At 46.2% G+C, this 267,392-nt stretch overlaps 49 protein-coding genes across 68 annotated transcripts; 22 read left to right on the top strand and 27 right to left on the bottom strand.

Moving 5' to 3' along the window:
- Positions 1–7,652: 7,652 nt before the first annotated feature.
- Positions 7,653–8,166, bottom strand: LOC122614157. Its single transcript, XM_043788651.1, has one exon. It carries the CDS (start codon positions 8,101–8,103, stop codon positions 7,765–7,767), a length of 339 nt encoding a protein of 112 aa, XP_043644586.1. The 5' UTR covers positions 8,104–8,166; the 3' UTR covers positions 7,653–7,764.
- Positions 8,167–10,045: 1,879 nt separating this feature from the next.
- Positions 10,046–10,515, bottom strand: LOC122614215. Its single transcript, XM_043788745.1, has one exon. It carries the CDS (start codon positions 10,482–10,484, stop codon positions 10,146–10,148), a length of 339 nt encoding a protein of 112 aa, XP_043644680.1. The 5' UTR covers positions 10,485–10,515; the 3' UTR covers positions 10,046–10,145.
- Positions 10,516–19,066: 8,551 nt separating this feature from the next.
- Positions 19,067–33,666, bottom strand: LOC122614446 (tyrosine-protein kinase RYK). The gene is made up of 10 exons (XM_043789008.1): positions 33,522–33,666; positions 28,982–29,109; positions 28,667–28,904; positions 28,423–28,591; positions 28,207–28,364; positions 27,981–28,126; positions 19,874–20,313; positions 19,671–19,811; positions 19,287–19,583; positions 19,067–19,195 (listed from the first exon to the last, which is right to left on the bottom strand). Exons 1-10 carry the CDS (start codon positions 33,664–33,666, stop codon positions 19,084–19,086), a joined length of 1,974 nt encoding a protein of 657 aa, XP_043644943.1. The 3' UTR covers positions 19,067–19,083.
- Positions 33,667–66,229: 32,563 nt separating this feature from the next.
- On the top strand, positions 66,230–69,018 carry LOC122613941. Its single transcript, XM_043788369.1, has 2 exons — positions 66,230–66,463; positions 66,517–69,018. Exons 1-2 carry the CDS (start codon positions 66,415–66,417, stop codon positions 67,113–67,115), a joined length of 648 nt encoding a protein of 215 aa, XP_043644304.1. The 5' UTR covers positions 66,230–66,414; the 3' UTR covers positions 67,116–69,018.
- Positions 69,019–86,027: 17,009 nt separating this feature from the next.
- Positions 86,028–88,661, top strand: LOC122613901 (nose resistant to fluoxetine protein 6). The gene is made up of 9 exons (XM_043788317.1): positions 86,028–86,303; positions 86,365–86,728; positions 86,783–86,856; positions 86,916–87,118; positions 87,174–87,286; positions 87,342–87,552; positions 87,613–87,794; positions 87,851–88,316; positions 88,371–88,661. The coding sequence occupies exons 1-9, from the start codon at positions 86,033–86,035 to the stop codon at positions 88,623–88,625; spliced, it is 2,139 nt and encodes a 712-aa protein (XP_043644252.1). The 5' UTR covers positions 86,028–86,032; the 3' UTR covers positions 88,626–88,661.
- Positions 88,662–90,980: 2,319 nt separating this feature from the next.
- LOC122614564 lies at positions 90,981–92,003 on the bottom strand. The gene is made up of 3 exons (XM_043789130.1): positions 91,853–92,003; positions 91,568–91,776; positions 90,981–91,498 (listed from the first exon to the last, which is right to left on the bottom strand). Exons 1-3 carry the CDS (start codon positions 91,929–91,931, stop codon positions 91,181–91,183), a joined length of 606 nt encoding a protein of 201 aa, XP_043645065.1. The 5' UTR covers positions 91,932–92,003; the 3' UTR covers positions 90,981–91,180.
- Positions 92,004–92,340: 337 nt separating this feature from the next.
- Positions 92,341–95,319, bottom strand: LOC122613472. The gene is made up of 4 exons (XM_043787669.1): positions 93,778–95,319; positions 93,488–93,720; positions 93,036–93,432; positions 92,341–92,979 (listed from the first exon to the last, which is right to left on the bottom strand). The coding sequence occupies exons 1-4, from the start codon at positions 95,239–95,241 to the stop codon at positions 92,470–92,472; spliced, it is 2,604 nt and encodes an 867-aa protein (XP_043643604.1). The 5' UTR covers positions 95,242–95,319; the 3' UTR covers positions 92,341–92,469.
- An 863-nt stretch (positions 95,320–96,182) lies between these two features.
- On the top strand, positions 96,183–101,114 carry LOC122612622 (condensin complex subunit 3). Its single transcript, XM_043786363.1, has 7 exons — positions 96,183–96,614; positions 96,685–96,861; positions 96,938–97,752; positions 97,812–99,339; positions 99,401–99,982; positions 100,042–100,197; positions 100,491–101,114. Exons 1-7 carry the CDS (start codon positions 96,369–96,371, stop codon positions 101,043–101,045), a joined length of 4,059 nt encoding a protein of 1,352 aa, XP_043642298.1. The 5' UTR covers positions 96,183–96,368; the 3' UTR covers positions 101,046–101,114.
- Positions 101,115–101,178: 64 nt separating this feature from the next.
- Positions 101,179–111,107, bottom strand: LOC122612623 (activated Cdc42 kinase-like). Its single transcript, XM_043786364.1, has 8 exons — positions 111,047–111,107; positions 109,732–109,801; positions 109,253–109,652; positions 108,115–109,197; positions 107,312–108,048; positions 107,030–107,249; positions 101,764–103,083; positions 101,179–101,706 (listed from the first exon to the last, which is right to left on the bottom strand). The coding sequence occupies exons 1-8, from the start codon at positions 111,048–111,050 to the stop codon at positions 101,515–101,517; spliced, it is 4,026 nt and encodes a 1,341-aa protein (XP_043642299.1). The 5' UTR covers positions 111,051–111,107; the 3' UTR covers positions 101,179–101,514.
- Positions 111,108–111,309: 202 nt separating this feature from the next.
- LOC122612621 (tripeptidyl-peptidase 2) lies at positions 111,310–116,856 on the bottom strand. The gene is made up of 12 exons (XM_043786362.1): positions 116,569–116,856; positions 116,041–116,377; positions 115,434–115,983; positions 114,631–115,185; positions 114,169–114,290; positions 113,957–114,113; positions 113,692–113,894; positions 113,470–113,633; positions 113,293–113,404; positions 112,236–113,231; positions 111,846–112,173; positions 111,310–111,787 (listed from the first exon to the last, which is right to left on the bottom strand). The coding sequence occupies exons 1-12, from the start codon at positions 116,731–116,733 to the stop codon at positions 111,415–111,417; spliced, it is 4,062 nt and encodes a 1,353-aa protein (XP_043642297.1). The 5' UTR covers positions 116,734–116,856; the 3' UTR covers positions 111,310–111,414.
- Positions 116,857–117,266: 410 nt separating this feature from the next.
- LOC122612629 (DNA ligase 1) lies at positions 117,267–118,799 on the top strand. 2 transcript variants are annotated; one of them, XM_043786372.1, is made up of 3 exons: positions 117,267–117,483; positions 117,660–117,746; positions 118,393–118,799. In XM_043786372.1, exons 1-3 carry the CDS (start codon positions 117,385–117,387, stop codon positions 118,576–118,578), a joined length of 372 nt encoding a protein of 123 aa, XP_043642307.1. In that variant the 5' UTR covers positions 117,267–117,384; the 3' UTR covers positions 118,579–118,799. The 2 variants fall into 2 exon arrangements, with proteins under 2 accessions (XP_043642307.1, XP_043642308.1); XM_043786373.1 differs by lacking the exon at positions 118,393–118,799 and adding an exon at positions 118,197–118,314 and having other exon boundaries at positions 117,285–117,483.
- Positions 118,800–118,905: 106 nt separating this feature from the next.
- LOC122612624 (tyrosine-protein kinase transmembrane receptor Ror2) lies at positions 118,906–122,022 on the top strand. Of its 2 annotated transcripts, XR_006325639.1 has the most exons (5): positions 118,906–119,314; positions 119,402–119,681; positions 119,747–119,989; positions 120,050–121,655; positions 121,935–122,022. XR_006325639.1 is itself a non-coding variant. In XM_043786365.1 (4 exons), exons 1-4 carry the CDS (start codon positions 118,946–118,948, stop codon positions 121,330–121,332), a joined length of 2,175 nt encoding a protein of 724 aa, XP_043642300.1. In that variant the 5' UTR covers positions 118,906–118,945; the 3' UTR covers positions 121,333–121,752. The 2 variants fall into 2 exon arrangements, 1 of the variants encoding a protein (XP_043642300.1); XM_043786365.1 differs by lacking the exon at positions 121,935–122,022 and having other exon boundaries at positions 120,050–121,752.
- Positions 122,023–122,039: 17 nt separating this feature from the next.
- LOC122612628 lies at positions 122,040–122,632 on the bottom strand. The gene has a single exon (XM_043786371.1). It carries the CDS (start codon positions 122,539–122,541, stop codon positions 122,155–122,157), a length of 387 nt encoding a protein of 128 aa, XP_043642306.1. The 5' UTR covers positions 122,542–122,632; the 3' UTR covers positions 122,040–122,154.
- A 23-nt stretch (positions 122,633–122,655) lies between these two features.
- LOC122612627 (apolipoprotein D) lies at positions 122,656–126,861 on the bottom strand. 2 transcript variants are annotated; one of them, XM_043786368.1, is made up of 5 exons: positions 126,722–126,861; positions 125,203–125,405; positions 123,372–123,526; positions 123,241–123,313; positions 122,656–123,185 (listed from the first exon to the last, which is right to left on the bottom strand). In XM_043786368.1, exons 2-5 carry the CDS (start codon positions 125,341–125,343, stop codon positions 122,913–122,915), a joined length of 642 nt encoding a protein of 213 aa, XP_043642303.1. In that variant the 5' UTR covers positions 125,344–125,405; positions 126,722–126,861; the 3' UTR covers positions 122,656–122,912. The 2 variants fall into 2 exon arrangements, with proteins under 2 accessions (XP_043642303.1, XP_043642304.1); XM_043786369.1 differs by lacking the exon at positions 126,722–126,861 and having other exon boundaries at positions 125,203–126,228.
- Positions 126,862–127,014: 153 nt separating this feature from the next.
- LOC122612625 (serine palmitoyltransferase 1) lies at positions 127,015–129,430 on the top strand. 2 transcript variants are annotated; one of them, XM_043786366.1, is made up of 6 exons: positions 127,015–127,251; positions 127,500–127,573; positions 127,637–128,136; positions 128,193–128,520; positions 128,573–128,938; positions 128,998–129,430. In XM_043786366.1, the coding sequence occupies exons 2-6, from the start codon at positions 127,526–127,528 to the stop codon at positions 129,160–129,162; spliced, it is 1,407 nt and encodes a 468-aa protein (XP_043642301.1). In that variant the 5' UTR covers positions 127,015–127,251; positions 127,500–127,525; the 3' UTR covers positions 129,163–129,430. The 2 variants fall into 2 exon arrangements, with proteins under 2 accessions (XP_043642301.1, XP_043642302.1); XM_043786367.1 differs by lacking the exon at positions 127,015–127,251 and having other exon boundaries at positions 127,372–127,573.
- Positions 129,431–130,132: 702 nt separating this feature from the next.
- Positions 130,133–133,568, top strand: LOC122612403 (1,4-alpha-glucan-branching enzyme). Its single transcript, XM_043785989.1, has 4 exons — positions 130,133–130,304; positions 131,327–131,496; positions 131,559–132,499; positions 132,554–133,568. The coding sequence occupies exons 1-4, from the start codon at positions 130,225–130,227 to the stop codon at positions 133,418–133,420; spliced, it is 2,058 nt and encodes a 685-aa protein (XP_043641924.1). The 5' UTR covers positions 130,133–130,224; the 3' UTR covers positions 133,421–133,568.
- Positions 133,569–133,666: 98 nt separating this feature from the next.
- Positions 133,667–134,556, top strand: LOC122612404. Its single transcript, XM_043785990.1, has 3 exons — positions 133,667–133,887; positions 133,947–134,105; positions 134,164–134,556. Exons 1-3 carry the CDS (start codon positions 133,786–133,788, stop codon positions 134,536–134,538), a joined length of 636 nt encoding a protein of 211 aa, XP_043641925.1. The 5' UTR covers positions 133,667–133,785; the 3' UTR covers positions 134,539–134,556.
- Positions 134,557–134,639: 83 nt separating this feature from the next.
- LOC122614905 (kinesin-related protein 9-like) lies at positions 134,640–157,215 on the bottom strand. 6 transcript variants are annotated; one of them, XM_043789636.1, is made up of 9 exons: positions 156,530–157,215; positions 145,938–146,471; positions 145,519–145,857; positions 145,138–145,460; positions 144,813–145,072; positions 144,324–144,698; positions 143,288–143,707; positions 139,497–141,759; positions 134,640–137,046 (listed from the first exon to the last, which is right to left on the bottom strand). In XM_043789636.1, exons 2-9 carry the CDS (start codon positions 146,367–146,369, stop codon positions 135,942–135,944), a joined length of 5,517 nt encoding a protein of 1,838 aa, XP_043645571.1. In that variant the 5' UTR covers positions 146,370–146,471; positions 156,530–157,215; the 3' UTR covers positions 134,640–135,941. The 6 variants fall into 6 exon arrangements, with proteins under 6 accessions (XP_043645571.1, XP_043645577.1, XP_043645575.1 ...); XM_043789638.1 differs by lacking the exon at positions 134,640–137,046 and adding an exon at positions 137,435–137,530; XM_043789637.1 differs by lacking the exon at positions 134,640–137,046 and adding an exon at positions 138,124–138,616.
- Positions 157,216–157,668: 453 nt separating this feature from the next.
- Positions 157,669–161,642, top strand: LOC122613216 (valine--tRNA ligase). The gene is made up of 6 exons (XM_043787279.1): positions 157,669–157,751; positions 157,806–158,020; positions 158,172–158,339; positions 158,398–159,660; positions 159,833–160,862; positions 160,921–161,642. The coding sequence occupies exons 2-6, from the start codon at positions 157,835–157,837 to the stop codon at positions 161,421–161,423; spliced, it is 3,150 nt and encodes a 1,049-aa protein (XP_043643214.1). The 5' UTR covers positions 157,669–157,751; positions 157,806–157,834; the 3' UTR covers positions 161,424–161,642.
- Positions 161,544–164,142, bottom strand: LOC122613217 (origin recognition complex subunit 3). Its single transcript, XM_043787280.1, has 4 exons — positions 164,002–164,142; positions 163,142–163,939; positions 161,838–163,075; positions 161,544–161,773 (listed from the first exon to the last, which is right to left on the bottom strand). Exons 1-4 carry the CDS (start codon positions 164,026–164,028, stop codon positions 161,677–161,679), a joined length of 2,160 nt encoding a protein of 719 aa, XP_043643215.1. The 5' UTR covers positions 164,029–164,142; the 3' UTR covers positions 161,544–161,676.
- Positions 164,095–165,651, bottom strand: LOC122613218. Of its 3 annotated transcripts, none has more exons than XM_043787283.1 (6): positions 165,467–165,651; positions 165,261–165,405; positions 165,079–165,204; positions 164,834–164,983; positions 164,530–164,776; positions 164,095–164,233 (listed from the first exon to the last, which is right to left on the bottom strand). In XM_043787283.1, the coding sequence occupies exons 1-6, from the start codon at positions 165,592–165,594 to the stop codon at positions 164,229–164,231; spliced, it is 801 nt and encodes a 266-aa protein (XP_043643218.1). In that variant the 5' UTR covers positions 165,595–165,651; the 3' UTR covers positions 164,095–164,228. The 3 variants fall into 3 exon arrangements, with proteins under 3 accessions (XP_043643218.1, XP_043643220.1, XP_043643219.1); XM_043787285.1 differs by having other exon boundaries at positions 165,463–165,523; XM_043787284.1 differs by having other exon boundaries at positions 165,459–165,474.
- A 202-nt stretch (positions 165,652–165,853) lies between these two features.
- LOC122613809 (serine/threonine-protein kinase PRP4 homolog) lies at positions 165,854–168,963 on the top strand. Its single transcript, XM_043788196.1, has 5 exons — positions 165,854–166,093; positions 166,168–166,443; positions 166,504–166,694; positions 166,751–167,335; positions 167,395–168,963. The coding sequence occupies exons 1-5, from the start codon at positions 166,082–166,084 to the stop codon at positions 168,938–168,940; spliced, it is 2,610 nt and encodes an 869-aa protein (XP_043644131.1). The 5' UTR covers positions 165,854–166,081; the 3' UTR covers positions 168,941–168,963.
- LOC122613814 lies at positions 168,957–169,795 on the bottom strand. The gene is made up of 3 exons (XM_043788200.1): positions 169,586–169,795; positions 169,390–169,525; positions 168,957–169,263 (listed from the first exon to the last, which is right to left on the bottom strand). Exons 1-3 carry the CDS (start codon positions 169,793–169,795, stop codon positions 169,190–169,192), a joined length of 420 nt encoding a protein of 139 aa, XP_043644135.1. The 3' UTR covers positions 168,957–169,189.
- Positions 169,648–171,175, bottom strand: LOC122613810. The gene is made up of 5 exons (XM_043788197.1): positions 170,580–171,175; positions 170,297–170,514; positions 170,093–170,228; positions 169,835–169,985; positions 169,648–169,774 (listed from the first exon to the last, which is right to left on the bottom strand). Exons 1-4 carry the CDS (start codon positions 170,686–170,688, stop codon positions 169,924–169,926), a joined length of 525 nt encoding a protein of 174 aa, XP_043644132.1. The 5' UTR covers positions 170,689–171,175; the 3' UTR covers positions 169,648–169,774; positions 169,835–169,923.
- Positions 171,176–171,326: 151 nt separating this feature from the next.
- LOC122613811 lies at positions 171,327–172,073 on the bottom strand. Its single transcript, XM_043788198.1, has 4 exons — positions 171,932–172,073; positions 171,726–171,880; positions 171,529–171,664; positions 171,327–171,434 (listed from the first exon to the last, which is right to left on the bottom strand). The coding sequence occupies exons 1-4, from the start codon at positions 172,038–172,040 to the stop codon at positions 171,367–171,369; spliced, it is 468 nt and encodes a 155-aa protein (XP_043644133.1). The 5' UTR covers positions 172,041–172,073; the 3' UTR covers positions 171,327–171,366.
- On the bottom strand, positions 172,056–172,888 carry LOC122613813. Its single transcript, XM_043788199.1, has 4 exons — positions 172,686–172,888; positions 172,520–172,626; positions 172,321–172,459; positions 172,056–172,194 (listed from the first exon to the last, which is right to left on the bottom strand). The coding sequence occupies exons 1-4, from the start codon at positions 172,795–172,797 to the stop codon at positions 172,124–172,126; spliced, it is 429 nt and encodes a 142-aa protein (XP_043644134.1). The 5' UTR covers positions 172,798–172,888; the 3' UTR covers positions 172,056–172,123.
- A 656-nt stretch (positions 172,889–173,544) lies between these two features.
- LOC122613422 (aquaporin-11) lies at positions 173,545–175,901 on the bottom strand. 2 transcript variants are annotated; one of them, XM_043787582.1, is made up of 4 exons: positions 175,770–175,901; positions 174,940–175,120; positions 174,271–174,684; positions 173,545–174,180 (listed from the first exon to the last, which is right to left on the bottom strand). In XM_043787582.1, the coding sequence occupies exons 2-4, from the start codon at positions 175,115–175,117 to the stop codon at positions 173,978–173,980; spliced, it is 795 nt and encodes a 264-aa protein (XP_043643517.1). In that variant the 5' UTR covers positions 175,118–175,120; positions 175,770–175,901; the 3' UTR covers positions 173,545–173,977. The 2 variants fall into 2 exon arrangements, with proteins under 2 accessions (XP_043643517.1, XP_043643519.1); XM_043787584.1 differs by having other exon boundaries at positions 175,775–175,901.
- Positions 175,902–176,065: 164 nt separating this feature from the next.
- Positions 176,066–177,012, top strand: LOC122612865 (transmembrane protein 186). The gene is made up of 2 exons (XM_043786729.1): positions 176,066–176,250; positions 176,314–177,012. Coding segments are annotated over exons 1-2 (618 nt in total). The 5' UTR covers positions 176,066–176,249; the 3' UTR covers positions 176,931–177,012.
- Positions 177,013–177,049: 37 nt separating this feature from the next.
- LOC122612864 (organic cation transporter protein) lies at positions 177,050–180,609 on the bottom strand. Of its 3 annotated transcripts, XM_043786728.1 has the most exons (9): positions 180,465–180,603; positions 178,930–179,540; positions 178,149–178,866; positions 177,992–178,085; positions 177,754–177,810; positions 177,565–177,665; positions 177,424–177,504; positions 177,236–177,346; positions 177,050–177,179 (listed from the first exon to the last, which is right to left on the bottom strand). In XM_043786728.1, the coding sequence occupies exons 2-9, from the start codon at positions 179,484–179,486 to the stop codon at positions 177,150–177,152; spliced, it is 1,749 nt and encodes a 582-aa protein (XP_043642663.1). In that variant the 5' UTR covers positions 179,487–179,540; positions 180,465–180,603; the 3' UTR covers positions 177,050–177,149. The 3 variants fall into 3 exon arrangements, with proteins under 3 accessions (XP_043642663.1, XP_043642662.1, XP_043642661.1); XM_043786727.1 differs by lacking the exon at positions 177,754–177,810 and having other exon boundaries at positions 180,476–180,609; XM_043786726.1 differs by lacking the exon at positions 177,754–177,810.
- Positions 180,610–180,975: 366 nt separating this feature from the next.
- LOC122615266 (UPF0587 protein CG4646) lies at positions 180,976–181,707 on the bottom strand. The gene is made up of 2 exons (XM_043790241.1): positions 181,401–181,707; positions 180,976–181,338 (listed from the first exon to the last, which is right to left on the bottom strand). Exons 1-2 carry the CDS (start codon positions 181,651–181,653, stop codon positions 181,100–181,102), a joined length of 492 nt encoding a protein of 163 aa, XP_043646176.1. The 5' UTR covers positions 181,654–181,707; the 3' UTR covers positions 180,976–181,099.
- Positions 181,708–181,741: 34 nt separating this feature from the next.
- LOC122615267 (COP9 signalosome complex subunit 9 homolog) lies at positions 181,742–182,446 on the top strand. Its single transcript, XM_043790242.1, has 2 exons — positions 181,742–181,902; positions 182,186–182,446. The coding sequence occupies exons 1-2, from the start codon at positions 181,825–181,827 to the stop codon at positions 182,321–182,323; spliced, it is 216 nt and encodes a 71-aa protein (XP_043646177.1). The 5' UTR covers positions 181,742–181,824; the 3' UTR covers positions 182,324–182,446.
- On the bottom strand, positions 182,437–183,700 carry LOC122615265 (F-box/SPRY domain-containing protein 1). Its single transcript, XM_043790240.1, has 3 exons — positions 183,271–183,700; positions 182,847–183,211; positions 182,437–182,787 (listed from the first exon to the last, which is right to left on the bottom strand). Exons 1-3 carry the CDS (start codon positions 183,576–183,578, stop codon positions 182,693–182,695), a joined length of 768 nt encoding a protein of 255 aa, XP_043646175.1. The 5' UTR covers positions 183,579–183,700; the 3' UTR covers positions 182,437–182,692.
- A 384-nt stretch (positions 183,701–184,084) lies between these two features.
- Positions 184,085–189,587, top strand: LOC122615263 (transcription factor Dp). The gene is made up of 9 exons (XM_043790238.1): positions 184,085–184,784; positions 187,284–187,441; positions 187,505–187,571; positions 187,644–187,770; positions 187,834–188,167; positions 188,236–188,471; positions 188,530–188,612; positions 188,676–188,759; positions 188,823–189,587. Exons 1-9 carry the CDS (start codon positions 184,718–184,720, stop codon positions 189,005–189,007), a joined length of 1,341 nt encoding a protein of 446 aa, XP_043646173.1. The 5' UTR covers positions 184,085–184,717; the 3' UTR covers positions 189,008–189,587.
- Positions 189,588–190,131: 544 nt separating this feature from the next.
- Positions 190,132–192,090, bottom strand: LOC122615264 (probable peroxisomal membrane protein PEX13). The gene is made up of 3 exons (XM_043790239.1): positions 191,144–192,090; positions 190,861–191,090; positions 190,132–190,729 (listed from the first exon to the last, which is right to left on the bottom strand). The coding sequence occupies exons 1-3, from the start codon at positions 191,812–191,814 to the stop codon at positions 190,308–190,310; spliced, it is 1,323 nt and encodes a 440-aa protein (XP_043646174.1). The 5' UTR covers positions 191,815–192,090; the 3' UTR covers positions 190,132–190,307.
- Positions 192,091–192,343: 253 nt separating this feature from the next.
- Positions 192,344–193,846, top strand: LOC122614445 (transmembrane protein 183). Its single transcript, XM_043789007.1, has 3 exons — positions 192,344–192,579; positions 192,650–193,538; positions 193,807–193,846. The coding sequence occupies exons 1-3, from the start codon at positions 192,513–192,515 to the stop codon at positions 193,844–193,846; spliced, it is 996 nt and encodes a 331-aa protein (XP_043644942.1). The 5' UTR covers positions 192,344–192,512.
- Positions 193,629–196,748, bottom strand: LOC122612846 (sulfhydryl oxidase 1). Its single transcript, XM_043786704.1, has 2 exons — positions 195,190–196,748; positions 193,629–194,403 (listed from the first exon to the last, which is right to left on the bottom strand). The coding sequence occupies exons 1-2, from the start codon at positions 196,612–196,614 to the stop codon at positions 193,918–193,920; spliced, it is 1,911 nt and encodes a 636-aa protein (XP_043642639.1). The 5' UTR covers positions 196,615–196,748; the 3' UTR covers positions 193,629–193,917.
- Positions 196,749–197,598: 850 nt separating this feature from the next.
- LOC122614234 (probable palmitoyltransferase ZDHHC24) lies at positions 197,599–198,831 on the top strand. The gene is made up of 2 exons (XM_043788766.1): positions 197,599–197,896; positions 197,949–198,831. Exons 1-2 carry the CDS (start codon positions 197,659–197,661, stop codon positions 198,560–198,562), a joined length of 852 nt encoding a protein of 283 aa, XP_043644701.1. The 5' UTR covers positions 197,599–197,658; the 3' UTR covers positions 198,563–198,831.
- Positions 198,832–198,904: 73 nt separating this feature from the next.
- LOC122613326 (protein PTCD3 homolog, mitochondrial) lies at positions 198,905–201,087 on the bottom strand. Its single transcript, XM_043787452.1, has 2 exons — positions 200,649–201,087; positions 198,905–200,595 (listed from the first exon to the last, which is right to left on the bottom strand). The coding sequence occupies exons 1-2, from the start codon at positions 200,973–200,975 to the stop codon at positions 198,964–198,966; spliced, it is 1,959 nt and encodes a 652-aa protein (XP_043643387.1). The 5' UTR covers positions 200,976–201,087; the 3' UTR covers positions 198,905–198,963.
- A 302-nt stretch (positions 201,088–201,389) lies between these two features.
- Positions 201,390–202,551, top strand: LOC122614350 (glutathione S-transferase E14). The gene is made up of 4 exons (XM_043788919.1): positions 201,390–201,578; positions 201,701–201,901; positions 201,963–202,085; positions 202,175–202,551. Exons 1-4 carry the CDS (start codon positions 201,429–201,431, stop codon positions 202,397–202,399), a joined length of 699 nt encoding a protein of 232 aa, XP_043644854.1. The 5' UTR covers positions 201,390–201,428; the 3' UTR covers positions 202,400–202,551.
- A 5,995-nt stretch (positions 202,552–208,546) lies between these two features.
- Positions 208,547–209,712, top strand: LOC122613459 (muscle-specific protein 20). Its single transcript, XM_043787652.1, has 3 exons — positions 208,547–208,706; positions 208,864–209,196; positions 209,265–209,712. Exons 1-3 carry the CDS (start codon positions 208,677–208,679, stop codon positions 209,454–209,456), a joined length of 555 nt encoding a protein of 184 aa, XP_043643587.1. The 5' UTR covers positions 208,547–208,676; the 3' UTR covers positions 209,457–209,712.
- Positions 209,713–210,841: 1,129 nt separating this feature from the next.
- LOC122613458 lies at positions 210,842–213,577 on the bottom strand. 3 transcript variants are annotated; one of them, XM_043787651.1, is made up of 4 exons: positions 213,318–213,408; positions 211,916–213,249; positions 211,350–211,446; positions 210,842–211,283 (listed from the first exon to the last, which is right to left on the bottom strand). In XM_043787651.1, the coding sequence occupies exons 1-4, from the start codon at positions 213,406–213,408 to the stop codon at positions 210,892–210,894; spliced, it is 1,914 nt and encodes a 637-aa protein (XP_043643586.1). In that variant the 3' UTR covers positions 210,842–210,891. The 3 variants fall into 3 exon arrangements, with proteins under 3 accessions (XP_043643586.1, XP_043643584.1, XP_043643585.1); XM_043787649.1 differs by having other exon boundaries at positions 211,916–213,577; XM_043787650.1 differs by lacking the exon at positions 210,842–211,283 and having other exon boundaries at positions 211,884–213,577.
- A 207-nt stretch (positions 213,578–213,784) lies between these two features.
- Positions 213,785–216,245, bottom strand: LOC122613506. Its single transcript, XM_043787711.1, has 3 exons — positions 214,431–216,245; positions 214,262–214,358; positions 213,785–214,205 (listed from the first exon to the last, which is right to left on the bottom strand). Exons 1-3 carry the CDS (start codon positions 216,123–216,125, stop codon positions 213,832–213,834), a joined length of 2,166 nt encoding a protein of 721 aa, XP_043643646.1. The 5' UTR covers positions 216,126–216,245; the 3' UTR covers positions 213,785–213,831.
- A 2,906-nt stretch (positions 216,246–219,151) lies between these two features.
- Positions 219,152–219,966, top strand: LOC122613808. Its single transcript, XM_043788195.1, has one exon. The coding sequence runs from the start codon at positions 219,254–219,256 to the stop codon at positions 219,917–219,919; it is 666 nt and encodes a 221-aa protein (XP_043644130.1). The 5' UTR covers positions 219,152–219,253; the 3' UTR covers positions 219,920–219,966.
- A 520-nt stretch (positions 219,967–220,486) lies between these two features.
- LOC122614095 lies at positions 220,487–221,200 on the top strand. The gene has a single exon (XM_043788569.1). The coding sequence runs from the start codon at positions 220,534–220,536 to the stop codon at positions 220,981–220,983; it is 450 nt and encodes a 149-aa protein (XP_043644504.1). The 5' UTR covers positions 220,487–220,533; the 3' UTR covers positions 220,984–221,200.
- Positions 221,201–222,804: 1,604 nt separating this feature from the next.
- Positions 222,805–223,445, top strand: LOC122614238. The gene has a single exon (XM_043788770.1). It carries the CDS (start codon positions 222,947–222,949, stop codon positions 223,412–223,414), a length of 468 nt encoding a protein of 155 aa, XP_043644705.1. The 5' UTR covers positions 222,805–222,946; the 3' UTR covers positions 223,415–223,445.
- Positions 223,446–225,015: 1,570 nt separating this feature from the next.
- On the top strand, positions 225,016–231,231 carry LOC122612908 (PDZ and LIM domain protein 7). 4 transcript variants are annotated; one of them, XM_043786785.1, is made up of 6 exons: positions 225,016–225,801; positions 227,603–227,754; positions 227,866–227,957; positions 229,282–230,018; positions 230,226–230,293; positions 230,370–231,231. In XM_043786785.1, exons 1-6 carry the CDS (start codon positions 225,595–225,597, stop codon positions 230,455–230,457), a joined length of 1,344 nt encoding a protein of 447 aa, XP_043642720.1. In that variant the 5' UTR covers positions 225,016–225,594; the 3' UTR covers positions 230,458–231,231. The 4 variants fall into 4 exon arrangements, with proteins under 4 accessions (XP_043642720.1, XP_043642717.1, XP_043642718.1 ...); XM_043786782.1 differs by lacking the exons at positions 229,282–230,018; positions 230,226–230,293; positions 230,370–231,231 and adding exons at positions 228,369–228,541; positions 228,688–229,241 and having other exon boundaries at positions 225,040–225,801; XM_043786783.1 differs by lacking the exons at positions 225,016–225,801; positions 229,282–230,018; positions 230,226–230,293; positions 230,370–231,231 and adding exons at positions 227,374–227,532; positions 228,369–228,541; positions 228,688–229,236.
- A 1,573-nt stretch (positions 231,232–232,804) lies between these two features.
- LOC122612568 (calcitonin gene-related peptide type 1 receptor) lies at positions 232,805–260,651 on the bottom strand. Its single transcript, XM_043786276.1, is given in 11 exon segments — positions 232,805–234,126; positions 234,422–234,550; positions 237,597–237,720; positions 238,032–238,208; positions 238,519–238,745; positions 238,845–238,971; positions 240,241–240,332; positions 240,410–240,516; positions 242,619–242,780; positions 243,187–243,381; positions 260,524–260,651. Coding segments are annotated over 10 exon segments (1,842 nt in total). The 5' UTR covers positions 243,350–243,381; positions 260,524–260,651; the 3' UTR covers positions 232,805–233,592.
- A 1,874-nt stretch (positions 260,652–262,525) lies between these two features.
- On the bottom strand, positions 262,526–263,827 carry LOC122614159. Its single transcript, XM_043788653.1, has 3 exons — positions 263,125–263,827; positions 262,866–263,062; positions 262,526–262,686 (listed from the first exon to the last, which is right to left on the bottom strand). The coding sequence occupies exons 1-3, from the start codon at positions 263,808–263,810 to the stop codon at positions 262,592–262,594; spliced, it is 978 nt and encodes a 325-aa protein (XP_043644588.1). The 5' UTR covers positions 263,811–263,827; the 3' UTR covers positions 262,526–262,591.
- A 1,343-nt stretch (positions 263,828–265,170) lies between these two features.
- Positions 265,171–266,757, top strand: LOC122614657. Its single transcript, XM_043789274.1, has 4 exons — positions 265,171–265,429; positions 265,675–266,293; positions 266,361–266,554; positions 266,616–266,757. The coding sequence occupies exons 1-4, from the start codon at positions 265,171–265,173 to the stop codon at positions 266,720–266,722; spliced, it is 1,179 nt and encodes a 392-aa protein (XP_043645209.1). The 3' UTR covers positions 266,723–266,757.
- Positions 266,758–267,392: the final 635 nt, after the last annotated feature.

Here is a 267,392-nt window from a genome sequence, read left to right as displayed (position 1 = left end):
TTATATTTAAATATAGAACTTTTTGCGTGACGCTTTCGCATTTCGCGTTTCGATTGCGCATTTATGCTTTCAATTAAAGCGAATATACAATTTTCTCCCCCGATTATATTTGATTTTTTCTCTTCTCGAGATTACAGTTGGTTGCCATGCATGTGGCTGAGTGTGAGTGTGGGTGTGAGAATGTGGGTGTGTGGGTGCGCCGTCTGGCGCTGTGACGTCAATCGATGCCGCAGCCCCCGCACCGCCCCTCTGACCAACACTTTTGACGCCATTTTCTGCGGTCGACGGTTCGCATTTCGGCTTCATCGAGCGGCAATCGATGCCAGCTATCGAAATCGATAACCGGGTCCACCTTATATGGAATTTCATTCGAGGCACGATATAATTTTTTAAGTAGATGCCAAAATAAACGAATAATATGCGAAGAACTTGAAACCACGGGAAAGTTAGTACACAGGGTCTTGCAGATACTTATTTTAAGAGTTATTAGCAAAATATTTCCCTATGGAAATTCTATATTTATTATAGTTTATTCTTTTATTAGCTTGTGTAGAGCATTTTACAACTGCTTTAGCATAAATTCGACCATAAAAAAACGGAAAAACACGTTGAGAATCAACTAAAACTTGAATTTCATCATTGACAGAAATACAAAAACATTTGACTCACCTTATCAAATACAATTTAAAAATATTTGCTTGCAACGCAGAAGTTACCGCAGCTCTAGAGATTTATACTGTTGGAATGTTCTGGGTTTCATTTAAACTATTTATTTTGTGAATAACAATAGACGAAGTGCTTTCATGAAATAAGCGATCCATCCACTGGTATTTCGAGTATCTAGAGGATGTTGTATCTTGACTTTCTGTCTTCGAAACTACTCTGCAATACACTTTAATCTGTAATGGATTTTTCAAGAGCTTGTTGACTTAGGGATGCTGGTTAGTTAATATGTCTCCTTAAGCGACCTGAAGTAAGTTTCACATTTAATTGTCACTCAAATAAGTAAAAAACTGAAAGGCAGTTTATCCAATTTTAGGTAAGACATTTACAGATTTATTATCAACAATAACCAAGAACTGAAAATAGGTACAGTACTCTTAAAAAACACCCCCATTTTTGTCAGCTCGACTACCGCACTTTTCGCCAATCTCAAGTCGCAAGTCGGGAGCCTCAATAAATCGCCAGTTTCGACAGGCCACTTCCTCAAAAATGCTAATTTGCAGCGGGGCGACTGGCGGAGCAGTAAAAAGCAGCTGTAACTGCCATCGCTGACGTGCATCAGCGGGGGGTTGAGCGGGGGAGCAGCGGGGGCGGAGTAGCCATTTTATGGCCTGTCAGTCAGTGGCAGAAAATGAAGCGGCCACAAAGGCAGGCAGGCGGCAGCGTTGGGCTCGCAAAAACCACCGACTCGCAACGACTGCGGAATCCTAAAATACAGATTGACAGCCAACGAGCATAAACCCCAAAAATGGGGACTGGCGGGGGGGGGAGGGGCAAGAAGTCGGGAGGCGGATGACATGCCTCGCAAAGCTGTCAGATACATTCGCCAGCCACTCGGATGGATGGCTGAAAGGAAGAGCGGTCGGAGCAGCCAGCAGCCAGCACCCAAAGCCAATGGAGATCGGGAGCAGATCTGAAGGTCACTTAGGATGATCTGCGGCAATGCTCCAGGGTGATTATTTCAAAGATTTATCTAGCCATTCAAGTCCTGACTGAGCAGCTACTTACACACAGAGAAAAAAACCTTCGCAACGACCTCGATTTAAGTATTTCTGAACTCAAAGTCTAGCCAAGATCGACTCATGCTCAGCATAGTCAGATCGAGATCGAAACATTCTAAGTTTGCCCATCATTTTTATATAGCTATCGGGAAAATATATTTTTGATATCGAGACGAACCGATATCGATCCCAACTGCCAATCAAGAATAAAATGTATTTATTTAAAAATGCATTTTATTTGACATATGTAAATATGAACATATTTTTATATATTGCTCGCAGTACTTCGCCTATGATGCAATAATAAAAATCCAAACTGGTGTAACGTCACCAAGCGGAATTCACAGAATTCATTCCTTTTTAACCACTAAAATATTACATTTTACACTTATTATCAACACGCACTCATTTTAAGCCAAGATTACTCTATAGTATAAACATTCAAAAAGAGGCTATATTGCTTATTAACCACTAGATCGAGTTAGACTTTTAAAAATCGTTATACCGCAATAGAGATACATTTTCCAAAAAGAAGTTCTTCGCATTCAGCCGTTCAAAATGGAAGCCGCTGCAAAAAGTACAGGCAGCACATTTCAGCAAGAGGAAAATGAAGGAAGGCTCGGTCCGAAAGAGAGGAAAAGAGGAGAGAGAGGAAGATAACCACTTCCTAGGAATCTGAAAACTGAAATTACAATTTAAACTGACTAAATTCCAATCTGCAAATAAGAAGTAGTGGAACTTACTATCCCCAAGAGGAGTGGATTGGTGAACATCAGGTCTTCCGTGCAGAATTCAATACCAAACTGAAAAGTGGAATAAAGATAACTAATATCTATAATATATTGTATAATATTATATATCATACGACAAATATACATTAGTCTTGTCTTTCATACGACAAAAACACATTAGTCCTAAAGATCAAAAGTAGTGATTGCAAATTCAAATGGGCAATGTTCGTGAACAAACTCAACGAGAGAGAGAGAGAGAGAGAGAGAGAGGAGAGAGAAGAAAACAAGGTTGAAAGCAGCGAAAACCGGTTCCGATGACGAACCGAAGAGAGCAGCCGTGCGGCGAAATCGAGTCGTCCAAGCGAAGCAATGCGATTGGTCGGATTTGAAGGGCAAACGCGATTGGCAGAAAACGAGGCGAGCCGAAGATAGCCGAGTGCAGCCGAACGCTCTTCGATTCAATGATTGGCTTGTTGCTTCGATTCGATTCGTTTTGGGCGTTTGCCAAGTTTGGGTGGTGGGTGGTTGTTTTTCTGCCTTTTCTGGGGGCGACTTTTCGGGCCAGCCTAAGTGGAATATTGATTGATGGGCCAAATGGGTGGTTGAGGTGAATAAGCAGGAAATTACCCAGCAATACATCAGCAGCACTGGAAGTTGGGCAGGTGGGCAGGTAATGAAAATGGAAAGCCAGCAGAGAGCTGCGCTTAAAGCCGCCTCTGTGGCTCAAGTACAGTTGTGCCTGACCGATCTGAGCTGCGATTAAAGCGTGGCCTGCAATGCCAAGACTCTTTTGCATTCAAGGCCAAGCCGAAACCTACACGTCTTCCCTTCATTATTCATTTGGCGAACATGACAGGGAAGAAAAGCAAACCACTTCCATTCAAAGTCAGCCATATGGAAAGATATCTTTTCAAACAAAGTGAGCAAAGAGTAGTCAAAACAAAAGGGAAAAGCCGTCTGTCGCTGCGTGTGTATGTATAATACAGCTCGTGGCATTTTCGGGGTTGTTCGCCGGCAATTGAAGGCACTGAAACACTGGGTACACTGAAGTACTGCGACAAATAAAGCGGTGTATGAAAAAGTATCTGCAGGATATCATCTTCGCTTAGAGCTGGAATGGGTGCTCACAATTTTAGGTGGCAGGAAATCTGTTCTGTGTATCGACTAAATCGAAAAGAATATCTAGAATCATTTGCATCTACTTTGTTAGGGGAAAATAAATCTTTTAAGTATGATTTTATACTTCTTATTTTTAAAATTTTTTTTTAATATTCTTGGGTATTTGTTTAATTAAAATTGAATATGTGTAATACAATGATTTTCATTTATCTAACATGTAGTAATAAAATGAAAATATTTGAATTTCACTTTTAGCGCCAACAAGCAGTTTGCAAGCAGTAACGAGGAGCAAGTCGTGCATAGGTAAAATAATGACATACTTACATGTAAAATAATAGTGTAAAATCACGGTTTCAAACCAATAATGCAGTTCATGTACGTAGAGTGTCAAATGGTTCAAGCATATGATGTAACGTAAAATAAACTAAAACCGTAACGAACAAAGCAGTGTGCGTGCCTAAAGCAGTGCGCCCTCTTGAATGGTTCGAGTCCTTGCTAAGTGGTAAACAATTCAAAAAATGTTCGTATAAACAAAAAAAATGGAGGGCGAGAAGATTGTTGTATTAAAATGTAGACCGCTAAAATATTTACCGTTATGCTTGAATGTGTAACTTTGAAGTAGCTTAATTTGGAACTTTAAAAGTAAAGAAGTTAAAAAATGTTGTGATATTTCGTACTAAGAATACATCAAAAATCGTTAATCATAACTAAATGTTCTGCTGTAATATGACTAGAATAGTTAAAGATAAAACTCTGCGCAATGAAAAATACATTTGTTATACAAATCAAAAACATTTATTCTTTCATATTTCATGGGAAAGATGTGCACTTTAAAGTGCACTAATAAATTGTGTATTTCTATTTGATTTTGTGTGCAAAATGGAACTAATAGTAGTTTTGGTGTCGGAAAGTGGCAAATGCATATGGGATATGCAAAGCCAACGTTGCCTTTGGATTCGACCATCATCAATATTGATAGAGCTGGCATGCTGCTCCAGTTGCTGCAGTTTTCGCTGCGTGCGGAGGTATTTTACAATTTAGCCGCTTAAAATTTGTTATGCCACAAATCCCCAGCAGCGGCTGTCAAAACGTAAATTGAGGTGCCGAGGCGACACCTCGCCCATGAATGTCCTGAATGTCCTGAAAGTCCTGCCACACAACACACACACCACATGCAATCAGCCCGATCATAAATACTTCATTACCTTTGGCAAAGACTCCTGCGGTCTCGATGGTCGATGGTCGCTGTGTGCGGGATGCACATTAGCTGCAGCTTTTGGCCTTGTCCGCTGCACATTTGAAATGCTTTTTCCACCTGCCAGCCAAAATAATCACAGCCCAGATTGGTTTGCCAAATTGCTATTTATTAAAAATCAATGCTGCTGGCCACCGACGACCACCGACGACCAGCGACGACCGCCCACGTACCAACGTGATCGCAAAGGACGGCAAATCAGCAATTTCAGCAGCCTTAACAGCATGTACGACACCCTTTTATGTCCTGTTCCTGGGACTCCAACTGCCACCACCCCGGTGCACTGCAAGAAAAGGTGGCTGCTTTGGAAAATAATAAGTATTAGTTCCCCTATACATTTATGTATGTATGAAGCATACATGAAACACATACTATATACATGAATACTATGCTTTGGGCCACAGATTTTATTTTCACTCCAAACAACTAGGCAATTTTGGTTCGCTTTGAAACTTTATTCCTTTATATTTAATAAATATATAAATGTTTACAGTTTGCAGGAAATTTAATAATCAATTTCTTTGTCTACAAAGACCGAATGTCATATTTTTGTCAATAAAATAAGTTTCTCTCCTTTGTAGTTCTGTATTCACACTTCATGCCGAGCAGCATACGTAGTTCAGGAAGTTTAACTGTCTTAAACATGGAAAAGAGATAATAAGACTCCATTTTCATCAGTGCACCCTGCTGCGTCCTGCGTCCTGTCCACGTGGCAGGGTGAGCCGCAACACTGGACAACACAATCGCCAGCTGGTGTGAGGCAGTCGCTGCTAATTGAAATCCCATTTGAGGCGGGTATTTTCGATGTTCCGCAGCCACGGCGGCCAGTGTAAGCAGATGCCGACGCTTGTTCGCTCGTTCGTCCTGCTTGTCCTGCATGTCCTTGCAGCGCCAGACATATGCCACACCCCCACAAAGCGAGTGAAGGCGTCGTGGTTCCGGCAGGAGCTGTTCCAAGCAGCTGCCACTGCTCCACTGCTGTCGCTGCTGGTTTTCGGTCGACATTTCCGGGCAGTCCGAAGTAATTGCTCGGCAAGCTGTTGCCGCTGACAAGGGGCGGCGGCGTGGGCGGAGTGGGAGTGGCAGGACACAAGGTCCTGCTGGAAGTGAGAGCGTGGGGGAGAGTGTGTGTGGCAGGCTGGTTACCCGGGGACACCGATGTAGTGGTCAGCTTAGCCGGCAAGCGGCTTACGTTGGGCATTTCGTTGTGGCGGCCACGCGGCGTATGAGTAATGTCAAGTGAATGCGCCCGGAAGCGAGATTCGGCAGTCGCAGTCGCATTTGGCAGTTCTTAGAGTTGGCAGGAGCTCCGAGCAGCAGGACAAATCGAATTCGGATGCACCACATCCTCCTGCTCCTGCTGCTGCTGCTCCTACTCCTGCTGTTCCTGCTGCTCCTGGCAGTTTCATTCTCTCCTTTTGCCTCGGCACTGCAGTTACGTGACTTTTTGGGGGCAATTTTTTATCGAACGACTTTCTCTTTGTCAAGGGGATGGGGGGTATGAATCCCAACCGCCGGCTGTATCCGTAGCCTCACCCGTAGTCGCAGCCATGGCTTCGTGGCCGTATCCGTAAACATATCCGGATCCGGGGCTTTGCAACGCAGGCGAGCGGCCGCGCTTTGCATATTAACTAAGTGAAACATTTTCGTTGACAACTTTTCAAACATTTGTGCACCCAGTGCAAATATTTACCGCCACGCCGGCGAATGGATGGCAGCTATTCGAATCCGAAGCCGAAGCCGAATCCGAATCCCCGTAGCCTCAAGACGTTTAAAATTGAAATTTAAATTCGATACATAAACTACGGAAATGGAGAAAAGAGAGAAGAAAAGAAAAAAGGGACATCCTTTTGACCGTGCAGCTTAACATATCGCCTTCTTTTTTTTTGGGGCTGCTTTTGGCAATTTGAAATACAAATTTTACACCAACCCCGGGAATCAAATGAGCCAAGGCCAATAAGTCTGTCTCCCCAGTTTTCCTCCTCATCTTTCTGTTTTTTTTCTCTTTTTTTCTTTTTTTTTGTGCTGGCTAAGCCCTCTAGCCCTTTTGGCAGTCTGTCTGGGCCTCACAGGATTTGTGGCCAGTAGTCGCATCCAGTATCCCCAGCATCCTCAATTTCGAGTTACTCCTGCCTACACACACACAGCCACCCACACTCACACACAGCCACCGACACACTCACACTCACTGATGTTTATTAAATATTGAATGTTTTCCTTTGCTAGATGACTACGCCTCCGGCGGGCAAAAGGAAAAGTTTCCCCTCTCCTCGGGCGCTCTACTTTCATCCTTTGTGAGGGGAAAATTCTAAACTCGCTCGGAGTTTTTGGGGATTGGCCCCGGGCTAATATGCGATTATGCAAAGTCCGGCAGAGATGGATGGATACATCAATATGCTATTCCTATTGCCGGCACACAGTGATAAAGATATCCACCGATTATTACTTGGATATGATACACTTTTTGCGATTTCCACTTTGCGCACTCAACTGTTTGTTAATGGCCACGTTTTTTGATATTAAATATTTATTATCACGGCTTCTTTATCTTGATATTTGCCGTGATATTTGCCTCAACTTGCGAAATAACTATTTGGCTTTCCTTTTCATAACCTTTTATAAGTACGTTTCTTATATTTACTCATAAACTCTTTTTGGTATAGAATAAATAAATGAATTGGCATTTTAGCTGATTAGATACACGTGTGGAAGTTGGGAATTATTTTGTTTGCTGTAGAAACACAGTCTTTTTGATATTGAAAGCTGAAGGCTTAATTGGTTTGCATTTAATAAGAAAATAACTTTGTTTAATACTGCCACAAATAGTATACTATAGTGTTTTTATTTTTAGTTCTTGCCTTAAGTTGCGCGTGCAACATGCTTCGTTTCATACAGGTAACATTATAATCGATTATAACAGATTCTTTCGATGCACTTAACGACCCCAGACCTCGACGGTGGAGTTGATGCCACGGTTGACCTGGCCACGGAGGTTCACGGTGGCGAATCGGTAGCCCGGACCGCCGGAATAGAGGCTGGGAGAGGCGCCGGAGTTGTTCTTGAAGTTGTCGTACACGATCACGGCGGAGATGTTGTAGAATCCGGCGGGGTAGTTCACGTTCACGTTCCAGTAGTTGTTCTTGATCGGGTTGCGCACTTCCCTGGTGCGGGAGAGGAGGAAGTCGTTGTTCACCCTGCGCCCCCAGGTGGCGCTGTAGGCGTGGCAGCCGAGGATCACGGCCAGGACGACGGAGAGGACGAGCAGGAGACGCATGTTGAGTGGATCGTTTGCTAGCGTTTGCTTGGACGTTCTTGGTTCGTTTGGTATCAGCTGCCGCGAGTGGCCGAGCTTTTATAACGCTTCGCATGACTAAGGCAGTGTTTACAGAAGCGCTTCGCTTTTAATTAACTTTTGTTACAGGGCGGGCTTATCGCAGCCCCTGAAGTGGGCATGGGCGTGGGCGTGGCATGGCGAGAGTCTGGCAAAGCGAAATCAAGGCATAAGAAACCCCCTGGCAATCAAGTGGCGGCGATAAGATTACCTGACTCACGCCAGCGTTTGTGCGAAAACAAGGCGGCTTCTAAAGTTTCTGCTGGCCTTCCTGGAAAGATTTTGTGTGCTTATCACGGAACGCTAAGCCCTCCAGAATTGAAAGTGCAGATCGGAAACAAATCTCAGCAGCAGATTTCAGCTTAAAGATATACTGGCTCTTGATTGGCACAAGGGCCATCTTATCGCAGTTTTCCATTAGTTATTAGTCAGAAGTCCATATTCCCCGAATCTCATCAAGTGTCTTGAACTGACCAACTTGCTAGCATTGGTTTTTCAAGCGAAACCATAATGTCTTATCCTTATTTATTTATTTATTTAACAAATAATCCATAATCGTATGTATGCCAAAATATACTAAATATTTCCGAAGCTGTCAAGAGTTTTGTGTATTGGTTTATCAGCTGCAGAGCCATGTGAATGCATAGGCAATTAAATTAGTGCTAAGTAATTAAAATGTGAGTTGGCAACATTGAGCAGCCACATTTCAATACATATAAATTATAACATGGCTCAGAAGTGGGAAACTGCGCACTAGTATCTGTCGATTTAAGCCATGATTACGTCGAACAGGTATCCTTGTGCCAATTAAAGTGTCGCAATGCGAACTTTTAATCATCCCTAATGTAATCCATCTTGAGCTGCCAGCTGTCATTAGCATTGTTTGAAGCGAAACTCGCCGCTGCCTTAATTAAGTCCAAAGATTATGCCATTCATGCCTGTGGCAGTGCGTCCTTGGAGTGGCTTAATCTGCAAAGGAATGCATTCATGGAATCACAGCTAAACAGTTCCACAGTTCCAGGAGATCCTTGGGGTGGCATCCTTATCGACTGGCTGGTCCCGTCCTGGCTGCATATTTATTGCGAATTACCACGGCTGGCAGTCACTTGGTTTGGCATCAAATCTCATTACTTGCAGCAGCCGTGGCTGATGAGGGTGGACGTATTTGTCACTTATGAAAGGGATAATTCGCCACGCTCCCAGGATGTTTGGTACCCCTCCCCTTCCCTCTCCACCACTACAATGCTAAAAAAGAACAAAAAAAACAGTAAAGGGAACCCCACAATGACATCTGAAAGATACAAAGCAGCGGGATACAAATGCCTGAGGGAATGTCTGCGGAGCATTATGTACCCATTGCCAGTGCCGTTGCCATTTCCATTGCCATTATCCGATTGCAGTTTGTGTCGGCATTTTGTGCAGCAACTTGTTAATCACATTTTATTGACACATCGCCGCTTCTCGGGGGAGTCGATTTCCATTTTTAAATTGGCCAAATTAAGGGCTGCTTTCGCTTTTGCTTTTGGCCTGGCAAAGGGCCCCTTTTCAGTTTTTCAGCTTTTCAGTTTGACTGCTACATGCGTTCGCCTGATAAGCAATTTGTTGTGGACTCACCCAAACACGAAAGACGCACACTGCAAGAAAAAGTTGCATCTACCTAATTTCGAATCTCGAAATAAAGATACAAATTAAAGATACAAATGTTATTTAACATTACAGGACTCTTAACATTACATTAACAGGGCTTTATTTTAACAGTATTTTATTATACTTTAGTATCCCAAGTTCCTAAATTTTTTAACATTTTTGCTAATGCACTGAAAGCTAAAGGTTTGCGGAGCCGCTTTAAATTCAAATAACCCTGTTTAAGATTAAAAACTACTAATTATATAAGAATTTACACTTTTATTATAAGTTTCACAGTTTTATTTTACATTTTTCCGAAGTAATGCGCTTTTTTTATAATGACTTCTAGCTTGGATCCCCTAACGACCCCAGACCTCGACGGTGGAGTCGATGCCACGGTTCACCTGGCCACGGAGATTCACGGTGGCGAATCGGTAGCCCGGACCGCCGGAGTAGAGGCTGGGAGCTGCGCCGGAGTTGTTCTTGAAGTTGTCGTACACGATCACGGCGGAGATGTTGTAGAATCCGGCGGGGTAGTTCACGTTCACGTTCCAGTAGTTGTTCTTGATCGGGTTGCGCACTTCCCTGCTGCGGGAGAGGAGGAAGTCGTTGTTCACCCTGCGCCCCCAGGTGGCGCTGTAGGCGTGGCAGCCGAGGATCACGGCCAGGACAATGGAGAGGACGAGCAGCAGACGCATGTTAAATGGGTTACTTCGACTTTATTGGATCGTTTGTTGGCAGCTGTGGAAAGTGGCGAGCTTTTATAAGACGAGACGCTTGGCTTTTAATTAACTTTTTACAGGCCGCTCTTATCTGGCCTAAAGAAGTGGCCTGGAAGGCATGAGACTGGCGAAAACAGCCAAACAGCTCCTATTTGTGTATTCAATCATGTCAACACTTATTAAGTGTTTCGCCAAAGAACTGATAAGAAATGATGATCCCCCTTTGAATGAGTAAAAAAAGCTGAAATAGCAGCTTTATCTAAAAAGTGTTTGGTGTTTCTTCAACACTTTTATACTTATACATTTTCGTCATTTAGAAATCTCTGAACAGTTTTGTATCTCTAACCCACTTAAGACCACTTGGTTCGCATAAAAACACAAAACAGGATATAATGAGCTGCCTGAACAATTTGTTTTCAGTGCACACACATGCACTTACCATCGCCAGATTCGACAATTGGCAAATTTAAAAGCAATAAACGTACAGAGAGCAAATTTCTGGGTTTATGCCTCGTCCTCGTTTAGCCTTTTTTAACTGCTTGTCAGGGGTGTGTGGGAGGGGCCGGGATCAGGGGCGTGCCTCCCCCGGGGGGTGGAATGGGGAGAGTGGGGGGTCGGCGGTCGAACGCGTGCCGTCAGTACTTTGCAGCAATGGCGGGTTCCACCCCATGGGATTGCGATTTGGATTGGGATTGGGATGGGGATGGGGATACGTCTGGGATTCCATCGCAAGCTGCCAGTGCCATTCAAAGGAGGACTTCGCTTTCATTTGCGCTATCAATGTCGATAGCTGGCACGACACTTTCCCACTTTCCCATTTTCCCACTTTCCCAATTGCCCTTCCACCCCCTTCTCCCCCACTGACACCCGCTGAAGAGCAGAGTTCAAGCTGCGCTTTGGCAAAATGTCAAGAGCGGTATGTGCACTTTTGACAGTTTCAGTTCATTCCTCCTCATTCCTCCCCGCCGAATGCAGGGGGCAACCCTAAACATCCCCCCGACATCACATGGCGTACAAGGCACACATGGCAACCCTGACACGTACCCCTAATAAAACTTTCTCGTCGGACGAAAGAACAAAGTCAAATATTAGGAAAAATGGGGAATATGGCAGCAGCAGCAGTAGCAGCAGCAACGGCTGGTTTATTTTATGCTTTTTTATGATTTTAATGTGTGCTTTTTGTGCCGTAGAAACCTCTCAGCAAAAACTCCTCCCACCCACCGAACACCCCTTCCACTTCAGAGGAACGAAAAATCGAGTTTAGTTGCTATGCTAAACAATGGAAAGGCGCAATAATAATCCACACAATGGGGTTGACTCCTTCACTCGCATAATTTCAAATTCAAGGAATATTCCCATTTTCGAGTGGTTTTCACAAAATGTTGTTCGACTTTCAATGCGTGTGTTGGTTTGTTTGTTTGCTTGCCACTCAAGTATGCTTCAAGTTGCCAAAAAGCCCGCAACTTTCGGGCTTTCATTGAAATAATATTATATTAGTACATGCTTTATTGCGAAATTGCCATAACAACATTTTCATTTGTTTTTCATTTAAATGCACGCAGAATATTATGAATAAGTTGGGCGAAACGGCGAGCGATGATAATTATAATAATAATGCACAAACATTTGTAACTTTAGCCTATTTTATTACATGCTTAAATACCAAAATATTGTTTACCTGTTGCGAAGTTTTATGCGTTTATGTGTAATACATACACATATTATGCGATTTAGGTTACTTTGGCTATAATTGTATTTAATTGGATTTGAACTTGTAAACTTTTCATCACTTTAATGTGAATGAATGTGAATTGTGTGAACTCTTCTTAATGATTAACTATTTAAAGCTGCTCGTTGGGAAACTAGTTTTCACTCACTTCTAAACCTAGATTGTTTTCCTAATTTTTTAGCAACTTTTGGTTTCTGCAAAAAAGTACAAATTGTTAATTAAAGTTAACTATTTCTTTCTTAACTTTTTAAAATAACCTTTGCGGTGGCGCTGCAAGTAATTCAAACTTATTCCCCAAGAACTTGTCACATTCCTGGCATTTCAAGGGTTCCAACGGGAGGAATGCAGAATAATGAGGATTTATTGCCGAAGGTGTGCGCTGCAGTAAGCCGGCAAAATCAAAGGGTTGCGACTTTCCCCCAAACGTGGGGGTCATGTGGGGGTCTCTCTCTGCTTTTTTTCAGCCATATGCAAAATGTTTCTGGCCAGAACCAAAAGAAGGGCCCAATGAGTGAGCCCCCTGCAATTGCTAATGAATTCTCTAAGCGATAACGCGGCTAAAAAAAGAATTTAATGCGCCAGCAGCGGCAGGCGGCAAATGCAAACGTAATGAAAACGGGAAGAGCGGGAAAAGCGGAAACGGAAGCGGGAAAAACAAAAGGAAAATCTGAAGCCGAAGCGAAGTGAAGTCAAGGAAGGTGAGGTGAGGTGAAGCCGGGGCGTCAAAGTTGTTTGCCCTTTGTTTGGGTTGCTGTTGTTGTTGGCATTGTTGTTGCTGCTGTTGTTGTTAATTGCCGACTTAATGGCGCTTTAATTAAATCGCAACACTGCAGGCGGCCCAACTAGAAAACCAAGGGGAGAGGGGGAGGGGAAGGGAGTGAGATGGCCTGCACATGGCGACTTCCGGTTAGTCACGAGCCAACCCTCCCTGCGAGCAACTTGATTTGTGACCCTTTGTTAGTTGTAAACGGTCGAAAGTTGTAAACTGCTTTTGCCATTTTATTTTATCAATAGCCGAGAAGCAGCAGGCCTGCGAACTTGGCGGTTTTCTAGCTAGATTTAATGAAATAAACATAACAGCAGTAAGCTTAAAGGGAAATAATGGAATGCATTCAGTTTCAGGGAAACAATATGTATATTAAAATAATATATTACAAATTTAAGCACTGCGTTTGTTTTTTAATATAATGAATAACAATTGCAGCCATCTTAGAACTCAAAAATGAAATCTGTTGTATGGACAATGCTGCATTTTAACTACACTTACAACTTAAAAAAGAAATTTAATAAATTTAGTTCTGCCATGCAGTTCAGTAATACACACGTCACTCGCTGGCGGCCCTGTGATTTATTTTGACTGATTTTGCAATCCATCGCTGTCGGCACTCTGCTTCTTCTCACACCCACAAATGGTGGCCCAAATGTTGGCTCAAATGGTGGTGGTGGCCCAAAGCTGCAGCTGGCGATAAGTTGGCAGTTTCTGTTGCTGTTGTGGCAGACACAACATTAGATTCGATCTTGGGCGCAGCGAGTGCTTAATTGCCGGTTTGGCTGTCTATCGAGTCGATCAAGTTGAATTATTCCACTGCTTATTGTTGCTCGCCGCGCAGCGGGGTGAAAGATTTTAATTAATGCAATTGCAGAGTTGCGAGTATTCGAATTGCTATACTAGCAAGGAGCAGCACATCGATTTGGCCACAGCCATTGCATTTTGCTGTCAAATTGATGAACCCTGGCAAGCGATTGGCAGCTTGTAGTTTTTGGCCATTGTTTTTGGTACAATATTTACGTTTAATCAAATGGAAAATCCTCTGCGATAACTGGAAGCTGTAATAACAATCCAGTGAGCCGGTGCCAGAGAACTCGTAAACATAATCGCAGTTTCAGTTGTGCGATTTCCTGCCATTCGAATGGGGCAGTCTATTTATTTTGTGGTTTTGCAGTTCTGCGGAATCGCTATATACAGTATATACGTACATATGTATGTATGTGGGTTTTGTACATCATTTTAATTAAAAGCGGTAAAAAAACAGATGTGCTGCAGGGAGTGCACATAATGCGTCGCAGATAAAACTGCAATGTGCCCGCAATACCGCAATTTGTTTAACATTCCAGGCAAAACGCGAACTGCATAAACAATTAAACCGATTGAGTTGAAAATGGCGTGTTAAAAAAATGCACTGTTAAAACCGCAGGATAAAAACATACATTATATTGTAATCTAACATTTCTGATCACGGCCAGCAAAGTCCGCCTGATATGTTTACTCATATATAATTGGCTTAGTGCCTGGCGGTATCGATTTCCGGAGCGTTCATCGTGCCACAAATCATCACAATCACCAGAATAACCAGAACCATCAGACGCATGAAAAATTCATAAATAATAAAGCCTTTTAAATGATTTAAAAAGCGTTTTGCATATTGCATGCCTGCTCCTCTGCTCCTCTGCTCCTCTGGCTGCCAATTAAATGCTAAATAGATTAAAATGGCAAAATAGCGATAAACTCAATCAGGAATTCTGATTTATGCCTGCCAAATAGGCGTGTTGAGCCCAGCGATTGCTATCCCATCGTTCTTCTATTACCCTGCACTATTGCACTTTCAAGTATTTATTAGTACTTTAGGAATATATGTTCGTTTTTTTGTTCAATCATCATCATCATAAATATGCAAACTGAATACTTTTGAAGAGTAAAGCAAAGCAAATGTTACACTTAAAGTTTCTGCTTGCCTAACGCAATCTTTACTTATATCAGCTTAGTTCGTAAATAATGATTGACAATATAGCTAATCTATAAATTTCATATTTATTAAAATTAATTTCCATACCCCATCTAATATGGCGATCTTATCAGCGTATAGATGGAAGGACATATGCTCTCAAAATGCGTCAACTAATTGCTCATTAATTCCCAAACATGATTTTCAATTCAATCAGACGCGGCTAATTGCGAAACTTGATCCCGTGGAATGGGATAATCCCTAACCCCCCAAAAGGACACCTGTTGCTGCCTGCACGAGTACATGCGTATATCCGCGTGGCAGACTTCCGCTTCCCGCACTTCCGCTTTCCCATCTTACCATTTTCCCATTTCCCATTTTCCCCGTACGCAGGGCCAACGATGTTGTTCCACGGCAAACTTGGGTCCGGATTTTCCCATTTAGTTTGTTTTGTTTTCCGATTCAATTTTTTGCCGGCTCAAAGGCAAACACATAACGCAGCTGTACCACCCCCCCGCAGGACACGCCCCCCCTCCAAGCCCCCTCTGGTGGGGCTGCCACTCAAAGCTTTGTCGTTCGGAGGATGGCTGAAAAAGCGAATGTCCAGTGACAGCGTCCAACAAGAGAAAAGAGATTCAGTTAACCAGTCGGGTATATGACACCTGTGGATGCTCTACAAATCTAATCCCAACTTCAAAATAAGATACGTAAGTTACTTAAACCAAAAGAAGACAATCTGTTAAGCTATTTTGTAGCAACTACCGTTTTCCCTTTAGTTTTCTATTATTCCCGCTCTAGGGTAACACAAGGTCTATACTCCTGACCAGGAATTCCTCGTAATTAGAGCGGCACAAACGCAGACCACGAAGAAGGGGCAGCATGGGGTCAGCAAATGCGCATCGCTCAGTTTTTGACACGCACGGCAAATATGTTTTCCTGCCTCGAAGGAGGGCGGACCCTGTCCAGGAGCGGTTCAATAAGGCCCAGGTTCCCCATGAACCATACTTTCACTTACCTTTTACTTAAGCTAAACACCAGATATAATAATATGGTTTGTTCATTTAGAGAGCCCCTTTAGGCGCAGTGGCCCAGTGCCCGCGTGGGCTTGAACCGCTCCTGTTGTGTGCGAACGTGTCCTCGCATGGAATGGATGAGGTTCGTCCGGCGGTTACGCCCCCCAAGTCCTTGATGCATCCTGATTTTTTGCTCGGACTGCCCTCGATTATACAACCCGTCAGTTGATTAATAAAGCACTGCGATTGCAACTTTTTTGTTTATGATTCAAAAGGAACATTTAATTTATTTGCTTTGTTTTTTGTTTGTTTTGTTTGTTTTGTTTCTGAGTTGTTAAGTTTCTCTGTTTTTTCTGTTTCTCGTTTCCGGCTGCCGCTCTTCGCAAAAATTGAATTTCTGCTCAAGGTTGTCGTTCTGGTTCTTAGCTTTGTCTTGGTGCCACGCCCACTTTAGAATAGCGTTCGGATAGATAGAGGTGGTGGGGGGTGGGGGGTGTCTCAAAGGTGTCAGGGTGTTTTGAGTATTTCAAGAGTGTTACGAGTGAGTGTGTGTGTGTCTTAGCAGATATTCCTACTTCATTTCGTTCGTAGACGAAAACACATTAGTTTCGAGTTTTTGTATACACATACAATCATACGCTAGAGTATATCTAAAAGTAGGATACGGGGATACATCTATATAGAGTTAAGGAGTGAGACATATGTAGAGTGAATGACAACTTGTTTTGCTTTGTGGTTTCTAGGCTTCCGCTTTGTGTCTGTGTGTTGGTGTGTCTAAGCCTGTGTGTGTGTGTGGGTGTGTCTGTGTCTGCTTGTGTGTGTTTTAGCCGCTTCCTTCCGGGCCTTACACGTTTGCTGGTGTTGGTGTTGGTGTTGTTGTTGCTGTTGCTTTTCCTCTTAATAGCCTTTACAGTAGGTTTTCAATTTGACGACAAAATATACGTTTAGTCATAGACATACACTCACGTACACATATACATATAATATATATATGTATGTATAAACATGAAACACATTCAGTTAGTTATAGTAGTGGGCTGCTCCTTTGATTCAAGAGCTCCGTCTCCTTAGCTTTATAATATATAATATTTAAAGTTCTCCTCCTCGTGTGGGTGTTGTTTGCTGTGAGTGTGCTGAGCTGGCTGCCTGGCAGCCATTTCTTTTGGGGATATTTATTAAATGCAGAGAGCTTGATAGTTTACAATTCAGTATTGCAGTATTGCAGTATTTCAGTAATTGCTTAGTAACGATTCCATAGTCGAGTGCGAAGCTTAAGAATAAACAATATCGAAGATGGCTTACGTGGCTAGACGAATAAGCAGCTGCTGGTTTGGAACTATTTTCTATTGCGACCTTAGTTAACTCGGTGCGTGACTTCGGGTTCTTGTGTTCTTATTTGCATTTCTTGCAGTTTTTCTTTTCTTTTCTTTTTTTCGTTGATTACTACAGAGAACATTTAAACTACGTTTAAGTGGCGGCCTTTAGCTATTTATTTATTGGAAAATAATTTGGGATGGGTGCGGATGGTGACTCCCCCCATTGAATAAATCATCTTCAAAGTCTTCTGGGCACACCCACTCCCATCCCAACTAATTTTCCAAGTCTTGTGGGGGATGTGGGGCTTTTGGGGGCTTGACAACTTTTAGTTGCCGCCTGGCTTGGCTAACGGAAAGGCAAATTAATACAGAACTCTGTGTGGAAATGGATACAGAGATGGAAACAGAAGCAATTTCTGGCTAATTCAACTAAAAGGCGTACACAAACAGCAGGGACGTCTTAAGCTGGAGATTCTGGCTCGGATTGGGGCCAAGTGACAGGTTGAGAAGCGAACGCACAAACTCACAAATGCACTGAGCGAAAACCCAGCTGCACATTGCAAATTGCATATTTGATGGCGCATCCTGCCAGAGGCGGAGATTATTCCCCTGTCCTTTGACTTTGAAATAATTGAGCAACGAAACGATTGCGACAAGTATCTCCGAAAGTGAACTAGTGCGTTATGCGAGCAAGTTGCAAGGGCAACTCATTGTGGGGCATTCTGGGGTTAAGGTGCTAAGGGAGCTCTATGCAAGCGAGTGTAGTAGTTGTGTGGGTGTGGATGTGGGTGTGAATAATGTTTATCGGTTGTTTGCCATCGGTTTAACATTTGCTCTTTTTGCTTTTCACCTGATACAGATTCTGTTTTGAACTTCCTCCCTTATGACATACGCAATAGTAATAATAATAATCAAGGTAAATAAATATATCGCATTCGTAACAATCTCGAGGACAACATTCGTGAACAAAAGATTCCGCATCCTGTTGTCGCATCTTCGCATCCTCGCATCCCGCTCAATCCTTCGTCCTGTGCTTACACGCTACACACATTCAATAAAATATGCACATCAATAATTCACATTCATTTATCATTTAAGGTTCGTGTATATGTATGTGTGTATGTTTTGAATGTTTCGGTGTGTTTCGCTGCGTGTGAGTGAGTGTTTGTTATTCAATTGCTAACTACTTAAATGTCAGTTTTATCTAACGCTTAACCCGCATGCCGCTCGGGGGTCGTTTTGGACCCGGGCCTGCTGTCAACGGGCTGGAAAATGATAGCTCTTCTATTGTTGGGTGGACCTCGGTTGCCATTTGACTTTTGACTCTGATGCATGGCTGGCTTTCAAGGGCAGTGCTTTGGTGTAAAGCATTACGCATACGCAGTGTGGCCTTACTGCCACTGTGTGCGAAGTTAGATTGAACTTTAAGGTCAGCAGACTGCATCGCTCATACGCAGTGTGGCCCATGTTAATAAACCTTAAAGTGCTGACGGATAAGTTAGTTGTTAAATTAACTGCATTTATTAACCTCAATAGTTATAGGCAGGTCGTAGAGGTCCACCCCAGTGTACTGGTGTGTGTGTGTATATGCGTGTGCTTACGTATCTGAAGTTAGCTGGCTTTTTAGTGTAATTGCTATGGCGCCAAACTCTAACAGGTAAATTCACATTTAATCTCACATTTAAAATGCAAAAGTTTCAATTAATTTATATTGGGCTTCGCTCCGCTTGACTCCACCTGGATACTCCACCTGGATACTCCGCCACCTGATCCTGCGTCAGTCCTTCGTCTCGCTTAGATGTACATGCCCAGATCCGCATGGAAGTCCTGCAGATACGATAGCAACTGGGAGGGCGTAGGTCGCTGTTTGGCCTCGCAGTGCCAGCAGCAGTTCATGACCGTAAAGCTATGGGATGGGATGGGTTAACGAGGAGTGGAATTTATGTTTATATTTTTCAGCATATATATTCAGCAATATTCCGTGAGGGACTACTTACAATTCATCTGGACAGTTGACGGGCTGCTCCAGCCGGAAGCCGGCAGCCAAGTAATTGGTAAGCTCGAATATGTCCACCTCCTCGTGCGGCATCTGCGCCAGGGTGACCAGCTCCCAGTAGGTGACGCCCAAGGCCCACACATCGCCCTGGGTGGCGTAGACCCGCTTCTGGAGCGACTCCAGCGACAGCCACTTCAGCGGCCGGTTCTCGTTGTCGCCCAGGCAGTCGTAGTCGTCCGGGAAGAGGTCGCGGGACAGGGCGCTATCGCAGATCTTCACATAGGACTCTTCGTCCAGGCTGGAAGATAACATAAAAATAATCAGGTGTCAAAAAGGTGTTAGTTATATATTAGTAGTAAGACAGGCTGTCTAAGTGAGTACTCACTAGCAGTTGCGTGTGGCTATGTCCTTGTGCACGATGCCCAGGGAGTGCAGATAGGCCAATCCCTTGGTGATGTGCAGCCCAAACTCCACCAGCTGGCGCGTACTCAATGCCGTGCTCGACTCCCGCGACTTTTGCAAGTACCTTCACAGGTAAGCATATGATTTTAACACTGAGAATATCAGCACTTAGCACTCTGTACTTACATCTTGAGATTGCCCTTGGACGGATGGGGATAGGCGATCTCCGGCGGACCCGGCAGCTCCGTGTTGGCCAGCAGCGGCGCCAGGATGTGCTGATGACTGACGCCGATCAGCAGGGAGGCGTCCTGCAGCAGGCAGGCCACCTGGGTGAGCGAGGCGCCATCGATGACGGTCTTCACCAGCGCCTCGCAGGACTCGCCCAGCTTGCCGGCATAGATCCTGCCGAAGGTGCCCTCCCTGACCAGCTCCTCGTAGCTGAGGGCGCCCGGCTGGACGCTAGGTATCCGCCGCAGCCGTTGGTTGCCCTTCTCATGGCCGTGGCTGGCCATGGTGATGGTGCTGCCGGTGGGGATGCCCCCAAAGAGGCTCAAGCTGCCACTGCCGCTGGTGCAGTTGCCGTTGCCGTTGCTGCGAATGCTCTTCGGCGTCGACAGGCTGCAAGGCTGAAAGCGAAAATAAATGAAATTAAATTTCATTTAATTTAATTTAATGTTTAATTCTAAATAAATAACCGTAATAACAAGCCACTGGGCATTGTTATGGTTCTAATTAATGTTTGCTTATCGTACTGCATTCAAGTTTGTACAGTGCACACACACTTCATTATTCTAGCTCTTTTTTTGAGGCAACATCGCAGAGTGGAAATGTATATTGACATTCAAATTATTCACTCAACTTGCCACATGAACGTGCATTAAACGCTATTTAAGCATTGAATTTATAAAATGTGCGCACACATGGCTATCAATAATAAATTCAGCAATTAATATATAAGCAGTGCCATTCGAATAGCCAAGCGATGTTTAGCTGACTTTGAGCCAATATTGCAATCAAGATTACCATCCTTCAGTGCGCCGAGAAGGGTTTTCCGCCCAACTGAGCGAGCTGCTCGGTGGCAGGACACTTGAGTCGAGGAAACGGTATAAATTTCCATATTTCCGTGCCCCCATCTAATTTGAACCAACTAAGGACCTTTTGCCATCCAAAGAGAGAGAGTGAAGATACCCAAAAAAAGGCCAACTGGCAACTGGGAACGGCAAGTTTGGCAACAGAAACAGCAATTTCAGCTGCCGGATTTGCATCTTTCAACTTGCATCCGTTTACCGTTAGTCATGCACTCGGCTGCGCTCCTCCGTTCATTCATTTTAATGAATTGAGTTCCGTTTCCGCTCCAAGGCACTCCCACATCTTCTTCAGCTATAATTTAGCCCCTCACCCTCCCCCCGCCGCTCAGCTCGCTTGTCTTACAGCATGAATAATTTATTGGCTGGCAAAAAAGCTTTAATTCGCCGAGCATTATGTTTGCACAGCCGTCGTTGGTGGGGGGAAACTGGGGGTACTGGGGAGTAGCTGGAACTGGAGAGTAGCTGGATGTGGGGAGCTCAGCTGTAGGAAATTGCGAACTCGTCTTGGGCAAACAAAGTCTGCTTCCAGATAACCAGAAGTCTCCTGTGGAATGGGGCTGGCCGCACTGAGTTGGCCCGCTTAAATTCCAGCCTACACAGCACATTTATTCCCGCACAACATGAAACAGTTGGTCGAAACGAAAATAGATAAAAACGAGCAGCACTCGGTCTAATAAACACAAGAAAAATCAGCACAACTCCCTCGGAAATCTGCATAACTGCGGCCGGGTTCAAGTGGATCCGACTGGCTTTTCCCTGGACACTAAATCTCCATCAGTTTCCAGCAGCAGGAGGAGCAGCAGGAGGAGGAGCAGCAGCAGGTGGATGGCGTTTTTATTAAAAGCCACCGACGGCAATATGCGGGAATTATATTATTTGGTGTGGTCTGACAACAGCTCCCGCAAAAGGCAGGACAAAAGGACACGACCGCCGCGAGGAAGCTAAACGATACAATTGCAGCACATTCGCAACATTCGCCGGAGCGGCAGAGCGACAAAAGGCAATAAAAACAATAGTTGGCTGCCTTTTGTTAGTGAATTTCATTTCATTATTGCCTTCATTGCCACTTTCCTGCGGGGAGACGCCGCCTGCTCCCCGATGTCCTGCGACTCCTGCTGTTTGTCCTTTATTGTGATTGTCGTGCTGCTGTTGCCGCCGCGTTTGCTGCTGCTCCTGGCCCACAAAGAAAATTCAATTAAAACGCAACAATATCGCACTCCATCATCAAAGCCGTCCCACCGAGCAGGAGGAGCAGAAGGAGGTCCTGCGGCTGGCTGCGATTGGTCAGCTGGTGGGGCATGTCCTGCGCGAGCCATAAATCCTCAGGGATTCACATGCAAAGGATCCAGCGATCCAGAGATTGTCTGCCAGACCTTGAACCTGTGTGAGGATACAGGACGAATCCCGGCCGCAACCCGAATCCTGAATGCGTTAATGAGCCCCGTTCAAATGTAATTACAATTTCATTACAAGTGGCGAAATGGCAATTGAAAAGAGTTAGAGAGTCCTTGACTTCAGCAAAAAAAATTGAAATTGCTTTGCAGCCTATTCAATTGGCATTTAAAAACATATTTTGTGTGCCAAAAGTGGCTTTTAACCTCTTCAATATGTAAATGAAATCCCTTCGGCATTCTTAGAAACATTACCTTTCATCAAGCTCGCAACTTTTCCAAAGAATTTCGAGTGGCTTTGCAAATAGTTCGAGGACACAGTTCAGTTTTAAATAAACCATTCGGCACTTCAATTGACTTCTGCACTCTTGGCTTCAATAATGGCTCTCAATATTAGCTGATTGTCATTGAGGAAATACTTCAGATTTTCCTCTGTGCGAGCAGGCCAATAAAGGCGAAAAATGCCAGTAAAATTAAAAGGAAATTTGGCCAATGTTTGCTCGCCATAAATAAGAGGGGGGCCATGGATTCAAGGATTTTATTGGAGTGCTGCCCCAGCCAGCTTAAATTGCAAATGAAAATGTCCATTTCGGCTCTCGATATTAAATGCGAATGTCAAACGACGGCACATTATTGCTGGCCATTTCATTTGAAATTCGAAATGGCCAAGAAGCGGGCCAAAAATAACTGCCAATTGCTGATGGCCTCGACCATTTTTGATCATGATACGATGGGTGGGGGGTCAGGTGGAATTTCGAAACAGAATTTGCAGCTGGGCGTCAAGGATACGAGCTATCAGTTTGAGGACAGGACTGCAGCTGCTGCTGTTGCTGCTGCTTGGTTGTTGTGACATTTCTAATGACAACGGGGCTGAAAGGGGAGGGGAGACAGGGGTGTTGTGTCCTGCCTGTGTCCTGCGAATGACGTAAGCAAGCAACGAAACACACACGACTTGACAGGCGTCTGATTTGCTTATGTCACTTGCAGCTCTACGGCTGCCCGCAGGAACAACAACCGCAACCATCGTCACCGCTCCACTACTATACCGCCCCGCCCCTGCCACGCCCCCTTTCGACCAACCAATCCCGCTTGTAATTAAAAACGCTTGATGACAATTTTGCCAGAACGTCGCCCGTCAGCACGTCACTTGCCGGCAAAGCCAAGCTGCAGTCCAACTTTTTGGCAAGCAGCCGAGGGAAAAGCACAGCACAACAACAGTTTCCACAACATTTTCACACAGTTTTCCAACACCGCACAGTGGGTCGGGTGGGCGTAAATATTTTAATGAAGTCTCACCGCTGCAACTTTCGTGTTGGGCAACCTCTAACAGAATTCGGTGGCAAAGTTTTCGTGCTTCATGCACAACAAGCGAAATATACAAGTGCAGTCTGTTAAACATTAATTAATTAACTCAATTAATTAGCAAATCAAATTTGTATAAACTCAGCAGTTTTGCGCAGCTGGTAAACTTTAAAGAAGTGCATAAATGCAGCTATTGAAGCATCGGATAATGAAGTTTTGCTTAACCTTTTAGCCTGATATTTAGAATAAATAAGGATATTTAATAACTGACCTCTGATTTCTCTAGCCATAGTTTTAAAACCACTGTGCCAAAAAATTGTTGACACAAAATGCAACTATGCAAAATGCTGCTGTTGCTCTTGTTGTTGTTGTTGCTATGTAGTGTGCGGCACTTTCTGCGTTATTTTCGCACCAGCAGTGAGTTTTAGTTTAGTCGGGCAATGACAGCATTTTGTACGCATCACGTATACGACCTGTCGCCTGCGCCTAATAAGCCATGCCAGTGAAGTGGAACCAGATGAAAAGCCGGCTGCCAGGTGGAGCTGACAGTGCGTCCTGCTCGCCTTTGGCTCAATTATATTTCAATTTACCTGACAACAGGTCTTTTGGCCATTTCCCCCCTCACTGCCCCCGCTTCCTTGCTGCCTCCCTTGGGGAAAAGCCTTTAATCAAGGTGGAAAGCCTCCATGTCTGACTTTTCCCTCAGCCTTTTCTCCTTTCCTCCACTTTTTTTCTTTTTCGAGCCAACTGACTGAAACTCTCATTATTTTGGCATTTCCATGGCCGATGCTGGCGGGACAAACAGTGTGTGTGTGTGCCTTCTAATTTGCCGGCACCAACTAATTTGAATTTCGTTTGATTTATGGCTGATCGATTTGGCCATGGCCCCAACTGCCCCACCCCTTGCACTCCCCCTCCCCATCACCCTCCTTTGATGCATGGCATTTTGATGAGTCGACCTCGTTAGGCCCGTCGTTTAATAAGCGCTTTTTGGGGTAAAGCAAAAAGGTCCTTTCGACTGATGCATAATTAAAGAGGGGAAGATGTCGGCTGGTCGGCGTTTTACTGCTTTCTAATTAAAGGTGGCGCATACTTAACCAAAGTCGCCGCTTACACGCACTTAATCACGCATAATTGCCTTTCAATTAGCCATTGCGTGCTCTGGCCACGCCCCAGGTACTCAACTGTCCGCCCCCGCCCCTTTTCTGCCTCCCTCCCCCCACTTCCCTCTACTTAAACCACCAGCACTTGAAGCTTTTGGCTCAGCATTTAATAATGCGGTTGCACAATTTACACATGTCCCCCACGGATTTCCATTGATTTTCCCGCTTTGTTGACTTTGCAAATGAAATTAATTTCCCTTAGTTCGTTGCTCCCCAAGAAAGCTACTCAAACACTGGCCAATGAAGTCTGTCAATTAAAGCTGAGCACCCCCCACATTTTAATGGAGAAGTCTTGTAGAGCTGTTCTAGTTCTGTTCTGTTCAAGCGATTTCCATGTAGCGCCATCGCAAAAAGTAAAGTGCAGTGTGTAAGCGGCGGCCCACAAGGAGGCGGGGCGCGGTTTTCCACAAAGGAAAATCGGAACAAAAGAAACATCCGCCACTTCCGTTTGTCTCTCCTGCGGCTGACAGGAAGCAATCAATATAGTGTAATGCCAGACAAAAGCATCCGCCGCAGTTTCCCTGACCAAAAGGGGAATCCCCAGCGGATGGCTGAGAGTTCAGTGGATACGGCTGACTTGAAAAAATATCGACCGACGACGTTTGGGTAATTTGTCAACCTTTGGCGACGGCTTTTGTTCGCCGGCTTAACCCCTTGGATTCGTCACCTGGCTGGTCGCTCACATACCACGACACCCATTAACTGTCATTCCTTTCCTCAACTTCCCCCTTACACCCCCCACTTTGGTTCCGAATGTAAGTAATGCCTTTTAATCAAAAGCAACAACAGTAGTAAATCCATTAATGGTTTACGTGTCGCCGACTTTCACTGGGGTTAGATACTCAGCTCCCCTTTTTCCTGAACCTGGAGCTCGACTTCCCCCCGTGGAGCTCGCACCCCTGCTGAGCAGGTTGATTTACAAATTTCTTTAATGGGGCGACAACAACATTTTTAATTAGCACCTGTTCCCGCGGCTGCTCAGGCTAGTCAGCCATTTGTCGATCCAGTAATCTCCATAAAACAGGAGGACATGCTCGCAGTTCCGTGGAAATTAATTTCCAACTTCCTTGGCTCCTCGCCTCGCAATTTCCTCCGTGGAAGGAGCTGCATGTACGCCCAAGTACTTCGACAACTTTCTCCCTAATGATGCCATTCAAATGCGTGGCACGATGTTCCCGGCTTCTCTTAACCCATTACACCCTGGCTTCCTTTCGCTCTGATTTCACTCTGTGCTCCAGTTTCCTCTCTCTCTCTCTTCCAGCTGATCCAATACACTAATGTTCCGCTTAGATTCAGTTTCAATGGTTGGATCTCCCGCACATTGCGCATCCGCCCTGTTGTCCTTAGTTCTAGCAGCCCCTTTGGAGTGAATTTGCCTTTTGTTGTTGGTGCTGCAATAATATTTTGCAAGTGTTTCTAAACAAGCACAAAGTCATGTTTCAACAGCTGTAGTCTGGTTTCTGTTCGCCGCTGTTTTTATTGTTATGTGCCACTACTTCCCCTGCTGAGTTCCCTTAGTTCCACCCCACCACCCACCACCCCCTTTGCAACCCCATGGTAACTGCTTTTTGCTAAACTTTCGCTGCACATTAAAGCAATTTGGCCGACGTTTATAGACTGATTTAATAGAATGCCAAGCTGCGGCAAGAGGGGATGGCTCCACACCCAAATGAGATATTTCCACACAAATGAACAGAGCCAGACCTCGGATATGTGTGTGTGTGTGTGCGTATAGTATCTGTGTGCAATTGGATATAATTGTTTGACTAAATGAGTGCGTTCGCCTCTTGTTTGTGCCCCCAAATGTGCCATACTTCGCTTAACGCTCACACATGGCCAAAAGCCTGGCCAAATGGAGAGGGGAGGAGGTGGGGTGCTGAGGATCCTTTGGATAGCGAGCTGAGCATAACGGAACAACAATAATTATGGCAAGCACTCTCACCCCCACCGCATCCCCCCTCTATCTCCATCTCCACTCCGCATCCACTTCAATTTCCGTGGAAGGGGCATATATGTGTATATCCTAGAGAGAGTGCGAGTGGGATAGAGGAACCGAGGGGGGGAGGGGAATTCATTTAATTCCCAGCCGTCTGTTTCGATGCGTGCATCCTTCCACTAGATGGAGGCGAATCCAAATGGATATGACTCTTGGCATTGAGGAGCAGCTCCTGCCACCATCCCATCTGCGATTGGAGGCTGTTCCCATAATGAGGATGAAATTGAAGGCTAAACAAACTGGAGGCCAAGGAGATGAATTAAGCTGAGCACATAAAAATCCCCTCCAGTTTCCAGGGAAATTGAATATTTAATTATGGCTCGATGGAAATTGCGTTAGAACTTGGTGACGAAAATGGGCCAGACTTCATGATGCTAGGGAGTCTAGAAAAATGCCAGAGTGGGAGCCAGGAATGTTTACAAGGACAACAATTGAAGAGGCTGCTAAATAATTTATTCCAATTTGGCAGAGATTTCGAGACACCAAGAAGTTAACTTGGCTAGAAAGAAATGCTAATGTTCTCCCTAGAGGGAGAAGTGCTTTTAAAGAGGCAGCGATGGACTTCAACTCCCAAGTCGATGGAAAGTAATCCCAGGATTCAGTGGTTAGTTTGGATTAAGTTTACTAATTTTCGCCCAAGGGGTATGCATTGCCTAAAACTCACTGGATTGGAAGCAACAACCGAGATAAACAGGGGCAGACTGTCTGCGTCTCTCTGAATGGAGCACCTTCGCTTATCTAGGCGGACATTCCATCTCCTTCTTGAGAGACTCACATGCTCCGCCTCTCGAGGCACTGGGTTTGTGTGTCGCCTTCACCTTCGCCCAGCTTCCACTTCCACCTCCACATCCACTTTCCACCTGCCACATGAAGTACGTGAGCGCCACACGAAAGTTTCCCCCTTCGAAATCAGACCCAGACATCCAAGCATCCAAGCATCCAGACATCCTCGAGGGGAGCGGGTGGGAAGAGCCGCATATTTATGAATGGCTCTTGTTTCGAGTTTAACGCACTACGGGAGCTTTATCAGCTCGTAAATATAAATTAGAATTTAATTTTTATCGTCGAGGAAAGGTGGCTCACGAAAGGTGGTAGTGGGTCCTCCGCCTGGGGAGCAATCGAGTGGTCCTTGGCACAAATTAGAGGGTAGTCCTGGCAACTGGGAAGCGAGGTCTGCTTCAAGGGTATCGCCATTTCCATTTGCGCCTGCCACGTGTCGCAATATATCAAAGGCTTTGATTTCGCAGTGGACCCCAGTCGGAATCCCCATTTCAAATCCAATCCCAATCCCAATCCCAATCAAGCCCCTGGGATGGGCGATAGTGGGTTAGATAGTGGATGCACGGCACTCACCTGGGTCAGTTGCGAGGAGGCGTAGTAGGAAATCCTCGAGGGACAGATCGACTCTGGCTTCGAGTAAATCGTCTCTGCGGTCTGCTCGAGGTTCATGGGCAGCAGGGCGGTGGCATACGGCGTGGGGATGGGTGAGCTCCGGAAACCTGTGGATTGGTGGAGGGAGTGCCAGAGGGCTAGTAAGTTGGCGGTCATCGATGTGGGGGCGAGTGGGTAACGAACTTACGGTCGAATATGCTGCACGACTTTTTGCTGTCCGCAGGGTATTTGTTGAGGCTGGCAATGGTCGCATAGGAGCCCGTGGCACTCGGCGGTCTTCCCAGGGGATCCAGGCGGATGAACACGTTTTGGTGGCTGCCATAAGCTGCGGTGGTGAAACTGGTGCTAAAAACGGAGATGAGTGTTAATGGAGTGGCTTGGATGGGGATGGTGGATAACCCACTGTAGCGAGTCCTGGCGAAGCTGCTTGCGCGCCCTCACATACATCATGCTGGCCACTAGTCCCACGGCCAGAACCAGGCCCAGAGCACAGGCGGCGGCGCTGAGGAGGGCGGGTCCTTGGGAGGGGGCGTGTGCTGGCGCCGGCGATTGATTGGGCTCAGGTGAGATGCCTGCGACGAAACGGAATTTCGATGAGTGATGGATACAAGGGGGCGTGGGTGATGGAGCTGTGGGCGTGTACTCACCCTTGGCGCAGATCTTATTGCGCTTGAAGTGGAGCCGGGTGTCGTTGAATCGAGGAGGCGCACGCACCACCATGTTGACATTGACGGGCATCTGTAGGCTCGCATTTCCGGTGCAGGGCAGGTACACCAGGAAGGACTCGATCTCCTGCGGCACCAGGCCCTTGTGCGGAATGCTCAGCGTGGGCGTGCCCAGTGCCTCCTGGTCGTTGTTGTACTCGATACTAATGGCGTACGGCAGCTGGGTGGCAGAGAGTTATGGTGGAATGGTTAATTATCGCAGGTTCTAGATGACTGGTTCTGCTCATGGTTACTCACCGGGTAGGCAATCAGACTCTGCCAGGAGAACTCCAGCTCGTGGACATCCGCAGGCACTGGCACGGTGAAGTGCATTGCGTATGTGTTGATGGCTCCCTCGTGCACATAGAACAGGTCCGCCTCGAGTCCTGCGGGGATAAAAGAACCAACAGGACATACGGTGAGAGAGTTGCGGATGCGGATGTGGATGCGAATGCGGATGCACTGCAGACGTAAAGCGAAAGTTTCCCCGCAATTTGCTGGGCACACCCACTCCATTTGAGCCGGAGATTCTTCCCGCCGAGCAAACTTTGTGCATTTGCTGTTTACACTCCCCTCGAGCGATTCTCTCTGCCATTAAGCGGAAATTGATTTTCTCAAGGGAAAGCGATGGCGGGGGAAAGGGGGAAACACTAGGTGACAATGCTGGTGGGTAAACAAAACCCAAGACACAATAATAATCGAAATCGAATCCGTCACCAGCAGGCGAGGAAGCAAGGAGTGTCTCGAGTTCTCCTTCGGCTCGAAATGAGGAGCGACAGGATTCCTGGGGGAAGCTGTTCGGGTTGCAGATATTAAAAGGTGTCAACTGCGACTGCTTCATCATAGGACAGAGTGGCAGAGGTCCTGGAGTGTCCTGATCTTTCCCACTCTCCATTCCAATTCCCATTCCCCACCCGCTGGCATTGAAAGACGAGCTGCTTGAGTTAAAACGACGTGAAATTAAATTTCTTCATCCGCCTTTATTGTTGCTCTTCCTATTTCTATTCCACGCCCCCCTTTTCAGTCGCATTATTTACTCCACGGGATCAGGCTAAGTTCGCTATTCAGACCAGGCTGAGAGGGAGTAGCAACAGAGGGAGTGCCGGGTGTTTACCCGCTTCAAGTTCGAGTTGCTGCTGCTGCCTGGTGCTCTTCCTCTTCCACTTCCTCCGACTCCGCCGGATGTTGGATGTAGCAATTCCGCTTCCGGCGGACTGAGTGAGGGGATGATTGGCGGAGGGGGAAACCGCCTGCATTTGGGATAGAACAAAGCGCTCGCTAGCTGCTTAAAACCATTTTAAATCCAATTACAGAACAAGAAAAAGCATTTTTCGTTAGCTTTCATCCCGCTCTCAGCTTCATCTACATCTTCAGACTGATTCTCCCCACCAGCCCAGCTTTCTATACCCTTTCCACTATCCACTTTCCTTTTACTATTCTAGCATTTTACCATTTCGGGCTTGTTTTTGAGTCCCAAATTGCTTTGCTCCCCGTCGCGTTTTTAACCTGGCTTTCTGAGTGGGCCAAGTGCACCACTTTCCCAACTACAGTACCTCCCCACGGAACTCCTTTGAGCTAGTGAAACCGAAAGGTGAAAAAACACAAGCATAACCCCAAAGTGCTTCCCATCAAATATGCACAAACACGGAAAAGGACAATGTGCCCTTCTCATCCTGTGTCCTTTCCCTCTCATGAAGTTTTGGGCAGGAGGCACTTGAATAAATGACTGTCTCAATTAATTCAGCTCTGATTTCTGGGATGTCGCAGTTTCTCCACCACTCCATTTCCTTAACCCGTGTAATGCCTGTCACCTCGATTGGCTTCACTGGGGAGCGCAATCCTGAATTGCACTTTAAGCAGCATCAATTGGAAGCTCTCACCCTTCTGCACAAGTTCATCCTTCTCCAGGTTGGATATCCTCTAGAATCCCCCACTAGACTCCTTCCCCGTAGTGTCAAACTTTGCTCGTCTTTCATATCACGGTGCCGCCAACTTTGCCTGCGAAAGTTTCGCCGCTTTTGAGAGGCTCCTTTCTTCCCAGCTTTCTTCTGGATATTCCCTCCTTCAGACCTCTTCTTCCAGACCCGGTAATACCACACCCACGTGTCCTGCCTCCCTGGCCATAATTATAATTCCTGCCATTGCGATTGTCTGAATGACTCCGCCGCGCACACGTGACGCTGCAACCGCAACTCATATTCTCAGATTCTCATATTCTCAGAGGTGGGGAAATGGGGCTCTGGAGAGGGGGAGGGGGAGAAAGTGGGCAGGAACTGGTGGCTGAGGTGGATCCCAGTGCCGTGTTAGTCCTGCACTCTCGCATTGCCGCCAGGAGGAGACACTATTTGCATGAGAGATTAAGGGGTAATTAGTGTCATTAGTTGGGAGAGTGCACTCCTGCCCCCAATCCTCCTCCTCCTCCTCCTCCACCTCCGACGATCTCAGGGGAGGCAGGTGCCCTCGTCGCTGATTAAGAGTGTTCCTGCTAATTGTCCCATGAATCAGAGATGAGGATTGCCGTTCAATTGGCCCAGTTTCTGATTGCCTCCCCCCAATCCCCTCATTCAACCAATTTGAAGCAATAAAGACGGATTCCAGATGCCAAGCCACCCTTGAAAAGAAAACATGTACCGGTAAATTAATGTGCGGATTTCGTTCTGTTTTCTATTCATTAAAAATAATTTTCTTTTGCATTAACTTTTCATTCGCAGGGCAGTACCAGACCCCACCCGCCGAAGGTTGTGGTCCACCCTTAGGGTGGGGCACTTGGAAGCTGGTCCGCAGGATCGGGTGGCAAGGAAAAAGTGTGCACATCAAAGCGAAACTTGTTGAAATTGCATTTTTACGCACCCTTGAACAGGAAAGTCTTCAGCGGAAGGAAGGCAACGGGGAAAATGGTTTGTTGCTGGGACAACACATCCAAATTGAACTCAGAGGCGGAAAATCTCCAACAAAAGCGCAGGAAATATTTAATTTTAATGCTTTCGACACTTCATCGAGGGGATTGGGTGTCACGGGAGGGGAAAGGAAAAGGGAAAGTTCAGGGATTCGGCTGTGACAATTGATACGAAATGAGAAGAAAGTAGAAAGCAATGAACTTTGTTTACTCTTGAACCAGGGAGTCGCCAGAGAAGCCGAGAAGTGCACAGCAAATGGTTGGAAGAAAAACCCCCATCATTTCCATGTGGGAAATGCAGCAAGAGGGTCCAGGAAAAGTTGGCTCGAATGGAGTGAGGAATAAGGACTAGTTCGTGCATCCGTGACGAGCCTTCCACATGAAGAGACTCCCATGGAGACCGAAAAGCAGCGGAGGATGAAAGGGAAATGAGGTGGAAGTCTAAGGGAAATTCATGCACAGGAATTTTTCATCTGGGGTGCGAGAAGAGAAGGAAGAGAGAAATCGGAGGAGGATGAGGGTCAGTTTGTTTGATTTCATGCTGCTTGTTAATTTTCAAATCGAAACAACTCGCAGGGTGGCAGCCATCACAAATGGCGGATGGAGGATGGGGGAATCTTCAGGGGTGTTAACTGGTCGTTAAAAATATAACGAGCTTTTGGAAATGGAGGCAGGACCTCCAAGAAGAGGAAGCTGGAAAAGAGTCTTTGCCAGCAAAGGAAATGTCGCTAATGAAATCCGATTTGCATGGGCATAAACAGTTGAAATGGCATAACAAGTTGCTTATAAGGTGCAATGGCCAGGAAAGAGCCCACTTGCCCCATTGAACCGGATGCATTTGAATGGCCTGAAGGCGGCAATTATGGATGGCAGGAGATGGTGGCAGATATTGGATGCAGTGCAGCTCATTCATCCATCAATCTGGGATCCATCTCTCCATCCATCTGACTGCGGATTACTTTTACGCCATCAACTAATTGGAGCGCTCTGATTTGGCAACTAGGAAGCCGAGTGGATGGAACCTGCATAATGAGATGGAGGCATTTATGCTCCAATTACAGCTAAGTGCCGGAAAATGCTGTGACCAGCTAAACAGCTAAACATCGAGTGATGGAGTAGCGACCGCGAACTAGGCCAGTTTCCATGCCTTCCCATCGGAGTTTCCACTCCCAATCCCTCATCCACCTCCACCTTCATTCCCATTCCCATTCCCATTCCTGAGATCCATTAATCAACCTGAGGAGCAGGAAAATCGCGAGCCAAACGACGAGCACGAGCACGAGCACGAGGCCATTCCTCCTTGGCGCGTCTATGAAATCCGTGTAACTCCCATCTGGAGTTACAGCCCACTCCTGGACTGGGCTGAACTGGGCTGAACTGGGCTGGACTGGGGAACTTGGCCTTGGCTCGATCTGGAGCCGGCGCCATCAATAACGGGAATTCGCGTGGAGCAACAAACGGAAAAACAAGAAAACAAACACGGAACGGCTAACAGAGAAATGTGGGGAAATGGAAATGTGGGGAGGCACAGGAAACGGAAAATGGGGAAAGCTACTTGCAGCTGTCAGCAAGGCGAAGGTGGGTGGCTTAGGCGCGGCGGAAATCGATTTGTGTGCGATTTGTTTTGGTTTCGCCCCCTAAGCATGTCCATATAATTCCAACTCCCCTCGTCCCTCCTGCAACAACCTCTCTTTAATGGTCAACTATAATTTCGGAACTATTAATGACTGTGACATGGTCTTCGACTTGGGCGACTGTTTGTGTTTTCGTGTTCAGGGATCAATGAATTTGTCCTGTCGCACTTTGGCCTCCAACTATTAATCATAGATCCTGCTCGTGGAGTGGGTGCCCCAATCGAAGTTTCATTAATGGATTAGCAAGCGGAACTGGGACTGGACTTACCCATCAGTTTCATCACCTCGTGGTGGCTGATGAAAATGTTCAGATAGCCGCTGACCGAAGTGGAAATGCTTAGGCATAGCAGCAGGATCGGGAACGGCGGCTTCAGGCTCAGATTCAGATTCAGACTCAGAGGAAGGAGTCCCATGGTGGAACTGGTTTGGTTTAGTGGGTGTGGGTGCCGCGAGGAGTCAATAAATTGTCAGAGCATGTGTCGCCGCAAGTGGCGAGCATTTCCACAGCTCCACTTCGTCCGCTCCCCTTTGACAGCCAATCTCAATGTGTTGCCATTGATGCGTAGCCTCCAAGGGGGGAGTTGGGGTGGGGTATCCGAGGTTTCTGGTTTTCCGGGGTGAAGTTTTCCTGGTGCTGAGTTTAATTCGGCTGCCAGTTGCTCCTGCCTTGGTGATGGTTGTCAGTGGCTGGTGCCACAAACAGATCCCGAGCTCTCGAATAAGCGTTAAAATCAAATTCCAGCTGCTGCTAACTGTTCCGGCTGGCAGTGGGAACGAGATGGCTAGAAAGGGGTCTGTCTACCAAATTTGGGAACTTTTCAGCCTCGGCTTCCGCTGGCTGCTCCCCTCCTTCCCCCCTCACTCCCCTCACTCCACTCCTGCAGTCTGTTTCAGAGCAACTTTTCCGTTTTCAGTTTTGTTTTGCTGCGGTTGCTGTTGCTGTTGCTGTTCCTGGTGGCTTCCTCTTCCTCCTCCTCCTCCTTTTTGCATCAGTGTGTCCAAATTTGGCCCAGACTGAGTTTGGTTGGCTTTTATTGGCTGAGCTCCTGTCAACTGGCTCTGCTTTCCTCTTTCCTCCTCCGTCTTTGGGCTGTGTTGTTTTGTGGCTATCGCCTGTCACTTTGTCCACTTTTCTGCTGCTGGTCACTCCATGCTCCTTGCTCCAGAGGCTCCTCCGATTTCTTCCTCGTTTCTGCCCGGTTCCTGTTCCTGTTGGTTAAAAAGTGATTTGATTTAGTGCAAATCAGACTGCAGAAAGAAGTAGCGTTGACAAAAGAAGATGCGTTTATGGAGATGGGGCTTCCTCAATTTAAGGAATTTTAAATGAGGGTGTATATGTGTTGCAAACAATTTGTAAAATCAAAATAAAAGTTTCTCCCCTGCAAAAGTAATTAGAAAGTTGAGGAAAGATTAACAGCTTAGGGATCCGAGGAGATCCATCGCAACTTTCCGTGGAGTAACTGACTTACATCGCATATGAGTTGGTGGTTGAAAGTGGAAGGCGCTTTAATAAATTTGAGGCAGTATTTATGGGTTTGTTTGGCATAAATTATGAACTGGAAAAGGGAGCAAGTTTTGGCTTTGGAAATGTTTGTGGTTCAAGTGGTTCAGGTGGTTTTCCCCCCGCTCATTGTTGTTTGGTCTACGTGTTTATTCAGCTGTCCCTCCCCTCTCCCCTCTCCCCATTCCCCTTTTATCCTTGCGGGTTATCCTTGCTGGTTGCGTGTGCAGGTAACCCGAATGGAATGCCAACTGCATTGGAGGAGGGAGGAGGGAGGTGCGAGGTGGGTCAAAGTGCAAGGGGGCAATGGGGTGGGCCTCGTGGGCATGGCAATGGATCCGGGACAGTCGAGTGCTCCCAAAATGAAATTGTTGCCAAGAAGCAACCAAAACTGCTTCCATCTCCATGGTAAACTCTTGCCCACTTGGCTTTTGCTCTTTGCTCGCTGCTCCTCTCGCTTTTCCCCATTTTCTGGCCGCAATAAAAATCGAAATCAGAAAACTTTGTTGCCTTCAATTTTCGATTTCCCCTTTTTGTGTTGGAGCAGTTTTGGAATTTTAAAGTTTCATCAGCAGCAGATAGTTTCCCAGCCGATGGAAGCAATTGCCGAGCTTAACCGAGGAATGTTGCGGTCTTTTTAATTAAACTTATCTGCGCCCAAAGGAGCGCCGCGGGTTGGCAAGTGAATCACTTGATTAAGGGCCAGATCATCAGCACATCTAGCCACCATCCACTTCAGCACCATCATCGTCCTCATCATCAGCACCTTTATCATCATGAAAGGAAGCCAAGGAGCAGAGGCAGCCGCCCTTCCATCTGCGGATGGAAACACGAGTTCTCCGACTGGCGAAGTCATTCAGCGAGTGCATTAATAATTCAAAAGACAAATAAACGAGGCAAATGTGTGTCTTTGGCTGTGTGTTTCCTGTTTTCCGAGGGAAGCTCACTGTAACTGATTTAAATGGAGCAGCAGACAAACATGGAGCAGGGTGCACTGCCTGAGGGGGCCGCATCCTTCATGGCAATCATCATCATCTTAGTCGATAGCATATTAACTACATCAACTCCATCATAATCATGAGGCTGGGACGCGGGACGTGACCGGGGACACAGTAAGTTTCCTTCAAGCATTTTCCGCTTACTCACACGCATCAACTGTCAGTCTGCCACGCCCCCAAATCCATCCTGCGCCCTCTCCTGCGGCAAGTGACAAATTGAGCATTGGCCGCTGCTTCTGGAGCCGCAGGAAAGATCGCAGAGGATGAGCGATGAATGGATGAGTTGAGCTGGCGGTGGGGAAAACTTTTCAATTACTCGGGGGAAAATGGGCGGGCGAAGCTGGCGGGCTGGTACCGTAATGAATAATAATCTTTGCCGCTGCCTGCATCATTTTTCCCCAGCTAATATTTATCGATGTGTATTATTTTCCGACCAAACCCACCACCCCCCCTCCCCCAGAGCCCGGCCTAGATTGAAAAGGCTTTCGCATCGTTGGTTGTGGGGTGGGGAAATGGGGCCTCGGGCTCCTCCCGGCTCGTTTCAATTATAAAATGGCTTTCGCTTCTAATTGAATCGCGAGCTAGAGTCGGGCTGAGTTAATATTTTATTTCCACCGATTGCTACTGCTCCATCTCCATCTCCATCTTTCCGAGCTCTGTTTGCTTAGCGTTTCCAGTTGCTCGGTTCCTCCAGCCGACCCTAAATGCCCTGTCATGGCTTTAGCTCACCCACTTTACGCCCACCTCCGCATTTCCCTTTTCCCATTTTCCAGCTCCCAACTCCCAATCCCATTTGTTGTCGCTTGGGCTGGGAAAACAGCCGCGGGGCTTTTCCTAGTAGCAACCAAAACTGGCGTTCCCCCCACTGCCATGCAACTGATGATAAACAACCGAATGTGGCAGGATATCCATCTCCTTGGCTATTAAAACTCCAATGGCAGCTATTTTGGCCAACAGAAACAAAAACACATTTCGCATTCGAGTAATGCGAGTGGCCAAAATTAAAGTAAACTGAAACTCAAATTGAGTTTCGCCCTCGGCGCTTCATTGGGCGCAGAATGTGAATAGTTTTTCCGCCCCCAATAAAATATCGAATTGCACTCCACGTCACCCCTGTGGCCATTCCCATTTACTTATTGTATACAGTTTTCCTGAACGTGTTCATTAGTAAATTATATTTTATTGCTTGCAATGTAGAAAAACCTTCCAAGTTTGGTTTTGAATTTCCTTCAGTCTGTCTGTCCGTTTGGACTGTCCGTGTGTCCGTATAAGACCGTAATTAAAACTTTTCAAATGGTTATAATAATATGGTCAATATCATTGATTTATATGTCACTCTTATCGAACAGGTTGAGCTTTTTAAAATATTTATTTGTGATTTTTTTTATGAAAATATTTATCCTTAGTTGCCAAATGTTATTTTCTAAGTGCACAGGCGTCGCTCGCATTAATTTGACGAATAAACAAGCGCGCCGAACCTCATTAAATTGGCGTAAATATTTGAAAATGGACTCCAGCTGGGAAAATGGACTTCGCAACACAATGCGAAATTTTCGCGCTGACCGGACAAATTGTTGCCCATAAATTTTGATAACTGATTAAAAGTAACGAGCGACAGTTTGCCATGTTTACCTGGCATTACCTGAGTATTGTTGTATATTTAATGGCTGGCTGGAATTGCTGGCGAATGTTGTCCCAACAATTGGGAATTGCACCACCACCCCGCCGTGAGTTGGCCAAAAAATGCCGGGCCTAATGTCCAAAATGTTCGCCGGACTGGCTAATTTGTGCAGGCAATTAATTTACATTACAACAGGGGGGAAAATGTCGGGCCGATTTGTTCCATTTTGTGTAATTTTGTCGCTGCGCTCCACTGAACTAACGATTTTCAGCCGAACATGTGCGCTAAGTATACATATACAAATACATTGTGTATTTATCCAAAACACCAGGACCCCTCATAAAGGACATTCAAGTTGAGCATTAGTGTCTAGCCTGGCCAAGCAATTAAATTCCGAATTTGTGCCATTTCGGATGATGACAGTCTCCACTTAATGTGGGGCTACTCTAATTACTTTTGTAATTATTGTGCCCATAAATTAGGAATATTATTGATCTTTTACTTGCCAAATTGGCATTAAAGTGGCGTTAAAATAGTTACGCTGTTTACGGTGTTCATTTATCCTTGGAAATTATTTTAAAATTTCAGCTATCTAGGTTACTTTCTTTTTATAAAATTGTTGCATTGCAGTGGAAAGGAAATCTTAATAGCATTTCAATTAGTTTTGCTGTTTTATTTTAATGGCTTTTCAAGCTGCACAAAGAAATAGGCATAAATGCAAATGGAAATGCAAATCTCATTTACTCTGGTCCGAGTTACAAAGAAGAAAAGAGTGTCAAATTAAAAAACTAAATTTAAGCACGAATTCGCAGAAATACAAGCAAAAAGGACATATGTCCTCCTGAGTAAATGGTATCTGAAAGTCGAGGAGCTGGACTATAGCGTGACTACTTGTTTGGTAATGCCATTGTGCCTGAAAATGAAAAGAGTTTCCATCCAGAGCTCGTAATTTAAAGGTAAGACCCAGAGATCTAACTGCATGGGGGCTTTTCCACTCCGCACAGCTGAAGTAAACAGACTGCGGGCTTTCAAGGATGCTCGACTGCATGCAAGTGAGTGTCTAGTAAATAACCCCATAATGACCAGCTCACATATCCAGTTGGCTGATCCGGAGAACACAGGACTGCGCCACTGGGCAGCCGGCCATTTAGCATGAAATACAACCTCAATTACGTTTAACGAGTTTAACTCAACACCGTGCGGTTGTCTGATGGGAATTTTCAATATTATGTGGCGTAAATTTATGGTGCCAAGTGACACAAGCCGGGCTAAGCGAAAACACCCAGATGGGTGGTTGGGTGGTTGTGGGACTTTTATCTCCGCTGAAGTATCTCGACGACAGTCGGGACCCTCGTTTTAAAGCCCCTCCGAATGACGAGGGCAACGAAAAACGACAAGCCGCCCAACTCCCCAGACAATGGGCAATAATCATTGATTTATGGCTGTCATTTCGGTTATTAAAATGATATTTTCCCCGGCTCCGTCGAAAATCTGACTGTGAAACGACATCTGAGCCTGGGTCTGGCTATCTGGGTCAAAACAGAACCGGCCAAGTCCGCTTCTTACAGTTGTATGCCCCCAAATTGAAACATCAAGCCGAGTGTCCCGCAATCGAGCGCTAAAAGCGTGCCTAATCTATGCATATTCGCCCAAAGTCCAAGCCCCTAATCAGGCTGAGGGGCTGAGGCATAAAAACCGGGCTAAAAGCGAAACTGTGGCCCGCACTTAGGCCAACTTTTAGTTTCACTTTGTGCCGCCTTTGTTGCCGCTGCCTCTGCCGCCGCCCACTTAGCCATTCAATCAACGTAGGCTGTCGTGTCGAGGCGTTGGCGTGCACTGAGTGTTCCGGTGGGTGGAAGTGGAGGTGGGGTGGAGGGTGGAGGTGGGGGTGGGGTATTGGCCAAAGGTCTGCTGGGTGGTGGGGGTGGTGCTAAGTGTCGGGCCAGCCCATTTAGAGCTGCCCAAGCGCAACGAGAGATTTGCATTTTCAGCTTTATTCCTCTCCATTTAGGCGGGCTACTCCTTGTGAGTCGGGGTATATCGGTTTTTCAGAACTACTGCTAATGTGCAGACCCCATTAACCTGCTCTACTGATTTCTTAAAGCCAGTTGCCAGTCCTGAAATGTTATTTCTGAAATAAATAAAACTAATCTTCCTACTTAAGAGTTCGTTGGTAACTAACATTATTCCTTAACAGTTTCACTAGTTTCTTACTCATACTTTATTCACTCATTGTGAAAATCAGTGACCAGCTAAAATGTCACATATAAAGAATAAAATGTACCACTGCACTACTCCAAACCATTATTCCGTTTCAATAAGATTCAAATTGGAATAAGTTTTCTTTTTGGAAAATGTAATTCTCGTTACCCTGTAAGCTTAAGATATTCACAAGCCATTTCTACCTTCAAGTACGTGCATTCTATGCTAGTTTTCTGCACCTTCACATCATCTCCATATTTTTGGCTGTCCACTCGGAACTTGCATTACTTTTTATTGCCTACTTTCGGGCGTCCGAAGGAAAGGGCCATCATTCTCACACATTGCAATTAGTGTCAGTCCACCCTCGCAAGTTCACCCAGACACGCAATGTGACACCATAAAAAAGGAACTGAAAACCCATATATATATATATACATATATGTGTGTGTATGTGTAGGATGGGGTGGGGGTCGAGCACAATTATTTATTTAGTTCCGGTCGAGAGTTTGAAGTGGGTGCGAGTCCTTGTGACGGGTTCAAGCGGGTGTTGAAATCGGTCAGAGGCAACAAAACACATTAAATGCTTACACTTATATCACACCGGGCAATCAGCTTAACGCCTGTCGTTCGACTCGGAACACTGGACAGCTGGACCACTGAACCACTGGACCACTGGGCTGATGTGTGGATCCGGAGCTTAATCCTTTTAGTTCTGCCGGCCAGTGGGCATCACGCAGAGAGTCGTGTGGGGATTATTGCACTTGTGATTAGCGGTAATTGCATATACTCGTATCAGCACTGAACTACCGAGCACTTAATGCCCCATTTAAGCCGTGTCAACGTGCCGGGCACCGCGAAACAATTTTGTCGACGGCAGGGCTTTTCCTTATTAATGATTCGGTTTTGCGGTACGCGAACCTCGTACGGCAACTACGAAGCCTTTCGCTTGTGTTTGCTGTCGTTTTGGACGGAGAATTTCGCTTTTCCCTCGAAGCACACGCACACTCACGCACGCACGCGGTTTTCCACAGTTTTCCGGCGGTGGAAAGTCCTCGACGACCGTGTGTTTCGAAAAGTGGCGAGCGACTGAAAGGCGACGACGACTGCAAGTCCTCCGTCGGAGTCCTTGACTCCAGTACTCAAATCCACGACTTGGCCACGAACCGAAGGACTCGGCTCTGCTGTGGGCACATGCGCACCGTTTCGGCTTCGGTTTCCGGTGGGTGGTGGGCGGTGGGTGGTGGTGCTCCCAAAATGCCGGCAGTAAATTGGGCGGCCGCAGGGGGTTGGGCGGGGGTGCGGATTTTAGGGCCGGAGAAAGGACAATTGTTTGTTTTGTGTTGGTGTTGCTGTCGTTGTTGCTGTTCGCGTTGTTGTTGTCGCTGTTGTTGTTGTTGTCGCCACTGGCGGCTGCCACATGCAACTGTTGCGCATTTTTTTCGCAAATGGCCAGCGAGAAATGCTGTTGTTGCAGCGAACTGCGCTTGTTTATGATTGCACTTGATGTCGTGTTGAGTTTCGGGTTTCCCGATAGCGCAAGTGGAGCGGATCCAGCTCCGCGCTGTGAGCTTCGTTTGAATAATTTCAATAAACTTGATAAATGGGTGCCCATCTATGGTGGCAGCACTGAAGGGTTATTCCAGCAATTTTTTATTATTTTAATCAGTTTATGAACGCTCTACAAGTTGCTAGTTCGTAAAAAAAAAAAGCATTGATAAGAGAAAATAAAGCTTTTTTTCTTAGACAGATATATTCATATTTAAAACGAATTTATGTACGTATTCAGTGTTTGTAATACATAATGAAACCAGTTTTCAGCAAATATATAGCAATGAAACGTCTGAAGGCCAATCTTTGAAAAGTGAATTTATTCAATCGAATGTATGCTTTCGTCACAATTATGACATCAAACGCTTTGTGCGTTGAAGGTGCGTTTGTCACTAGTCTGTTTTTAAAAGAGTTTTTTGCTTTGTAAAACCTTGTGATACAATTTTCTTACTCTCACTATGAACTAGTTCCAAGTACCACAATGCAAAGCCAGTACTGTTGCTGTGAAATTTAGTAAAGTCGAGCTAAGAGCACTATTAGTTGCATTTGGGGAATGGTGGCCAGAGGGAGTGAATAAAATTCCGCACTCGTTGTTTCTCGGACCCTAAACTAGCAGTGTTTTAGTGGCCAGAAAGATATAGCACGAGGACTCTAATTGCCTGAGTGGGTATGTGGGTGATATATCCTTCGTGCTTGCGACAGGATCTGATGCATGGACCCTCACAAGTAGCCCTATTTTGTCACAGCAAATTCAATTTGTCACTCAACAGCCGACGAAACTGAACAATTTCCTGTTGCCGGCGAGCGGCAGCTGGGGAAAATCAGAAGACGTTGCCCAAAGAGCCGGGACAAACAATCTACAAACTAATTAAATAAAACGAACTCCGAACTAAGCAAATTGGGCAACTTGTCGCAGTAATTACATCAAAATATCTATAAAGAGGGCGAAAAGCGAGCATTGCACAAAAAGTTCGAGTCTGCACAAAAAAGAAATAGAAATATATATGAGCTCTGTCAGCTTGATTCATTGTGGAAGTGAAAATGAGCCAGCAGGGCGAAAGAAACAGGACGAGGTAATAGGTCCTGGGACAGGTCCTGTCCAACTGACAGATGGCCTGGCCGGTCCGAAACTTCTAGCTGAGATGGGCAAATATTTTTACGACACAAAGCTTAATTTGCTGGAAGAACGAATGTCAATTAAAATTTTTTAATGAAATAACTTTCCCTGATTTGTCCCCGGGCCTGGGGACGACAGCTTCCAGTTTCCAGCTCCAGGAATTCAATTAAAAAAGGTTGATTAGTTCGCCATTAGATCGGAGAATGGCTCATTACCAAAAAGCAAGCGAAGGCAAACAAAAAAGTGCCAACTTTTAGGCCCTCCAACTTGCTCGCTGCGATACGCTCGGACTTTTAATTAAAGAAGGGACATCCGCACGGCAAGTGGCGAAGCGAACCGAACTGAACTGAAACGAAATGAAACGTAACGTAACGAAAGAAAAGCAATTACAAATCATAACAAGGCCTTTGAAAATAATTGAAATTTTCATGGCTAACCAGGCCAACTGGGCTAACCAGGCGCCAGTCAGCAGTCAACCCCGTCTCAATTTTGCAATCTCGACAATCCATTGCGAGCTGTTCGCACGTGGAGCACGTGCCACGTGGGGCGCCATTAAGTTGCCAGCAAGTAAATTGCCTGTGATAAAATCCCCGATTCTCGGTCGTTGGAAGTGCGGACTGATAAGAGACCACTAATCCCCCAACCGTGCACTTATCAGCGAGGCAAACACATCTACATCGCCAGCGGAACCCCATCCCGCCCAGCTCCTGCCACACGCTCCACTCTCCTTGAGTAATGAGTGCTGGACGAGCACATGAATGAATCGAGGATGAGGCAAGGATGAAGCGGAAAAGGAAAGGTTAAGCCAGTCAACCCTCGATGCAACAAATGGCAGTACTAGGGCGGATATGGAACACAATAAGCAGCCGCAAAACAGTACAATAAATGGAAGTGGGAACGCAAGTGGAAAGCACTAAATAGTTGCAGGAGCTGCCGGAGTTGCAGGAGTTGCAGGAGTTGCAGGACGCAGGATAAGCCGCAGAAAAAGCTGGAGCCGAGTGGCAAAGTTCACACCAACCCCATCGGGAAGAAAGGGGCGGGATAAGGATAATAATGCGAGAGCCAAAACAAATATGCGTTGATCTGTGTGGCAGGGATATATAGCAGAGGGTATATAGCGAAATGAATGTGTGGCAAACAGGAAATAGAATCAAATCGCAATAAAACGAAATGAAACAAAACGAAGGAAAACACAGCGAGTGAAAACTAAACGGAATGGAATCCCCTTAATGCGGCATGTAAACAAAATGGGCACGTGACCAGAAAGGGAGAAGCCAGCAGGAGTTGGCCAGGATAAAGGAGCTCTGGGGTGGATTCCCTGCCCTGGACAGCGGACATCGGACAGCGGACTGTGCATGTGGACGTGGATGTGGATGGGGCAAAAGTTGCCAACTGGCCAACAAATTGCCGCATGAAAGTAATCCTGACAGCCTGCAGATTGTTGCGCCATCATAAAACCCAGTCGGATACCGAAACCAAAGACGCAGACTGCGAAGGCGCCAGGATCAGAGAATAAGGAAGCACTTTGCGAGTTGGCAGACAGCACTTGCAAGACACTATTACGCCCCGATATCTGGGGGTATATGGAATGGGGAATCGAGTCAGAAAAGGATTGTGCAGACTCGAGTGCAACTGCAGTCCTTGAATGGCTGTCAAATCAAACATCTTTTGAGCACGCCAGCATCCTTTTCGCCATTTCATTTCCTCAACGCCTGTCGAAGTATTTTTGAGTCATTTTTCCAGTTTCCAGTTGCGAGTTGCGCGTTTCAGAGAACTGTCAGCCAGTTTTCTCTCGCGATGATGAGGCATTTTCAGTTTAAATACTTTTCGTTTTGACGTCTGTCTGCGAGACGAAAGGCGTTTCCCGTTCAGTCGCTGCTTCAATTGCCTCACGTATTCGCCGTCTGTTAATTAGCTCGATAAATGTGAAAATAATGATGGGGGCGACCTCTGTGGCCCGCAAATTGGCAGGGCAAATGTTGTTTCAGCCAAGACAACGCAACCCATCCGCCATCCGCCATCCGCCAACCGCCCGGCACTTTTGGCACTTCGCCGGCGCCCAATCAGAACTTTACGGCCAGAAGTTATGAAGTCCGAAAGATAATAATGCGCCAACACTTTATGCCCGATGCCTGATGCCTGGCACTAACTCAAATCCGCCACAATAAAGTTAAGTGCACTGCAAGAAATTGCTGCCAACTCTCGCAGCAAGCCCAGTGCAATCAGTCACGACAATCACATTCTGCGATATTATTATTGCCCCAAACGGGTTGGGGGGCCCAAACTAGAATCAAAGTCGCAGCCAACTTTCATTCGAGGAAATTGTTTGCCGCTTCCCATGCAAAGCAGCGCCTCGGGGGCGTCGGAAGTGACGGGAAACTTTCATGTTTCATGGCCAGCCGGGTCTGGACGGGTCTGGATGGGTCTGGAGCTGGATGGAGTTCAGGATGGAGTTGAGGAGTCTGCCGGAGACCAACACACCAGCCAAAGCCAACCGAAGGACGTCAACTGTCAGCCAAGCGCTTGGGTGGCGGCCAAAGAGGATAAGCAGACTAGCAACACGAAGGATACTAGCTGCGGGGGCAAAAAGGAGCCAAAGGAGTCTTTCTTGGCAAACGCTTTTATTGCTCTTAGCCGGCTCAATGTGTCTCCACTTCGAAATGGGGGTTTGTTGGCTTTGCGGAGCGGGAGGGGCAGGGAATGTATCCACAGGACCTCGCCCCGCTGAGGAGTTGTACTAAAGTAAATGAAGCGTGACGCTTTGTTTTCCTTTGATTTAGTTTTATGAGTCTGCATCGGATGTAATTGAATTATGCAAGTTGGCGCCGACGGCCAACGGCAGACGACTTTATTAGCATTCGATCGTAAAGTGGGGAATGTGGGGAAAAAGATGGGAGAGGGGCAGAAAGGGGAGCATGACACGGATGAAGGATAACACCAGGAGGCTGGATACAGGATGCAGGATACAGGATACGGGCGGACTCAGACATGGTTACGCTTTTTAGCGGTGATATTTGAATTTCAGATGATTCCGCACAACTCGCGATGAAATGAATTGGAAAATATGTGGATGAGCCTGATAAAGGATGCGGGATATTCGATATGCCACCGCAAGCCTGAGGAGCACCACCTCCTGTCTCCTCCATCCACATCCACATCCACCTCCACAACCACATCCAGTGATAAGCAGCCCCATGAATGCGCAATGCGATGGCAACAGCATGGCATCCATAATGAAATGCCAATTTGCAGGCGAACAAAGCTTTCCACGGCCTAATTGACACCGATGGATGTGAGAGCTGGAAATACAAATCCGAAACTTGAATAGGGCGCCAAGGGTGCGATTCCAGCCAGGTCAGTCCCTTCGATGGTCAGTGCCATGGCAAAGGAAAGAAATCGATTTGTCAACTGCCTCCGAGCATTTGCTGGGGTTTCTGTTTCAATATTGTGGGCCAATAATTAATATGTGAGTCGCCATGGTGCCGGGCCAACCAGTGCCAGCCATCACTACGGTTCACTGCAATCTGTCATCCCGGTGCGGGTTTCGTCTATCAAAAATTGAGTGCTGGTGCAGCACTCCAGTGATGGCAGACTGCTCCTCCAACTGACAGGGACAGGGACACCCAGCTGCAGGGTGACCGGGACTTCCAATTACAGTTTCATGAGCTGTCAGTTGGGATGGCAAAGTGGCAGGGAGTGATCCCCAGTTTATTTGCGAGTCCAAGCCAATGACAAATTGAAATCGAAAGCGTTCGAAGTGCATCTTCACAGTCCGCTCTCCCACAAACCATTCGTTGCAATCGGATCCGTGGATTCCTGGTAGCTGTTTGTTTCCTGTCTTGCACTCCCACTGCTTTCTGCTCGACAGGAACTAAGCGGCTTCTGGCTATTCCGGACATTCCAAAGGATACATCCAAGGGAGACACGAGATAGGTCAACAACTGCCTGCTACCTTGTAATTTCGGTAAGCCATCGATTGCTGCAGTCATCAGCAGTGGAACAATGCACTTAACCAGGCCCCAGGACATGCTTTCCACACTCTCCCCTCTCCCCCCCGGGGAAACTTCGATGGCACGTCGAAAAGTTGCCTAAAAATGCTCACGTCCCAGGCACGTGACCGAAATGTTTGGCCATAAACAAGGAAAATATGAAAATGAAGAGCCAGCTCGGCAAATGAAGGAAACGAGGAAATCAGGAGGAGGAAGTTCGCAGCAAGGAGTTCGGAGTCGGTAATCGGCTTGATATATTTATCCTGGCTGAAAGTTCGCTGGAAGCCTCTTCAAAAATTCATCAAGGAGCAGCGCTCAAGTTGACTTCAGCTGAGTTTAGTTCGTCCTTCCTCGCTCCTTTCTGCGGGTGTGGACATTAACCCCAATTGGCTAAATGGCTCATTAGGTCACTGGGGGAGCTCTTTCTTGTTCCTGGGCCTCCAAAGGAAATGGAAAAGCAGAAAGCGAAACAAACTCAAGCGAATTGCACTGCTGCGTGGTCAGTTATAATTAGGGACATTCGCATTCGCATTCGGAGCTTTACGACGGAGCGATTAAGCGAAAGGATACAAGGGAAACACCCAGTAGGGGGAGTACTGGGATGACCAAGGCCAAGGACATAGCAGTGCCCAATCCACCTCGGACTCACATTCAATATTATTAATTGACAACGTGGTGTGTCTATACGAACCCGAAGAATCGTAAATGTATCGCTTACAGGGTCTTGACTCATTGGAAAGTGGCCAAAGTCATGTCCAGGATGTTTGCTTAGGAGCCGTTAAGGGAGCGGCTGTGAAAACGAAAAGTGTATCCTCCTCATTCGCGTTTGCGGCACTGTGTAGTTGATTAATTGGCCATAAACCAGACGATTATCATCCAAATTCAGTGGGTGGATGAAGAGGTGAGGAATGTCCCAACCCCACTCCAATCCATCCCAGTTCAACATATCTCTCCCCCTTCGAAGTTCGAGTACCAGACATCGCTGTGGATTAGCCAGGATGCGGATGTCCTTCGGTTGCACGGCTGGTGCTGGACTGATTCGCACTTGTAACATTCGCAGGGTAGCATTTCTGGCGGTCTGGAGCTCCGATTCCATTTGCCTGGGCAGCATTTACCATTATGATTGCAGAGCCCAACTTCAGCTGGCGGTTTTCCCTTGAAGTTGCCCCGTAATCAAGGGGATGTGGCAAGGGGGAGGAGCGCCAGGCAGTAATTGCTTAATTTGATTACGTGCCGCCGTAAAAAGCAGAACAGGAAATTTGCACACACACAAGCTCCGTGCTGGGTAATGAAGTTAGGATGGATGGATGCACGGATGGATGGACGGATGGGTGGGGGCTGTTTGGGTGTATAGGTAAATGGGGGTAAGTGGAGACCCCCAACCGCAGCCCCGAATCCTCCCCATCGAAACAGGAGCGACTTTAAACTTTGTCGCAGACGCAGCAACTTAATTCGTGTTTCGGCTGAGCCTTTCGCCAAATGTCGCAGGCCATTTGCCATAAACAACATAACAACAAACAAGATGAAGGGTAAGGCAAGGGGTAAGGTCCTGGAAAAGGGGAACAATGGCGTCAAAGGATCGAAATGGGAAATGGGAAACTGTTCGCTCGTGCGATAATTAGAAGAGCCCAGTGCACGCTCAATTAGAAGCTTGTAGCCCCATCCCCGCGGGTTTTCCGGCTGTGGAAGGTTGTGGCAAGTACACGGAACATGGAAAGTCTTTCTGCCGCCCTGCTGCACCACCTCCTCCTTCTCATCCTCCTCCAGTTCTACCTCCTCCGCGAGGCAGACACGCGATGATCCGGAGCGGAGTTTGGCGTGAATGAGTCGCTGGATGGACGATGGGCTGGGTGGTGGTGAGGGGGAGTGAGGGGCGCAGGGCTTGAATGTCTTAATTAACTGTTAGCTGCACTCTGCGAAATCAACAGGCCATAAACGGCAAGTGGAGAGAGAGAGGGAGGGGGCAGAGTTATGGCCGTTTGGCTGTTTGCCTCTAAATAATGTCGAGGACGTCGTGCCTCATATTTATGATTCGCAATTATTCTACAACGTGTGGCAGCAAATCTCCTCTTCCCCCGCCGTAAATTGCAAGGACTTAAGGCAGTGACACACTAAAAACTAATTTCAAGGGGATTCAGAGCTAAGTAAGATTAAGGAATTAAGAAAAACTACTTTTTGTAACTAATTATCATTAATACCATTTACCTGTTGCTTTCCTTTATCATGATACATTCTAACAGATTTTTATAAACAATATATTTTTCAAACCAAACATTATCGCAGAACTTTATTAATTTGTGAAGTGAAGTAGAAGTGAAAAGATATGTTTCAATTTGTTTTCTTGCACACTTTCCAACTATCATTAATAATCTGAAGTTCGGGAGAGTGTGAACTCAAAAGTACCCCACTGGATGCGCCACTGAGCTGGAGTGTTTAGGGGGTTTTAAAGCCAACTTCGCAGTGGGTTGAGCTGTGTGCTCCGCTTATCTGATTCTGGATACACGGAGAGTGCATAAACGTGAGCACACACACACACACACACACACACAGGCGGGCTGGAATAATTCTCTTTGCCAGACGCAGACGAAAGTGTTTCCAGACAAATAGAGAGGGTAAATGGGGGGAGGGAGCTGGTATGGGGGTGGGTGAGGAAGGGGAGGGAGTGGGTTAGGTGGATTTACATGTCACTTGGCCATAAAAAGAGTTTATGTCTGACATGAGCCGAAAACAATTTGCATATATTTCAGCGCTGGATAACGGATAACGACTTCATTTCGGATACATTCGGGGTGTCCCAAGACCCACTCACTTTTGTCTTCCTCCGGGGAGCAAGTGGCAAGTTGCGTAAGCGCCTTGCTCCGCAGGCCAAAGCCCAAAACACAATTTTGGCTACTCACTTGTCCGGTTTGAGCCACTTTCCGCTGCCCGCCCGTCCACGTGGAAGGCAATCCATTTGCGAACTGCTCCGTCTTCCTGTTTCTGCGCCGACTAACGCCATATTTTCCGCTACATTTCGCTGGCCGGGATTGGGGGTGTGTTCGGCTTCGGCCTGACAGAGATGCATGTGGCATGGCACGGCGCTCAGCGACAGAGTGCAGCTTCGGAAATGGCCTGGAATTAGTCAGATGTGAGCTTGAGCCACCTCAAAGTGATTCCACTTCGGGCGAAGAAGGAGAACATGGAGGAGGAGGCAGCATGGAGCCCGCTTCTAATTTGATTTTCACCGACAATGAGCACTCAAAGTGGCCAATCGAAGTGAATTCGGAACTCGGCCCAAAGTGGTTGGCCCAAAGCAGACGCACCACTTGGACCTGCACTAAATACAGTTCGCATCTCATGTTAGTGGTAAGCACAGGTGGCAGGCTTGATAGAACTTGGATAGAACTCGTCAGCTTTCCAGTAAAATATAACTTGGATAGAACTCGTCAGCCTTCTAGTAAAAGTATTATTTTACCCAAAAAAATCGTATGAATTCCCTACATGCAAGTCAGTGGGGTGTTGGATATTTAATAGGACTATTTCCAGTTGTATATCAATTTCTGGTTGTTACTTTAAAATGGAAGCTTAACAGCGTCGTACAGACTGACCGAGGATCAACATATGTGTGCTTTATGGACTCAAAGCTAAGTTTTCAGGTAAGCCTTTTAATGTCAAGGTGTCGCAGATTTCCCACCATACCAAGACTGTTTACTTAATAGGCTACACAACCGCATAATTTTTATCAGTGCAACAGCCAACAGCTGCAGTTGTAGTCCAGTCTACCTAAGCAGTTAGCGCTTAACTTTGGCCATTACTGGACCCACTTAGGGGAATGCATTGGTCATGGGCAGCGCTGGAATTTGCAACACTGCCATTCGAATAAACTTGAAAGTTTTTTGCCCAGAACTTGTAGTTCTGTAGGAAAAAATGCTTTGGGGTGAAAAAAACTTGTTCATTGCCTCGCTGCGCTCGTAATCCCACTCCATTCAAAGTTGCGGCAACAAAATGGCGCCCAATGGCGTCGGCAGTGGCGCCAAATGAATTGCACTTTGTTGGAGCACAACTCGAACCGAATCCTCCTGAAATCCAACTCCGAATCCAAGGCCCAGAACCACTAACCCCTTACCCCTAACGCGCAGACCTTCGCGTCCACCAAACTGGCAGACTGGCAGACGCAACGCGAGCAGTTTTATTCACTGTCAAACGGAATTTAACTGAGTTCCAGTTTCAGTTGCCGCCTGGCATTGAAATTAATTTAGCATATATATATTTTCTTTTTTTTCTTTTCAACTACCAGTTAAACTAATTTGCCGGCCGCCATCTCCATAATTCTCGCCGGCATGGGGCATTTTTAATTCATTTCGGTAGCAGGGGGCAGCAGTTGAAGAGCGCACTATTCAGTTGGAGCATCCGAGTGGTCAGTGGAAGTGGAAGTGGCATGCTACTGGCAGTTGACAGTGCACCATGGGGTGGACACACCATCGATGGAGCGGACTGATGGAGTGGCCGTTGAAAATAGAGAGATGCAGATGGAGATGTGCGGCAATAACACCTTCGCATCGTGGCCGGCGCTCTTCAAATCCGTCCTGATTGTGTTGTTAATGCCCGGCTCCACAAGGGTTGTCCTGGCAACCTGCTCCTGCTCCTGCTCCTGATGGAGCCTTTTGCAGGGGCGGAGGCACGAAAAACAATTTTGCAATTGGCATGTCGAGAGTCAAGATGCACTCATGCATGTGGAACGAAGCAAAACCCACGGCTCAGTGCACTCCACTGGGACTGGCACTGGAACTGGGATTGGAACTGGGAGTGGAACTGGGAGTAGGAATGGTAATGGGAGTGGGAATGGAAACGGGATTCGGGCATTCCGACGGTTGCATGGCAACGGCAAGTCAGAAATTATGGAAGTGGCATTCATTACACGGGGCAAGTATCAGTTTTCAGTATCGATGGCCGACGCACAAGTTCAATGCTCATTCCGACTGACTGCCTGGACTCAAATTGCCCTGCTGCAATTTGGACTTGGGTTTGAGAGTGTCCTTAAAGCCATTATCAGACCGCTCCCCTTCGCCCCTCACAAACACTTGATTAAGGTCAAAGGCAGTTAATGAAAGTTTTCACTAGGCGCACAAGCACAAACAGAAATCGTTCGTTGGCCACAAAGAGCTGAAATTAATTTCATGCCTGGAAAAACACAAATCTAAAATAATTGTTGTTTGGGAAAAATCCAAAAATCCATCGCAGCACAACACACGCAATCCCCGAGCACGACAATGAGCCAGAGTTTATAAGACCCGAAAAGCAGGGCATTTTTTGGCAACAAGCCAGCCAAGGATGAACTGCTGTTTCGGGGTGCGAAAAAGCCAACGACAATGGATTGAAGGAGCCAGATAAATCCGGTGGTTCCAGCACCAGGACCGGGCAATAAATGACATTCCCAACGCTGAAAGTGGGAAACTCAACGGGGCATGGGAAATGGAAAATGGCAAATGGGATGTGGGCAATGGGAAATGGGCAATGGGCAATGGGAAGCACAATTGAGTTCTCCACAAGCCGCAATTTGTGCAAACACGCAACTCAACTCAACTCAAGCCAAACCAAACCAAGCCAAGGCAAGCAAACCAAACAAAACCGAGGCAAACAGGCCGCCTATGAAATCAAAGACAATTGGCAAAGTTTGTGAAACTTGCTTGATTGGTCAATTGTCCCCACTTTTGAGCCGGACATGCAATTAAAGTTTGCGGTCTCTTGGCCACTTCAAAGGCCCTGTCTGTCAATCGCCCTGCGTTTTGGCCGCACTGCACACTGGCCACTTTTAATTGTCGGACAAGTTTCGGGCACAGAGCACTTCGGCAGTAGTTTCTCCACCTCCCCCAAGGATGCATGCGGTATGTGCTGCAACTTGCAACCCGCCCGAACTTGCAACCCCACAAATCACTTAGGCAGCCCGCAAATACATGTGCGAATGCAATCACCTGGTCGATGGGTGGAATTGGGGAAATTGGCAGCACAAATCGCTTTGGCGCCGCCAACAGAAGCCATAATGGCATACAAAATGGATGGCCCCCCACCAGCCAGTTAGCCCCCCTTTTTCGGGGAGCGGGAAGGGGGATGCTCCGCATTATGTTCGCGCATTGATCTCCAATTGAATGTGAATCGCGGCGAGTGCGTATCAGTATCCGCATCTGATTCGGGCATCTGATTCGGCTTCTGATGAGGCACGTGGGAATCGGGCAGGTGAATGGGAAAAGTGTTGGATGTGCAGCAGCAGGAAAGGCGGCTCAACTTAGCCATTTAAAGGAAACAAAACTTGAAACTGGTAAAGTGCGTATAAAAGAAGTATTAAATAACATTTTCAGCATTGTGCGCCATAAAATCAAAGCTTATTCATGTGAAACGTGAAGGGAATGACAAGTTGAAGATGTGCAAAATCCATGCGTGCTACCAAAATGGCAACTCCAGTACTTCAGACTTCATTCAGAAGACATCAACTTTTATGTTATCGAATAATGAATAATACTGAATAAAGATTGTCTGGGGAAAGCCGCTGGCTATCATTGATATAAATTGGTAGTCATTTTGGTTATAAGAGCTATAGATTACGTGTATTATTGGTTACAAAGCGAAACTAATAATACAAATGGCTAGTAAATTGTTTAGTTAGTAGTAGTTGGTAAGTACTGAAGAGTTTGGATTTAACATTTTGAATGCCTAGTGGTCACTTGCTGTGAATATTTGTATCCTGTAAAGATGGCACGGCCTTTCTAGATATAATTCGTTTGATTTCTTTGATTTGCATGCACTTTGAATGGACTCTTTTCAGATTTTCCCCGTCCCCCAAACAATCCCCCAGATATATCTTTGCGGGGGAGGCTTTTCCGAGCTGCTGATGACTTCATGTGCCATTCCAAACTTGTTTTCGTGTTATGGCCCTTTGAATCTCCCTCAGCTGCCGTCCTTGCCACAGACTTTTATGACATTGAAGCACATTAAATTTAACAGCTTATCAAAGCAGTTGACACTTGCTTCGTGTCCCCGCCCCCCGCCGCCTCCCTGGGCCGCCACCAAAAAGGACATTTACATTTTGGTTAACTGTAAATTGGCTTTGTGTTGTGTGAGTGTGTGTGTGTGTGCTGGGGCAAAAGTTTCCGAAGCTCATTGAGCGCGTTAATTGATTTTCGCGCCAAACAAAAGGCAAAGTTTCAAAAGGACATGGACACACGTTACGTCGTGTGCTGCAAGTGCTGGAGGATCGGCAGCAGGAGGAGGAGGAGGAGCAGGATGAGGGGCAGGAACAGGAGTGGCTGCCACGAAACAAAGGCCGCAGGAACAGGAAGAGCAGCTGGGGGCGGAGGAGCCGAGCCCGCAGCCGGAGCTAAAAGGCCAATTGTTGGCGGTGGACAAAATAAAACAAGAAGGACAAAAATAAACTAAAGAAAAACAAAAAACAATCCAGAAAACATAAAAGTAAAAGAGCCCAACCGAACTTTCGATATGTATGTGGATATGTATCGCTATATGTTTGTGTTTCAGCTGGAAGCCCTAAAAAAATATGCCAACAAGGGTGTGCGGTTTGTGGATGGAAATGGTGATAGCGATGGGGATGGGGATGGGGGTGGAAAATGGGGTGGGGGAGAAGTGAAGTGAAGCAATTTACGAAATGACATTATTTGAACGCAAAGCATAAAGAAAGCGACGACGACGGAAAAAATTACCCCAGCAACTAAAAAGAGACGGGGAATCCCCACCAACACCTCCCCCCCCAACACCACCCCTCCCCGCTGTAGTTCATGCAGCATTGTCCTTGTTGTCACTGCCATTGTCCTTCTTGTTATTGTTACGGCAACATATACATATAGATATACATATATATGTATATATGGACTCCCCATTTCATTTTTTAAAGGAACACAGCAGGAACAACAAATACGAACGTGTTGCAACTTTACATATTTTTACAAGGGGGCGAAACTATTTTTTACCCATTTTTTAGATCCGCTCCGGGAAAAGCATTTTGCACAGCGGCGAGGGGCAGGTCAATTGCAGGCGATTCTTTGAATTTTTTCCACTGCTTCCGCTCGAAAAATGCCGGGGGTGAGTGCGGGGGTGAATCGAGGGTGGCTCTGGGTGGCTGGGGGTTGCACCCAATGCACGAAATGATAATAAAAGCGAAATAAATTTTATGCAGCGGAACGAAGCTCAGCGGCGGCGGCGGGGGGAGGGGCTGCAGAATGGCTAACCAAATTCATGGACATTTAAGGATACAGCGAACGCATAAAGTAAATGAAGTGCATGCAATATTATTCAAACATACACTCCCACACATGTGAGGCAAGTAATGGCCATAAAAGTCCTCGAAGAGGACTCATGACTCAGCCCGTGCCACAAAAATCGATTGAAGGCGAAAAATGAGTCAATCTTCGATCGGCTTTAATGGCAACTGCATAGTGGGAATCTATCTGTGCACTCCGTCTGCATGCTTCTATATTTGCCAACATTTTTGGCCCATTCGGCCTTTTAATTAAAAACCCCCCCGCCCCTCACTCCCCGCCCCGCTCTCTGTTGTCCGCAAACACGCAATCTGTCCGTAAAGCTAGCTATCTATATGTATGTATTTATGTATATATATAGGCAGATATATCGGAGTGAAATCGATGGCGGCGGAGGGGAGCTGGTCGGTCAATATTTACCTGCTATGATTTTAAAATGTTATAGCCATTTTCTCTGATATGCATTTTAGTCGAGTGCGAGTGCGATTGCGAGATTTTCCAGCCACTGCCCGTCTGTGGCAAATTGTGTTTGCCATGTCGAGAGTGTAAAAACAAATAAAATAGTCCTGGGACCCCGAATGCACTTACAATAATGTCAGCCAAGCTCTCCGATTGCCAAATATTTTCATTCCGCACTTTGATTACTCCGAAAATGGAACACAGAGAAATTGGTTATTAAATGCGATATTCATATGTTATTAAAAAATTAAAATGAAATGGAAATTACCAGCCTAGAGAAAAACATTTAAACGTTGAAAAATATTGTTTAAATTGCATTGATTTGATATACATTTTTCCATGCATTTATAGACTATTTAATGAACAAAAATGTTTTTAGCATATACGATATGACAACATAATATATGAAATGAATTTCTCTATTTGTTAGTGGTATTTTTCCGGTAAAAACTTTGTTTGTTGGAATGCACTAGAACTCAATTGTTTAGTTTCAGAGGAGCCACTTATTAAATCCATTTGAGTTCGCAGTTTCGCTGATGAACCGATTTGCGGAACATTCTCCACATACTTTGCATAGCAAAGCAAACAAAATGTAGCATGTTGAACATATTGAACACAAAGTAAAATGGCTCCAATTTGCAGAGAGAGGGGGGAGGCTGGGCGCCAAAGGGGGTGGCCGATGGTCAATGCAATTGTAGCCAGCAAGCCAATGCCAATGACAGATGCAATTATGCAAATTCGCATGTGTGTGGATGTAAATGTGTGGGTGGTTGGGGTGTTTGGAGTTTGGGTGTTTGGGAGTTTGGGTGTTGGGTGTGCGAAAGCAACAATGCATAATGAATGCTCCCCGATGCGTGGGTGTTCGTGTCATGTTGAATATGGACACAAAAGGTTGCCAATGCCCACTGATGCGTGCAACTGGCATTGCAGCGCCAACTGCAACAGCAACAGCAACTGCTGCTGCAACTGCAACTGCAACTGCATCTGCATCTGCAAATGCGACTGTGGCTGTGGCTGCGCCTGTGTGACCGACTGAGTGAGCAATTCCATCTGCCGTCCAGCCGGGCAACCTTTGATTTATCAAATGAAATTGTTAATTTTGCAACCAATGCCAATTTATGTCGGCAGAGGGGCAGCCGCAAAAATTGCATCAGCATCGACAATAATTGACTCGGTCATTGAAAGACTCCTTGTGCCCGCCAGTTAATTCAGTTTCCATTTCCATTTCCATGTCCAATTCGTACTCAAATCGAACCGTTTTCGTTTTCGGTCTCTGTACGCATTTTGGTTTTGGGCTTTAGTTTTTGGGGCCGTAGAATACGAGTTTCAATTAAAATCACTGGCAATCCGAATTAATTGATTTCCATTTAAATTTTAATTTAAATCAATTGCCCTGTGTGCAGGTCACACCCCTTCATGGCCACAAAGACAATCGCATGGCAGCTCCCCCAAACCGGCACAATTATAGTCATATATATTGTTGTTAATACCCATGTACTGCCTGAATTTGTTTCATTTGCGGTCAAGTGGTTTGAGCTGGTACTGGATGGTTTTGGGTGGTTTTGGGCGCTTTGCTGTCTGCGGAGATCAATGTCAGACGCAAATCCATTTACCATAGCCCGTTTGATGGCTTTAATTGGCATTGATTGCAAAATAACAAGTGCATTTAATGCTTTCGCATATGGGATGAAGTGCAGGGTATGTGAAAGAGTATGGGTGTCAAATGCAGATGGCATTTGAGCGCAAACAAAAAGTATTAAGTCAAAGTATCGCTTTTTAATGCAAATGTTTCAATAAATACCAACCTGATACCGAAACAGAAAGCCACTAAGCCATTGACGTATTACACGTAAGCTTACTATTATTAAAAGGATAACAACTATTAATTCGTCAATTCACTGGCAATTCACATGGTAATTTAAGCATACAAATCAATCGCTTTTAAAAGCCAAGAGCGATCGTTGTGGCTGCACATCTCGACTATCAGATACCCGTTAATCACGTGAGTTCACACGAGGAGAGTTTTGGACCTTGATAAGCCTTAAAATATTAATTTATTAGTTATTTTTTAAGTAGTAAAAGTAAAGTAGTGATTCTGACACTTTTTGGTGCATCACTAAGTGTTGGCTGATTAAATATTGACTACGCAACTATCTAGCTTTTGTAATTCCCAAGTTCTGGACGACATACCGACACTTGGCATAGTAGTTTAAATAAATAATATAATATTGATCGTCTACACCCTTTACAACCAATTTAGTATGCCCTTGTACTCCTCTACATACATGGACAAAGGAACAATTAAGCATTTGACTGCAAATCATTTCCGATTTACCGAGCGTCCCAGTACAGTTGTGTCCAAAAGTTCCTCCGTGGCCCTCCAACTAGTCAACTTGACTGCGGGACGGGACGAGTGCTCTTGAAAATGGTTGAAACGGGAGAAATGGGGGAATTGTCACCCCGTTGGAGTGTCATGTGGGTGTCACCCAAGCCCATTTCATCGCATGTCGTAATCAAGTCAAAGCCAGACCCGCACACATCCGTATATGGCGTATACCCATACGCATACCCATACCCTCCGGATGGTCCCGTGCCGCCGATTGCACACCCAATCCGGGATCCATCCTCCCTTCCGGTGCTGGGTTTTTTGGTGTGACAAGCCACATTTCAGCCGCAGAGTCTTTTGTTTGACGCGAAATTCAATTAACGTACGTTTCGGGTTGGGGACGGCCGTGGTATCCAAATTTTCGTACCGCGTACCGAGAGCCAATTTACAGTTAACCAAAATTTAAATGACTTTCAAGCGATACCCATCCCCATCATTCACACCCCATGCCATTCCGGATTTTGACACATCGCAGGGGATGGGGGGAAAGCTTTGGCCCTTTGATAAGTTATAAAATTTAATGCGCCATCATGGTCGTAAAATCTGCGAGACGACAGCTCCGGCAACAACTCAATGCCATACACAATATGAAGTCATAAAACGGAAGGAAGCCCAACGAAACGGGGCGAAAAGTCGACAGTTTTCTGGCGGGGCAGCAAAGGGAGGCAAAAGGGAAGCAAAAGGGAAGCATAAACAAGCGAAATATGCGAGATGAACGACACGGGATGTGCCTGGGGGGGCATCCCAGTCCAGGCTCTCCATCGAGCTGAGCCCGGAATAAAGTGGGTCCTCCTTGGGCGCGACTACTTGGCATTCCATTGGCATGCGCCACATTGCCGAGGGTCCGGCAGGTGTTTTCGTTTTCCTGCTGATTTAAATTATTTGCATGCCTCGCTGGGGGGCAAAGCCCCCGGCATAAATTCTCCCCCCGGCGGCCTGAAATTTTAACCAAAGCCAATTGGCCAAGATAAGATGTAATGGTCTTTTATGGCCCAGTTCGCTGTGGGCACACATGCTGGCTGGCTGGCTGACCAGCAGGCTGTCTGGTTGGTAGTGTCGCCCCTGGTTATCTGGAAGAGTTACGAGTGGAAGGACCCTGGACATCGGAGCCACTGACCACCATAGGAGCAACTCTGTCTCCGAGTCAACGACACTCTGGCTGCACTCTGTTGCAATGGCTGCAGCAGCGAGCTTTAATGGCAGTCGCATGATTTAGCAGAAAGCCAGGACACGAGCACCAGGACACCCCGGCGCGGCAGACGGCGTCCAGACAGGAGGAAGGATAGCAGAGAGGGCTGGCAACGGATTCCACACCCGCTGTTGCCCCAACATTTTTGTTGGCAACATTGGCAACATTGTGGCCGGATCCCTGCACTCGAGTGCTCGTCCCAGTGGGGCAGCTGCTCTTTCCCACGTGCATCATTCGAGTTGCCGCAATTTACATTCAATTTTAGATCAATACACAAGCATAATGGCAGTGCCACGCCCCCGCAGTGGCAATCGAAATCCGCCGGCAATAAGTGGGCGGCATTTCGGTATCATTTTTATTGCTCCTTGTGGCGGAGCTAAAGCGATTTGGTAACATTCAAGGTGGTGGCGCCAGAGATGCCTTCCTAGCTAGTATAGCTTTTTTTTTTGTATTTATTAGTATAATAAATATATAATATATATACTTTTATCTACCAACTTTTGTATTTATAATATTTTTTTTAAATATATTTTCAGTAGTTATGAAACATATGTAAGTGAATTTAGAGAAATTATGTCTGTACTAGTTCCAAAGATGTGCAACAGATGTCGCTGCTTTCCAGCAGATGGCCCATTTTGCAGGAGTTATGCTCCTTAAATCTCAAAGTTAATCATTTTTTAACTGCATTTGGTAGAGCTATAAAAATGTGTGATTCTTGTAATTGCAGCTGTAAGGTTTTGCGACAACACTCGGTGGATCAGTCACCTCCACCCAGAGGTGCTTTTCCTGGCGTGCTGATTTCTCAGGTGGTCGCTTTCGCACATGTATTTACATTCACAATGCAGAATGGCATGAGCTGGGACAGGAACCCACTAGATGGGGTTCTCCCAACGACTTTGTCGTGACTTGCTGCTGCCGCCTTCGCCTTCTTCTGCACATTTCACCCGGAATTTTCCCCAGTGGCTGGCCCCGAATGGCATTGTATATAGCACTTGTATAGTACTGCTTCTGCCATCCGTCGTGTGCATGCTCATGTTCAAGCTCGGACTCATGTTCATGTTCATGGACAAACATTACTTGCATCTTTGATTGAGGCCATGGCACTATGAACCACTCGAAAGTTGTTCAACAATTAAAAGTGTTCGAGCAGCCGTCTGACGAGCGAGGAGAGCTCCCCAAGTGGCGCCCAATTGCCCCAGGGTATTGGGCATCTCACACGGGTGCTTCTCGAGTTCTCGAGGACCACAAACTTTAATTGCATGTCCAGCTGAAAGTGCGGACAATTGGCCATTGCAGCAATTTGGCAAAGTTTGTCAGTTTGCCAGGCATTCAGCCAAGCTATGGCTTCTCCGCCAGAGATGACAGTTTAATCTGCCTGGATGGAATGGCCTTTTGTTCTTACTCCTTTGCCTTCGATTGACAGACAAGTTTCCATATAATATTGTATAATATTTTAGCTAAAGCATACAATTGTTGGACAATCACTCAGGTTAGATTCTTTTGCATGAGTCTTATAACCACACATTTTACATTTATTCAAACTAAAAGTGTGTTCTTATCCCACAGTTTTCATATCGATTGCCGCTCTTACTTATTTTCCAGCCCATCAATCCCGCTTTATTCTGGGAATTTTTAATAGTCCTGCGCTGGCAGGGCGAGCTTAAAGGATGGGAAATCAGATTTATGGGGATTTCATTCTCATTAGTTTTTATTAGTTTTATCCTTTGTTCTGGCTGAGAGTTTGATGGAGACCGAGCAGCGCCATCACTTTGGCACTTAACATATTGTCCTAATTCGTTTCATGGCCGACATCTCTTTATCGTGTGATTCATTCGGGTTTGCCTCTGGCATTGGCTATGGCTATGGCTCTCGCTCTGGCTTTTCCAGGACATTGCCATACCGAGATCCTGGCCCACTTTATCTCAAGTTTATCTCAATTTGAGGAAAGAAACCTCGGTCTCCGGAGCAGCATTTGGCATGCACTGCTCGGGCTCACTAATCGCTTTGTCTGGAGTCCTGCCTTGGCTTTGGCACTGCCTGCGGGCCATTTTCGCAAAATCCTTAGTCACTGTGCCACAGTTACGGCCACGCCCACCTAGACATCCGCCCACGCCCACTTGGGAGCTGTGGAAATTTGCCAGCTCATCATTCGTGTGCAGGGCTGTGTAATTAAAGGCGCTCGAAAAACTCGACCACAGTGAAGAATCCCGGATGGAATGGGTGGCTTACAACTGGCTGCCTTACAACTCCGAGTGAGTTGCTATTCCTGGAGCTGCCTTTTCATGTTGATTATGCTAATTCCAAGTCGAAGCTGAACACGAAAACCACTGAGCACGACCACTCGCACTCCTGTGAACCGGAGCTGCTTCACAAAGGACCTTGTAGTCTTTGGCGCTCCACTTCCGTCGCATATCCTGCCGCAGGGCAGCCAAGTTGATGACTACCAAGGAGCAGACGAATCGCTTTGCCTGCCACTCTTAATGAAAAAATGCTGCATAATCTTGGCCAGCTTGAGCATGTTACTTGTACACCGTGAGAAAGTTTCCTTCCGTACTTCAATACTAAATGCGAAAGCAGGATTTTGTTAAATTTATTTAAATTTAAAAGCATACTTAAGAGCTTGCTTGGGTTATTTAGGACATGTTCATAGATACTTTACATTGAAATCAAACTTTTTGCGAAGTGCACCTGTACACGTGTTGTTCCTGTTGCGACGTTGTAATTAAGGCCCTGGCAAGTGGGGGCAAATGGATTCGTTTCAGAAGGGCTCGGGTTGCGACGAGCCACTTCACAGCTATGGCCATTAACGCTACACTTCGATGGCTAAGCACAAAGGACACTGGGGAAGGGGAAAAGGATCGGGAAGGGAAGGGACGAAGGGGGTGAGATGCCAAAAAGCGACTGTGAAATATTCGCAGCTGACAGTTTTGAAAAATGAAAGCTGAGAGGGCGGTGCACTTGGATGTAGCGCGTAGGGCGGTGGGCGTGGCACAAGCCATAAAGATCCAGTGGCAGTTTCAGCGGAAGCGGAAGCGCTTCGGCTCGTGCGAATATTGCAAATGTGGCGGAAAATATGGCGTCAGTCAAAAGTCAGCGCAGCGCGTTTAATGCCCGCGACAGCAAATAAATTGCATTTCCTTTGCAGCAGCCAGGAGAGAGAAAAGAAATGGGGAAAGAAAGAAAGGCCATCGAGCGGAGAAAGCGATGAATGCAGCCGAGAGAAAGGAAACGCGCACAGCAGAGCCAGAAGTAAATGGAAAACGGGAAATGGGAATGTGAAATGTGAAAAGCAATTTCAATCTAGCGACGACACCCGCTGGGCTGCAAAGGTGCGAAAGGCAGCCAAATCGCGCATCCGCCCGAGTAGCCATGCAGTTGGCAGCTCACGGGGGCCCACTTCCACACTTCCCCATCCTGTGCTCACTGTGCTCCCTGTGCTCCTGGATCTCCATCCCCATCCCTTCCAGGCGGGCTTAATTACTCCGCCGCCGCGGCCGCCGTTCCAGTTGGCTACGCAGCCGCTACGCCCCCAAATGTCTATGGGTATCCTAAATTAAGTTGTTATCCAGTGGAAAAATATGCAAATTGTTTTTGGCTCATGTCAGACATAAACTTTTTTATGGCCCAGTGACATGTTATAGTGAGCCCTCTGGCTCCTGTCCCTAATCCCAATCCCCCAATCCCCCAATCTCCCAACTCCCCCAGTCACCCCATTTGTCTGCCCAACACTTTCGTCTGCCGCCAAAATAAAAACACATCCCCCCACATAGAAAACCCCCCAAAAAAAACAACAGCTCACTGTTTTCTGTGTGAGTGTGCAAATTGTTCGGCAGCAGTGTGCGTGAACGTGGGTACCACTGTACCGTCTATGCACTCTCCGTGTTTCCAGAATCAGATAGCCCAGCCCTCGCAAACCCAGCTGCACTGCAATTTTCTGGGCAAAGGCGGAGATTTGCCGCCACACGTTGTAGTATAATTGCGAATCATAAATATGAGGCACGACGTCCTCGACATTATTTAGAGGCAAACAGCCAAACGGCCATAGCTCTGCCCCCTCTCCCTCTCTCCCTCTCCACTTGCCGTTTATGGCCTGTTGATTTCGCAGAGTGCAGCTAACAGTTAATTAAGACATTCAAGCCCTGCGCCCCCTCACTCCCCCCACCAAGCCCGTCGTCCATCCAGCGACTCATTCACGCCGAGCTCCACTTCGCTCCGGATCATCGCGTGTCTGCCTCGCGGAGGAGGTAGAACCGGAGGAGGATGAGAAGGAGGAGGTGGTGCAGCAGGGCGGGAGAAAGACTTTCCATGTTCCGTGTACTTGCCACAACCTTCCACAGCCGGAAAAGCCACGGGGATGGGGCTACAAGCTTCTAATTGAGCGTGCACTGGGCGCTTCTAATTATCGCACGAGCGAACAGTTTCCCATTTCCCATTTCGATCCTTTGACGCCATTGTTCCCCTCTTCCAGGACCTTACCCCTTGCCCAACCCTTCATCTTGTTTGTTGTTATGTTGTTTATGGCAAATGGCCTGCGACATTTGGCGAAAGGCTCAGCCGAAACACGAATTAAGTTGCTGCGTCTGCGACAAAGTTTAAAGTCGCTCCTGTTTCGAAGGGAGGATTCGGGGCTGCGGTTGGGGGTCTCCACTTACCCCCATTTACCTATACACCCAAACAGCCAAACAGCCATCCATCCATCCGTGCATCCATCCATCCTAACTTCATTACCCAGCACGGAGCTTGTGTGTGTGCAAATTTCCTGTTCTGCTTTTTACGGCGGCACGTAATCAAATTAAGCAATTACTGCCTGGCGCTCCTCCCCCTTGCCACATCCCCTTGATTACGGGGCAACTTCAAGGGAAAACCACCAGCTGAAGTTGGGCTCTGCAATCATAATGGTAAATGTTGCCCAGGCAAATGGAATCGGAGCTCCAGACCGCCAGAAATGCTACCTTGCGCACAAGTGCGAATCAGTCCAGCACCAGCCGTGCAACCGAAGGACATCCGCATCCTGGCTAATCCACAGCGATGTCAGGTACTCGAACCTGGAAAGGGGAGAGATATGTTGAACTGGGATGGATTGGAGTGGGGTTGGGACATTCCTCACCTCTCCATCCACGCACTGAATTTGGATGATAATCGTCTGGTTTATGGCCAATTAATCAACTACACAGTGCCGCAAATGCGAATGAGGAGGATACACTTTTCGTTTTCACAACCGCTCCCTTAATGGCTCCTAAGCAAACATCCTGGACATGACTTTGGCCACTTTCCAATGGGTCAAAACCCTGTAAGTGATATATTTACGATTCTTCGGGTTCGTATAGACACACCACACCACGTTGTCAATTAATAATATTGAATGTGAGTCCGAGGTGGAGTGGGTACTCCTGTGTCCTTGGCCTTGGTCATCCCAGAACTCCCCTTACTGGGTGTTTCCCTTATATCCCTTGTATCCTTTCGCTTAATCGCTCCGTCGTAAAGCTCCGAATGCGAATGCGAATGTCCCTAATTATAACTGACCACGCAGCAGTGCAATTCGCTTGAGTTTGTTTCGCTTTCTGTTTCTCCACTTCCTTTGAAAGCCCAGGAACAAGAAAGAGCTCCCCCAGTGACCTAATGAGCCATTTAGCCAATTGGGGTTAATGTCCACACCCGCAGAAAGGAGCGAGGAAGGACGAACTGAACTCAGCTGAAGTCAACTTGAGCGCTGCTCCTTGATGAATTTTTGAAGAGGCTTCGAACGAACTTTCAGCCAGGATAAATATATCAAGCCGATTACCGACTCCGAACTCGGAACTGCGAACTTCCTCCTCCTGATTTCCTCGTTTCCTTTATTTGCCGAGCTGGCTCTTCATTTTCATATTTTCCTTGTTTATGGCCAAACATTTCGGTCACGTGCCTGGGACGTGAGCATTTTTAGGCAACTTTTCGACGTGCCATCGAAGTTTCCCCGGGGGGGCGAGGGGAGAGTGTGGAAAGCATGTCCTGGGGCCTGGTTAAGTGCATTATTTCATTGCTGATGACTGCAGCAATCGAACGATGTATTCTGTTGGCTGCTGGCTGTTGGCTTTGTGAATCGGTTCGGTACCGTATCGGTGAGCCATCTGCCCTGTTGATGCGAATTACGATATCTTTTGACATTTGTAAGCCTTGGTGGTGGTGCGTGAGTTGCAATAGCCACTTACTCGGAATCGCCTGTGTGCAGCTTAGTCCTTGTCGAACACAACGCAACACAACTCAACTCGACAGGACACAAACAGCTCTCGGATGTGGGGGAATGGAGTGGAAGGGACAGTGGAGATGCAGATGCAATTCGAACGCTTTTGAATTCAATTTGTCACTGGTTTCGGTTCGGAAATACACTCGGAATCAGCAACAACCTCTCAACTTTTTCACCCACCTCATCGGACAGCTCATGAAACTGTAATTCGAGGACTCTGCAGATGCATCTGCCGGTGCATCGGAGGACCCTTCAGTGAAGTTGCCGCATCTGGGTGTCCTATATACGAAGCTCGCACTCAGTTCACAGATTTTCCGCAAATATCAACAGCCTGGCCATGGTTACTCATATATTAATTATTGCTCCGCAATATTGGAACTGAGCTTACTATTGGTTTTCTGAGGCTGCTTTTCGCAGCGTGATTCCTGGTGATGTAATGTAATGGCCTCCAATCGCCAGATAAAAAGTTTATCATTTCATCACGGTGTACATCCTGCTGTCATCCCAAAACCGATTTACATGATGTCGCTGGGATTGGTGTTCCTCTGGCCCTCGGGCTTCCTTTATCAGTCGGCTCATCCACATATTTTCCAATTCATTTAATCGCGAGTTGTGCGGAATCATCTGAAATTCAAATGTCACCGCTAAAAAGCGTAACCATGTCTGCGTCCGCCTGTATCCTGTATCCAGTATCCAGTATCCTGTATCCTGCCTCCTGGTGTTATCCTTCATCCGTGTCATCATCCCTTTGCTGTTCCTTCTCCCCCATTTTCCCCCTTTATTATCGAATGTTAATAAAGTCGGTGGCGCCAAGTTGCATAATTCAATTACATCCGATGCAGACTCATAAAACTAAGTCAAAGGAAAACAAAGCGTCACGCTTCATTTACTTTAGGCCAACTTCGCGGGGGAGGATTGGGGTTTGTCCAAGCCAGCCCCAAATGCAGAATGGGGACACATGCAAATGGCTGAGGGCAATAAAATCTTTCAGCAACGAAGTTTCCGACTTCGACTTGTCGGCTCATGCAAAAGTGGCATCCTTCGAGCTTATCCTCTTCGGACGACTATATACCATAAAACTGGATGACTGTTGATGTCCACTGGCACTGGCTGTGGTTGGCTCATCTGGCCAAGGATATGCTGCTCCTGCTGCTGGCCACAAAAGTTTCCCGTCACTTGCGACACCCCGGAGGCGCAGTTTTGCAAGGGAAGCGTCCAACAATTTGCAGGACCCACTTTTCCGGGGCTCTAAAACTTTGATTTCTGTTTGGCTTGGCCTTAATAATATCCTGACTGCTGGCGAATTGGGCAATAAAAGTGCCATGCAACATGCAGATCCCAACGTACTGGAATTTTCAGTTTTGCATTTTCTATTGTTTCGATAAAGCAACTTGCAGCCCTTCTTTTTGGGTTGTCACCTTTGCGAAATAGGGTTTCCAAGGTTCCTAGAAAGTTGATTCTTGTTGTGCAGCCCTTTACTTTGTCATCATCAAAAGTGAGGAAAAGGAATAAAGTGATTTCGGCAGTAAAAATTCTGTACAAAGCTTACATTAAAGTCGAATAGGAGTTTTGGATAAGTTGGAATCTCTTTAAGTATCCATAAGCTGCGTGAAAATCTGAAAAGTTTGAGGTTTTAGACTTCATAAATTGCCCGACTGAAAAAAGTTAGGAGCTCTTTCAGCATGACTAAGCAACTACAAGAGATTCTGCACATGAATGAAGACAATACAGGTAGGCCTAGAGTAGTTCAATTGCAAAAAGAATTCTGACCAGCTCTTTTGTAGATACTTTTCGAGATACTTCAGTTGCCAGGCCTCTTTGCAGTCTCATCCGACTTATCCACATTGAGCACAACTACAATTGCATTCCACCTGATAGCCAACCAGCAATCAAGTCCAAACGAACACTTCGCCAGCTGGTTTGCTCCTTGCAGGCAGAGAAAAATCTGGGCCCACTTGACTTTGCGGCCTTAAAGGAGCATATCCTGAGGGCAGATGTGATCCTGCGGCGATTGCGTCGATTCCTGGCCAGCAAACGCAGATTCATCGACTTTAGTCCGATGTCTGTGCTACAAGAGGCCATCGTGCAACATTTGGCCGCAGAGATGCGCTGCACGACCAGGTTCTATGACGGTCAAGGTGGCAGGCGGTACTTGGTGGCTTATAGGCCAGGAATCGGTCCCAATTCCTTCGAATTGCGGGCTCGCGAAGGTGACCTTAGTGGGGATTGCAAGCAGACCAGGATGTGCCTCCGAAAAACCAAACTCAAATGCCACAAGCTGGATTTGCGCCAAATCACAGAGCATTCCTGTCGTCTGGGCAGGAAAATTCTGGAGAAGCTCAGTGCCAAAAAGGGGACACTACGTAGGAATGAAGAAACATGAAGAATGTAGATTTGCAAGTCATTATTTAGATGATTGATTTAAAAAATATATCAAAGCTGTTTGTATTGATCGGATTTCAAGTAGTTAGAATATTAAATATTCACAAGTGAGCAATAAGGGAAACGTGGCTGCGGAAATGAGAGTCTCTTCTTTCACTTTATCCTGCACTTCAGATTGCTTTTAAGATTTGTTTTATGTGACAGCTTTTAAAAGTCTGCAGATGAACTGGGGATTGCGAGTATGCGGCCCTTTCATGGCGAAAATAATGCACAATTATATATTATTTGCTCTTCTTTTCAAGTTTAATGGTACAAAGCCACCTCTCGAATTGCTTTCCCATTGTCCGAATGTGCGCAGCTCATGAAGATGCAACTATCTGCAAAATGTCAGGATTACTTTTGTGCACCCATTTGTTGTCCAGAGCTTGGACTTTAACCCCACATCCTTATTGCGTCCTTCTTTCTGGTCACGTGCCCCTTTTGCTTACATTAAGGGGATTTGCAGTATTTTGTTTTCTTGTATGGCGATTTGATTCCATTTCCTGCTCGCTACACACACATTTTTTTGCCATATACCCTTTGCCACAGATCAACGCATATTTGTTTTACTCTCGCATTATTATCCTTATCCCAGCCCGTTTTTTCCTCGGATTCCAACCCAATGGGATTGGTGTGAACTTTGGCACTCGGCTGCAGCTTTTTCTCCGGTTATCCTTGGTCCTGCAACTCCGACCACTGCTGCAACTATTTAGTGCTTTCCACTTGTGTTTCCACTTCTTATTGTGTTCTATATCGCTCTGCCACTGCCACTGCCACTGCCATTTGTTGCATCGGGGGATGACTGGCTCACCCTTTTCGTTTCCAGCATTACGAGGGGGTGGGTTTACTTCTTTGAAAGATGGGGCTTTGGGATGTAGGATGGGATGGGATAGGAGTAGGATGTGTTTGCTTCGCTGATAAGTGCACGTCTGGGGGATTAGCGGTCTCTTATCGGTCGGAATCCGTGTAGCCCGGCCATTCCACTGCCACCCAAATCGCAGCTTCAACACAGTCAATTTACTCGGCGAGGCTTTAATAGCGGCCATTGAGTCACGTGCTCGAAAGCTCTTCAAATTTGATTACATTTTAAAGGATTTAGGTACATGTCCAACTGTTTCGCTTCGATAACTTTTATTACTCCCGCCGACAGTCGACCAAGTGTAATTGAATTCCACCGCTGGGGAAAGTGAGTACACCCTGGCCATATAGTCGTACTCGTAACTGCTGGCAATTGTTTTGACCAAGTTGTGCAATTTGTCTGACTGCAAATTAAATCCATTGGCGCTGCCTTTGTGTGCTGCTCGCAATTAGTGGCACCAATTGGGATTGCAGCTCGTTCCGCAGCTGATTCGGCCAGATTGGATTAGTGTCAGTTGCCAGTGCAATCAGCAATACGAAGCAACAGTTGCAGGCTCCCAAAGCTGGCCACCCAAAGGATGCCTACAGGGGGAAGGAAGGAGGATTCCCTAGTGCGCATGTGCCCACACAGGATGCCGAGTTGCCTTCGGGCTGGCATCTGGCTTTTGGCCCATGTTGATGTTATGTAAACAAACGACAGTTGGACACACGGCGCCCGGCGAGACTGCGGCTTGTCCGAGTGTTCGGATACTTGGATACTTGGATACTTGGTTAATCGAAGGTGGGCTTGGCTTCCGGACCTCTGACAACATCGGTGCCGGTGCCGGTGCCGGTACCAGGTTTCCCCTGTCGAAGCTTAAAGCCAAACGGCAATGGGCAAAGGGACAGCATCCGGTATCTGGTATCAGCAGATGCCATGTCGTTTACTCACTGTAATGAAACACCGTTGATATGGAATCCCCGAGAAATGCCAGTGGCTGGTAGTCGGAGATGGTTCCCACATTACTTGTCAGCAGTTTGAGTTGATTGCCAAGGGGTTTGCCCGGCACACTTTGCCCCTGCCACGAATGAATATTTATTCCACTGCCGAAGGAAACGAGGGACTTGGGCAAATATTTGCACTCCATAATGAAATAGTTGTCCGTTCGGACAACGAGTTTGTCACGAATGTTTCTTCTTAAATCCTCTAAGACCCCAAGATAATAAAGAATATTTTAAGCTCGTTGGATTTAGTCCATTATCTAAAAGGGTTTCTTTAGTTGCATAGTATGTATGCTGGTGGAACTTGGAGCTTACTCACTCCTACTCACTCGTCTGCTCAGCTGTCCATTTTAAAATGCCGTTTGATTGATGTAGCAGCCGTAGTTTTGTAGTTTCGGGTTTCAGTTTGTTGAATATCCGAATTAATATTTAAACCCCTTTTAAATTGAAGAGTTTTCGCAACTTTTCAACTAAACAAACACCTTAGCGTAAAACGGCATTGGAAGTCTTAAACCGAAATGTAGTACCAGCTCGGAAATCTAAACTTATCTTTATTTAATTTGTATTTTATTAAGGTTTTATACCATATAGCAACTCTTCACCGACGGCACTTGCAGTCTTCAACTTCAGAATAACCACTCGTACGCAGTGTGGCACAACCACCTCTGCGCACAAATCACATATCCTGCCACAACCGCAGGATTGCGTGACCAACACTCATGCATATGTATGTGTTACCCACTGGCTGAGTGTGTGTATGTGTGTGTGTGTGTGGGGGTGTACAGTGATTGTGGGAGTAACAAATTGGGAGGGGCAAACGATGGGCTGCAAAGTTGCTCTGCTTTCGCATGTGTTTACATAAAATCAAAAAGTTGACACTAATTGAAATATGCCGGGGATTAAAGGCCACTCAATAAATGCCAGCCAACGAACCCTCAAACAACACCTCTCCCCCCGCAAAGCCCCCCGAAGATGGCGAACCTTTGTGCGGCTCAAGTTTCGCGACCACAAGACATAAGCCATAAAAGAATATTATGCAAATTTGATGTTCCGCTCGAACACTTTCCAGTGGGCGAATGGCCCCCCCGCCCATCGCAGGGTCCACTTCCTTCGCTTAGTGGCTCGTTGATTGAATGGCCACTAAGTGCTTTCCCCCCAAAAGCAACAAAAGCAGTAGTAACAACAACGGCGAAGGACTACCAATAATCTGGCTACTTGAATTATGTCGTGACCTAAAAGTGGGCTATGATTTTCGCGCTGGCAAAGACGGATACCAAATGTCCCTACAGCTGCGGTCAAGACATTAGTGCAGAAGCAATTCCTAATTGTTATATAATAAAAAGTTATTGTAAGTTATAAGTTGATTAAATTCCTTTACAAGTGTGTAAGTACTACATTTAAAGGCAGCTTGTAAGTGATTTAAGCTTTCAGTTCAAAGGAGATCATGATTAGACTGACTTCTTTTTATCGCAACATAGAAACATGTATTTCAATAGCCATAAATCACTGATTGAGCTGCGATAGAGAAAACATGCCCGCAGTTTCCACTTTACTCACTCATCACATTATAGAGTCTAAGCGGCTTCCATTGAATATGCACACTATATACTAACACTATATCCTGACTTTCACAATCGACAAATGCCCAAATGCGAAATACTAGCTTATCCCGCATCAGCTGCAGGCCGAACTGTGCCATTAGCTTTAATGTTCCTGCCCAATTCCCAGGGTTTATTAAATTCGCGTAAAGTATTTCGCGGCGCACATTATAATGGACCTGTAATGCGCACTGGTAATGGAAGTGGGCCAGGCCAAAACACCTGCCCACCTGCCCACTGGCCAGCTGCCCAGTTGGGCAGACAAATTTTCAGCCATATATTTTGATGGCTGATTAAAAATAACGAGCGACATTTGCTTTTGTTGTCCCTGTAAATGGAAAATGATTGCAAATGCTTTGTCGAGTGGAATGAGGAGGAATGGTTATTTTCGTTCTCAGGGCTAATTTGTACAGACAATTAATTTTTGTTACCGATTTGTTCATTGGGGAGCAGCTTGTTTAACAAAAACCTTTGGTTGCCGAAACAGATTTTTATCGATTGAAAAATTTATGGTTCATGTTTTTGCGGCACACTATTAAAAATGACACCATCGAAGATTCAATTGACCCTGAATCAATAAATCGTCCCTTTTGCGAACATTAAATATTGATGAAATTTTGTGTAATTGAGGTTTGTACGTGTTTTTGAAAGTTTTTGAAATACTGCGACATTATATAGCGTTTGGTAAGAGGAAAGTACTTCAGCACTTCGAATAAAACATTAATCGAGCCTTAGTTCGTTAACCCTTGCCAGTCATTTGAGATGCCTTCTGGGAAAGCCAAGAGCAAACAAAGTAGAGTGCTGAGGTGGAATAAAGTATGACCCTGAATCGAGGCAGGCTCACGATTCAATTAGAAGTGAAAGCCACTTTGTAATTGAAACAAGGAGGCCAGAGGGCAGCCCATCGATGTCCTTTTAATTGCAGGAGTGTGGGTGAGCCAAGTCGAGGGCCGACAATCTCAGCAGGGCAGAGTAAATATTGTTCCAGACTGAAATCGTCCAAGGAAAAGCGGCGGAACGTGTTCCTCCAAGGATTTCCTAATGATGAATTGCCACGGGAGGCGGGGAGTAGCAGGGGGTAACAGATTATTATTCATTACTGCTCAGACTTCTTCCCTGAGTCACTTCTTCGTCTCCGGCCTGTTTCTTGCAAGTAATTGAAAAGTTTTCCCACTCCCACTCGTCCATTTAGGGCTCATCTTCTGCTCATCGCATCTCATCAGCTCCGTACGGTTTCGTTCGGTTCCGGAGACAATGGCAACTGCTCAATTTGTCACTTGCCGGAGAAGCCGGAGTTCTAGGAGGAGCCGGAGTTCCAGGACCTGAAGGCGGAGTAGCTGGAGTTCCAGAAGGAGGCGGAGGAGTTCGAGATCCAGGACCTGAAGGCGTGCCACACTGACGGATGATGATGCGAATGACTAAACAGAAGCCTCCTTCATTTCCTCCATTGCAGCTCCGCTCGCTGATTATGATTGAGCTGATGCAGTTAATATGTTATCGACTAAGGATGTGCTCCTGGTTACAACTCCCTGTTTGTCTGCTGCTCCATTTGCATTCGTTACAGTGATTTCACATGCAAAACACACACTCGCTCCGCTTATTTGTCCTCTGAATAATTAATGCACCCGCTGAGTGACTTCTGAAAGCCCAATGATTCTTGGATAAAGTCTACAGTCCTTATCGGGAGATGCAGCTGCTTTTGAAGTATTTAGAGGTGCTGATGGGGTTGGTATAAAGGTGGGCTAGGTAGCTTCCAATCCCGATGAGCCGACCCCTAATCAAGTGATTTACTTGCCTTCTCGCGGCGCTCTTGCCCCTTTTGGGCGCAGAAAAGTTTAATTAAAAAGACCGCTACATTCTTTGGTTTAGCTCGGGAATTACTTTCAGCGGCTAGAAAACTATCTTCTGTTGGTGAAACTTTAAAATTCCAAAAATGTTCCAACGCAAAAAGAGAAATCGAAAATTGAAGGCAACAAAGTTTTCTGATTTCGATTTTTATTGCGGCCAGAAAATGGGGAAAAGCGAGAGGAGCAGCGAGCAAAAAGCAAAAGCCAAGTGGGCAAGACTTTACCATGGAGATGGAAGCAGTTTTGGTTGCTTCTTGGCAACAATTTCATTTTGGGAGCACTCGACTGTCCCGGATCCATTGCCATGCCCACGAGGCCCACCCCATTGCCCCCTTGCACTTTGACCCACCTCGCACCTCCCTCCTCCCTCCTCCAATGCAGTTGGCATTCCATTCGGGTTACCTGCACACGCAACCAGCAAGGATAACCCGCAAGGATAAAAGGGGAATGGGGAGAGGGGAGAGGGGAGGGACAGCTGAATAAACACGTAGACCAAACAACAATGAGCAGGGGGAAAACCACCTGAACCACTTGAACCACAAACATTTCCAAAGCCAAAACTTGCTCCCTTTTCCAGTTCATAATTTATGCCAAACAAACCCATAAATACTGCCTCAAATTTATTAAAGCGCCCTCCACTTTCAACCACCAACTCATATGCGATGTAAGTCAGTTACTCCACGGAAAGTTGCGATGGATCTCCTTCGGATCCCTAAGCTGTTAATCTTTCCTCAACTTTCTAATTACTTTTGCAGGGGAGAAACTTTTATTTTGATTTTACAAATTGCTTGCACCACACATCATCACATATACACCCTCATTTCAAAGTCCTTAAATTGAGGAAGCCCCATCTCCATAAACGCATCTTCTTTTGTCAACGCTACTTCTTTCTGCAGTCTGATTTGCACTAAATCAAATCACTTTTTAACCAACAGGAACTGGAACTGGAACTGGACAGAAACGAGGAAGAAATCGGAGGAGCCTCTGGAGCAAGGAGCATGGAGTGACCAGCAGCAGAAAAGTGGACAAAGTGACAGGCGATAGCCACAAAACAACACAGCCGAAAGACGAAGGAGGAAAGGGGAAAGCAGAGGCAGTTGACAGGAGCTCAGCCAATAAAAGCCAACCAAACTCAGTCTGGGCCAAATTTGGACACACTGATGCAAGAAGGCGGAGGAGGAGGAGGAGGAGGAGGAAGCCACCAGGAACAGCAAAAGCAACAGCAACAGCAACCGCAGCAAAACAAAACTGAAAACGGAAAAGTTGCTCTGAAACAGACTGCAGGAGTGGAGAAAGGGGACTGAGGGGGGAAGGAGGGGAGCAGCCAGCGGAAGCTGAGGCTGAAAAGTTCCCAAATTTGGTAGACAGACCCCTTCCTGGCCACCTCGTTCCCACTGCCAGCCAGAACAGTTAGCAGCAGCTGGAATTTGATTTTAACGCTTATTCGAGAGCTCGGGATCTGTTTGTGGCACCAGCCACTGACAACCATCACCAAGGCAGGAGCAACTGGCAGCCGAATTAAACTCAGCACCAGGAAAACTTCACCCCACTCCCCCCTTGGAAGCTACGCATCAATGGCAACACATTGAGATTGGCTGTCAAAGGGGAGCGGACGAAGTGGAGCTGTGGAAATGCTCGCCACTTGCGGCGACACATGCTCTGACAATTTATTGACTCCTCGCGGCACCCACACCCACTAAACCAAACCAGTTCCACCATGGGACTCCTTCCTCTGAGTCTGAATCTGAATCTGAGCCTGAAGCCGCCGTTCCCGATCCTGCTCCTATGCCTAAGCATTTCCACTTCGGTCAGCGGCTATCTGAACATTTTCATCAGCCACCACGAGGTGATGAAACTGATGGGTAAGTCCAGTCCCAGTTCCGCTTGCTTATCCATTAATGAAACTTCGATGGGGCACCAACACTGGGGCTCCCACTCCACGAGCAGGATCTATGATTAATAGTTGGAGGCCAAAGTGCGACAGGACACATTCATTGATCCCTGAACACGAAAACACAAACAGTCGCCCAAGTCGGAGACCATGTCACAGTCATTAATAGTTCCGAAATTATAGTTGACCATCAAAGGAAGGTTGTTGCAGGAGTGATGAGGGGAATTACGGAAGGTGGAATTATATGGACATGCTAGGGGGCGAAACCAAAACAAATCGCACACAAATCGATTTCCACTGGGCCTAAGCCACCCACCTTCGCCTTGCTGACAGCTGCAAGTAGCTTTCCCCATTTTCCGTTTCCTGTGCCTCCCCACATTTCCATTTCCCCACATTTCTCTGTTAGCCGTTCCGTGTTTGTTTTCTTGTTTTTCCGTTTGTTGCTCCACGCGAATTCCCGTTATTGATGGCGCCGGCTCCAGATCGAGCCAAGGCCAAGTTCCCCAGTCCAGCCCAGTTCAGCCCAGTCCAGGAGTGGGCCGACTCCTCCAGATGGGAGTTACACGGATTTAATGGACGCGCCAAGGAGGAATGGCCTCGTGCTCGTGCTCGTCGTTTGGCTCGCGATTTTCCTGCTCCTCAGGTTGATTAATGGATCTCAGGAATGGGAATGGGAATGGGAATGAAGGTGGAGGTGGATGAGGGATTGGGAGTGGAAACTCCGATGGGAAGGCATGGAAACTGGCCTAGTTCGCGGTCGCTACTCCATCACTCGATGTTTAGCTGTTTAGCTGGTCACAGCATTTTCCGGCACTTAGCTGTAATTGGAGCATAAATGCCTCCATCTCATTATGCAGGTTCCATCCACTCGGCTTCCTAGTTGCCAAATCAGAGCGCTCCAATTAGTTGATGGCGTAAAAGTAATCCGCATCAGATGGATGGAGAGATGGATACTAGATTGATGGATGAATGAGCTGCACTGCATCCAATATCTGCCACCATCTCCTGCCATCCATCATTGCCGCCTCCAGGCCATTCAAATGCATCCGGTTCAATGGGGCAAGTGGGCTCTTTCCTGGCCATTGCACCTTATAAGCAACTTGTTATGCCATTTCAACTATTTATCCCCATGCAAATCGGATTTCATTAGCGACATTTCCTTTGCTGGCAAAGACTCTTTTCCAGCTTCCTCTTCTTGGAGGTCCTGCCTGCATTTCTAAAAGCTCGTTATATTTCTAACGACCAGTTAACACCCCTGAAAATTCCCCCATCCTCCATCCGCCATTTGTGATGGCTGCCACCCTGCGAGTTGTTTCGATTTGAAAATTAACAAGCAGCATGAAATCAAACAAACTGACCCTCATCCTCCTCCGATTTCTCTCTTCCTCCTCTTCGCGCACCCCAGATGAAAAATTCCTGTGCATGAATTTCCCTTAGACTTCCACCTCATTTCCCTTTCATCCTCCGCTGCTTTTCGGTCTCCATGGGAGTCTCTTCATGTGGAAGGCTCGTCACGGATGCACGAACTAGTCCCCATTCCTTTCGAGCCAACTTTTCCTGGACCCTCTTGCTGCATTTCCCACATGGAAATGATGGGGGTTTTTCTTCCAACCATTTGTTGTGCACTTCTCGGCTTCTCTGGCGACAAGAGTAAACAAAGTTCATTGCTTCCTACTTTCTTCTCATTTCGTATCAATTGTCACAGCCGAATCCCTGAACTTTCCCTTTCCCTTCCCCCCCCGTGACACCCAATCCCCTCGATGAAGTGTCGAAAGCATTAAAATTAAATATTTCCTGCGCTTTTGTTGGAGATTTTCCGCCTCTGAGTTCAATTTGGATGTGTTGTCCCAGCAACGAACCATTTTCCCCGTTGCCTTCCTTCCGCTGAAGACTTTCCTGTTCAAGGGTGCGTAAAAATGCAATTTCAACAAGTTTCGCTTTGATGTGCACACTTTTTCCTTGCCACCCGATCCTGCGGACCAGCTTCCAAGTGCCCCACCCTAAGGGTGGACCACAACCTTCGGCGGGTGAGCTCTGGTGCTGCCCTGCGAATGAAAAGTTAATGCAAAAGAAAATTATTTTTAATGAATAGAAAACAGAACGAAATCCGCACATTAATTTACCCCCGTTACATGTTTTCTTTTCAAGGGTGGCTTGGCATCTGGAATCCGTCTTTATTGCTTCAAATTGGGTGAATGGGGGGATTGGGGGGAGGCAATCAGAAACTGGGCCAATTGAACGGCAATCCTCATCTCTGATTCATGGGACAATTAGCAGGAACACTCTTAATCAGCGACGAGGGGCACCTGCCTCCCCTGAGATCGTCGGAGGTGGAGGAGGAGGAGGAGGAGGATTGGGGCAGGAGTGCACTCTCCCAACTAATGACACTAATTACCCCTTAATCTCTCATGCAAATAGTGTCTCCTCCTGGCGGCAATGCGAGAGTGCAGGACTTACACGGCACTGGGATTCACCTCAGCCACCAGTTCCTGCCCACTTTCTCCCCCTCCCCCTCTCCAGAGCCCCATTTCCCCACCTCTGAGAATATGAGAATCTGAGAATATGAGTTGCGGTTGCAGCGTCACGTGTGCGCGGCGGAGTCATTCAGACAATCGCAATGGCAGGAATTATAATTATGGCCAGGGAGGCAGGACACGTGGGTGTGGTATTACCGGGTTTGGAAGAAGAGGTCTGAAGGAGGGAATATCCAGAAGAAAGCTGGGAAGAAAGGAGCCTCTCAAAAGCGGCGAAACTTTCGCAGGCAAAGTTGGCGGCACCGTGATATGAAAGACGAGCAAAGTTTGACACTACGGGGAAGGAGTCTAGTGGGGGATTCTAAAGGATATCCAACCTGGAGCAGGATAAACTTGTGCAGAAGGGTGAGAGCTTCCAATTGATGCTGCTTAAAGTGCAATTCAGGATTGCGCTCCCCAGTGAAGCCAATCGAGGTGACAGGCATTACACGGGTTAAGGAATTGGAGTGGTGGAGAAACTGCGACATCCCAGAAATCAGAGCTGAATTAATTGAGACAGTCATTTATTCAAGTGCCTCCTGCCTAAAACTTCATGAGAGGGAAAGGATACAAAATGAGAAGGGCACATTGTCCTTTTTCCGTGTTTGTGCATATTTGATGGGAAGCACTTTGGGGTTATGCTTGTGTTTTTTCACTTTTCGGTTTCACTAGCTCAAAGGAGTTCCGTGGGGTGGTGCTGTAGGTGGGAAAGTGGTGCACTTGGCCCACTCAGAAAGCCAGGTTAAAAACGCGGCGGGGAGCAAAGCAATTTGGGACTCAAAAACAAGCCAGAAATGGTAATGGTGGAATAGTAAGAGGGATAGTGGAAAGGGTATAGAAAGCTGGGCTGGTGGGGAGAATCAGTCTGAAGATGTAGATGAAGCTGAGAGCGGGATGAAAGCTAACGAAAAATGCTTTTTCTTGTTCTGTAATTGGATTTAAAATGGTTTTAAGCAGCTAGCGAGCGCTTTGTTCTATCACAAATGCAGGCGGTTTCCCCCTCCGCCAATCATCCCCTCACTCAGTCCGCCGGAAGCGGAATTGCTACATTTAACATCCGGCGGAGTCGGAGGAAGTGGAAGAGGAAGAGGAAGAGGAAGAGCACCAGGCAGCAGCAGCAACTCGAACTTGAAGCGGGTAAACAACCGGCACTCCCCTCTGTTGCCACTTCCTCTCAGACTGGTCTGAATAGCGAACTTAGCCTGATCCCGTGGAGTAAATAATGCGCCCCTGAAAAGGGGGCGTGGAATAGAAATAGGAAGAGCAACAATAAAGGCGGATGAAGAAATTTAATTTCACGTCGTTTTAACTCAAGCAGCTCGTCTTTCAATGCCAGCGGGTGGGGAATTGGAATGGAGAATTGGAGAGTGGGAAAGATCAGGACACTCCAGGACCTCTGCTACTCTGTCCTGTGATGAAGCAGTCGCAGTTGACACCTTTTAATATCTGCAACCCGAACAGCTTCCCCCAGGAATCCTGTCGCTCCTCATTTCGAACCGAAGGAGAACCCGAGATACTCCTCGCCTGCTGGTGACGGATTCGATTTCGATTATTATTGTGTCTTGGGTTTTGTTTACCCACCAGCATTGTCACCTAGTGTTGCCCCCTTTCCCCCGCCATCGCTTTCCTTTGAGAAAATCAATTTCCGCTTAATGGTAGAGAGAATCGCTCGAGGGGAGTGTAAACAGCAAATGCACAAAGTTTGCTCAGCAGGAGGAATCTGCAAAGGAGTGAATGCAGTGTAAACTTTCGCTTTGCGTCCGCTTTTACTCTTATATCCTGCTCCGCCTCCCTGACCAACACACACCTGATGTTTCGCTTAACCTTCACAGCATGAGCCATCAGTAACCTCAAATTCCTTAACAATTTAGCCTTCAGGAGGTATTGACCCAACCTGGGTGAGCATTCCAGATGCACCTGTAGCTTCCCATCGAAATTTACATGATTAAAGAACACACACTGCCACTTTTAACCCATGGCAAGAGTTTCAAGATGTTTCAACATCACTCACTCAACTTATCCGCCAAGCATCAATCATCTGAAACCAATCTCATTAACAAGCATCTCAGCTGAATCCACTCACTCCTATCTCCCTTGATATTCCCTAGACTTGTGATTTGCGGTTCACAGCAAATACTTGCGGGCAACTAAAAACCAACTAACCCCGGCAATCCTTAGACCAATCCACAGGTTTCAGGACACAACCCATTCCAACCCTGAACGTTGAACAGACCGCAGAGGCGACTTACTCGAAGCCAGAGTCGATCTGTCCCTCGAGGATTTCCTACTACGCCTCCTCGCAACTGACCCAGGTGAGTGCCGTGCATCCACTATCTAACCCACTATCGCCCATCCCAGGGGCTTGATTGGGATTGGGATTGGATTTGAAATGGGGATTCCGACTGGGGTCCACTGCGAAATCAAAGCCTTTGATATATTGCGACACGTGGCAGGCGCAAATGGAAATGGCGATACCCTTGAAGCAGACCTCGCTTCCCAGTTGCCAGGACTACCCTCTAATTTGTGCCAAGGACCACTCGATTGCTCCCCAGGCGGAGGACCCACTACCACCCTTCGTGAGCCACCTTTCCTCGACGATAAAAATTAAATTCTAATTTATATTTACGAGCTGATAAAGCTCCCGTAGTGCGTTAAACTCGAAACAAGAGCCATTCATAAATATGCGGCTTTTCCCACCCGCTCCCCTAGAGGATGTCTGGATGTTTGGATGCTTGGATGCTTGGATGTCTGGGTCTGATTTCGAAGGGGGAAACTTTCGTGTGGCGCTCACGTACTTCATGTGGCAGGTGGGAAGTGGTAGTGGAGGTGGAAGTGGAAGCTGGGCGAAGGTGAAGGCGACACACAAACCCAGTGCCTCGGGAGGCGGAGGCGGAGCATGTGCGTCTCTCGAGGAAGGAGGTGGAATGTCCGCCTAGATAAGCGAAGGTGCTCCATTCAGAGAGACGCAGACAGTCTGGCCCTGTTTATCTCGGTTGTTGCTTCCAATCCAGTGAGTTTTAGGCAATGCATACCCCTTGGGCGAAAATTAGTAAACTTAATCCAAACTAACCACTGAATGAACCCAAACCATTAGGGTTCCCGGGATTACTTTCCATCGACTTGGGAGTTGAAGTCCTTCGCTGCCTCTTTAAAAGCGCTTCTCCTCCTAGGGGAAACATTAGCATTTCTTTCGAGCCAAGTTAACTTCTTGGTGTCTCGAAATCTCTGCCAAATTGGAATAAATTATTTAGCAGCCTCTTCAATTGTTGTCCTTGTAAACATTCCTTCACTCCCACTCTGGCATTTTTCTAGACTCCCTAGCATCATGAAGTCTGGCCCATTTTCGTCACCAAGTTCTAACGCCATTTCCATCGAGCCATAATTAAATATTCAATTTCCCTGGAAATGGAGGGGATTTTTATGTGCTCAGCTTAATTCATCTCCTTGGTCTCCAGTTTGTTTAGCCTTCAATTTCATCCTCATTATGGGAACAGCCTCCAATCGCAGATGGCGTGGTGGCAGAAGCTGCTCCTCCATCCACTTACACGGCTATCGGGCCATCCACAATGCCAAGAGTCATATCCATTTGGATTCGCCTCTATCTAGTGGAAGGATGCACGCATCGAAGCAGACGGCTGGGAATTAAATGAATTCCCCTCCCCCTCTTTTGTGCTCTATCCCACTCGCACTCTCTCTAGGATATACACATATATCCCCCTCCACGGAAATTGAAGTGGATGCGGAGTGGAGATGGAGGGGGGATGCGGTGGGGGTGAGAGTGCTTGCCATAATTATTGTTGTTCCGTTATGCTCAGCTCGCTATCCAAAGGATCCTCTGCACCCCTTCTCCTCCCCTCTCCTTTTGGCCAGGCTTTTGGCCATGTGTGAGCGTTAAGCGAAGTATGGCACATTTGGGGGCACAAACAAGAGGCGAACGCACTCATTTAGTCAAACAATTATATCCAATTGCACACAGATACTCTACGCACCCACACACCCACACACTCACACACACATATCCGAGGTCTGGCTCTGTTCATTTGTGTGGAAATATCTCATTTGGGTGTGGACCCATCCCCTCTTGCCGCAGCTTGGCATTCTATTAAATCAGTCTATAAACGTCGGCCAAATTGCTTTAATGTGCAGCGAAAGTTTAGCAAAAAGCAGTTACCATGGGGTTGCAAAGGGGGTGGTAGTGGGTGGTGGGATGGAACTAAGGGAACTTGGGGGAAGTAGTGGGAAAGTAGTGGCACATAACAATAAAAACAGCGGCGAACAGAAACCAGACTACAGCTGTTGAAACATGACTTTGTGCTTGTTTAGAAACACTTGCAAAATATTATTGCAGCACCAACAACAAAAGGCAAATTCAGTCCAAAGGGGCTGCTAGAACTAAGGACAACAGGGCGGATGCGCAATGTGCGGGAGATCCAACCATTGAAACTGGATCTAAGCGGAGGCATTAGTGTATTGGATCAGTTGGAAGAGAGAGAGAGAGGAAACTGGAGCAAACAGTGCAATCAGAGCGAAAGGAAGCCAGGCTGTAATGGGTTAAGAGAAGCCGGGAACATCGTGCCACGCATTTGAATGGCATCATTAGGGAGAAAGTTGTCGAAGTACTTGGGCGTACTTGCACCTCCTTCCACGGAGGAAATTGCGAGGCGAGGAGCCAGGGAAGTTGGAAATTAATTTCCACGGAGCTGCGAGCATGTCCTCCTGTTTTATGGAGATTACTGGATCGACAAATGGCTGACTAGCCTGAGCAGCAGCGGGAACAGGTGCTAATTAAAAATGTTGTTGTCGCCCCATTAAAGAAATTTGTAAATCAACCTGCTCAGCAGGGAGTCGAGCTCCACGGGGGGAAGTTCAGGGAAAAGGGGAGCTGGCTATCTAGGCCTAGGGAGTTCTATCCCCAGTGAAAGTCGGCGACACGTACACTTTTAATGGATTTACTCCGCTGTTCTCTTTGATTAAAAGGCATTATTTACATGTGCGACAAAACTTAGGGGGTGGTAAAACAAATTGGCGTTTTCTGGGGACAGTTAATGAGTGTTCTAGTGCCGTGGTGATTCCAATGGTTAAAGGCTGACAAATAACCTCACGGCCAGTCGCAGGTCCTTTTTGCAATTTTCACAATTTGTGCTCCAACCAACTCCGCCGGATGCTGTTGTCTGGCATTACACTATTGATTGCTTCCTGCCACTCGCAGCTGAGGTCAGAGGTCAGCGGAAGTGGGGCCGATGCAGGGGGTATCCGTGACCCGTGCGTAGGCCACACAATCGGACATTGGGCATCGGGCATAGTTCTTGCTTCCGGCGGGATGCCGCGGTTTTCGCACCCAACCGCTTGAATGGATCCCATTGTGGACTGGACTTTATAGATGCGCTGGCTGATTTCATTTGCGGTCAAGCGGCTGTGGGCCAATAACTGCTGGCCCTAATCGCTCCGCCTGGTGAATGCGTAAAATGGGTAAAATGGGTGGTGATGGTGGTGGTGGGTTCACCACCACTTGGCCGAGTGGCTGGCCGGGCCTGCACTTAATGCCCACTGTCAACTGTAATGGCGCAATCGGGGGGCAGATGATTAGCAAACAGTAATTGAAGACAAGGGTTTCCCATAAAAGTGGCGGCGGTAACTGGGTCAAAGTGCTCGACTGAACTGCAGGATTCAGATCCTGCGAGTGTTTGACAGGCTCTCCATCGAAACGTCAATTAGAGTGCAGGACTGAAACATATAGTGCAATTAAACTGCGATTCCAACGCTAGTGAATTGATTCATTTCAGTTATTATCGATTATTATTGACACTTAAGTGGTAGTTTGAATGGCATTCTATTTTTAGATACTAGACACACTTTTCACTCACTTTTATTGCAACTCCATTGAAATTTAAAAGCAGCTTTCCTTTTCAAAGTAAATCCCAAGCCTGTGACCACTGAGAGGAAAGTGGAGTCACGCTGCGACCTTGATTAAGGACTTCGTGAGTAGGGAATCTCGCGGGTGTCCTGCCGCACAGCGGAAGTTGCTAGCGACGAAATTGAAATACAAACGCATGCTGTGCCACGCCCACGAGGTCCCGGTCCCGGTCCCTAAAGGGGGCGTTAGGTGGGAAAAGGACACCGAGCAGCGACACCTGACTAATTTATGTTCATTAAGCAGGCGTTAAGTCGCCTTGAGAGCAGCTGGCAACAGGGGTCCTCATTTGCATACGCTCGAGGGGACAGGTCCAAAAAGGGGTTAAAGGGGTGGCTGTGGGTTGCTGGGGGTGACTGGGGGATGTCCCACAGCTTTACACACACAGCTGATTACGCTTTACGTGCCGTAATGCCGAGGTGACAAACCAAAATGTGTAGTTCCGTGTAATTTCGGAAAGGTTGCCAGGACACCGGGCCATGAGCTGGTAACTGGTGGCAGGACCAAGCAGGAGATGGGAAAGAAACCCAAGATTAATATGCAAATTCATGTAAAGCATTAAACGTGAGCGGAGCAACATTTTGTGTGTGTGCATCCGAGTGAACAGCTGTGCACAGAGAAAGTATACCAAACTAAAGAAATTTATTAGTATATATTAAAACTTACAACTTAAATTTAAATCTAGTTATAAAAATTAGTTTGTGAAAGCAATTGCATCTTGTATTCTATGTAATAACACACCTTAAATACTTATGCATGCATGTATAAGTATACAACTTTTCGCTGAGTGTGCCTGAGTGTGCGAGCAAATTACCGTAAAGCTGGCAAAAGAAAAGACACGAGAAAATCAATTTCCCAACACGAAATCTCCTCTGCTCCCTCTAATTTGCGCTTAGTGCGTTTCCGTGTCCTTTGGCTGGCGGGCTGAGCTGGAATTAAAGCCAGAACTTTGTGTGGGCCAAAAAGGAGTGCAGCAGGCAGCGGGAGAGCACGAGGCACTCGAGACCAACTCAAAACCAAAGCCAAAATCCCATCAAAATCTATCAAAATCGTTTACGCAAATCGCAAGAGCAGAGCAAGCTCTTAATGGGGAAAGCAGTCCAGAGTCCTTCGACTTTCCACTATCTCCTTATCTCTATTTCAGCTCGCTCCGCTTCCATCAACATCGCTCGCACCGAAAGCTGAAAATCCAATAAGGGATGAGCTGCTGCCAGCAGACTGGTGAAAGTTTATTAAAAAAACGAAAACACTTCGCACCCAAAGTGGCGCCAACTGACAGCTTAGGTCACCACCCACCACCCACCATCCAGCACCCACAACCTGCAGCCAGTCACCCAACCACCCACCATCCAAACACAACAATGCCCCCAGGATGTCAGGCAGTCAGTCAATTGTAGTTTTCGTGGCTGTTACTCAAAGTTTTAATTACACAGTCACTGCAAGGGAGCCGAAGCCCCAGGCGGGGGGTGGTGGCGGCTCTTGGGCGGTGGGGTGGTGGGGCCTCGGCACAGCCGTCTACAAGGCCACTGACATTCGGGTGCTGTCAATGGAACATCAGCACGGTCTTGTCGTTGTCTGCCCCACATGCCCCATGCCCCGCCAGATGTTGCCCAGTTTGCACTTGTTTTTGGCCAGTTGGCGATGTTCTGCATGTGCATCAGCCTGATTCGACGGCGGGGAGTTATCACATAAAGAACTTTACTAGGAACAGAGCATAGACTTTGATATCGCGATAGTATTAAGTTAGCCACTGCCAGCACTTCAGTCACAAATAACAATGATAAATCCATGAAGTGGTTATTGGTTTTTATTTGGGCCATATGATAACAAGTTGTGGAACAATTAATTATTATCTGATCACCAACACAATTGTATTCAGTTTCAATGTGAAGATTATAAAAGATTGAAAAAGGATCTAATGATCATAGGATCATTATGGAGCCATTAATTTTTCGCCTTTTTATAGTAATGATAAATCAGGAACACTATAGAAATCTATCAAGTGCTTTAAAGCTTTGTATTTCAAAGCGATGCCATCATACAATCATTATTTTCCTAGCTTATTAGTTTACAAAAACTGCACATTTATTAGGTTTTTATGAGAGAGCTCCAAGTTGGACTTTGAATATCTTCCCCAGCGAACTTTTCCTAAACTTAATTTATTTTCCCCCACTCATTATTGCAGTTTGCCGAGTACTGGCCAAAACCCAAAACCCCCTTTGCAGCCTGGCCAAAAACTTTGCGCCATGAAAAGTCATTTGCCAGCCATTGGCGAGACGTGCGACTCTCGTGGCTGCCAAATTCTTGGGGACTTCCGGCAGGGAGGAGTGCCAGGAGGAGTGCCAGGAGGAGTGCATCAGGAGGAGTGCCAAGAGGAGCACCAGGAGGAGCACCAGGAGGAGCACCAGGAGGAGCACCAGGAGGAGTACTTGGAGAATGCCGGGCGGGGGAATGTGTCGCGGTTTGTCAGCTTGGCGCGTCGCCCCAATGATGGAGTGCGGCATTGTTGCATTTTAATTGAAATTTCTTTGTGGACTTGGCGCGACAAAGCAGCAACAACAACCGCTAACGAGGGCACAGAATGATGGCAAATAAAAGCAAACAAGCGAACAAACAACCAGAAACATGGCGAAACACTGTGCCACTGCCAAAGTGGCAATACATAATAATGAATGAATAAAGCGGGCAAAGCAATAACACCAGCGCGAATCTCTGTGACACTTACTCTAAGAATCCACTCGGGTATGCTTACTACATCGATGATTTCGCGTGATTTTTCCGAGCTGATTGCGCTCTTTTCTGTATAATCGTAAAGCAATAACACCAGCGCGAATCTCTGTGACACTTACCCTTAAAATCCACTCGGGTATGCTTACTACCTCGATGATTTCGCGTGATTTTTCCGAGAAGATTTTATGTTTAATCGGAATTTTTATGGAGAATTTGTTGTTGCGTATTGGGCATTTCCCAAAAGCTTTGCATATTTAAAACTGAATAATAATCATGGGCCAGGCGTCCGCCTCGAGCACCTGGGTAGATAAGGAAGCAAATTATTTTGGTACACCTGTCCGTTTCTGAACAATTCTGTGAAGTAGCGCTGCTTAAGTGCTGATTAACTGCAGCAAGTGACAAGATTGTTTAATCAGGAATTTTCAATGTTATTACCTATCTAGTGACTAATATCATGACTGATTTTCGCTGGCGGCCCTTATCACTAGCTAATTCGCATATAAAGGGGTTCCTCATTCGTCAAGAAACCCTCAATAGCACTTTAACCAGCATGACGAACAAGGTGCTCGTGTTCTGCTTTCTGCTCTGCGGGATTGTGATTATCAGTGCCGGGAATCCGAATGATGAGGATGTCTTACCGGAGTTTCGGAATGTCAGGCAACTCAGAAACTTGGGCATCGAGTTTGCCGAGTACTTTCGGAACATCTCACTAGAGGATTTGGGCATCTCCCAGTTGTTGGGTGTGGAGGATCTGCTGTGCGCCGCCGATATGACGGCGCTAATAACAGGACTGCGAAGTGCAGAGTACTGGGCGTTGAAAAGTAAGTAGTTAAAGTGCTATAAGTAGAGTTGGCTCTATCTATGTTGTACTTGAAATGTCAGTGATCGATGCCTGGGGCTCCATTCCATCGGGTCTGCTCACCGGCAATTCGTACGACCTGGGCAACTTCGACGAGTGCCTGAACATCAGGAAGCAGATCGGCCAGGTACGAACTATTCAAGGAAAGTACTGCTTTCTCTCGGTATCCCCTGCCAAATTATTGGGAATCGAAACATCCCTCGGCACCTTCCGCACTGCCACTTGCTTTCCTGCATCCTGCTCGGCGGTCCACATGAACGCCGTTATGGATCAACTGATGACGAAGTTGCTCAATGTGAGTGGTTCCAGCTCAGGCATGAGCATCAGTGAGGGCAGTTGCCAGACAAGGGAAAGCGAGCCCTTGGATGGACTCACCATTTTCATGATGTAAGTCACCCGAAGCTTTATACCCTATTTTTCGGCTAACTCTTCTGTTTGCAGAGTTATGTTAGCGGTGATGAGTTGCTTAGTGGTATTCGCCACTCTGTGGGACTACTTCCTAGTCAAAGATCAGGGTAAGTTAACCGATAATAAACATCTTTTTGTATATTTTACAATTTTAGTTGATCCTCAGCTCAGCTTGCCAGCATTGTGAAGATCTTCTCAGCTCGGGCCAATTCTCGAGCCCTGTTTCGCGTGGTGCAAAGCCATTCGAATCCGAATGTGATCGACTGCCTTCATGGAATCCGCTGTCTGTCGCTCATTTGGGTGATTACTTGCCATCAGTACTCCGCTTCTCTTATTTCGCCACACATCAATTTGTTCAGTGCCGCAACGGTAAGCGATATTCTACTTATTTGGAGAACATTTTAAAAGCAAGATCCCTTTGCAGTGGCTTGAACAACCTTTTGCCAGTTTTATTCTGCATGGCTTCATAGCCGTGGACTCATTCCTAGTGATTGGCGGCTTCCTAGTGGCTCTGATTCCATTGCGATTAATGGATAAGTGAGTGAAGAAAGTGTGACAAGGTTATACCCATACTGAGTGCATTTATCCGCAGGACCAAGGGCAAACTTAATGTGCCGATGATGTACTTACACCGCATAATCCGCATCGCTCCCCTCCTGGCCATGGCCATAGTGATCCACATGAAGCTGATGCCTCTGATATCCGATGGGCCACTCTTCAAAGGTGGCTATCTCGGAAACGCGGCTTGCAGGTCTGGTTGGTACTGGACTTTGCTCTTCGTGAATAACTACACAGATGCCAAGGTGAGTCCACACTACTACTGCATCGTAATACAATTAAATATGTTTCATTTGCAAACCTAGTGCCTGGGTCAATCGTGGTATCTGTCGATGGACATGCAGCTGTACATCATCTCGCCGATCTTCTTGATTTCCCTCTACAAATGGGGCAAGAAAGCAGCTGCCGGTATTTTCATTCTCATACTTTCACTTGCCGCCTGCCTCTTTGCCACCATGATGGTCAACAACTACTCCCTGATGGTCACGTAGGTCATACTGATTGGTGTTTAAATCGCGTTCTTACCGAATCCTTTTTCTTCAGAAATGCCACTCCAGGAGCAACGGAAGCTGCGTACTATGCAACCCATACGCACGCCACACCTTGGCTAATAGGATTCCTCTTCGGATACTTCCTGCATCTGAGCAGGGGGAAGAAGTTCCAGCTCAGCTGGGTGTCCGTGTGGTCGGGATGGATCCTCTGCCTGGCCATGATCTTCACATCGCTCTTTGCCCTGTATCCACCGTCCAAGTGGTCTGATCCTTCGGCGTCCACCTTGGCGGAGACTTCTTACTATACTTTCACGAGACTGGGCTGGGCGTTGGCCCTTTGCTGGGTGATCTTTGCCTGCGTGCAGGGATACGGAGGACTGGCCAATAGTTTCCTCTCCTCTCCGCTGTGGCAACCCCTCTCCAGGCTGTCGTATTCCGTTTTCATTTGGCACATGTTCTTCATGGAGATGAACGCCCGGAGTACCAGGACGAACACTTACTTCTCGGATTACCAAATGGTAGGTTACTTAAACAATAATGCTTTTGTTGGATCTAAAATACTCAATTTTCAGATGCTTAACATCTGGTCGACCTTTGGATTCACCGTGCTGTTTTCCTATGCAATGCATCTGCTCATCGAGGCGCCATTCGGAGGACTTGACATCTTCCTGAGGCCCAAGGCAAAAAGCTCTCCTATAGAAAACCAGACAACCCCCCTTGCTGATAAGGAACTTAGGGACCCAGAAGAACCTAGGGACCCAGAAGTACCAGAAGTACCAGATGTACCAAAAGTGCCAGTGGAACCTACAACCTCTACTCTAGATTAGTTATGATATAATGTCTGATTCTAACAACTAAGGTAGTTCGTGTACCAAATTAATTATTAAGGAAAACATAATATTTATAAATGTCACTGCTCACAGATAACGCGTTTCATTGGAATGCACCCAAAAAGGCTTAAAATCACAAGTGCCTTTTAAAATCGGAATAATCTTCAATTTAATGAGTCCATTCTTAATCAAGTTTTTTTTTTTCGTTCTGTGATCGTCACTCGAATCGTTTACTTGACTCTTCTAATCACATTTTGTGAGTGGCAGACGTAATACTATTAATCTGTGTTAATCTTATAAATATTTTGAAAAGCTATTAATATAGCTTATGATAAAAATAATTTCCGGTATTTGCAAGCCATTCTTATCAAATTTTTATTCCTATTTAATATTTATGAAAGAGTATTTCATATTCGTGGTAGCTGGCTCTGACAGTTACATCAGTTTTTGGGGTCGAGGATCGAAATCCGTCGCATTTTTGCGGCTCAACGCAAATATAATAATAAATTTTGCATATTGCCGTGGCTATTATTTTTCATAAATGAAACTGTTGTCAATGGCTGGGCCGCATTCACCGCCTACCGATGTCCTTTAATGGTTATTTTTGTTGTTGTCTATGCCTTTGTTGCTCCTGTTTTTATGCGCATCCTGTTGCCTTTTTGTCACCGTTTATTGTTTTTTGCCGACCAAGGTTATGGGGTTTGGGGCCTCGCGATGCGGTCACTTTATTGTTTGCCGGATGCGTTCCGCCACATTTCGAAAAGTGCCCCCGGAACGCCGAAGGATGCCGATGAAGGACGAAGGACGAAGGAGCGGGTGAGTGGCGCGTTGGAAACCACGTAATTTGCCGTCTGATGAAGATTTACGACATGAAAGCCGCAAAAATAAACGCCAAATACACGGAGGCCACATAAAGCTATCCAACCCCACACCCGACACCCCACTTCGCCACCCACTGAGAGCCATGATGGATGGCCAGCCGGCTGAACCTGAACCCTATCCAACTTCCTTTCATGCCATTCTCCCCTCGGTCATTTATGTAAATTTGCTAAGAAAATTAAGCCCGAAATGAAGAGATTTGTCTCGGCTTTATTAGCCAAGATGGAGGAGCCTAGCAGCCCCAAGTTCAGCTAGGAGCCAGGCCAGCCCGGCATTTTTGGTCCGGAAAGTATCCCTCTAGGGAAACCGAACTGGAGCAGAAATATCTGGTGCAGTGTAAGAAATGAAAGCTCTAAAAGGGGAGCTGCTTCGATTTATTTGACTGATGTATAGGCCAAATCTCATAGGTTTTCTAGGACAAACTATCTATGTTACATATTACAAGACATTTTGAATAAATAGTCTTAATAATATGATTAATTTATAAAAACAACTTCTGATGCAAACACATTTTTCTCTCTGTTAGTTCCCTCTGTACTTTGTGGGCGTTAACAAGCCTTCCTGCATGTGTGGCCCAAATGAGGGGGCGTGGTGCGTTCCAGAACCGAAAATAAGGACAAAACAAGAGGCTCACGCTCGCAGAACACGGATGCAGCATGTCTCATGTTAGTATCTGTTTTTAATGGCAACGCCATTAGATGAGCAGGATCTGCCGCCCACCCAACGGCCGGAAGAGAGGTCCTGCCACTCCTACGATGCGGCGACTGCTTGTCCAATAAATAATTCATGTCTGCCCAGAAGAGCCGCCCCACAGAATCACCCATCCGCACCCGGCTCAAAAATCGTAATGCGGATGCAGACAGAGGAAGCTGGGCATGTGGATGTGCATGTGGATGTGCATGTGGATGTGGAAACGGAAACGTAATGCAATTCACAGGGCCAAATGAAGGACTTAATGCATGTATTCATTGCCTCGGTGCTTACCAGAATATGGCATACAATACGGCTGGGATTGGCCGACAATGGACCCCAATTTAGGGATTACAATTATTCTATTAACAGTTTGCCTACGGATAAGCAATCGACAATGGAAACAGACCTCGATCGCAATTAATTAATGTGCTTACAACTTGTAATCTAATGCAGTAAGCTGGCTTATGGGTAAACAATTTGAAATGCACTTGAGTTCTCGGATAAAAATCCTAATTTCCAAATACATAAATGATTCCCCTGCTCGAACTGGTTGGGTATCTACTTTCGACATGATTTTCATCAGAATGACCAAATACGTCATGTTTTCCATCTATAAAGGCAATTTTACAGATTTACAGATTCGAAGTCAACGGTAATCAGCAGTTATCCTTATTTGAATAATATGATTATTAAGATATCTGCAAACTGTAATTTACGAACCCCATAGAAGTCAAAATTCAATTATCTGGGAAATCTATTTTTAATTAAAAGTAATCCATGGTAAAATATAATATTAGTACTAGCCTACAGAAACAAGGCTCCCATTTCTCAGGATTTCTCGCTTTCTTGGGTCTTCTCACCACCCGGCCTATCTACATTACAGAAGACATCGAACTAAAGTTAGCTAGGATTTGGCATTTGGCATTTAGTGGAGTTGAGTTGAGTGTGGAGCATTAAATTCTGTGAGGTGACCCGGAGGCCTATTGCAGCTTGAGGAGAACGTGGCCGGCGTGCCGTTTGTACAGGACCAGCGACATGTTAACCAGGAAGGGGGCGGCCAGCCAAAAGAGCCGTGTGCCGATGCCCGTGTCCTCGCGATGGAAGATCCCAGAGGCAGCTCCTCGGCCCGTATTGCAGAAGGACTCCTCGCAGCAGGAGGTGCAGGAATACAGCTTGGTCCGCTCGCCAATGATGATGCAGCCGGGCTCACAGTTGGCAGTGCATCGCCGGTCCAGGGACCACATCTTGGGCGAACTGGTGGAGTTCTCCGTGCTGGTGGTGTACGAGAATCGCTTGACCTGGCGTTGAGTGGGTGAGCTATGGTTAGTGATTCGAGGACTGGAGATGCTACGGCCATGCTTACTCACCATGCAGATGAACTCCTCGCCCTGGCACTTCTTCATCAGCGCGGAATCGTTCCGGACCGCCACATCCACGCAGGCCTCCCCATCATCCATCGTGTGGCAGGCGAAGCACCACAGTTTGTTCACCCTTTCGATGGCTGCCGCCGTGCGGTGGATGTGCCCGCTGGTCAGCGAGGTACTGGGACCGGGTCCGGGTGAACTGGTGCCCGTCACTGGACATCGCAGATGAAATGGCAGATGTTATTGATTTTTCGACGCCAAGGTCGCGGCTCACCGTGGAGGACTCACCATTGTTCACGCAGGCCGTGAAGACGATGGACGAACTGGTCAGCAGGAAGTAGAGCAGCGTGACGAAGGGCCGGATCATCCTGCTGCTGGCCACCCAATCCGTTGGCTAATCTAACGTGGCCCGAGATTCTCTTGTTTACGTGCTCCTCATTCCGCGAACCCCACTGCTCTCCATCTGACACTGGGACCACGAATGTCAGACGCAGCTGCAGAGGAGAAGGACATGCGCAGTGGTTTCCGTAAATAGTCGGGACTCAAACCAGGATTTTCAGAAATATTACCTTCTTTGCTCGAAAATATACCACATTCAATCAAAAATTATTATTTAAATAATTAAAAGACCCACATAGTTTGTATTTCTTCTTATTAATTTCTGAATTGTTTGATTGACACCAAGAACTTAGTGCTGGAACTTGTTTTAATGTGTTTAATGTAATTTAGTTAAAGCTATTCCTATAATGGATTTCTTACAAAATAAACAATGGGCATAACCGATAGAACAATTTTAATAAACATGCATACAGCAGAGGACGAACAAGTGGACAGGATAATTTGGCAAGCGCAACCGAGATCATGGAGCTCAGTTCAGGAACTGGGAACTAGTAGAACTAGCTGAACTAGTAGAGGCGCAGGTACTGCAGCGCCTGGCGACTCTGCATCGGATACAGCTCGCCCACGTTGTACAGGAGGTCCACCACGTGGGTGGGTCGCAGCATGCGCCAGGGCATGTACTTGAGTGTCTTCTTGTCGCAGTGCACATCCTTCTCCGGCTCCAGGGGCAGTGGCAGTTCGTTGAACAGCATCCTGCCGTCAACACTGCGCTGCAGGGTGCAGGGAAGCCCGATCTGGTCGGCCAAGCCCTTGAAGAGGATCGCCCGCTCGAACTGGCAGCCACTGCGCACCATGCCCAGCGGTATGAAGTTGGTGTGCAGCACGTGGCGCAGGTCTTGCAGGTGACAGCGGACCGTGTTCCGGCAGCACTCCTCCGTTGAATTCAGGTCCAGAACCTTGAGGTTCTCGCTCATGACGGCGTTCACCGCCTGAGCGATCAGCTTGCTCCGCTTGGCCACGTTCTCAAAGTCAATGGAGCGACGCACCCGCTCGGGATTCTCCACCAGGCCGTGCATCTGGGGAGATTACATTAAATAATTGAATAGACAAATGCAGTATAAGATGAACCCACAGCTAGTGTCTGGTTGAGTGCCTCCAAGTACTGCGGCAAGTTGTTGTCTCCAGGTCGCTTACAGTATCCCCAACCCTGGTCGCCAGGTAAGTCGGTGATCGTGCTCAGGCAACGCAGCGGCACGGCGATCACGTCGTTCTGATTCGGCTTGGGACGATCGAAGTTCATCACCAGGACGGCATCCAGAGGCGAACAGTCGAGGCGCAGAATGTCCTGAAATTGGCGGAAGTCCTTGAACTTCCTGCGCGACACATAGAAGTCCTTGCCGGCCGTGATGTCCGTAAAGGTGAGGCAGTTGCGGATGGCGAACTTCATGGTGGGGCACTTGGACAGGATGCTCTCGATGGCCGGGCCCCAGGTGGAGATGCAGAAGGCGTGCTTCTGGAAATCCAACAATCTGGCATGGACGAAGGGTGTAGGTAAACTTCAGTGACAAACAGATGGTAGCTTACACTTCCATGATCCCACGGTCGATGTAGGCATCTATGAACTCGTTGAAGCGAGTGGTCTGCAGGATGAAGTTGGTCACCGAAGTCTTCACCAGATTGGACAGGGATTTAAGGGCCCGTTTCATGGAGGAGACGATGTAGTTGGCCAGCAATGTCTCACGCACCGGAGCCTCGTCGATCAGAGTGCAGAGGCACCGGAAGATGTTGTTCACCAGGATGGAGTGGGCAAAGGAACGCTGTCATCAGAAGGAGGTTAGGTTGGGAGATACGCAACAATCTCGAACCATAATCACCATTAGAAGTTGGGCCAGCTGCTCGGTAAGGGATCTATACTCCCCTAGGATCGTGCGGTATTCCTCGTTCTGGGCCAGGCTCTCGATGATCGTCAGCAGCGATAGGATGAGGTCGATGGACAGAGTGGGCTGTCCCTGCGCAATGACCGCGGTGAGAACCACAGCGATGTCCTGCTCCTGCAGCTCGGCAGCTGTGTCGCGGAAGGCAGCCACGAGGAGACGGGAGAGGAACTCACCCGCCTGCTCCCGAGCCTTGATGGCCACATCCGGCGACATGAGGATGGCCACCAGTTTCCGGATGGCTCCCTCCTGATAGGCGGCCACAATACGTCGCAGCGCATCCGGATGGTTCGACATGCGATGGAGGCCCTGGATCACGAAGGCAGCCGGAGCCGGCTTGTTCTGCATCAAGCAGGTGAGGAACATGTCCGTGATCTCGGCCTTGTTCATACGCGGTAGGAACTGCTCGTACTGAGCCGTCTCCGCGAAAATCGATATGATGGTGCAGCGCATCTCCAGCGGCATCATTTCCATGTGATTGCGCAGCTGCTCGACGACCTGGTCGAAGAGGTTCTGCTCGAAGAATAGTTTGGTCATCTTTTCGGATCGCAGAGCTGTGGCCAGAACCTCGATGACATCGGCAGCCTCCGGCCCCTGAGGATTCTCGCAGAAAACCTTGACCAACTGCTCCAGCACGAAGTAGCAGCGATGCAGTGCCTCGAAGACGCTTTCGTCGCCAGTGTCCGCCAGCAGAGTCTTCAGTGTTTTGAGGGCCGCCTTGCGGATCTCCTGGAACTCGTTGGTAACCTCACAGATAATACGATCCACCGGGAAATCCGGCAGAGTGGTGAACTCCAGCATCTGCTCTGCACTTTGGACTAGCAGCATTCGATGCAGTGCCTCAATTGAGTTGAACACCGTATCCGGATTCTCGGAAGTAACGAACACCAACTTAAATTTCTCCAGGAAGTCAGTGGCCTCCACAATGCAATGGGCCACCTGGGGATCCTTGAGGCACACATTGAGTATATAGGTCAAGTACTCGATGCAGAAGTCGTCCACCTCCTTTATGTAGAACCTGACCGCCTGCTCCAGGATCTCATTAGCTTGTTCTGGCTCGTAGGTGCCCATGTCCGTGTTGTCCAGCAGAGCAGTGAGCAAGTACAGCGCAAAGCGCCGGATCATCGTGTTCTCCGACGCGATGAACAGATCCTTCTCCAGCAGCAGCTCCAACAAGCCATGGGCCCTTAGCTCGAGCACATTCACATCCTGGCGGCGGGCGAAGTCCGTGATGTGGCTGAAAATGGTCAGCAAGACGCACTCCTCCTTGGACTTCAGCAGGAGCAGGGCGGTGTCCAGCTTCTTGATCGGAACACTCACCTCCGTGAAGGACTTCTCCTCGGATTTGGTGCGATCCGGGTAAGTGTTCTTCGCGTCGTAGACGCGCTTCGAGGCTCGGGACATGGTTAAAGAGATTTCGCGCGACACTAGGTTTTATTAGTATTTTTAATATATGAAAATAAACATTTCTTTGATGACAAATTCTCTCCAGCTAGCTTTACTTTGAAAAATTAAATCCTGCAATTTCAGTTTCTTTGTAATTTACACCCACTCTTTATATTACATGTCATACAACTTAATGTTATTGCCCAAAAGAGTGCAACAATAAATTTGCAAGGCCAACAATTTTTTTTCTCAATTAATTAGAATGAGTTTCCGGAATTCGGAAAAAGAATTACCTAAAATCTTGAAATCTCTGTGTCGGCCAGCATTTATATGCATATATCCTGTTTTTTCATCAAAACCAAAAACATGTAGGAAATTTAGTGGTTTGTCGTTAAATATTTCAATAAAATATACACTTATAAATATATATACTCCTGAAACTGTAAGACCTATAAGAAAAACCACAAGAAAAACATCTCTTCTTGTTCTTATTGCAATATAAAATGACATGTACATCAACTCTTCTCTCTGCGATTTCCTATCAGCCAGCTGTATTTTCCATTGAACAATATTTATTCTGAGAGATAAATCTCTGAGTGATAAGTAATATCGCTCTTTCTTTTAAAAACCCACCCCTAGTAAAATTCCAATTGCCGATTTCAGAAAAGGAGGAGTTGTGCATTTTTGAGTTGTGGATTTTTGAATATGGTGGAGAAATACTATGATATTTCACAGTTTTTACAAAAAAACTAATAACAAAGGTCGTTTATTAAGAACTCAATGAACGCTTAGTTTTCCAAGCTGTTTATATGGAAATTAAAACATAATTTTAATATCGCAATGTTTGTTCAACACGAAAATGTGTGTGTATACATAATTCCGTTAAATTTAAAATGGAGAACAGCAATCGATAGGCAAACGATCACATTTATCGATCGCAACACCAGAAACACACTAAAAAATCCATACGCATCATTTGAATTTAACAAGCGAACGGGGGTGGAAAGAGGAGAAAGCAATAACGCGACGCTTGTTTGTTTCGCCATCGTTTGATGCAATTTGAAAATAGTTTTCAAGATTAAACCGTAAAAAACGGAGATCCAGTATTGGCTGCGGACCACAAAAAACATAATAAACTATACGGAATGGCCAGACCAAAGGCGAAGGCGGGCGAGAAGGAAAACCCCAAACCCAAGGCAACGGGCGGAAGAAAGCGTCCGGCGGCCACCAAAAAGTCCAAAAAAGATGGGGAGAAGGAAAACGAGGACCAGAGCGTGGCCACCACCTCCGACGCATCCGCGGAACTCATGTACGCGATAATGCGACAGGCCGAGCTCAAGGAATCCCTGCACAAGCGCTACTCAAAGGAGATGCAGCAACTGTACGCAAAGGTGAGTGGCGTCGGAATTCCTGGCTGTTGTATCCGGAATTTCAGAGACTAACATTGTGCATTCCCGACAGATGGGCCACGAGCCCTTTCGAAAGGCCTTCATCAACGTGTTGAAGGCCGTCCTGGAAGCTGAGGAGGGCAATGAGAACGCCAACATGGCCCTCAACTTCTGCGCCACCTTCGTTGCCAGCTCAGATTCGGATGGAACAGAGCCCATGCTGGGCGAAACCTTTCACTGGCTGCTTACGGTGAGTGTCTACTGTACATACTGTGCTGTCGAATTGTGTACCTAATGCTAGTGCCTGGTTTTCTCCGCCCCCACAGACCTATTCGAGCAACCCGCACATACGTTATCGCATCTGTTACTTTGTGAATCTCATACTTAAGGAGCTCGGACCCAATGCCGCCTTGGATGACCACCAGTGCGATGATATACTGGAAGCAATGCTGGACCGCGTGAAGGATGTGTCCGCGAGTGTACGCAAACAGGCCGTTCTGGCCATGCAGCGCCTTCAAAACCCAGACAATCCCAACGACCCCGTCGTCTGCGCCTACAAGTACCACCTTACCTCCGATCCCTCGCCCAACGTGCGTCAGTGCATCATCACGTGCATGGGCCGCAATTACATTACCATTCCGCACATCCTGGAGCGGCTTTGGGATGTCGATGAAAAGGTGCGCCGCCACACCTACGTTAATATGTGCAACTATCCGGTGCGCTCCTACAAGGTGGCCCAGCGGCTCACCCTGCTGGAGCAGGGACTCAACGATACATCGGCCACTGTGCGCAAAACGGTGATCAACTTCATGCTAAAGACTTGGATTGAGTCCTACCAGCAAAACTACGTTGCTCTGACAGCGGCCCTTAAGCTGGACTCGAATGAAGAAGAACTTCTGCGTTTCCGACGCGTGGCCAAGCAAATGCTTAGAGTGATCTTCGAGCAAACGGACATCCAGCAACTCATCGATCAGCTGCCTTTAAGTGAAGACTGCGAACTACACCGCTGCATCCCACACGAATCTATCACCGTAGAGTTATTATTGTATTGGCAGTGTCTCAGCGAGTATCTGGACACGGAGGCGCCTGAAATGGAATCAGTGTTGCCGGAACTCAGTGTCTTCTGCACCTATATGGAGAAGTAAGTTGCAGAATGTAATCCTCACCGCCAATTGGTTCTAAATTTATTCCTTTTCGTAGATTCTGCCAGTTTCAAAAGCCTGATATGGACAAGTTTGCCCAGGTTGAGTTCCAAAACATGCTTCTATCGCTGGTGGAGATACTGGAGTCCTACGATCTGGGCGACGAGATCGGGCGCGGCAATATGCGTCTGCTGATCTCCAATCTCCTAAAAGACTGCCTATTAGACCACAAGATCGTGCGCGTGCTGGTGCGCTGCATGGAGCAACTGATCACCGACATGAACGACCGAATGCAGTTCTTTATCGAGATCGTATACGAGCTGTGCGAACTGAACACCAAGCAGAACGAGCTGATTCACGATCGAAGTTTGATCAATAAGTTGCTGGACGACTTGGACACTCCGCTAAAGATGAAGATCTCTTCTCTGAAAGTTAGAATTCTTGAGATGGAGGAACAGGAGGACAATTATGTGCGCCAAAAGGAGTACATTCGAGCGCAGTCCGTAAACGATGAAAAAATTGCTGTCACCGAAGAGTATACGGAGTTAATTCGGCCGCTGCTGGAAAAGAACGGCGTAATTGAAATGCCCACTCGCCCGAAGCTCTCCAAGCAAGAGCGCGTGCTGAAGGGTCTCTACACCTGCTACTACATGACCGCATCGCCGCACGTCCACAAGCTGACGCCAAGTCTTTGCCAGCTGTACAAGGACTTCATCTGCCGTTACCTACCGTGCGCCGAGGTTGACATCTTTGAGTGGGCCATCAAATGCGGCACCACCTTTAGCATGTTCTACGAGGCCTACAGCAAGGAGGTCTTCGAGGTGGTGGTGGACCAGTTCTGCAACAACAACATCGTGCGTCTGTGCGAGACGGCGGCCAACTGCATTTTGGAGCTGTTGGATCGCTATGGTGTAGATTACTTCAACGATCTTAACCAGACCGGAGGTGCACTGTCGAAGACGAAGCGGCGACAACTGTACACAATGCAGGAGCTATACGATGACGACGATGGCAGCCAGTCGCAGAACAACGAGCAGAATAGTGACATTCTCGTGGTATTAGGACACTATGTGGAGCGTGTGCAAAACAAAGGTGTGGGCTTGGCAATCGTTCGCGGTCTCTGTCGCTTAGTGCTCCGAGGCCACGTCGACGATCGCACGGATGTGCTGGAGCAACTGCTGAAGCGGTACTTTAACCCCAACACCGAGCCCATTATCAGCCAGGTGCTGGGCATATTCTTCGAAGAGCTGAGGCGGCTAAACAAGCATAGTCTCCTACAGCCGTGCTTCCTACCCACCGTTTGGACCATTATGAACTGCAGCTTTGACTCGCCGCTTCACGGCGTTCAACCCGAACACTTGACCAAGTTCTTCCTCGAAATGACAGTGCAGGAGATCAGCACGCCACAAACCAATATCCACAACAAAATAGCGATAAGTTTTCTTCAATATATTCAGAACTACTTTACGGAGCGCAAAGATATGTGCCGTATACTGGCCAAGGAGCTAACGTCTCTATCAATAAACGTATTAAACGGTCCAGACGTGAAGGCTGAAATACTTGCGCTGGCGGAGAATCTGATAGCCGTAAGTACTGTTTTAAGAACCCTCCACATCCTGTGCTTACTTGACTCCTGTTTATTTTCAGAGCGAATTAGATCCGCGCATGATCAAGAGTATTGAGAACTTCAAGCTGGTGGTAAACGGCAGTTTCAATCCGCCACCGCGTCGGAATCCCGGTGAAGGCGAAAGTGATGAAGAGTTTGAAACAGCTACTGTGACCACTGCGGAGTTGGAAACTGCAGTGCAGGCAAAGTCGAAATCCCCTGATACCGAAGAATCTCCGAACGATCTGACGCAATCTGCTGCCTCAACCGCAGCAGACGCTACTGAAACTCCAAAGGCAGTCGAACCACCAGCGCCAGTCCCCGAACCCATTGTAACTACCTTTGGGAAAGATAACATTGTGGGAATTCGTCACCTGCGTCGCTCAATGGCCATAAGCCATTCAGATGCCGAGAGTTTATTAGGACCGCAGTCGCCCAATCCAGAGGAGAGCACTGAATCCGAGGCGGTAGAGACATCCAAGCGAAATTTACGCCAGCCGCAAATTAGGCGTCGCCTTGAAATGGCCATTGCCAGGTCGTCCAAGACACCGGAAAAACGGCCCTCCACTGAGGAGGAATCATCCGACGAGGAAATAAGCGAAAGTCCCACTGCAGCAAACCAGGTAAGAGTAAGTTTCTCCTTTAGAGAACTACAGTCCTTAACATTTATTTTCTCTTGAAGTCAAACGATTCAGAGGTGATCGAAGCATCGCCCACAGTCGCCTCGCCCAGTCCTAAAACAGGACACGAAGCCAGCCACCTACGTATCCGCTCGCTGCGCAACAGAAAGGCCGCCAGCACTTCCACATCCCAGACCACACCCAACCCAGTTAGCAAAGTGAGTATGAGGCGCTTGCGCTTGCAGCTCTAGCCACTCCCAAAGGACTCTCGCACCACCTACCCGCTGTTTAGTTTAAGATAAAAGTTGCAATCGGCATTAACAATCAACAAATGTTTTTAAAACTAAACACAAATTGTAGTTTCCTTTAAGAACTTTAGAATTAATGATGCACCACTTGCTTAGCTTTGCAATTGGGAAGATATACTATAAAAAGCACAATAATCTTACTTCGCAAAAGGGGCTGTATTCATTTGATTTTTACATTTTTTTTTGTTTTTAATTATCATTAGCGAAAAGTCTTGCATCTGGAAACGCCTTTAAGAAACGGACGCAAAAGAGTGCTGAGGCGAACTCCGTCAGATCCCAACTCCCGATCACTGCGGTCCAATGATTCAACGGCTCTCTCTCCGCCCCGCGAGTCGCCGCTGCGGAAGCAGCAACGCCTGGACAACAGGAGTTTCCGGCGACAGCAGGTGGCGAAAAACACAAATAGTCCCACAGACAGCACGTCGTCGGTCAAGGAGAACCAAGTACCTCCTAAGATTGTTGTACAGCCGGACTCGGAAACAGAGTCCGAATCGGAACCAGAACCTGCGAAACCCAAAAAGCCGCTCAAGAAGACGATATCCCTAATCCGATCCCGCCCCAGCTCCAGCACCCCAAAAGTGACCACGCGAAACGAGGCGCGTGCGCAGCGGATAAATTCCAGTGTCATGACCCGCAAGCGGATGTCCCTCGAGATGAACCTCAGTGGCGGCCAACTGCAAGTGTCCACGCCAAAGCGCGTGACGCGGGCCGTGGCCCTGTCCATGAGCACGGACGGCAAGCGCAGCAGGCGGAAATAGCATCCGCCCTTACTCATCCCGATAGTTTCACGTTGTGTGTTCGTTCGTTAGCGTTAAGTTGCGTGTCCGATGGTTTGTGTAAAATATGTGTAAATTATGTAGTAGTATAAAGTTTAAATAAATCGTTAAATAATTTCACAGAAACAAACATTTTAAATCAGCTGAAGGCCGTGTATAAAATGTTTATAATTTATTGAAAATGTCTATATATGTACGCAGGTGCATAAATGTGTATTTTGATGCTGGTTACTTGCATGCAGACCAAGCATGCGTGAATAAGTACATGCTGAGATTCTATGGATCCGAATGAAGGCAGCCAATGGCGAGCAGTGATTACGTTAGTTCCAAATTACTTAGATCTATACCAAGCTTAGCCTACAAATTAGAAACGATAGTTATGAGGTTAAGGCAACGGCGGTCGTTGAAGCCAGATCAGGACGATCCAGAAGTGGGGGCCTTAGAGGAGTATTTAAAGTTTAAGGCCATTTAGTTTGTGGGCCGTTGTGTGCAGATCCCATTCGTGCTGCTGCAGCGCCTCGAAGGAGGCTTCCAGGCTGAGATTGGCCTCGCTAACCAGGTTCTGCAACTTGATGAGCTTGATAGACTTGTGCACGTCCCAGTTGATGAACTCCAGGGCACCCAAGCAACGATTGGGCGTGCTCTGTGAAATAAACATTTGATTATATGATATTTGTTTCTTAATGTACAGTGAACTCACATCCTTTCCGAGCACTTTCACCATTATGCGCACTTCATCCGAGTCCACGCCCCGTTCGCAACCCTTGGGCTTCTTGTCAGAGAACTCTAGCAGGTCCTCACAGCTCACCGAATTGGAATCCGCTAGTCGGGCGGCGGTGGCTGCAAAGTATTCTGCTTCAGTTTGTGGCTTGGCAGAAGCTCCTCCTGGCTGGTTGCCGCTTATGCTGGTTTCGGCTACTGACTTCCTGTTCATGGCCATGTTCACGGAGGCTCGAACCTTTTTGAATAGTGCATTACCAGCCAGCTCATTGTCTGCACTTGCGAAGCGACTCACTTCCGATGCAGACTCTGATGGCGGCAACGCATCTGTCTGGCTGACCTCCGATTCCAAGGCGCTGCAACTGCTGCCTGGAGTGGCTGTCCGGCGACTGCTCTCGATGTCCAGGTTGCGAAGTTCGTCATCGTTCACATACAGGCCGGATATTTGAGTGGCCTCAAACTCGGCATCCTTTCCCTTGTTGTAGTGCTCCTTCTGAATGGAAAAGTTGTAGAATCCGTCTGTTACATCCGGCGACTGCAGAATGCCCTCCTTACTGGTGTCAGCCTCCAGGATGGACTCGAACTGCAGCGAAGCTGTGTCCGTTAAGCCGGCAGCATCGGCAGGAGCCAGCTTGTCCAAGTTCTGGTAGGTGTGAGCGGATTCCTTGTCCACTGACGGCATGTTCTCGTACTCCCGCTCCGAGGGCCGCGACGGACGTCGCATGCTACTCGGCCGCACAGCGGCCACTACTTCGATGGCTCGACCTGGCTGTGGTTGGGAAGAGCTGGATAGCTCTGTTGATTTGCCAGCCTCGTCACCGAAGTCCGTCAGCTTGCTGAGGGTGCGTTGCAAACCGTTGGCCGGGATTATCAACGGATACTTGCGCACATGGCGCTTGGTGCTGGTCTTCACCTGCTTTTTGCCCTCGCGCGGCGGCAGGGGAATGGGGTTTGGCGACTCCGGCTCCGCCTCCGGAAGCTGTTCGGTGGGCTGTGCCTCGGGGAACTTGTAGCTGCCGTGGGTCATGTAGCTGGGACTCTCGCACGCCTCCAGCGAATTCGAGTTCTCGTCATTGTGGCGACTCAATCCGGCGGCCAGTTCCGCCTTGCGCACCCGCTGGGTGGCGCCTCGAGTGGGCAGTGTCATCGGGCGCTGCGACTGGTGAAGGCTGTGCAGATCGAATTCGTCGGTGTCCAGGTGGCGGAGCAGGGTGGCCGCCGGACTGGGACCAATGTCCAGCAGGGCCTTGCGCTCGATCAGGCTGTTGTAGGCCTCCAGTCCCTCCTTGCCGATCAGCGACTGTGTGGGCGGGTTGGGAATAAAGTGAATGGAAATGAAATTGTACAAAATGATAATGTAGGGATACAAAACAATAATAACTAAAGCTTCGGGGGAGAATCAATGTATACTAAACGATCGTAAGACCCAACGCCAGAATTGAAATTCAGAATTAGTTTTTTTATTGAATCCCTTTAAATATGCACAACATTTTCGTTTTTGATTACCAATTAACTTGTTTGGTTCTTAGAATTCAAACTGTTTTGTTTTTTAAATAGTTGTCGCTTAGTTAAATGTAGTTTAGTTTAGTTTACTTTTGGGGTTTCTTGTATAATACTCGAGTAAATTTTGGTTTCAATTTTAGTTTAATGTTCTCAGGGTTGAAACGCTTCAAACGCATAGTTTAGAATATCATGTTTCGTACTAAATATTTGTATACATATAATTAGGTTGATTTAGATTTAGGTAGGTGTATATATAATCTGTATATAATATTCTCATGTTAATGTTATCCATAAATGCATAGAATGCGAAAATCTTTTAGTAAGTTTAATTCATATAATATATTCTTAGTGAGGTTATCAAAAACGTTCGACACTTTGCAGCCGTCGGCAATTCAATTTAAGTTTACTTTAGTTTTGCTTTCGGTTTCGTTTTGGTTAGTATGCCAATACTTGACTCTTCAATCTCCAATCTTAAAGATACTTAGGGTTCGACACTCTAGTTGAAGTGAGCGTAAATGCTTCTCTTGGTTTCGGTATCGTCTAACTGGTTTTGTTTTGGTTTTGGTTTTGGTTTCGCTTTAGCTTTGGTTTCATAAAAAATGCAAGCGTCAGGATATGGCACATAATCCGTACGGGATTCTTGCTCCGTCGAATGTCTTGGGATGTGGACAAGTTCTGAGGATTGTCAACAGTTTTGTGTGGGTGACTGTCTGTCTAGTTGTTTTCAATGTGTCTGTGTGTGACTTATAACTACCGTGGGCTCTAAGGATTCAGCTCTCAGCGGCAATAGGTAATACCCTGTCTAGTTGGATTCCCCTCAAAAAGTGTAGGTGTTTTGTGTTTGTCGTGTGCCTTGCAATACTGTTTTCGACAACCAAGCTCTTGTTGGGTTTCATTTTACAAAATTCTTGAACATTTTCTATTCCGTTTGGAAGCCATTATCTTTGTTATATATGCTAGTTTGTAGTGAAAAGTTGAAGAAACGTTTGGTATATTGACGTAAGGCTATTAATATTTTACTGTTTGAGAAATGCGGAGAAAACTTTCGCGGTGTTATCCTTTTCAAATTGGATATGAAATACAGCAGCATACAGCGGGTTTACAATTAGGTTTTGAAGTGCAAATCTAATTACAGACCACTATACTTCAACATACTTTATCGAACTGGAAAAGGAAACCGCTTTTATTGATGCAATGGAGTTTAGCTGTTGGCGATGATGAACCATGAGATAGATGATGTAATGGAAGTTTGGAAGGTATGCAGCTGATCTGCACATCATTATTATCTGTTCTGAGAGGTCTTCGGTGTTTTCCTATAAGGCACACTCTCAACTCGCTTCAAAAAATTCAAATCCAAAAAATATATAATCTATTCGCTGTAAATACTTCTACAATTTACTCTTCGACGCCAACACTCTACGCTCTATTCCTCACACACAGACAGTAGCACAAACACAACACCGCCCAGCTCCTTGCGGAGCATCCATTCGTGACCACGACTTTCCGGATTCAATTCGCATCTCCCCATATTCCCATATCCCCATCGCCTCTAATCGGACATCACATTGCCAAACAGTAAATTGAGAACGTATTTCAGCATTTTCCTTAGTTATGGAGCCGGACTGGGCGGAATTCGCGGCGCTACGAACTCCCGCCGGAACTGGAACTCATCCCCGCTCTCGGTGCTGGACGAGGAGGAGCTATCACTGGATCTTCGGGCTGCAACTGCTCCACCAACCGCTGCTGTGATAATCGATGCCGTGGGCAGCGACTGCTGCTGTTGCACTTGTCGCCAGTGCATCTCGTGCTGCTTAACCGCCGATGCGTGTATCTTCTCCGGCCAGTGGAATTCCGTGGGTCGCTGGGGCTTCGCTACCTTGTTAGTTGGCGCCTGAAGCGAGCCCACAGAAAGCTGGCGCTGTTTCAGTTCTTCGGGCGAACTTCCCACGAAGTTGGTGGAAGTGGGACTCTTTCCCGTGAGTCGACTAATATCGAACTCGTGCAGAGCAGCTCCTCCGCTCATTGGTCGCTGTACAGGGGCTCCGGCTCCTGTCCTGTAGGTGGCCTGCACTGCTGACGAAGCTGCTGAAGAGGAACCCGACCCGGATCCGGGCAATTCGGTTCCATTTAAAAGATAGCTCGGCTTTTGACTGGAGCTCAGGTAACTCGCTTGAGCCATATTGTAGTTGTTGCCCGGACCACGACCTCCAAAATCGTAAATGCGCTCGTCGTATTGGAACTGCTCATAGCCACCACCCATCACGCCGGGTCCGCCTCTGTGAAAGGTGCGTCTTTGCCCTCCAATATTATAGTGCGGCGCCGATTTGATGCTCGAATTCGATCCGTACATTTGTCGAGGAGAGATGATGACCTCACGTTCGTCGTGGCAAGCTGACTGCACCTGGCGATGCATTCCCGCCCGGCGCCGTCTTCCCAACGACGAATTCGAGCTGGCCGCCACTCTGGCGCGGATGTCGCACTCGGAGCGGGCCAGACTTGGCTTGACCGGCTCCTCGCCGCTGGATGAACTCGAATCCAGGGTCATAGGATTGTAGCTCAACCGCCTTAGAGTGCGGGCTCTGATGGAACGGGGCTTATACGAGGCGGAGCGACGTGGTAAAGGCGGTTGCTGCTCCATCCTCACTTGTCGCTGGATCACGCCCCTGTCTCGCTGGGGCGGTTCCGAGAGAACCGGCGATATGGGATGGAAGCTCTCATTGAATGATGTCGAACGCTGGCGGTAGCCCTTGGATGCCATGTAAACAGAGCCGCTGCTAACATTCAAACCCGCTCCAGACTTGATGGGCGAGGCGCTGGCCAGCATCTGCTTGGTGGCACCGTTTCCAAATCTCTCATAACCGAGCTCATCCTTGAGGCTGGCATATCCTCCTGACATTACCACTGGAGGTGCGCTGAATAGGGCCTCGCCCTTAAGCGGAAAGTGAAAACTTTCCTGGGGACTGTAGCTGGACTTTTGGCTACTACGACGCGACAGAGAGATGTTGGTGTCGCGCGAGGCGAATCCCGTGTCTGGAGTGCTCGACCGTTTGTCATCCATGGGCTTGGGATCGACGGGTGCAGCGGCGGTGAGCTGGGCCTGGTTATGCATGTACTGGAGGTGCTTGTCCAGGTGACTGGTGGCCGCATTAAAATCGAACATGGTCTGCACGCCGTTGCTGTAGCTGTACACCGCTGACTTCAGGCTGCCGGTGGCACTGCTGATCCCGTCGTCCAGACTGGCCATGTGGGGCAGCTGGTCGTTGAGGATCGTGTCGTTGGAGTCGCTTTTATCCAGCTCTGTGTAGGTGTGCATAAAGTCCAGGTTGAGCGCTTTCAGTGTGTTTTCAATGTCCATGATGTTGTCGTCGATACTCTTTGGCGGCTGGTCATCCGCACACTCTCGTTCTAGATTCAATGGCCTGCTAAGTATCTCGCGCGACTTTTGAAATAGGAAATCGGAGCTCTCCTTGTCAAAGATGGGTACACGTAGATCGGTGCCGTTCTTGATCTCGCTCAGCGAGCGGAAACGCTGCTCGGATCAATGGAGGAGCAAAACGAGAAAACAACCAAAACAAAATGCCAAACGCAAACGCAAAAGGGGAAATGAAAGGACAACGATGTAGATGAAGGAGAAAGAGCAGAGTGAAGACAAAACTCAAGGATTAGAATCTATTTCAGAGCCGTAGATCGGTGGCATAGCAGTACTGGATAACTAAACGGATTTGACTCCTTATGGGGCTTACCTGTATATCCGGAATGCTCTGCAGTTCCTCGGTGAAATTCTTTTTCTTGGAAAAGGGCGATGCATTGCCATGGGTGGGAGTGTGGGCGGAGCCGCTGGCTCCTAAACCGCCAGCCTTGTCGCCACTTCCATTATTACTTAAGTGCGGAAACCTGAAACTGAATTTGCGCTTAGGACTGTGGATGACGGGTGTCTGATCAGAGACCAGATCAATCATCGACCTAGAACAAAAAAACAGTTTAGTTAGAGTTTATTTAACAGATATTTAAGGCGTTCAGCTCACCTAGCACTAATCTCGTTGGCTATCTCGATGGCATGGTTGAGAATCTTCTCATCCTTTACAGAAATTGGTTTTACAGTTCCCGAAGATTTCTTTTTCGAGAGCGTGGGCAGCAGTCCATGGCCATGCTTGTTGCCATTGGTGTCGCCACTTTTTTGGCCCAACTTGGCAGACATTTCCGTAATCTCATTTTTGCTGTTCACGTGATCGAATCCGGGCGACTTGGGGTGACTGCATGTAGCTGCGCTAATCGATCCGAACATCGAGTTAATCTCGTCCAACAGCGATGGGCCAAAGTCCAGCTTGTCAGCCGCTATCTCATCATCTGAGATCTCGTGGTATTCATGAGGATCATCTACAATACTTCGAGAGGTGGGGCGCCAGCCCGTTTCTGAATGGACACTCTTACCATCCGCACCATAGTTGTTGTTATGCAAGCCAAACTCCATTTCATCGTCTCCTCTGTTGAGAAAAAACGGATTTGTAGACCCGCTGGCAAAGTCGAATGAGCTCTGGCCGTTGGTGGCTATCAGCTTAGGCGTGTGTTCGGCGGATGGAATGAATGTGGGGTTCATAGAGGTGCCCATGGCGCCTCCGCTGTTGGCACCCTCTGGGAAATACCCACTGGCAGTCTGAAGAGAGTCGGGACTCGTGGGCGTTGGCGGCAGCAGGAGCGGTGTTTGTTCAATGTCCTCCGAGGGTTTGTAGGGCGTCACTATCTGCTTGGGCACGTGATTGTACTGAAAAAATCAAATAACATTACATCTAAGTAAACAGAAGGAAATCGATTTCGTCATAGGACTTACATTCTGCGAACTTCCCAGGAATGCGATGTCTCCAAATGTTGCTCCGTCAATACCTACGTGGCCGGTGTGCTTGAAGTCGTTCTGTGGCTTCGAAATCATCTCGGTGCGCAACTTGCGCTTGCTGATTCTGTGGTCACTCACCCGGCTGAATGAATCACGTGTGGAGGTGGGCAGACCTTCGAGGAAGGCCACAGTGTTGGAGGGGTTGAAGTAGCCCGTCTTGCCAGTGCTGAGCACGCCTTTCCAGAAGGGTGTGCCCGTGTTGCGGTCTAGAACGCTAATAATATCGCCCTGGCGATAAAGTAGATGATCCTTTTTGGGTTCTGTGCAATTCACTACAGCTTTAAGCTGCTCTGGCTTCATATCGGGCAGTTGGTCATAGATTTCGCCGAAGCGCGGTCGCTTGGCAGCGTCGTCCTGCCAGCACTTCATCATCAATGTATAATACTCGCTGGGACAGCAGTCGGGCTGTTCAAGCCGCTGGTAGTTGGGTGCATCAATGGCCTCAAGAATCTGCAAGCCGGTAAGTGCCGCCCAGGGCTGAAAGCCGTAGGAGAACATTTCCCATAGGCACACTCCAAAAGCCCACACATCGGAGGCGTTGGTAAAGCGCAGATAATTGATGCACTCGGGCGCGCACCATGCGATCGGCAGCTTTAAATTCACGTTGAAGTTGGTCTTGTAGTAGTCCTTGCCCACGCCCAGTGCTCGCGACAGGCCAAAGTCGGAGATCTTGACCTTGTCCTTGCTGAAGACTAAAATATTTCGCGCCGCAAGGTCTCTGTGGATGAGGCGCTTCTGTTCCAAGTAGCGCATTCCATTGCAGATCTGCAGGGCGAACTCACAGAGCGTGGGAATGGTAAGGAAACTGACTCGCAGTCCCGAATCCTTGAGACATTCCAACAGCGATCTCAGATGGGCGAGCTCAGTGACCAGCATGAGGGAGTCAGTGGCCAGGACTACGCCGTATAGACGCACGATATTCTCGTGCTCGATGGAATGCATGATGGCCGCCTCTTTAAGGAACTCCATGGGATTTGACTGCATGCGCTCTCGGCACAGGCACTTAATAGCCACTTGGATCTGTCAAAGATGGAGGATAACAATTGGAAGACGATAAAGACTGATCTGTACTCACCCTTTCGCTGCCATTGGACCAGACTCCCTGTTGGACGATCCCAAATTCGCCGGTTCCCAGCTGCTTGTTTACACTAATGGAGTCCGCCGGTATTATGTGCTTGTTGTTGGGCACCTTGCTTGGAGAACTGGCTCCGTTCTTGGCGGCCAGAGAGGAGCATGCAGAGGCACTACTACCATCCAGCGCCACTTGACCTCCGCCGGCAGGCGCCTCTTCCCGCTTAACCATCGTGCCAGGCGCCTGCAGCAGACGCTTGATCTTGCTGAGGTAGCTGTGGGGAAAATGCTTCTCGTAGAACTTACGCAGCCTCCGGATTTCCGGGCGCGAGAGCCCGATGAAACGTAAATCCTCGTCCGCTGCATACTTAAATTGGGCCGCATTCGTTATTTTCAATTCGTTTCTGCGGGGAGTAAAAAGTATAATGAATTAGTTGGGTTGAAGATAGGGGGGGAAGTGCTTCCGCTTTTTGGGTCACTCACTTGACGGCATTGTAGTACTGCTGCAGTTCGGACTCAGTGAGGAATTCGTATAAATCAATTTGTGGATACTCTGGAACCGGGGAATGGGAATGTACAAAAATAAACACATTAAGATCGTCGGTATATATTATATAGATACTATATAAGCGACCGCACAAGACCAAATCTTGGGGGCCCTTATCTTTGAAGTGAAGAGCGAAGAGCGAAAAGGGGGAATACCCTAGGCAATAAATAACTTCTTTAACGATCGATCCGCCAACGCAGATGGTTTTTTGAATATGATAAAATAAAACACACACATCTCCTGAATACCCAAAAGTTCCGCCCCCGCTCCCGCACCCACACCCTCACCACCATCCTCGCACACAGGAGTACGTGAGCACATTGACACAGAATTCCAATTGCCTTCTTTTATACCCTACACTCGTTCACATTCATTCAAATTTATACAGCCCTCACCTTATTCCTCCACTTAAAGGTGAGGTTATCGGAAGTTTCATGATTGAAGATACCAACTCATGTCAGTTGGATCAAAATATCTAACAAGATGTGCCACGCCAATTGAATTCTAACCAGAAGTTTATGTTCATTTTGAGTAAGCCATTTGGATAGAATTAAACTTTTACTTCCGAAAGTCACAATGCGTCGATTTAATCTGCTTTTTAACTTTACATAAGACTTGAATTATAACTCATTTTAGTGGCACATAATGGTACTGCACATCATAAACAAACTTAAAAGAGGAGAGTATCTGATAGTCGCGTCGCCAGAGTCGAAGGTTCTTTCTTGATGTCGCTGCACCCGCATTTGTCATCCGGCTGCAAGGGGCCATTGTTTGTCCTCTCCGAAGTTGACACAGTGGGTGGGCAAGGGGTAGGTTGGAGTGGGAGTGGGACTGGTGAGATGGGACTGGATGCGGGGTGGAACTTAAGCAACAAATGCATGTACACAGATTGCGGAGCTGATATCGTCCCGGGGATTTGTGCTGCGATTACTGAGTCATTCAGCTAGGGACCAGGAGCTCGCTCCAGTTTCCGGCGCCGCCCCGATTCTCGTTTCTACAAAACCCGGCCGCACTTTCCCGCAGGACTTCGCTTGTCCTTGAATATGCAAAATAAAATCGATCGGCCAATACATACACGCACACACACACTTGCACACACAGGCGGAAGCCTAATCGCAACTACGTAGCAGGGAACTGCAGTTGAAAGTCGCTTTTCTTGCACTTCTCACCTGTCACCGGCGAGTTCATATTATTAACCGCACAATTGGACAATTTTCCAGTTTTTAACAGCGCTTTTTCTGTGAAACTTACCCATTTTACACTCGCGTGTGCGTCTGCATTGTTTTTTGTTTTTTTGCTGCAATAAGTATGACCGTCGCGCGGAGTCGGCTCAATTACCAGGCGCCAGTGCTGGAAAATGCTGCATTCGACGGTGTAACGGCTTGGCGGGATTTCAAATTTCCATAACTTCTCAATTGCATTTATATTCAAGGAGATTCTTCAGGAGATTCGATAATTTATACTTTGTTAAATTAACAAATTTACTTCAGAGGAAATGACTAACGGTTTCTAACTTCAGTTAATAGCATTTATTCATATACATATGGATTACATTAGTTATAAAAAACAATGATCGCATCGAAGCGTGAATATTTGTTGCGTCTTCTCTCGAACGGTGCTCAGAACAAACGGAAGCTGCTGGGAAAGGCAGTGACCATCATACGGTTGATGACAGTACAGATGTGCTCGTGACCCAGGGCGCCGTTGATGGCGGCCAGCTCCCCGAAGTAATCGCGGGAGCGCTTCTCCTCAATCAGCTTCACCACGTACTTGTACATGCGACCGTAGTGTCCATGGGCATAGGCGTGCCACAGTGCAAACTGGATGGCCTTGGAGTCGTTGGCGTCCACGAACTTGATAATCTCACTGTACAGATCGTTGATCTCAGCCAGGCGATCCTTGATGCTGTCGTCTAAAACGGCCAGCTTGGCCACAGCAATGCCCTTCTTGCTAAGCGCCTCAATGAGATTATTCTTCTGCTTGTCCATGTTGCTAAAGAAGAAAGGAATTATATTCTGATTGGAATGCCAAACCCAATTACACAACTTACGTCTTTATCTTGGCTGCATCGGCACGAGTATCGTTCTTCAGGCCATAGTAGGAGAGCAGTGCCTCGGCATCGGTCTCCTGGATCACCTTGTCGGCTAGCTTAACAATGCGCTCCAGGGCGCTTCGTAGTTTCTTTTGATCCTCCTTTTGCTTGTCGGAGCACTCGCCTGATTCTGGTGGGGATGTCTTTTGGGCATTGACGAAGGTCAGCGGCAATTGCGACTTCAGCTGATTGGACTCGATATTCTGGATGAGCAACAGGTTTGCCTGCAAATGCTTGGGATGCGCAGCCACCACCTCATTATAGATTTTCTCTGCCATATCCAGCTCTGTAAGAAGATTATTTGTGTAATTAATCAGAAATCAGTTCTCTTTTTTTTTTAAATCCTACCACACTTGACAATGTGCGAGCATTGGAAGTCGCGCAAACTTTCGGCATAGTCGTCAGCACTGGCCTTGCCCTTTTTGGGCGAGGCGGGACTGACACTGCTGTCCACCGGAGGGTCATTCTGAACTGTGATTCCATCGCCGGCGGCAGGATTGGTCACCGAGGTGGCCGCTTGTGGAGTCGCCGGAGCTTTCGGCTTTGCGCCATTAGCAGAGGGGGCAGCAGCTGCTGCAGCTGTGGACCCGGCAGCGCTGGAACCGTTACTTGAGCCATTGGTGTGTGCCTTTTTCTCAGCGGGATTGAGGATGTAAGTGAAAGGATGCTGAGCCACGCGCCGTCCGGCCTCATCTTGCGGGAATACGAGATTGCCACTCAGCCAGGCACATTGAGCGGGCAGATTGGCCTTGGTGAGTCGCTCTTGGGTAATAGGAGCGATATACAACACCCGAGTGGACCCCCTCAGCAGACCCGAGACGTACTTAGTACCTCCCACGATGCACTGATTGTAGTTCTCGTAGAAGTCAAGGGTGAGCAAGTTGGTCAGCTTGAATGAGGCCACCAGGTTGGCCTCCGAGATCTTCTCCAGCAGTTCGCGCTTCTCGTGACGCACCTGCAGTTTAATTGTGTATTCGCCCTTATCGAGCTTTGTGAAGGAAGTGTGGGAGTGGGCATCGCCGGTGGCCACCAGAGCCTTGTTTGCATCGTAAAGCATCCACATCTGGGACTCAAACTCCGCTTCATACAACAGGTCGTTGAAAATCGGTGCGTATAGCGACACATCTGCGGGCTTGGCCACGTTCAAGTTATAGGCCAGCAGGTTCTGGTACACCTGACGTCCGTCTGGGATAACGTCTCGTGTGGCGCTTAGCGGCGAGATCTTGGCTTCGGTCGGTTTTAGCACCACTTCGGCATTTTTCAGCTGCAGCAGGGGTTTCACATCTTCCGAGACCAGGGCCTCGACCTCCAGCTTGTGAATTCCCCTGCCCGCATGCATGACATCTAAATAATTAAGTTTTGTCTTAGTTTAATAGAGCTTACTAGCATTTTACGAAGGACTCACAGGCATTGGGATTGTGGGCTTCCACGCCACGGAAACGCAAGCTGTACTTCAGATGACTCTGGCCATAGTTCGACCAGTACTTGGCAATGCATAGCTCCAGAATCTTGCCAGGCTGCCAAACAAATGTGGGTTTAAATCAGTATGATGACAGGGAAAGGCTTAAATCGATTTACCAACCTTAACTTTAAAAGCCATTGTAGATTCGTTTTCCGAGCCGACAACCACGATCTTCATAGTCTCAAGCTTACGGCACGATTGCTTGGGGAGCAGTTGGTTCGTATGCACAAAGAACTTTCCAATGTCCTTGCCACGATTGGGATCGGTGATACGCATACGCAGCTCTGCATGAGGAAGTAGTGTGACTCACTTTGTAAACTTTTTCCAAGGAGGAACACTCACCCGCCCAAGTAGCTTGTTCTGGCACCAGGATAAAGTCCCTTTGAATGGTGTTTGGCTGAAACTCCACGCTGTTGTCTCCCTTGGAGGAGGCTGGTTCGAAAACCGGCGTGTTGTCCGACTCCAGCACATGGGGCTGCACCACCGTGACAGGAATCTCAAAGAGGGAACCCTTCTGCACGCAGTCAGTGTCATAGGCCCGAATCCTGGGTAAATGTTGATAAATCAGATTAGAAAGGAAAGCGTTTTCGGCTGGGAAGCTTCTTACACAGCGCTGTGAACGCCTGGCTGCAGTCCAGTGGGATCGATTCGCACGGCAATGGAGCGGGTGCCATAGCTAAGATCCAAGAAAGCTCCGCACTGCACCCACGGCTGCGAGGCAATAAGATTCAGGCGTACATTAAAGTTGAACTTGTCCTTGGGATCTGGAAAGAACAAAGGCTAAGAACTCGAACGGGGTGACCTAAAGTCTCAACTCACCCGCCTCCTTGTCATTGAAGAAGATGGGCTCTATATTCACGTTGTAATCGACGAACTTGCGCTGCACGCCTTGACGCAAATGAATGCCCTTTGCCTGGTTGTTGCCCACGCGCACGGAGAACCTAAAGGATTAAAACCAAAGGAATTCATAATTTGGATGTTCAATAGTGATCATAAATTAAGTTCCAGAATATTACTAAAATATTATCCTATTATTCTGCCATCTTATGATATCAGCAGATAACCTTTTAAATATAAAACCAGAAGGTGCGCCTATCATTTGTTTCTACATATTTATAATTATTCGATTAACAAGATTAAACCGAAATAATAACCGGTATAATTTTGCTTGTATCTAATTGTTGATTTGATTTTGGCCGCTTGTGAACGTCAATTAATTACACCGGTTTTAGCAAGCCGTTGTTCGTTGCAATCGTCTGATTGGCGGTTTACATTACTCACCTGAGCATATTATCCTTGGACTGGCGGTGCTCAGTCAGATGCTCGAATGCCTTCTCAACGTTGAGCAAGCCATGACCCTGAGCAAAGGGATCCACATAGCCCAGCTTGGTGGCAGTGGCGCTGATCGCCCGCTTAATACTGTACGGCGAATACTCGATGTTCTGTTGCTTCAGACCGGAGATGAGCAGAGCGACGGCGCCGGCCACATGAGGTGCCGACATGCTGGTCCCGTTCATCAGCTGGGACTTGCTCATGGTGAACTGAGGCACGGACGCAATGGCTCCGCCCGGAGCGCACACGGTCACGCCCTGTCCTCCGTCGATGCAGGGATCTCGCGATGTCCAGGTGTACACGTTACCGGGCAGCTTCTCTCGCATGGCGTACTCGGCCTCCATCATCTGGGGCGAAACGTAGGCGCCTACACCGATCAAACTGGGCTGGCTAATGTCAGGCGGAGTTCCCACAGTGCATAGTGCTGGGCCATGGTTGCCGGCCGAAGCCACCCACACCACGCCATACTTGTTGACAACCTCGTTCATGAGCTCCCCAATGCGGCTGCAAGAGATTAGAGATAAAGATTAGGAGTCTTTTCATGACTTTTGATGGTTATCAGTTAGGTGTGTGACGGCTAGAACGTGTCGGAGACAAGAGGATTGGAGTGTGTGAGTATTTGGATTTCGCATGGCATTTACCTAGACGCACACATCTTCTTTCTTCTGCGACGCATTTCATCCGACCCAGACCCACTAAAAGACATCACCAACTTTGGGATTAGCTGCCGCCGGCTTTTCGCACTTGCTTACCCGGAATTTGACCAATTGGCGTGCTCGCCATAGCTCATGTTGATCACATCGATGCGTCTGCCATCGCGACATAGTTCCATTACCTTGGTCATGGCCCGTACTAATGCCGTGCCGGTCTCCATAGACCCAAGTCGACCATCCCCGATGGTCATAGACACGATCTTAGCATTCGGCGCCACGCCATCCACGTCCCGGGAGCTATGGTTGCCGCTGGCAATGGACGATACGTGGGTGCCGTGGGGTGAACTCATGCCGACCACCTCCAGTACGTTGCCCTCGTCGTGGACGTTCACCGATATAGAAAGGAAGTCGTCCACGTTGCGGGTCTCGTGCGTCCGCGAGTACTCGCCAATGCGCAGGGCCTGGTCCAGATCGCCCTGCTCCGTGGTGTCGACAATTGTCAGCCAGCCGTTGGCCGTGGGAAAAAGGATGCAGTCGTAGGACGTCTTTATGTCGCCGTACACTTTCTCGTAGCTATTTAACATCTCCAGCTCAAAGTCTAGATTCTCTTTCAATATCTTCTTGTCCCAGGGCAGTTTTGAGGCTTCTCCTGCAAAGATAAGTTGTGGGTCATTTTGCCAAGTAAGTAATCAATCCCTCGGCTCACCTGGATTTTGTGACTCAAATTCGACAATCTTGCGACTGGCGTTGGCAGTGGCCGTCTTGTGCGGCTGGTCCCAGTGCTTCAGCTTGGCCTGGGCCACAATGTTGTTCCGCACCTTGGAGGGCACCAAATCGCTGAAGCTCTTGAGGCCCACCCGCACCGCCTTCTCCGGATCTGTGTTTAGAGCCATCAGCTCCGGACTCAGTTTGAGCGAGTTTCCGGACAGGCCCTTCAGGTTGCCGTTCTCATCCGGCGTCACCTTCTTCTTCATGTCCACGTCGCCGCACCCGGAGCAGTCGTACCGCTCTATTACTTTAACGGTCTTCCCATCGCACAGCGTCTGTCGGGGAGTAGCAGGAGCGGTTTGAATTTGGAGCAGGCAGAAGGAAAAGCAGACGGAAGAAAGAGGAGGAATGTAGAACGAATGAAACAGAAAAATATTGGTAAAGAGGAACATTAAAAATAGTAGTAGAATCACCAGTACCAGTACTTAGTCACCGGTATAGAGAGCGTGAAAAAGTGCCAACTCACCTCCAGTCCCGTTGCCCGGGGATCAACGCCGGAATCGAAGATGGCTATGGTGACGTCGCGTCCATCGTACTCCGGGTACTTCTGCAGGAAGTTCAGCACCCCCGTCTCCGCCTTGGGAACCAGGGCGCCCGTGGGAAATGACTCGACAATACCGCTGGTGGCCATCCTGCTCTCCGTTGATTTGTCGCTCTGCTCGTTGTTGGTAGTGTTCTTGCTGCTGTTGCTGCGCTCAGAACTCTCTGCGAATTCCTTGGTCGCTGTTCAATGAAGAATTGGATTGGTAAGACCGAGATCTGAGTGCAAAAAAATGGGGCAGCTGGCTGCATGTACCGCAAATGTACCGGGAAAAATACCAATATGAATCGAACGTGAACCGGCCACACAGCTTTACACTGAAAATTGGATTCTATATAACTTTGAGTTTTAAAAATAATTAGAGTTCTGTGGAAATCGAGTACTATGTACTGAAAATTTAATAATTACTTTCTTTAATTACATTACTATCAGATGTACTTATTAGATCAGATACTCAATTATATATTAAATTATTGATCAAATTAATACAGATTTTGCTTAAATCACAACTACATATAAGTTAAAAGCTTTTTCCAAATTCATATTCACATTTTTGAAATCGAAGTAGCAGAATAGAACTCAGTCACCGTCACTTTCTTATCGTTACTGGGCCACCTCTAGTTAAACATTTTAGTTTTTGGTATATTTTGTGGGGCTACCTGTATATTGCAACGGTCCGCACACGGTCACACTGGGTGTCGTCTTGTAGAAAATATCATAACAATCTATATTCCCGACAATATGTGGTTCGAAATCCTACCTGGTGCCGTGATCATCACCACGCTCCTGTCGGTGCCCATATACGCCATGTACGGCCTGGACAAGCTGACGATCGGCAATGTGAGTTCCACGGTGGCCTTCTGACCCAGCAGCTCGAAATTCTTATATAACCGCAGCTGTTTGTGCACCAATCGGAATCTGTTAAACATTATTCAACCGCCTGCTTTTCGCAACAAGTTCTACGGAACACTGAGCACTTTTTCCGGAGTTTCTAATAGTTTTCGTGTGCTCCACAGGCTTTCCGGCGCAACATGGACGAGCGTTTCAGCCGAGTTATGTACCAGCGCGATTTCCGACTGACCGACAATCCCTACAAGATGAACGTAAGTGGTATGCTATAGTCTGGCCTGCCTACAACTGATTTTTGTGCGGCCGGCCAACTATCACGCTTTCGATTTTGGCCTATTTCTGGCAGCAGTTTTGTTATCGCACAGCACTCACTCCATAAATATGCACGCTCATTTTGGTTTTGTTGTTTATGTTTTTCTCTGAAGTATTTTAAATTGATGGTTTTTAGTTTTATTAACTTGTTTTCGTAACTGAAAAGGACTTGGTTTTAATTTTTAAGAACTAATATTTTATTTTTATGAAGAAATCGTATATTAATACTGTGTTTTCTATGTCAATTTAATTTATTAACATTGTTATTAAACATTGGTGGCGGTACTTAATCTGTTTAGTTTTTCTACCAACATCATCCATTTATGCACGCTCATCCGAAGATTGTTATGAACTTATTCCTTCTATAAAGAACCGTACCAATTTTCTTGCAGGGTCTGGATGCCATACCGGATGAGAAAGCGAACTAATTTTAAATAAGTAAAGTTTTCCGTCTAAGCTTAAGTGCAAAAGTGAATAAACGAAACGTGCAGTTCGGAAGTGATAGTTGAAGTGGTCGTCTTTGAGTTTTTCCTGTAGTTCTTCACAGATTTGTATGCCGCCTCAGGTGTAAAGCTTCTTTTTCTGTAGGGACTCGAACAAATTCCCGATGAAGAGGAGAAGAAGGAGGAGAAGGATCCCAACGAGGATAACGACGATCCCGCACTCGCGAAGAAGAGGGAGAAAGAGCGGAAATTAAGGGAGAAACAGCTGCAGAAGGAGGAAAAGCTCAGGGCGAAACAGCTGAAGGAAGAGGAGAAGCAGAAGAAAAACTAGTATCAATAAAAACAAACAATTCGCCAGTCCAGCTCCCCACAGGAGCACAGGACTCTCGGTCGCCTTTGCCGCGCATTTAGCAACCCTGTGCTCGTGACAGGAAACCACCCCTAAGGGAGAAGTTCGGGTGGCGAAACATCCCGTCGTCAGCTTTGTGGTATTCGGTGAAAAGGCGTCGTCGAGCTGTGAGCGCGGAAATAAACAAATATCCTACCGACTAACTCCGATTTACTTCTTTAAAACGATTTTAAAATCCGGGAAGACAAAATATTGTGGTATATGCCGGTAAAATGCCTTAGTTTATGAATGCCTGCAAGGATTTAGCTTGGAAACGGTTCGCTAAACAAGGCATATACATAAAACAGCCATGGCTGCCGGGCAATGGGTGGGGGTGGTTGAGCGGGTGCTCCGGGGAATGGGGCTGAAATGGGGGGCCAATTTAGCTGTCCTGGCGCTGTGCGTGTTCCTCTTTGCCAGCGCCACGCACGCGAACTCACTGAACGCCATCGAGGAGCCCGTCACCCGGCGCCACCACCAGCGGCATCACGAGCGGGAGCGGGAGGAGAACGGCTACTGCGCTCCGTACAGCGGCAAGGTGTGCAAGGAGTACCTCACCGGTCAGGTGTGGTACAGTCTGGAGGATCCCACCGGCGGATGGAAGAACGAGCAGGTGACCACGGCGCTCTGGGACGAGCTTATCTCCGATCTCACGGGTCTGTGTCGCGAGGCAGCCGAGGTGAGTTTCAATTAATACATCTACATCTCCTTTAGAGACTTGCAAAAGAGTATGCTAACTTCCATTATTAATCGCCTTTCGCTTCAGAAAATGCTCTGCGCCTATGCGTTTCCCAACTGCCACATGGAGGGCGGTCGAGCGGTGAAGGCTCCTCTCTGCTTCGAGGATTGCCAGGCCACGCATCTGCAGTTCTGCTACAACGACTGGGTGCTCATCGAGGAGAAGAAGGAGCGGAACATGTTCATCAAGAGCCGCGGCCACTTTCGGCTACCCAACTGCTCCTCCCTGCCGCACTACAACGCTTCTATGCGGCGACCCAACTGCTCCTACATCGGTCTCACCGAACTCAAGGAGTCCGAAGTGAGCTGTAAGTCTTCATTACCTCTTAACCTTAAGGTATCCTTTCTGATGCTAGAATCCTTTTCCTCACAGACGATTGCCGCAATGGGAACGGACGCTTCTACATGGGCACAATGAACGTGTCCAAGTCGGGCATTCCCTGCCAGCGCTGGGACACTCAGTACCCTCACAAGCACTTCCAGCCACCTCTGGTCTTCCATCAGCTCCTGGAGGGCGAAAACTACTGCCGGAATGCTGGCGGCGAGGAGCCGCATCCCTGGTGCTACACTGTGGATGAGTCAGTGCGCTGGCAGCACTGCGATATACCCATGTGCCGTAAGATCAGCTCATTCGTTTCCTCTAGAACTTTTCGTAATTCATCCACTTCCCTTTTAGCGGACTATGTGGACCCCAATGCAAGTGATTTGAACACGCCCATCAAAATGGAGAAGTTCTTCACGCCGTCGATGATTTTTCTGCTAGCGGGAATAGGTTTCGTGGCCATTGTGACGCTGCACTTGATGATCTTGCTGGTTTACAAGCTGTCCAAACACAAGGATTACTCCCAGCCTCCGGGAGCAGCCACTGCCGAGTGCAGTGTTTCCATGCGTGGAGGTGGGGAGTGTGGCGGCAATCTGAACACTAGTAGAGAAACCCTCGGAGGCAATGGAAACACGAATACCTTGGCAAAGTGGGGCACCATCAGGAGCACGGCCACGGTTCACAGCAACTGCGTGGCCCTTACTACCGTGGCCAATGTGACCGATGCGAAGGGCACGAAACCGAACGCGCGCCTGGAGAAGTTGGAGTACCCACGTGGGGATATAGTGTATGTGAGGTCGTTGGGCCAAGGAGCCTTCGGTCGCGTATTCCAGGCCAGAGCTCCTGGCCTTGTTCCCGATCAGGAAGATCTCCTAGTCGCTGTTAAGATGCTAAAGGACGACGCCAGCGACCAGATGCAGATGGACTTCGAGCGAGAGGCCTGTTTGCTGGCCGAATTCGATCATCCAAATATCGTGAGGCTGCTGGGTGTGTGCGCCTTGGGCAGACCCATGTGCCTGCTGTTCGAGTACATGGCTCCCGGCGATCTCAGCGAGTTCCTGCGCGCCTGCTCCCCATATGCCACCCACCAGGCGCCGGCACGGGATCGTCTGCAGCTGAACGAGCTACATCTGCTGCAGATGGCGGCCAACATTGCAGCGGGCATGTTGTATCTTTCGGAGAGGAAGTTCGTCCACCGGGATTTGGCCACACGGAATTGCCTGATCAACGAGCACATGGCGGTGAAGATCGCCGACTTTGGGCTCTCGCACAAGATCTATCTGCAGGACTATTACAAAGGTGACGAGAACGACTTCATCCCGATCCGCTGGATGCCGCTTGAGAGCATCCTGTACAACAAGTTCTCGCTGGAGTCGGATGTTTGGGCCTACGGCATCTGTCTGTGGGAGGTCTTCTCCTTCGCCTTGCAGCCCTACTTCGGGCTGACCCACGAGGAGGTGATCAAGTACATCAAGGAGGGCAACGTACTCGGCTGTCCGGACAACACGCCGCTCTCCGTCTACGCGCTGATGCGCCGCTGCTGGAACCGCAAGCCCAGTGAGCGACCTGGCTTCGCCGAGATCAACCACTGCATCCAGCACAGCATCGCCGAGAGCGAGTGCAAGGCAATGCTCTAGGGAATCGCCGGAGGAGTCAATGACATAATCCTTGTCGAACAGAACGATCGTCCGTTGTCCTTGGGGACAAGCAATAGAACTGCACAAAAACGATAAAAGGGAATGCCAACACTTGATGATAAGCCATACCTTACAGTATATCTGATAGTGGTGTATCTCAGCATTACAGAATTTAATTAGGTCATACAAAATAGTTCTGAATAGGATAAAGATGGCATTCCTGGGCTATCCCTTTTGAATTCTACCGACCTTGCACCATCTTTCGTACGACCTCATGCATATTGAATTGAATTTTCGCACAAGCTGAGATCAGAGGGCAACAGGTTTGTGATTAAGTTAGTATAGATGACAGCTCCATATCTGTAAGAGATCGCTCCGTTACCAAGTCTTTCATTCGATGCTTCCTCACATAACTTTCTTTAATCGATACAGAAACTATTTTGATACAATTATACCCTCTGATCTCTCGATCTCGATCGAATAGTCTGCCACAACAACGAACGCATCATCAACGTCTCGTACCCATATCTAGTCTGTAGATTAAGTTTATACTATATATGCGCATATGTAGATTGCATTTTAATGGGAATATTTTTGACTAGGCATAAGCACTGCCAACGCAGCACTCCACAAAGATCACGGAACACTGAACTGATCACTGGGTGGACAAACAGGAACCAGACACCGGAGACCATCAAAACAATAAGTTAAATGAGATATGGAATATTTAGAGAACTGTCTACAGCCCGAATTTCTGGGTAACTTTACATAATCTTTGTAACTAAAGCAACGTGTTGATTGTAATTTGTATAAATAAACCATCTATAACCGTATCACATCAGCAGTAGTAGTAATTATAATAGTAATTGTCGTAGTAGCATCGGTTATAGGCGGCAGGATAAGGTACGGGCAGCGGCACCGGAAGAACTCCCGCGAATCCGGCATAGCCGCCATATCGGCCGTATCCGCCATATCCTCCGTAGCCTCTGTAACCTCCAGGTCCTCCTCTAAAGCCTCCTGGTCCACCGAAACCGCCACCACCGAATCCTGGCCCCCGTCCTCCAAAGCCACCTCGTCCGAAGCCGCCTCTACCTCCTCCGAATCCGCCTCCGCGGCCTCCTCCAAATCCGCCTCCTCGTCCTCCGCCTCCGAAGCCTCCAGCATGACCGCCTCCACCATGTCCGCCTCCACCTCCACCTCCTCTCGCATCGGACATTGGCGCCAGGATCGCAAGGAAAATCAGACAAAACCAAATCCACAGTTGGGACATCTTATTCGGCAACAACATATTCGATCCGTAGGCAAATCACGACTAAGTTCTGATGACTGGGAAATTCTATTTATTGCAAATTAATTAGGACACCCGCGCTAATTGGCAATACGCGCCTTGAGTTCAAGTATTGAAAATCCCGATCGAGTTACTCTTATTTGTTTCTGTATTTGCGTTGCTTCGCCTCTCTGCGCCGATTCACACTCCTCGATATCACAGCAGCCTAAATGATTAGGCATCAAATGTAACTTGTTCCTTAACCGAATGAACTTAAACATATAGATGGGGAATGAGCCGCGAGAGGAGCCTCCTACAGCGCCTCGGGGCATTGTTTGTTTTTGCTGATGATCAGCCGTTCCGGATCCAGCGAGAGTCGCTTCAACACGTCGTACACTTTGGAGCGGACGTCCACCTCGAAGTCCCGATCACGTCCCAGAATCCAGATCTGATCGGAGTGGCCCAGTGAGCCGATGCTGCCGCAGGACCACAAGATGGCGAAGTTCTCGTAGTCCGTGTAGAGCACCTGGTACTTTCCAGAACCTGGCAGCAGTCTTGCAATAACATCCGGAAATCGGGTGGTAAACTGGGAAACAGTGAATTGGTAATATAGTGTTATTAATATTCTTTGTCGTAGATACCTTGAAGTCCATGATGGAAGATCGACTGTTTTCTGGCGTCGCATAGCCAATGTTTACATTCGGATTACCAGTTCTAAAAGGCAATTACCAGTTATAGGCAAAGTCAAGTAGAAAAGATTCGTTTTACATACATGCGATTAATGTTTTTAATGGCCACAGCCAGCTTGAAGTTGGAAAACCGGGATAGCTCCCCCTTGTTGTACGGCTCAAACTGAAAGGTGGTGCATCCGGAGGCGATTTCAGGAAGGTAAAACGAACGCTCCACTTCGAACCAGTGTCCAAGGACCTACAAGAAAATTACATTAATGGATACTATTATAGATACTATAGATACAATTACTCTTTTACTTCTTGTCTAACATGTACATTGAATTCTGAATGCATATGGCACATGTGTTACTTTCTGTTTGTTTCAATAAATGGCCATTCTTCTAGTCATTAATTTTCCAAGCACTTTATCAAAAGTGTCATATTTCATGCATCTGGAAAGAGTACCAAACTAGAACCATCTGAAACCCATTAGTGTGAAATCCAAAACCTTTGTCACACAGCGTTTCTCTCGGCCAAGAAACACTTAACTGGGTTACTAATCAACTGCCACTTAGCCCAAACAATGCGTAAAACGTAAACATTTTGGAAACTGGTTATGGACTTGGTTGTGGCTGCTGGCCATTGAGAAGAGCCGCTCTTTTTTTTTCTCCTCTTGCAGTTCAAAGTTGGAGGGCGCCGCATCGGATTGAGTTGCCACTGGCGACCATCCGAGGTCTTTGCCCCGGGTCAAAAGAGCGCTTAGGGGGCGGGGCCGGCGGCAAGTGGCTTAATTCACGCCTGTCGACAACTGTCAACAGCTCAATTGGATGATGTGCCATTTGGGGAAGTGGGGAGGAGGTCGCCAGATCCACATAATGCGATTGACAATGCCTCCACCTCACCCGGGCAATTATGGTGCATTATCTTTTATGCAAATCAAGGCTCAATCAATTTAATGCGAGCTGCTGAAGTGAGTGAGCCAATTTTCTAGTCTTTGATCTCGACACTGTATTCAAGCGAGCTGTCGGGCTTTTATAGCTAAAACACTACAGGCATTTATGAGTACTAAACAAAGTCCATTTATGGGTTCTCAGAAATACTTTTAAATAATCTTTTATAGCCACTTAAACTCTATTTGCTAATTTCTCTTCTAAGTTACAAACGTAAATTTCACATCAATAATGTAAACCTGGGTGGCTTGGCTAGATGATTCCAACAATATATAATATGATTGAATTATTGGATGTAATAGCGAAATGTTCGCAATAGGAATGCTCGACTGTAGTGCACTCTGTTGTCCTTGGCGTGCCCATGTCTCAGCATTGGTACTGATTTGCTGTTGATTTTCTTCTTTATAAAACAAGTGGCTTGTTTACCATCGCACAGGCCATAAAGCCATTGTGCCGCTCGCCTCCTTCTGTAAAACTGGTTTGCATTTTACACGGCGGATCGGATTTGGTGGCCTTAAATTGGTTCAAGTTCATCATCTGCACAATCCACAAGATGTAAAGAGGGCTCTGCATCTTCGTCTGCGCCAGACGCCTTGTGCCAATTAATCGGAGATGTGACACGTTTGAGATGATATGGGAAATAGGCGATGAGTGGCCTGCTTTACAGTGCACCTCGGAGTTGTAAGGACACACAGTTCTCATATACTGAGACTATTAGTAGTAGTCATACTCATAAATCCTATTATAGTCTATTAACAGTTTATTATGGACATTACACTGGAGCTGTTGGGTTCAGGTGGGTCAATAAAGTGTGGCTTTAATAACAGGTTTGAAAGGTGGTTTATTTGAGCCAATCACAGTGCAAAAATGTGTCTAGACTGCAAACAAAAGTCTGTCTGCATGATCGAAAAACACCACAATTTTAGTTGGTTAATAAACATACATGTTATAAAGAATGCTCCACCCAAGATCGTAAACTTACCCGACTCATGTTAAACTTTGGCATCGATGGGTAATTCGGGCAACGTCCAAATCCGTAGGCATTCGTAGTCCCAGCAAAAGTCACTAATAGCACTCCGGACACTAGCCAAACCCTCAAGCCAAGTGGCTGGCCACTCATCATGGCTGCTTTTTATAGTTCACTTTGAGTATCTGCCACCAGCACCAGCACCTAACTAAACTAAACTGTGTGGAATTCGAAATCAGGCAATTTCCATTGAACTAGGCCGTCCTAACTTGGCTGTGCACAAAGTGGTGATTTCTGATTTCCGATTCGACGGGTTCACTTGGCCAACGAACTGCGGATCAACATGAACCTAAACATTTCCTCAAAGGTACACCATGTCCGTTCATTAGCATTCCGGATGGGATGTGTGCGATAATGGAACGTGCTGGCTACCGGCTTTGTGGAGCAAGCCGCACCGAATTGGTGGTCAGTCCCGCGGAGAAGAAATAAAGTGATGTGATGTGAGGTGGAGTGAAGTGAAGTGAAAACCACTAACTGGGTTGGCGCGGCGCCGTTTATTATTGATATTTATTTTGGTTTTTGGCTCGTGCCCGGCCAGCGAGTTACGTAAAGGAAAAGCCAACGTCAAAATGCAAACTGGTTGCTCCAGCGATTTTCGCACACTCCAAGAGATACCCGTACTAGTACTTATTGCGCATTGCAAAAAGCGGGTAAAAGCGAAAATACCTAATCGAGGAAATACTCCAATGCGATGCCATGCGATGCGATGCATCAATTGTGTCATGGAGTTAGTCGGGTGCATTGCTCGATTTATCTGCGAAAGTGGGCATTTGTAGCGAATGTGGGTTCATTCGAGCGCATCAAGTTCAAGAGAAGTAGGAAGTGGGTCTCTTTTCACTACTTCGACTAGCCATTATCGCATGGCCAATGTGGCCCACAAATATTTGGTCAATAGATAGTTATGTGAAAGGTATTTTGATTGGTATCTACGAGGTAATGGATTTCTTGTTACAGTGTTATCAGTTCCAAGTATCTGATCAAATTGTGTCTTGAGCCGAATTCGTAAGTTGATCATTACAAGAATGTCTTTGAAAAAAGTATTTCCTTGGCTCGAATTGAATAGTCCTATAGGTATAGTATTAAAAATTAATTAGTTTAAAAAATAGAAAAAAATGCAGTAGTGTTTACTATTGTCTGTATATGAAAAAGGACTTTTAGAAGGGTGACCTACATATACTGAACTGTAGTACCTAGACTGAATCATAGTACCTAGACTAAATAGTACCTAGATAGCCGGCCAGGTACGCCCAAATAGGCACTTCCCATCACTGCCAATAGAAAAAGTGTTAATTTAACAGAAAACGACCGCCGCAAGTGGCTGAAAATAAGCCAAGGCAATTGCAAAATACTCTTTTTGGCCAGCTGATTTCACTTTGTGCACATACAAGAGTCCGTTTTGATTGGATTCGCGTGCAATGCGATGATAAAGTTGTCGTGCAAAATGCAGCACTTTCTGTCATATCACTTTGTTTACATCGGCTTTTGCGGTGTTCTTTGGCTTCTCGCGGTTTTTATCTCGCCAACTCGAATTTGCTTTTCAAAAAGCGCCAGTAACGCGGATCGTTCACATCGATCGACCGATCGCAGCAACCGTTGAATGGAAACTGAACGGCTCGGCGGTTTGAATTCAATTCAATTTCGTTATTTCCCCCACACGGCCACACTGCGGTAGCTGCTCTGGCTATCGATACAAACCATAATCGAACATTTATTTAAAATTCAAAGTACTCCGATTACAAGAAAAAAACCGTTAGGCAGCTTGTTTGTTTCAGTTCAAAATTTAAATAATATGGGTAAATTCTCGGTAACTGCCAACTAAAATTTAAAATCAGCTGCAATTGTTCGTATCTTTTTGATAATTGTGGATCTTATAGTGAGCTTTAAGCTTGCCCTTTAAGAACCTTAAAGATATCCGCACATTGGTATTTTTTAGTACATTCTCTTTACCAGCTGTTTCGGTGGATATTTCACTATAGTTCATGCTATAGTTAACTGAGTTTTGTGGTGAGTGCTTGATTTGAATAAAAATTAAATATAAGAAAAAAACGGAAAAGGGCGTGGATATCTCTTCACCCTCAGTTAACTTCCATATTGCAGCCTACACACCCAATTCAAAAGAACACCGTACCGTATGGTCGTTCACTTAATTGCTTCATTTGTACATATGCTTTTACATATCTGCGATAAGGAAGCGTCGCCTAGATGACACATAACTTCAGGGAATTAAGGTGGTTTCAATTGATTTTTAACAGAAAGCGCACAGAAGCAAACTCCCAATATGGTGGCCATCCAATTGTTCAACGAAATCGGCAGTATTTTCCGAAACGTGAGTTCGCATTCGCCTTTTTCCCTGCGTTTAACTTACTCTAGTTTCTGCTCTTTCCGGCAGACCCCCACGTTTGCCCTCGTTTTGGAGACCCTACTGGTCATAACCGTAATTTGGCTGCTGCTCCACAGGCGAGGAGGAGGTCGTCGTCGCCAGCTGACCAAGGAGGAGGAAGACCGCATAATCGCCGACTATGAACCAGAGCCCTTGGTGGCGGACACCGATCCCAACCATCCGCTGCTGCACACACGTGTTGTGCAGTCCAAGGTGGGCAAGCGAATAAAGGTCGATGGCCACGACTGCCTAAACCTGGGCTCGCACAACTACCTTGGCTTCCTCGAGGACCAGGAGATACTGGAGGAGGCGTGCACGTCGCTGCGCAAGTACGGAGTAGGATCCTGCGGACCTCGTGGCTTCTACGGCACTATGGACGTGCATCTGGACCTGGAGGATCGTATTGCCAAGTTCATGGGCCTGGAGGAGGCTATTGTGTATTCGTACGGCTTCTCGACCGTGGCCAGTGCGATTCCCGCATATGCCAAGCGTGGCGACCTTATCTTTGTGTAGGATTTCCAAACTTACCTTGTCACTTTGGCGACTAATGACTTGCATTTCGTAGGGATGAGGCTGTTAACTTTGCCATCCAGAAGGGCCTGGATGCCTCGCGCAGCACAATCGTTTTCTTTAAGCACAATGACGTTCAGGATCTGGAACGTCTGCTGGTTGAACAAGAAAAGCGAGACCAGAAGAATCCGAAAAAGGCGGCCAAGACACGGCGCTTCCTCGTCGCCGAGGGTATCTATATGAACACAGGCGAAATCTGTCCACTTCCCGAGCTGGTGGCCTTGCGTCAGAAGTACAAGCTGCGTTTGTTCATCGACGAAAGCATCTCCTTTGGTACACTGGGCCAGGGTGGTCACGGAGTTACGGAGCACTTTAATGTCGATGTAGGTGGAAAACCGCAATGCAAAGCTAAAATTATAACTATATTCCTTTCAGCGTGATGAAGTCGATCTGATATCCGCCGGAATGGAGGGATCGATGGCAACAGTCGGTGGCTTCTGCGTTGGCTCGCACTTCATAGCCGAGCACCAGCGCCTCTCTGGCTTGGGCTACATCTTCTCGGCCTCCCTGCCGCCCATGCTCACCCAGGCGGCTATCTCAGCATTGGATCGATTCGAGCGAGAACCACAAATCTTCGAGCAGTTGCAGGCCAAGTCTAAGGTGTTGCACCAGAAGTTTTTGAGATTCAGCAAGCTGACCCTGCGCGGCGATGAGTTGTCGCCAGTGAAGCACTTGTACTTGGCCCAACCCGCCGAGAATTTTGATAAGGAACTGAAACTTCTAACAGAGCTGGCTGATAAGGTAGATTTTCTAAAACCTTGTTTTTATAAAGGCTATAAATTTCTACTTACTTTCCCCAGTGCATTTCTCGAGGAGTGGCTGTGGTACAGGCTGCCTACCTGCAGAACAGGGAACGCCAACCAGTCCGTCCCAGCATTCGCATTGCCGTCAACCGTTTGCTGGAGAGTGCGGAAATAGACAGTGCATTCGAGGTCATCGAGAGTGTGTCCAGCTCCGTCCTATAAGCCTCCTTGTTGGAAGCGAATGATGTTCTTTCGACAATGGCCTTACTGTTAAGTTTAAAGGCCTGCAGGCCCCATCATTTTTCCATCACTTCTTCACGACCAGTCCAGTATGAATTGTATAAGCTAATAACTAGCCCTGCACTTGCTCCATAGCTCTTTGTTGCATTGCATTCTAACAAAAACTGTAGGTCTAGGAAAATTTTCAAAGATTACACGTTATAGATAACAGAGCTGGTTAAATAAAACTATTAAGTTTATGTGGTAGTTGCCTTGCCCGCCTTTTTATTGGTGATTCAGGTTCATTCTGATAAACATTTGGGTAGTATTATGTGACTCAACATTTTTGGTAACATTTACGAGAGCAACTTCCACATAGAAAAATTGAAATCATTTAAAATATGAAATTTATAAACATATATGACATTGTGTTACCTAGATTATTTATTTCTACATTTGTAGCATGATAATTAAGATACACATCATAAACAATCAACAAAAACATGGTCGGACCTAATTTAGATTGTGAAGCGACTTGATTACCAGTGCAGCTGAACTGTCTCTAAGGGACGACCTAATCTGTGAGCAGTAATCATAACCCTTCGACTTTCAAACCCATGTTTGTGCATTCGAGCCGCTGATGAACTTGACAACGACGACCCCGCATCATGATGTTGTTCACATAGCGCTCTGATGCGGATTCCGATGTCGATGCCAGCGATATGCCAGCCGGCAATCAGCGGCAATTGAGCTTATACGTACTATGAACTTGGGTGCGGTGCTATCACTGCGAATACGCAACATTTGGCGACAAAAACATGCAATTGCAGCAGTTCTCGCTTTGTTGTTTACATACGCGAATGGCGGGCGCAAAAGGCAAAGCTGCAAAAACAGCTGATCGCACGCGAAAGCTTTTCGTTCGCCGCGGAGCTTTTGAGTTGGCCTGCAGCTGATAAATGAGCACAGTTGTCGCTCGTCGGTCAACAGGCAAACCAGCAGCTCCTACGCCACTTTCTTTAGTTCCTCCTGTCTTGTCAACCGCTCGGGGATTCACTCTCCTCCGCCATGGCCGAGGCTAAGGACATCGAGAAGCTGTTCGAGACGGACGGCTACTTGCGGCCGTTTGAGCACGAGATCCGTCGCCGGTGAGTTGAGATCCCCCGCCCTCCACCGATGTACATACATGTACATGTATGTACATACATACATCAGGTAACCCAAGGTTGGCGCCGGCTTTATGCGCTCCATGCTGATAAGCGAGTGCGGCGTAACCATAGAGGGCTATCGCAGTCCGTGGCGCGTAGCCCGGAATCCGTAACCCATGCTGCAGCCGTATCATGCAGTTGGAAAAACTGCGTTCGCAATGTCGAATGAAGGTCGCCGGTGTTTGCCGCCCCGGCACACCCCTGCGTGTGTGTTAGTTGGCCAGTGCGGTGCGTTGTGTGTGTTTGCCAAATCGAAAATATAAATTATATGTTCACTGCGTGCTGCCGGCGTGCTTGGAGCATGGATCTCCTTGGCCTTGGTGGCATTTTCCGGATTTCCCCAAGTCGTGCCGGCGACATTTCTATTTTTGCATCCGTGCAAATCGAAGCGCTTCGGATGCTCTTCCGCTTTTACGTCTTTTGTTTTGGTCTCTTTTATCGGATGATTGGGATTTGTAGGATGTTCGCCTTTTGGCCTTTTTTTTTGTTTACTTTTTGTGGTTGATTGTTTTAGAAATCAAACCACTTAACTCTCATGTGAAAAAATAATTTATAATGAAACTTTTCCATATACATTTAAACCTATACAAAAGTAATAACATTTTACAAGTTCAAAAAATATTTAATTCGTACTTACATATTAATTAAAACCGAATCAGAAAACTGGCTTTGGCAATGACACTATTTGACCCCCGTTTTTGTTATCTGAGGCAGAAGCTTTATGGGAATAAATATGCTATTTATTTAACAAAAATAAAAAAGGCATCTATCTTCCCCACTAATAGAAACTATTACGCTACAGAAAAGGATAAATATCACTGATAATCTTATAAAAACTGTGTAGTTATCAGTAAAGATCTAAAAATAGCCCTTAATAGTGTTAAAATGTACTATACCACACCTATTAGAGCTCGATTACATTCTGTTGGTTCCCTAAATAATCCAACAATTTCCAATTGCAGTCATGGCGTGCTCGAGGATTGGCTGAATAAGATAAACCAAAGCGAGGGCGGACTGGATGGCTTTTCGACGGCCTACAAGCACTACGGCCTTCATTTCCAGCCGGACAACTCGGTGATTGCCCGGGAGTGGGCACCTGGAGCCAGAGATGTCTATCTCACGGGTGACTTCAGTGAGTAGTCCACCATTCTCAAGCCGAATGATCTTGTCTAACCGATTCCTCCAACCTTACAGACAACTGGCAATGGGAATCCCATCCGTTTAAAAAGCTCGACTACGGCAAGTGGGAGCTCCACCTGCCCCCCAACGAGGACGGCAGCCCGGCCATCAAGCACATGAGCGAAATTAAGATTATCATTCGCAACCATTCCGGTCAATTGCTGGACCGCCTGTCGCCCTGGGCCAAGTACGTGGTGCAGCCGCCCAAGTCGGCCAACCAGGGGGTCAACTACAAGCAGTACGTGTGGGAGCCACCGTCCTACGAGCGCTATCAACGCCAGCACGCGGGTCCGCCTAGACCCAAGTCGCTTAGGATCTACGAGTGCCATGTGGGTATCGCCTCTCAGGAGCCGCGGGTCGGCAGCTACGACGAGTTTGCCGATCGCATTGTGCCGCGCATCAAGCGTCAGGGCTATAACTGCATCCAGGTTATGGCCATCATGGAGCATGCCTACTACGCCAGTTTCGGCTACCAAGTGACCAGCTTCTATGCGGCCTCCAGCCGTTATGGCAACCCGGAGCAGCTGAAGCGCATGATCGACGTGGCCCATTCGCACGGCCTCTTCGTTCTGCTCGATGTGGTCCACTCGCATGCCTCCAAGAACGTTCAGGATGGTCTGAACCAGTTCGATGGCACCAACAGTTGCTTCTTCCACGATGGAGCCCGTGGCGAGCACTCGTTGTGGGACAGTCGTCTCTTCAACTACGTGGAGTACGAGGTGCTTCGTTTTCTGCTTTCCAACCTGCGTTGGTGGCACGACGAGTACAACTTCGATGGCTATCGCTTCGACGGAGTAACCTCTATGTTGTATCATTCGCGTGGCATTGGGGAGGGCTTCAGCGGCGACTACAACGAGTACTTTGGCCTGAACGTCGACACGGATGCGCTCAATTATCTGGGACTGGCCAATCATCTGCTGCACAAACTAGATTCGAGGATTATCACTATTGCAGAGGTAAGCTATGCGCTTGTTTGGTTTGCCGTAGTATTCACAATTTACTCTTTGCAGGATGTTTCTGGAATGCCCACCTTGTGTCGCCCCGTTTCCGAGGGTGGCATCGGATTCGACTACCGCCTGGGTATGGCCATCCCAGACAAGTGGATCGAGCTGCTGAAGGAGCAGAGTGACGATGAGTGGGACATGGGCAACTTGGTGCATACGCTGACCAACCGTCGCTGGATGGAGAACACAGTGGCCTACGCTGAGTCTCACGATCAGGCGCTGGTGGGCGACAAGACCATCGCCTTTTGGCTGATGGACAAGGAGATGTATACGCACATGTCGACATTGTCGGACTCCTCATTGATCATCGACCGGGGACTGTCGATGCACAAGATGATTCGGCTGATCACGCACGCCCTGGGAGGCGAGGCGTACCTGAACTTCATGGGCAACGAGTTCGGACATCCCGAATGGCTGGACTTCCCGCGCGTTGGCAACAACGATTCGTATCACTACGCTCGCCGGCAATGGAATCTCGTGGACGACGATCTGCTGAAGTACAAGTACCTCAACGAGTTCGATCGGGCCATGAACGAGACCGAGGAGCGCTACGGCTGGCTGCATTCCGGACCCGCTTGGGTCAGCTGGAAGCACGAGGGCGACAAGATCATCGCTTTTGAGCGTGCCGGCCTGGTGTTCGTCTTCAACTTCCATCCCCAGCGAAGTTTCACCGGATACCGTGTGGGCACCAACTGGGCGGGCACCTACCAGGCGGTGCTCTCCTCAGACGATCCTCTCTTCGGCGGCCACAACCGCATCGATGCCAACTGCAAACATCCCTCCAATCCGGAGGGCTACGCCGGTCGGTCCAATTTCATTGAGGTCTACACGCCTTCACGCACCGCCGTGGTCTACGCCCGCGTCAGTGACTAGTTAGTAGACGCGGTTGTCCGGGTCGGACCGGGTCTATAAAAATGTTAATGCCTAAACGAATTTCACATTTAGTCATAGTGCTTGTTAATGTTACGAATCGGGATGCCATCATTGAAATATATGCTCACTGAGGTATAGTTTTCTAAAATTGGTCTTTAAAATGGTACAATCATAGGGAATTGAAATGAAATTAATTTGCTGCTGTTTCAATAGACTCACCTGTTCCACAACGCTACCAATCGCCAATAAGATCTTGTTTGAACCATTGTACAAGTGACAATGACAAGTCACTAATCATTGAAGTTGAACCAATCAATTAATGAAGCTTGCTTATTAAAATCGCATTAAAACGTTGGGATAGGAGTATGAACACAGGTTTCGAGTATAAGGTTATTTTCCGATGGTTGCTGAGTAACATGCAGTCCATTCATCTACTCTTATTTGGCAGTTACCTTTTCTGGAGTGTCGTGAGTGAAGCAGTGCCCCTATATCCTTGAAGTCCATGTATATGTGTGATATTTTCCAGCTCAGTGAACCCACAATCGTTTACAAATTGAAAAATATTGAGTGCTCAACAGTGCCCGGATTTTCGGCGAACGCTTCGTGCCATATAAGAGCAGTAAACTGGAACAAGGCGGTGGCTAAAATGGACGTCTATCTGCTGAGGCCTTTGTACAATATAACAGTGAGTTCGGCGGACTTCCCTACGCATCTGATTACTCCACTAACCAGGTAATCTCAAGATTCGGCTTCAGATTCTCAAGAGAGACTACAGCAACCAGTTCCAGCCGTTTCTCGTGGACGTTCAAATAAACATGTGCGATGCGCTAGGCAGGCGCAGCTTTATTCCTTATGGTTTGATTATTCTGAAAATCACCAGGATGTTCTCAAACTTCAATCACTCCTGTCCATATTACGGCCATTTGCTAGCACGTGACGCCTATTTGAACGAATCCTTCTTGCCCAACGTCTTCCCCCTGGGTTTCTACAAATTAAACATTACGATTATGGAAAACTACAAAACTCCGCCGAGCGCACACGTTGGGGGATTCGTCTGGTACGTCCAGGTCATGCAGGCTATCCAGCCTAAGAAGAAGAAACCCAACCAAGACGTCTAGCCAGGAAAGAGCGCAGAAATAAATGAATGTAGTGTTTTATTGCTTTAAATTTTTAAAATTGTATTTTTATTGTTTATAATAAATATATATATATGTATACGTAAAGTAATATTAGCATTAGAATTTGTATTATACATAATGTAGGCTACTCGAGTTGCTTTATTTGTAGCTTTTCCGCTTCGTTATTAGTTACAGTATATCTTACAGAAGTGCAACTCCGTTTTGCTTATTTGTCTTAGAGTACATACTACGAGCTATTTTAAATCATTGTCTTCCATCGGTTAAAGTATCTTAGTTAGCCTAGGCTTAACCCTAGCTTCGCTTAGCTTAATGTGTGTGTTTTTATGTATTCTTGGGCAGTTGGTGTCGCAAGAATGGGTTAAAAAAATACTTTAGTCTAAAGTATCGGGCCTACAACTTAGAGTAATGTTAGGTCGGTGCTATGCTTGAATTCCTATTTTCCTATACGAATGGCATAACAAGATTGCAAATAAAATATATAATATATATATATATGTAAAGAATATACAACATGGCAAAAGAAAGTGTAATGACAAGGGGTGGCGGGGTACACGGATGGGAATAGTTAACAAAAATAAATAAATAGATCGAGAACTTATCAAATAAATACTACATGAATTACGTTGCATAGTTGCCTGTCTATCTCTCATTATGCAAGGAACAAATTATATTATAAGTATTTTTCGAGAACGCTCCCGGTAGTTACAAAAGTGAGCTATCCTTTAGAGAAACGAAAACGTTCTTGCAAAACTAAATTACACTAAACATATTCTGCCCGCACTGTAGGCAGGTGAAATAGTTACAACTGGTTTGGGGTGTGTGTCTCGTGTTTGCACTTAAACATTTAAAATTTAGCTTAGGCGTAGAAATTATTTTAATTTACGATGCTCTCAAGTTTGCCGTGAACCGAATACATTTGATCCGTACATTTGATTCTGCCGCAAATCCATTCGCGTGTATGTGCTTTTCTGTGTGTTGAACAACATTTGATTTATATTCTTGTAGGCATTTGGTTTTTTGAGTAAAAAAATAAATTTCGTATGCACATCCAACAGTGTGGTAATATCAATGAGTTAGCTTGGCTTATGTTTGAGTTAATATTCTTTCCATTTTTTGTTTTCTTTTTCTTTTTTACAGCACACGCAAGCGCTCCAGCTGCGTTTTCCCCGCTTTTTGGTGGCCAAATGTGACGATTTTTGAAGTAGTATTCTAAAACCCTATAAAACAAGTGAACGTTGCCGACGGCACAGAGCTGAGTTCCAGCTTTGCGCCATGGGCAACCGAATCGGCGCTGAACAGTTGAGAGATTTCTAAAAGAAGTAAGTGGTCGGCATTATGGTGGCACTGTTCAAAAATCGACCCATTTGGCCACCCATTAGACCCTACGCGGCGAACAACTGAGCAGCAGCAGCAGCGGCAGCCTGTTGCTGTTGTTGCTGTTGCTGCTGCTGCTGATGTTGGGGAGCAGTGGCCAGGATGGGAATGGCCGTGCCGTCGGCGGTCAGGATCAGCGTCTGCGTGGCCTGGGGCGCCGACGTGGCCTGAGCCTGCGTCGCCGGTTCGGTGGCCAGGGCCACGTTGCCCGGCAGCGCAATCAGCTGCTGCTGACCCGCCTTGCTGGGATGCGGCACCTGGGTGGCGGCGATTATGCTGCCATCGGCCGACTGCAGCAGGATGGTGTTGGCCGGCAGGTTGAAGCAGGTCACGGTGCCGTTGGAGGCCACCGTCTGCAGCTGAAGCGGAGGCGGTTGGGGGGCCAGCAGCATGGTGGTGCCCGTTGCGGCCGTCGCATTGTTCGTGCTGCTCAGATCGAGACCATCGGCGTCCGTCGCCTCTTGCAGCTCCGGCTGCTCCTGGCTGGGCTCCTCGTCGATAATCTCCTCGACCAGGTCGTCCTCGTTGAGCTCCTCGATGATGTCGTCGTCGTTCTCGATGTAACCGGAAGCCTCAACGCCGGAGCTAACCAAATTGACGACACCCGGCGGCGAGGGTGTTGGCGTGGGCATGGCCAGGTAGTTCTCACCCGACTTGGCCGTCACGGCCGTGCCTTTGGGTATGCGGAACTTCCGCAGGATCTGGGCAGTCGAGGAGGAGAGCCCGGCCAGGGCAACAGCATCCTCATCCATGTCCTCGTCCAGCTCGTCGTCCTCGGCCAACAGCTCCTCCTCGACCACCGGCTGCTGCTCCACAGGTGCTGCTTCCGGCGCGACGATTACTTGGCGCTGATTGCGATTAGATGCATTGACGCGCACTAACGTAACGCCTCCGCTTCCAATTCCATTTCCCGTTCCGGTCTTGGTGTTGCCATTAAGAATGCTGAGCTGCGGCTGCTTGGCGGCACCACGAGCGGCCAGCAGAATGACAGGTGTCTTCTTGGCCGCCGGCTTGAGGCCATTGCTCGCGCTGCTGCTCACCACGGAGGACGCATTGTTGCTGCTGGCAGTGTTGCTAGTGGCGTTGCTGCTGCTGCCGCCGTTGCTGCTGCTGCTGTTCGTGTTGGGAGGAAGGATTTCATTAGTCGCATTTCTTGTGGGTGGCGGCACTTGGGACTGGGCAGGGGGATTGGGCATGGGAGAAGTTCGGCTCGAGTGGGTCACAAAGTCAGTGAACTTGTCGACGAAACTGCTGCCACTGCCACTGCGGCTGCCGCTGCTGCCACTGCTGCTGCTGCGGCTGGTGATGCTGCTGCTGTTGCTCTTGCTGCAACTTGTGCTGCTGTCGGCAAGACGAGCACGGGCATTAGCCTGCTTGACGACGATTTCTTCGTAGTAAATGCGATACGCCTCCACTTGCCGGCGCTGCGAATCATCTTGTGGTGTGGTGTTATTGGTCTGACTCTGATTCGGATTCAGATTCAGATTCGGATTTGGTTTGGTGGTGGTGTTCTGGGTTCTGTGGTTGTTGCTGGGTGTTGTGGTGTTGTATGGCCGCTTGAACATTTGTTTCTGGTGGTTGTCGTGTTTAGAAGAACCTGTTGTTGTTGTTGTTGTTGTTGATGATGTGGTTGTTGTGTCGCATGATCATGAATTTTTGTGTGCAAATCATAGGGAATAACACAAAAACACAAACAACAGACGAACGTAAAATGTTGTCGGGTGAAAAAGAAAAATAAAAACAATTTGATTAGCATATTTGCTGATTTCTCATTTCAATTGGTGTTAGTTTCGATCGTTTCGACTCCTTTCGTTTAATTTAGTTTGTTAGATATGCTTAAATCAAAGTTAATTTTGGTTAGTAAATGATAAGGGCTCTTATGGCTGATAGCTTAAATGGATCGAATGTGGATGTGTGGATGGATCAGATAGTGTTGCTCCCGGATGGTCAGTGGCTAGTGGTTAGTGGTCAGTAGATGCCGCTTCAGATACTTACACCCCACCATGTACACAAAAGTATCTGAGCAGTGCTGTTCCCATTATTTGTTTGAAAACCAATTGTTATTAGGATGCAGTTACCCAAGGGGACATGGGTTAGTAACAAAACATAAAAGTATTGTGCAAAACAAAATGGGAAACAAAAAATAAGGCGAATAAACAAAAGTACACATACCTTTCACTAATTGTCCAATATTTTTTATATGTATGTTTATATTATTTTTTATGTGTGTTGGAGATCATTTTTTGGTTTGTTTGTTTGTTTGCTTGTTGCTTTCGAATATTGGTTGTTGCTCGTTGCTGCTCTTGCACACGCACACACAACAGGAGACGATGGAAGAGTGAATGAATCAGTGAATCAACCGAGTGTAATGAGTATGTGATGTGTCGGATGTAAGTACACAAATGCATCGCTAAGTTAGTTTGGTGGATTATTGTTTATATGCTTGGCCGCCGATCTGGGCAAACATTGAAAATGGCTTCCATTTGCGTTGCTTTCGATTGGGTTTATGATTAGGTAGGTGGTATTCACTTTTACACTCGTTTCGTTTAGCTATCGTATTCATTGCGAACTCAGTGTTGAGTCTTGTATTCGGTAAAATAAAATTTTTGGTACTTTGGCTGCAGCTTTCTGTGTCGATCATTTTATTCAGAGAGCTAATAGCACTGCCTCTGATATATCGTAGCTATAGTTAGGAAGCGATTTGGATTTTTTTTTTTTTGAGCGGGTATTATATAGTTGGGTTGTTGATTTGATTGATTGTTTGATTGATTGGTTGGTTGGTGGGTTGGTTGTGTGTACATAAAATAAAACAAGAGAAAAGAAAGAAAAAGAACAAAATTGCATTGAAGTATAAAACGTATTTGAACACAAGTATTTCTCGAAACAAAAAGGGGTTTTGAATTGGTTATATTGTGATTAATTCGAGGGATTAATTTGGTATTATTCGATGGCATATCATTTTACAAGGAAGCAACAACAAGCCACACAAGGAACAGTCTATTCGAAATAGCTCAGTGGGTTTATGATTGGTAAATAAATAAATGCACAAACTTCAATTCATACAACTAAAGTACCAACTGAAAAACTCTGTTAACTACTAAGTTAAGTAAATACGTAATAAATAAAGATGTACATAAGGATGATTACAAAATAATACAACTAAGATATATGCATAATCCTAAATTAAAACTAAACAAGTCAATACTTAATGTATCCCCCCTTCCCCTAATGTTCGGTTTTCGTGTTTTGTAGGCGGCCATCGGGTGTTTAGTGTTTATTTTTTAGTTTTCAGTTGTAAGTACACCGTCGATTCGCGATTCTAAATACGTGAAAGGAAGATCGGAGTCGCAGTCGCAATAAAGGGGTTACGGAGGCAGAGATAGCAATATGGATTAAGTTTTAGATACAGGTACAGGTACAGGTACAGATACAGAGATATAGTACAGATACAGATACAGAGCGGCAATCTAATCGAGCGCGTTACACTAAGAGAAAAGTCGGGCAGACAAGGGAGGCAGGGAAGTGGGCAATAGTGGGCTTGGTTAGTTGGAAAGAGCGTTTACCTAATTTCTTTGGTTTCCAGCAGCGACGAGGTGTTCACATCGTTCACCGCATTGATCATCGAGGTGGGCGAGAAGGGCAGGTGGTACATGGAGGCGGTGTCCAGGGTGTAGGCGTCACCGCCCTTGATCAGCAGCTCGTTCTTCAGCTCCATGAACTGCTGGTGCGGATTGTGGTGCGTGGCGAAGGGCTGCTGCTGCAGTAGTTGCGTCTGCTGGTGGTGTTGCTGCTGGTGGTGGTGCTGCTGCGGCTGGTGGTGCTGCTGGTGCTGGTTCTGCGCGTCCAGCGCGTTCGCATTCAGCGTGGGCTGCGCTCCGCCGTGCGTGGTGAAGGTGTATTGCGAGTAGGGACACAGGTCGCCCAGCTCGGCCGTCTCCAGCTTGGGTTGGAAGTTCTGCAGGCCGTCGGGCGTCAGGATCTGATAGCTCTGTACCGTGCCGATCACGTGCTGCTGCTGCTGTTGTTGCTGCTGCTGCTGCTGCTCGGCCGACGTCGGAGTGGCCGCCGCCGTGGAGCTCAAATAGGTCACGTTGTCCAGCTCGTAGTGGGGTTGCTGTTGCGCCTGGCTGGCGGGCTGCTGCGTTGGCTGCTGTTGCTGCTGCTGCTGCGTCGTCTGATATGTGGCCGTGGTCTGTTGGCGCTGAGCCTGCGGCGCCGTCGTGTATATCGCCTGGGTGCCGTCCAGCTGCAGGGGCACCAGGTTGCCGGCTTGGTCCTGGATCATGATGCTCTGGCCGTGCAGCTGCTGTTGCAGCAGCGCCTGCTGCAGTTCCAGTTGGTTCGAGTAGATCAGCGTGGTGGTGGGCGCCGCCGGCTGACCGTTTGGCGTGGCTGGTCCTCGCTGCAGGCCCACGGAGCTGGTGGCGCCCGGATTGGCCAGTGCCAGCTGTGCGCCTCCAGGCAGAATCATGCCGCTGAAGTCCAGCGAGGGCAGCGTCTGCAGCTGATGCTGCGGCTGCGACGGCGTCGTGGGTGCCAGCGTTGTGATGCTGTGCTGCATCTGCTGCTGCTGTTGCTGCTGCTGCTGGGAGTGGCTCACGCTGACCGGCGCCATGGTCAGGGACTCACCATTCTGCACGTCGTCCAGGACACTGTCGATCTGCGCCAGCCGCTTCTTGGCCGGCGTACTGCCATCGCCGCCCTTCGTCTTGCGGACGCGCGGAGTGCGAGCGGTACGCGCCCGCTTGGTCGGCGGACCGTCAGCCTTGAGCGGAGTCGTGGTGGCCGATGGCGGCATGGGCACGTCGCCGTGCTTGTCCTTCTTGTGCATCTTCATCTTGTCCGGACGCGAGAACTCCTTGTTGCAGATGGGGCAGGCGAATATCTTGCGATTTTGACCCTCGTGAAAGAGGTAGGCGTGTCGCTGGAAGCTGTACTTGTTCTTGAACGTCTTAAAGATGTCGTTCTTGGCGCAGACCAGGCAGTAGGCCACGCCGTCGATGATGTGCTCGTAGCGGGCGATGTCCAGGCCACGTACACTCATCTTCTCCAGGTACTCGCCCTGCTCGTCGTCGGCGATGACGCGCGTCTTGCGCTTGCGCTTCTGCTTGGCGGCCGCCGCCGATCCCGATTTGGGTACCATTGAGGAGAGCACCGTGGTGCCGGATCCCGGCTGGTCCTGGCTGATCGTGTAGCTGGTGGTGCCGGCTGCCAGCTCCGCCGCCTCGGCCTCCACCTCGGCCTTGATCACCTGGAACTCCTCGTACTCGTGCTCCTGGTCCGCATCGTGCTCGTTATCCGGATCGTGTTCGAGGCTCTGCTCCTCGTACTTCACCTGCAACAGGCCGCTCTCCTCCTCGTCCTCCTCGTCGCCAACGACTCCGTGCTGGGGATCGTACTTGATTATGTCGGCGGCCACGGCGCTGCTGCCGTTGCTCAGGCAATCGCTGCTGCCGGGCTCGCTTTTGAGTACGTGGTACTCCTCGTACGTGTTGCCATCGAACTCGATGATCGTGCCGTCCGTGTTAACCAGGGCCGTGGTGGTCGTGGTCGCGGCCGAGTTGGCCTGCGACACGGGAACGGGCGTTGGTGCGGCGGAACTGACCGCTGGCATGCCGCCGTTGTAGTTCTCGAACACTATGGTGGTCGGGGTTTGTCCATCCTCGCCGGTGGTGGTGATGTAGTGGTAATGTTGCTGTTGTTGCTGCTGCTGCTGCTGCTGGTGCTGCTGCTGCTGCTGCTGTGTGGCGGCGATTGTGTCCACTCCGTTGGTGTTGGCGTTCGTGTGCAGGATGGAGGACGAACTAATAGTTGTGACCACATTGTCTTTTGTTTATATATATTTTGAAAATACATATTTGGTTTGGTTCATAAAAGATGTGTTTGAATGTAATATTTGCATAAATCAATAAATCAATTCGTAATTGAAATCGAAATCAATCAACAATTCACTCAAATCAGGTTCGCATAAAACAAATTATGTGCAAAATGAAAGCTACTTGCGGCCAACTGCATATACGCAAATGCCACAGATGGAGTGCATCTGCTGCATTTACGGACGGGCCTCTTCATCGAATCGATTGGATACGGCAATACAGGACATATAGATAGAACGTGAGTGAATTGGTTTTTGTTTGTCGGTAGAATTTGTGTTTTTACTTAGATCTACATTACAGCAATCGTAATCGTAACTCTGGTACAGTACTCGCAACTCAATACGTACTAAATAAAGTTAAATAAATAATCGACTTCAGTAACTGGGGTGGTGGTAACAGGTGGACAGAGCAGAGATGAAACTGGTGTGTGTTGGTCAGACTCCTACGCCTCCTACTTTCGCGGAGGAGCAGGAGCAAAGAGTGGGAAACAATAAGTGAGAGGTAGAAGACGGGAAAGTGTCGTGGCTAAAAGTAACTAAATCATAAACGCAAATCTAAAAATAATAAACTCAATTTTCAAATTTGGCGCGCAAGTGCTGCCAGGAGTCGGCACGCGCATGGGCAGCACTGATGCTCTCATTGGACTCACTGCTTGGGCGCCAAACTTTGAACTTTGAACTGCAGAACAAACGAGCTTAAACTAGCTAATAAAGTAAAATAATACGTGATCGACAATTGTTTTTGAGCCTTTTTCGACGCGTTACTGTTTTGCACGGAGCTCCCTCCCTCGGTTGAAATGATTTGTGCATTTATTTATGTGATTGTTCCAATGCTCTCGACAATTCGAGAAGAGACAGGACACAGACCTGGGAAAGGGTGTCGCAAATTAAAGACGAGCATGTAGTGTGTGGAGCAGTTGAAAGCGGTTGTTGTTATTAATTGGGCGATGCGATTGGATTTCGATAGGTTGGTAATGGTTAATTGAAGATTTCATTGCCTTTTTATTTCATTTCATTTAATTTGTTTTTTATTTCGTTTTTTGGGAGGGGCAAAGGTGTGACAAGAACACGGAACACACAAATGGAAGTCAAATTCAATGTTTGTTCGCATTCGAACATTCGTTCTCCCTTAGTGGCGCGCGTTTGAATTTTGGCACAAAAAGTTCAGAAATAAAAATGCAGTTTTCAATTTGGAATGTAATGAAGTGAAGGTGATATCGAATGGATGACATGGACATGGACATGGATGTGCGACAACACTTACAGAACGAAACAATTGATTGGACTCGAAGTTGGCCAATTCGGATGACGGTCAAAATCATAATTGTGTGAGTTTGTATTTACAATGAGAGCGGTTAGTGGTAATAGCTTCAAACTGAAACACCAAATACGAGTACACAAGAGGGTTAAACCATACACAAAGACTACAACCAACAAACAAATTAACGTAAAGCGAACAAATTCAAGTTGTACACTTACCGGCAACGCTGGTTGCAACATTCTGTTGCTGCTGCTGCTGCTGCTGCTGCGGACTACTGGCCGTAGTTTGATATGAAGCCGTGGCGGCAGTCACGGCATGTCCGTTTGCATCACAGAGTATTTCATTTTGCAGCTGATAGACATTGCCATCCGTGCTCGTATATTGCTGCTGCTGCTGCTGCTGTGGAATGCCATTCAGGGTATTGGCCGCGGGCAACATGTTGACGTAGACAATCTGTTGCTGCTGCTCTTGACTAGACTTGGATGTGGATGCTTCTGCGGCTGCTGTGGCTGCTGTTGCTGCTGTTGCTGCTGCTGCTCCTGCTGCACTCGTTTGACTTTGACTTAGTTTTGGTATCTTGCCCTCGAATTTACGCGATTGTTGCATAAATTGCAGCGACTGTCGCTCCTTTTTGGCATCTGAAAAACGTCAATCGATAGAGTTTAGTACTTGAGCGAGCAGGGATTTCAATAGTGGTTTGTGATTCAATGCGGTTCATACGGTTACTGTGGTGTAAACACACAGGCACACACACACACACATGTGGACTCGGGGGTTTTCTGGGGAGGAGGCATTGCGATTGGGTGGAATGAGGGTGAGTAGTCAAAGCGAAAGAGCAAGTGAAGCGGATTCTGGGGCAGCAAAATAAGAGGAACGGATCAGGCCCAGACAGCACCAACACCTTGGATTCGGTTTAGTAAAACAGTTTTGGTTTTCGGTTAGTTTTTAGCATAGACTTAAAAGCGTGATCGTATATTTATCTGACGCACTCTTACAATTAGAACGATTTATTTGTACATTAAACGCAAAACAAAAACGATGAAATGCATGTGGAACGGCATGTGAAACATTGTCAATTTGGTTAGAACAAAAAATGCTGTGGAATTTGGAATGATTGTAGCTAAAGAAGGGACATTTGGTCATTGGAGCAGTGGGGCATTGGGTTAAAGAAGTTGGATGGCTTGGAGGTGGACAGGTGAAGCTGTGATTATGTGGATGCAGTGGTGCAGTGGCTGCTTAAGCTGCTGCTCTCACCTCCTCCGCCATCTGCTGCTGCTGTTGCTGTGTTTGTGACTGGTGATGCTGTTCCAGCTGCCACGGCTGATGTGGTGGTTTTAACAGCAGTGGCAGCAGAAGTGACCGCCGGAGATGTGGCACTAGTGTCCTTTTTCCGCCGTGCAGGAGTCTTTCGGGGCGTGCCGCTGGCCTTGCCGCGCCGTGCGCCCCGCGACGTCGAGGAAGTGGAGGAGGCTGGCGATATGGAGCGGTCGTCCTTGGTGCGCGGACTACGACCGCGACTGTTTCGCGAGTTACTCTTGCGCTTGGACGCCAGCCAATCGTCGTCGTAGTCGGCGTCGTAGCGCCGCTTCTGCTTGCGCCGCTTGAAGTCCTCCTCCTCATCATCATCTTCTGTCAAGAAGCAAAAGGGGGAAGACAAAGAACAAATGCGAGAAAGGAAACATATTATAGTTCAGCTGGGGAAGGGGGGAGATCGTTTTGAAGGGCACCTGCCGGCCCACACACCTGTGCCGTCGTCTATGTACTCAAGCAGCTCCTGCTTGGTCTTCAGATCCGCCGGACTCTGTAGACTCATGGCATCCTCGTTGGGAAAATCAGCCTCATCCGTGGCCAGATCGCCCATGTCCAGCGTCAGCACGCTCTCCTTCAGCATGGCCTTGACGTCGTCGGGCACGTTGGGATTCTGCTGGATTTCATCCAGATCCAGATCGGGATTACGCTCTTTGAAACTCTTGGCCTTGGTAGGATTGCATTGCTTTTTCATTCTGCGGAGGAGCAGGAGATGGGAATAAGACACACTGGAAGCCCTAAGGAGCGCAAGGAAACCTACTTTTTATCACACAGCAAGACATCGAGATGTGGTGGCAGGGGAGCTGCACTGGGCACCCCGTTCGGCGGATCCTCCGGATGCCGCCCCACATCACGCCCCTCCATCCACAGATCGTAGCGATCGCTTTGGAAGCGCTTGACAAATGTGTCCATCGAGATCTTGACCATGTCGTTGCTGCAGGTGCACTGCACCGCCCGCTTGCCGTACTCGATCCAGCGCTCCATGGCAAAGTTGGTGGACTCGGCACAGTTGAAGCCGTGATTGAAGCCGGCATGGTAGCCGAACGGAAACGTGATCATGATCTCGCCCGCCTCCTGCGTGATCTGCAAGAGCCGGATTTAGTACGGCCACTAGGGACATGATTACTACCGATAAACGCACCTTACTGACGGGCACGTCGTGTTGCTTGAGAATCTGTGGTGAAATCAACGTCATCTTGTGGCGCAAGTATGCGTTGCAATTCTTGTAACTGGCCGGAAAGTATTGGTTGGCCACCTTCTCCAGCTTGCGACCACACTCCGGCGGCACCACATACCACGTCTTTGGCGCCCCAAAGTGCAAGTAATTGATGGAATAGAGGTCCATGTCCTCCGTGTGCCATGCGAAAGTCGTCTTCCACATGCCAAAGTACAAGTAAGCTGTGTTCACGCCGTCTATCTGGATGTTATAATCCTTGTTGACATAGTCAAGAATAGTACCCAGCCGGTTGATGTTCCAGCTCTGCAACGGCAAACGAATCGGCAACGAATCATCAACTAAAGCCCAAACCTAAACCTAAACCCTAACCCTAGCCAACTTACATCCTGGTCGGTGTCTGTGATGCTTCCGCTAACGTCTGCCCCATAAATGGGCGCCACATATGTTATGTTCTTCCAGTACTTGCGCTCCAGATCCTCAAAGTCAAAGTGTTTGGGTGTGGCGTAGCGCTCGGTGCTGGCCAGCTCGCTAAACTGCTTCACTGTGAGTGGCTTTTTCTGGATGTTGATCTGCTGATAGTAGCCCTGCTTGCCCGTTACCACCTGGCATATGGGCGCTGGTATTGTGACATTGAGGGCATCGAGATCGGCGTACCCACTGCGACGGGGCACCCATTCCGGCGGAGGCACCACCTTGGCCAGACCGGCCTTGTGGGCGCCCTGTGACTCCATGTAGGCCACATACTTGGGAAAGTCCTTGAACTCCTCCCAGGTGGGTCGAAAGACCATGATGCGTGGCACCTCTGACATTTTCATTTTCGTCTCAGCTTTTCTCTTTCTTTTTTCAATGCCGACCTGTTGTCGGACTTTTCAATCTTTGAGCCGAGACACTTTTCTCTCGGGCGCTTCGATCTGGAACTGTGATAGAAGCAGCATTAAAACTCCGTACTCCCGTGCACGGCCCATTAATCCCGGGCAGATGCCATTCATGGCCAGCCCGGCTGCCCGTCTGCCTGCCCCGTTGCTAAGCGCTCAGCCATCGGATCGGATCGCTTGGGATCGGCATTATGGCTGGCAGCCACAAAACAAATAGAGAAGGAGCGCTGAGGGAACAGCTGCAACTTTTCGAGGTTTTCTTTTTTTTTTTTTTTTTTAATGGGCGCGGCAGCTACAACAGCAGGCAGGCAGGCAGGACGACTGGCAGGAGAATAGAGGCTGGCAGGATATGCAGTTGCCGTTCCCCCCGCCCCTGTCATTCGAGTGGTTTTCCTCATGGGCCAAGCGGACCCGCAATAACCCATAGGAACCCATAAAAAGTGCAATGATCGTTCGTTTGATAACCTTACTAACTACGCCGAGAAATGTTGTAAATTGAATATGTATATCAGATTTCATGCAGAACCGGCTGAAAAGTTGTGTGTTAAAGGTATAAGCGGTAATATGGAAATTATGTATGTTGGCTGAAAATGGTTAATTCGATTCATTTCTTACCGCACTTTATTTTGTTAAAATATTTATTCAAATATATACATACATATAAGTAAAATATAAAGTAATAAAGATAATGATTGTATAAAACAAGTTTGCCAATTACTTTAAATGTTCCCGACTTTGAAATTTAAATCGGACTGACAAACTAAATAATTCTTCTAAAATTAAAACCGCTATGTATGTAAACACTAAAAATATACATATTTAAACGATCACCAACAGAATTCAGATAACGTAAAATAATGTTTCTAATTTATTTTTCATTTATTTCATAATATGGCGCTTGTTATTAACACTTTCTTTTTATTAGGTTTATAAACGTTAGAATTAACATACAAAATAATGTAACTAAAATGACTGGCTGGACTAGTTCTCCAACCTATTATGTATACTATAATTGTTTACTTTTTATAGATCCCATAGGATAATTATGAGTTCCGTATATGAGTCACTTTAAAGTGTTAAACGTAAAATAAAACACAAGTACGTGAGTCATGCGTGATTGAAAAATTTCTCTGTGTGTATTTCTGTATACGATAAGCCTCCCAAACAAAAAAAAACACAATAAATCAAGATGAAGTGGATAATTAATTATTAAGCCCCAGGACGAACCGTTATTCCCATGCCATTTATAGTCATTTATAGGGATTGAAAACGCCCAATAAGCAAATGACACAAATCCGGCGACATCTTTTTCCCAGTCAATTCCAATTTCAATCGTTTTTCCGTTTGTTTTTCCTATTTTCCGGACAAGCAGAATGGAAGCTCTGCAGGCCAGAGGAGCAGCAAGGATAACGATAACGAGGACAACGCTGTGCGAGACATCCCAGAGCACTAGATGAAAATTTACGCAATTTTTCGAACACGTAGAAAACTGTACCACCACCCGAGAATTTTTTGAGAGCGAGAAGACCAAAAGCGAACGAGAGCGGAGAGCCGACGATGTTGGGGAAGGGGAGGGGTAACGGGATGTCTGAGAGGGGGGAGATGACGAGTGCGCAAAACTATTTGCTAGTTGACAAGGGGAGAGCGAATATGGTGGGAAGAGCGAGTGAGCGGGCAGGATATACTCGCTACAGAGGGGATTCGACATGGGCGAGTCGCAATGCAGCGAGTGCGTATGCATGTGTGTATGTGTGTGTATGTGTGTGTGTGTGTGTGTGTGTTTACGAATATGTGAGTGTGTTTGTGAAAGGACGAAATTTAGAACTCACTTGTGATGTGCTTTGATGGGTTTTTTTTTTTTGGTTCTGCTTCTCTAGTTTATTCGATGCTCGCCGTGCGTAAATCCCAACAAAATGTCAAAAGTACTTTTGTAACTATATGAGCAACTCCTGCTGGATGTGACTGTTGTTCCGGATGCTACTGCTTTGCTTTTGTTTGAATTGATTGGTAGTTTATTGCACATTATTTTATTGTGTATTTGCATATGAAACTTTTGCTGCTTTTTAACTAACTGTAACTAATTTGCACAATTTGATGTTTTACGATACGATACACTTGAGCACTAATTTCTGGGTTTTACTATTCTTGTAGAATGGTTTAGGTAGAATACTTTGGTTTTGCTGCGTGATTGGTATTAATTTATGTTATCCTGCAACATCTGATGGCGTCGTTGTTTTGCGTTTTACACAGTCTTCGACTTGATGGCTGCTGCTCTCTCTATTCGAGGATGTATATTTATATATATGTATATCTATGTGGATGGCTAACTGGCACTCACGACGGACGCGACATGTCTGAGCGGTCTGAGTGGCAAGCGTCGACTGAACGGCAATTCGATGCCAGGACGATGGCGACGCAGGCGTCGAAAGAACTCGCTCTTCGCTCGCGCACACACACAGCAAGCGCGCACACACAGACACGCTCACGCACACACAGTCACGTCGCACAAGAGCGTTGTCCTTTTAATGCGAATGCTCTGGTCAAAGCATAATGCGAAAGGAAAATTGGTGTAGAGCAAGAGGGAGACGGCGCAAACAAGTTTGACAGGATAATTGTGAATAGGGAAATGCAAGCCGTGTGGAAAACTGGCAGTTTTAATCGCTCCTCCTTTTTCCTCTATTCCTCCGTGGCTCGAACAATGCCTTCTTTTCTGCTCTTTAGTTTTATTGCGAAAAGCAAATGTGGCAAAAGGAAAAATGCATTCGCCATGCGAAACGCTCTCTTCTGCAGCCGCGAATTCTCTCTCTTTCTCTGCAGCTCAGTAAGCAGTCAGAGAAATCGCAAAGGACTTAATCCTCATTATGCATTGTCCTGGCACGGATTTCGGATTTTGGCGAAGATCTAATCTAGGACTTACTGATCCCGGATCTCTAGCGATCGTTCGTAGGTAAACGACAGCGACAGAGGTTAGAGGTTGGAGATCCACTTGAGACGGGACGCAAGGACCCTCTCACTTGAGACGGCTTCGTGTGTCTCGTACTTAATAATTGCATATTTTTATAATTATTGCAAAACCAACAAATAGGGTTTAGAGCAAGGCTCGTTTGGCATACTTGTTGGTTTACTTGTGTGCTACAAATTCCCATTTAATACGTGCTATGCAGAGTAAACAATTTTATTGATCGACTTCAACATTTGTACTCATCCAATTAGCTATTAAAATATGGCTTGAGCTTGCATTACATTTTATGAGGACATAGTTCGTTTGCAGATAATTGTACGAGCTAAATAAGTACATCATTTTAAGCCGATCGCAATAATCCCTTAAAATTATTCCGTGCTCAATTATATTTCCCAATCATTTTGGTAATAAGAAAATGTTATATTGTAGCAACTGTTAGGGACATTAATTTTCCCAAAGCGCAAAAGTATAATTTGTTAGATCCCTTATAATGTACAATTTAATGGCATATGCGCTTGGCGAATACAAATTAGCACATCTGCAACTGCAGCGAGCAATTACGTGATAGCGTTTCGATAACAAGGTTTCTTGCATCCTGTGTGCAGAAAACCCATACAAAAACCGACGCGAAATATTAAAACAGCACGGGGAGCGAAGGAGAGGGACAAAAAAGGAAAAAGGAAACCGGGCTGAGTAATTACAGCAGCTTGAAACGGCGAAAGGAATGCCTTGTGGTAGTATAAATTACAACATGTCATTAGCCGGGCGACGCCTATGGAAAAATGGAGCTTGGGGAGCGGCCAACGGCAGGATCAAAGCGTGACCAGAGCACAAAAGTACGGTCACACTGCACGGCAGGACTTTCAACGAAAGAAACCAAAAGTGGCGGGGTGCCCAAGGATCCTGTCGTGAAAACTTGTTTCTCCAAAGCAACTCAGGCATAAAGCAAAGAGAGAGAGAGAGAGAGATGACGAGCGGAAAAGGACGAAAGAGAGAGAGCTTGCAGCGAAGCAGCGAGAATGTCCAGGCGGCGGCTTCAACTTCCGGCAGGAATGGCTCACATACACACACACGTACTAACAGTGCAGTTGTGTACACAATGTGGTCATTGACTGAACGGTAAAAAGCGAAAACAGGAACCAACAGCAGCAGCAGCAGCAACAACAAGGACAACAACAACTGGCGATGACGTCGTCGATGAAGAACACACGGAGAACCGCCATAATGCGCGTCCCCTTTTTCCACATTCCCACCGCGCCCCCCTCCACTCCTCACCATTCCACTCCGCCTGTCATTTTATATTCCATTTTACAAACGCACACACACACACACACATACATACACGAGCACACACATTCGTCCTGTGCCTCGTGTGATTTCACAAGGCATTTCTCCAACACAATTTCTCACAAAATTTCAATTCGAGCTCCGCTGCGCCTCAGCTGCGACAACAGCTACAAGATTATTTATGCTTTTTTCTATGCTTGTTCCTGCCGCTCGGCTCGTTGTTGTTGTTGTAGCTGTAGCTGTAGCTGCCGTAGTTGTTCCTGCTGCCAGTTGCCTGTTTATATCCTTTTGTGACGCAAAGCACGCGCGTCGAATCCGCACAGTGGGATTTAACTAATAAAGTGGGAGCATTCTAAGTTTACACTTATAATTATTTTATGAACAAAATAAGATTAATAAAACAAATTTATTTTCCTTCAAAACCAATTGATTAAAAGTCTCAATTTATATTTATATATTTTAGAAAAAAAGTTTAGTTCGGAGAGTTTGGGACTTTGTTTTGCATTTTGTCCACTGAGCAACAGTCCTTTTCATAGTGTTTTCTTATTAATCTTTCCTAACTTATTCGTATCCTTTAACTTATTTTTCTACCTTAAGTACATATATGAATATGCCTTTGGAGAAAACCCAATTGAACTAGCTGTTCTAATATTTCGATGCGAAAGTCGCCGGAAGGTAGCAACAATTGCTAGAAGCTTTGAAACTTTCGCTGCAAGACCAGACAATGAGCGAAATGATTTTTGGGCTTTAAAGGATTAACAACAACAACACATTCCTAATAACATTAAAGATATCCCACTGTGCGGCGAGGACAGGCATCGACCAAAAAGCAAAGCACGCGTCCCCTTTTCGAAGTTTTCCTTTTGTTGTCCTTTATCTCAATTGCACAACTGTTTGGCTTTGGCTCGTTTCTCTGCCTTTGCCGCTGGCCTTTGTTTTGTTTTCATGCTTTTCGTTCGTTACATTTTGTGATTCCGGTGCGTGTGTGTGTCTCTGTGTGTATTCCTGGTGTCTAGTGCTCCTGCGAGTTCTTTTTTTTTTGAGCAGGCGCCCAGCTACATTCGTCCTGGCGTCCATTCTTTCGGTTATTGATGTTGTTGTTCTGTTTTTGTGTGCTAAGTGAATAGAAAGCGCAAAGGAAGGAGTAGGAAGGAGCAGAATTCGAATTCGATGACAAGTTTCCCGTTGCAGGCTTTCCGCGCACACTCGCTGCTCTCTCTTTCTCTCTCTCTGTCCCCCCTCTCTCTCCCTCTCTCTGGCTATCTCTATTTCTCTGGCGCTCTCTCAGCTGCAGCACGCCCAGCAGCTGCCAATCTAATTAATTCTCCTGTTTCTCGCCATTGTTCGTCTATTGCTCGACACTTTTCGCATCCCAAGTCTTATTGGTCAACAAAATGGCGGCCATGTGGAGCAGAAAGCGCAAGGATGTACGGCTCAGTATATGTATGTGTCTTTAGGACATGTGGAGCAAAAAGTGCCAGGATATATGACTAAGCATATCCTGCATATATACTAATATATACTCCGAGGAAAAGCGAAAACTTTTCAAGTTGCCCGTGCCCGTGTCCGTGTCCGTGCTCAAGTGGCCACTTCGTTATCCTGCGAAGGGAAAGTCGATCGGAGCAGGATGTGCGCACCAGAACCTTAGTCGCAGCAGACAGACACACATTCTATGTTCCGCATTCAGATCTGTGGCATTGCAACATATAGAACGGGGCCATGGGACACTAGAATGCAAAGGCAATACAAAGGACACCCAATTGTGGTTTAAAGCATAAGAACTAAGCAGAGGAGATAATCTTAACGAGAAACTCATTTAAACAATTTATTTTGAAAGGAATATACTTAAGGCAATATACATTTGATTATGAAATTCAGAAAAGCGAACCATTTGCATGCAAATATCTCTATACATAGAAAGGGACAAATGGATTTTAAATGAATTATTAGCCCTACTTTAACAGTTGAATAGTATTGTATAGATAATAGCAAGGAATTAAATCATGATATAGCTCAAAATCAGGACTAACTAATATTTGGTCACTTTATACATTGTTCTCTGAATTTATTTATTATAAACTTGAAGCAATTATATAACTGAAACTTGGGGAAAGCCCTAAACCTTTCCCAACACCAAGGGCTCTAGCCACTTAGCCCGCCTCACAATTCAGTGAAATACCCTCAGTTGGATTGGGACGGATCGCATCGCACCACCCACCGACCACGAGTGCATCACAACCACCCGGCGGGGCGGCGACCTGTTGAGTTGAGTTGACAACTTGTTCGCACTTCATCCACTCGGAACCACCACACCTGACCTACGGACGGGATCTTTGGCAAAAGCACCACCTAGTCGGTCCGGGGGTATGTTTATTATGCTTTATGAATGGGAGCGGGAGCGGATGCTCCTTGCTCTGCCTTAACTACCACCGACCACCACGGATTCGCTCTGTTTTGGTCTCAATTGGTATGGTTTGGTTTGGGTTTTTTTTGTTTTTGGTTGGGAAAACCCCTAAATGTGACGTGTCGAAGACGTTGTGTGGATGGATGACATGCCGGCACACGCCACCGAGTCCATATCAGCCGTAACCGTATCCGTTCCGTAGGTGGTGGGTTCGGAGGCACATGACCAAGCAAGAGCAAGAGCGGATACGGTCGGTGCCGGTGTCTCTGCTGGGGTTGCTTGCGTTTGTTTACATTTTGGGGGGTTTTCCCAACGTCCTTGCACCTACGAGAAGGCCGTGCGGTTCGATGTGGTGCGTGCGTGTGAGCGGAACCACCCCATGCGCCATGTGGCCCAGAGCAAGTGCGCCAAAGTAGGTCGGTGGTTGCTCTGGCTCTGGCTCGGGCTCTTGCCCTGGTGGTGATTCCAAAAATATGCCCAGACGTGTCTAAGGGTTACTGCCACTGCCACTGTCACAGTTTCGCTTTTTGTTTATAAACATTGCGCCAAACAGCTGATTTTTGGCCATCCCCCATAGGCAGTGTCCCGCATTCCGCTCCACACACACACAACCCCAGCAGCACTCTTTCTCCGCCCACACAAAAATTGAGGGGGAAACCCGGCACTCTGCAAGGATAAAGTGTGCTCCAGGCGGAAATTACTGCATCACCTGCATGCCGAGTCCTTAACTCGAACAGCTCGCTCAGGACAGCTGGCTGGCTGGCTGGGTGGCACAGCGGCAGTCCGACAGACCGGCCTTTTTGGAAGCGACAGATGTCTGTCGATGTCGGCCGTAAAATGCAATGGACTGCTCGTGGGCAGGCAGTCCAACGAATTGCAGCCGGCGACTGGGGTATTGAGCTATTAAGGCATTGAGCAGAACCGAGCTCAAAGGACGATGGCTCCGAAGGGATCGAGAGCGAGCCTACGTAGCTGGCCTGCTGTTGCATTGATTACTTCACGGACGGAACAGAAACGAAGCGGTCGTTAACATCTGGCCCGTTTTGCGCTGCTCATCGTTCAACGATCCTCGCCTTGGCATGTGCCACGAACCAAAGGACATCTGCCAGCTGCACAAAGGGGCCCCCAACTATCTATCTAGCTCTGCTATATACTCGTATTTTCAGTTCTTCGGCACAGTAATGCGCTCTTTTTTTTGCGAGCAGGGACCACGAAAAGCTAATTAAACACGAAGTATATAGGGCGATTCCAACTCGTTTTTGATGAATGACATCCTTTGTCCTGCCGCAGTTGCAATGCAGTTACATGTTTTTTGCGGCGACACCATTCAACACAAAGAAAAGTACCTTTTTCGGGGTAAATGTAATAAATCAATCCTAACAGCCTTACTTTTGCAATGAATTCGTTTTGTCAAAATTCTCACAAACCAAGCGTACAATCCGAAGGCCCTATATATACACTATTTAAACCTAAATACATCCAAAATATAATAGATCATAACTCGATTTATGCCCTGTAAATATTTGTCTTCTCTTTCAAACTCCAAGCTGATGAAGCTGGTAAGCAAAGCTGATATGCTGGCTCCACGCCCAGCTGCTTCTCCAGCATCAGCTGCCCGACCCCACAGGATGCCTCTCCAATGGCCAAGGAGCCAGCATAAAAAACCTGCAGCAAACGCAGAGCAAACAGCTTTCCGAAAACTGAACTCTCCCAGCTGTAACTGGACACCGAAACCCGTAGGGATAAGGATGGGCATGGGAATGGGAATGGGGCTAGGGATAAGGTCGAGCACAGGAAGAGGGGAACGATGAGTGCCCCAAACTGGAAAGAGTTTCGAGTTGCGTTCTGAACAACTGGCGGACTGGGTATCAGAACCGGTATGTGAGCGGCAAAAGGACACGACTGCGATCGAAGGCGATTACATTCAATTTACGAGGAACGAGAGCTGGTGAAAGGAGGCAGCCAGAACTGTTACACAATTCGAGACTTCCGCCTGCGACTGTCGTCGGAAAGGAAGTGCTAAATGTCGCTAAAAAAAATCACGACTTCCCCGTCGGTTTAAAGTCTGTCCTGTTCCAGAGGCAGCTGCATTTTGCCACGATGTTTGCGCAGGCGTACATTGAACCTAGTCCTTTTGGCTGAATGAGGCAGGTAAGAACAGAGCCAGACAGGACGGCAGATGTTCCTCTTTGCCAGTCCCTTTTGTCGCAGGTCAGTTGCTGCCTCCAGAAGAGTTGATTTCGTTATCCTGTGGGCACGTCAAAGGCTTGCCAAACATTTGTTTACCTTTGTTTGCTTAGAAGAAGTCATTGAACGGCGGGGCAAGGTTCTATAAACCGCAGCTGCTTTCTAAATAAAGACTACAAAGGCAGCTCAAACATGCATAAAGCCTTCTGATCTCAGGTCGATCTGGCTATTCACGTTGTAAAATGCGCTCCAGTTCATTGATAAGAACCCATCTGTTGAGGAAGTCTAACCAGAGGATACTCTAAAAAAGACTCCCAAATATATTCTTAAAACTTTTCAGAAAACATTTCTCGTGCAAATTGCATATAAGTCCAATTTAATGGCAAGACAAACCGCAGAACTAATCGTATTCCTCCCATAGAAATCGGGAAATAAATAGACCCCAATTTAAGCTTCATTGCTTAATATCATGTTTTCATTACTTAATCAAAAAAAATAAGACAAAAGTTATAATTCGTTGTGTTTCATTACATTCTGAGTTACGAATAACATAGCAGCCTTAGAAACGATCGAAAAATTAATGGTATAGTAATATGAATGCAATTAAAGCTTCGTCAAATAATCACAGTCCTTTTTACCCTGGAAAATGGCATTTTCGTTCATAAAACTTTGAATGAATCGGAAAACTATAACACAAAGTCCACGAAAATGTAGGACCACACTAGTAAAAAGCGGTTGAAACTTCGTCAATATCGTTCTAAGTTCTAATTGCAAGTAAGCTAGCCTAATTTCTTGTTTAAAACAGACAAACGTCTGTTTGTAATAATGTAAGACAGCTTTTTGGTTAATTTCATGTATGTTATTTTCAATCGAAGCCTACTTATCGGAGGCACTTCAAATATCTATTGGTTTCTATAGGACTATTTCTTTGAGATGTCATTTCAAAACAATTTATTAAATATTACATATTAAACCAAAAAATATATGTTGAAATTATACCGATTTAATGTGTATAGAGCCCTAGAAACACGACCTCGACTGTGCCTCACAGTCGTCGGAAAAGGAAGCACACCGCACTGGCGAATTACCCAAGTTAATGGAATTAATTCGCGTCCAAGCGTTCCAGTAAAAAGTGGACGGTACGCAGTGGGCGGTAGGGAGGCAGCCTAGTGGGCGAATTGAAAAATCGATTTTGCACGGCGGACTCGCTGATGCAAATCGCCAATTGGGAAGCAGTGCACTTTCGGCTGGGAAACTCACCCGATGGATATGCCGTGGATGCTGCTCTCCTCCTCCTGCACTCCTCCAGCTCCTGTGTGTGGCTGCTATGGGGCGGCTGGTTCTCTGGAGGATGTGGGGCACCTGGTTTTTCGCGAATTCCCTGTAAACCGCCCTGCTGGTTGCAACGGAATCGGGGAATCGGCGAATCAGCGAATCGGGAATCGAGGAATCGGAATCGGCGTACGTGACCGAGAAAAGGTGCTCGTTCACAATGGACGCAGACGCAGTTTATTTACAATAGATTAGTTGCGCGATGCACATGTCTGGGTGTGTTGTTGTTGTTGTGGTGTTGCTAAATCTATTGTTCCTCGATCTCGTGGATGGCCAGAACGCCCGTGCCCTTGCTGCACGGCAATAGTTTTTAGGATTTATATATTTGGCAGGAACTTCCGAGCCATTCTTATAAGAAGATGGCTGCTTATCAGACGCTTCCTCTGCAGTCCAATGGACACACACTCAATTGGGAGCACTTACACTAAACGCTGTAATTTGTCATTTTATTGGGTGGTACAATGTGTGCAATGTATCCACCGAACTCTGGCCTGATCTATGGGGTCTGTGTTCACATTACATTTCACAAAAGAACAACACGAATTACACTAGCTTATGTATTTATTTTTCGCAAATATCTTGCAATACAAAAACACCAAAAACACGACTGCAAGTGTGACCAGATTGTAGAGAAAACACAATCTAATTCTTGAGCAGGCCTATCGAAATCCGACAGAGATGCTAAACTGATTGAACTGAATTTGTTGAAAACTTGTTGCAATATAAGCCATTTAAAAAATAATCTTTATGTTTGGAATTGGATTTGATTTGGAATTATTAAGTAACTATAGATTCCTTTAACTACTTCAAATAATTCTCGCACTGAAAAATTAGATAACTATTAAATAATTTATATCGTACTTAGCTATTAGAACATTAAATTCTAAGTGGTTGCCATACTTGTATTTTAAAGAATGATAGATTATTTTTGTTTTGAAAATAAATAAATATTGAAACAAAATTATATAAAAAATCAATTTTATATTAAAATTTCAATAGGAATAAATAAAATAAATACATAATAATATATATTTAAAACAATGTATAGTTTTTGTCAAATGGAATTTAAAATGAAAGTATATGTTGGCAACCCTGGCCACAAACTGCACACGTTTTCATCTGTTTTTCTGCGACTCCAGTTCAACTGCATGTGAGTAATGTACTCCGTCCATTTCATCACTTGACTAACGGTTGCACTATCCAGATTTACTCCTGAGATCACCCTAAATCAAAATGCCCGAGGCTGAACAGCAGAACGATGCCAACGCACCAGCCGCAGCCGGTGGTGATCCTCCCAAGACGGCCAAGCAACTGGAGAAGGAGCGTCTGAAGGCGGAAAAGCTGGCCAAGCTACAGGCGAAGCTGGATAAGAAGGCCGCAGCTGCTCCAGCAGCGGGCGACAAAAAGGAGAAGCCCGAGGTTAGTGATGTATTCATTTTGAAAGTGCCTCCTATTTTGAGGTCCCAAATCGAGGTTATGTGGCCAAGTGAGAGGCAGTAATTGCTGCCCATTGTTACTGGTGAAAGCGAGTGCCACTTAAATGTAATGCTTGAATTACCTTCCTTTGCAGAAGCGCACCAAGGAGGTGAAAGAGGCTGCCGTGTATACGGCCCAAACAGCGCCCGGGGAGAAGAAGGATCTGAGTGGAGCCTTGCCCGATGCCTACAGTCCACGGTTCGTGGAGGCACAGTGGTACAGCTGGTGGGAGAAGGAGGGCTTCTTCACGCCCGAGTACGGAGTAAGTTCATCCATTTCTTGTTAAAAATTCAGGTTTCTAATACAGCTTGATCTTTTAGCGTGCATCGATTGACGCCCCCAATCCCAATGGCAATTTTGTGATGATCATTCCACCACCAAATGTAACGGGCTCCTTGCATTTGGGCCACGCCCTGACCAACGCCATCGAGGACGCCATCACGCGGTACCACCGCATGAAGGGACGTACCACTTTGTGGGTGCCTGGTTGCGACCACGCCGGCATCGCCACCCAGGTGGTGGTGGAGAAGCTTTTGTGGCGCGATGAGAAGCTATCGAGGCACGATCTTGGTCGCGAAAAGTTCATTGAGCGGATCTGGGACTGGCGTCGGGAAAAAGGTGGTCGCATCTATGAGCAGCTGAAGTCCCTGGGCTCCTCCTATGACTGGTCCCGAGTGGCCTTCACCATGGACCCCAAGCTCTGCCGCGCCGTTACCGAGGCTTTCGTCCGATTGCACGAGGAGGGCAGCATCTACCGTAGCTCCCGACTGGTCAATTGGTCGTGCACACTGCGATCGGCCATATCAGATATTGAGGTGGACAAGGTGGAGATTCCCGGTCGCACATTCCTCTCGATTCCCGGATACGAGGACAAGGTGGAGTTCGGTGTTCTGATAAAGTTCGCCTACAAGGTGGAAGGCACTGACGAGGAGATCATTGTAGCCACCACCCGTATCGAGACTATGCTGGGTGATACAGCTGTGGCTGTGCATCCCCAAGACGATCGGTACAAGCACCTGCATGGCAAGTTCGTAGTCCATCCGTTCTCCACGCGCCGCCTGCCAATCGTCTGTGACGAGTTCGTGGACATGGCTTTCGGTACGGGTGCCGTGAAGATCACCCCGGCCCACGATCCCAACGATTACGAGGTGGGCAAGCGCTGCAATTTGCCCTTCATTACAATCTTCAACGACGACGGCTACATAATCGGTGACTACGGAGAGTTCACTGGAATGAAGCGATTCGAGTGCCGCAAGAAAATCCTGGAGAAGCTTAAGGCCCTGAATCTCTACCGCGAGACTCTAAACAATCCGATGGTGGTGCCCATTTGCAGTCGCTCCAAGGACGTTGTGGAGCCGCTGATTAAGCCGCAGTGGTATGTTAGCTGCTCGGACATGGCCGCCTCAGCCACTGAGGCAGTGCGCTCCGGCGAACTGAAGATCATACCGGAACACCACACCAAGACGTGGTACCACTGGATGGACGGTATCCGTGATTGGTGCGTGTCGAGGCAGCTTTGGTGGGGTCACCGGATTCCGGCATACCATGTCAGCTTCACCGACCCTTCTCTCCAAACCGGATCGGTGAGTAAATCGGTTGTGGGTAATAGCATTATATGTGGGTAATATATTACGTTGGATTTCTCAGTCTGCTCATGGAACAGTGGTGCGTAAATAGCCAAAACACAATTCCCTAAATTATAGATATACACTTAAATTAGACGTACTACAATTTTATTATTTGTCTTCTTCTTAGAACGACGACGAACAGTACTGGATTGTCGCACGCACCGAGGCGGAGGCCCTGACCAAGGCAGCCGAACGATTCGGAGTGGACGCCAACAAGATAGTTCTGAAACAAGACGAAGATGTCCTGGACACGTGGTTCAGTTCGGGTATCTTTCCCTTCTCCGTTTTTGGCTGGCCAGACCAGACTAAGGATCTGAAGACGTTCTATCCCACATCGCTTCTGGAGACGGGTCACGACATTCTCTTCTTCTGGGTGGCTCGCATGGTATTCTTTGGACAGAAGCTGCTGGGCAAACTGCCGTTTAAGGAGGTTTACCTTCACCCCATGGTGAGGGATGCGCATGGACGTAAGATGTCCAAGTCATTGGGAAATGTTATCGATCCAATGGATGTTATTCGTGGCATTACGCTCGAGGGGCTCCATGCTCAACTTGTGGGCTCCAACCTGGATCCTCGGGAGATCGAAAAGGCTAAGGCTGGACAGAAGCAGGATTACCCGCAGGGAATTCCCGAGTGCGGTTCGGATGCCCTTCGATTCGCGCTGTGCGCCTACATCACGCAGGCGCGCGACATCAACCTGGACATTAACCGCGTTCTGGGATATCGTTTCTTCTGCAACAAGCTGTGGAACGCCACCAAGTTCGCCCTGCTGTACTTCACCGGCTCTGAGAAGTTTGACACGGAGCTGAGTGCCTCTGAAGCGATCAACCAGATGGACGCCTGGATCCTGTCACGCTTGGCAGCAGCCATTGAAGCCTGCAACACCGGCTTTGAGTCCTACGACTTTGCTGCAGCGACCAGCGCCTGCTACGCATTCTGGCTCTACGATCTGTGCGACGTGTATCTAGAGTGCCTCAAACCGATCTTCCAGAGCGGCAGCGAGGCGCAGCAGGCCGCCGCCAGGCGCACACTCTACGTATGTCTAGATTATGGTCTTCGCCTGCTCTCTCCATTCATGCCTTTTATCACGGAGGAACTCTACCAACGGCTTCCAAGGGCAAACCCTGCTCCTAGCATTTGCGTGGCTAGCTATCCCAGTAAGTCGCATTTGAATACCTGATGCAATTCAATTTATTTTAATTTCGCTATACCTAGGCAATACATCTTGGCGCAGCACAAAAATAGAGTCGGACGTGGAATTTGTGCAGAAGGCGGCGCGAATTATCCGCTCTGCCCGTTCCGACTACAATCTGCCGAACAAGGCTAAAACCGAGGTGTATATAGTGTGTACGGATTCGGTGCCCAGTGAAATACTCAAACGATACGCCAGCGATCTGGCCACCATCTCCTACTGCTCCAAGGTGGTCTTCGACAGCCCCGCACCCCAGGGCTGTGCGATCCTGACCGTGACGGGCCAGTGCGAGGTGCACCTGCTGCTCAAGGGACTCGTGGAGGCGGACAAGGAGATCGCCAAGCTGCAGAAGAAGAGCGACCAGCTGGTGCAGACGGTGGGCAAGCTGACACAGGCCATCCAGGCCGCCGACTACGCAACTAAGGTTCCCGCCGAGGTGCAGGAGGCCAACGAGACAAAACTTTCCGAATCGCGCGCAGAGATCGAACGCATCGCTGCCGCCATCGAGACTCTGAAACTGATGTGAACAGGGGGCAGTAACCGCTAGTCGGGATCACTGATAATTGATATTTAGCACGCTTGCCCTGCCAGCTGCTGCGCTTTACTTAAAAATACAAGAACGCGCTTTAATCGCAAACAAAGTTAATGCATTTCGAACAGAGTAGACAAATCGATTGATGTTTTATTTATTTATAACGTCCCACACATGAAATTTGCCCCAATATAAATAAATATTAAAGTAAAATTCGCAAAGGGATTTTGGTTCTTCATATCCCGAGCTACCAGGTTAATCGGGTGGCATGATCCGTCTTGCGCTTTGACATCTTAATGTACCCCAGGAACTGCAACTCGGCTACGGCACGTGTGAATCGGGCTCTGGTTGAGGGAAACATCAAAAGAAATTAATGGTATACGGAGAGGAATCTAATTGTGAACTTACTGGATCTGGGGATCGATTTGCTCCTGGGCCACATCCTCGTTGTCGCTGCCACTGACAACTGATCGAAAGGCCTGCAGCCAATCGAAAAGGTTGATCATGCGACCGCACTCCAGGTGCAGCTTGTAAACCACGGAGAGATCGGGCAGCGTGCCAACCAGCAGCGACTGATCTTGCAGCTCGCAGCACTTGCACTGCATGTAAAAATGTGGATTATTTAGGGCAGTGTGCAGTGCAGCCCGCGGGGCACCAATTATGTTGCGCCGCACGGTTGCAATGTCGCTGAACACAAAAAGTTCGTGAATAGGTGGTGCATCCTGCAGCGGACGAAGATGTGCCTGGACAATCTGTGTTTCGATAAGCTGTAGAGTCTTCTGCAGAGCCCGTGCGAATTGGGTGGTGGGTGTGTTCAGCTGATGCCGCATCTTGTCCTCTTTGCTGCGCTGCAAAAGCTGATCTTTCAGTTCCTGACGCGAGGCCACCGGAGTCAGATGGTCTGTTGGCTTGCTTGTTTCGTTGGGCGATGTCGCTGTTACTGTCGCCATGGTGGCCTTGACCACTTCGTCCACAGAAAGGCGTATAGCTTCTAGCTTAGGTCTCAGCACAGCAGTGCACGCCTCGCCCAATTCCAGCGGAGCCATTTCTTCAACTAGGAACTGCTCAGTCCTTTCCAGGGATCGGCTTACCTTAGCGACAAATTCGTCCTTGGACAGAAAGCTAAGCATCTGCTGGCACTCCTTGTACTCCGGGGTCGAAATGACCGCTCGATTAAGACAGTTAACATACAGTTCTCGACGCAGCTTTCCGAGAGGGCAGCGCGGCAGATCCCCAACAAGCTCTGTAAGAAACTCCAGGGAGCAGCGAAAGAGCAGGAAGTGGAGCAGGCAGTCGCGCAGCAACTGCGGTAGTTTCTTCTTTAGGTAGTCATCGTCGGTGAGCACGGCTATGATGCGTTTGCAATCATTGATCTGCTCGACGTACGGACGAAACGATGGGAGCCTTCTGATGGTTTCCATATCCTCGTGGGACAGCTGCTTTATGCGTCCCAAGGCTTTGCTATAATCCGTGCAAAGCGCAAAGGCATTTCCACCAAAGAAGTGTTCCATCAGGCAGTACTTGAAGCCCTGAATAAAGCCGTGATTTGAGAAATCGTAGTATAAGAAGATGTGAGTCAGGAACTTGAATGTCTTTCCGGAAAGGTGGAAAGCGTACTTGGGTGACAGCAGAACTTTATCGAGCACCTAAAAGTGGGTAAGCAATCGATTACCACATAAATAAGACCACACCTATCCACAAGTGGATATTACCTCATTGAGGCCCGTTGGAGCAGCTTGAGTCTGGAAAACCCTTAGACGAATCTTGCTGCTCACGTGGTAGGGAAGTGTTCCGTGCACTGCTGTCATGGCCGTGGCCACTCCCAGGACCAGGACGAATGGAAGTGAGCCGCAGTGGGCACTGAGGATGAGGATGAGATCCTGCAGCACGCTTGCGTTGAAGCACTCAAAGTCGGGAAGGATGATGACCAGCTGGCGACGTTTCCGTTCCGAGTCAAAGTTGTTTGAGTACCAGGACTTAAGCTGCTTCATGGTGCACTGCGATCGACGTAATCGCTTGCGATCCCGTTCGGCGCCATCCTCGTCCGCGTCATCCATCTGCTCTACTTCCGCATCATCTTCTACGAGCCCAAAAACCAATGACTCCACGGCAGCCTTCAGAGTGGCGCAATCCCTCGACTGCATCACACAGACCATTGCAGCACGTTGGGCATGGAGTCGCTGTGTAAGGGCCGTGAACTGGCTGAGATGATCCGGTTGATTGATGCCCGTTAACAAGGCGGCGGTGGGCAGCACCTCGTCCGGGGTGGCACGTTCTGCCTGGCCCACCACAAAGTCGACCAGTTGCTCCAGAGTGCGGGCATAGCTGCGGTGCTGCAGATCAGCGATGTGATCGTTTACCTGATTCCAGGTGTTGCGGTATTCCTCATAGAAGGGCTGCTGCACTACCTCCTGACCCAGAAGGCCACTGGATTCCGCGGCAGGACGCTTCCGCTTGCCGGCCGCCTTTTTCCCGGCTCTCGTAGCGCCATTTTTGTAGACAAAACAACCCTACAAGCAAAACAATACGAAGTTAAACATCAATATCCAGTTTGGGAGCCAAAGCCACTCACCTTGGACACTGAAATGGTGGGGTCCATCGCTGGCTATACACTGACTGCAGCCCGATGTGGTGGTGTCTTTAAGTCGCCGGGTTGCGTTTATTTATTTATTTGTTTAGGTCAGCTCTGTGCCAATTAAAGTTTCTTCACCGGTAGGAACGCGAAATGAAATCAGCTGGCTGCTGTGTTTGGCGCCAAATAGGCGGCAGTGTTGGCTAACGAATTTAGGGGCTGGTACCTTAACCTGCAGATTAAAGGAAACAAAATATAAAAAATTTAATTTATTATTATTTTTAAATATTATTATTGATATTTGTAAACCTTTACATTAACCTTACCTTACATTACCTTTAAATTAAAAAAAATATATAAATAAAGAAAATATTTTAATAAGTATAGATTTCAAAAAATAATGAAATCTAGTTAAAAATTGCTAGTAATATTTTTCTTAATAAATGAATTATCCCGATTGTATATAAAAAGTCCAAAGCACCATAAAACAAATATTAGCTAAAGCGAAATATCAATTCGTTATCATACCCTCCGTCGACGAGGTCCTCGTATACCACCATTTTGGGGGATTCGAAGTGGTAGAGTCTCTGAAGAGCACCAAGTTTATTGAACGTTCGCGGTCGCAAAGATCCGACCATTTTGGAGCCATTTGGAAGGAGAAGAGGTAGAGGAGCAGGAAATCGAGGAACAGTATGATTGCTGCCAGGAAGTAGTCCTTCGTGCGCATCTCTGCAAACCTTCCACCATTTATAATCTGCGCGTGATACATCACAAACTGGAAGTGCGAAAATTAATGACAGAAAAAAAATGCAAAATCTGATATAGTGCTAACCATCAAGATGCTGATGACGATAAAGCACCGGGCGATGATGAACGAGTAAGCGACATTAGCCACGATGTAAAGCATCACAAAGTATATGGCGCCGATAATGGATACCACAGCGAGCACAAATAGCACCACCACGTCCAAAGTAAGATCAAGCTTAACAATAAAAGATTGGAACAGAAGGCATTTAATTTGGATGGAACTATAGCTTGATACTTAAAATTATAGAATACATTAGGAACACTTCTTACCGGAAGAAAAGAACCGCAGACAATAAAGAGTGCCAGGACTACGGTCCATATGAGGAAGCTAAAGAGGAACTGATACTTATAGTGGCGGACAACCAGCGGTGCGATTCCCAGCACAATGAATTCCAACTGGGAAAAATAAGTTCGAATTGGCACCCAGACGGCAAATCACGTTGTAGACTTACAATTAGAACTGCAAACAACCAATTTACCATTTTATTAAAGCGCAGTACCTCAAAGAATATGAAAAGAACGAGGAGTACCAGGCCTATTCCAAAAAACAAGCAGCTTAACCAATAGTATGAAGTAAAAAATACATTTAAAGAGTTTCTGAAAATAAAAGAAAGTGGTATGAGGATAAAATAGATTTGGCAAATACATACGTACGTACAAAAAGCGGAAAAGGGCCCATTGCAAAAGCGCCACGATCAAGAATATCGCGGTAAGTAGGTAAGTGATCAGGGCGAACTTTCTTCTTTCCCTCTTGTAGTAAGAACTTTTTTCTGGAGCCTCTGCCATTATGTAGTGTTCCTAGGTATTTATGTATTTATTTACTTTTGTTTGAAGGAAATAGAAAATTGAGTATTGGGGAATGTGAACTAGATTGATTTTAAAATCATAATAATGGGAAAACTCGTAAGAGTTTGAACTTGAAAGGAAGATGTTTTTAAATTATTTGTCTACCGCCAAACAATTTGCCAGCTAGCAATCGATATCGACCCTCAGATTGCCTATCGTTCAAGGCGGTCAGCTGTTGCTTCCGATTGGCAACCGCATCTTCGGCTATCGATTGGCGGCAACACGGAATATTCCAACAATATTCATTAGAATAATAATAATAGTTCATTTTTCATTAATACAAATACCCACCGGGCTATCGAATCGCATGCAATATCCGAGGAAGTGGACAGGACACGGAACATTAAACTTTAGTGGCGTTTTTGTATTTCTGAAAGGGAAATCAAGACCATTTGAGTTCTTTTGTGACTCGAAATTGGTTTAATTTATGGCTGACCAGGTAAACAACAAAGTAACTATTTAACAACTGTAACTCCATCAATCATTATTAATTGTAAATATGCTCGTTTGAAGGGAAGCCAAGAAAAAACAGATGCCATCGTGAAGGGGAACGCGAAATCCAGTGAGGAACTGGGGCTACCCGAAGCCATGGAGGATTTGATGGATCTGGAAGATCAGGGCGTGGGTGGAATGAAGTCAAGAGATAAGGATAAATCTATGGATTTGGATATCTACGACGATTTGTACGAGATGGCGCCTGCAGGTTCAACAAAGCCCGAGAAAATGGACAGATCTCTTGAACTGGACATCTACGATGATTTGGACGACTTTCAGAAGGACGAAGATCGTGTAAGTTTTACAGATGGAAGTCTTCGAGCTGAGTTTGGTTAATGAATTACCATCTTGCAGAAAACCAAGGAGCTGCAAGAATGGGAAGCCAAATACGAAAAGGCGCTGGCCGAAATTGTTGCGCTAAAGGCCGAGAATAAGGCACTCGGAAAGAAGATAAAAACCATGGAGGTTAATCTTCAGAATCTACTGGACACAGCCAAGGCGGAGGTTAAGAGAAAAGAGACACTGATTTCCGAGCTGCGAAACGAGTATGTATGCATTTTCAACTCCATGGCTTCCTAACTAACAACGCATTCTTCAACAGAAAGGACGATGTTTGCTTCCGGCGAAAACGAGCACGAGCGTTTGAAGTGCCAGGGGAAAGAGAACCCGAGTGTAAGCGTCCGATAGAATTTCAATCGAAGAAAATCGATGCCAAAAAGGATATGGAAACGGATAGAAATCCATTCAAAACAGCTCCTAAAGACGGCGCTAAGAAGTTCACCGCTAAAGAAGATGGTAGAAAGATGATGACCACAAAAGATGACACAAAGAAAGTCTTCCTAAAAGATGTTGAAAGGGGGGCAATATCCAAAGATGATAATAAGAAGCCAACCTTTAAGGATGATGACAAGAAGTTGTCCTCAAAGGATGACACAACGAAATCTAGCGCAAGAGAAGACGCCAAGAAATCGGTCCAAAGAAGCAAGTCTCCCAGGCCGGAACATTCCAAGACCACCGATCGAAAATCTACTGCACAGACTCGTCGTTTAGAAAATAGACACAGATCCAGAGATCGACACCATAGCCGCAGCCGGAGTCCAAAACATAGTTCCCGAGGAGATCACCACAGGAGTCAAGAAAGCAGTTCCCGGCACGCCAAACGCCGAAGCCATTCCGCATCGCCCAGGTCAGTAGAGAAAAGGGACATAAGTTACATTTGTTGTTAGCATCATCTGATTTTTGTAGCAATATACATTTGCCACGAGAAAGAACAAAAGCCATCACCACACTGACTGGCGATGAAGCAAATAACCAACGCAGCAAGAGCCCGATCCTCGAGTCCACCGAACTGGTAAATGAGTCCCAACCGTCTAGGAAAGGCGGTTCCAAGCGAAGAGATGCTGCTTCAGAGACCAATGCAAATTCCTCAAGCGAAGCAAAGGTACAGACGAAAGATATTACTCAACCGACAGATGGTTTAATTTCTGAAGCTTGTATTCTAAAACATGATATTATCCCGGGGCTAAACTTAATTAACCCAGAGGATTTTTGTAGAAACAAAAACGAGTTGGATAAACGAGACGAAAATCCTTTAAAAAAGTTATCGAATCAAGCAAAAGACACTCACGCGCACGAACTATTAAATAAGACGTCGAATCAAAAGGTTGTAATAGTTAAAAAATGTAAAAACATTTCAGCAGAAGATTGCCCAGCAGATGTGCAACAGCTGGACGAGCTCAAGGATGCAAGTGAAGCTCAAGAGCCACAGACAAAGTTAGACAAAAAAGAGCCATTTGCAGTTGAAACTGTTGTGGAAACGGCTAAAAACGAAGAGAGAAACGACGATGTCGCTTTATCTCAGCATGATGAGAATGAGAAAGTGGGCTCAAGAAAAGATATCCGAGAACCGACGGATGAAGTAAGCTTAGTTGTCAAGTCCGACGTGGGAGTAAGGATTATCGAGGATATTCGGTTGCCAAAGATGGCGAACATCGACCACTTTGCTGTGAAGGTCGACAAGCAGGACGAGGCGCCAACAGCCGTCACAAATTCCATGACAAATCAGCAGAACCTAGCCACACAGGACAAAAACATTGGTTGTGCAGAGATAAAAGATCAAACTCCTTTTAGCTCCGCGGACGAAACTTCCATTAAGTCTGCTACTGTTTTATACGCCAAGCCCGATTCAACAAAACTGGATCACAGCGATGAACATGACGAGGTTATTCTGGAAGCTGAGATGGACATGCTGACGAACGAGCAGGATGCGGCGAGCACAGCAGATCCAACATATCCGAATATGCGGATTGCAGAAGACGCCATTGAGATGGCACTAGAGCAATTGCACCAGCAGTCACCGGACGAAACTGTAGTGACCTCAACGTCGAATAGAGCTCCGCAGACGCCAAAGCAAAGCCTTATCACGATTCTCACCCAGTCTCCAAACCAGCGCGGTCCCATAAAATCCCAAACAAAGTCAAAGACTGTGTCACCGATGGCGACGCCAAAGAAGCAGGCCACGGAGAAAACCCCGCTGAAAAAGAGAAAAGTCAACATGGACAGTACGCCGCAGGTGCCAGCCGCCAGTTTGGATGACACCATCGACAAAACTTTGGGAGCTAGCCCGCATGACGATGGCTCAACTGTGACCAAACGCTGTTCCCTGGGCCACACCGATTACCAGTACGAACAGATAAAGGACGAGGTCATCTTAAGAGTGAAACGGCGGGCTCGCCGACGAAAACCAACACCTACGGAAATACCCACTGCTGCTGCTAACGAACCACTATGAAATAAATTTGTAATCGTTTTTAATTGCTTACTTAGAATTTATTTATACATAATATCAAGCTTGCTGCCATCAAAACAACTGCTGCAGTCACAATCATGTCTATAAGGGCGATAATCAGGGCTCCCCATCTCAGCTCACAGCAGCAGCACTTCCTAATGGTACACTTCATTCTAATTGCGATTTAAGTAGTGTTCTTTTGTGGCCTTGGCATCATTTTCGTATTATATCGGGTATTGCTGTAGTCTGAGATCACTCAGAGTCCGCTGAGCCTCCAAGCATCTTGTACCATGAGTAGATAACGAACCACAAGATGACTAAAATAACTGTGGGTAGCGATAAGAAGAGTGTTAAGTTAAACTTATTAGGTATTTTACTCGTATAAAGTCTAAAGGAAAATCAAAGCCATCTCATGCATTCTTCTAACATATAAAGTACATGAAAAAACTTACCTATGCCAATTATGATGGAAACCAGGACCAGGACATCGTCGCCCTTTTTTATGCACACTAATATGAAAAATATGATTTCCAGTATTATGCGAATTATTCCAGTTATTAAATAAGGTATGACGAGTTTTTTGTTTGGCTGGAAAATAGTTTAAGTGACCCTTTGGCTCGTTCGTCATGTCTGCAAGTTAATACTTACCACACAAAGGGAAACAAAAACCAAAATGATGCAGATTATGTGGATAGTGAGAACCAAGGCGAAAGCATACCAGATGTATTTCATAACCTCATCGGAATCACCAAAAACTGCAAGAGTCCCGGCCGATAAGATAAAGTCAACCAAGGCGGCAATGAGAGCTCCCCACTTCAGTTTAAGGCAGCAGCACTTCTTTAAGGTTGGTATAGCCATTGCAACAGATATTTAAGTAAATATATATGTATATGATACGTTTCAGTTGATGCTCGAATTTGAACTGCTCGGTTTTCCAATGATTTTCACAAGGGTACTTGATTCTGTCACCAATCCGATTGCTAAGGTTACTCCGAGGTCGACGGGCTGTACCAAGACACGACTGTTAGCCAAAAGTAGGTGGCTGGAACTGAAGAGATGAAGAGAATGATGAGAGATTGATGCCGTGATTTAAAAGTCATTTTGATTGATTGATTGGCCCTTTACACTTGGCACTTGGCACTTGAGAGTACTTACACAGACTCAGGCCTATCAGCCAAAAAGTGGTGGTGCAGTCGAACGACTTGGTCACTATCCAAATCAGGATGAGGAGCAGCACCACGAAGCGCATCAGGGCAGTGGCCACGTAGGGGGCAGCCATTGTTTTCTCCTCCTAAGCGAGTAAACGGGGATGTTCTGGGGTTGGGATGGGGACTTGGACAAGACGGTGTATGGACGTACCGAGAGTACGGAAACAATGATGAGTATGGAGGCGCCAATGTGAAGAACGAGGACAATCAAGCAGAAGATATACATTGAGTAGCCGAACCTATTGAAGTAAAAGTCATCACCAACATAAAAATTATACAGCTGCGAACGTTTCGCAAGGGATTGCCCATGAATAGTATACGCCGCCTCTGTAAGGATCCAAACATCGTCATCCACCTTACGCCTTATCCCTGTGGAAGAAGACCAACACGGTTATTCCACCGACATTCTTCCTCCATGCTAACCCAGTGCTTACATGGCAGGTAGCACCCGCAGAGTATACTGAGGATAATGTCCACGAACCCAACTATGAGTACGCCGTACTTCAGCTCGAAGAAGTAAAGGAATTTGTCGACGATGCCCATTTTAGGAAATTCAAAGTGTACTAGCTTTTAGAGTATTGACAGGACAGCACTCTGATCATTTATCATGACATAATTTGACAAATAACTAAAATAATACTAGTGATAGGAAAGGTCACCACTGAAATACGGTTTCTACCGATGTTCAGCAACCCTAATTGATCAGCTTTATCATTGATCAACTCAATAATCCGGAAACTAGACCAGAAGCTGATCAGTTCTGAAGGCGTGACAAAATAACACAACACAAGAGAGGAAAGTAGGTATACAAGAGTTTACTTTCTAGCTTATTCCTGCTTCGACTTCGAGAACCGACGGATGAAGTAAGCTCCGTTGTCAAGTCCGACTTGGAGGTGAGGATTTTCGAGGATATTCTGTTGTCCAGGATGGCGAACATCGACCACTTTGCTGTAAAAGTCGACAAGCAGGACGAGGCGCAAAAATTGGTTGTGCAGAGATAAGAGATCAAACTCCTTTTAGCTCCGCGGACGAAACTCCCATTCAACAAAACTGGATCACAGCGATGAACATGACGAGGTTGTTTTGGAGGCTATGGCAATACACACTGCTGCTGCTGACGGACTAATTTAAAATAAATTTGTAATCGATTTCAATTGTTTACTTAGAATTTATTTCAATACATTGTCTAAAGCTTGGTGCGATAAGTGAGGTACTTCAGTTTCAGCCTGTTGGGCGTTGGATCATCTTGAACCACGAGTAGGCAACGACCCAAAAGTAAATGGCCACACCTGTGGGGTTAAATGCAAATTAACAACAAGTTATTTAAATTAAGCAATATTAATAATTCTGGTCAGTTAGCAAAAGATAAGTTATTAGCTTTACCGAATCCACCGACGATGAGGAGCAAGGTCAAAATCATATCGCCAATCGCGACGCACACATAAATGAAAAATATCAAGTCATAAACAATGCGAATTGCGCCAGTAATTAGATAGGCAATGATCAGTTCTTTGGTTTGCTGGGGAGGAAGAGTGTCCCTTAAATCGATTGCTCCCAGTTGCAAATGAATACATACTTACCACCCAAACAGAGGCAATAACCAAAACACAGGACATTAAGTGGGCAAAGTGGATGAAAAGTGTGATAATCCACATATAGTAGGCTAAAGTGTAGTAGCTGCTCTCAAGAACCTCATTATTATGATCCATACACCAGTCTTCATAATAGGCCAAATCTGTGGAACACATTACATCCAAACTGTTTCGGATCACACAACATCACCTACACTTAGTTTCCAAAACAAGTGCCGCAGTCACAATCATGTCTATAAGGACGATAATCAGGGCTCCCCATCTCAGCTCACAGCAGCAGCACTTCCTAATGGTACACTTCATTCTAATTGCGATTTAAGTAGTGTTCTTTTGTGGCCTTGGCATCATTTTCGTATTATATCGGGTATTGCTGTAGTCTGAGTGATCTATATGTCCGCTGAGCCTCCAAGCTTCTTGTACCATGAGTAGATAACGATCCACAAGATGACTGCAAGAACTGTGGGTAGCGATAAGAAGAGTGTTAAGTTGAACTTATTAGGTATTTTACTCGTATAAAGTCTAAAGGAAAATCAAAGCCATCTCATGTATTCTTCTAACATATAGAGTACATGAAAAAACTTACCTATGTCAATTATGATGAGAACCAGGGCCACGATATCATCGTCGCCCATTTTTATGCACGCAAATATGAAAAATATGATATCCAGTATTATGCGAATTATTCCAGTTATTAAATAAGGTATGACGAGTTTTTTGTTTGGCTGGAAAATAGTTTAAGTGACCCTTAGGCTCGTTGGTCATGTCTGCAAGTTAATACTTACCACACAAAGGGAAACAAAAACCAAAATGATGAAGATTATGTGGACAATGTGAACCAAGGCGACAGCATACCAGACGAAATTCATACCCCCATCGGAATCTCTAAAACCTGCAAGACTCGAGCATTTCTTTCTTTCCTTAGCCCTGGGAAACTTCAATGAAACTCACCGTCAGTATAGCCCACAATGGAGCCCGCAAAGATTAAGTCAACCAAGGCGGCAATGAGAGCGCCCCACTTCAGCTCAAGGCAAAAGCATTTCTTTACGGTTGGTATAGCCATTGCATCAGATATGTAAGTAAATATATATGCATATGATACGTTTCAGTTGATGCTCGAATTTGAACTGCTCGGTTTTCCAATGATTTTCACAAGGGTACTTGATTCTGTCACCAATCCGATTGCTAAGTTTCTCCGAGATCGACGGGCTATAAAAGGCTATAAACGTAAGGGCGCTAGTACCAGCAAATGTATCTCACAGTTAGTTGCTAGCAACACGGATCAAAAAGGTACCGATAAGTTCGGTACCGATATGTTTCAGCAACATGCTGCTCCGGAAAATCGGTGGCTGTGTGAGCCTCTCCTGGCCAGAATGGCGGAGTGGGGGAATACCGGCTTGGAGGCGTCCAGCAAGGGCATATCAGGCAGCAGGCAGGCACAAAAAAATGAAGATATGTAATATGCAGTGTCGTGGAAATTGTATGTCAAGCTAGGCTGTGGAATATCATGGTGCTGGCTTGTACCGAACAGAGCGATCACTTAGCTTCGTCACTGGCAACAGCGTGGCTGGCAGAGGCTAGGTCGGGGTTTAGGGGTTTTAGGCTCGGTTAGGCTGATCAGCAAAAGGTGGAAAGAGCCCAATAAGCAAGGCTACCGCCACTATCTTCGATGCACATCGAGAAGGAATCGATCCTTTTAAGTAACCGCAAAGAGAATTCTACGCGAAACCAAACCCTTTGGCGGCATCCCGGAGTTGGTAGAGGTTGCACGTGGCCAAGAGCTACTAACCAGAAATAATGAGTTTGAATGTCATTTTGTATACATTTTATTGTTTTTCGCAAAACATTAACAAATTAGTTCTACTTACTAAATAGAAGCTGAAACCCAAAAGCAGGAAAAAATCTGCTTTGAACAAAGTGCAAAGTGACAGAATAACATATAAAATATATGGTACCTTCTTTATATACATATATATATATATTACCCATGTATATATTAAAGCCCGATTCGCTCTGTTCATGTGCGCCAGTTGACAGTTTAATATACCTCAGCATGGAGCGATGAAGTTCTCTTTTGTGAGAGGAAAGTGGGTGGAGGGTATCGATGTCCCAAACGTTTGCATTCCATATCGTTTCCTTTAAGAACTGAGAACTGAGCTAAAACCTTACCACTAGACTGACCTGCCATTTCTACCTAGAAATCGGCTGATACTTGAAATACAAGGGCTGACTTTCGGACTGACTTATTCCTGCTTCGACTTCGCCTCTGCGCCGAGCAGAAGGCGTCGCACCGCGGGCACCTTGAAGACCGGAATGGAGAGCACGGCGCCGGCACAAGCGCCAATCCAGTAGACGATGATGTGCTCTAGGTGGGTGTGGCCGCGACAGCCCCACTTGAGGGCGGTGGCCAGGACGGGATTGAAGTAGCCGCCGGAGAAGTTGAAGGCTGCAAGCAGGACATAGTTAAAGGCGTAAACTACTTAGGAGACCAGCAGTGGGCAGGCGGATCGGATCGAACAAGCGCTACGCCACTCACCTGCCACGACCAGGCTGGTGCCGATGAAGGAGTCGATGTAGCTCCCGAACCGTGGCTCCTTCTCGCTGATCGTCTTCGAGGCCAGGCGGCACAGCAGCGTGGCCACGCCCTCGATGACCGCCCCCAAGTACGGGCTGACCTGCAGATCGGCGTTGCAGGCCTCGAACGCCCGTCCACGATGGGTCTCGGCCAGCTCCAGCCACCAGAAGACCTGCACCACGCGGTACACACAGCAGCCGCCCATCAGCTCGGCCCAGCTGCGCAGGGCCATCTCCTTGAAGCTGGTGCGACCCTCCACCACGTCCTCCATGTGGGTGTAGGGGCAGGCGGAGGCGTCGCCCCACACGCGGCCCCACCAGATGGTCAGCAGGAACAGGCAGACGGCGTACATGGACACTCCGAAGTTGTCGGCCACTGGGGAGTGCATTGCAAGCGAAAGTCTTCAGATGATATGATCACACTTAATAGTTCGTAGGTTATTACTCATACGCACTGTTGCCTTAAACAAAAAACGTTCATGCTATATGGCGTATGATGTATGGCGTAAATCCATTAAATCCATAGTCAAGCTGGCATACGCAGCGTATAAGTAATTTTTACAGAACCAAGAGTATTTGCATCCTTAGGACACGACGATTGAACGAACCTATTTCCAAGCCTTCTACTCACCAATAATAAGCTCGAAGCAGCAGGCGCACAGCTCGGCGGCGGCGATGGCCTCGTTGATCAGGATGGGCACCAAGCCCTCACGGGTCACCAGACGCCGGCAGATCACCCGAGCGATTTGGGCCAGAGCACAGCAGCCCACCATGAAGAGGGCGCTGATCCCGAGCGCTGTCGTCGACATGTCCTGCGTTTTGGAAGGACACTTCTTAAATACTTTTGGTTTTAGCTGCTTTATTCTGAAGTGTAACCATTAAAAGAGCTACATCCGATCAGTTAACCACTTAAATCGAAAATATTATAATAAAAGTACCCCCTTAGGCTTTCACACCTTCTTTGATAATATTTCTTCTTTTTTTTGTTTTCAATGCTGAACTGGTCTCAGAATATTTCTGCAAATCATCAACAAGATCAACAAATTTTAAATTTGAAATATTTGAAATATTATAAACTTCCAAAAAACTGAAATTACTTTAAGATTTAATAAAAATACATTTCCACCGCGACTAACATTTTTAAATGGCTAATGCTTGTGACCCTTTAATCAAGGCCTTCTTATCGCCAGAACCTTGAACAATTTACATGTTGAAAAATATTGCACACCAGTGCATTTGGTGGGCAAAAAAACTATTTCCGAATGCAGTGCACAAACGAGATATCTAAAAATAAATGTTTTGGCTGAGTCTTGACCGCGAAAAGAAAGCCAAATAAACACAAGTAGTTGGAAAATCTTGGATGCTGCTGCAACGATTGTCTACGAAACATAGAAACTGAGTACTGGCAATCGTCTAGTCGTGTTCCATGTTTCAAGTTTTTGGACATGTGTAAGCACATACTTCGCAATTTGTAAAAGACGAGTTGGATTAACGAATTGGCGGAGGACCGCGTTGGGAGGCTGCGAGAACTGTGCGACGACTGAGGCCTAGTACAAGTGCCTTATTTATTGATCATCACTCTCTGCGCGCCGGGAAATCATCTGGCTCTGCTATATTTATCCACTGGGTCCTGACGTAATATCTCACTTGAGCGCCCATTTTCGAAATGTAACCGCAGTTCGCTGTGCGATGCTGGGCAGCACTGGCAGTGCTTATGTATCGACAGTCAGGGCTTATCGATAGACAGCTGATTCGGTTTAGGTACCGTTTACACGTGCATTTGTTTATTATGCAAGGCAAATTAGTAAATAATGATATTAAGACGGATAACTGTAACATAAAGTGCTAGTCTAAATATACACGTTAAGTTGAGAGAAGTCATTTTACGAAAACCAAACACCTTGATCAAATAACCTTGACTAGACGCCACAAATCAATGAAAGTGAGTGGAGTTCGCTGCCAAAAGTAATGTTTATAAATTAATATCGCATATTGATTATTTTAGTGCTGAAACTGCTGAGCCAGGTGGTCAGTCCTGCAAGATTGCCATGGAGGAGCTGCATGTCCCTAGCCATTCAGCCGGCACAGAGACGCCGCTTCGCAACAGAAGCGGCCGGAAAATGTGCGGACCACGAAAACGCCGGGTTCACCGAATGGCGAACCGTCTATAGTCTGCCGAGCATAAGGATCGTGGCCGCCTTCAGTAGGCTGAAAGTCTACCAGGCTGTCATCACGGCAGCCGGAACGCCCATTGTCTTCGCCCTGGGCAGCGCCGGGCAGCTAAGCACAGACGCACTGGCCATCTACGGGGCCGTGGGAGTCACTGGCCTGATCACCCTCACACTCGCCAGCTACGCGGCCTCGAATCTCGTGGGCTTCATCTACGTGAACGAGCAACAGGATCTGCTCAAGCTAGCCTACGTGGACTTCTGGGGACGGCGACAGGAGGCACTCGTGGACACCGACGATCTGCTGCCCAGCTGGGAGCAGGGTAGTCCGTCCCGGCTGCAATTTGTTTCGCCCATCTGCCTGCGCAGCGATCCCAAACGCCGGTACAAACTTCTTAATCGCTTTGGCCATGTCAGTGATCCCCAGTTGTTTCTGGGCCTCTTTGGGGATTGAATTTACGAGTAGTTTTAGGCAATTGTTATACCGGAGACAACCATTTGTTAGTATCTGAATTACAAAATCATGTCCAAGTCGATGCTCAATCTTTAAGGTCAGTCATCCTTTTGTGTATAGTTCTTTATTACGAGTATTTTGTAAGCTCAGCAACGTCCGTTTTTATAAAAATATAGGCTGCTGACCAGCGACGAGTATGTTCATCCAAATAAGAGTGAATCATTTCCCCAATGCAATCGCCTCTTCTACCTGTGGAGATGGGAAAGTTTAACACTGTGATTCCAATATTTCGGGAGATTACTTGCCGTATCCGGCAGTTTTCGGTTGAAGGTTTCCGGCAGTAACAGCGAAAAGAGTCCAGCCACAAGCGATAAGCTCCCGAAAAGAAGCAGAGGTAGTGGGTCATAGTACGACGCCTGCCGAGAATTAATCCAAATTATGGGATTTCAATGAGTTGTCGAATGCTTTCCCTTTAATTCAGGACTGAACTCACCAATAAAGGCACAAATGGAGCCAGCATCGCACCGAAGCGGGCAAATGTGGACATGACACCAACGCCGCCGCTCCTAATGACCTAGGATAAACGAAATTGAAACCAATCTGCTGAGTTGAGCCTACTAAATGAGTTAAGTACCGTGGGCATCATTTCCGCAGTGAATGTGTAGATGACTGCAAAGGAGGAAGTGATGCCCAGCTTTCCGACAAGGAAGAGCGTCACAACCAGCCAGTTGGCACCTGGAAAACAAGGTGCATTTTATTGCCAGACAAACAGGAGGTATGTAAGGGCGCTAAGCGATCGCAAATCAGAATCTAGGGAACTTACAACTCCACGAGTGCCTACTCTCGACTCCAGTGTGGCAGGGAATCCAATCTCCTTGCGCTTAGCGTGTATGCATGGTGATTTAGATCGTTATTATAATACTACCCTTGATGAAATGAAACCCTGTTTAGTTGTGCTAAGCCAACTTCTGAATGGCTAATGCTTCGTATGAGTAATATTTCATGATTAAAGATCTCAACGTTCAAGGTAAATACCGATCGTGATCTGATTCATATCTTACCTAGTGTGACGAACCCGCTGGCCACACACGTGATGGAGCAGAGCAGCAAGGAGCCGGAAAGTGCCATGCGTCGCCCAAACCTCCGTAAGAACAGCTACTGGCGGAGGATTAGGGGTGGGATTAGTCGAGGTTCCGGACGAGGGCGGTGTCAACCTACCCAGGCGAGGCTGTAGCCAGGGATCTCCACGAGGCAAACCAGGGCGAAGTTCAGGTACTTGTTGCCACTCAGACTAGTGGCGTTCAGCGAAAGTCCATAGTAGACGATGGCATTGACGGCCCAAATGAGCAACAGAATGGCGTATCTGCCCATCAGAATGGGAGATCCCGCCACCTCCTTGATGGCCTGCCAGATCTTGTCATCCTTCTGCACGTCCACGCCACCCTCGATATCAGCCTCATTGCCGGTTTCCGCTTCCAGCTCCTGCTGCTTGAAGCTGGCCATCAGCTCGACGGAGATGTCTCGCCGGTTAACCTTGGCCGCCCGCCGAATGATGACACCCGCTTGCTCCCGCCGATTACGGGCCAGCAGCCACCGAACGGACTCCGGTACCAGCCAGAAGTAGGCCACACAGATGAGCGGCGGCAGCGAGAGCGCCAGCTGCAATTGCCGCCAGTCGGGCAGGAAAACGGACAGGCCAAGGAGCGCCTCGCCCACGGCATAGAAGTAGTTGAGCACGATGGAGGACATCTCACGCTTTCGCGGTCCGACCATTTCCACCCCGATGATGAAGGCGAGCGGGTAAACACCGGAAGTGCCCACTGCATTCAACAAGGCGAAGACCAGGAAACTTATGTAGTCCCAGGACAGCGCCTGCGCCACTCCCGTCAGCGCCATGAACACGATGCAGAACAGGAAGATGTACTTGCGTCCATATCTAAAATGGGTGTATGCTAGGTATCTCATATAGAAAAATAAATAGTAAACAGTCGGTGCTTACCGATCGGCAAGGTATCCGGAGAGAGCTGTGCCCACAACCAGGCCGGCAAAGTGCACAGTGCCCACGAAGGCCAGCTTCCAGAGATTCTCCTGGCAGTGCATTCCCCACTGCTGCACAATGGTTCGCTCCGAGCTGCCGTACACGAACTGATGGCACCTCTCCGTTTCCGCCGTGAAATTCGCAGCCGAGCACTGATCCAAAGGCCACGAGCTCCAAGGCTCTGAGGCGGATGCAAAGTGGCTTCCGTTCGCCACGTACCTTTCACAGGTGGACGGCGTAAATTGGCCTCGCTTGCTCCAGCTGCCGGGCACGGCAATCGACACCCAATCCGCTCCATAGTCCGCATCCTCCACCTTATCGCACTCGGGCACGTAGCATCGGTAGGTCGGCGAACCTGCCGTGAAAACATACGACAGGCTGTTGGCGGCCGCAAAAAGTACGGGCAGGCATATGAGCAGATAGTTCCGCCGCTGAAAGCGTCCGAATTCTCCGATCTCGGCTAGGATGTCGTCAAAGTCCAGGACGGCAGACGCCGCAGCTGCCGCTGGAGCGGACATTCTGAAGTTAATATGGCTTTAAGCCCAAGGATTCCGGATTTTACGTCGCTTGACCTGCGATTACCATAAGTAATATTAATAATGTTGATCACGCGGTTTGGAGAGTGTATATATAGAAGGTGTGCATCAGATCAGAAATAGAAATGCGTGTACACTAAACTTTTAAAAAAGTCCAGCGGTCGGAATCTATGCTATCTTAAAAAAATTAACAAAAAAAAACTTTTTCTCTCAGTGTTGATCAAAATTACATTAAAAATTTAATACATTAACTTATACATAATTATATGTAAAGTTTAATGGCCGAAACCTAATTTTAAAACCAAAGAACTTATAAGTTTCACTTTCTGAATTTTTGAAATTTAAAGATGTTTTCGAATTTTTGTTATATTTTTACCAAAATGAGATATAAAATCAAGCTAAAGAGTCCATGTAGAAGATATTAAAGTCGTTGTCATCTTTCTTTATGTTAAACATTAAGATCGATGGATTGACTATTTGATCTTGTTGATTTAAGCGAGGCACCACTCAATGTAAAAAGTGTCCAAGTAGTTCCCGGAATTTATATGCATGCACGCAATCCAATTATTGTCAATTGAGATAAAATGCTGCATCCCAGAAAGCAAAGTGTTGTAATGGGAATACGACTTCCGAGCATTCGTGCTGCAGTTAACAACTGGAGAAGATGCATGATTGAAGCGTGCCAGCCTAGAATCATGCATAATGGATGAACCGTGTGGGAAGTGGCCAGGGGTCAAGCGCTCGATATGGGCATTTCATATCACGTACTTTTGCAAAGGTCAAGGCCGGAATTTGGTAGGGCTTTTATTGCATCGGATTGGTGGGAACCTCTGCAGGCTGTTGAACTGCGTCGCCCAAAGGTCCAGATAAGACTGCCCCCATTATCTAATCACTGCCAGTTTTAGTGATGCACCTGGTGACGCTGGCAGGCGGCACTTGCTCACCAGACGGAATAATTACTGAAGACTCACTGGCTAAACACTCGGCAAGTGTTCGTAAGTTGATTCAAAGGGTCACCATTCACAAAATATTACGCGCCTTTTCCAACGATATCCGGTTCCGGCAATCGGCTTCGAATTCCGTATCCGATCCGTATCGCTCGCAGTCTGGCGAAATACTGAATTGTCGAATTGTCTTGAGAAATCAAGTGCAAACGCACACAGAGAGGCAAAAACACAAGTGCCAGAGTGCTACATATATCTTCGTGCTCAATCTGAAATCAAAGTAGCCGGCATATTAAAATCGATACCGAGAGAAAACTGTGTAAAGAGTTTGGGGGACACTTTCTCTTATAGCGAAAGCGGCTAAGAGAATTGCACGATGATCACAAATAATATTTAAAATATATCTGGAAAACTTCTGGATTGTCCAAGACAAGGTAAGGTAAGTGGGAAAGCGATCAAAACATATTTTCGAACCAGCAACACGTTTTCAGAAGTATTGATTATCTTAAAAATGGCAATTTATGGTTAACAAAACAATTTAAAATCCATTTTTATTTGCTTAAAGGATATTTGTTTTTGAGTGTCGTGGTTTTTATAATTATCAGTTTGAGGCGTAGTTTGAGGATTCCTCGACAAAATGTGGCAAAGAATTCACTTCTTCAGCTTGATGAACTTCGAGGCGAACTCGTAAATGCCCACAGAGTTGTTGTTCTTCTGGTCGTACTCCACCCAATCGTCCTCCGAGAGGTCCACCTCCTCGAACTGCTGGCCATTTTCAGCGGATGAGACGCGCCATCCGACGCGGGGCGAGAATTCGACGGGCTCTGCGCCGCGGCACTCGAAGACCACAATGGTCTTAAATCCGCCAGAGTCGTCCGCCGTGTAAGGAGCTGTGCGGATAGTATCATTCAAGAGATCAGTGGGCGTTCGTTACTCAGAGCAAACCACCTACCATTCGACCTATCCACGATGTCAATGCTGTTCTCCCGGCTGCACATCTTGCACTTCATGAAAAAGTTAAAGCCGGCCGCATTGCGCGAATCCTGCTGCACACGTTCGGATTCGGTGATATCGTGCCATTTCTCCGACTGCTCGCCGCAGTTGCTGCACTTCAGTTTCAGGAAGAAGGAGTAGTCCGGATGACACGTCTCCAACTTGTCCACGTTCTCCAGCGTTGCGGAAATCTGAAGACCCACACGCACCATTTTTATACAAGATAATATTTATATTTTAGCGAATCAGCTGCTTGGCAGAGTTGCCGGATGGCCACCTTCTTCTGTCTGTCATTGCAGTGGCAACGCCGTCAGCAAAGTAAAGATTTTTCTGCACAAAACAAAGCATTACAAAGATAATTGAAAGCTAAAATAGAATTAAGTATGGATTTAAACATGAAACCCTCTCTGGCTGCCGACGAAATGTTTTCCGAAGGCCCCGGCTACATGGAAATGGACGAGGTAAGTTCTCAAACAAGGCTTCCAATCGAAAAACATGGTTGTGGAAACCTTGTTTATCCTTGTAGACAATAATACAATTTAAAGATTTAACTTTCACATTCTTCATTGACATCAATCTTAAATAGTCAATATCAAACTCCCAACACCAGGGGAATGTATCTAATCTATATTCTATGTATGAACATCTTTCCGGAGTTTTATCCAATGCAGATACAGAACATTTCAAAAGCTGCCATCATAAACGCAAGGCTAATTAATTTTTTCTTATATTGTATTCCTTTAGTCCGGCGGAGCCACAGGAATGATGATGGACCACCTGCCGTCCAACGATAAGCACGTCCACGCCGACTTTTACAATGATTTCGATGATCTCTTCGACGACGACAACTGGGCCAAGATGAAAGGCGATGGGAAACAGTAGGCGCCACCACACAATGAATGGATTGAAAGAAATTTGTATGCCATTCGTTCTTCTGTATGTAATTTTACTTGCGCAATTAGCAGCGATATTCGGTGTATAAAAATGGCTGCAACTATTGTTTAATCGCTATAATATTATATTCATTTGGTTCGTATAACTAACGTAATTGCCATGTGAAGATAGTGCCGAGGTGGATATGAACTTTGGCGTAGCGTAAGTCAACAAAATTCATAATTTTGTACAAAAAAACGAAACTAGTAACTAAATTTATCGAACTGAGTTGCAGGTGGAATGAAGCAATCATAATTGAGATAAATACAAATGTACACAATAACATAGTCTAGGCCCAGTTGTAGGCCCTCTGCGAAGCTATCCGTCCAACGGTGTGCCGAGATAGACCATCGAGACCTCGGTATTGCCGTAGACAGCGGATACTGTGGGGTAGAGCTTCTTGTCCGGCAGACCTGCAAAGTGAGAGTGTATAGAATCCGAACGTTGGTGTCATCAGACTATTTCGCCTTACCCCGGAAGGCCACACCAAGAAACTCGTAGTTCTTCTCGAACGACAAGGTGTTGTCTTCGCAGTCCAGGATAACGCGTATCCGCTCGCCCACTTGGTACTTGGGTGCATTGTTCAGCAACGGGTAACTGCCCTGCATGTCGCCGTTGTGCAGCAGGTGGTTCTCGACCAGATTCCAGCCCCAGCTCTGGTCGTCGGAGCCTAGAAGGGCCACATAGCCGTGACACTGAAGAGCCGCCTCCTTGGTAGATATGCCGATGACGGCTACGGTGCCCAGCGGTCCCTCCCAGATCACCTCCCAGGTGTGACGACCGTGCCGGAATCCGATTTTGCCTCGGGCCGCGTCTGTGCTCTGAGCAACGGGATTGCTGTAATTGCGGCAATGGAAGGGTATATTAAGTCAGATCTAGACACCAGAAAGCCTTACCGATGCAGGGTGAATCCATTCGGCTTGATGTACACATTCCGTGAACAGTCGTTGGGGCTCCAGGCGTGAAAGTAGGCCCGCAGCTTCGTCTTGTATGTGGAGACGGAGGCCAGCAGGTCCGATTTGAGGGCCTCCTTGGGCAGCTTGTTTAGGCAGTGCCAGCGCCAGACGTCGCTGTTCTCGTCGTTTAGGAAGTGGTACCAACTTTTGCATACCTGCGAACAATGACTGAGGTCCTCCAGCTCCAGGTAGGAGAAGATCACCTCCAGCACATTGTAATTGCACAGCGCCGCCACAGGATCAACCATTGTGTGCGTCTGCTCCGCTGCTGGGCTGCTTGTAGATAGCTGCTGCTTTGATTTACCCGTTTTTTTTTATTGTCATTTTTCCTCCAACCAAATGGGAAAAATGTAAGGTGACCGTTGTTGGGAGAAATACCACTCACCTGGACGAAGTGGCAACTTTATTTACATCCGCGACCAGTGCGGGAAAGCGACCGCGGCACACAGCTGCTTACAACACTGCGTAAATTGGCGCGTACTGTCTGTCTTTTACTCGCACCCGCACACAGCCTGCTTTGCCTTTCTCACATGAAAACGAAAAGCAGCATGTGATGGACATTTTGTGACCATTTTGCTGCGCTCAGTTGATTGTCATGTTTCCACACCAACCAAATGGGAAAAATACAAGGTGACCGTTGGTGGCCAAATTACCACTCACCTGGACAAAGTGGCAACTTTGTTTACATCCGTGACCAGTGCGCGACAGCGACCGCGGCACACAGCTGCTTACAACACTGCGTAAATTGATGCGTAAATTGGCGCGCACTGTCTGCCATTTCATTCGCACCCGCACACAGCCTGCTTTGCCTTTCCCACATGAAAACGAAAAGCAGCACTTGGTGGAAATTTTGTGACCATTTTGCTGCGCTTAGAAATTGCGGAAATACGCGCTGCTGCCTGCCGTTCGAAAGCTAATAGTCCGCCGAATCTTTTGCCACTAATCGCGTGAAAATCCGTGCGCCGCAAGACCTCGAAAAAGTCCACCGAAAAAGGGCCGCCGCTGTGAGTGTGTGTGAGCAACAGAAAAGAAAAAAAATGCCCTGCCGCTGGAAGTGAAAAATGCGCTCGCCATTTTGACTCGGGCGACACTTATTTTTTGTACAAGTGAGCTACCCCTTCATCGTCGCTGTTGTCGTCGTCGTCGTGGTCGTGGTCCGCATCCGGATTTGCACACGTGCCCCAGTCCGTGGGTGCAGTACGTCCGACCGCCCACCCACCGCCGTCGCCCCTTTCCAGCTCTATTTGCCCCCCAGTACACACGTTGCGGCAACGGCACGTAGCACTGCTGTTTCGTTCAGTTTTTGGCGGTCCACCTGGTGAGCGGTAAGCGGCAATAACAACAACAGCAGCAGCAGCAAGATCACTTGATCTCCGGCGACCAAAAAATGGCGCATTCGACGGGTGGTACGGTGAAGGCCGATGAGGTGAACTTCTTCTTCCGGAATGAGCACGGTAAGTGGGCGGAAGCGGAATCCTGTGACAGGAGTTTTGCTCTCGGTGGAGTGGGTGCACTCCCCCTCTTCCCTCCCCTACCCACCCACACACACACCCCCTCATACACACGCCGACCCACACAAATACGCTACAAAGTTGCATGGGCAGCGTAAAACGCCATCTTTGCTTTTTCGGGTTTCTTTTGCCTACCATATTCATCGTTTGATACGCTTTGCGGGGGGAGACCAGCGAGACGAACCGAAAAGAGTGCTAGGAATTGGCAAAAAGTAATAATAAAAGACAGAGAGACCCCCGCGAAATAACAACTTAAATCGGCGAGCCACCCAGCCCCGCCCCCTTCTACCATCTACGCCCATCGCCCAGTTGGCGCGCTCACTCACACACACTCATACACACACACGTACGCACACTTGCACGCGCGCGTTTTCTCCCACTTATTTTTTGTTATTTTTTCATTGGGCGACGAACAGCTGATTACTTCGCCGCTACTGCGAATTCGCTTTGAGGATTTAGCATGAAGTGTAGTAGTGATAAATCGTTGATTTCAGCTACGTACAAAGGTAATATTGTGAGGGACACGATAAATTCAACTTGAAACCAATGTATCTGAACAGAGTGACATTCTGCCATATCTCAGCAAGTGGGAGAGAGACGGGCGCAACGCAGAGAGAGATCGGGGTGAGAGAAAAAAGGCCACAGCAAGAACAACACTGCCACACACACACGTACTCGCATACGTATTCAGCCACGAAGCTGAAGCCCAAAACAGGCGAGTGCAAATAGGTGTAAGCGCTGTACACGTGTGTGGTTGTCCGTCGCCGCGTTTATGCGGCATTTAGCGTAAACCGCAGTAGCCAACTGATTAACTCCATGAGTTTCATTCAGTTATGATACCACAAGAAAAAACTTTGCATGGGTATCTTAAAGTAAGCTACCAAACGCGTTAAAAGGTGAAGGATTCATTTCAAAAGCTTTACGCTCTTCTGCTCGGTAGTCATAGTTTATAAAAATATAATTCTACAGGGACTGGAAATCCATCGTGACTTCTTCGTTAACCGTTGCCTTCCTCTAAGAGAAGTTGGTTTAGATATTTAATATATGAATGAAATAAAATGTATTATTAATCCCTAGTATCTAAAAGAAGTTATAATATGCAATCCATGATATCAGTTTTTGTTGAATTTGGTGGACGCATAAACGCAGTATATAGACCAGTATATCAACCTGGTTTGTAGTTATCTAGTTGACCGATACAGACGAACTGTGGAACGGCTTCTCCAATTGCAGGAATTATGGTTGCACCTGCATTTCGGGACTCTGCCTAGGCATTGTAGGATAACTCCCGCCGAATTTAAGACTCCCCATGGCTACCATCTGGTGGGACAGTCCGGCATTTTCTCGTATGGGTCGCTGCCTAAGCCCCCGTGAGTCTGACTCACTTGCAGGTGTGTGTGCGTGTGGTGTGCCCGTGGGTGCGGGAGTGTTGGCAGGTATTTTTAGCGTTCGACCCTTTGCGGTTTTTGTTTTGGGCATCTTCATCTCCATTCTCCGTTGTCCACCACCTGCTTTGTTGTTATGATTATGCAAATATCGGGCTGGCGACAGGTGAATAATTATTACATCGAATGAAGACGAAGACATACAGATCTAAAACTGGAAATGCTTAGAAAAGCCGGTTAGATACGAATCCAGGGTTGCCAAACGAGTAGCTTCAGTGGGTTTCAGTTTAATTCTGTTGAGATATTATATTATATGTTGCTTTGGAATGGAAATTTTTAATCCGCTTGTTAAAGCAAATTAGTAGTAAATAATATTCGTAACGAACCAACTTGCGATCAGTGATTCCATATGTAACACTTTTAAAAATAGTATTCTGTTTTCTGAATACAATTTTTTTAAACTTTTTCTTGCTTTTCTACTTTCAAGCTTTAAGGTAGAATTATGTATTTGAATTCGAGTGTCGGATTAATCCGACACATGGACTACCGATCTTTGATCAACCATCGTGTCGAGTCACAAACTTAAGTATCGAACCATCTCTATTTGGGTAAGGGTCACGTGGTGGCCATCGCTAATGTCCAGGCGATCTGGTTTCGGGTTGTTTATGCTTCTGCATTTTTATCCTTGTCACACCGATTGATACGCACGCACACCACCAGCACGTGAGTGTGGGTATACCTTTTAGTATGCGTGTATGTGCGTATGCACCCCAATCTTACTGTGCCGCTGGCCTTTTGTTGTTGCATTGCGACTCCAATGCGCTTCATTCGCTCCATTCTCTTTACTTCGCTGCGATGAATTCGCCGTGGATACGGCGAAAACAACGCATCGTTGATAATACCACACACATGCTTAGTTACTCACTAACACTGCAACACCCATGTGTATCTGTGAAAATACATGCAGTTGTGTTATCAAAGAAGGCATTTTAGTCGCGTGTTATGTGTATATTCGAAACTAAGAAACCTCCGTATCTTCCTATTTCCAACTCCGCAGGACAAATATCCAAAATGCTGAAGCCGGCCCAAACCAGGTCCGAAATGGAGGGCGGAAAACCCGTCGCTGTGGTTTACGCCACCACCTCATCCGCGCGCAATAGCGGAAATGCTAGCGGCATCGGCAACGTGGGACGCATGGGCGCCTTTAGTCAGATGGTAAGTGTAAAACGTTTCTCATGTTGCTTAGACCTAATACCTAACGATCCGATTTAACCACAGGGCTCTAGCAGCCAGGGACAGTTTATAAGGCTGCAGGACAACGGACTGTCCATTCCAAAAACAGAAGGTAAGCGTCTCTAGCTCCCGGTGATCCTCATCTTACTCATTCTATTATTCCTTGGATTCATCTTTGTAAAAGGTACTACCTACACCACCGTTTCGGCGCAAAAGACTTCGGGTGCTGGCAGTGGTCTTTACGACTTGCCCTTGAAGGGAGATCGCTATGTGAAGTTTACGCCAAATCCCATGAAAATGAAATCAAAACTGTAAGTGGTAGCCAACAGAGCAGTTTCAAGGAGGTTACTAAAGTTCTGTGCTTTCCCAAACAGCCATGCCATTCAGAGCAACTCGTTGCACTCCATGTCCGCCTCCTCATCGTCCGTACAAAGGAAACGCAAGCCGGACAAGGCAGGCAAGGGTTTGCGTCACTTCTCGATGAAGGTCTGCGAAAAGGTGGAGGAGAAGGGCAAAACCACCTACAATGAGGTGGCCGACGACCTGGTCAGCGAGGAGATGAAGAACAATGCGTACGACAACAACTGTGATCAAAAGAATATCCGACGTCGTGTCTACGATGCGCTCAACGTACTGATGGCAATCAATGTTATTTCCAAGGACAAGAAGGAGATTCGCTGGATAGGACTGCCCGCCAATTCGGCAGAGGTTGGACTTGCGTTCACCATAAGCACGAAACGCCATGCTAATGTGATAATGTTGCCCCCTTTCCCTAGACATTTCTGGCCCTGGAAGAGGAAAACAGTCAGCGCCGCGAGCGAATCAAACAGAAAAACGAAATGCTGCGCGAAATGATCATGCAGCATGTGGCGTTCAAGGGATTGGTCGAGCGGAACAAGCGGAACGAGAGCCAGGGCGTGGTGCCTTCCCCCAATGCCTCGATCCAACTACCGTTCATCATCGTGAACACGCACAAGTCCACGAAAATCAACTGCAGTGTGACCAACGACAAGTGAGCTTACACTCAGTCGGAGTATGGCTTGTATTCTATATCCAAAATTTCGTTTTAGGTCCGAATACATATTCAAGTTCGACAAAACCTTCGAAATGCACGATGACATTGAGGTGCTCAAGCGCATGGGATTCCTATTGGGTAAGTGGGTTTTATTTTATGCTGCCAAGATACGAAATTCATTGTATGTGCTATTATTTGCAGGACTGGATAAGGGCGAATGCACGCCGGAGAACATTGAACGAGTCAAGTCGTGGGTGCCCCCAAACCTCGCCAAATACGTTGAAGGTATGACCTTACCTTATATTGCCTTCCGATTCAATTATAATGTTTAATTCGTAATTTGTTCAGCGTACGGCACCGGCAAGACTGGCGAAACCATGTACGAATCGGACGACGAGGACAATGAGTTCAACGGGTACCTGGATGCAGCCAATGAGTCCCAGGGATTTGCACAACACTCGGCACAACACACCACCGATGGCGAGTTCAAGCTGGAGATGGACGATGACGAGCTGGACGACGACATTGATTGAGCTGATTGTGCCGCCGTCATTGTGCCAGCCATGGCCGATGCGGACCCGGATGCGGATGGAGGAGCAGATGCTGATGCGGAGGACACATTTAGTTTTACGTTTATCAACGCTTTGTTAGGTTTGCCACGGCCCCCTGGATAGGCAGGGGTCGCACTCCACTCCACTCCACACCCAATCCGACCCACCCACACAATTGGTTTTGTTTACTTCTCAATGAGACTCTATTAAATTATATATACATCTCGCAGCGACGAGAAAGAATGATTCGGTAGTTCATGTATGTAAGTGTAGTTTGCATACACAGTTTGTACTTGTATCATTGAAGATTTATGTTTAAGCTCAAACGTTTTTAAATTAATTTGTCTAGTTAAGCAGAACGCGTATTTTAGTTCAAACCACAATTCACATATGGCAATACCGCGAAACCACAGGCCCAGACTAATGTTCACTCTCTACTTAGTTGTTATCAGTCTCCCTTTTCCCCCCAATGGCCTTTTCATGTTTGGGTAGGCTTAAGCAAAAGCGATAATGTTATGGGTAATTGTCTCTTAATAATATAATATACCAAAACTGTACACAACCGCAGTGAAATGCAATTATTTTTAGAATGCCACAAGCAGTTTGAACTGCAGACAAGAGCGAACATATGAAATATGTTTATTTGCTAACACCCTTCGACAAAGCGATTGATTTAGATTCTCAAAACCCACATTTTAAGTTGACAACGGAGTGCAGATAGTTGCGAAATAATCAACCTACCTAATTAGAAATAACAATTAAAACAAGATATACATTTTTCAGAATTTGTATTTATATTATTGAACCTTCTTCAAGTGAATACAACAGCATACAAATACAAATTAGTAGAAAGTCAAGTATAAGGCGTTAACAATTAAGTGTCGAGCATGTAGTTGTGTAATAAATCGAAATAATTGCATGGATGCAAAGGAAATTACAAACAAGTGAGACGAAATCGAACCGAGTGACAAGTTAATAAAGAAGTAATTTGCATATTGTAAAATATGATAAACCGAGAATTTAATCTTTTCCTCCTTTGCTTGCACACATTTTACAGAGCGAATAACCTGAGAAGCCCCTGCACCTCCCAATAAGTCAACAATCCATGACACCACATATGGTTAATGTTTACTTTCATTGGGATCGCTGACTAATTAACATTTACAACTAAATGGAAATATACAAAAGGCGAAAGCTAACTTAAAATACAGGGACGTACATATACAGAAGCTGAACCGAATATAACCTAAACCTAAGCTTATTCCCCGAGGAGTTGGTCGGCTCAGGCGAAGCCCTCGCCCAGCACAGCTGACGTCGTTGAGGGCGGACCCAATGGTGCCTGTTGCTGGGCAGCCAGGTTGAAGTCGTAGTTCATCTGCTGCTCCAACGGAGGAGACGCAAAGGCTGCCGCGGACAAATTCATTAGTTCCGGCTGTGGCTGAGCGGGCTTCATTTGATCCTGCATCTCTTGGCGCATTTGTTGTGGCGATTTCACATAGCTAATCGGAATAATGCCGGAGGTTTGTCCGTTTGTGGTGGCTAGGGCCCAGCCGGTGTTCAGCAGATTGAGCGTCTGCTGGATGTCGCGGGGAGCCACATGGAGCGTTTGTCCGGCGCGCAGCGAGAGCTCGCTCGGGCTACGACCCACGAAGTCGTAAACGGCCTGAGTCTGAATCGGCGCAGTCCATTTGGCTGGATTACGGGCTGTTTGGGATGAGAGCACAGGCGTTATTCGCAGTCTTATCTTAACAGGCCTTATCGGCCAGATATAGCACATGGACGGAGCAAAGTGCTCTCGATTAGATAAACTGGACTGTGCAATGTGCAGGGCTTACCTTCCTCCTGGGCGGTGTTCGTCACGGTTCCCAGCAACTTCATGATCAAGTAGGGAGCAGTGAAGATGAAGCTGATAAAGGCCAGCACCGGCCAGGGTGAGTTGCCCTTTCGCGGCACTTTAGGTGCTCCTCCCGCCGGGGCATTGCTTTCGGTAAGTGCCTCGGCAAAGGCTTTCTTGAAGGCCGCCGATGAAGGGTCCAGGTTCGAAATTCTCAGCCAAAAGAGTATCCTTTAACGAAATAAATGGTTAAATTGGCTTTCACACTTTTACACCGCACTCACTTTCTGTAGATCCAGTTTAGACCGCGGAATATGGCGAACGTGGTCCAGAACTGGGCAAACACACTGCGCAGCCGTACAAAGTTCGTGGCCACGCCGAGAATGGCCCGGAACGAGCTGGTCAGCGCGAAGAATGTGGAGTCAAGCATGGAGGCGATGTTGCTGATGGCCGACACTAGGGATTCGATGCTCTGGAAGGCCGGGCGCGAGCTGGCCTCAGCCATATGAATGAACCGCTGCTCCGCATCGTTGTCGCCCAGCGCTCCAAATCTGTTGTATCCTCCGCCGAAGCCTCCGCCATAGCTTCCGCCATAGCCTCCGCCATAGCCGCCGCCATACCCGTATCCACTTCCAAATCCACTTCCAAGCCCACCCAATCCACCATATCCAAAGGCGCCGCTGTTGAAGCCACCATATCCTCCAAGTCCGTAGTTGTTTCCGCTGTACCCGCTGCCGAATCCACCGAACTGTTGTGTCTGCTGGAATGGGGATTGCGGCAGCGGAGGGGGCTGCGCCGGTCCGGGCAGAGCTCGAACATTGCCGTACGGAGTGCGCAGCACTGCTTCCGGCGGAGATCCTCCGCCGCTGGACACGCCCACTCCGATGCTGCTCGAGGGCGGCAGCAGGGGCGCCTCGCTGATCACAGCACTGCGCAGGTTATTGTTGTCGACCATGGTGACGAAATCTGACTGACTTCGGACAAAAGGAAAAGTGCTGTGAACTTTACCCCACGGCACGGTAGTTACTTTCGTACGTTCGGGCCGACTGTTGATTTCTGGCTCTGATTTTGCGGACGGCAAGTGACCGCTTCGTGCGGATTTGCTATTGCTCGTTGCTATTGCCTCGGAACTCCAGCAGAGGCTTATCAACGAACTTTGACGAAGTTTTTGTTTTAACAATTAATCAATTTCAGCAGTGGTGGCGTTCTATCTACTTCCAGCTAGATTTAGCGGGATATCCAACTAGGAATGACACTTGAACAGAGTGACCAGCTCTGGTTCTACATGCCTAGCTAGGCCTAACAGTAAATAGCTAGTGTTTATGAACTAGGTTTGCGCCTTCAAAAGTAAAGCGGCATACAACTATTTTTATAACAGAAATAAGTTTGATAAACTTCCGGCACCGTAATAAGAAGTTATATTACATTCAGTCAAAATTGTTGTATTCTTGTTTAAAAACACTGTCTCATTGTGTTAGTTTTCTGCATACAATTTTAGGACTAACAATATCACAATAAAGAATAAACACCACAGGCGATAATATAAAAGACTTATGATTGTTGCTTAAATACATACGCGACGGGTGACAACTCTGTCGGGCATCGCCAACTCGCAAATGAAAACAGCTGTTGAGCCTGCGATAGCACAAAACAATGAGTTTTGATGCCGATTGTGATGAGTTTATTCAAAACAAACTATTTCGCACTAGAGGGAAATGTGGTAAGTTGACCCTACCGCCTACTAGGTCGTTCCTAAAGGTCATTCCAGTATAAATTGATGTGACCCACAGCAATATATGCACGCCAATCGGATGTCTACGTCGCAGTGAAGCAAAAGTCCACATTCCGAGCCACTGCACCCACTTTGGCCATGGCGGAGGGCAGCAACAACAATGTGATCAACATGCGACATGACATTTGGTTCCACATATCCATGCACATTGACCCGGAGGACGTGCAGACCTTCGCCCTCATATGTAAACAAACCGCCAGACTGGTGGCTTCTCGGGCCTTTTGGCGCAATCTTTACCGGCGCCACTGCACCGGAGCCACCTCTGCTTGGAATCTGAACCTGCCCCCCGAGCTGCAGCTGGAGCAGATGCGCAATTGTGATACCCAGGCCCTCAGATCACTGGTCCTCGAGGCGCTCTTCCACTGCTACCGCCCGTTGAAGATTCGCCTGCAGCTAGGCTATAACCTGGACTGGCTGTTGAATCGCATCCTTGTGTCCAGTTGGCAGACGCAGAAGCAGTGTCTGTGGATCATGTGCTACAAGTTTTCGAACCGACAGCCCAATGAGCAGGACGAATCGGAGACGGACACCAGCGAAGTTGTTAATGACTGGGAATCCCTGGCGGAGGATGATACAGCAAAGCTACCTCCCACTTTGGGCAATCCCAACGAGGGTGTGGTTATGCTTATTGTTCTGTGCCGCCACGCCGTGCCAACTGCCAACATGTTATCCTACAGCCGGCAGCAGGCACGCTATCGCCTACGGGCCACCCGGGAACTCCTCTGCAGGGACATGTTGGCTAAGAACCTAGAGATGGACTTCGCCGAGGATGGCTGCCAAAATGTGTCTGTAACCATTAAGCACGCTCGCATCGAAAAGTACAAAGTACTGCCCTGGTGGCATCCGAAGTTCCAGAGATTAAATAAAACCCTCGCCTCATACCAATTGTCTTTTCTTATCTGCAATATTTCTGTGTTGCACCTTATCACAAGTGCTACCGCCCAAAACAAGTGTTCAACATTCAACAAGTGTAAACATTCGTGTAGCATTGATCGTTTTTATTCAAACTGTCACTTCTGGAGGGAAAAATCACATTTGCATGCCTAAAAAAAAGCAATCAGGTGCATCGTCGTGGTAAAAAGCGATTATGTTAGGGACTACAACTGGCAGAAGACTGTTCATATATACACATTTTTAACTTAATCATAACTCTAGGTGCCACGAATACAAAACGTGCAAGGAGGTGGCGTGTTAAATTCCGTTTCTGGGTGTTCGGTGTCTTTTGTTTGTTGTTTAGAATAAGGGGAAGCTATTCTGGGGATTAACCTAAACCTTGCCCAGAAGATCGTGGCCATAGGGTTTCTTGCGGTATCCCTTGAAGGCGAACAATTTAAATGCCAACACCATCATCACAATGCAGAAGGCGTACAGCAGCATGCCCATCCGCATATCCATGTCTGTGAAGACGCTTGAGATCTGTCGCTTCTGCCGCATCTTGTCCGCCGTGGGATGCAGCAGCTCCTCCCGCTGCACGCCGTACCGGCTGATGAACTGCGGATTGTGAATGTTCTTCAGGAAGCCCAACACGGCGTCCTTGTTCCACTCGATCTCCAAGTTCTCCGACTTGGAGTCGGGCGTTCGGTAGCATTCGCTGCAGCTATCTGGAGCAGGGAACTGCTTCTTCGGGAACTCTGGATCCTCGGTGGCGTCGCCCGCCAGGCGCTGGTTCACCTCGTTGTGGGCTGCCCAAAGCCAAAGAACCGCTTCCTCTTTGTTCGGCACACTCCAGATTTTTCGCCTCGATGCCATCGCCTGTGAAACGTAAACAAAATAAATTACTTAATGCGTGAGCGGCACAAAAAACCACTGTTGTCACAGCTGCCGAACGGAAACCTAGTTAATTACAGTGGTACCTCGCGGAGAGCAACCCCGAAAAGACAGGTTTTCTTCCCCAAATTACTATTAAAGTTTCAGTCTGAAATACTAAATGATGTGCATCAATCAGAATGAACTCTAAATTGATATAATATAGTATTGTATTATATATCTGCAAGTAATTATTTAAATTTACCTGTCTACGAATCGCCCTTGTAGCCTACTAATAAATAACCCGTGTAGTTTGCCTCAAGAGAAAGCAAGTGTGTGACTCACGGATTTTAAATAACAAACAAAATCTCGGCTCAGCGCGAGTGCCAGAAAAACTGAAAGCTATTATCCAAGTGACTACATCGTGGTTATACAATTAGTGCATTATACAAGTTGGAGAACGTGCAGGGAAACCAATACCAGTTAGGCACTAAAGATTACCCGTGAAGACCCGGGATTCAGAGGTGTTGATCCGCACAGTGGATTTTTTAATGAACACAGCATTAAATTATACACAAGTGCTGCTGGTTAATGGTCTAATTCGGGCGGTAAATTAGTTTTCTGGTGTAAAAAGATCGAATTGGCATGCATGGAAAATTCCGACAGTCAGCACTCAAGTCTTTTGTTTGGTAATCAACTATCCTACGCTACCCCATCCCCATAACGATCGCCTTCCTAATCAGCACTATTGTGGTCATTAGCACGTAGCTCCCTGTCCGCCTGCTGACTCACCTGAAAGTGCTCGGAGCACTCAGTGCAGCCAAAGAAGTTCTTGATGTAGCCGTGCATGGCCTGCAGAACCTCCAGTGGATCCTGGGACTCCTCATTGTTGGCCGCCTGCACGGTCATGAAGTGGAAGAGGGTCCACAGGGAGCAGCTGAAGCCGCGCAGGCGTGGACTGGATCCAGCGCATCCCACAAAATGGGTGGAGGAGTAGACGGGCGATAGATGGCCCTCCAGGCGCTTTAGCTCCTCCTCGAACTGTCTGCCCGACACTTGATCATTAAACTGTACCACGAAGTCCTTCAGCTTGGACACCAGCTGGTGGCCGTTGGCGCCCAGCGGATTGTAGCGCTGCAGCACGGTCAGGAAGCGCTGGAGGGCGAGCAGTTTCTCGCCACTGATCTCGCCCACCTTGGACACCTCGTTGTGCAGCACTGTGCGAATGGCCTGCTCGAGATCCGCCTGGTAGACGAAGTGCTTGTTCCGGTGCACTTCGTCGATCAATTGGTTCTGTCCCTTAATATTGGTCGCCGGCGTAGCCGATGGTTGATGCACCTTCACTGGCCTGGGAGTGATGTTCTTCTTACCCAGCACTTCCCACAGCTTCTTGGCATACGATTCACCATTGGTAGATTCAGGCGCGTAGGCCGTAATCTCGCCCTTGCGATCCACCAAGCTGAGGGGCAGATTGCTTGGATCAATCTTGAATTTGGCGGCTACTGCAGGATCGATGACGCGCCGGACGCTCACCGTTGGCCACTGGGTCATGAACAGAGCCACCTCGACGCCCAGAGTGGTGTTTTCCGGTTCGTGGACGACTGCCACGTACTGCGTGACGCTGCTGAGACCTTCGAACAAACTGCTGGCGGAATCGTTGTCAGTTAGGAAGTGAAAGTTTGGCCAGTAGGAGTTGTTGTGGCTGCTGGTTAGGTTCTCAGCGGCCACCATTCCCGCCAGTATTTCGCGGATCTCGTTCATATCCTGCGTTTGCAGACTCTGCCCGTAGTGCTGGGGACCCGGCTGGAAACCGGGGCCCAGGTAACGCAGCGTTGGATAGCCCATCACCTCGTAGTTGCGGCAGACGCCATTGTTCTCCTCGGCGGCACAATCGATGGCCGCCACGATGAGCACCTCGGACCAGGGCAACAGGTGCTCCGCGACCGCCTTGTACGTGGGTGCGAATCGGCGACAATGGCCGCAGTAAGTGTTGTAGAACTCGACGAGTGCTCCGCGATTCTGGTCCACCACGGTGGCATTGAAGTTGCTCACCGTCAGGCGGACTACCTTATCACCGTCATCGTAGAGACCCAGTGTGGGATCCGATGGAGCGGACTGCTCTTTGAGGAGTGCCTCGTATCGCGGAAGGGGAACGCCCGCGGTTGCCAAGTCCACCAACAGGGCGACGGCTAGAATCACCAGGTGCGTCGCCGACATTTTGCGGATCTGCCCAATTTGCGGGAGCGGTTGCGATTCGTACGGAATGCGATGTGGAACGCGACTGCTCTGCTGCGATAAGATTTGACTTCAGCGGAGCATTTGGAATGTTTTACGGTCGCAAGTGGTTTGATTAACTGCTGGCAGGGATGCCGAACCAACTGCTTTGTAGCTAGGATTCAGCTACTTTCCAAACCCGCCAAGCGAATCGCTGTTAAATGTGGTCGGTGCCAGATCATTTGTGCACTTTCAAATTACGTTAGCTTATTATCAGGAAAAACGATTCGTTATATGTATATCATTTCTAGCTACAAGATGTTACTATTACTGCGAACTAGTTCAAAGAAGTTTCAAGAACTAAAATAGAAAAATATGAACACATAAATAAAACATTAATGTGCACCCAAGTTAGGCAATGTTTTATACCTGCTTGCATTCTACATTAGGAAAGGGATTATTATTGTGAGCGTACAACTTTTTATTGTTTAGTTAAACACATTGCTTGATCTTATGTTTTGTTCACCATCCTATTACGTATGTATGCATACTCATATATTAAAAGAAGTTCCTTTAAAAATACCAAGAAATAAGAAAAGCTTTCGTCTCATTGAATGTGCCTTATCAATTTTGTATGGGTTTTTTTTATTAATTTTTAAAACCCATTATCAGTCGTTATTTTATTGAAAAGAAATTTTATTTATAAAATGTGTATAATATGAGCACTAGCATATTGCAGAACTATACGTTTTGCGTACAATAAAGATTCCTATAGTATATGTTCGTGGATAACATTTGTTTTGTTAGTATTTACTTCCTTCTGATTGTCTTAAATATTTATATGAAAAGAAATCATTTGCTTTTTTTTAGAATGGATGGCCTCTGTTAAATGTTGCCTTATTTAACATTGTACTGGTTCCCTAGCGTTAACAGTTGAGTTTAACCGTTTCCTTCTACGCGGCTTAACAGTGTTACCGTTAGCAGCACTGCCAGAATTCGCTTTGCAGCACTGCCTCAGTTGGGGGTACAAAAAATAACGGGAGCAAGATGATTTTGCGCTCGTGGGATCGGGTTAAACCGCGTTCCGTTTCGGATTTCGCATGTTTCCTCCTGGTGGCTGTCTTTGTGCCCGTGACATACATCTTCCAGGTGACCGTTGTCATGCCGCAACTGTTTGCCATCGGAGGGATTTGGTACACGTTATTATGGTTGGCTAGCCTGTTCATCATCTTCAACATCACCTCCAACATGCTGGCCTGCATGCTTGTGGACACCAGTATCCGGAGTGGGTAGATTGCAATGATTATGTGGTATCCCTTCTAAGATTATCTTTTCAGAGGAGCTCCTGAAGCCACCAATGGATGCGGTGCAGCTGGCTCGGTGGCACTCTTGCCACGATTGCCAAACACTGGTGCCACCTCGATCCTGGCACTGCGAAGTGTGCAACGTGTGCGTGCTGAAGCGGGACCACCACTGTCGGTTCACTTGCTGCTGCATCGGGCACCACAACTACAGGTACTTCTTCTACTACCTGGTGTACATGATAATCGGATCCTTGGCGGCCGCCATCATGGAGAGCATCTATCTGTGGCATCTCCATCTGGACATCTACTGGCGCTGGTCCACGCTGTTCACCATCCTTGCTCCTGTGGTTAGCCTAATGCTGTCACCAAGCTGGGAGTCTTTCTACTTGGTCATATATGATCTCACCCTTCTGGGCTTCGCCATATCATCCCTGCTCCTTGTCTTCCACTGGTCGATATTCAAGAGCGGTGCGGTGACAAGGGAGCGCGGCACAAGGAAGTACGATCGCGGCTTGCGGGGTAACCTGGAGATGGTTCTGGGCAAGAGAATGCATCTCACCTGGCTGTCGCCGTTTCTACGCAGTGATCTGCCCCACGACGGGGTGAACTGGGAGCCCATAGCCGCCTTTTCTCCAAAGGAGGAATAGATCTGAATTGTGTCTTACCCGTATTTGACATTCATTAGAGGCATTTACTTATATGTATTATTTTAAGACTCACTAGTCAACATTTGATCTGAATTTGTATCCAAATTCTTCGTGTATATCATACATTTTATACTAGTCAATAATTGGTATTGTTATTCACAGCTTGACCAAGAGAAATTAATGTTTAATATTTCAAAATATCACTTTTGATCAACTGACATGTTAAAATAGTACAAAACCCTTTTATTAACATAAAGCTTTACAAAATATGTAGAATACTGTGTATTCAGTAACGTCTATTCTATTTAAAGTTTATTATTCTGTTCAATGAAACCATACTAGTATTTAGTTAATGGTAATTTATTTAACAGCGTTCATTATATCAATTACAAAAGACTCTATTACTTATCGAGGAAACTCTCGCCTACTAGCGATTTCAGCTTGGACAGGTGTGTTTCATTTAGGGTAAATCCTTCATGAATGCGTTTGGCTAACGCCCTGGAATCGATGTTGTTTTCAACGGCGTATTGCAGGGCGAACAGCGCCTGGCTGGGTGACTTCTCCTGCACACTTGCGTCCACAAATTCTAGCAGAGCATTTAAGCTGGGTGTTCCGGGAATCCTGTGCTGGTTTTTATCAATGTGGGCGAAGACCTCGGTCGCCTTTTCGTAGCTTCCACCGCGAACGAGCAGCGTGAGTATATCTCCCAGCATTTGGCCGGTGAAGGACACCCTTCGGAGTCGCTTGATAGCCTCCTCCACCCTTTCGTACATGTCCAGCGCCACCTTGGCGCCCTGCTCCGGCAACTGGGCTTGGGCTGGGGAATCTGGATTCGGTTTGTTATCCACCAAAATGCGAAGAACATAGAGTAGCAGACTCTCTCGGTGCGTGTGATCAAACACCACCATGTCGGACCAAATGCGTGGCACATACTCAACGCCACCGTTGATCTCAATGGCTCTAAGGATCTCCTCCATGATACCCGGTTCGGGTATGTAGATGTTGGGCACCAGCAGGTCGTAGCTCAGCATGAAGTCATCGATCGACTCGGTTTGGCAGAGCAGAGCTAGATAGTTGCGGTAGTAGATTGATTCCTTGAAGGAGTCGCCGATCAAATCGTAGTTCTTGCCCGTGTGCAGCAGTTCGTCAACCTTCTTCGCCAGCGATTTGTCGTGTAAATGATTGCGGCACACATCCATGGCGGTGGCAAAGAAGTACGTGTCTTTGGGATGCTGAATCTGGAACTCCTTGCCAGAAATATCGTTAAGAATGTCCACAATAACATGGGACACTGGTCCTCTTTCTCGGCAGAAGATGATCAGAAGGTAGTAGTAGCTGCCCAGGCTAGGACTCACACCCAATTGCTTGAATTCCGGCAGAGCTTGCAGGGCAGCCGTGCGCGCCAGCTTAAAGTTGCCAAAGGTGCTAATGCACTGAAGCACCGCGTTCAGAGTTCCCAAATTGGGTCTTAGCTTCTGCTGCGACATTTCGTTCAGAAGCTCCGTGCAGAGCTGCCAACGCTGCTCGGCTGTGTCCTTCAGGAAGCTTACTATTTCGATAACGGAATTGAAGGTGTTGGTGTCCAGTTGCACCCGCTTCTCGCCAGCCTCCTGGAGCAGTGCGTATGCCCGCTCGCACTGCAAGTACTTGGCCATGCCACGGATGAGCGAGGCATATGATTGCGGCGTCTTTGGTTCGATTTCAGAGTACAGTTTCTCTGCCAGATCGCCATCCTTCCAGGTTTTGCCACTACGCTCTCGTCGCCGATTGTTCTGCATGAACCAGCGCTCTTCAATGTACTCCGACGGTAGCGGTTCCTGGTTATTGTGGAAGCACACCAGTTCCAGAAGGCTCTGCTTAAGATCGGGACTGATTGGATTTCCCTTTTGTTCCAGGAGGTTGTAGACCAGAATAGCGTCTTTGAGTTCACCCTGGGATATCAGTTGGGCAAGGGAGCTCTCGTCTACCACTGAATCCTCGGTATAGACCATGCTGGGTGCGAACTTCTCGATGGCCGGCTGTGCTTCTTGGTGCTGTGACATGGGAAATGATTAGTATGTGGTAACACATTCACCTGCCTACTCACCATAAACAGTTCGCGGTGCTCCTCCTTGATCCACTTGGCCGCCTTGCGTCCCGATTCCTTTGACATGGCATAAGTACGCTTCGCCGCATTGGACATGGGTATCAGGAACGGGTCATCGTGGTACTTGTAGTGTGGTGCGGTATGATCCCTGGCCACAGTACCTGCCAGAGCCTGCAGGAGATCGGTGGGCGAACGCTCGATCCGATTGGGAATCTCAATTGGAGCATCTGCCGCCGGCGCCGCTGTTGTGTAATGTGCTCCGCTGGAACTCAAGCTGCGCGCGATGTTCGCCCTGGGCAGCAGTCTCAATTGGCGCGAGAGGTACATTGTTTAGCTGGCTGGACACGAATTTCCCTGACTTTCAGTAATAAAACCAAGAAAATAAAATGTTTTTCTGGTTTTAAGTGGGAAAATGCAGGTGCTTCTTCTTGCCCAGAAAGTGTGGCTGATCAGCTGAGCCTAACAGTCCGGTTAACAGCGTGGTTTAGTACGTACTTTTTCAACACTGTGCCAGGGCTACCACACGAATTTAAACATGAGCGCCAATTTTAAAATGACTTCGTTATCTTTCCTATCTATTTACATTTACTTACATGTATGTTTTGGTAAAAAGTTTAATTTAAATGAATGAAGCAATTTTTAGTAATAAAATTATGAACTATCTCGAAGTACACATTAAAATTTCACAATCAGTGCCACGCCGACATATGGTTTCCGATTCAGTTACTGATCGACTTTCAAGGCGTTCGTTTGTCTGTTCTTCTACCTGATCTTAACGATATGCCACAGCCTAAGCCGATTTTGTATTACGACGACCGCAGTCCGCCCGTCCGCAGTTGCCTTATGCTAATCAAATTGCTGGATATAGATGTCGAGCTCAGGTTTGTGGATCTCTTCAAGGGCGAGCAATTCCAAAAAGATTTCTTAGCGGTAAGTGAGGCAAATTTATTCAGTAGACTTGCTTGGAGAATTTATATTTAAATTGTTAAATAGCAAATAGGAAACTCCTTATAATTATAAAAAGTGATGCTTTTATATTATGACATTTTTAGTTGAATCCCCAGCACAGTGTGCCCACCCTAGTCCATGGTGATCTGGTGCTGACGGATAGTCATGCTATACTCATCCACCTGGCGGAGAAGTTCGACGACGGCGGTAGTTTGTGGCCCCAGGAGCACGGCGAGCGGATGAAGGTCCTGAACCTCCTGCTCTTCGAGTGCTCCTTTTTGTTCCGGCGTGACAGTGATTTTATGGTGGGTGTTCCGCAACTAAAACTAGATGTTTATATGTATATTTTGTTTTTATTTTTCACAGTCGGCGATTGTCCGCCAGGGATTCGCCCATGTCGATGTGGCACACCATGAACGCAAGCTGACCGAGACGTATATTATCATGGAGCGCTACCTGGAAAATAGCGATTTTATGGCCGGGCCACAGGTAAAAAACCACCTCATCTGATTGCGATTCCCTGTCGTTGTGGCGGCTCAATTAAGTCTAGAATTTCACCTTTGTTGCCGCGGTTTCAGCTGACGCTCGCCGACTTATCCATCGTGACCACACTGAGCACCGTCAATCTCATGTTTCCCCTGTCGCAGTTCCCACGTCTGCGGCGCTGGTTCACCGCGATGCAGCAGCTGGATGCCTACGAGGCCAACTGCAGCGGCTTGGAGAAGCTCCGCCAGACGATGGAGCGGGTCGGCAGCTTTCAGTTCCCATCCTCATCCGCCCCAGGCACCGAGAAAGTGGAGTAGCACTGGTTATCAAAGCGCATGTTTAATTAAGCATCAAACGGAGTTCATTCAATGTTTGATCCGCACGTGTAGATTTTTTATCTCCTGACATTTCTATTAATGCTAAAAATTATTGTTCATAGAGTTGAAGTCATAATAAAACTTAAATGGGATTCCTTTTTTCGTATATAAGGGTATAGTGAGAAATATGATGATAATTTTCTATAAACAACTTAATATTTTTAAATACGCCAATCAAAAATGATTATAGAAATGCGTGTGAAATAATTTGACCAATTTCGCATTTAAAAGCGTAAATTATTAATGGGGTAAACGGATATCTATCATCCAACCCGTTTATGTGGGTGCAGCCAATGTATATTTGCTCTGGTGAAGGGAAAATATATGTGTAATTCCGCCAAATTCAAAGTAATTTAGCGGTTGGCCGCGACCCTTAAGCAAGCTCATTAACATATATGCGAGTGACCCTTGTTTACATGCAAAACGCTGGCAAATATTTGGCTGCGCCGGACGTTTGCGCCCTAATGACAGCTTGTCAGGCCTAATAGCCGCATCGAGTGCCCTCCAGTTGAGCGGGGTAATCCTGTTCGAGGACCAGTTTGCTAATTGCCCCGCATCGAACCTCGAGCAGCAAGTAACTCGATGCCCTGGTCAGCCAACTCGAACAAACTTTGGCGCACGCACCGAGCTCCACATCCACGTCCATCTTTACAGCTTGGCGTCTACGTGCACCTGGTCCTCTCGTCGGATGTCTGCTCCTCTGACCCCCTGATCGTCTGACTTTCCAGCTGCCAAGTGTCGGGATAGATGCAGCCATTCCTAATGCCTTTAGTTGGCATCCGAGTAGGAGCAACGTCTATCCAAGGCACGCGGCAAACTTTGCGCTCAGCAAGTTTTTCAATTTCACCCGGCGTTGTCTCAACATTTATCTGCCCTTCACGTTGTCAGTGCTTGTACAGAGATTTTTTGTCATGGCCACCGGAATGCTTTAGCTTTCTGTCGACGGCCATCCAAAAGCGCATCCGGGCCCCAAATATAAAACTGAATAATTTTACTTAAGCTCCATCTTACTCTTTTGCCGCAGAGATTAGCAACTTTGTCTGCGAATTTGCATCAATTTGCAATTTTATGCGGGCAGGCAAGTCGCAAAGAACAATTTCATATGCACAAGTGCCCAAGGAAACAGAATAGGTTTTAATATTCTAAATATGTTTTGTGCCTTGATTTATAATTATTAACACTTATTATGACAAGTGCTCGCGAAAATGAATTTATATTACATTTAGTGTTATAAAGGAAACAAGTAATAAATATTTGCAGCTCAAAAATCGTTATAAATTGTATTATAATGTCATTTAGTTACCGCCATTTTTTAGGCACATTGTATATTAAAAAAGTTTAACTTGAACCCCTTTCTTTTTTCGTTAGAGCATAAACTGTGTCGACACTCAAAATGAAGCATTTTTTCTACCACTTTTCCGTGTGTATTTGCATGTCGCTCGAATTCGATTAAAGGCCACATTGCCCCATACATGCGACTTTATTTATGGGCAATTCCAGCGGCGGACGATGATGATGCAATGCCACCCACCGGGAAATGTCCAAATGCCTCAGCCTCGCGCAATCAAATTGATATACATATATAAAGGCGAATTTACTGTGCGAACTGTGCGGAAAGGCAATTTAATTTAAATAATTATTGTTTTTTATGAAGCTAAAATAAATAATTAAAATCGAACTGCCAGGGACTTTTCAACCTGCATAAATTAGACACAGCAAAACACAAGTGCCAAAGTCGAAGGGGAAACGTGGTGGTTACAAGTTCACTTTTGCCTAAAAAACGCAATTATTTTGTTTTTCCAAAACAATAATAACAGCCATAGGAAGGAATATGCAAATTAAATATGCCCTTCGTAATATTTATGTGGAAATTATAATTGGAGAAGCAAAAACTCGTACTCAAATTAAATAAAGTTTCATTAAATAAATTTCAAATGGTTTCAGTTCTTACAGCAACCACCTTAATAAGGTATTTCGAAATGTCAGTGATTTCTTATTTACCCTTGCTTTATGTTGTGTATTTACTTGCAAGTTAAATAAAAGTTTTCTACTTTCGCCAAACTCCCATATGCTCACACATTTTCTGGCACGAGGAATCCCATAATTAGGCGTATAATGGCTTCAAATTAGCATGGCTTTTAAAAACTGGAGCCCAGCCAGGAGAGAACCCTAATGCGGCACACGTTGCCATTCACAAATCGAGTTATGGATGACAGACGACAACTTTGTGCCAAACTTTTCCCCTTCGCAACTGATGGCGGGAGGGTCCAGAACTGCTTGAGCCTACATTGTACAAATTGATTTAGTGAAAATGCTGCTTTGAAGTCCGCCTGCTCAGCGCCTGCCAGTCAATTTGTCCAAATGGAAAGTTTCCCGATGCGGAGGAGTGGATGAAACCTCATTACAGGCTCCTAGTTGCAGCCAGGCAGCCAAACAGCCAGCTTTAAAGTGTTAGCCAGGAAATTCAATTAGGCCAGGCCATTCCACGTTGCCAATTCGCATTGCCCCCATTGGCGCATTGGGAACATTGGGTACATTGGGAATACTCGGAGGCCAGAAGTCATCGGAGCGTGATGCTGAAATATTGACAAAGTTTTCGCATTCGACCATTGGGACAAGCGATTTCGGGTTTAGCTCCTCGATTATTACTTGGGCCAATATTTGCTGATTTTATTTCGGGTCAAACATCTCGCCGTTGGCCGCTGCTGAGTTGGTCGTAAATTGAAAAGCAGTCACAGTTGAATTATTGATTAAAAATCCCAACTAACCGCCCTCGCAAATATTAATTTCTATTATATTACTTTCACCTTCCGTATTCTCGGCCAGCTGGTGGCGCAGAAGGACCTTTTTGTTGTGGTTGAGTGCTAGGCATCTCGGTTGCGGTCCAGCTGAATTCCTAATTAACCTTTTTTCGGGCTTTCGGGGGCGTAGGCCGGGCCACGCCCACACCGCCAGTATCATTTATCTGAGGCTTATGTCTCAAGATTTAGCAAAGTTCGTTCGGGTGAATGATATTGGCTGAAAGCCAAATAGAACGGAGGAGAACAAACATCAAGCAAACAAGAAGTTCAAAGGATTCCGCATCGCAATCATTGTTGCATCAAGTTTAAAACAAAATAATATTATACTTTCAAATGAATTGTAAAATGCTCCCGAGGCTGCACAACACCAACGTGCTGTTAAAGTTTAATTGATGAAATAAATGTGTAAGTGATATACATTTGTATTAACAACAAAGGACATATCCTAATTAATTTGTACATTGAAAGTGTGTTGAGTCAATAAATAAATGTCATTAAATTTTAAGTTGGCAGTTATCGTTTCGCGTATACTATAAGATTTTGGGGACCGAAAGTTTGGCAAAAGGTAAACAATTTGAAATACAAAAACGAATAATTCCTCCAACATTGTGCTACGAATGTTCTCTCGACGACAAAGTGAAAATTTTGAAATTTATTTAATTGCTTTTGTCGCAAGGAGCGGAAAAATGTCTACAGAAATTATGGGAAACTTATAAATAACTACTCGATGCCATGACCGCTGCGAATCGAGTGTTTATTTTCGTTAACAAAATGACGACATTGGGCATGATGATTTTCCAATTAAATGTTGAGCTTAAATAAATAATGCGTCTATTTATAGACGGCCAACTCACTGGCAATGGGGCACGAGTTCGCAGTATCTGTATCTGTACGAGTATTCGAATCGATGTTGTCCGTTTTGTGTTTGTTTATAAATGAAATTGCAGTCTGCAAACTGAAACGCTTGACTCAATTTCCGTTTCCGCCCAGCTTCACTGTAAGCCAGCGGAAGCGGCACAAATGCCAGCAAGTGGTTGCTGGATGCCCCAAGGGCTCGCCGGATCCTTTGGACTCAGTGGATCCATTGGATCTATTGAATCCCTCGGTGCCTTTTTCCCCAACGACCTAATTTTCGCTTGACTTCATTTCGGATGTGCGTTGCCATTTTTGGACCATTGTGTGCCGGCCATTTTGCGGGGCACAGGCCTTTGGCCTGGTTGTGGATTTTTTATGCTGATTTATGGGAAAATAATCCCGGCTAACTTAGCGCCTGCAAAATGCTTCCTCGCCAGGATGTTTGCACACTCGAATCTAATTTTCCTGGCCAAACACAAACACAAGCACACACATACGTGTGTCGTGTGTGTCCTGTGTGCAATTTGGCCAAAACGACGAAGGGGGAGGGATGTCGCCTGATGAGGATGCATGAAGGACCCTGGGGTCCGGATAAACATTTAATCAGCCACTTGTTTGAATTGCAATCCAAGGGAGGCGGCAGTGCTTTCCAAAACCATCGAGAGTGCCGCCATATCGTAATTGAATTTGATTCTTTCACTTGATGAGCCACACCCCCCTCGTCGGCGAGTGCAATTACAATAATTTAATTGCCGTGAAAAATGGCCGCCCAACTGCGGGGCATTAATTAAATTTTTGGCGAAGACAATAGTCAAAACCCAGCCTGCGGCACATTTAATTCACTTAAATGGCAACAAATGCGGTTTACTTCAATTCGCCGCGTATTTGTTAATTAAAATAAAAATGTGAAAAAGAAAGCGCTCCGTCGACGAAGTGCCGCGGGCCAAGGAGGCGGTAAAAATAAACGAACACGCCATCTGTTTTTCCCGGCCGAGGGAAAAACAAGAAAAGCCTGGAAAATCTCAACTATTTCGGCTCGCATCCACCTGTTCGGCAGCGAGAATTTGGAAATAGTCGCGCTACCCATAGCACAAATCCGACGCGCCTTTTACGCGTATCTCGCAGATTGTCCGAGTGTTATCGAAATTGTATCTGCTCTAGCAAAAGATTCTCCCCCATCCCGAAATAGATATCGCAGTGCGATTTGTTTGTTTGGCTCTCCCCTCCGAAGCACTCTAATAAAATATTCATCTTTGTTGGGGGGCACGAACTTTGACAGTTCGCAGTCGCCTTGACTGCTCCTCTTCACTTTATTGCCCTCCGCTGTTAATTTTGAAGGCATGTTTTGGTGACGGCTGTCCTCCAACAAAGTGCTTTTCAATAACACGGGGCACACGATTCAACTTAATTTTCCACTCATAAAGTAATCGCTGTCCTCTTGCTTTTTAATGCTTGTAAATGGCTCTTTTTCCCTCGAGGCCAATTTTATCTGCATTATAAATGCAATGTATTGCTAATGCGTTGAATGCAGTCTGGCAATCAAGAGAGGTGTTTAAAAGAGAGCATTAAAATGTTATTATTTATTTTATTATGTGTTAATAGCCCTTAGCTGCCCTATACACAGAACTCAAAATGAAAAATAATAATTCCTTAATATTTATAATAATTTAAATCAATAGTTATCGAAATAGTATGAAATTATTTGGACTAATCTTTTACAAAAATAACTGACATGTTGACAGTTCTTCAAAATTATACATTTTGTGCAAGATGTTCTTGACATTTCATATATGCCTGTAAATTCTGGATATGGTTTAGATTAGTTTAGATTATCAAATGCATAAATACCAATTAATCTTAAAACAAAAAATTGATGAGCACATAAAGATTTTTGTAAAGAAGAGTACATTTTCAGACTGTTTATTCAGAAATTCCTCTTAACAAGCGAACAACGTTCCGAATTGTGAGTACTGTAAGGATGTACATGTCATCATAAATCAGCCTGTAAATCTGGAGGATGTGTCGCTCGATGGGAACCAATTTGCTGCCATTTTTAATTATGACCCAATGCATGCCGATGGAAATTACGGCCAGCGAATGCACGCGCCCGAAATGAGTGCAAAATGACAGCAGGACAGCAGGACAGCAAGTCCGAAAAAATGCGGCTAACATGCAAATGAGCACTTTGAGCACAATCACAAAATCTACACACACAGGCATACTACACCCATCGATTGGAAATGTGTGAAAATGATGAAGCATTTGGATTTTTCCTTTTGCTCGGCCGATGATGATCTAAAATTATAACGCACGACTCATACGCGGGCGACGGGCAAAGTCGGCGTTTCGAATGGATATATAGAACGCCCACGCTGCGAAATGTTCACACACTCGACTCCGAATTCGGATATATTTTTGGAAAATTCTTGAACGAATTCGTCGGAGAACGCTCTCTCGCGCTTTAAAAGCCGCATACGCCCCGTTGGCTGGCATCAGTTTTAGCTTGTCAGAGCTTCAGTGAAGATCCCGCAGGACCCGAACCCCAAAACCAATAATCAAACATGTCTCTTGAGCGTGCCGTTCGTGCCAAGGTGAATACCCAATCAGTGAAAAAATAAGATCCTTTCCAAAACCAAAATATATATACACGAAAATGGATGGAAGAAATGTGAAATCTAACAATGAGTTGTGTGAAATGTTGTGCCTAAAATATGCCTTTTTTTCCCATTCCTAAATCGAACCACCTAGATTGCCGGCAAGCGCAATCCCGAGATGGACAAGGAGGCCCAGGAGTGGATCGAGGCCATCATTGCCGAGAAGTTCCCCGCCGGCCAGGCCTACGAGGATGTGCTCAAGGACGGTCAGGTGCTGTGCAAGCTGATCAACGTGCTGTCGCCCAATGCCGTGGCCAAGGTCAACTCCTCGGGCGGCCAGTTCAAGTTCATGGAGAACATCAACAACTTCCAGAAGGCGTTGAAGGAGTACGGTGTGCCCGACATCGATGTCTTCCAGACCGTCGATCTGTACGAGAAGAAGGACATTGCCAACGTCACCAACACCATCTTCGCCCTCGGCCGTGCTGTAAGTTCCGCATCGCATTCCAACCCATTGTGATCCAGGCTAATCTTTACTTTTGCGGCTCATTGCAGACCTACAAGCACGCCGACTTCAAGGGTCCCTTCCTGGGCCCCAAGCCCGCCGACGAGTGCAAGCGCGATTTCACCGACGAGCAGCTGAAGGCCGGCCAGACCATCGTGGGTCTGCAGGCCGGTTCCAACAAGGGAGCCACCCAGGCTGGCCAGAACCTCGGCGCCGGCCGCAAGATCCTGCTCGGCAAGTAAGCGCCAGGATGGCCAGGATGTCCGCACCCTTTTCTACACATATACATACGTATGCTAAGTGAACACACCCATATAAATTTTGTATGATGAAAACATGAAAACACAATGGTATTCCTCACCAAAGCAATGCACAACACCCAAGAACACACTCACACAAAACAACACATGAAAGCAACGCAAAGGCTTGTCGCCTTATATTAAGTATACGCCTAAGTTAATCTATTTATGAGTACAATAAAGTAATTCAAAAATCCCAGTTTTCCACTTTCCGATCACCTCTATAACCTTGAGCTCGCTACGTTCTTGCTGCTGTTGCTTGTGTGGGTGTACAGACTTTATTTATCTGCCTATGGTGCGTTCTAAAAATGAATTTCATACCTATAGCTATATAGCAATATATATATATATGTATATATCATCGTATCAACGTTATAAACCAAACATAAACACACTCCGATGAGTGTGTGCGATGCGAAAAATTCCACCGAAGCGTGTCGAGGTCGCAGCATCAGCGCTGGGCAGAGTTATTATCAAGATGGGCATCTATACACCGACTACCTATATGTACTACATCTACATATATATGTATATGTAGCGAAAGGAATGCCGAAACTCACCTGTCGGAGGCGTGAAATTGTTCACTCTTCAGTGAACACACACACACACAACATTGTGTATTGCAGGTGCAACTATGATGGTGCCAAAAACGAAAAGCCAGACATCTCTGGCGAATATTTCACGCCTTCAGCTGGCACCTTTCTAATTTCTTCATTTATTGGCGGTATTAATCTCCTATGGCTTATTATGCCGAAAGAACAGAGCAAGGATGGAAGAATATGGAAATTTTTTTGATTCATTTTATATTCGTTATATTTAAGAAATATGTTTTAAATTTTTTAGATTGCAGAATACGTTTAGCATCTCTTTAATTAGTTTTAAGTGACGCAGTCCTCAAGTGAAATATTTCCCTCATTCGTTTTGGCTAATTGGAGTGTACTCAGGTCGTGTGTATTCTAAACCCAAATAGTGCTCAGAAAAGATGATTAAGAAGTAAAGCGTGCCAATTTCCGAATTGGTATATTTAGAATTTTGAAAATTTCCAACAATTGCTTGCTAGAAATATTAATGAGAACAACCAAACGGTATTTCCCCTTGGTTTCGTTTTGTTCAACATATGTATATACATATATATGGGTGAAATAAACAAAGCAGGCAAATAAATAACAAACTTGACACTGAAAATGTGGGGGATATATATATAAATTTATAATGGTTCATTAAGAGATTTTCTCTACCGATTCAGGGTTATTATTGATGCATAAGCTTACGAGCAGGAAGTCTTGAATTTTCCATTGTTTATAGTATTATTAAACGACAAATATTAATTTCTTTTTGTAGAAAAATTTATTTGACTTAAAAGTTTACACACATAGTTCTATTGAATGACTGAGTTCTTCTTGAAAGGGTCCAGTACACTATGCAGTTGATTGGTAAGTGATTTTAAGGTTTCCCGGAGAGTCGAGACCGCCTTCTCCTTTTCCCAAATATAGGCGACAGTTCGATCGTAGTCGTACATCAGTGCGGGCATAGCCAGGATACCACCCTGGCATGTCAGCTCTTGTAACCGCCTCCGAATGGCTTTGTGTTCCAACTTCGCGCGGCACAACTCGGATTTTAGATTATCCCTTAACTTGTGCTTATCCAGCAGGTTAACTTTGAGTTGGTGAATCCTGTTCTTCAACTCGTGCGACTTCTCTCGATTGTGCTTAGTTATATGCAGTTCGGTGTGGTATAGTCTGCGCTGCCTTTTCAGTTCAATATTTCGCTCTGATAAAGTTGATAAATATTCAAATGGGAATCGAATTGAAAACAGAGATATTCATACAACTATACCTTCAATCTTCTTTTCGAGCCCCAACACTTTGTTTTGCACGGAAATAAAGTCATTCAGGCTCACACCGTCGCAAACAGTGTCCACATCTCTTATTTGCTAAAAGAAAAGCGAATACAAAAATTTTAAAAATATGGAAAATTTGAAAAGAATTCTAGAGGTAGCAAACCCTCTACATGGTGAAATATTTGAAATGCAGCGCACATAATATAAATTACTGTGAAAGACTTAATGGCGAAAACATTGCGGACAACATGGCGGCCAAAAGGGTGGAAAACATAACGGACAACCTGGCGGACGATATGGCGGACAACATATCGGACAACAAGGCGAACGATATGGCGGACAACATAACGGACAACATAACAAACAACATTGCGGACAACATAACGGACAAAATGGCGGACAAAATGGCGGACAACATGGTGGACAACATAACGGACAACATGGCGGAGAATATGTAGGCAAATACGGCGGAAACATGAAAGGTGGGGGTATCATGTCTGCCAACAACGCGATCTACATTGTGGACCACCCTTTGGACCACAGTGCATCCATGGATACCTACTTCCAAGACGCGACCCAAGGTATGTTTCTGCGACATGAGCAACACCCGGGCATCGCTGATTTGGTTCCGATGGTCGGCCATTAGGCGGAGTTCGCGGGCAACCAGGCGCTTGAGGAAGTCGGTCTCGGCGTCCGGGCGAACCAGGACTTGTTTTAACGTCTGCTCGAGGTGATGCTCCGTGCTGAGAACGATGTTCATGACGCTGGCGAGGTCCAAGAACGCAGTGGTCATTAGAATGCCATATTTCTCCTTCACCTTGGCGAGGCGCTCCTGGCCATAGGACAGATAGGCCAGGGCGTTTTCATGGCGACGGGAGAAGGTCATCTCGGCGTCCTGGGCTAGGTGGTCGAAGCATCGAAAGTTCTTGGTGCGGCGGAAGTACTCTATCAACCGATCCTCCAGCTGTTTGTTCTGATCTTTCACTATCATGTAATCATGCACCACACTTTGCAGTCCGTCCAGCAGCTTCTCCTTGTCTAGTCGCACGCGAGTATATTCCTCAGTACCCCGATGCTCTGGCACGATTATCTTTTGTATCAAGTGGCTTATAAAATCATGAACAATCTGTCGCGTTTCTACAATTCTCAGATTGACTGCCGAATCGATTTCGTTCTCAATGCGTTTGTCCGATGCGACCGGAAACAACTTTTCGATGTCCATGAAAGGTTGGTCTTCAATTTGCGAGGGTTCTGTTTTTGGAATGGGCGCCAGTGACCCGGCCAGCGATTCCGACTCGCTCGACTGCTCAATTGCAGTAGTACGGAATTCACTGGGCGCCTTGGTGGACTCTTCTTCCGCCTCTTCGGAGTCGAGACTTGTATCGCCATCGGCTGTGAGACTCCTTACAAATAATGATCGAGATGACTTCACGGACTGGGTAGACTTTCTTCGCAGAGGCTGTTCACTTGGCAGCGATATATCCGATAGACTGGGCACCAGCATTAAAGACTTCACTGCCACTTGCATGGGATCTATGCTCTTGGACCTCTGGATCACTGGTGCATCTAAATCAGATCCCGAGGGGCTTTCGATGGGATCCTGCATGTCTTCCTCCTCAGCATCAACTGCATCCAAAGTGACTGCTGGGAGTGCATCATCCGAGTGCCTGCTGGTACTTTTGGTGACACCTTCGATATCGTCATCCCACTCCTCGACTTGTAAGCTGAACCGGGCCCCTTGGGAACTGTCTTGTGACTTGCTGTCCATTTCCATATCTTTCCCCTTGACCTCCTCCTGCTCGCCGGCCAGCTTCTTTCGCAACTCCTCTGCGTCGCGCTCCTTGAGTCGATTCATGATTTCCTTTAATTGCTCCTTTCTTTCCTCCTTTCTTAGGACTTTTAACCTTGCATCACTGTTAGTATTTGATGTGATGGAAACCTTTTTTACGGGCTCTGAATCCGACTTATTGGTATCTTCTGAACCTCTCGAGAGCTCTTCCTCAGCCAAAGCTGTCGTCTCGTTTTCCTCGACATAAACAATCTGGGGTTCTTCATCTAACTCTGTTTCCATCGTGTTTGTATATTCTTCACTTCTTGTTTCGTTCTTGCATACGATCTTTTGTATTTTATAGTTTTTATAATGATTTTAAGGTGCTTTTGCTGTTTTTTTTTTGTGTTATATTTTTAGTGTTTCTGTTTAGAGTTGTTGTGTACTCGTGTACATTTGTTTTGTGATTGTGCCCTAGGCTCTTACTGACAGTATTTTCAAAGGGCCAGCTGTTTGGAAGGGTACACTATTCCCCAAACGGGTTATACATTCAAATTAAAGATGTTTAAAACCATGGTTTAGTCAAGTTTGAGCCAAGAGTACAAAGGCGATGCCTTGCAATCCAAATGGAACTTATAGTTACAGTGAAAGCAGCCAAAGGTGTTTGTAATAAATTGCACTGTTTATTCGATTTATCTGTTCTTAAAGCTCTACATACTTCTTCCCTCTAGTTGGCTGACCCGACGCTGGAGTGCCCTCATGGTTTCCCTGAGCTTGGCGACCGTTTCCCGCTTCTCCTTCAGCCGCTCCACGGTGCTGTCGAAGTCGTACATCAGCGATGGCATCGAGAGGATGCCGCCTTGGAAGGTGAGGTCCTTGGACTGCTGCCGCATCGTCTTGCGCTCCATCTTCACTTCGTAGAGTCGTCTTCGCAGGCTTCTCTGATTTTTGATGGCGTTGCGTAGCAGAATTTTCTTTACCTCAAACTTCTCCGCTAGAGCCAGCGCCTTTTCCCGATTGTGTCGGGTGAGATGAACGTCCATGAGGAACTGGGTGCGCATCTTCTTCAGATCGACAGTGCGCTCTGCGGGTAATGAGATCATGACTCCTGGAATTTTGTGAGGCCATAATTGGGCTTACCCTCGATTTTCTTTTGCAGGGCAATCACATCATTTTGCACGGCCAAGAAATCCCGGATGCTCAAGGTGTCACTCAGTGTGTCCAGTTCTTGTAGTTTCTGGAAGATTCGAGGAAGAATATCAATTTGTAAAACACAGATGCGGTTGAGTTTGCTGTCCAGCATACTTACGCCAAATATGTGACCCAAGGTGTGCTTTTTTATGATCAGGAACAGTCTGGCGTCGCTGATCTCGTTCCGCTTGACCGTCATTAGTCGCAGTTCGCGATCGACTAGACGTCGCAGGTGGTCGGAGTCGGCGCGGACTAGGTGTTTCCGGAGCAGATGCTCCAGGCGCTCCTCGGTGATCGAGGCGAGACTCTGGGCGGAGTGCAGATCCAGGATCACTCTGTTCATCTGGAGGGCGTGCTTGTGCTTGGCCACCACCACCCGGTACTTCAGATTGTCCAACTGGGCCAGGGCCTGCATGTACCGGCCGTGGAATCGTTTTTCATTTTCCGGCGAGAGCGCGACGAAGACGCGGGCATTGCGATTGCGTTTAAAGTGCTCTATCAGGCGATTGCCCACCATCTCGTTGGTGGACCTTTCATACAAATATGAATTGACGACTTTTTGTAGCTCGTCCAATAGCTTGCTCTTGTCAAACTTCGCTCGAATTACGCACTCCTTGTTGTGGATGTCCGATTTGATGGCCGCCTCCTCGAAAAGATCGAACAGTAGTTCACCGACCACCGCCTCGATCTCGGAGGCAAGCAAATGGGCAGGTTCAATTCGGACCTCGGCAAATGAGAAGGCCACCTTTGACAAGGTGCTGATTTCTTCCAGAGTCACCTGCTTTTCCTGAGGACCACTTAACACTGGTGGTTCGATGAATTCAGGTATGTCGGAGATATCGAGGGAGACGACCTCACTTTCTGGAGCCGCACCCTCAGCCTGGTGCTCCTCCTCCACGTCCCCAATCGATTCCGACGCCGAGCTGGGACCGGAGTCCATGTTCGACGTAGGATCCGCATAGAAACCAGCGTCATGCTCCTCGCCTATCGGCGACTTAACATCCGGTGACTGATCAGACGGCTCGTGCTCCTCCGATATGTCCGACAGACTGGGCACATCGAAATCCCTCAGAAAGTTGGTCTTCAACTGGACGGAATCCGGATCTCGTTCGCTCTTCAACGTTCTCGTCGATACAATGCTTATGCCAGTCAAACTCGCCGAATGGTCAATGTCCTCGAACCTCACATCCGTTTGGAATATGCTCCTATCAACTGGGCCATCTGAGAAGCCGTAGGTCGGGAATAGGCTCACCATTTTGGGTCCCACGAACAAATCGTCCTCTGACTCGTCGCTTGCACTTGAATCCGTGTCCCCATCGATGGGCCCATCCATGTTGGCCAGCGGTTCCTCCTCTTCCTCCACCTCATTATCCCTGACCTCTTCTATATTTCCCCCTACAAAACTAACTTTATCCTCTAATTCCATGGGGGCAAAGCGGGTGGTTGCGATGTTCTTCAAACGCTCCTTTCGCTCCTTCTTCAGCTTCAGTTTCCTTTCCTCAGGCGAAAGATCATCTGAGGCTTCCATTGGCTTCGTTGCTTCGGTAGCTACGTGTTCGGTGGCTCCCGTTTCCTGTCCCTCCTCCGCCGCCTCCACTGCGGTGATTGGGCCAGACTCGTTCTGTGGCTTCTCCTCCCGCGGTGCATCGCCAAGTGGTTGGTTGCCCTCCTCTGGCTTGGAGATCACTTCGGACTCAGCAGGTCTTTCTGGGGGCACAACCTCTGGAACAGTGTCTACCTCGGATTTTGCTCCTGCCTCGATGGTTTCCTCCGCGGGGAAGACTTCTTGTGTAGCGACGCGATCTTGGGACATTTTTAGTGTTTATGTGTGTGTTTTTTGGTGTGTTTTTGTTATTTTTATTATTTTTTATGTTTTTCTTTTGTGTGTTCTTTTTGTGTGGTGGGTGGCCTGTGGGTGTGTTGTGTTTTTGGGTTTCTTTGTTGATGTGACAAATAACTCAAGCGAAATAATAATCAAACTTTTCTCTAATAAATTCCAAATATATAAATTATCCAATACTTTTTGCAAAGCTGTTTTTTTTTTAAATTTATTAACATCTTTATTTAATATTATTCAGGAACAGGTCAATTAAAGCCTTTAACCTAAATGTTGTCTTAAGTAAATAATCTCTTAATTATAAAATATAATTTGTTTTCATCTTAATATATAGGAATAGGTCAAATTTCGAGTAGTGAGGTTTCAGGTAAATAATATATTCATACTATCATCTTAGAAGCAGCCCAAAATGTCTTCTTTTGAGCCTGCGAATTGGGATAGCCCCCTGTAATCTCCGGGCGAGACGATTACGGTGCGCAGTTAGTCGGTCGTTGTATCTGCTTGAGAAGAACGAGATTTGGTCTTCAACAAGGCTCAGGTTTAAATCATTGTGAAGCGTTTGGCCGCTAACGAACCAGTCACAGCCAGTGATTTGTCTTAATGTTTTGTTCTGGACGGTTTGGAATCGTTTTCGGTGGGACGCAGCCGCCACTCCCCAAATTTGGATGCCGTATCTCCAAGTAGGTGCGATAATTTGCTGATAAATCTGACGCTTGCATCTTAAAGGTAGTTTGCTTTTCTTATTTAGCATCCAGAATAGTTGGTTACGCTTTAGGTTGCACATTTTGACGACTCTGGCAATATGATCTCGGAAGGTTAGGCGTTTGTCCAGTGTGAGGCCTAGGTATTTCGCCTTAGTTGCTTGCTCTATGTCCACATTATTAATGTGCAAAGCTGTTTCAGTAAAAGTTGCAATTAGCACCAGCAATTTGATTTAAAGAAAAGTTTGCATACTTGTAGGCTTGTCGTAGTAATAATATTCATTTATGTAGGTAAAACGTTCTTTAGCAATAAACAAATTGAATTGAAACGATGTATCTTTTTAAGAAGTAGAACTTTTTGAGGAATAAAGCTGCGACTTTAAGCACCATCTGGGGTGCAATTGGAGGTCCTAAGTAAATCTTGCCGGGGCTTTAAAGTTGATTGATCGTTGGCCATTGTTGGCCGTGTGCGTGTGTCCGTGGAGCACTGTTGGTTTTTTTGTGCGGGTGCGGTAAACTTTATGACATTGATAAATTTTTAATAAATATGACAAAATGTTGGTGCTTTAATTCACTGCCATTTTGGGCACCAGGTGCCAGCCAGGATTTACATAAAAGTGCTGCAGTGGCGGTGAGTGTAATTTGCATGGAAGCACTGCAGCACTTGGAATGGATTTCGGGTCTTAATACTTTCCGTTTGATTGTCTGGGCGTGGAAATTGATTCAGCACAATGCCAAATTGCTTTAAATTATGCATGAGCCTGCTGCTTTGCTCTCCCATTCCACTGCTTTCCCTTTGATGTTGCGAAGGACATCTGGGAATCATATTCAATAAGCCGGATCCGCAGCAAGAAGGCAAATAACTTTTTTTATGACAGTCGCAATGGGCCAATCCCCTTTGATGGCTGTTAAATAAATTTGTTTTCGATGTTATTTAAGACGCTGCCGCTGCCACCGGAGCGCCTTCCAGGTGAATAATAGCCAACTTTCTGATGGATATTTAATAGTCGGGTAAACACCGGTGACACCATAATTGCCCCCTACTGGACACTCATCAGTGGACACATGTGGCCTACTGGTGGGCCTACTTCCCAGGCGGTTCACGTCTTCAGCGAAGCCGAACGGGAATCCTTTAGCTATTTATCATTCCGTCCGAAGCTTCGGGATTCGGGAATCCTTTCCTTTCTTTTATTTTGTTTTTGGTTCTTCCGTTCCGTTTGTCCGCCTTAAGTGGCATTTTCGGCTTAGGGGTCAGCAGTATTCCGTAGGATACTTAGGAGAACTCTTGAACTTGACTTTCCCTCCGCGGAACGCTTCAATTACGCTGGCACGTTGCGCCGGCAAAATTGTAATTTACGAGTGTTTTTCTACACAGCGCGGCTGAAAATAGCCTTTTAGATACGAAAACCCGGCAGATTAAGAAAATGTTAAAAAGTTTATGGTAAAAGTTTGTAGCTGAACTTATACGAAAGAAGAACAAGACGAGCGCTGAAATCTTCAGTTTTTTGATTTGACGGAATTCGCTGGAATTAAAATAATTAGGTTTTTAATCAATTTCGTTTATATTAAGTATTTCCCAGAAATGATACATATAATACAGCTTAATAACAAAGTGATTTATTGTTTATTTTTCAACACGTTATTTGTGGAATATACGTTTGAAGATAAGAAGGTCATAAAAAACAAATCTGGATTTCGCCGTGAATCATTTAAAGATTAGGTGAGTTAAGAAATATTCTAATTAAATTAGGAATGTGTGGGCTTTTATTATTTCTTATAAAACACAATTCTTATGCTAGCAAACCAAATTTATTATTTGAAATAATTTAAATATTTTCTAAAACCAAATTCAATGGTAAAGCTAACCCTTTTTTTGCTGTGTACTCGGCTATACTCACTCATTTTCGCTCTTCTGTTTTGAACAAGCATCAATAAATACAAAATGCGCGGCGGGGTGATCTGTAGTGATCCGTGGGCTTATCAGGGCGATTTCGCATGCATTCTGTGGCAGCTCGATAGTGCATCGCGTTCCACAGCCTCTCAATTTGTTGTCATGAATTATGCAAGTGAGTCTGGATTTCTGAACTCGCAATTGGCGCAAACTCGGAAATTGCGCAGTGCCGCGGAAACTGAAAATGAGATAGAGTGTTATGCGCAATCTATATGCAATACTCGTATAATGCAAAAAGCATTTAAACATACGTATTTGATGGAGGCTTTAATTACATTTGCACCCGTAATGTGGAAATCTGGACAGGAACGAACAGTTGAGGTTTCTTGGCAAATCTTTCCCACCGGTCGAAGTCAGTTTGCAAAAGAAATTCGTGGCGCAAAGTGTGTGCCTAGAGGAGCACAGGAGAGTTTACATACATACCTCAAGGATATACCACAAGGACGAGATCAATGCAGCGAACACTGTTGCTACTGGCTATGTCAGCCATCCTGTTCTGTGCTGCAGTGGCTCTGCCCCCAAAGCTGTCCAAATCCGAGGAGGATTGGCTGGAGCAGATGCTGGCGGAGAGCGAGGACAGCGGTGAGCTGCAGGACCTGGACGAGAGCATCGGAAACCACATCAGCAAACGATCTACCGAGGATTCCAGCAGCTCCTCTGAGGAGCACAAGGGCCAGCCCAAGGACAAGGCGACCAGTTCCTCCGAGGAGCAGACAACAGCACATGCGAAGGAGGAAGCCACTACTACGGAACAGGCCGCTAGGAAACGCAGAAGCACGGAAGATTCGATGATTATAGCCTTTTGCCAGGCACTGGAAGGACTAGATATTAAGCACACCGATCTTCATGACCCCATCGTACAATTTTGTAAGCTAGGCGAGTCCAGAAGAAGGCGCCAGGCCACCGGAAACATTTTCAGCAAGCTTGGCGATCAGAAGAGCAGCGAGGAGCCGGTCCTGGATGCCCAGGCTGAGAAGGAGCTGGACGAGGAGATGGCGCGGGCTGCTGCGGAGCTTTTGAAGGACAAGGATAACACCAGCATCGAGGACTACGCCCAGGGATGCGAGGTCATGGAGGTCAGCTCCAAAGAGGCCAACGAAGCCACCTATGTCGAATGATATCTCTTGCAGAACTTGATTTTAAATAAACATAAATAACATTCTAACTTGTGTTTTCGTATTCAAATTACCTTTAAGAATGTATGTGAACTACCAACGACTTATAATTATTATGACTGCATGAGTTGTCAGAAAAAGTATCAGCCTTTGGACTATCATATACCTGCTGTATATACTCTGCTATGTATTTATTATTACCTCTTTACGTAATGTTGGTATCAGCATGATGAAATATGTGCCCATCTCAGTAGTTTAAAAACAATAATACTCCTATTATTTGCGCAATCAATTTTACCATAATATTGAACCATTATTACTCGTAACAACTGGTTCTCATTTTTTGAAAGGCTTTTTGAAATAAGCCCACCTAAAACTGAAATGGTGCATTCAGTGACGTTTTCTGTTTTTTGCAATCTACGTGTATTACAAGGAGTCTTTTTTGAGACCCGCTATCTGACTGACATGCAATTGAGTCAGTCAGATAGCGGGTCTCAATCAGTCTATAATCACATAATCGCTGAGGAGGTGCTATGCAGCTGGTCAGAATCAGTTCGAAAAAGTCGGTCTGGAAGCCAGTGGAATACAGTTTACCAGGATATAAAAGGATTACCGGAATGCAGCGATCTGTGTTGCTGCTCCTTATGTCGGCCATTGTGCTAAGTGGGGCAGTTAACTTCCGAACTAGGAAGCATTTCGAGTCCGAGGATTCCGATTATAATCACCTATCAGGGCAGCAGCTGCACAGTGGTGTTGAAAAAACTATCAGCAAGCGAGATGCAAAGGACACTAGTGGCAGCATCTCAGAGGAGCTCACGGATGGTGCCAATGAGGAGGTACTCGATGGTATGGACAGCTCAATGGAGTCCTCTTTGGGGGAGAAACAAAAACTGATTTTGGACGAAAGACGTTTGTGGAATCTGCACATGAATAATTTATTTGAGGCTTTGACCGCGATTTGCCCAGATGCTGACTTCAGCAATTGGAATGTCAACAAAGAATATACTAATGCCGAGATTTTGCAGTTTTGTCACCCTTCTGATAATTCCGGTCGGATCATCAAATAACCCGATAATACGTTTACATAGAGGCAAACCAAAATTCCAAAATTCTTATGAAATTTCTTTTCCTAATTCAAGTGACCCCCGACCCATTAGTCATCTGCTTCGTTATCAGTAACACGTTAAAGTCATCGTAGGTCATTTTCACGTTTATTTACGCTTTTAAATTTATGATGTACTCATGAGAACTAAAAATAAAGTTTGCATTCTGTAACTGCGTTAACTGATATGTTATTACTTACGAGCCTGAAATATTTTTTATATTTTAACAAGCGAACTGGAATCGATTTTTATCGATATATAAGACGAATTGTAAAGTTTTTTTTTGGCTATCCTACTAGCTTTATATTGGGTATATGATAGTCAAGGCGCTTGACTATAGCGTGTTCTCTGGTTTCTGTGCGAAAAGCTATGCATTTACGCCAAACAAATTCATTATTTGTGAAGAGCCTTTTTGTGATTGGTGCCATCTGCATTTGCGCCCTTTGCAATGTTTTGGAATATTGAAAAATTGGATCTCAAATTTTGCCTACCGTTTTGTGCCTTTGTTTGTCAACTTTTGTTGTTTTTGGACTGTTGGGGCTGATAAGGCACGTTTTGTTCACTCTTGCATGACAACGTTAAGAAAATGTGTTCAAACTATTCCTGAAACATGCATATGTTACAACACATGAACATATCTAGACTTGCAGTATTCTCTGGGCTAATCGAAATTGTTTTTGTTAGGTGTGTGCCACTTTTTTGGGCCTTTTATACTGAATTTTCCGACCAATGAAACTCTGATTTTCATTGTTTTTTATTTGACAAGCGAAATCTTTGGTTGTGAGCATGGTTTAGTTTAAGTTTAAGTTATTTGTTATACCCGTTACTCGTAGAGTAAAAGGGTATACTCGATTCGTTGAAAAGTATGTAACAGGCAGAAGGAAGCTTGTCCGTCTGTCCGTCTGTCCGTATGAACGTCGAGATCTCAGGAACTACAAAAGCTAGAAAGTTGAGATTAAGCATACAGACTCCAGGGACATAGACGCAGCGCAAGTTTGTCGATTCATGTTGCCACGCCCACTCTTACGCCCACAAACCGCCTAAAACTGCCACGTCCACACTTTTGAAAAATGTTTCGATATTTTTTCATTTTTGTATTAGTCTTGTAAATTTCTAACGATTTGCCAAAAAACTTTTTGCCACGCCCTCTCTAACGTCCACAAACCGCCCAAAGCTGCCACGCCCACACTTTTGAAAAATGTTTTGATATTTTTTCATTTTTGTATTAGTCTTGTAAATTTCTATCGATTTGCCAAAAACTTTTTGCCACGCCCACTCTAACGCCCACAAAACCGCCAAAAACTGTATGTGCTGAAGACTCTCCTTCGCACTTCGAATAGCTGAGTAACGGGTATCAGATAGTCGGGGAACTCGACTATAGCGTTCTCTCTTGTTATCTTTACATTCTTTAGCAAATTCACAATTTTAGGCTGTTCATTAGAATAGCAGTGTCTGGTTTTGTCCAACGAAACGTCCCGAAATAATTAATATTTTGTAAAAAGTGAGTTTGGTTAAGTCGATTAGTATATTTGAAAGGGCAATAAAATAGAAAAAAATTATATTTCAGTGGGCAGAAGAAAACACTGCTCCCAGGAAGAGAGAAAGATAAAAGGGTATCAGTTGGTAGTTTTAATTTAGTTTAAGGATTTTATGACTATCAATACCACAATCATTAATGAATTTAAACTTTTATGTTTAAGAGTGTCTTTAATCAGACTCTTTTTTGAGACCCGCTATCTGACTGACTCAATTGAATTTGAGTCTATAATCACATAATCGCCGAGGAGGCGATAGCACATTGGTTGAGGTTTCGTGGGCAACGTATGCAGCTGGTCAGAATCAGTTCGAAAAAGTCGGTCTGGGTGAGAAGAACACGCCGAGGAAGCCAGTGGAATACTGTTTACCAGGATATAAAAGGATTACCAGAATGAAGCGATCTGTGTTGCTGCTGCTGATGTCAGCCATTGTGATAAGTGGGATATCATATGACTTCATCCCTTGGTCCGAGAGATCTGATAATAATCACCAATCGGGGCAGCAGCTGAACAGTGGTGTTGAAAAAACTATCAGCAAGCGAGATGCAAAGGACACTAGTGGCAGCATCTCAGAGGAGCTCACGGATGGTGCCAATGAGGAGGTACTCGATGGTATGGACAGCTCAATGGAGTCCTCTTCGGCGGAGGAACAGAAACTGATTATGGACTCCCAGGAAGCAGCGGAGCCCGCTGTCAGAAGGCGCAGGTCGGATGTGAGGTACAGGAACTTATATCTGCTGGCCACAATTTGCCCAGATGCTGACTTTAGCGATTTTGAAGATGGAAGTACCATCAATTCTGTAATTGAAATACGTGATATGTATGCCATTTGTAAAGATTTACCTAAAAATCATCCTTAATTCTAAATAAAGGCAAACAAAAAACCCAAAATTCTTATGAAATTTCTTATGAATTACCCTCAGTCATGTCAGAAGTGACATGACCCATTAGTCATCTTCTTCGTTATCAGCAACACCATCCTTATCACGACAGTCGTTTTCATGTTTATTTACGTTCCTAAACTTATGATGTACTCATGAGAAATAAAAATATAGTTTATATTCTGGAAATGATTTGTAAATTGCTGGGTTAACCGATATTAATGTGAATATAGTCAATAAACAATTTGAACATTGCAGTCCTTGCCAATAAGCTTATGAAATTTGTTTACAAATAAATAGCAACAAGAGAAAATGTTAAAGATGATGCGGAGTTCGAGTTCCCGGGGTGGGTTGTTTATTTCTATTCATATGCTAAACCCCTTTTTTTATTGGGTATAGGATAGTCGAGGCACTTGCCTATAGCGTGTTCTCTGGCTTCTGTACGAAAAGCAATGCGTGTACGCCAAACGAATTCCTTTTTTGTGAAGAGCCTTTTTGTGATTCGTGTCATCTGCATTTTGCACCTTCCAACGTTTTGGGATATTGAAAAATTGGTTCTCGAATTTTGGCTACGGCTTTGTGCCTTTGTTTGTCAACATGTGTTGTTTTTGGGCTTTTTGGGCTTTTGCGGCTGATAAGGCACGTTTTGTTCACTCTTTTATGACCACGCCAGGAAACTGTGAACGAACTATTCCAGAAACATACATGAGCATATCTACCTTCGCAGTAGTCCCTGAGCTAATCGAAATTTTTCTGCAAGGTGTGTGTCACTTTTTTTGGGTATTCTCCTGAATTTTCCCGCCCATGGAACTCCGATTTCCATTGTTGTTTATTTGACAAGCGGAATTTTAGCCAGTGAGCATGGCACGTTTAAGTTATTTGTTTTGCCGTAATCTTGGTAGTTGACGTGTATCAGAAAGATGTTAGGTGTGGACGTGAACTGCATGATGGCTTTAAAGTAGGATTTTGTGGAAAAAGAAATTCATTCCACCCTTTCCTAGTTGATAATAATTGGCATGGCCTTATTTTTATATCAGTTACTGGTAGAGTAACTAGATTTATACCACTAACAGGTGGTATAATATATAGTATATATATCAGAATCAATAGCCGAGTCGGAGGTTTAAGCATTTATATATTTATTAATTTAAACTTATGCCTAGTTTATTACAAGCTTTTAGTATTTGAGTAGTGATGTCATAAACAAATTTATAAGGGTAGCATCTGTTATTTCCTTCTACAGTTCCCATCACAATTTCAATCGACTCTCTTGGTTAAATCTTGCTTGGGTAGATTTAATTAATAGTTGTGCAATGAATTATAGCTTAATGGCAGTGTTTACTATCAATGCCACATGCATTTATGAATCCAAACTGGAATGTTTGAGAATATCTTTAATCAGAGGCAAAAAACGCTTCCACTCGTCGAAAAAAGCAACAAAGAATGCAACACATTGTCTAAAAAAAGGAAAAACAGACCGCGAGGAGCAGAGGAAAAGCGCGAGAGAGAATGGGGAAAATGGAAAAGATGCAGCCACAAAGGAAAACTTCTCGAAAATTATTTTAGTTGCCCAAGTCGAGTGCAGTCGTGTGGAAGTGAAAGAGAAGCCACAAAGCGAAAAAAGAACAACCAGCCAGCAGGCATAAAAAAGTGTTAAATACATTTTCCATAATTATCCCTCATAGTCGTGGTCTTGGTAATTCAAACGTTTTCGGAGTTTCCGTACTTTTCACCACTTTACAGACCAAGATCTAATGAGATTGGGGTTGTGCAATGCGTGACTGCTGATTATATAAGTCGCACAATTGGCCAAAGTTCAACTGGCATTCGTATTCAACTGATTCCTGCAGTTTGAATAGAAAGTTTGAATAGAAAGTAACTGAGTTTCAGGTTGTGTCGAAAAGCCGGCAAAAGTCGAGTAATATTTTTGCACGGGCGGAATTTTGACAGGCGAACGCAAACAAGCAATTGGCTAAAGAGCAACTAAAACTTTCGCACCGAAAAAAGAGCAATATACTTTTAAAAGTAGAGAAGTAGAGTAGAATAGAATAGAAAAGCAAGAGTGCCGCCGGCAAGAGTGCGAACTTATAAATAAAACCAGCGGATAGAAAGAGATCCGGAATCTCTTCGCAAGAGTACGGGTAAACGTAAACAAAGCGATGCCGGAACCACTGGGACTGGTGTGGTCCGTGCCGGAGTCCAAGGCGAAGGCGCCCATCATCAAGGTGTCCTGCGGCATCGGCGACACGGACGGCTTTCCCGCCTTCGATGTGGACTCCGATGCGTACGCCACCAAGGACGACAGCCGGTGGGGATTCCTCATCACCGGCGGAGCGGAGTTCCACATGCCGCTCACAGTCTTCCAGGTGAGTTATGGTACTATGTATGTATACTTGGGGGTGGTTCGTCCTTGGGAACAAGACCATCTGGTGGCAGTCTAATAATTATATTGATACAGTCAACCTCAAGCCACTGCAAATTGTGGGAAAGGCATTTAAGCTGAACTGTTTTTCCGGTTATCCCCAGGAGCAGAGAAAATATACATAAAATGTTAGGTGGAAATGAAGTAAATATAAATTTAAAAAGTATATAATTCAAATAATTTCCAAGAGAAATAAATTTCTCATTTTACTTGGCCCTATTATTTATTTTTGAAATACCGAAAAAAAAGATACTTTATAACTTGTTTGTTCACTGGTATATCAAATATTAAATGTTTCAGATTCATAATATATTTAAATTTAATTTAATTGAAAAAAACATAAAGATAAGTTTACAGAAGAGCTGAACTAAAATCTTTTTTATTGATGTACATTTTTAAAACATTTAAGTATAATTACGTGGCGCAAGTTACACTTGCAGCAGTTCTCACTGTAGCTCCTTTCCGCTGCAACTGCTGTTTCGTCATTGTTTCCAATTTTTTGATTGCGAGCCAGAACGACAACAACCCAACCCACCAAACCACCAACCCAGCAACCCACTTCAAATTTTGAATTCCAATTATGCTATGACGATGTCGCATCGAATGCAAATTGCCTGCCACCAAATAGAAGCCAGCATTTTATTGTTTCTGGCATCTGCACCTGCCGCGCCCCGTCTTGTGTCTTCTGTGTTCTCTAGTCTGTAGTCTTTAGTCTTCAAGTCTTTTCTAGCCTTTTAGTTGGCGTGTCTCGTCTCCCCCTTTTTGCTCTTTTTGGCCCACTTGAGTCTCGAGTGAATGTACAATATTTGGGTTAGCCACACCACCCTTCCCTTCATACACGAAACAAATACGTTGGCTATCATAAAAGATATTTTTCCAAGCAGCCATCTAATCGGTTATCGGATCAATAAAAGTAATTTCAGAGTCATATGCAGCTGGAGAAATCTCTTTGTTATAATAATGTATTTAAAATCAAAGTCCGAACTATTTTTTTTTGTATTATCAACAACCATTATAAAAATGTGACGTGTGTAGCGTATATGTATGCAAAATGATTTCCCATAAGGCGAAACTATTAGTATTGCTTTTGGCTTTTGTGCAACATTTTACTTTTGACGTTTCGCGTTTAGTCTTTAAGAATAATATCAGTCGTTGTTTGTTTGTGTTATTTTTGAATTCAAGTCAATTTGAGGGGACATTTGAAGAGTTTGATGAACCCCATGCATAAGTAGTTTCCATAGGGAAAATTAGGATTATTTATGCTTAACTATATGTACTTCTTTCTAAGTATTGTTTGAGTTCAACTTGCTTCTTTACTAAACCGCTTTTATTTACATTTTTCAAGATATGTTTATTTGAGGGTACAAACCAAGTCGATTCTGCCATGTTTAAAAACACCGCATTGTGTCTGTTTTGCTTTAGATGTTATTGTTTTTTCATTATTTTTGGGCCATTTTCTTTTGGGAGCAGCCGTTCAGTTAGCTCATCTCGTATACATGTCATCTGTATCTGTCGTTCGCGCATCGCGTATATTTTCTGAACCTAAACTCAAAGTACGCAGATATCCATTCAATTGCGCTTTGAAACTCGCACGGTGCGGTTTTTCCTGCTCTTTCATCTACTGAAAGTGAAAGGAGCTGCCGGGCTTTCGCATTCGCATTCGCTTTCACTTTCGGTATTGGCATCGGCATCGCATCGCATCGCATCGCTCTCGATTTCAATCGACATCCTTGTGGTCCTTGCAGGTCACCCCCAACGGCCTGGCCGACAAAGCGGGCATTCGCCTGGGCGACATCATACTCGAGATCAACGAGGAGGACGCCTCGCAGCTGACGCTGTCCCAGGCCCACGAGAAAATCAACGCGACACCCAAGAAGATACATTTCCTGCTGCGCAAGTAGGTTGCCCCAGATGCACTTGGCCTGCGTCTCGGTGCGTCTGGGAGGCTTTCAGGCCGTTTAACTTATGTAATGAGCAAACTACTGTCTGCCGTCCATCTCCCCCACAGCATGGAGGAGGACGATCCCATGGGCCAGTTCGAGGCCGGAGAGGAGAAGTCGATTGTGATGCGGGTGCCAAAGCCTTTGCCGCCGCCCAGTGGTGAGTACTTACTTTCATGCATGGGTTCCCAAATCAGTTCATTCCCCTCCAGCTCCATTCCTTGATTACTCACAGGAAAGTGATGTGAAAATGTTGTTCTTTTCGTGAATATACAAAGTGCAGTTAATAATATGCTACGTGTTTGATAAGTAACTAAGAAAATATAGCTGAGTGCTAGAGGAAGTAGCTAGTATAGTACAAATAAACTTCAATAATCTGATTCAATAAACACAATGATACTTAGTAATGAGAAAGTCCCTTTTAAACGATGTCTTGTCTTTAATGTGTACTATTATATATATTATTCTATATAAGTACATACAAATGAATGTCAATATGTAGACTTGTTTCACAGCCCCAAGTTGTTTCCCGTGTAGCCCCGAACTCACTTGGCTTTGTATCTTTTTGTAGACTTCACCCCAACCCCCCTGCTTGGCTCGCGTTGTTGGCATCCGATAATGTGGCAAGACCCCCCGGAGCCGCCGAAGCCCAAGAAAAAGAAAACCAAAACGCAGCTGGACGACGAGGGCAACGAGGTGGTCATTGAGCTCAGCGAGGACGAGTCGTCCGACGACGAGGAGCAGGTGAAGCAACCACACGATTGCATGCCAACAACTCTGCCATCGAAATTAACACATTCCGTTTTTCCGTTTTTCCGTTCTCCCACTTTCCGCCGTGTTCTCCACCATGGACCCCACCTCCCCATCCGTGTAATCCTTCCGCGATCCAGGAGCTGCCCCACCATCGCATCATCCGGAACATCCGGCGCTTCTTCGCGGAGGTGGGCGACAACCAGGAGCTGCGCACGAACACCATCGAGAACATGTTGATGGCCCTGCCCAGCGCCTCCAAGGCCAAGTGAGGAGCCGTTCACCCAGCCAAGTGGCTTATCCCTGACAGCAGAGGCTGTCGCATCCCTACACCTGCACTGAGAAAAATGCCAATCAAAAGTTTTTACACCCCGCGAATATGAGAAAGATATAATGTTTAGTTGAAGTGCGCAGTAAATTATTATGAATATTCTAGCTGGAAATTATTAATTTGAATCTTTTTTTAAGATAGAGAATGAAGCATTTCCAATGTTTACAATTTTTCTATTTAAAATGCCTTGCGTTCGAATAATTATTTACTATACAAAATTACAATCTCAGATAATAAATACTTAGTCTTGATTTAGATGAAGCTTTTCCCCTGTGTAGAGTTCGCTAACTCTTTTACACCTGTACATAATTTTGAATATTTCGTGTCTGTGTGTGTCGCTTTAATAAAAAGAATCCCCCTGAAAACCCCAAAATGCCACTACTCCCTAATGGATTCCGTTTAGGACGCATACGAGCCAGCTCCATCGAGATGCGTCTGCTGGAGATGCAGCGCAAGTTGTCAGCCATCGCCGAAATACCCAGAATCCTGTGCTCCACTTTGGCCACCGTGTCGCAGAATTTTGCCCGGATGAGTGAATCGGAGGTCGATGAGGAGGAGGACGAGGAGGAGGCCTATGTGCAGCGGAAGTTCTCCTACGACGAGGATGCCCTGGACTTTGAGCTGAGGGACGGGGAACAGGCAGGTGACAGTGACAGTGACGGGGAAGACTTGGTGCTGGCTCGGGAGGAGGATGCTGAGCACGTGGATGTTCCGAAAGGTGCCAGGCAATCAAAGCTGCTGAAGGATGTCACGCCGGAATCGGATTATGCATCGGAAGCCAATTATCCGGCAAATGAGGCAAGCGATGATACGGGTTCCGACGACGATGACGAGCCCGGCAGCACGGTGTATTTCATGAAACTGCCAGCGACCTCCGCCGCGGATACGTATTCTTCTACGGAGGACGAGGACGAGAGCGACTTCTTGAACACCACCTACACGTGGAATCTGCGCAATGTGCCCAAGCTGCGAATTAACGATGCCGAGGCCGAAGGTGAACTGACACTGGGACATCAGGCGCGGGAGGCGCCTCAGCTGGAGCAGCCACCGGAGAAGGAATCCGAGCCAGCGAAGGTGCGCCCCGCCACGCCCACGCCGAAGGCTCCGCCTCAGGAATCCGCCGAGGGGCAGACACAAAAGGTAATGCCACCGCATATTTCAATCAGCCCAGTAATTTGTGATGATTTCAAACGATTGCGGTTACAAAGTATGGCAAGGAGATGTTCTAAGGGAATCGTTCTTAGTTTAATATGATAAATGAATCAGCAAATTAGTATGGAATGCAAAATACAACTATTTTCTTAAATACCTTTATGCATATGTATTAAAGCATAACTCTGTTTATAGTTGCTATTCAGACTGGACAAACTGGAGCGATCCTGGCCCTGGGCAGACCGTGAGAAGATCATATACAAGTGAGTGGCGAATCAGGACACATGCCCATGTGCGAGTACTCGTATGTAACCCGAATTGAAACCCTTTTCATTCCAGGCAATCCACTTGCCACTTGGTGCCACGAAAGCCGCTGGGATTGGTGGGGCAGCGAATGCAGCTGCTGCTCAAGGACAAAAAGGAGTGAGTTCGTGAGGGGAGCAAGGAGTCAAACCCATGTTAAACAGTTCCTGCCATTAGACTAAGTTTAACCTCGGAGGGGGGCAACTCGACGTCGAAGGGTGGTGTGAAGTGGCCAACTTTTAATTGAGTTCATTATGCAAATACACAGGCGACAAGGCGACAAGGCGACAAGGCGACAACAGCAGCCTCAACTTCAGCAGCACTTCAATTAAAAGCCGCACACCCGGGCGTATTCGAAACTCTATTCAAACACGCTTCACACCCAGCCTTTCAGTCGGGTAAAATTTTTAATTAAAGTGCACTCTGCCGTATGCCAAAAAAATCACTGCCAAGTCAAACGCAAGCAGACTCAAAATCAAGACAAAACCACAGCCAAACCCAAACCCAAACCCAAACCAAAACCAAAAGCGAAACCCAAACGCAAACTAGACCAGTGCCAAGCTCTTCAACCGGCACTTGCAACTTGGCCAGGTTTATGCAACGTTTCTGACCCACCGCACCATAAATTCCATCTGAAGGGCAACGCAATGCACTTATTCCGAGAACAGCAGGACCTGTGAGTCACGCAGGATACGGAAAAGGACGATGACGCTGCCTAAAAATGTTCCTCGAAGTTTACTCTTATTTTTAGAACTCCTACACAGGCTAGTATCATTTCAAGATTCCTTAAGATCACTTTTTATACATCTAAAGGTTTTCTATTTTAAATCGTATTTGAATTTAAATTGGTATTAAATTTGCAAAGAATTTTACAGCTATTAAATATTTAAGCCATAATAGTCACATATTTCAAATATTCTTTTGGTCTTATATAAGCTCCATTTAATTGGCGAAAGTTACATATAATAAAGAATTAATTACATCACATGTTTTGAATTTATTTTTTCCCCTTTACTGAAAGCTCCAATTACAGCTTTGTTTTAATTCCCTGCAAGTGTAAGCAACATTAAGTCGGTAAGTGAGTGAAGCGCCTTGTTGGCATGCACAACGTAAATATTTTCCCTCCTGCAAAACTCGCATTCGATGGCAGCATTGAAAACAAACAGCTCGGGAATTAAGCAGCTCATTTGCCTGCTGGCTGATGAGAAAAGTTTACTCCGGCGGGCGTACGCGGCGTATGAGTGATATCAACCTGGGCTGAATGCAGCATCGTGTTCACCATGCTTCCGGGCGCGAATAATCTGCAGAATTATGAGTTTCTGTGGGCGGGAGTGTGATAGTGCACATTGTGAAACTGCCACTTATCGCGCACACTTTACATGCATAAAACATAGGGCGCACAATGGGGCAACTGCGAGGAGGACACGTGCCTGCCATGCAAACAAAGTGGCAGTCGCAATCACAGCCACCCACAGGGATTCACTGTCACCTACTATCACCCACTGCCACCCACAAGGACCCACTGTCACCCACTGCCACCCACAAGGACCCACTGCCACCCAATGGCACTTGCAGGGACGTCATTATGCAAACCACCAACGGCAAACGGCCAAACCAGAGCCAGAACTCAACGGAAAGTCCTCAATAAGTGTCAACAAATGTTGACAGCGCTGCAATGGGCTTTGTTGCTGCGGAGTGTCCTGGTGTTCCAGGATACGTTTACAGTTGGATCGTCGGTAGGTTTGGATTTTAGAGTCAGTGAGTGGGCAAACTTAACAGGCAAAGGAACATACCTTTTCGCTCTGCTCATCCATCAATTAGCAATGTCTAAACTTAGCAAGCCCATTTATTTCTATAAAAGTTTAGGCATTAAGTCCATCCATTTATCTGCTGAATCTTAATAGTATTAGAAATTACTATATTGACGTTGCCATAAATTATATATTTGAAAGACTTAATATAGGGCTTCGCTTTCAAACGGAAAATAAGCTGGAACTTCCACTGTGAAAGAGCAACTCCGCATTACTTACCCATAGTAACCAAGTGCACATCCAGCATTGAACAAAAACCCCAGTGAAACTGCGCGTCTCTATTGTACCAATTCAAAATAGTTCAGCATTGTTTTTAGTGAAGCCCGGCCATTCTCGTTGGACAGCAATATAAATTAGGCTTCGTGTTGGGGCACAAACAGGTTTGGCTCAAATGGCAGTCGGAAGCACCTGTTGTGCTTTCATCACCAGGCTGGATAACCTGGCCAACGTCCATGGGGACGAAGCGAAGCGGAGGAGGGCCAACTTCAAATGGCATTCATTAAATGGGCATTAGGTCCGAGCTTCGAGGTCCGGACTGGGTTGAGGTTGTTGCTGTTGTTGACAGTCGTACCCCGGATTCATTAAACAAACTGAAAGTTGACTAATTAGCAGAGCAGAACAGAGAAGAGCCAGAGGAACACGGAAATGTATAGCATACGTAGATATAATTAAAATTTTATTACATTTGCGTACATTCATAGACACACTAAAAGCGATTGCCAGAAAGCTCAGCTTACCACAGAGAGAGAGAGATACATATATATGTATATATTTTGGGGGCAGGGAGTTCGGGGAGCACTAGTCCTAGGATACACTTAACACTTAAGACAACAATGATATTTAATATCCACATAAATTCTTACATTCATAGGTACAATAAATATGTTCTCATTCAAGTGGGTCCGTTGCCGGCAAAAGGCTGAAATTTATTTCGCATTTCGCATTCTAGGGAAACCAAGGAGAACTGCGGTATATACTATTCAAACTTAACATTTAGCATGGCGCAAATTGTTGCAAAATACACATCAGCCTTGCTGGCTAAGGAACTTATTCTGGGTGCTTTGAAGTTTTCCAAAAGATTCGCAACAATATCTCGGGTGCCTCAAAGTAGACTATAAAATATGCAATACAAATTTATGAAGAAATGCAAATTTATGGTTTTAGCTGATAGTGTTTTTCGGCAGTGCCTTTGAATATTAACAAACAATGGCGAATTTAAAAGCAGTGCCATACAAATTTAATGTGAAATTACATTGCCCACTTTGGACACCCGTTCAATTAGTTTGGAAACTCAAGGTATTTTGCAGGAACATGCCTGGCGATACTAACTGGGTTCAATGGGCTGTAGCTTTTGGTGGGGTTCGGTTTTTTGGGCTCTTGACCTGTTTTGGTTTTGGTATAACTGTGGCTTAAACTATGAGATGTTGTGTGTGACTCGAGAGATTAACCTAAAGCGCCTCATCGGCCATGTGCTGTTGGCCAGCTCTCTCCATGCGAACTATGACAGTGCCCATGCCATTGGGATGGCCCTCCTCCGCTCTACTTGCTCCTCCGCCTGCTCCTCCTCCTGCTCCTACTCCTGCTGCTGCTGCGTCGGATGTTGCTGCTGCGTGCGATGTTGCTGCCGTTTCTGCTGCATCGGCCACATCTTCCGCTATGGTCATCATCAATGTCGGCCTGTCGACGGCACCTGGCGCGGTGTCTCCTCCCTCCTCCATGAGCGGCTGGCTCTGGCGGGAGTGGTCGATGGTTTGGCGGCGTTTCCGGAACGGCATCCGGTCGCGCCAGCCGTCCAGGAAGGACGACGAACTCGCCAGGCTCTGGCTGCGTGCTCTCTGCTGCTCCGAGGACAACTGGTGGCTCTGGTGGTGTGGATGGTGGGGATGGTGGTGTTGGGGTCCTGCGGAGGCGCGTCGCTTGGCCGACATGTCCTTTAGTCATACCTTCTCCTCTCCTGGCAGTGGCGGTCCGCAGCGCACGAACTACAATCAAAAGAACTGAGAATTTGCTATCATGGTGGTTGGCCAGTTGGCAACGGTGCGTCGGTTTCTGTAACTATCTTATGTTTTTTTTATTTGTTTTTAATGTTAGATTTCTTTTTTGTTTGTTTATTTGTTGCATGCGATTAATTCGGATCTGTAGGCCAATAAACTGTGAGTGCTTAAGTGTGCTACTGCTGCTGCATTACTCATACGCGCCGTAACCCGTGGTACAAAATTAGCAGAGAGAGAGAAAGGATGGGAGAAAAGCATGTGAAGCTTTTAGTACAAATCTTACCGAGACCTGAGTGGCTGTGTAGGAATTGGTCCGTGGCCGGTTGCTGAAGCACACCATCCGCCACTTGCGCTTCATTTGGGCAATCACCTCGCCGTTGCAGAAGCAGAACAAAGTGGCCACGCACAGACCCTGCAAAGATAGAATGGAACTAGGATGAGCAGGCTGGCTGGCCAAATTATCGTCGCGGCTTATCGCAGTTGTCCTTATTGCAGTGCCCATCGCTTTAGTCCTTTTTAATACCCTGCAATTGGGTATAACCGGTAGCTAACCATCGCGACATCTCAATGTTCATACGGACGGACAGACGAACGGACAAACGGACATGGCGAGATCGACTCGGCTAGAGGATCGAAGGCCCAGAGTTCGTAGTAAAGATAACATAACATAACAGATACCAATAATGCTTTCCAGGGTATAGCAAAAGGCGACATTCCCCTTCTTGTGTGCCTCTATTTTCTTGTTTGTCCCGAGTCGCTCCTAATACAATACATAATAGAATTTTGCTTGTTTCTTTGGTTATTCCTCCGTCCTGCCACCGAAATGGCTCAGTATTCATTTCGCCTGTCAGACGGCCACTTCAACGGGCCGTGAGTCCTTCGTTCCTTCCTCCACACCGATGCGAACCCACTGTTTGACAATTGTCCTGCCACTTTCTGCCTGATTGTTGCAAGCGGCATTTGTGGGCGCCATACATACGCGTATATATATGTATATATATATATGTAAATATTTAATGTATGGCCGGGTACGTGCATTGACTACCGCCTGGATTTCTGGTTAGCACTTCGGAGCGGGGATTCTTTTGATTGCCACTACTCACGGAGACCCATCATGGACTCAATCAGCCACAGTTGCCATCCATTTACTCCTCTGTTTCTGGCTGCCGTTCCATAATCAAAATGGGGTTTTATAGCCTCACAGCATATTGCAATGAAGACATTTGTTGTTTGATTGCAAATGAACCACTTCTTTCAGGACTAGAATTGATTGTCTCCACTTGAATTGGTAGACTTCAACCTTGCTCAAAGTGTATCTGCCTGATACTGAGAATTTCAGAATAAAATTCTCTTTCTCTTCGTACTCTTGTTTATCTAAAAATGTATTTCCATCTTGTTCCTTGCAAAGTGGGGTCAAATGTTTCGATATGTTAGACAGAGTTCCCATATTTCTATGGCAATTTACTTATTTGTGCATTGTTATGTAAAGCGTTTCTGTTTCCCTATGCAGTAGTTTTAGTTGGCATAGTTGGTTCCGGGATATGTTCAACCACAGAACGGATGACCAACATGTACTACATGTGCCAAAATATAAACACGATCTGGGTTTATTCAATTTTTTCACTGCGTTGCCTTGCTCTTCTCTGTTGTCCCATTTATAAGCTTCCGGATGAACTATCTTTCTTTGGCTGGCAGTTTGAGCCATTTACTATAAGTGCTACCCGAATAAAGTTTGAGTTGGATTTATGTTTCTTCAGCGCATTTTATGCGTTTTTATAAAGTTTTCTAGCTTAATTACACCCAGAAGTTTATTATTATAGCACTGAATTTTAATTCATTTCCAGCAAGCCTGTTGAATAAGAAGCTTAAGTAAGCCAATTAGTTGATTTAAAATATTTGGCAAGAAGTCAAGAGAGGGCATTTCAAGCGCATTTCTGTTGACATCTGACGTTTGTTTTCCACTTTGGCTTGCTGCCGAGCGAAAGTTTTTAATTCAATTAAAGTGGAACGTGCTAAGTCTACACATCTGCTAAATACAAAATGTCCATAAGCTCTTTGGGGGAAAACTGGGGAAAATCTCTGCGGAAAACTCGCAAGCGGACAAAAGCCAATTGCAGCAAGTTTCGCATTTCGGCACCAAAACAACCAAATAAACACTTTTACATGCATATAAATTCTCGTCTTTGAGTAAGTAGTTTCGGGCTTTTCCATTTCCCTCGCATACTAATCCCCCCGGCAGCCAACTCAAAAATTATTCGATATTCTTTCCGGAGCTTAAAACTTGCGGGGAATCTTTTACGACTGTCGACATCATCAGCACGGTTGCCACAATAAATCCAAATTATATGCAACCACTGAGTTCAGCGGGGAAACTTCGCCATCTTTGCAGCAAATAAGCCAACGGAAAACAACGCAATAAAAACGGTGAATAAATACAACAAGAGGAAAATGCTAAGGAAAAGTCCCCGGCGACTGGCTTTAAGCTTTCCGCTCTCGAATAAAAGATTTCATCAATCGATTGGCACTGACGAAAAGGCTCGGAACGAGGTGACATTGTTCGGTTGCCGGGTTATAGAAAATAGTCAAAGGCTCAACTGCAGCTTAGTGGCGCCCAGGATGATTTTATTTTAACTCGCAAGATAATGGATTTCTGTGTTGTTTTAGGGCTGCTCAGGAATTCAATGGGTGTTTTGAAGTTGTCCAGCTGGGCTGCCTTTTTGAACCGATTAAATGGGGTGTAGATCGAACGAAAAGATTTTGTGGCATACTTTTAAGCACCTTTAGCTCCTTGGGAACTGAAATATCAACAGCCTGTAGTGGGAAACCATTTCGTAAACAAGCAGATATATGCAAATAGTTTCCACTGCAAACTAAAACACGAACTAAAAGATTCTTTGGCTTGTCTACAAGCAAGATGGGAACTTAGATAGATGAAGTTTCCCGTAGTTGTCTTTAAGTTGCGGCCAGCAAATATATGTTAACCAAGTGTAAATGCCGGTCCATCGGGACTGACTTGGCAGAGCGACAAGCTCGAGTTGCTTTTACGAGTTCCTGTGTGCGAGAGTGCATTTCATGCTCAACTTGCCACATTTTTCCATGGGGGAACTGCGCTCCAATCTCGGCCAGCAATTTAATAAACCGAGATCAAGTGAAATGCCAATGGCGGGAATTTCGCATGGCGTGTGTTCTCATTATTGATTTGAACAGCGTCCCGATCTAATGAGCTCGCCCTGGTATTTGGTATTTGGTATTCCAGTAATTCTGGCTTATTTGCATTCCCAGTGGTGGATGGCACCATGAGGCGAACTAACATCATAACTTTTTAGCCAGCTCCGCTTCGAGTCGTAAAGTGATTTTATGAGAGCGTGCGAAACAAAAGCCGGAAAGAAAAAACAAAACAAAAAAAAACAAAACAGGAACAAAATAAACGAGAACAGAAAGGAAAACATTTTACTTACTTGGAACGAGGCCGTAAACGCCGAGATGATTTCGTATGTATTCTCCCAGGGATGTCCGGGTGCAGGACGAAAGGGCGTTACGATGTACTGGAGGCCGAGCAGAGGAACCAGGAGCAGCGTGGCCCTAAAACAGGACGAGAGGGTGAATTATAATGCCTTGTTTTCGTTTCTCGGCCGTGTATTAACATGCAAGTCAACGCGGCGTATGCGTAATTCAAAATGTAAAATGAACCCAACTTCCAAGTGCAGAGCGGATAAACAATAAAAGAGCTGATGGCTCCAAATACGGGGGAAACAAAATATAATTACGCATTCGCCCCGTGGGCCAGTTGAAAGTTCTCTGCTTCGCTCATATACTCCTAAGTGTTTTTGAATCTCCCCAGTTCGTTGTTATTTTGTTTTGTTTTTTTGGGGGAGTGGGGGTGAGTAACTTACCGAAATGCCTGCAAAATCGTTCGCGATGGACCGCAGCTGCCCTGAATGCTCGCCGGGGCATTCAGCTTCAAAAGGACCACGCGCACAATGTTGCACAGGAAGAGGAGGTTCAGGAACATGGAGATACACACAGGCACCACCAGAATGTTATCGTAGTTGGTTTGGCTCATCCAGCAGCTGCAATGAGCAAGTTGGTGGAGGAATGCGAGACGAGTCAGTGGGCGAATTGCTGATTGATTTGATTAGCATTTGGTCTAGTGGCCGACAGAACGAATATCTTAGCTACGCAGAGAAATCTGGATATAAATCTGAGATACTGAGATACATGTCTATGGGACTTAAATCAGTTTTAATACATATCATAATCTATCTAGCATACACATTATGGGTATAACCTGTTCCCTCTTCTTGATATATTCACTTATGATGCCTTTTGGTAACCCCCATTTTCTTTCGGTGTGAGGTGAGCTATTTATTATTCACTTACTGGCGATGGTCCTCGGGCGTGCCGCCCAGACCGCGGGCCATGCTGTAGACGAATATGACGATGGCCGGGGAGCCCCAGCCGAAGGCGATGAGCCATTTGACCAGCCTCTTCTCGGAAATGAAGGCGGCCACCAGGACGGTGTGCAGGTAGAAGCCCTCGCAGAGCATCCAGGAGTAGTTCGACAGCAGGAAGTAGTGCAGCGTGATGTGCAGGGCCACGCAGCGCATCTGGGTGTTCGCACGGCAGTAGAATATGGTATATGGAATATGGAAATCGGAAGCCGAGGTTGATTCGCCATTACGCATTCGCCAGGTGCGCCCACTTACCGGACTGTGATGCAGTAGCTCCGAGTTCGGCATGACCAGCAGGTACCAGACCAGCCACAACGAGTTGTTGGCGGCGAACGAGGCGAACAGATTCATGTGCAGCGTGATGCGGGCGCACTTCAGGGATCTGTTCAATCGAGAGACAAATATGCGAATCGAATTACATCGGCCGGCAATTTGTGGCAAGTTTTTATGGCCGAATCTGCAAGTTTGTCTATGGCTCCATTTGCATTCGGCCAAGGCAGCTTGCACCGGGCTGAAAGTGGCAGAAAAAGTCCTGCGACCAAAAGGGCAAAGTTCATTTTCCATTTTCCCGTTTTCCGTTTTTCCTTCGCTCAATTGCATTGATTGCTGACATCTGGCCAAACTGAATCTAATTTGATTTCATCTCAGCACTTTAATTCAATAGGTTATATTGTTTTCGGTATCCCCCTCACTACTTTATAATGTCTTAAGTTTTTAACAATGGAAAAGTGTCTTTAGAAGCGGTGGGTTCAATTGTATTCGTAAATTGTTGTCTCAAGAATTATATTATAAACTATTTTTGTATTATTAAAAAACCTTGTTTAGGCAATACAATTATTAAATGAGAATTATTCTTTTTTAAAGTAGTGATGGTCTATTTAATAAGAATATTCTTTAATTGACACTAAGACTTAATCTTCCTTTGAACAATTTCATTTTATTTAAAAGGAAATTCTGGTATGCTGTTCGAGGAATGCGTTTGGGGCGGAGTTGCCCATTCAGTTGGTCACGATGCTCAGTCATTAAACTTTTAATTATTCACTTTTTTAGGGCAGACCGAATTCCCACACGTCGCTAGCCCCATTTTATTTGCCTTTGGCACACAATTTAAAACAGTTCTGTCAGTCTATGGGATAGCCCCTCAGTCCGCACATCCATTATCCTTTATCCTTGAGCCCCAGTGCCATCCGAATGTGCGATAACAAACGCAGAGCACTAATTGGTCTGCAGGCACTGGGAAATTAATCGATATCCTGCTTCGAGTCGCCAGGAGAGGGGGCGGGGGGACACAATGTATTTTCCCATTTCGCCATTTCCGGCGTCAATTGTGCCGCATTAAGTGAGCAATGAGTGCAATGAGTCAATGAGGCAATGAGTGCAATAAGCATTTGGGCCCAGCGTCCAGGTTGGCACTTGATTAAGCCACTGTCGCACTTGTTTGCCATCATCCATCCATCAGTGGGTTTCACTTTTGGCGCCAGTCATAAGTCATAGGTCTCAATATAAGTCGCAGTATAATCACCAGCGAGCCTCATTACCCTTGAGTGGTTTTCCCTGCTCCCCACTCAAGCCGGCAAGCTGTCAACTCGTGGCCAAGAAGGAGTGAAGGAGTGAAGGAGTGAAGGAGTGGAAAGCCCTCTGGCATACTCACTTGAAATAACCCAATATGGCCAACGACAGCAGGATGGCCAGCAGGGAGGTGCCGTAGCCCACCTCGTAGATCAGATTCACGTTGTGCCTCCACTGCAGATACATAGTGTTTCGATTAATTAGTGGATAAAGGATAAACTATAGTATACAGGATCATAGGATCGGCTTACCTCGAGGTCGTCGAGATTTACGCAGGTTGTGTAGTTGGACCATGTTTTGTTGGTCAGCGGATGCTTGAACCACTCGCCATCGAGACCGCACTCCTTGTGGGCGTATCCTGCATAATTAAGGCGGTGTCAGTTGGCGATAAATAAAAAATAATTAACCGCGCTGTTTACTCTGCTTATTACACCTGCTCGATAAATATTAATTCTTTTACGCTTTTTCTAGCAAACATTTCGACATCCTCTGCCACACAATCTCCACCACACAAATATTTACACTGGCTAACTGTGTGTGATTTTTTGATTGACTACTGGATAAATATTCTGGCTCATATTTACATTTTGCGGTCGGCCTGAGCATTCAATTGAATTAACCATTATTTATTGCATCTGCCACCAAGTTAACCGCACAAGAATTGCAGCCATATTCATTTGAATTGCATAATCATTCTGTTGTTTGGCGTAGTTAGGTGTGTGTGTATTTAACTTGAATCAAGTCGAAGTTCGTGACAGAAACTTTCCATTGGTTGTGGCATGTCGAGTGCCGTTCGAATGTGGATTACCAACTAGTTTTAAGTGCAATTTACCGAGTGGCACTTGTCGAAAAATTACTGCAGAATTTTAGCAAGGAACTTCGAAGGTGAGTTTTATCAGGTCGTTCGTTTTTCCGCCTTTTCCGCTTTTCCGTTCTTTTCGACCGATGATCTCTGGCCAGGAGTCCATTTATCGCCGTTTGGCACGCAGACGGAGAAAATCACGTATACGCGCTGTGTGGCAGATAAGTGGGGGATAAGCGGGGTAAGTGGGGGTAAGTGGAGTAAGCGGGGTAGGGGAGATCTCGACCACAGCTCACCACATCGACATCCGGCGACCGGAAGTGCCATAAAAGTTAATGGCGGCGCAGTGCCAAAGCACATAATCTTGTACAAGCTGGCGGCGACCCCGAAAGGCAAAAAAAACAAAAAGTATACCAAAAGGATGAAAAAGGGGGTGGCGCCAAGCTAACCACAAGCTAAATGTAGCAAAAGTAGCACTTTCTTGGCGCTCGCCCTGCTTTCGCCGCTCTGTCATAACAAAAAAAGTCATTCAACTTTCGCTATTTTCGCCATTTTCGCTGCCCTGGTCATGGCCAAAACGAGGTTGAGGTTTAAGTTGGCTGGCTACATGTTGGGCAGCATTGTACATTAATGCAAATTGTCATGCAGCGCATGATTTATGCCGTAAATTGCTTCAAATATTTATCCACATTTATGATGATTTTGTAGAGAGCGTGGCTTCGTTTTTAAATGCCAAGCATAATTAATTAGTTTTCTTTGTGATCTCGGCCATTCTGCTGATTAATTTATATAGCACTCATCTGCTAATTATAAATTTAATGAAATACACACAGTGTGGCTGAATCGCAGAGGAATTATTCAAGTCACCTTTGATACTTTTATTTCTGATATGCTAATGATACGACAATGAGTTGGCCAAACTATTCAAAGGGCTTTCCTCTTTAGTTATATATTATTATGGCCGTCAACAACACCTTGCCAAGAACACTGATTAATGAATAAAAATATAAAATTCACAAACATGATACAATTTAAATCCCTTAGCCTGATGCTTTAGTAGCTTTAAATACATACTCGTAGTTGACTTGAACTCTGCCCAGCAGCCTCAATCAATTTGGCCGTGTTTTCTGCCTTACATTTGATTTCGGTTAGACTGCGGCAAATTGTGCCAAATCAGGCGAAACATTTTAGCATTTTGTCGAGCTCTTTTGGATAATTCAGTGGCCCAGGGAGCTCCAAGGAGCAGTGCCCTAAGCCCGTGTGGTTTTGTGAATATTCGATGCTGCCGTACGACACGAAATCAAAGCATAAACATAACAAGTTTCCAATTGATTTGGCCTGGCTGCGAGCGTATTTTCTGTTCCATTTATGTGTGTATAACGACGAGCTGAGGGATGAGCCCAATTAGAGGGTAGACTACCTAGTCTACCCCACCTACCAAACAACCCACCCATCCAACCGCATTGCCTCGTGCAAACACATTTCCCTTTGGCAAGCCATGTAACCTATGTGTACATATAGTACTATATATGTAGGTATGTATATTTTTTCGTGTCATATGCAGATCCCCAGCTGACCCCGAAACGGATGTAGCTTTGTGGAATTTAATAAACAATTCAGCAGCTCCTTCCCTGCCCTGCCCTGGCCGGCGCACTTACTTGCTGGATCGAATCCCGTGATGAACTCCGGGCACAGTTCGTAGGCGGATGTGCCGACGGCCGTATCCGGCCAACAAAGCCAGCCATCAAAGGTGCCGGCGCAGTGGGTTCCAGCTCCTGCTCCTGCTCCTTCTCCTGCTCCTGCGCCTGGTCCTTCGGAGCCTGTTTGCCAAGGGGCCAAGGGAAGAGGGAGGGGAGAGGTCAGCAATTTAAAGTTACTCGTGCATAATGGACGCCGAAATTGCAGTTTGCCAGGGCCGCAAGCACGCGGCAAAAATGTAGTAATATCACAGAAATTGTTATATTTCCCTAGTGCTACAATTTCGGTCTCCTTTTTTTATCTGGCCTTAGTAAAGGCACATGTATGTCATAAAAATATGAATGTAAGCATCAACAAACTAATAAAATAGTGTACAAAATGAATGTTGAATTTTATAATCATTTATAAAAAATAATTTAAATATATATTATAGGAAATTTAACTAGTGAGTTTGTTACAACTGGCAAAACTGTGATAACAATAGTGGTAAAAAATAGTTTGCCTATTTTCTCGCAGTGCACGACTCACCGCTGGCATTTAGCCGCGTTTCGCAGGCGTCCCGAAGAGCATCGAAGTCCGGACCGCTCTCCGCCACACTTTCGGCGATGGCGGCGGCGTTGCTGCCACCGATGGCACTGCCACTGCCACTGCCGCTAAATGTTGCATTCGGGATGCCAATCTGGTCGCTCATGGTCGTCGTGGCACTGTGCTGCACTGCGTCCGCTGAAATGAAGTAGCAAATAAGTTGCGTTAGTCAATCAAATGGGTTTTCCCGAGCTCATAACTGCGTGTGCGAATGTGTGGCGCCCCCACCATAAGTATTTTGCGTTTTACGCTCCATTTGATGGGGCATTTAATTGGTTTTCCAACAGCTTGCCGCTATTAAAGTTCCAGGACTGAATAATACTACTGCACACTGATTGCAACGGAATTATTTATGGCCGAGTGCATTGATTTTTTACACAGAAGATGTGGGTAGATGTGCGTAACTCAATTGAGTTTAAGCGATTGCATCAGCGATTAATTAAAGGCAGAAGTCTAAAATAAGTGGTATTTTTTCCAAATAGTGTTACTATAGGCAACAGAAATAAAAACTGTCATCTGGTAATTAAGCATAAATAGCTATGCTGTAGTGGAATATTAACTATGCTATAAAAAACCTTTTCTAATTGGGAAAGATAAAATAATTATAAAGTACGTAAATGAAAGACAAAAACCTGTTATTATCAGTGGCAATTATTTGCCATAATTGTTGAAATAATAAAGTGAACTGTTCGGGGGGAATTCGACTGCCACATTTGTTTTTGTAAATTAATAGTTTAAATATATGCAATTTGCAGAGCAATCGCTTCGCTTGTTTAGATTTCTTCTTATTGCTGTTAAAATTTTCGATAACATTTATTTTGTATTCTCTGTGAATTTGCATGTTTCTTTAAAATAAGTAATCAAACAAATATTCACTTCCGTCTGTTTGCATATTTCTGTCAACTGCATAACTTGGTCTTGTTTTCGGACAGAGAACAACAAACAAATATTTTGGGCGAGATGTTACTGGAGTGCATTTCTCCGGAAACTGGTCATGTCCAGTTGGATATCGAGGATTTTGCATTTTGGATTTCGGATGCCGGGCGTTGAATGGCAAACGAGAAATTTCTTTCATGTGAGATTGCGTCAGGTGGCTGTCACCACTTCCATTTCCATTTCCACTTCCATTTTCTAATCTTATCGTTTAGGCAAATTGCTGGCTGCACTCCAATTGCGAAGTGACAAGAGCAAAAACCACAATGACAGCCGGTAACGCAGAAAAGTCTCCTTTGCCAGCGAACAACATAAAATCTAGGATTGCAAATTGGCTGAGCAGAACATCGAGGGGGATTCCCCGAGGGCTCCGGTAATGGCAAACTGAATGCACTTTGTGTGCACAACACTTGTGAACGAGTGGCGTTTTATGACAAACGCTTTATGTCATGTTTGCTCTGGTTTAGCAGTCCCTTGTAATATTAATACAAGTTTTATATTTATTACACGAATTACACGAAATCGCAGAACATCACTCAGCACAACTCGCTCGATTTTCTCGATTTTGTTGAGCTCATCGCCCGGCAAGTCGGGCAAGTTTAATGTTTAAGCCAAAGCTGAGCAGACAAATTTGGTTATTAACTGGCCATAGTCATAAAAGCGTATTTAGGAGGGGCGAGCACTGGAGGCACTTTAATTTTACGACTTCTCGGTACAAACTTGCCCATAAATCGCCCACATTGAACCTGAGCATCGGCCATTGAATGAATAAGTGATTCGGTGCTCAAGTGGGTTGAAAAATAGTCGGGTGTTGGATAAAAATCGGATAAATCATGTTGAGTGTGCGGGCAGCAAGATGATGTACTAGAATTTGAAGCACACGAAGCTGGTGAATTCCATGCCAGCATAAATAAAAAATCTCTTTTATATTCAGGCTAAAAATATCGCTTTTAAAGTGTTCTTAGTGCTACTTACAGTATTTCAACTGAATTAAACTTCTTTACTAGCGAACCCCAAATGAATGATGACTTGTATTGATGCCATAAAATTGGTATGATGCATGGCTTTAACTGGGAATCAATGGAAGTTGCCGCCGTGCTGAGAGTGTGAAACTGAAGGTTAGGTGCTGGATTTTCCCTAGCATACTTTCTAGCGTATCTCATTGCCGAAATGTGGCAGCTCGGGCTTTTAATGTGCTTTCCGGAGGGGGAGGGCCCCAATCTGTACGCACACCGCCCGCGATCGGCTAATAAAAATATTTTTACGACAACTCGCGAAACGCACGCAAAACGTCGGCAATAACAGAAATTAGCAATAAAAACGTGTGGAAAAGTGCCATAGGCGAGAAGTAGCTGTCGAAAAAAGTTGGTCTAGGGGCTGGAAGTCGGAAAGTCGGAAAAGCGGGGCTGGAAAAGCAACTGCTGTGTGTTAAGCAAGCCCGACTAGCCCGACTTCGCTTGACTTGGCTTGACTTTGGCAGCCCTGCGCTAATGCTCGATGTCAGGGATCCGTAAATTGCATTTGACAAAAGCGAGCGGGCGGGGACTTCAATAAAAGCGGCCAGAAGCCAGGGGAAATGGGAAATGGCGGCGGGGTGGGGGAGGTTGGGGAATGGAAAAGCATAAAACTGGCAAATGTGTATGTGGGTTACATGTGTATCATGTTGGGGCATCTATTCTGGCACTCGGCGTTGAAGTGTCGACCCTGACCACGCCCCCTAGCCGCTCTGCCCACAACAATTTGGAAAAAATGGAGCCATGGTGAAAAACTTTGCACGCGAAATGTTGCGCAAAACTGTTGGGTATTAAAAAACGTAGCCAAGCGAAATTGTGCCGTCTGCATCTGTCAAAATGTTTTCAATGGCTGGTTTGGTTTGGTTTGGTTGGGTTTGGGGGTTTCGCGATTGCACACACGTATGTATGAGTACCCCCCTGACGTATGAGTAATGAAAATGTTTGTTTGCCGATTTCCAATTCGTTGGCTGTCAGTTGTGAATGGAGCCTTTGGTCTCGGACTCAGTGGATTGGAACCCAACGCAACCATCCCATCCCATGGATAGTTTATCTTCATTCTGCGCTGAGCAGAAAACAGCTTTTAGTTTTCGCTGCAGCAATTTATTAGGCGCATAAATCATACGTACCACGATGTCTGCACCAGTTCTATGCCGCCCACATGGCAAGATTTCGCTATGATTTATTCTATATTTTGCTTTAAATTTCGCTTGCTTTTTAAGCAAACAGCGGCATCAATTATTGAACGTGGTGAACGCTGGTGGGCGGCAATTAAAATCCCCTTGAAATGTAGCATGAAAGGAAAGCATGGAATCGAATACGAATATGTCATAAATCCAATGTGTTTTGCTTTAAAAGATTGTGCTAAAAGCCAGCCATTTCCACAGCATTTTGTGTTTTATTGCGTGTTTTATTTGGTTGGAATGAATGAAGATTTGTCGAACGGGCTCTTAAATCGCTTAAATGCCATTTTGCCTAAAACAACATTTGCGATGTTGCGACAGGAATGGCTGAAACGTTTTAGCCTTGGCCCGAACTATGGCATTCCATTCGGATTTCGCCGGATTGCCATTGATGATGCACTGAATCGTTTTCCATTTTTCACCACTTTTGTTGCGAATGGAATGACAGAACATAAAGGCAATTTATGAGTTTCCAATTTCGATTGCTTCTGTGGATTTCAGCCGGGGATTATGAGTAAAAATCCTTTTCAATGAGGAAAAATTGTATTTGCTCTTAAGAGTCGTCAATGGAGCTTGAATTATGTTAAGCTTTATTGCGACTTTTGATTTATTCAATGGCCGTTATATTAAATTTAAGAATTTACATACAGTGCATTAAATGAATTATTAATTATTGACAATTTTGTTTATGTAAAAACTCGTGTCGATGGCTGTTCTTAATATAAATTTAACGATGATATATGTAGGTATTAACGTCTTTTGTTAGTAGATCTAACTTGAAGGTCGGACGCTTTGCAGTGCTTCAGTTTCAATCGTCATATCCAGAATAAAACACAATAAAATATGGTATATTATAGTTGAAAAGATAAACATATTTTGTTGTTATATGTGTGGTTCACTTTTGGTGCGACATCAGGACTTCCTCCTTACTTGCATTATTATGACCCCATAATGACGCACAATTTATAACGTTATTTATAAAAGAGTTGAAATCATGTTGTCCTCACTGACAGTCCCGTGCTGCTCAAGATCCCCATTCTCATCGAAAGCTGCCATCCTGGATGATCCCCCAGGCGAGGCAAACTCTCCGGGGAAGGAATCACTGAATCAACGCCGAGGACCTTTTGTTGGTGATAATAATGCGGAGTGACAGCTGCCATGGGTGAGATTTTGCGGGCACGCCGTCTGATTTATTTAGCGCTGCAGTCGGCAGCGTGGCAAGGAGCTCATATTTCAAATGAGTATAAAGTGTAAACACGGAATCGCTCAACAGGCACTGCCCAGATCCCGGATCCCAAAACCGACAAAAGGGACACTACTTGTGCCTCTCCGCAGGCGGAAGTATTTGTGTTAGCCGGGATTATGCTAGTTGGCTGGTTGAGCAGCGTTGGAAAGCTGAGAGGAGGGCGATAAAAATGTTGCCAGAGATTACCAGAACAAGCGATTTATTTATTTTCCACACACATTTGCCCACTTGGCCATTTGGCTCCGGACTGAAAAGCGGCGAACGTGGAGCGTGAAAGCCGAGCCCTAATGGAATGGAATAATTTATAAAGCCGGACCGGCAATGGATTAAGGAAAGATGAGGCTTTAAATTCGGCCAGCAGGCCAAAAGCGGAGTTTCAAGAGACCGCCGACGTTAAGTGCATTTGTGCCTTCAGTCCGACTCTCAACTCTCTACCATGTTGCCCTGCATCCTTTGAGCTCCCCATATAGTCGACCTTTGTCCTGGTTCATTGCTTTTCCGCTGCTCGGAGAAGGAGAAGGAGGTGGGTTTGTGCTGGGCTCTGAAATGAAATACGTGCCACACGTGCTAAATGCCTTGTTCGCACTTCCTCCCACCAACAATTGCACAATTTGTTCGCGCACTGAATTTGCATATGTCTAAGCCCGGCAAGGTGTGAGATCTGAAATGGACTTTGTTTGCCGTCTGTTGTTTGCTCTTTCACAAATGTCTTGCGGTCTACTCAAAAGTGCTCGGCACACACCCTAAACAACCACAGATGCGGCCACAACAATAGATCTCAAGATGGTTATCTTACTAGGCAAACAATTCGTCTTTACATCATATCAGATATAGTAATAATCTTATTTCACGGCTTTATGTTCCTTTTATTACAAATATTATTATCTTTTATTTTTAAGTGGAAAGTGGTTACTAATTAAAAGTTCCTTAAATGACTTAAACTTGCATTACTGTAAGGAGGTTACTATTTTCCCGTGCTAATATCTTGAACGGCACTGTTTGCCTACACATGTATATATATATCAGCTCAAGAACAAGAAGCAGCTGCTCAGAGGCACAGTGCATGTGCCGTATCCTTTTCAAAGAGTGACAGTCCTGGCAACAAGCAGGGCAGGATCCCTTTCCCCCAGCTGTTATTTAACTTTGTCATTTGGCCAAAGCCAGTGAGAGAATTCGTACTTTAACTGCGCTTATTTGTTGTGCTGCTTGCGTACTTACTTTGATTTCAAGAACTTTTCGCGGGGAATAAATGTACTTTTCCCCTTCTTTTCCCCCCAACTTTTTCGCGGCTCAAGTGCACATTTCTTTCATTTTGTTATTGTTTGGGCAACTTTTTGTGAGCTTGGGAATTTGTTTTCCGACTGCCTCTTATAATAATTCCAGTTGGGGCGTGTTCATCATACAATTTGATTATTTCCCTGCCGTTGCCAGGACGGGGGCATTTTTCGACAAATACTTTGTAGTCCAATTGGAATTGAAATATGGCCGGGCGAAGTGCTTAAAGTGGGTTACTTCAACTCAAATAATACGAAACGAAACGAAAACGACATTGAACTTGTGGCTAGAAGCGCCTTGAAAAGTTGCAAAGCTCTAAACAAATTGGTGAAATTGCTGAGCAAATCTTGGGTTCACAAAAAGTTTACAACAAATTATTCTAGCAATGAAATGCTGTTCGTTATTACGTTTATTTTGCTACTGTGCTATAAGGGATATGAAGGTTTTGAAGATAAAATTGAAAGCACTGACCCTTTTATAATTTCTAAGGTGCAGGTAAATTAGTTTATTCGGCTCATTTAATTTTGCAATATTTCTAATTCACACCCCGAACGCTAGCTCACAATTAATTTGATTTTACTACAATCGCATCCGAAATTAGTGCTCGAAATTAGAGTTTTCCGAGCACGAAGCCAGGATAATTATTTGGCCAGCTCACGCACTTTCGCTTCCTGCGAAACGAACTCGATTCATATCAATAACATTATTTTGTGGCCAGCCTAAATTTCGGTTCCTTCAGCCAGGACCTCATCTTCGTCCTTGCCCCTGCCAATTTTGTTACTTTGCCCACAATTTTGGCTACACAAATTGGCGTAGGCAGCATCCTCGTCGGATACCCAAAAACACACGACCTCGGCGCACTTTTCACTTTTCATATCAGCAATTTTCTGCACGTCTCGTTGGGTTTTGTTTAAATGTGTTTGCAATTGACTTCACCCGGGTAAGGAAAACCCGTCGAAATTTCACAGGCAAGTTGCAGAGAGGGGGCCAAAGCCATTGTCAGCGCCCAAGTAGAATTGTTTTGTGCTCGTCACCTCCATTTCCATTTCCATTCCCATTTCCATAACCACAACCTCCTGCCCCCCCAAAAAAATGGCCTTCTCCTCTGGCAGTCGGGCTAATGTCAATTGGGAAGTCAGTTTGATTTTCATATTTCATTTCATTTGCAATTTGCGACGCCTTTGGACAATTGTTGCTCTATTCATATGGAAATTCGCATTTGCGGGCTCAGCTTCTCGCAAAACGACTGTCATTGCTGGTGTTTTGATGTTTTGATGTTATTTTCCAAATGTTTTTCATTTTGCCATCAAGGATAAACAAACAGAATAAGCATAGAGCTAAGTTGAATTATAGAAATAGTTTTGTAGAAATTTTATTTTCAATTGGATGCTCTTATATTAAGTTGGTGCTTCAAGTGCTTAAACTAGACAGCAGAATTAAATGCAAATATATGCATATAAAGCACATATATCTTTTATAGGAAAAACAACCATTAATTTGGTTTTATGTTATGTTTAGTTTAGCTCAATCGGGCTCTTCTAGTTGCACAATTGTTATTAACTTGTATTTATTTATACTGCTGCCTTGTAGTCTACCCAAATGCCTGTAGCATTTGCATCTATTATGAGCGCCATTATTTCTGCCGCCTTTGTAGTTGGCTTGGCATACTCGTATTTGTGTTGCTGCTGCGACTTCTGTTGCAGCTGGGCTTCTTTGTGGCTGTTGCAACTGTTGCTCTTTGTGGAGCTTTGCTGCAGGGCGCTTGTGTAATTGTCGGAGGCGCCCCTCGTGCCGCCGATCCGCTCCTGCATAATGGGGAAACAATGGTCGGCAGTCGAGGTTCAATAACTTCAAGAGATGGGCAACTGAGTGCTGGGACCTTTGTGTTGGAGTCGCTTTCGATTCACAAAGTTTGTGCCTAATTTTGCATGTGGAGCAGACAAAGGAAAAGTTGGCTTAGGACTTTTGCCTGCCCGACTGGCATTTGTACGCGATTTATGGACAGTTGTAACTGCCAAGCAATTGATTTCGATTTTAAAAACACTTAGAGTGTCTAATGTCGAACGAGTGAGTGAAAGGAAAAGTTTTTAATTAAATTCAGAAGTCTCGGTGAAGTGGTCAGTGTTGTTAGACCGAAGTAAGCTGCGCGCTGGAAGCGAATCTAATCTGCATCAATAACAGGCAGCGAACTGCGTCACTCGAAGATACGACTAGTTGTCTGGAGTATCTGATGGAATCAAAAATTAATTAAATGTATCTTTGGCCGATGGCGCGTGCTAAGTCGGAATTTACTTGTTGCGCCATCTCTTCGAGGTCGAATCATAAACTTTTCCGACAGCTGCAAACTTTTGTTTGCCGACTTCTTCTTGTTAATGAAACGGAGCGACGACACTGCATACTACATACTACATACTAACGAAGTAGTGGAACTTGTTGGCTTAATTAATTCAGTTGTAGTGTAATTTTTCCGCCTCGAACTTCGGCCGCCTGTGATATTTAATTAGGCTTCCGATGACAACGGCATGGGCATGGGCATGAGCATGAGCATAAATCTGCTTGCCAAACAAATGGGTTCGTTTGTGGACCTCCAGCACAAATGTATCTGCCAGATACAATCGCAATTCCATTACAAGCCAGTCAGGCGTGCATGTGTGTGTGTGTGTGAGCCAGCGTTTGTGTCCTGGCCAACAACTCTTGGCCACATTGTGTGCTTGGCATTAAGTGCTTATCTGATTTGCCTTCTCGCCCACGACAGACGAGACCATAACCCAAAGCAAAGGCAAAGGCAAAACCAAAGGCAACGGCAACGGCAAAAGCAAAGCCAAGTTGCAGCCGCAGGCCATGTCAAAGGAACTTTGGGCTTTGAACCTTCGTGGCGCGTTATCGAAAACTGTTTTGATTGCACGCCTCGGAGCCAATTAAAGCCATGTTGCCAATTTATCGAAGCTGTCCCGTCCAGCCGAGCAACTGGATGTGGTTCTGGATCTGGATGGCCGAGGATACTGTTGGATAATTCAATAAACTTGGCCATGGTTATCTCCCAGGGCGACAGTGTCGCTGGCCAAAAATCTCAGCTCATGTGGATGTGGCTGTGAATTCGGGGAAGACCTTCGCTCCTGTTCATCCTTGTGTTTGTGCATTTGGCAAATTATGGCATTATGGCACATGTTTAACCAGATTCTCTCCTTGCCTGACTTAATGTGAATTAGTAGTATGCAGATGATGCACGGAGCAAAACTGAACTGTGATTTTTAATGAGAGTGTTATCTCTCAATTAAAATAAAACGATACAAAACAAGATTAAATATAATTGTCTGCGATTGAAAACTAATGAGACAATCAATGTTAATACCCCTTTTTTTGAGATACTTTTATTATGGTGATATACTTTTATACTTTGAATATGAAATATTCCGAAGCCAAATTCTAAGCGCATTTTCTCCTAACTCTCAGTACCAATATAAGGCACTCAAAACTTTTTTCTCTGTAGCTCTTACGATCCCGATTAGCAATGCAGTTCGGTTGCCGCATTCTCCTTCACCAGACTGAGCATAATTTTCCATATTTCATGCTGCATGCAACAATGAATGCCAAGTGGGTTAAACGAATGCAACATTCGCCCTCATGCGCAGTATTTCAGATTGGTTGGAGCACCAGGCTATTTGCATTATTAGGTTCCGTTGTTTGAAAAATAAACTTCATTTATAAATACACCAAAATATTTGTGTCCCATTTGCATATTCGCATATTATAATTTCGATTTAATGCCTTCTTTTATGCGCCTTTCATTATGTGTTGAAAGGTGTTTAGCTAGATTTATGATTATTAGTACGTGAACATTATAATATTTGCTCCGGCTAATCGCGAAATGATGCCACCAAATTATTGGCCTCAAGAGTTATTTACGACCTGTGCTGTACTATATAAGAGGAATATTTAATAGCGCCATAAAACCGCTGCTCAAAACAAATGGCTTGTAGTCAATTATACTCCAATTTGAGTAAATGCCTAGACCTTGGCGCTCTTAGCACACTTCACACTCAATTTAACCCACGAGAGGATGGCCAAGAAGGTGCTTCATCTCCACTGCCGCGCAGAGGAAAAGCGAATGTCGGGGAAAATCCTTAAGTAAAAGCTGCGGGAAAATTCAGCCCCCTTGGCAGCAGCGTTGTCAAAGAGAAGCGAAATGTCGAAATGAATTTTCAGACAGTGAATTATGTTTTCCTTTGCCACACTCCGCTTTTCCCTGGCCGTTTTTTGTGTACTTTATGCCATGGGGCGGCATCTTAATTACCTGCAATTTCGTGGCCGCAAAGCGCACACGGAAAAAAAGGCAACAAAGCTTTGAAAAGTATTGTTTGAAGGGTGAGGAAAGGGGGAGGGGAGGGTGATGCCACACAAAAAAAAGGACGCTCCTTCAATAGAGCGTTTTAATTTCAATGGGTTACTATGGCCGTGGGAGCTCGAGGCTCTGGCAAAAAGGATATGCTTAATGTATGGATTTTGTTTGCCAACTTTTGTGCTTCGTGCTTGTGCTTGTGCTTGTGCTTTTTCCCAGCCAGCTCGTCTTTGGTAATATAAGCAAGCGAAATGGGTCCGCAATAGATATAATACGCCATAACTTAGCATAAATTACGCGGACACGCCCCGAGGGGCGGCATAATTGCTGTTTATGCATACTTAATCAACTGACCAAAGTCGAAACGCAAAGGATTTAACGACGAGCTGAAGCTCCGCGTTTCGCTGATGGGATCAGCTGCAGCTTTGGCTGGAAGTACAAAAGCGAAATTATGTCGGAGCACGGAGCACGGACCACGGAGCACCCGCAAAACTTCAATTAGTTTCTGGTTTAAGTTTCAGCCCCTCGACTGATTGGTTCCACCCACCAATCCACCAACCCACCAAGCCACCAACCCAGCAATCCACAAACCCACCGAGCATGTGGGTGGAGCACACTGTCCATCCCGATGGACTGGGGAAATGACACTTGCTGCCAATCCATCTGCCACTCACTCGAGACGAGACAGGCGTGCGAAGATGGACATTTGTTAAAACAATCCCCCACTGGAGATTGAGGTGCTGCACAAGGAAAAATCTCATGATCGATTGGAGATTTATTCAATCCCCTTAAGGTTTCTCAAAACATTATGCCTCCTTGCATTTAAATGTATTGATTGGGAGTTAACTTTGGAAACAATCTCTGAGCTTTTAAAATAAAAGGCTTTTTAATAAATCGAGACAAATAATTGCATATCTGCATTAAGAGAGATACAAATCAGATTATATGTTACACACTCAAGTATAATTTATAAATTGTGTATATATATTTTTAAGTTTTATCATCTATTTATCTTCACTTATCAACTTACCAGTGTATCTGGCAATAGGTGATATAGTTATTATCCTTGTCCACTTCCTTTGTTTTCCATTACGCCCAAGTATGTTGTGTATGGATACCCAAAAATGTGTGTGATATGCACATTTATTTAACTTTTGTGCCACAGCGCCATTGTTCTCTGTGGCTGGCGTGTGGTCGTGCCCCCACAGAGTGTATTTGTGAAACATTTTGCATTATTTATACCACTCTGGAACTCATTAGCCGTGATTTAGCCAAAGGTCGAGTGGCGGGGCAGCAGCTTTAAAGCCTGCGGTGGAGCACATTAAGAGCAGCTGACCTTTGACCGACTTACTCGTAATCCGCAGCTCAGTGCCACTACATTTCGCCCGCCTGGCGGCACTTGACTGCTGGAATCCATTCGCAGGACACTCGAGCAGATCCTGTCGCATAAAGGCGGGCTCTAATTGAAAGGGAATTCCCAGCAAATGTGTCCTAATTAATGTTGCAACATTTGTTGCTAAAAGTCTCGACTTCTGTTCCCCCAAACCAAGTAATTACAGCACAGGATGCTGGTGGCGGTAAGGACACTGAGCAACCCAATAAACAAGCTAATGAACATCAAATGGAACTTTTAACGCGAAAAACCCGTGTCTCCAACAAAGGCGACAATTTGGCAGTGGTCATTTGCCACAGTTCTCTTCCCCCCGTTTTTCATCTTTAATTAAGTTATGCGCACTTTTTAATTGCTCATTTCCATTCAGATGCGTGCCACAATTGTGAGGGCGTACGGAATGGTGTGGTGCACCCACACCGTCGGCACCACCTCTTTTCTAATTCCATTCGCGTGTCGCATGTTGCATAGAGAAGCAGCCCACGCATTGCCAAGTGAGATGTGCTTATTTATGCCATTTGACGAGCGTCTTGCATTGCATTTGGAACCTTGCCACATGTGTGTCGTGCCATAAATATTACGCATACGCAGCGTTGGCCACAACCGCTAACCTGGTTTGCCCAGACAAAGCAGGCACCCGATTTATCATTAGAATTTCAATAGGGCCCGTACTCGCCATCTCGAGAGTTCAATGGCATGCGGCATATGTCTTCTTTTGGAATTTTCCCTGATATAAGTATTTACGAACTAATCTAGCGCTCTTCTTTTAATATAAATCAATACAAACCCATATCTTTGGACTTCATAACTATCTTATCACTGCTTTGAGTGGATAATGCTACTCATGTTGTTCACTGGCTTTCGTAAATCAAGTTCTGAAGATCTGGTGGGCTTATTTATTTTAATTAAAATATAGCACTCGGAGATTTCGTTGAAAGTTATAATCGAATAACTGAATTGTAAACAATACTAGGTATTTTTATTTAAACTTATTTCATAGGTAGAAATATGAAATATTTAATGAAAATTATTATTTCTTGTAAATGACTAGGAAAATATTTGTGAAAGTAACTTGATCTTTGATAGTAAAGTAATCCTGGCTCACAAGATAAAATATTTTTACATCAAAGAAATGTGTTTTTAAATCAAGTAAAGTAAGAAAACCCTACGGGGAAAACAATTTCAAAATCTTATTTCAAGCACCTGCCAAGGACTGAGGAGTAAGGACTAAAAATATGCACATATCAGTTGCCGTTGCAACCATTTGTTAACTTGTAACTCAACCGTGCTTCAAACAATTTGCAACTTTTCAAGCGGCGAAAAGTTTCGAGTGCCGCCCCCGAATTCCCACGTAAATTGGCGCAGTTTGTCAATGTGTCGGCGCGACACGCTCCGCAAAATTGTTTTAATTGCAATTAGCGAAGCCACACTATTTCTGGAGGAGTGCCCAGCGGCTTCTGCCCGAAGCGAACATTTAATGACAATTTGATTTGCAGCTGTCAACACTTTTGGCCAAGAAGCCAAGTGCCAAGTGCCAAATGGCCAAAAGCCGCTTCGACAGGCGACTTCCGCTGCGATAAACGGGCGTGTCATGTGTCAATGGCGCCGATGTCTTAACAACCACAAATATGTTTCTGGGCCGCAAAAATGTGTCTACTTGCCTCATGCCTCATGCGGCATGTTGCCTTATGTTGCAGCTAATGACAACCAGTGTCGGACAAGGGCCAGCAGCTTGAGCACGAGCCTTGCAACTTGCGGCTGATTTATGGACTGCGATCTGCGGTGGGAAATTGCTTGGCGTTATCTAAAGAGCATATCGATGTTCGCCGCACAGCGATGCTGCAAATCATATTCAAAAGCGGCCCGAATCGGAAGTGCTGGCCACCAACAGGTGTTCCTGGCCATGTTTCGTGGATGCGGCTGCTAATTTATGGCCAACTGCGGCGCTCTTTCCTCGCCTGCCAAGCCCACGCTGCAATTGATTAATGCCAGCGCCAATTATGCTGAGCACGAGATGCCCCTTGACTTGGTTTTATTTTTTGTATTATCTTTTTCCTTTTTTTTTTGTATCAAAGGTGAGGCGGCACACGTGTGCTGCTTCATTAGCGCCAACCGGCGGCACAAAGAAGCTTCCGCCAGCTGGTGGTGGCTCTGTGGTGACGTGAACTGTCACCGGCAGCTGGAGCTAAGGGATCCAAGGGAGCGGAGGAGCATAGGGATGTCAGGAATGTCAGGAATGCCAGGGAGGACAGCGAGGCCAGGAGGCCATCCAAAAAGCCAGCAGGTGGGCCGAGTCCAAAACCGAGGCCTGTCATCGGCAGAAAGCGGGCGCAGAGCCAGCTGTGAGAAACTATTTTCCCCACTCGAACTGACGGCTGGCTGCTGAAGCCGCTGGAAAAGCTGGTCCAATAATTCCTACAGCTAACGATCTTTGTTACGAAGCCCACGACTAAATGACGCCGCAAGAATGCAAGTTGAGCCTCAGCTCTGTGCACTGCGAGGAAATACGTATGCTGATCTTAACTTTATTATCTTGCTGCATTCAATAAAAGGTATTTGAATATCTGGAGGTATTTTTATGATAGACTACAGTTTGAAATGATAAATGACCTCTCTTCAAATTGCTTAATATAAATTAGATTCCCCATTTTGCGTCAGTGTGGGCGGAGTAAAATCACGACTCCTCCAGCAAGCAGGCCCAGAAATGGACCCGGAATGGTCATGACACCGAAGCACCGAGCCACTGACTGTGTGGCTATCTGGATTTAGCAGATGCTTCTGCTGCTGCGGCTGCTGCGATGCTGGCCACTTTGAGATGTTTGGCCAGCAGACAAATAAGTTGATGTTGATTGTTTTTGCCTGACGGCGGCACGTAAACGATACTGACAGTCGCTCGGTCGGGATCCATCTGGCCGGGCGAAACTTAATTTCTACATTTGCCGGGGCAGATAAAGCGCAGAGTGGGTAAACTGGTAGCCCAGCCGCACAGTGGGGCAAATCGGCTAGTCAGTCAGTCAGTCGGCCGAGACGCAGAGCACGCAGAGCACGCATCCCATCCATTAGACGCTTTTAGAGATTGTTAAATTCCAATTAACAACTTTTTCTGCCAGCTCGTCTGGCTCGCCTGATTGTGGTAGCTGCAATCTGGACGCTGCCTTTTCAGGCTGGAGTTCTAGCCATCTCCAGCTTCAGCTCCAGCTCCACCTCCAGCTCCAGGTTCCCTGAGACCAAGAACAAGTTGCTTTGGCCACGTTAATTGAACCCGCACACACAGTGGGCCATGTGAGCTGTGCACTCTGTCTGTCTTTGGCCAACTTGGCCTGAGTTTGTGAGTCACGTTTGCAGTTGGTGATGCTCCTGCCTTGCGATATTGTAATGCTTTATGGCGTCCCATAACAATTTATTTTAATTTTCCTGCATTGGCCTGCGATTGCGATGTGGCCAATACTGATTTGGCCTTAACACTGACGTTGGCCGTGCGATCTCATCGTCGTTTGATCATCGTGCCCACTTCCAAACTGGCCGCACGCGGGGCAATGAAAATTAATTGAAAAATTGATTGAAATTGTGCACTGAGCGGTTCAATCAGCGCCAGCATTTTGTTATTGTTTAGACCTGTCCATCTCCCCCTTTTCCTTTTTTTTTGCGTTCGGTTTTAGTGATGAGGAAAACTCGTGCCCACTGAACCCAAAAGTAGCTGAAATTCGCAATTAATTTGGATTCTTTTCATTCTTAATACAATAAACACCGTTGATGCCCAAATCCGTAACCGCTTTGCAACCATGCTGTTGAAATTGTTGCAAGGGAAATTAATTTGGCAACCGGCGACGTAGCAGGATGCATCAATCAGTGGACCAAAGCCACGAATGATGGCCATTGATAACAAATAGGGCAATCGATATTAGGCCACATTCGACGAGGATGAGGGCTTGTCAAAAGTTGTTTGATTTTGATTGTGTTTACACGAACTCGTACATCCGACAAATCACTCATAAGCCTACTTTGTAAACAGAACACAGCATAGTAGCATTCGCATTGGCAAAGTGGCAACGATTTCCAAAATACATTCATTAATGGTTAGATAAATAATTTAGTTCTAATGGCTGCGTTTATTGGGCATAAGAATGTTAATGCTCGAAACGAATAAACGTAAGCTATATTTAGAGAGCCAATTCTGTGGGATATTAATTTTCATGCATAGGTATTGCTATTTTCAAGATTGTTTTGATCAAATTTCTGTGAGCTTTAATAAACAAATTGGAAGTCATTTTTGATGTGAAATGGAAATGTGTTTTGGTTTTTACTCCACTTAATGAGTTTTTAATTGCCCACACTTTTTGTCTGTTGCTTGTTGAGGACATTCTGCCTGTACAAATGAGTTGTTTATTGCACTTTAATTACATATAGTACTTTGTAAGCATTTCGAGTCATAACTTTGTGCCTTATCTGTGCTCAGTTGCAGTATTTACTCCAGTAAAAAGAAGATGCTTCCTGCATTGCCAGCTCGAGAGCTCTGATTTATATCTCTCGAGAGTCATCCATTCGCTGGAAGCCCAGAAAGCAAACTGCTACTATGCACTCGGGTATTATCTCTGACAATATTTACTCATTAGCCGCTGCATTTGGCTCACGTGGACATAAACAAAAAAGCAAAATATAATATAGTTCGCGAAATGCATTCTGTGGTCCAAAATATTCCCGGCTAAGAGATAGCGCTCCGCCAGAATTTATTGTTTAAAGTAAAAGCTAATGCACACCCACACCACCACACGATTGTTGTGTATAACATATGTATATATACATGTAAGTCCATGTATCTTGGGCCCAGTATCTGTATCTTTGACATCTACGCTGCAGTCTGGGCGCCACGTAAACGCTAATGGCAAATGGCAAACGGCTAACAGCTAATAGCAAATAGCAAAAAGCGATTTAGCCGGTGGCAAATTGTTTGCTTTTGGCCGCCAGGCTCAACTTGTTACAGTGACAAATGACGGCAGATATATCATGATCATCGCACAATAATGATAGTGTCGCGTCGTGCTGTGAAATCATCGTCGACTTGCAGATTGTCAATTCCAGATTCCAGATTCCAAATTGCAGATTGCCGTCTGTGCGCTTAACAATTAAAGACATTTCGGCCAGATCGCAAGATTTATGGCCTTACAACGTGCGTCATCATGAAGCTGGAAATCAGAAATCAAACGAACCGAGAGAAATGCTCCATTGATTTATGCAGCTGCTACCCAGGATTCGAAGCCAAACAAAAGTCGATTCGCCGAATGCCGAATGGGCCCCAAAACTAAATCCTTTCAGCGTTTTTCCCCCAATCAGACATTTGCATAATGGCCATGACTTGGGAGCATATCTCAAATATTTCATTCAGTCGCTGGGCCAACTTCTAAAGACTTCATTCCTACAAAAGAAGTGTGAAACGCATGTTCCGATTTCCACTTTGACAGCCATTCTTCACTCTTTATCAGAGTTAACAAGGGTAAGAATTAAACTCTTTTATGCAGATTTAAAGAGAAACTAAATTCCATGGCTTTAACCAGCTTATATGGATTTTAAATTAAAAGTTTATCGAAAATGGCAAAACATAATATCAACTTAATCATTGGTTCATTCTCTAAAAGTTTAGGTTTTGCTAAAATATGTTTGCTGGATTTAAATTTACTTAAATGGACAATGTTCCCGCAGCCAAAGAGATTTGCATATCCTCGGTGATAACATAACACAATAGACCGATAGTTATGTACATGAAAAATGTGAGATTGGAATATGCAGATAAAGTCCCCTGAAAATGAAAGCCGGAACGCACAGGCCTCATAATTTCCGGTTGCGAGCAGCGGCATGTGTGCGCTTTGAAATATTTCTCCCATTGTGAGTGGGATCCGTGGGCTTACCGTGAAGAAGGAGGCTGGCACAAGGAATTCCTCCTAGGCAGCCCGCCGCATATCCTGCGGCGTTGCAGTGACTTTTCCTCGCCTCCTTCGGGCCTGCGTCCTGGCAAAGGAGCTGGTCCCAAGCTGCAGCCAAGCGGCGCTCGTTGACGTTGTCAGCAGTTAATTGAATTAGTTGTTAATTTATGGCTATGTTTTCACTGGGAATTTCGTGAATGTGCTGTGCGCTGGCTGCCGAGGATGCCGAGGATGGTGAGGATGGCGAGGAAACTGAAGAGTGGAGCTATGCCAAGGACTCCTGCAGACTCTTTTGTCACACCGTCGGCGTCGGCGTCGTTGGAGTGGGATCCGGAGTCGGAGTCGGAGGCGGAGACTGGGACTTGACTTGATTAAACGCCTGCCACTTTAATTGGCATTTAAGCGACGCACTCGCAATCGGCCACTCACACCACACTAGGGCACACCACGCCACGCGTTGCACGCGAAAAGCGATGACAATGGCAATGGCTTGGAGAAAATAATAATAAAGGAACAAGTAGAGCACACACACTTTTCAATGGCCGGGACTAAAACTTTTTATTGTACACCCATTTGGGTTTAATGAGCGATTCGCGCACACCGTTCGAAAATGGCTTTGGATATGCTGGTGGAACCGGCTCGGGCTCGGATGCGCGAGGAGCGTTCCGAATACGCGGCAGTTGGACGGCAACTGAAGTCAAATCCGCATGCCACACGGCTGGCAGCCGGCGTGGCTGCTACTGCGCAACATGTTGCTGCAGCTGGCCGTCAGCATTGCGAGTCTTATCACTGCACTGTGGGGCAAGTGGCGAGAATTGCAAGTAAATCTATTGTTCAGGGGGATACATCTTTAGATGGGCGGGGTATATATAGTTCCATTATAGGAGCTTGTTAAAATAATAACTATTTAATCAGTATCAAATAAATAATACAAGTTTTAGTAATAAAAAGTAGCATTAATTAGAATATTTGCCAAAATTATATTCCTTAGTTTTTTTCATTCTGTATATTAATGCTTAAAGGTTTTCATATAATAACCATAACTCAACTAAAAAACGTACATATTATTTCTTCATTAAGTTTCATTTTCCAAAACTGAAATGCTTTTCTACCCACAGTGCGCTGGCCTCCAAGAATGAGTTTTCCGAGCTTTAGCAGAGCTTTCCACCCAGACGATCGACAGCAGATTGGGCACAGGGCACTTAATGTTGCTCGCAACTTGTTGCGCGGCCTTTGAAGAGGCTGATAAGGAATATTGCTTCTAAAATTGAGATTGTTGGACTACGCTGCCTTTGATAAACAGTACTGGCGCCGCTAATAAAACCCAATTTTAATAATCGCTATTCATCAGCTTAATAGCATCGAAATTCTAATTTTAAGTCATACTATCAACGTAAGGCAATGCTTTCAAACACTTGTTGATAGTCGGAAAGTATTTACATTTTCGGCCCCAGCTTGATTAAAGCTACAGAGTTGGGGTACTGGCTTTGGCTAAGGATATTATTGAAGCTTTTAACCAATAAAGCTTACTGAAACTCCTTCTAGCTCACAGGATAAAAGTGGCTAAGATTTTAAACATATATAGTTACATATATATATTTTATGTAGAATTTCCTTTCGCTTTAGAACACCTTTTACCAACGTCGATATTATATCAAATAACTCGCAGGCGTTTAGATAAAGTTTCGCCAAGATTGGAATCCGATAAATTCGAGAACCACTTGATAGATTGTCTCACATTATTTGAACACCTATGTAGATAGTCGGGCTTCTTGAGATAATATATCGCTTGTCTGGTAATTGTCGCAGACAAATGCTGATACCACGGCAGTTCCGATAAGTCTACAATTATCTGTTATTGATAGGGCAAAGCACTGGGAATAGAAAACGAAAGCCCCAAATTCCCATGCGATTGTAGCTGCCAAGTTCCCCGCGCGATTCTCTTCGATTGCCCAACGCTAATGCTTGAGTAAACAGCCAGCAAATCTTTCATTAAAACCTCTTTATTGGCAAACTCTTTGTTTAGCTTACAAAATCAAAGAACCTCAGCCGCTTAGGCCACCACGTAGGTGAAAGCAAAGCCAGCCTCGTTCTGCCTGTAGATGTCGTCGCTGTTGAACAGAACCAGCAAAGGACCGGGGTTGTTGCCTAAAAAGTGGGTAAATATTATAATATTATTCTCTTCGGAAAATATATACATTTTAAATGTAATTTACCCATTTTGAAAATTTAAATAAAATAAAAGATTGAAATAGATGGCAAGTCTTAGAAGTTTGTTCGCTAGTGTTACCTGAGCTTTCGCCCCTGAAAAGCTCTCTGGAACTTACTCGATATGACCACATCCTTGTTGATGGAGCCACAGAAGTAGGTGGCGTGCTTGTGGCTGTCTTCAAAGGTCGCCTGTGGCACCATCAGGAAGTCGGCATCCAGATCGTTGGTGCTTTCGCTGCTGTAGCAGTTCTCATCGGTCATCAGGGTGGAGGCGGAAACCACATCTCCCACGTTGAAGTCATAGGCACGGATGCTATTTACCAATCGTTAAATGAAGTTAAGATATATTCAAGAACTAGATATCACTCTACTCACGTCAGAGACTTGGTATCCGTTTGGCGACGGAAGCAGATGGCGTAGTTCATGCGGGAAGGATAGATGCCATTGCCGTCGTTGTAGTTGAAGGACTTGACCGCTCCCTTGGCCTGCGGGAAGTACTGCCGACAGCCGGGCGGGGCCACGTAGAAGCCATCCTTGATGGAGCTGGCATAACTCTCAATGGTCAGTTCCTCCTCCAGATCCAGCGAGCGAACGGAGGCGCCGGCCGGGCACTCCAGCTGGGTGACGGTCATGTCCCAGTAGGCGGCGGGCAATCCACTGCCGCCGGCACGATCGGCCAAGCTTATGACCAGATCCACCACAGACTCACCAGCGGTGGCGTTGAAGGGCACATAGATGTGCTGCCACACCTCGGTGCCGCACAGCTTCAGTCCGTCGACCTCGAAGGAGTCCCGGGTGCACTCGGCGTAGGTCAGGCCGGAGCCATCGGATTCCAGCGTGGGTTGAGCCAAGGTCATGGCCCACTCGATTCTCAGCTGGCAAACGTAGCTGCTGGTCGGCTTAATGTGGTACTCGCACACCCGCGGAGGATTCGTCGGGTTCACCAGGTTGATGTTCTTCGAGGAGGTGGTGCCTCCACAGGTGGGCGTGGCCACCGAAGCGGCTTGAGCGGCCGCAACGGCCACCAGGAGGAGCAGGGCGCTGGCTATGCAGTTCTTCATCGTTCTGAGTTTGCACACCGGTCAGCGGATGGGTTTTTATGGCCCGCCGGCAATCTCAGCTGTCACTCCTATCGCGTCCATATGACCAGGTTGCAGTGTCAACAATCATGATCGATTGGTTTTATCGCTCCGCTCCAAGGGGGCACCTGCAGCCAGATGGCGAAATCGCAAACATTTGGAGTCCCTCTATTATTGTTTAGCCATGGGAAAGGTATTTTTAATAGCCCTATCAGCGGGAGAAGTCCCACCAATCTACTTACGCTATTTTAATCCCAAAAGCATTGCTATACCCTCTCAAAGGAGTGCCATGACTTTGGCCAGAAACTTGAAACACTATGACAAAGTCCATTTCCATTTTCAGCTATCAAGCTATCGATTCTAAAACTTTCCAACTCTAAATACTGATATTTTCACCTTTGGTGTTTATAAAGTAGTTTTTTCCCCGTTTCTATGCTGAATTATAGTTATTCAACCCATATTAGCACAGAATAGAAATAAGTATGTAAACAAACAAAAGTGTTTACCCAAAGATAAAAATAAATTGTTCAGCTATCGCGGACTTTCCTCTTTTACAGCAATCAGAGTTTCTGCAAGCAAAACAACAAAATCAAATTTAGTTCAAAATAAAGCCCCCAGTGAATAGCGATAAGGTTTTATACACAAAACGGACTTGACCGCGCTTTTATCGGATAAATGTGTGGGTATTTTGGAGGCAATCAGTGAGTATGCTTTTCAAACAACTTTCGACTACGAATAGAACTCGGCTGGAAGTGCATTTATCGGAGTTGAGGCCCAATTTCAGTTGTGCAATTCGGCTCTAATTGGGGTCTTGTCAACTCAATCACACCCTTCAACACTTGTTACCTCTTTTCACTTTTTGACATCATCGTCATCGACATTATCATCATCATCATGCTCATCATGGTTACTATCGATCGTCATCTTCGTTTATGGCGATGATAATGAGATAGCCAGCCCCGTCTCGTTTCCCGAAAGAGTGTGCAAACATAACCCAGTTTTGACAGATCTAAGATCAAAGTAATGGACACTCGTCGAGGTTCAATGACTCGATCGACTCGATGGGCGATGGGCGATGGGCAAGAGCAAGCCAGTTAATAGGCGCAACTAGCCTGGTTTTTGAATATTCATGCCGGCAGGTGACGAACCGAGCTTCTTACCAAATATTGACACGCCGCTGCTTCTAACACGAAAATCTCATCACCGCATCGCTGCCAGCGCCGCTGTATCTCTCGGATTCTTCCGTCCATGAAGCGCTATATAAGCGCTGCGACCCCCACAACATCCACACAGTCGATGTGAAAGTGCGTGGGTGAATAGAACCTGAGTGAAACCGAGGATTATGATTGGATACGCGCTGCTGCTTCTTCCCGGATTACTGGCCATTGCGCAGGCGCAAGCGCTGAATGACACCAACGCTGCCCTGGCATCCGGCGTCCAGGAGCCGGGCCTGTGGCGCCAGGCCAGGCGGAGGAGTGTCCTGGCGGACAGCTGCGTCACCAACAGCGGCACCACCGGCACCTGCCTCACGCGCTTCAAGTGCATGCGGCAGTCGGGCACCGTGAATGGGTACTGCGGCACCTACGGCGTTTGCTGTGAAAGTGAGTTGGCTGGTGACAGCAAAAGTGGGTCAATAAATGCCATGGCCATGAACATGAATTCACTTGAATGTTATGTAATTGCTTTCGTAAGAGATGGCTCTACAATAAAGTATACATTTTATGAGTGTTTCTAGCTGAAGTGAAAAACCAAGTAAATACAAGTGTGTAAAGAAACATTAATATCTAAAAAAATAATAAAAATTAGTATTTAAGTATCAGAAACTAAAAGTCCCTCTTTTCTGTAGCCAATCTTCAAGTGGGCGCTTCTACGCGCCAGAAGAGAACGATCATCAAGAATCCTGGCGTCTTATCCAGCGATCTGAACACCTACACCATCGAAGCCTTCAGCAGCAACGTGCAGCAGCTGCGCATCGACTTCGAGCAGTTCGTGATGCAGCAGCCCACGGACACGGATGGAGTGCTCGAGTGCCAGGACTACTTCGAGGCGGGTGGCTTCAAGTTGTGCGGAGTGAACGACGGCCAGCACCTGTACCTGCCCTTCAATGCGGCTGCGGGAGTCGATCAGGTGACCCTTACGTTTGTAGTGACCTCCAGAGGAACTGCACCCGTTTGGCGGCTGATTGTAACCCAGCTGGAAGGTCCACCAGCGAGCAGCCGACGTCGCTCCAGCACTTCGACCGGCCTGGGAACCTCCACCAATTCGCTGCAGGATCTGCGGGACATCTTCGCCGCCCACCACGCCGACTTCGAGCTACTTGCTCCGCCCGGCTGCCAGCAGTTCTACACCGATCTGTCGGGCACCATTCGCAGCTTCAACTTCCAGACTTCAGTCGTCAGCAACTACATGCCCGACTTGAGCTACACTATCTGCATCAAGTCGGCTACAACCGCCAGCATGATCGAGTGAGTAATTTGGAATGTTTCAAGCTTAGAATCCCAAACTAAATACCCTTCCCACATATCCTGACAGATACTCCTTTAGCAAGTTCTCGATGTCCGTGCAGTCGGACTCCGGCGAGGGCTACGACGAGTTCTGCCACGCCACTGTCCACACGACGGGCAGACAGGAGGACTACTTGATGATACCGCAGAGCATCCTGGCCAAGAACATGGCCTACCAGCCCACCTACTACTGCGGCACCAACGACAACCTGCTGGTTTACGGTGAGTTTTGGGTTTTACGGAGGGGGAATGAAGCGTCTGATGTGTGGCTTCCATATTGCAGCCTCGCCGCCCTACATGATGCACTTCTCCAGCGATGACCTCACCTTGAATCGGGATGTGGAGACGGGATTCAGCATGACTTACCGCCAGAGGAACTCACTACTTTAAGCACTCATTCGTTTTCACCTACACTTGGATAGTTTCTTGCCTCAACATTAAATAAACTCGAATGTCTTTAAGGGAAACACACGGCTTTAAGCTTAATTTCGGTATTCAGCTAATGAGCTTGTCAAATCGAGGGGATTATGACAAAACAGCGGAGTGGGGGGGTGGGGTGAACCGGATCATGCACACACACACACACACACACATATGTACAGAGGAGCAGTCGCAAAAAGTTGGACAAACGCATTAAGGAGCTTGTGCGGTCAGCGACACGATTATCCTTTTAGTTGTGTAATTAGTGTGATTAAAGTCAAGAGCTCCGCTGCCCGATGGGGAGCCAATACCCCTGTATAGTGTAGTGTGGTATGTGTAGTTAAAATGCCACCGCAGAACAAAGGCAAACAAATAGAAATGTATAAAATGCGCCATTGGCAGCTTTGAGTGCTGGGAATCGAACCGCGTCTTCCCCTTCCCTCTCTCATTTCCATTGCCATTCCCCGGAAGCCTTTCACTCTGACAAGGTGCTAGATTTGGAAGCCCGCTAATTGACGGGCAGCGCATTCTTCCAGCGATCATGGCTCATTTAGCAGCGCCGGCTCCCAGAATCACTCTCACCCAGCCACACACTCCACTCCACACCAGCACTGCACGCCACTCTCTTCTGGTGTAAATT

Source organism: Drosophila teissieri, chromosome 2R, assembly GCF_016746235.2.
Source record: "Drosophila teissieri strain GT53w chromosome 2R, Prin_Dtei_1.1, whole genome shotgun sequence".
NCBI lineage: Eukaryota > Metazoa > Arthropoda > Insecta > Diptera > Drosophilidae > Drosophila > Drosophila teissieri.
Note: the sequence above shows the minus strand (reverse complement) of the source record. Positions and strands in the feature narration are given on the sequence as shown.

Coding starts and splice junctions, on each gene's coding strand:
- LOC122614234 (XM_043788766.1), top strand. CDS start 197,659: ATGATTTTGCGCTCGTGGGATCGGGTTAAACCGCGTTCCGTTTCGGAT. Junction 197,897..197,948: donor TGTGGACACCAGTATCCGGA/GTGGGTAGATTG, acceptor TTATCTTTTCAG/AGGAGCTCCTGAAGCCACCA.
- LOC122613808 (XM_043788195.1), top strand. CDS start 219,254: ATGCAGCGAACACTGTTGCTACTGGCTATGTCAGCCATCCTGTTCTGT.
- LOC122615267 (XM_043790242.1), top strand. CDS start 181,825: ATGGATTTAAACATGAAACCCTCTCTGGCTGCCGACGAAATGTTTTCC. Junction 181,903..182,185: donor GCTACATGGAAATGGACGAG/GTAAGTTCTCAA, acceptor GTATTCCTTTAG/TCCGGCGGAGCCACAGGAAT.
- LOC122612623 (XM_043786364.1), bottom strand. Junction 103,084..107,029: donor AGAGCATTCCGGATATACAG/GTAAGCCCCATA, acceptor CCGCCCACACAG/TCGCTGATCGGCAAGGAGGG. Junction 101,707..101,763: donor TGAAAGTGCTCGGAAAGGAT/GTGAGTTCACTG, acceptor TTTATTTCACAG/AGCACGCCCAATCGTTGCTT.
- LOC122612624 (XM_043786365.1), top strand. CDS start 118,946: ATGGCTGCCGGGCAATGGGTGGGGGTGGTTGAGCGGGTGCTCCGGGGA. Junction 119,315..119,401: donor TGTGTCGCGAGGCAGCCGAG/GTGAGTTTCAAT, acceptor CTTTCGCTTCAG/AAAATGCTCTGCGCCTATGC. Junction 119,682..119,746: donor CAAGGAGTCCGAAGTGAGCT/GTAAGTCTTCAT, acceptor TTTTCCTCACAG/ACGATTGCCGCAATGGGAAC.
- LOC122613472 (XM_043787669.1), bottom strand. CDS start 95,241: ATGTCCCGAGCCTCGAAGCGCGTCTACGACGCGAAGAACACTTACCCG. Junction 93,721..93,777: donor AGCTGGCCCAACTTCTAATG/GTGATTATGGTT, acceptor TTCTGATGACAG/CGTTCCTTTGCCCACTCCAT. Junction 93,433..93,487: donor GACCGTGGGATCATGGAAGT/GTAAGCTACCAT, acceptor CGTCCATGCCAG/ATTGTTGGATTTCCAGAAGC.
- LOC122613458 (XM_043787649.1), bottom strand. CDS start 213,424: ATGGAAACAGAGTTAGATGAAGAACCCCAGATTGTTTATGTCGAGGAA. Junction 211,447..211,915: donor CCTTGGGTCGCGTCTTGGAA/GTAGGTATCCAT, acceptor CTTTTCTTTTAG/CAAATAAGAGATGTGGACAC. Junction 211,284..211,349: donor GCTCGAAAAGAAGATTGAAG/GTATAGTTGTAT, acceptor CAACTTTATCAG/AGCGAAATATTGAACTGAAA.
- LOC122613810 (XM_043788197.1), bottom strand. CDS start 170,688: ATGGGCATCGTCGACAAATTCCTTTACTTCTTCGAGCTGAAGTACGGC. Junction 170,229..170,296: donor TCATTGTTTCCGTACTCTCG/GTACGTCCATAC, acceptor TTACTCGCTTAG/GAGGAGAAAACAATGGCTGC. Junction 169,986..170,092: donor GCTGATAGGCCTGAGTCTGT/GTAAGTACTCTC, acceptor TCATCTCTTCAG/TTCCAGCCACCTACTTTTGG.
- LOC122613326 (XM_043787452.1), bottom strand. CDS start 200,975: ATGTACCTCTCGCGCCAATTGAGACTGCTGCCCAGGGCGAACATCGCG. Junction 200,596..200,648: donor AGCACCGCGAACTGTTTATG/GTGAGTAGGCAG, acceptor CCCATGTCACAG/CACCAAGAAGCACAGCCGGC.
- LOC122613217 (XM_043787280.1), bottom strand. CDS start 164,028: ATGGACCCCACCATTTCAGTGTCCAAG. Junction 163,940..164,001: donor CCACCATTTCAGTGTCCAAG/GTGAGTGGCTTT, acceptor TTTTGCTTGTAG/GGTTGTTTTGTCTACAAAAA. Junction 161,774..161,837: donor CAAATCGATCCCCAGATCCA/GTAAGTTCACAA, acceptor TCCCTCAACCAG/AGCCCGATTCACACGTGCCG.
- LOC122614095 (XM_043788569.1), top strand. CDS start 220,534: ATGCAGCGATCTGTGTTGCTGCTCCTTATGTCGGCCATTGTGCTAAGT.
- LOC122615263 (XM_043790238.1), top strand. CDS start 184,718: ATGGCGCATTCGACGGGTGGTACGGTGAAGGCCGATGAGGTGAACTTC. Junction 184,785..187,283: donor CTTCTTCCGGAATGAGCACG/GTAAGTGGGCGG, acceptor CCAACTCCGCAG/GACAAATATCCAAAATGCTG. Junction 187,771..187,833: donor ATGAAAATGAAATCAAAACT/GTAAGTGGTAGC, acceptor TTTCCCAAACAG/CCATGCCATTCAGAGCAACT.
- LOC122614159 (XM_043788653.1), bottom strand. CDS start 263,810: ATGAAGAACTGCATAGCCAGCGCCCTGCTCCTCCTGGTGGCCGTTGCG. Junction 263,063..263,124: donor ACGGATACCAAGTCTCTGAC/GTGAGTAGAGTG, acceptor ATTGGTAAATAG/CATCCGTGCCTATGACTTCA. Junction 262,687..262,865: donor CAAGGATGTGGTCATATCGA/GTAAGTTCCAGA, acceptor CCCACTTTTTAG/GCAACAACCCCGGTCCTTTG.
- LOC122612625 (XM_043786366.1), top strand. CDS start 127,526: ATGGTGGCCATCCAATTGTTCAACGAAATCGGCAGTATTTTCCGAAAC. Junction 127,574..127,636: donor TCGGCAGTATTTTCCGAAAC/GTGAGTTCGCAT, acceptor TCTTTCCGGCAG/ACCCCCACGTTTGCCCTCGT. Junction 128,939..128,997: donor TAACAGAGCTGGCTGATAAG/GTAGATTTTCTA, acceptor TACTTTCCCCAG/TGCATTTCTCGAGGAGTGGC.
- LOC122613809 (XM_043788196.1), top strand. Junction 166,444..166,503: donor TTCAGAAGGACGAAGATCGT/GTAAGTTTTACA, acceptor ACCATCTTGCAG/AAAACCAAGGAGCTGCAAGA. Junction 166,695..166,750: donor ATTTCCGAGCTGCGAAACGA/GTATGTATGCAT, acceptor ATTCTTCAACAG/AAAGGACGATGTTTGCTTCC.
- LOC122613459 (XM_043787652.1), top strand. CDS start 208,677: ATGTCTCTTGAGCGTGCCGTTCGTGCCAAG. Junction 208,707..208,863: donor AGCGTGCCGTTCGTGCCAAG/GTGAATACCCAA, acceptor CGAACCACCTAG/ATTGCCGGCAAGCGCAATCC. Junction 209,197..209,264: donor TCTTCGCCCTCGGCCGTGCT/GTAAGTTCCGCA, acceptor GGCTCATTGCAG/ACCTACAAGCACGCCGACTT.
- LOC122613941 (XM_043788369.1), top strand. CDS start 66,415: ATGACTAAGCAACTACAAGAGATTCTGCACATGAATGAAGACAATACA. Junction 66,464..66,516: donor CATGAATGAAGACAATACAG/GTAGGCCTAGAG, acceptor GCTCTTTTGTAG/ATACTTTTCGAGATACTTCA.
- LOC122614157 (XM_043788651.1), bottom strand. CDS start 8,103: ATGCGTCTCCTGCTCGTCCTCTCCGTCGTCCTGGCCGTGATCCTCGGC.
- LOC122612627 (XM_043786368.1), bottom strand. CDS start 125,343: ATGATGAGTGGCCAGCCACTTGGCTTGAGGGTTTGGCTAGTGTCCGGA. Junction 123,527..125,202: donor CAAAGTTTAACATGAGTCGG/GTAAGTTTACGA, acceptor ATTTTCTTGTAG/GTCCTTGGACACTGGTTCGA. Junction 123,314..123,371: donor ATTAAAAACATTAATCGCAT/GTATGTAAAACG, acceptor ATTGCCTTTTAG/AACTGGTAATCCGAATGTAA.
- LOC122615266 (XM_043790241.1), bottom strand. CDS start 181,653: ATGGTGCGTGTGGGTCTTCAGATTTCCGCAACGCTGGAGAACGTGGAC. Junction 181,339..181,400: donor CATCGTGGATAGGTCGAATG/GTAGGTGGTTTG, acceptor CTATCCGCACAG/CTCCTTACACGGCGGACGAC.
- LOC122613814 (XM_043788200.1), bottom strand. CDS start 169,795: ATGGCTATACCAACCTTAAAGAAGTGCTGCTGCCTTAAACTGAAGTGG. Junction 169,526..169,585: donor TTTTTGTTTCCCTTTGTGTG/GTAAGTATTAAC, acceptor ACTATTTTCCAG/CCAAACAAAAAACTCGTCAT. Junction 169,264..169,389: donor TTCCATCATAATTGGCATAG/GTAAGTTTTTTC, acceptor CGCTACCCACAG/TTATTTTAGTCATCTTGTGG.
- LOC122612846 (XM_043786704.1), bottom strand. CDS start 196,614: ATGTCGGCGACGCACCTGGTGATTCTAGCCGTCGCCCTGTTGGTGGAC. Junction 194,404..195,189: donor AGTGCTCCGAGCACTTTCAG/GTGAGTCAGCAG, acceptor TACGTTTCACAG/GCGATGGCATCGAGGCGAAA.
- LOC122615264 (XM_043790239.1), bottom strand. CDS start 191,814: ATGGTCGACAACAATAACCTGCGCAGTGCTGTGATCAGCGAGGCGCCC. Junction 191,091..191,143: donor CTAAACTGGATCTACAGAAA/GTGAGTGCGGTG, acceptor ATTTCGTTAAAG/GATACTCTTTTGGCTGAGAA. Junction 190,730..190,860: donor GAACACCGCCCAGGAGGAAG/GTAAGCCCTGCA, acceptor CATCCCAAACAG/CCCGTAATCCAGCCAAATGG.
- LOC122613216 (XM_043787279.1), top strand. CDS start 157,835: ATGCCCGAGGCTGAACAGCAGAACGATGCCAACGCACCAGCCGCAGCC. Junction 158,340..158,397: donor TCTTCACGCCCGAGTACGGA/GTAAGTTCATCC, acceptor TTGATCTTTTAG/CGTGCATCGATTGACGCCCC. Junction 159,661..159,832: donor CTTCTCTCCAAACCGGATCG/GTGAGTAAATCG, acceptor TCTTCTTCTTAG/AACGACGACGAACAGTACTG.
- LOC122612621 (XM_043786362.1), bottom strand. CDS start 116,733: ATGGCCACCAGCGGTATTGTCGAGTCATTTCCCACGGGCGCCCTGGTT. Junction 115,186..115,433: donor GCCAATTGGTCAAATTCCGG/GTAAGCAAGTGC, acceptor AATCTCTTGCAG/CCGCATTGGGGAGCTCATGA. Junction 113,405..113,469: donor CAATGGCTTTTAAAGTTAAG/GTTGGTAAATCG, acceptor TTTGTTTGGCAG/CCTGGCAAGATTCTGGAGCT.
- LOC122613811 (XM_043788198.1), bottom strand. CDS start 172,040: ATGAAGTGTACCATTAGGAAGTGCTGCTGCTGTGAGCTGAGATGGGGA. Junction 171,665..171,725: donor TTATTGCCTCTGTTTGGGTG/GTAAGTATGTAT, acceptor CTTCCTCCCCAG/CAAACCAAAGAACTGATCAT. Junction 171,435..171,528: donor CCTCATCGTCGGTGGATTCG/GTAAAGCTAATA, acceptor TTAACCCCACAG/GTGTGGCCATTTACTTTTGG.
- LOC122612404 (XM_043785990.1), top strand. CDS start 133,786: ATGAACACAGGTTTCGAGTATAAGGTTATTTTCCGATGGTTGCTGAGT. Junction 133,888..133,946: donor GTTACCTTTTCTGGAGTGTC/GTGAGTGAAGCA, acceptor GATATTTTCCAG/CTCAGTGAACCCACAATCGT. Junction 134,106..134,163: donor GGCCTTTGTACAATATAACA/GTGAGTTCGGCG, acceptor GGTAATCTCAAG/ATTCGGCTTCAGATTCTCAA.
- LOC122613506 (XM_043787711.1), bottom strand. CDS start 216,125: ATGTCCCAAGATCGCGTCGCTACACAAGAAGTCTTCCCCGCGGAGGAA. Junction 214,359..214,430: donor CCTTGGGTCACATATTTGGC/GTAAGTATGCTG, acceptor CGAATCTTCCAG/AAACTACAAGAACTGGACAC. Junction 214,206..214,261: donor CCTGCAAAAGAAAATCGAGG/GTAAGCCCAATT, acceptor CATTACCCGCAG/AGCGCACTGTCGATCTGAAG.
- LOC122615265 (XM_043790240.1), bottom strand. CDS start 183,578: ATGGTTGATCCTGTGGCGGCGCTGTGCAATTACAATGTGCTGGAGGTG. Junction 183,212..183,270: donor AATGGATTCACCCTGCATCG/GTAAGGCTTTCT, acceptor CCGCAATTACAG/CAATCCCGTTGCTCAGAGCA. Junction 182,788..182,846: donor TCTTGGTGTGGCCTTCCGGG/GTAAGGCGAAAT, acceptor CTCACTTTGCAG/GTCTGCCGGACAAGAAGCTC.
- LOC122613901 (XM_043788317.1), top strand. CDS start 86,033: ATGACGAACAAGGTGCTCGTGTTCTGCTTTCTGCTCTGCGGGATTGTG. Junction 86,857..86,915: donor CTTCCTAGTCAAAGATCAGG/GTAAGTTAACCG, acceptor GTTGATCCTCAG/CTCAGCTTGCCAGCATTGTG. Junction 87,795..87,850: donor AACTACTCCCTGATGGTCAC/GTAGGTCATACT, acceptor CTTTTTCTTCAG/AAATGCCACTCCAGGAGCAA.
- LOC122614905 (XM_043789636.1), bottom strand. CDS start 146,369: ATGAAAATGTCAGAGGTGCCACGCATCATGGTCTTTCGACCCACCTGG. Junction 145,073..145,137: donor GTCTTGCTGTGTGATAAAAA/GTAGGTTTCCTT, acceptor GCTCCTCCGCAG/AATGAAAAAGCAATGCAATC. Junction 143,708..144,323: donor AGCAGCAGATGGCGGAGGAG/GTGAGAGCAGCA, acceptor GACGTTTTTCAG/ATGCCAAAAAGGAGCGACAG.
- LOC122614215 (XM_043788745.1), bottom strand. CDS start 10,484: ATGCGTCTGCTGCTCGTCCTCTCCATTGTCCTGGCCGTGATCCTCGGC.
- LOC122614657 (XM_043789274.1), top strand. CDS start 265,171: ATGATTGGATACGCGCTGCTGCTTCTTCCCGGATTACTGGCCATTGCG. Junction 265,430..265,674: donor CTACGGCGTTTGCTGTGAAA/GTGAGTTGGCTG, acceptor TCTTTTCTGTAG/CCAATCTTCAAGTGGGCGCT. Junction 266,555..266,615: donor CGACAACCTGCTGGTTTACG/GTGAGTTTTGGG, acceptor TCCATATTGCAG/CCTCGCCGCCCTACATGATG.
- LOC122612403 (XM_043785989.1), top strand. CDS start 130,225: ATGGCCGAGGCTAAGGACATCGAGAAGCTGTTCGAGACGGACGGCTAC. Junction 131,497..131,558: donor CTATCTCACGGGTGACTTCA/GTGAGTAGTCCA, acceptor CCAACCTTACAG/ACAACTGGCAATGGGAATCC. Junction 132,500..132,553: donor GGATTATCACTATTGCAGAG/GTAAGCTATGCG, acceptor TACTCTTTGCAG/GATGTTTCTGGAATGCCCAC.
- LOC122614446 (XM_043789008.1), bottom strand. CDS start 33,666: ATGGGACTCCTTCCTCTGAGTCTGAATCTGAATCTGAGCCTGAAGCCG. Junction 29,110..33,521: donor CGAGGTGATGAAACTGATGG/GTAAGTCCAGTC, acceptor TTATCCCCGCAG/GACTCGAGGCGGACCTGTTC. Junction 28,592..28,666: donor CAATAAGATCTGCGCCAAGG/GTGAGTACACGC, acceptor GTTTCGTCGCAG/GCATCTCACCTGAGCCCAAT.
- LOC122612864 (XM_043786728.1), bottom strand. CDS start 179,486: ATGTCCGCTCCAGCGGCAGCTGCGGCGTCTGCCGTCCTGGACTTTGAC. Junction 178,867..178,929: donor TCCGGATACCTTGCCGATCG/GTAAGCACCGAC, acceptor CACCCATTTTAG/ATATGGACGCAAGTACATCT. Junction 177,505..177,564: donor CTGCGGAAATGATGCCCACG/GTACTTAACTCA, acceptor CGTTTATCCTAG/GTCATTAGGAGCGGCGGCGT.
- LOC122614350 (XM_043788919.1), top strand. CDS start 201,429: ATGCCACAGCCTAAGCCGATTTTGTATTACGACGACCGCAGTCCGCCC. Junction 201,902..201,962: donor GGCGTGACAGTGATTTTATG/GTGGGTGTTCCG, acceptor TATTTTTCACAG/TCGGCGATTGTCCGCCAGGG. Junction 202,086..202,174: donor ATTTTATGGCCGGGCCACAG/GTAAAAAACCAC, acceptor CCGCGGTTTCAG/CTGACGCTCGCCGACTTATC.
- LOC122613813 (XM_043788199.1), bottom strand. CDS start 172,797: ATGGCTATACCAACCGTAAAGAAATGCTTTTGCCTTGAGCTGAAGTGG. Junction 172,627..172,685: donor CATTGTGGGCTATACTGACG/GTGAGTTTCATT, acceptor CGAGTCTTGCAG/GTTTTAGAGATTCCGATGGG. Junction 172,460..172,519: donor TTTTTGTTTCCCTTTGTGTG/GTAAGTATTAAC, acceptor ACTATTTTCCAG/CCAAACAAAAAACTCGTCAT.
- LOC122614564 (XM_043789130.1), bottom strand. CDS start 91,931: ATGATCCGGCCCTTCGTCACGCTGCTCTACTTCCTGCTGACCAGTTCG. Junction 91,777..91,852: donor CACGGCCTGCGTGAACAATG/GTGAGTCCTCCA, acceptor TGCGATGTCCAG/TGACGGGCACCAGTTCACCC. Junction 91,499..91,567: donor GCGAGGAGTTCATCTGCATG/GTGAGTAAGCAT, acceptor ACTCAACGCCAG/GTCAAGCGATTCTCGTACAC.
- LOC122612622 (XM_043786363.1), top strand. CDS start 96,369: ATGGCCAGACCAAAGGCGAAGGCGGGCGAGAAGGAAAACCCCAAACCC. Junction 96,862..96,937: donor CCTTTCACTGGCTGCTTACG/GTGAGTGTCTAC, acceptor CCGCCCCCACAG/ACCTATTCGAGCAACCCGCA. Junction 97,753..97,811: donor TTCTGCACCTATATGGAGAA/GTAAGTTGCAGA, acceptor TCCTTTTCGTAG/ATTCTGCCAGTTTCAAAAGC.
- LOC122612629 (XM_043786372.1), top strand. CDS start 117,385: ATGTGGTTCGAAATCCTACCTGGTGCCGTGATCATCACCACGCTCCTG. Junction 117,484..117,659: donor ACAAGCTGACGATCGGCAAT/GTGAGTTCCACG, acceptor TGTGCTCCACAG/GCTTTCCGGCGCAACATGGA. Junction 117,747..118,392: donor ACAATCCCTACAAGATGAAC/GTAAGTGGTATG, acceptor CTTTTTCTGTAG/GGACTCGAACAAATTCCCGA.
- LOC122613422 (XM_043787582.1), bottom strand. CDS start 175,117: ATGTCGACGACAGCGCTCGGGATCAGCGCCCTCTTCATGGTGGGCTGC. Junction 174,685..174,939: donor CTGCTTCGAGCTTATTATTG/GTGAGTAGAAGG, acceptor TGCACTCCCCAG/TGGCCGACAACTTCGGAGTG. Junction 174,181..174,270: donor CACCAGCCTGGTCGTGGCAG/GTGAGTGGCGTA, acceptor TCCTGCTTGCAG/CCTTCAACTTCTCCGGCGGC.
- LOC122612628 (XM_043786371.1), bottom strand. CDS start 122,541: ATGCGAGAGGAGGTGGAGGTGGAGGCGGACATGGTGGAGGCGGTCATG.
- LOC122614238 (XM_043788770.1), top strand. CDS start 222,947: ATGAAGCGATCTGTGTTGCTGCTGCTGATGTCAGCCATTGTGATAAGT.
- LOC122614445 (XM_043789007.1), top strand. CDS start 192,513: ATGAGTTTTGATGCCGATTGTGATGAGTTTATTCAAAACAAACTATTT. Junction 192,580..192,649: donor TCGCACTAGAGGGAAATGTG/GTAAGTTGACCC, acceptor TGTGACCCACAG/CAATATATGCACGCCAATCG. Junction 193,539..193,806: donor ACCCTCGCCTCATACCAATT/GTCTTTTCTTAT, acceptor TCATAACTCTAG/GTGCCACGAATACAAAACGT.
- LOC122612908 (XM_043786785.1), top strand. CDS start 225,595: ATGCCGGAACCACTGGGACTGGTGTGGTCCGTGCCGGAGTCCAAGGCG. Junction 227,755..227,865: donor ATACATTTCCTGCTGCGCAA/GTAGGTTGCCCC, acceptor TCTCCCCCACAG/CATGGAGGAGGACGATCCCA. Junction 227,958..229,281: donor GCCTTTGCCGCCGCCCAGTG/GTGAGTACTTAC, acceptor GATTCCGTTTAG/GACGCATACGAGCCAGCTCC.
- LOC122613218 (XM_043787283.1), bottom strand. CDS start 165,594: ATGGCAGAGGCTCCAGAAAAAAGTTCTTACTACAAGAGGGAAAGAAGA. Junction 164,984..165,078: donor TCTGCGGTTCTTTTCTTCCG/GTAAGAAGTGTT, acceptor TTTATTGTTAAG/CTTGATCTTACTTTGGACGT. Junction 164,777..164,833: donor TCGTCATCAGCATCTTGATG/GTTAGCACTATA, acceptor TCGCACTTCCAG/TTTGTGATGTATCACGCGCA.